The sequence below is a fragment of the Salmo salar genome, chromosome 10 (assembly GCF_965601325.2).
Source record: "Salmo salar chromosome 10, fSalSal1, whole genome shotgun sequence".
NCBI lineage: Eukaryota > Metazoa > Chordata > Actinopteri > Salmoniformes > Salmonidae > Salmo > Salmo salar.
The window spans coordinates 44,486,396-44,774,753 of record NC_138300.1 but is presented as its reverse complement, the minus strand read 5'-3'; the positions used below and the strand labels follow the sequence as shown (position 1 = coordinate 44,774,753).

At 43.6% G+C, this 288,358-nt stretch overlaps 6 protein-coding genes across 7 annotated transcripts in view; 5 read left to right on the top strand and 1 right to left on the bottom strand.

Annotated features, from left to right (window-relative positions):
• Nucleotides 1-42,447, top strand: part of col24a1 (collagen type XXIV alpha 1) — a 199,944-nt gene extending 157,497 nt beyond the window's left edge. The window contains exons 44-60 of the mRNA XM_014123375.3: nt 4,290-4,343; nt 5,688-5,741; nt 12,799-12,852; nt 14,436-14,543; nt 22,109-22,216; nt 22,451-22,558; nt 25,523-25,576; nt 25,946-26,008; nt 28,893-28,946; nt 29,763-29,798; nt 31,841-31,876; nt 32,058-32,084; nt 33,331-33,384; nt 33,885-34,053; nt 34,435-34,544; nt 40,331-40,570; nt 40,813-42,447. Of these exons, the coding sequence (XP_013978850.3) occupies nt 4,290-4,343; nt 5,688-5,741; nt 12,799-12,852; nt 14,436-14,543; nt 22,109-22,216; nt 22,451-22,558; nt 25,523-25,576; nt 25,946-26,008; nt 28,893-28,946; nt 29,763-29,798; nt 31,841-31,876; nt 32,058-32,084; nt 33,331-33,384; nt 33,885-34,053; nt 34,435-34,544; nt 40,331-40,570; nt 40,813-40,959 (1,476 nt within the window). The 3' untranslated portion in view covers nt 40,960-42,447. The remainder of the gene's footprint in view (nt 1-4,289; nt 4,344-5,687; nt 5,742-12,798; nt 12,853-14,435; nt 14,544-22,108; nt 22,217-22,450; nt 22,559-25,522; nt 25,577-25,945; nt 26,009-28,892; nt 28,947-29,762; nt 29,799-31,840; nt 31,877-32,057; nt 32,085-33,330; nt 33,385-33,884; nt 34,054-34,434; nt 34,545-40,330; nt 40,571-40,812) is intronic.
• A 942-nt stretch (nt 42,448-43,389) lies between these two features.
• znhit6 (zinc finger HIT-type containing 6) lies at nt 43,390-84,126 on the top strand. The gene is made up of 10 exons (XM_014123374.2): nt 43,390-43,596; nt 43,882-43,947; nt 48,196-48,302; nt 48,473-48,558; nt 51,089-51,192; nt 61,291-61,359; nt 61,756-61,836; nt 65,111-65,191; nt 79,348-79,472; nt 83,284-84,126. The coding sequence occupies exons 1-10, from the start codon at nt 43,481-43,483 to the stop codon at nt 83,730-83,732; spliced, it is 1,284 nt and encodes a 427-aa protein (XP_013978849.1). The 5' UTR covers nt 43,390-43,480; the 3' UTR covers nt 83,733-84,126.
• Nucleotides 84,127-90,660: 6,534 nt separating this feature from the next.
• Nucleotides 90,661-93,191, bottom strand: ccn1 (cellular communication network factor 1). The gene is made up of 5 exons (XM_014123373.3): nt 92,941-93,191; nt 92,436-92,655; nt 91,690-92,034; nt 91,364-91,566; nt 90,661-91,240 (listed from the first exon to the last, which is right to left on the bottom strand). The coding sequence occupies exons 1-5, from the start codon at nt 92,986-92,988 to the stop codon at nt 90,938-90,940; spliced, it is 1,119 nt and encodes a 372-aa protein (XP_013978848.1). The 5' UTR covers nt 92,989-93,191; the 3' UTR covers nt 90,661-90,937.
• Nucleotides 93,192-105,012: 11,821 nt separating this feature from the next.
• ddah1 (dimethylarginine dimethylaminohydrolase 1) lies at nt 105,013-244,919 on the top strand. Its single transcript, XM_014123372.3, has 6 exons — nt 105,013-105,614; nt 222,776-222,875; nt 223,757-223,830; nt 227,380-227,499; nt 236,352-236,495; nt 241,082-244,919. Exons 1-6 carry the CDS (start codon nt 105,321-105,323, stop codon nt 241,196-241,198), a joined length of 849 nt encoding a protein of 282 aa, XP_013978847.1. The 5' UTR covers nt 105,013-105,320; the 3' UTR covers nt 241,199-244,919.
• Nucleotides 244,920-259,616: 14,697 nt separating this feature from the next.
• c10h1orf52 (chromosome 10 C1orf52 homolog) lies at nt 259,617-264,406 on the top strand. Its single transcript, NM_001141204.1, has 3 exons — nt 259,617-260,023; nt 262,852-263,062; nt 263,506-264,406. The coding sequence occupies exons 1-3, from the start codon at nt 259,715-259,717 to the stop codon at nt 263,652-263,654; spliced, it is 669 nt and encodes a 222-aa protein (NP_001134676.1). The 5' UTR covers nt 259,617-259,714; the 3' UTR covers nt 263,655-264,406.
• Nucleotides 264,407-285,920: 21,514 nt separating this feature from the next.
• syde2 (synapse defective 1, Rho GTPase, homolog 2 (C. elegans)) overlaps nt 285,921-288,358 on the top strand; it is a 67,386-nt gene continuing 64,948 nt past the window's right edge. Inside the window, exon 1 of one of the 2 annotated variants that reach the window (XM_014123369.3) lies at nt 285,921-288,358. This exon is cut by the window's right edge and continues 120 nt beyond it. In XM_014123369.3, coding sequence (XP_013978844.3) covers nt 286,240-288,358 — 2,119 coding nt within the window. In that variant the 5' untranslated portion in view covers nt 285,921-286,239. The other variant, XM_014123370.3, reaches the window with a different exon arrangement.

Here is a 288,358-nt window from a genome sequence, read left to right as displayed (position 1 = left end):
CCCTCGCCCAACGCCTCGAGTCCAGGATGGCTCGAACAGCATACGCTGGGGCCCCCTCGATGTCCAGAGGGGGCGGAGGGGCCTCCTGCACCTCAGCTTCCTGGAGTGGACCAGCCACCATTGGCCTGAGGAGAGACACATGGAACAAGGGATTAATATGGTAATCTGGGGGAAGCTGTAACGTATAAGATACCTCGTTCAGTCTCCTCAGGACTTTGAATGGCCCCACAAACCGCGGACCCAGCTTCCGGCAGGGCAGGTGGAGGGGCAGGTTCCGAGTCAAGCGCCAGACCCGATCCTGCGGTGACGGTCAGCGCTCGCCTTCTGCCACCTCACGGCCCATTGCAGATGCACATGGGCGGCGTCCCACTCCCCCGGCCGGTCCTGGCAATATGACCGCAGAAACCTACCCACATCCTGGTTTACTCTCTCCACCTGCCCGTTACTTTCGGGGTGAAAACCTGAGGTGAGGCTGACGGAGACCCCCAGACGTTCCATGAACGCTCTCCAGACACAGGACGTGAACCCGGGACCCCGATCAGAAACTATGTCCTCAGGCACCCCGTAGTGCCGGAAGACGTGTGTAGACAGGGCCTCCGCAGTCTGTAGGGCTGTAGGGAGACCGGGCAAAGGGAGGAGACGGGAGGAGACTAGGATCGTGGTGTTGCCCTGTGATGGAGGAAGATCCGTCAGGAAGTCCACCAACAGGTGCGACCACGGCCGTTGTGGAACGGGTAGGGGTTGTCACTTTCCTCTGGGCAGATGCCCGGGAGCCTTGCACTGGGCGCACACCGAGCAGGAGGAAACATAAACCCTCACATCCTTGGCCAAGGTGGACCACCAGTACTTCCCACTAAGGCAACGCACCATCCGAACGATGCCAGGGTGACCAGAGGAGGGTGATATGTGGGCCCAATAGATCAACCGGTCAGGGACAGCAGACGGAACGTACAAGCGCCCAGCTGGACACTGGGGGGGTGGGCTCTGTGCGTAATGCCCGCTCGATGTCCGCGTCCAGCTCCCACACCACCGGTGCCACCAGGCAAGAGGCTGGAAGTATGGGAGTATGATCCATAGACCGCTCCTCTGTGTCATACATCCGGGACAGTGCGTCTGCCTTAGCATTCTGGGAACCTGGTCTGTAGGATAGAGTGAAAACATAACGTGTAAAAAACATGGCCCACCTTGCCTGGCGAGGGTTCAGTCTCCTCGCCGCCAGGATATACTCCAGATTGCGGTGGTCAATCCAGATGAGAAAAGGGGGTTTAGCTCCCTCAAGCCAATGTCTCCATGCCTTCAGAGCCTTGACAACAGCCAACAGCTCCCGGTCCCCCACATCATAGTTTCGCTCCGCCGGGCTGAGCTTCTTCGAAAAGAAAGCACAGGGGCAGAGCTTTGGTGGCGTGCCCGAGCGCTGAGAGAGCATGGCTCCTATCCCAGCCTCGGACGCGTCCACCTCCACTATGAACGCCAAAGAGGGATCCGGATGAGCCAGCACGGGAGCCGAGGTAAACAGAGCCTTCAGGTGACCAAAAGCCCTGTTCGCCTCAACTGACCACTGCAGCCGCACCGGTCCCCCCTTCAGCAGTGAGGTAATGGGAGCTGCTACCTGACCAAAACCCCAGATAAACCTCCGGTAGTAGTTGGCAAAGCCTAAAAACCGCTGCACTTCCTTTACTGGGGTGGGAGTCGGCCAATTACGCACGGCTGAAATCTGGTCACTCTCCATCTCCACCCATGAAGTGGAAATGCGGTACCCTAGGAAGGAGACGGACTGTCGGAAGAACAGACATTTCTCAGCCTTGACGTACAGGTCATGCTCCAACAGTTGACCAAGCACCCTGCGCACCAGGGACACATGCTCGGTGCGTGTAGCGGAGTACATCAGAATGTCGTCGATATACACTACTACACCCTGCCCGTGCAGGTCCCGGAAAATCTCGTCAACAAAGGCCTGGAAGACTGATGGAGCATTCATCAACCCGTACGGCATGACGAGGTACTCATAGTGCCCTGAGGTGGTACTAAATGTCGTCTTCCACTCATCCCCCTCCCGGATACGCACCAGGTTGTAAGCACTCCTGAGATCCAATTTTGTGAAGAAGCGCACCCAGTGCAATGACTCGATCGCACTGGTGATGAGAGGCAGTGGGTAGCTATACCTCACTGTGATCTGATTGATCCCTCGATAGTCAATACACAGGCGCAGACCCCCATCCTTCTTCACAAAAAAGAAACTCGAGGAGGCAGGTGAAGTGGAGGGCCGGATGTATCCCTGCCCCCGGGATTTGGGAGACATATGTTTCCATAGTCTCCTCCTGTGACAGAGGATACACGTGAGTCCTGGGAAGTGCTGCAACTACCAGGAGATTTATCGCACAATCCCCCCCGTCGATGAGGTGGTAATTTAGTCGCCCTCTCCTTACAGAAAGCGAGAGCCAAATCGGCATGTTCTGAGGGAATGCGCACGGTGGAGACCTGGTCTGGACTTTCCACCGTAGTCGCACCGATGGAAACCCCCACACACCTCCCTGAGAACTCTCGTGACCACCCCTTGAGAGCCCTCTGTTGCCACGAAATAGTGGGGTTATGACAGGCCAACCAGGGTAGGCCCAGCACCACGGGAAACGCAGGAGAATCAATAAGGAAGGGACTGATTCTCTCCTTGTGACCCTCCTGCGTAACCATGTCAAGTGAGGCGGTGGCCTCCCTAATCAGCCCTGACCCTAATGGTCAACTATCTAGGGCGTGCACAGGGAAGGGCATATCCACAGGAACAAGGGGAATCCCTAAACTATGAGCAAATGAACGGTCAATAAAATTCCCAGCTGCGCCTGAATCTACTAGCGTCTTATGCTGGGAATTCGGGGAAAACTCAGGAAATGAAATAAACACATACATGTGAGCAACGGGGGGCTCTGGGTGAGCCTGGTGCTGACTCACCTGGGGTGACACGATAGTGCCCTGCCAGCTGCCTCGACTCCCTGAGGAACCCCCCCCCCCAGCACCGACCAGCAGTGTGCCCTCTGCGGCCACAGATGGTGCAGGGAATGACCCCTCCTCCGGTCGCCCTAAGTGCAGCACCTCCCAGCTCCATGCGCATCAGAGCGGAGGTGCTGGGGGATGGAACTGACAGGTCCCGATCCGGACGTCCGAGGGCAGTCAGCAGGTTGTCCAGCCGGATGGACTTGTCCACCAGCTGGCCCAATGTGAGGGTGGTGTCTCGGCAGGCCAACTCCTGATGGACGTCCTGGCGCAGACTGCACCTGTAGTGATCGATCAGGGCCCTGTCGTTCCATCCCGCGCTGGCGGCCAGGGTCCGGCGAAATCCTGCGCACTCCTCGTCCCCTGCCTCAGGTGGAACAGACGTTCACCTGCCACTCGACCCTCAGGCGGGTGGTCGAACACTGCACAAAAGTGGCGGGTGAACTCTGCGTAATGGTCCAACGCCGCGTCTCCCTCACTCCATACGGCGTTGACCCACTCTAGGGCTTTGCCTGAGAGGCAAAGGGCGGACACACTCTCAAGCCCCGAAGGAGACATGTGGACGGTCGCCAGGTAGAGCTCCAGCTGCAGTAGAAACCCCTGGCATCCGGCAGCCGTCCCATCATACTCCCTTGGGAGCGCGAGTCGAATCCCGCTGGGACCAGGTGGAAGAGGGGGGGACAGTGGGACCTGTTGTAGTGGGGCTGGTGGAGGCGATGGAAAACCTCCTCCTCTCTCCCAACGATCCATCGTCTGCAGCACGCAATCCATGGCTGTGCCCAGACGTTGTAACATGGTCACGTGCTGCTGAACGCGCTCCTCAACTGGAACTGGGAGGGTGTCTGCTCCTGCTGACTCCATTCAGGGTGAGTGATTCTGTAAGGATCTATGTGTAGCTGGTGCAGAGGAGTCAGGCGCAGGACAGCAGAGATGAGTAAATAAAAATAACTTTACTCAAAGTCATCAACATACAAGACAATTACCAAGCCCACAAATACGGACCACAATACAACAAACAATCACTCACAACCAAACATGGGGAACAGAGGGTTAAATAATAAACAGGTAATTGGGTGAGTGAAACCGGTGTGTAAGACATAGACAAAACAAATGGAAAATGAAAAGTGGATCGGCGGTGGCTAGAAGGCCAGTCATGTCGACCGCCGAACGCTGCCCGAACAAAGACAGGGACCGACTTCGGCGGAAGTCGTGACAATCGGTATGGTCTGTGTCGGTCATTGATGGTTCATCATCCCAGCTCTAGTTTCACCTGTGTAATGTCTTTGTCTCTTTGTTATTTTCAGGGCCACACTGGCATCACTGGACTTCGCGGGGCTGTTGGAGCACCAGGCCTTCCTGTAAGTCCAATAAATACTCTGTGTAGGCCTTATCAGCATCTACAGTTGAAGTCGGAGGTTTACATACACTTAGGTTGGAGTATTAAAAGTCGTTTTTCAACCACTCCACAAATTTCTTGTGAACAAAATATAGTTTTGGCAAGTTGGTTAGGACATCTACTTTGTGCATGACAAGTAATTTTTCCAACAATTGTTTACAGACAGATTATTTCACTTATAATTCACTGTTTCACAAATTCAGTGGGTCAGAAGTTTACATACACTAAGTTGACTGTGCCTTTAAACAGCTTGGAAAATTCCAGAAAATGATGTCATGGCTTTAGAAGCTTTAGAAGCATCATTTGAGTCAATTGGAGGTGTACCTGTGGATGTATTTCAAGGTCTACCTTCAAACTCAGTGCCTTATTGCTTGACATCATGGGAAAATCAAAAGAAATCAGCCAAGACCTCAGAAAAAAAATTGTAGACCTCCACAAGTCTGGTTCATCTGTACAAACAATAGTACGCAAGTATAAACACCATGGGACCACATAGACGTCATACCGCTCAGAAAGGCGATGCGTTCTATCTCCTAGAGATGAACGTACTTTGGTGCGAAAAGTGCAAATCAATCCCAGAACAACAGCAAAGAACGTGGTGAAGATGCTGGAGGAAACAGGTACAAAATAATCTATATCCACAGTAAAACGAGTCCTATATCGACATAACCTGAAAGGCCGCTCAGCAAGGAAGAAGCCACTGCTCCAAAACCGCCATAAATATGCCAGACTACGGTTTGCAACTGCACATGGGGACAAATATTGTACTTTTTTGGAGAAATGTCCTCTGGTCTGATGAAACAAAAATGGAACTGTTTGGCCATAATGATCATCATTATGTTTGGAGGAAAAAGGGGGAGGCTTGCAAGCCGAAGAACACCATGCCAACCGTGAAGCACGGGGGTGGCAGCATCATGTTGTGGAGGTGCTTTGCTGCAGGAGGGACTGGTGCACTTCACAAAATAGATGGCATCATGAAATAAATAATTTCACATTCTTAAAATAAAGTGGTGATCCTAACTGACCTAAGACAGGGAATTTTTACTATGATTAAAAGTCAGGAATTGTGAAAAACTGAGTTTAAATGTATTTGGCTAAGGTGTATGTAACTTCCGACTTCAACTGTATTTCTAGGTCACATTTTGCACATTGAAATAAGAATAAATCGTGTGTGTGTGTGTGTGTGTGTGTGTGTGTGTGTGTGTGTGTGTGTGTGTGTGTGTGTGTGTGTGTGTGTGTGTGGGTGTGTGTGTGTGTGTGTGTGTGTGTGTGTGTGTGTGTGTGTGTGTGTGATTTTGTTGATTAGGGAACACCAGGGGAACCCGGAGAACCGGGCCCGAAGGGAGAAATGGGAACTCAGGTGAGTGTGATCATGCTATTCTTTGTAAATCAATGCATAGGACTCATTCCGCTCCTGGCTTGGGGAAAGGAAAGCACAGAGTTTGTTAAATCATGTCTCCCTGGAGCTCTAGATGAGATGTTACTGTATAACTGGATGACCAAATAAAGTGTTACTCCAGCCTACTGCAGAAGCCTTCCTACAGGCTTCCATGGCTCCAAACACCATGAGGGTTGGGTTGAGCAATTACCTGTCAACGCTATGGGAGAAGAGGCGACCCTCACTTCCAAACTGCAGTTCCTAACAAGCTAGCCAAGCCGTGGAGACAACCGTTTTTAACCTAGGACTCTATTGCTCTCGATCAACAAGCCGAAGTGCCAGAGCATAAGCATTGTCATGTGAAGAGAGGGAGAAAAAAACACTTTTATTCCCATGAAATCAGACTGGGCCAAAGCAATGCAGACGGGCTTGAGCATCTGTGCCTTTGATACCAGAGAAGACGGAAGAGGGAAGGAGAGAAAGAGGGGGAAAGAAGGAAGCAGAGAATTATGTTTGTTTGGCCACCCACTGTGCCCTTCGTGCTTCAAAGTGTTCCGTCTGAATTCCACAAGGCTTGAGAATACACACAAGAATGCAGAAAGCTGGCATCAGTTCGAATTTTGGAAAAGGAGCTATTTATTATGCACTTCAAGTCTAAATTACTTCACTTCAAGTCTGAATTATTTTACTTCAAGTATGATTTTTTTTTCACTTCAATTCTGAATTATTTTAACTGCAGCTTGATAATGTATACATTTTCAGAGTTTGTGAATATCATTCATTTGTGACATAATGTTGCTCTTTATGGAATATAGCTCTTTATGTACAGAAATAGGATTCTTTGTTCTGCATATGGTCACATATTTCCTAAAAACAAGCTGAGGTACTGTATCTTACATACATAGTTCTGAATACCTTTGACATGTTAAGACATGTGACTTGGCCTATTTGCCTATTTTATCAGATTGAGTCAATATTGTTGCGTCACATATTGAGTGCAAGTTCGGGCCTTCTTAGAAAAATCTGAACTGGAGTAACACAAGACTAGAGGTCTATGAGTGAAGTATACACTACGCAGAACTGTATATGTAAACATCCATTTAGTCTGCAGTTAGCCAAAGCTTACAGTTTTTTACAATAACTTTGGCACTAATTTCAGAACCTTGTGGTCATTTTTCAAAACTCTAGACACAAAACTCAAAACGGTCATCACTTGTAACACAGGCAGACCAATGTTCAAAACATTGCATTGTGCATTCATATCTTTAAAGAAACCTTGCACTTACAGAAACATTGGTTCAAATAACTAATTAATCATGAAATACCACTACAGACACAGTGGAATCATTGAACAAAATCTGAAATGTATTGATGAAATACAATAAAATCACAACATACGTTTCTTTGAATCAAAGCAAAAATAATTAGTTCCAAAAAAGAAAAAAACTACAGTAAAACATCAACTGCAGTGTTCCTCACCTGGCTTACTGTAAAAAGCAAAACAAAGGATTGATTACTGTTCTTCTATATTTCCATCAACCCTGTCTTGTGGATTTGGCCACAGGTTCTCATCCACATCACAATGGATGTTTTCATTAGCCAAACATCTTGGGAAGAATCTTCGGGCATGGCGAATCCAGGCCTGACACTGGTCTGCCATGATGTCATTGCATGCGTCATCCATGGCCTAGAGAAGGGTGGCTTGTTCGTGAGGTCGCCTATCATATACCTTCCACCTCCATGTGGAGAAAAATTCCTCAGTCGGGTTAAGGAAAGGAGAGTATGGAGGTATGTACAAGGTGGTAAATTGTTGATGGGTCTGAAACCATGCTTGCACCATTGTGAGCATGGTGGAACCTGACATTATCCCACAAAATGACGTAGGTCACGCCATCAGCTCTACAGACCTGATTTAGCTCATCAAGGAAGGTTACAAGGAGAGCTGCATTATATGATCCAATACGGGGTCTGCGTCCCACCACACCCTCTTCCGATATAGCCGCACACATGGGGATGTTTGCTCCACGTTGTGCAGGTACTTGGATGGTTGCCCGCTGGCCAATGAAATTCCGACCTCTCCTTCTTGTCTTGGCCAGGTTGAACCCTGCCTCATCCAAAAATAGGAATTTGTGATGGTTTTCGTCAGCATCCAGCTTCATCACCCTCTAAAAAGACATTTTGGAAAGATAATTACTGATTACAATGATGTAGAATTTTTGGGGAATTTTTCACAACAGGAATCTTGAAACTGAACATACCTGAACATACTCAGTCCTCAGTTGCTTCACTCTGTCTGCATTTCTTTCAAAAGGCACACGGTATAGCTGTTTTAGAGACACCTGGTGCCTTTTCAGCATGTGTGCAATAGTTGGCAAACTTATGGCTTCCACATTGTTGAACATGTCGTCATTGTCCAAGATATGCTGCCGGATTTTTGTAAGGCGAATATCATTTTTGACCCGAACCAAATTGACCACAGCCCGCTCTTGTTGGTCAGTCAGAATTTTGCCTCTGCCTCCCCTATTTGGCCTAATCTCAATTCTGCAAGGAAAATTACAGTAAGAACACATTTAGTCACATCACCTACTCTGTGGTACACATTGGCATGCAGTATACAGTAATTTGACAATTGAGAGTAGCCTAATGTTTAGTGCATGGTGAAGACTTACCGGTTCTCATTGCGGAAAGTTCTGATGATTGAGGCCACAATTGATCTTCTGAGGTTTGGTTGAATCATTGTAGCTGCCTCAGTCATTGTCATGCCATGATTTACGACAGGATCTACAACTATTGCTCGGATTTCATTGGACACTCTTTGCTGTTGCTGCCGCTGTCTTGGTTCGTGGCCTTGTGCTCTACCACGTTCCCCCACACCTCTCAAACGAAGCCCACGACCACCACTCAGAAGGGGTGCTTGTCTCCTGACATTCCTTTGACCACCACGTCTTCCTCGTCTTCCTCCTCCCACTGCTTGACCTCTATTGTGACCTGGATCACCAGCTGACTCCATGTTCTCTATGTTGCTGCAGGTCAAATCAAATCAAATTTATTTATATAGCCCTTCTTACATCAGCTGATATCTCAAAGTGCTGTACAGAAACCCAGCCTAAAACCCCAAACAGCAAGCAATGCAGGTGTAGAAGCACGGTGGCTAGGAAAAACTCCCTAGAAAGGCCAAAACCTAGGAAGAAACCTAGAGAGGAACCAGGCTATGAGGGGTGGCCAGTCCTCTTCTGGCTGTGCCGGGTGGAGATTATAACAGAACATGGCCAAGATGTTCAAATGTTCATAAATGACCAGCATGGTCAAATAATAATAATTACAGTTGTCGAGGGTGCAACAAGTCAGCACCTCAAGAGTAAATGTCAGTTGGCTTTTCATAGCCGATCATTGAGAGTATCTCTACCGCTCCTGCTGTCTCTAGAGAGTTGCAAACAGCAGGTCTGGGACAGGTTGCACGTCCGGTGAACAGGTCAGGGTTCCATAGCCGCAGGCAGAACAGTTGAAACTGGAGCAGCAGCATGGCCAGGTGGACTGGGGACAGCAATGAGTCATCATGTCAGGTAGACCTGAGGCATGGTCCTAGGGCTCAGGTCCTCCGAGAGAGAGAAAGAAAGAAAGAATTAGAGAGAGCATACTTAAATTCACACAGGACACCGGATAAGACAGGAGAAATACTCCAGATATAACAGACTGACCCTAGCCCCCCGACACATAAACTACTGCAGCATAAATACTAGAGGCTGAGACAGGAGGGGTCAGGAGACACTGTGGCCCCATCCGACGATACCCCCGGACAGGGCCAAATAGGAAGTATATAACCCCACCCACTTTGCCAAAGCACAGCCCCCACACCACTAGAGGGATATCTTCAACCACCAACTTACCATCCTGAGACAAGGCCGAGTATAGCCCACAAAGATCTCCGCCACGGCACAACCCAAGGGGGGCGCCAACCCAGACAGGAAGACCATGTCAGTGACTCAACCCACTCAAGTGACGCACCCCTCCTAGGGACGGCATGGAAGAACACCAATAAGCCAGTGACTCAGGCAGAGACAGCAAGGGCGGTTCGTTGCTCCAGAGCCTTTCCGTTCACCTTCACACTCCTGGGCCAGACTACACTCAATCATAGGACCCACTGAAGAGATGAGTCTTCAGTAAAGACTTAAAGGTTGAGACCGAGTCTGCATCTCTCACATGGGTAGGCAGACTATTCCATAAAAATGGAGCTCTATAGGAGAAAGCCCTGCCTCCAGCTGTTTGCTTAGAAATTCTAGGGACAATTAGGAGACCTGCGTCTTGTGACCGTAGCGTACGTATAGGTATGTACGGCAGGACCAAATCGGAAAGATAGGTAGGAGCAAGCCCATGTAATGCTTTGTAGGTTAGCAGTAAAACCTTGAAATCAGCCCTTGCCTTTACAGGAAGCCAGTGTAGGGAGGCTAACACTGGAGTAATATGATCAAATTTTTTGGTTCTAGTCAGGATTCTAGCAGCCGTATCTAGCACTAACTGAAGTTTATTTAGTGCTTTATCTGGGTAGCCGGAAAGTAGAGCATTGCAGTAGTCCAACCTAGAAGTAACAAAAGCATGGATACATTTTTCTGCATCATTTGTGGACAGAAAGTTTCTGATTTTTGCAATGTTACGTAGATGGAAAAAAGCTGTCCTTGAAACAGTCTTGATATGTTCTTCAAAAGAGAGATCAGGGTCCAGAGTAACGACGAGGTCCTTCACAGTTTTATTTGAGACGACTGTACAACCATCAAGATTAATTGTCAGATTTAACAGAAGATCTCTTTGTTTCTTGGGACCTAGAACAAGCATCTCTGTTTTGTCCGAGTTTAAAAGTAGAAAGTTTGCAGCCATCCACTTCCTTATGTCTGAAACACAGGCTTCTAGCGAGGGCAATTTTGGGGCTTCACCATGTTTCATTGAAATGTCCAGCTGTGTGTCATCCGCATAGCAGTGAAATGTAACATGTTTTCGAATGACATCCCCAAGAGGTAAAATATATAGTGAAAACAATAGTGGTCCTAAAACGGAACCTTGAGGAACACCGAAATTTACAGTTGATTTGTCAGAGGACAAACCATTCACAGAGACAAACTGATATCTTTCCGACAGATAAGATCTAAACCAGGCCAGAACTTGTCCGTGTAGACCAATTTGGGTTTTCAATCTCTCCAAAAGAATGTGGTGATCGATGGTATCAAAAGCAGCGCTAAGATCTAGGAGCACGAGGACAGATGCAGAGCCTCGGTCTGACATCATTAAAAGGTAATTTACCACCTTCACAAGTGCAGTCTCAGTGCTATGATGGGGTCTAAAACCAGACTGAAGCGTTTCGTATACATTGTTTGTCTTCAGGAAGGCAGTGAGTTGCTGCGCAACAGCTTTTTCAACATTTTTTGAGAGGAATGGAAGATTCGATATAGGCCGATAGTTTTTTATATTTTCTGGGTCAAGGTTTGGCTTTCTCAAGAGAGGCTTTATTACTGCCACTTTTAGTGAGTTTGGTACACATCCGGTGGATAGAGAGCCGTTTATTATTTTCAACATAGGAGGGCCAAGCACAGGAAGCAGCTCTTTCAGTAGTTTAGTTGGAATAGGGTCCAGTATGCAGCTTGAAGGTTTAGAGGCCATGATTATTTTCATCATTGGTCAAGAGATATAGTACTAAAACACTATAGTGTCTCCCTTGATCCTAGGTGCATACCACTCACTAGATACCCGCACCACAATGTGAAATCAATCATCAGTAACGAGTTGGCAGTTTTTGAAAAGCAATTACAAGGGCCTGCATACATACACTCACTGGCCACTTTAATAGGTACACCTGCGTGTTAACGCAAATAGCCTGCTCCTTTGAATAGCGAATCATGTGGCTGCCTGCAACTCAATATGTAGAGTATATAGAGTAGAGAGTTTTAGTTGTTGTTCGACCAAACATTAGAACGGGCAAGATACGCCTTTGACCGTGGTATGATTGCTGGTGCCACACATGGTGATTCCAGTATCTCAGAAACAGCTGCCTTCTTGGGATTTTTGCGCACTACAGTCTCTAGAGTTTACAGAGAATGGTGCGATAAACAAAACACATTCAGTAAGCGGCAGTTCTGTGGGCAAAAACACCTTGTTAATGAGAGAGGTCAGAGGAGAATGTCCCGACTCATTCAAGCTAACAGAAAGGCCACAAATGCTCAAATAACAGCCGTTTAAAACAATGGTGTGCATGCTGCAAAAGGGGGTCCTACCCAGTGCTAGATAGGTGTACTTAATAAAGTGGCCGTAGTATACAGTAATGTCAAATCTGAAAACATGGTCTGGAAAGTGGTACATGGGACCATAGAAACAGTGTCTGATAAAGAATGATGATGAAATATTACATCCATAGTTAATGTAGTCCAATTGGTTCATGTTCCACGGTAATTGGTGTCACTGGATCTCATTATCCTGAAGTTTTCATGATCTAAACATGGAATATTGTTTGTCAGTTTCCATAAAACTATGCATTAAGAGTAATGCAACAGTTATCATTTTCAGCAGGTGTATCAATTGATAGTTAGATCATTGTAATGAAATGAATAGACAGTCATCTCAGATGTAATGTGTGAACTGCATTTTGAAATGGTAATACTTTGATGTTAAGTTGTGTCATTTTGAACTGGTGATTTTAGTTGAATGAACAAATGATCTTAGCTTTATGTGTATTGTATCTAAGCAATTGGAAAAAGTGTTAGTTTTGAAAATGTGCTTTTTGATCATCGGTTGTGAGTTTTGTGTCTAGAGTTTTGAAAAATGACATCAAGGGTCTAAAATTAGTGCCAAAGTGATTGTAAAAAACTGTAAAGTAACCACACACATACAGAGGAAGGGACTGCCTCTGTCAGGGAATAAGCAGACACATGTAGATAAATAATGGATTTGTTTTTATTGGTAACAAAACAATTGGAGTGTGTGTGTGTGTGTGTGTGTGTGTGTGTGTGTGTGTGTGTGTGTGTGTGTGTGTGTGTGTGTGTGTGTGTGTGGACAGGGCTTCGAAGGGAAGAAAGGAGCGAGGGGCCTGACTGGGACCGCTGGTGTTGAAGTAAGTATCACATCACCACAATGTAGAGAAGACATGAAGAAAGAAAGACGGGCAGAGGGAGAGGGTGATGGGAGAGATGTACAGAGGGAGAGGGTGATGGGAGAGATGTAGAGAGGTACAGAGGGAGGTAAGAGATACTGCATTACATTCTGTACTACAATAAACAAGCCTAATGCATTGTGTTGCGTGGAGATTAGTCCATAACATTTACGTTATGGACTACTTTGTAGGGGGGAGAAATGGGGAGAGAAGTAGAGATAGAGGGACAGACAGAAAGAGAGAGAGGGAGAGAGAGAGCGAGAGAGAGCCTGTGTGAAGAGATAGAAAGCAGGGAAGGAGGGATGATGGAGAGAGAGAGGCCGTGGAGTGATGGAAACAAATCGAATGAGTTATTGCCGAGAACATGCTGAGTGATGTTATCAAAAGGTTCTACAGCTGCACCATCGAGAGCATCCTGACCGGTTGCATCACCGCCTAGGTGGAAACCTTCGGCATCCAGCCATAAGGCGCTACAGAGGGTAGTGCGTACGACCCAGTACATCACTGGGGCCAAGCTTCCTGCCATTCAGGACCTCTCTACTAGGCGGTGTCAGAGGAAGGCCCAAAAAATTGTCAAAGACTCCAGCCACCCAAGTCATAGACTGCTTTCTCTGCTACCGCACGGCAAGCGGTACTGGAGCGCCAAGTCTAGGTCCAAAAGGCTCCTTAACAGCTTCTACTCCCAAGCTGTAAGACTGCTGAACAGCTAATCAAATGTCTACCTGGACTATTTGCATTGACCCCCCCCCCCCCCCTCTTTTTTTTACACTGCTGCTACTCTGTTTATTATCTATGCATAGTCACTTTACCCCTACCTACGGTACATGTACATATTACATCAATTACCTCAACTAACCTGTAACCCCGCACATTGACTAACTACCGGTACCCCCTGTATATAGTTTCGTTATTGTTATTTTATTGTGTTACTTTTTTTACATTCGTTTATTTAGTAATTATTTTCTTAACTATTTTTATTTTTTTACTGCATTGTCGGCTAAGGGCTTGTCAGTATTCGGCACATGTGACAAATACAATTTTATTTGATTTCATATTTACAGAGAAGTCCATAACAATGTCCAGTACATGTACTCTCCATGACATGACATTTCATTGGGTTTGTTTCGTTAAAGTAGCAGGACAAAATGTTCAGTGCTGTATATAGTCAGTCTATACAATATTAGAGCACATGACAATATGTTGAGGTCAAAATGCACTTCCCTTTATTTTCCATAAAACAGATATAGATCCCAGGCCATCACTGCCAGTTGGGAATGTATCTCTTTATTCCAGATGTCTCTGAAGGTAGATTTATATACAGCCAACTAAGGGGGAGAAGGCCGTGGGGGACTGGGGAAGGTTGGGAGATTAGAGCGGTAGTGTATCGTAGTGTAGTTGGTTGGATAAAATGCATTACAGTGAGAAGTGACCTCAACTGGCTAAGACCTGAATATTCACGTTAGCGCCCATAACTAATGCCTTTACAAGTATTGTCATGGAGACACGACAGATTGAGTTTGATATTGTTGTTTTGTATTTCCCAGGGCGAAGTTGGTTTACTTGGACCCAGAGGCATGGAGGGATACGCTGGGCCTGACGGTCCTCCAGGACTAGTTGGGTTACCAGGATTTCCAGGGAAGACTGGGCGACAGGTAGGCATCATATCCTGTCCCTCACACACACACACACGGACACACACACACACACACACACACAGAATGGGGCCCTATAATCTGTCCATAAACAAACTCTTGCCCTGTCCGTGCTCTACAGTAGGTCACAGTAAGAGTCGGGATTATTACATTGTGTAAGCAAACTTGAAGAGAGCCATTCTCTCAGCATCGTTACATGTTTGTAGCTGACAGTCTGACCCGCTCTCTGAATCAGAATAAAGTTTACGATCCAGTGACCCCTTTCTTATTTCGTTTTACCACGTCTCCTCGCTCAAAACCTCTATCTATTTCTCTTGTGACATTACACGCAATCACAACACTAGCTAGCGTCACAGTAAATCTCCAACAATGGCCAAACTGAGGAATGGGCTGAATAAAGTTATGAGATTATCCCATTATTAAAGGAAAAATACACTCAAAACTATATTATAGTATTTCTTTCATTAGTCCATGTCAGCAATCAAGTTTTCAAGATATTGGATTTTCAAGAAGCAAAGTGTCACTTGCCACATCATAATGATGATGCATAATGCATCACATGATGCAAAATGAATACTTCTTGAAAATCCTAAATCTTGAAAATTTGACTGCTGACATTGAAAACATCTTGGGAACAGTGGACTAATGAAGAACAAAAATCCTTTAAGTAGATTAAGACAACAACACATTATTAATGTGATTGTGGTTAGACTGCAACCAGGATGGAAAGACTCCTGTAATCCAGTAAATCAACATATCACAGGAGAAATGGAGCTTTAGAAGACTGAAATATGGCTGCCCCTCCCTTTCCCTTCTCCCTCTCCTTCTGGGCCCGTATTCTTATACTGATCTAGCATCAGGTCTACCCTGTCCAGCAATTATAATCTAAAAGGAGAAACTGATCCTAGTTCAGCACTCCTGCACACTGGGAGGCTTAATGAATACGGACCCTGCTCCCACCAGCTGTGTTTAAAGTGCTGAAGCTTATTTGTCAGGAAATGACTGGTCATTAAATGGCTTATTTGATTTGATTGGGTTTCTGTGGTCAGAGATCAGTGGGATTCTTTATACTAAAGTCTGCATCCCCGGCAGCCCTGAGTATGTGGGTATTTCATGCATGGATGTCCTTTAGTTTTCCCCTGCTACTCAGACAGCCAGACCGACAGTGGAGGACCTTCAGTATTAGCCACCCTGTCTGTCAGTTACATAAGAAGCAGGTCTGGTGGCACAGATGCGGTTAGGGAGTGAGTTCTTTACGGTGAAAACACATAGACTCTCTCTGACAGGGAGGGATATCCCAGCAGGAAACAACCAGGGTGATTTTACACACATACTGTAACTACATTACCTCCCAAGGGAAAACAATACTGTCAGAACTACTGCTTCAGCTACCCTAGAGGAGCCGACCTACTGGAGTGTTTTACAGTACACTCTGTCCTCCTCCTCTTCCTCCTCTTCCTCCTCCACTACTTGTTCAACTCTTCATCATTATCATCACCATTTTCTTCCTCATCCTCCTCCTCTTCTGTCTTCCCTTTCCTCCTATTTCTCTTCCTCTCCCTCCATGTCCCTTTTCTGAATTGGTTGAATGGCGTAACCAGTGAATGGTACATGCCTGGCAGTAATTGTTTCTGTCTCTCTGTGGGTCTAACTTGTGTCAGACGGAGTTAGGGGACCATATCATAGACTAGCCTCTGTGTCCCCCTGACCTGAGCACCATCCCCCAAATCTAGTATTATCTTACTGACCAAACAGTCTGACCACTAGCTGTCTATCACTCTGTTTTTCTCTATCTCCTTCTGTCTCTCTCTCCTCTCCGCCTCTCTGTCCCTCTCTATCTCCTTCTGTCTCTCCTCTCTGCCTCTCTGTCTCTCTCGGTCTCCTTCTGTCTCTCTCTCCTCTCCGCCTCTCTGTCCCTCTCTATCTCCTTCTGTCTCTCCTCTCTGCCTCTCTGTCTCTCTCTACCTCCTTCTGTCTCTCTCTCCTCTCTGCCTCTCTGTCTCTATCTCCTTCTGTCTCTCTCTCCTCTCTGTCTCCTCTCTGTCTCTCTTGCTTCCTCTTTCTCTCCTGGTCTCTCCCTAATTAATTCCATTGGGTGCAGGTAGTACATTAGTTGCACTTTTGCCACTCAATCCACTTAGCCAGAGTAGTAATGCTAAAGGGGTTTATTTATTATATTTGGGTAGCCTTTTACACTCATGCCTCTATACTGGTTGAAAATGGCAGTTTTGGGCACTAATAAGCACCTAAATTGAAATGTAATCACTGTTCGGTAACATTATATACATGACGTCAGAGCCCTGGCTCTGCGCTTCAAAGCGCTGTATGGCTTTTGACTGATTGCTGTTCTGGTAATTGGGCAACTTTTGCGAATATTTGTTGTCTAAGTGAGGGGAAAGCTGTAAATTAAGATGACTCTATGTATTTTGAAAGATGAGACGTTGAGGATTATAATAAATACCACTTTGATGTCATACTGTAACGTCTGCCATAAGAGAGAGTGGACCAAAACGCAGCGGAGTTAGTGTTCATCATATTTAATTATTAAACGGAACACTATACAACTACAAAATAAGAAACTGACAGCCAAACAGTCCTGTCAGGTGAAACACAATGACAGAAACAATTACCCACAAAACCCCAACGGAAAAACATGCACTTATGTGTGACTCCCAATCAACAACAACGAACTTCAGCTGTGCCTGATTGGGAGCCACACACGGCCCAAAACAAAGAAATACAAAAACATAGAAAAAGAACATAGAACGCCCACCCAATGTAACACCCTGGCCTAACCAAAATAAAGAACAAAAAACCCCTCTCTATGGCCAGGGCGTTACAGTACCCCCCCAAGGTGCGGACTCCGGCCACAAAACCTGACACTGAAGGGGAGGGTCTGGGTGGGCCTTCTTACGGCGGCGGCTCAGGTTTCGGGATGTGGCCTCTGCCCCACCCTTGGCGTCGCCCTCTTAGGTGGCGCACCTGGCCGCGCCGAAGGTCTGGTGGGCGACCCTGACTTCGCCCGGCTGGCGGGCGATCCTTGTTGCGCCCGGCTGGCGGACGACCCTGGCTGCACCCGGCTGGCGGGCGGCGATGGCTGCGCCCGGCTGGCGGGTGACCCTTGCTGCGCCCGACTGGCGGATGACCCTGGCTGCGCCCGGCTGGCGGGCGACCCTTGTTGCGCCCGGCTGGCGGGCGACCCTGGTTGAGCCCGGCTGGCGGACGACCCTGGCTGCGCCCGGCTGGCGGGCGGCGATGGCTGCGTCCGGCTGGCGGGTGTCCCTTGCTGCGCCCGGACAGGCGGGCCACTCTGGCAGATCCGTACAGGCGGGCCGCTCTGGCGGATCCGGACAGGCGGGCCGCTCTGGCGGATCCGGACAGGCGGGCCGCTCTGGCGGATCCGGACAGGCGGGCCGCTCTGGCGGCTCCGGACAGGCGGGCCGCTCTGGCGGCTCCTGACTGGCGGGCGGCTCTGGCGGCTCCTGACTGGCGGGCGGCTCTGGCGGCTCCTGACTGGCGGGCGGCTCTGGCGGCTCCTGACTGGCGGGCGGCTCTGGCGGCTCCTGACTGGCGGGCGGCTCCTGACTGGCGGGCAGCTCTGGCGGCTCCGGACTGGCGGGCGGCTCTGGCGGCTCCGGACTGGCGGGCGGCTCTGGCGGCTCCGAACTGGCGAGACCCACTGGAGGCCTAGTCCTGGGAGGTGGGACAGGACGGAACAGGATGGGGAGACCCACTGGTGGCCTGGTCCTAGGAGGAGGCACAGGATTGACCAGGATGGGGAGACCCACTGGAGGCCTGGTCCGAGGAGGAGGCACAGGCTTAACCAGGATGGGGAGACCCACTGGAGGCCTGGTCCGAGGAGCAGGCACAGGACAGACCAGGATGGGGAGACCCACTGGAGGCCTGGTCCCAGGAGGAGGCACACGCTTAACCAAGATGGGGAAACCCACTGGAGGACTGGTCCGAGGAGGAGGCACGGGCTTGACCAGGATGGGAAGACATGCAAGAGGCCTGGTTCTGGGCATAGGCACAGGACGTGCAGGGCTGGGAAGACATGCAGGAGGCCTGTTTCTGGGCGCAGGCACAGGCTTAACCAAGATGGGGAAACCCACTGGAGGACTGGTCCGAGGAGCAGGCACAGGACAGACCAGGATGGGGAGACCCACTGGAGGCCTGGTCCAAGGAGGAGGCACAGGCTTAACCAAGATGGGGAAACCCACTGGAGGACTGGTCCGAGGAGGAGGCACAGGCTTAACCAGGATGGGGAGACCCACTGGAGGCCTGGTCCGAGGAGGAGGCACAGGCTTAACCAGGATGGGGAGACCCACTGGAGGCCTGGTCCGAGGAGCAGGCACAGGACAGACCAGGATGGGGAGACCCACTGGAGGCCTGGTCCCAGGAGGAGGCACACGCTTAACCAAGATGGGGAAACCCACTGGAGGACTGGTCCGAGGAGGAGGCACGGGCTTGACCAGGATGGGAAGACATGCAAGAGGCCTGGTTCTGGGCATAGGCACAGGACGTGCAGGGCTGGGAAGACATGCAGGAGGCCTGTTTCTGGGCGCAGGCACAGGCTTAACCAAGATGGGGAAACCCACTGGAGGACTGGTCCGAGGAGCAGGCACAGGACAGACCAGGATGGGGAGACCCACTGGAGGCCTGGTCCAAGGAGGAGGCACAGGCTTAACCAAGATGGGGAAACCCACTGGAGGACTGGTCCGAGGAGGAGGCACAGGCTTAACCAGGATGGGGAGACCCACTGGAGGCCTGGTCCGAGGAGCAGGCACAGGACAGACCAGGATGGGGAGACCCACTGGAGGCCTGGTCCCAGGAGGAGGCACACGCTTAACCAAGATGGGGAAACCCACTGGAGGACTGGTCCGAGGAGGAGGCACAGGCTTAACCAGGATGGGGAGACCCACTGGAGGCCTGGTCCGAGGAGCAGGCACAGGACAGACCAGGATGGGGAGACCCACTGGAGGCCTGGTCCCAGGAGGAGGCACACGCTTAACCAAGATGGGGAAACCCACTGGAGGACTGGTCCGAGGAGGAGGCACGGGCTTGACCAGGATGGGAATTCATGCAAGAGGCCTGGTTCTGGGCATAGGCACAGGACGTGCAGGGCTGGGAAGACATGCAGGAGGCCTGTTTCTGGGCACAGGCACAGTCTTCAACAGACGGCTAGCACGCACCTCAGGACGAGTATGGAGAACTGACTCAGGTGACATCAATTCACTGACACGCTCCGTAGGGCGAATGCCGTGCCTTATGCACCAAACCAGCAGCTCTCTCATGTCATACCATCGCCTCTCCGCTCTCGCCGCTTCGATCTCCCACTGCGGGACGCGATACTCCCCAGCCTGAGTCCATGGTCCCTCTCCGTCCAGTATTTGTTCCCACGTCCATGAGTCCATCATGCTGCTCTCCTGGTGCTGCTCCTTCCTCCCCTGCTTGGTCCTTGTTTGGTGGGTAATTCTGTAACGTCTGCCGTGAGAGAGAGTGGACCAAAACGCAGCGGAGTTAGTGTTCATCATATTTAATTATTAAACGGAACACTATACAACTACAAAATAAGAAACTGACAGCCAAACAGTCCTGTCAGGTGAAACACAATGACATAAAAAATTACCCACAAAACCCCAATGGAAAAACATGCACTTATGTGTGACTCCCAATCAACAACAACGAACTTCAGCTGTGCCTGATTGGGAGCCACACACGGCCCAAAACAAAGAAATACAAAAACATAGAAAAATAACATAAAACGCCCACCCAATGTAACACCCTGGCCTAACCAAAATAAAGAACAAAAAACCCCTCTCTATGGCCAGGGCGTTACACATACAATCAAGCCAAACACCCATACGGTCCAAATGTGTACTTCACATTTCCAAATCATATACAGTGTCAACGTTTATGATCGCTTTGTTTGATTTACAGTTACACGATGACATGGCGTTATACCCTGGGTTGTTCTTAACAGAATGAGCCTATGTTTGTTTATTGTGAAGAAAAGTCGCTGCGGTACACGCACCTGAATCCACTCATGACTCCTTTCTAATGCGCTCCAAAAATAACGTATGTTTCTCTAAATTGCCTTGTGAAAGCCTAACACTGTAAGATCATATTTTATAACTTAGCTAGTCATGTTGGCAAATAGAACAAGCTTTCAAATCATGCCCACCTTACCCAGATTGCGATTTATAATGGACCGTTTTCGGATTGCATAAACAAACAGCAGTAATTGTGTGATGGCGGGTATTCAGAGTTGTGTTCCAAATGAAACAACTACAAGTGTACTTGCTCTAGTTCCTAAACAGCACAACTAAGATAGCTCAAAAAGTACCTTATAGTTGAAGACTCTTCTTTGAGTCATAAAAGTGCATTGAAATTGCTTAGGAACTGTGCACATTTTGGAGAGTTGTGTGGACACTTGGAGACTCCAGTTAGTCCTCTCACTCAAATCCTTGCCATTTTTTTGTCATATGTTGCACCTACGCCACACTTTCCAGTAATAGTTTTATCATGTTAGTGAATGTATCCAGAGTATTTTCAGATTTTGCTATCAACAAATGCTGCAAAAAGCACATGTAAAATGCACATAAAATCAACAGTGTAATGTTTCGATGTTTGGATTCAGTCTTGTTTCAGGTGAACTGTTGTGTACTCACCTTTGGTCTAATAATTGTCCCTTTATCTCCAAACTGTTCCCTTTCAATTACTACCATGGTTATGCATATGCTTTTCATATTTCTTCTGTAAGAAATGTAAATGTAGCCCTATCCATATAGGCCAATTCCCACCGATGTAAAGGGTTAACATGTCTGTCAAAAATACGTGTTAAGGTTGAGAAAGAACAAAGTTGTTCTCAGACCAGAGCCCTTACCGTGATCAGGTGGATGGGACATTATTGCCCATGTGTCTCACTTGAGTGGGTTGTGTGTGAATGAGTGCAGATGGGCGTGTGTGTCGTGTATTTCCAGGCCAGAATTAAATCTCCCGCTGATCTAATGACTGAGACAGCTACAGTACCTCTTCTCATGCAAGACCTCTCTCCAGCCCTGGGGATTGAGGTTCTACCAACAAACCTAGAGCTCTGTAATTCCAAACCACTTCCTGATTATTTTTTATCCCGGCGGTGACATGAGTTATCCTTACACCTCACGGCCGGCGAGGCGAGACAGTAACAGACGTTGCTGTACTTACGGCCAGCGGGCCGGCGACGGCTCATTCCATCTGTTATTCTAATATGACTGACTCCCCTCTCCTCGACCCGGGCTGCCGCTGGCCCACTGATGGAACAGGAAATTATTGTGGTCGCCGGCAGCTCTGCGCACTGTAACAGTTCAACAACAGTCAGTCATTTGTATTGATGTTTTATAAGCAAATATCTGACTGTTAAGTATTTGACTTTTCAAAGGCCTAGGCCATGAATCAGTCCTGATTGAATGTCACTGTCACTTGACAACATACCATTTCATTAGCAGTGTTTTTCATGCTTATCTTACAGCATGTCAACAATGATTTAGTGCGCACATGTTGACTGTCTGTGCTATCTCTGTCAGGGCCAGCGTGGCACCGTGGGGCAGGAGGGGTCGGCAGGACTACCTGGTCCCAGGGGGGAACTTGGTCTGCCTGGGTTGGTCGGAGAGAGGGGGCCTGCTGGAGAGAAGGTAATCTACTTAGCCTACACCCAGTACCCTCTTCACCCCACACCCTATGACCCCTCACCATTAACTTTACAGTACCACCCTAGCCTGGTCCCAGATCTGTACTATATAGCCAACTCCTATAGTGTTGTGCATGACAATGACCAGTGGAGTTGGCAGGACAGCACAAACAGATCTGGGACCAGGCCAGTCCCACCTTCTACCCTGTGACCTCTGACCCCTATGTATTGTTTCCAGGGAGAGTCTGGCTTGGCAGGAGAGAGGGGGACCCCAGGAATCAAAGGCATGGAGGGCTCATCCGGAGACCAAGGCAGGATAGGAGACCCAGGACTCAAAGGACAACCAGTGAGTGTCCAGAGTCCATCTAGCCATTGTAGAATATCACCAATGCTCCGCTAACTGGTCACAGGTTATTCACAGCATCATATATTTTCCATAAACAGCTCAGAAAAGGTTTAAGCAACATCATAAAAAATGAATATTTAGATCAACCAAAAAAAAGTGTTTTTCTCAATTAAAAAAGAAAACGACATTTGTTGAAAGCAAATATATAATTCAATGCCACCTTTAATATTTCTTATATAATATATTTGACTTCAAATTGTATTTCAATTTGCTACCTATTTCTTTCAATACTCAAACTACTTTCCCCCTTTGGTTGAACCTATTAAATAACAAATACAAAGTAATATTTCATGTAAATACAACCCATTTTTTCATCTGGTCCCAAGTTTACTTTTGACTTTGGAATTACCTATTGAAATTTCTTCAATTGGGTTACAAGCATTTGAACTAATTCCCTAGAAATTAAACAAGTAAGTTTGTTCAGTAACTTTAAATAATGTTTTCAAACGTATTCTTTACAGAAGACCTTCACATTTAGAAACCACAATATCATAACCAAGCAATGGCTACCTTAACACATAAAACTTATCAGGCTGTTTAATATAACATGCAAGTATCATTACATTACATCATTGTGCAAGTATCATTACAGATGCTGGCCGTATACTAGTTTAAAATTGGATTACAAGTACAATAGGCCACAATAACTGTAATGAAATTCACTATCACGGGTTGGCAAAAAGAACACAGTGAAAGTCACGCTCCCAATTAGCCACACCTCCAAATATTCTGATAGGCTGCCACAGCTACATTGCCCCCACCGCTATGTGCACGAGGTGTTGAAAGCAATTTAGAAACTTTCATTCAATTCAAGAAATCACATTGATCTGATGAATTTGTGATTAGCTGTGCAAACACAGGCCGTCTTCTGCCACTGCTGAGGACAGATAGATAGACAGGCAGGCAGGCAGACAGACAGACATGGGACAGGGACGGGGGAGGTGCTCAGACAGTGCTACTATCTCCAGACTGACCGATAAGGGACCCACCATTCTTATGTCCTAGTTTCTGTGTCTGCGGGTTCCTTGGAGTTAGACAAGATAATGGATGAGAGGGCAACCAGAGAGCAAACCAGAGACCAAACCCCTGTCTGGAATACATAACAAGGAGGGAGAATATGGAACAGAAACTAGGTTAAATGGTTTCATAACATAGCCTACTAACTTCACACTCTACCTTTTTGAGGCAACAACCACAAATCAGAGCGATTTGTGGTTGCGTTATTGTCTTGTGGTTGAGTTGTGTCAGAGTGTCTTATTTTCTTGTGATTGAGTTGTGTCTTATTGTCTTGTGATTGAGTTGTGTCAGTGTCTTATTGTCTTGTGATTGAGTTGTGTCAGTGTCTTATTGTCTTGTGATTGAGTTGTGTCAGTGTCTTATTGTCTTGTGATTGAGTTGTGTCAGTGTCTTATTGTCTTGTGATTGAGTTGTGTCTTATTGTCTTGTGATTGAGTTGTGTCAGAGTGTCTTATTGTCTTGTGATTGAGTTGTATCATAGTGTCATTTTGTCTTGTGATTGAGTTGTCTTCTTGTCTTGTGATTGAGTTGTGTCTTCTTGTCTTGTGATTGAGTTGTGTCTTCTTGTATTGTGATTGAGTTGTGTCAGTGTCTTCTTGTATTGTGATTGAGTTGTGTCAGTGTCTTCTTGTATTGTGATTGAGTTGTGTCAGTGTCTTCTTGTCTTGTGATTGAGTTGTGTCAGTGTCTTCTTGTATTGTGATTGAGTTGTGTCAGTGTCTTATTGTCTTGTTATTGAGTTGTGTCAGTGTCTTCTTGTCTTGTGATTGAGTTGTGTCAGTGTCTTATTGTCTTGTGATTGAGTTGTGTCAGAGTGTCAGATTGTCTTGTGATTGAGTTGTGTCAGAGTGTCAGATTGTCTTGTGATTGAGTTGTGTCAGAGTGTCTTATTGTCTTGTGATTGAGTTGTGTCAGTGTCTTATTGTCTTGTGATTGAGGTGTGTCAGTGTCTTATTGTCTTGTGATTGAGTTGTGTCAGTGTCTTATTGTCTTGTTATTGAGTTGTGTCAGTGTCTTATTGTCTTGTTATTGAGTTGTGTCAGTGTCTTATTGTCTTGTGATTGAGTTGTGTCAGTGTCTTATTGTCTTGTGATTGAGTTGTGTCAGTGTCTTATTGTCTTGTGATTGAGTTGTGTCAGTGTCTTATTGTCTTGTGATTGAGTTGTGTCAGAGTGTCAGATTGTCTTGTGATTGAGTTGTGTCAGAGTGTCTTATTGTCTTGTGATTGAGTTGTGTCAGTGTCTTATTGTCTTGTGATTGAGGTGTGTCAGTGTCTTATTGTCTTGTGATTGAGGTGTGTCAGTGTCTTATTGTCTTGTGATTGAGTTGTGTCAGTGTCTTATTGTCTTGTTATTGAGTTGTGTCAGTGTCTTATTGTCTTGTTATTGAGTTGTGTCAGTGTCTTATTGTCTTGTGATTGAGTTGTGTCAGTGTCTTATTGTCTTGTGATTGAGTTGTGTCAGTGTCTTATTGTCTTGTGATTGAGTTGTGTCAGTGTCTTATTGTCTTGTGATTGAGTTGTGTCTTATTGTCTTGTTATTGAGTTGTGTCAGTGTCTTATTGTCTTGTGATTGAGTTGTGTCAGTGTCTTATTGTCTTGTGATTGAGGTGTGTCAGTGTCTTATTGTCTTGTGATTGAGGTGTGTCAGTGTCTTATTGTCTTGTGATTGAGTTGTGTCTTATTGTCTTGTTATTGAGTTGTGTCAGTGTCTTATTGTCTTGTGATTGAGTTGTGTCAGTGTCTTATTGTCTTGTGATTGAGTTGTGTCAGAGTGTCTTATTGTCTTGTGATTGAGTTGTATCAGCGTGTCATTTTGTCTTGTGATTGAGTTGTGTTTCATTTGTGTTCCAGTTGTACCAGAGTGTGTTTGTTTCTCTGGCCTGCAGGGGGAGCCGGGAGACCTGGGGATGATTGGCTTCTCTGGTTTTCCAGGACCTAAGGTGAGTCAGAGGCTCTGAGAGATCACCACAGACATTCACCATCCTTGTCTGCCCTCGATGAGCTATTCGGCCCTATATATTAGGCTCCCGAGTGGCGCAGCGGTCTAAGGCACTGCATTTCAGTGAAAGAAGTGTCACTACAGTCCCTGGTTCAAATCCAGGCTGTATCACATCTGGCTGTGATTGGGAGTCCCATGTGTGGCGCACAATTGGCTGGTGTAGGCTCATTGTTATTAAGAATTTGTTCTTACTGACTTGCATAGTTAAATAATACTAACCTTACGCCCTCCACTGACAAGCTAAATGTATTCTTATAGACATGATCAATTAGCAGTGATCAATCAAATGACTGCTCTGTGTTTTTCATAGGGGCCAAATGGAGATTTGGGTTTCAAAGGCATACCTGGTCCGAAAGGTCCTGTTGGCATTCTGGTAAGTACAGAATCAGCACTTACTGTTAAGATGGTGCTGAAGAGGATGGCTGACGTTTTACATGTTCCTAACCAATTGTGCTATTTTGTTAGTTTTTTTGCATTGTTTGTAACTTATATTTATACTTATTTTGTACATAACGTTGCTGCTACCGTCTCGTATGACTGAAAATAACAGCGATTACTCACCACGAACTGGAAGATACTTTTTCCTTTATGGAGTCTGACGAGAAGAATATACTGTTCTCCCGGGAACAGACCCAGATCCCCGACATTTTGATGAAGAAAAGACAGAGGAAAAGAGGACACAGATCGGGCTGCCTTCTGAGAATCCGTAGGCGAGCGAGTAAACTCCTACTGCCTTCCTTTCTACTTGCTAACATGCAATCATTGGAAAATAAAATTGATGACTTGATTATGATTATCCTACCAACGGGACATTAAGAACTGTAATATCTTATGTTTCACCGAGTTGTGGCTGAACGACGACACAGATAATATAGAGCTGGCAGGATTTTCCATTCACCGGCAGAACAGAGATGCTACGTCTGGTAAGACGAGGGGTGGGGGTGTGTGTCTTTTTGTCAATAACAGCTGGTGCGCGATGTCTAATATTAAAGAAGTCTCGAAGGTATTGCTCGCCTGAGGTAGAGTACCTTATGATAAGCTGTAGACCACACTATGTACCAAGAGAGTTCTCATCTATATTATTCGTAGCCATCTATTTACCACCACAGACTGATGCTGGCACTGAGACTGCACTCAACCAGCTGTATAAGGCCATAAGCAAGCAAGAAAATGCTCATCCAGAAGTGGCGGTTCTAGTGGCCAGGGACTTTAATGCAGGCAAACTTAAATCAGTTTTACCACATTATTACCAGCATGCCACGTGGAACCAGAGGGAAAAAAACTCTAGACCACCTTTACTCCACACACAGAGATGCATACAAGCTCTCCCCCGCCCTCCATTTGGCAAATCTGACCATAATTCTATCTTCCTGATTTCTGCTTACAAGCAAAAACTAAAGCAGGAAGTACCAGTGACTCGCTCAATACGGAAGTGGTCAGATGATGCGGATGCTATGCTACAGGACTGTTTTGCTAGCACAGACTGGAATATGTTCCGGGATTCATCCAATGGCATTGAGGAGTATATTACCTCAGTCATCGGCTTCATCAATAAGTACATCAACGACGTCGTCCCTACAGTGACTATACGTACATATCCTAATCAGAAGCCACGGATTACAGGCAACATCCGCATCAAGCTAAAGGCTAGAGCTGCCGCTTTCAAGGAGCGACACTAGTCCGGACGCTTATAAGAAATCCGCTATGCCCTCAGACGAACCATCAAACAAACAAAGTGTCAATACAGGATTAAGATTGAATCCTACTACACCGGCTCTGATGGTCATCGGATGTGGCAGGGCTTGAAAACTATTACGGACTGCAAAGGGAAACCCAGATGCGAGCTGCCCAGTGCTGCGACGCTACCAGACAAGCTAAATGCCTTTTATGCTCGCTTCGAGACAAGCAACACTGAAGCATGCACGAGAGCAAGTTCCTTGGTGTCCACATCACCAACAAACTAACATGGTTCAAGCACTCCAAGACAGTCGTGAAGAGGGCACAACAAAACCTTTTCCCCCTCAGGAGACTGAAAATATTTGGCATGGGTCCCCAGATCCTCAAATAGTTCTACAGCTGCACCATCAAGAGTGTCCTGACCAGTTGCATCACGGTATAGCAACTGCTTGGCATCTGACCGTAAGGCACTACAGAGGGTAGTGCGTACAGCCCAGTACATCACTGGGGCCAAGCTTCCTGCCATCAAGGACCTATATAATAGGCGGTGTCAGAGGAAAGCCCATAAAATTGTCAGACTCCAGTCACCCAAGTCATAGACTGTTTTCTCTGCTACCGCACGGCAAGCGGTACCGGAACACCAAGTAACGGACCAAAAGGTTCCTTAACAGCTTCTTAACAGCTTTACAAGTCACAAGTAAGTCTCAAGTCTTAGCACTCAAGTCTCAAGTCAAGACCGACAAGTATCAAGTCAAGTCTTGAGTCCTAAACAAGTCATAATGTGCTCTTCACCAAATGTAATACCATTTCATATTTTTAACAAGAGTAATAGTATATTACATTTACGCAAATCATGAATGCTTTTAAAAATATATTTATTACTTTCCAAATAAACTTTATATTTCCATGGAATCGGGCGATGTAGGCTTGTACACAATCGCCCAACCGTAACACACACACACACACAGTTACAGTAGGCTAACATATGTCAATGGCTTTAAAAACAGCAGTAACATCAGGCAGGATTTAGGCTACCAACTGCCAAGCCAGTTGTAGCTCAATCTTGGATGCAATGATCACGTTCCCGCACTGACTGACTGTCTGTGTGGAGGCTCATTGATTTAACGTTACGTTAGCCAACATGCAAACACTGGCAAAGTTATGAATGATATAGCTGTCGGCTATATTAGCCACGACTTACCGTCCTTAGTGCAGCTTCAAATGTTGAACAAAGCTCCGTCTGTCATTTTCTATGTTTGGGCTTGGGGAGGGTATCAAATCAGTTCGGGTCAAAAGGCTCAAGTCCAAGTTAAGTCACGAGTCATTGGTGTTAAAGTCAAAGTCAAGTTGCAAATCATCATATTTTTTTTATTTTTTACTTTAGTTATTTGGTAAATATTTTCTTAACTTTTCTTGAACTGCACTGTTGGTTAAGGGCTTGTAAAGTAAGCATTTCACGGTAAGGTCTACACTTGTTGTATTCGGCGCATGTGACAAATAAAGTTTGATTTGATTTGTTGCAATAAATTATGCATAACAATTGTGTGTGTGCTGATCTCTCCTCTATCTGTCTGTTTCAGGGTTTCAGTGGACCTGTTGGACCAGAAGGGATGATTGGCCCAATGGGGAAACCTGTAGGTTCAGTGTGTGAGCACATGTCCATGTGTGTGTGCTTGTCTACAAGTATCTGCCAATTTTACGAGAGAGAGAGAGAGAGAGAGAGAGAGAGAGAGAGAGAGAGAGAGAGAGAGAGAGAGAGAGAGAGAGAGAGAGAGAGAGAGAGAGAGAGAGAGAGAGAGAGAGAGAGAGAGAGAGAGAGAGAGAGAGAGAGAGAGAGAGAGAGAGAGAGAGAGAGAGAGAGAGAGAGAGAGAGAGAGAGAGAGAGAGAGAATGGTCCATTTTAAGAGCGGGCACTCTGCCCTGTCTGTCCTGTGAATGTGGCTTTTGTTGAACTAACTAACTGGAGTGTTTCCATAATGGTCATCCCCTGAATTGATAAACCCCTCTGTTGTCAAAGTCAGACATTTTCTAGACTAGAGAGAGAGAGTGTGTATTCATGACTCCTCAGGCATAAACCATAATCAATCAAGTTCAAGCCTCAAGTGGTACTTTCCATCATTGTAATTCTCCTGGTAGTTAGTTTGGAATAGAGATCTGTCCAGTCTAGTCACACTTTGCTACAGTACCTGGTGTGTCACTAGTATGTTGTGCTTATATGAAGGGCTTTATACTGTAGGAATAACAGAGTTAGAAGAACCGACCACTCATGGAAGGAACTTAACAAATTGTCCCAAAACAGAGCGGAGAACATGTATGGATGACCTATGCTGCTCATGACCAGTATACTGTTCAACACCTGCATGGAATGGAGGGATACCCAGAATAATTGGGGTACTTGTACTTTGAAAAGAAACAGGTGTATTTTAAAAGTCTTATTTTCTCCTCCACAGGGACCGAGGGGTCCAAAGGGAAGCCATGGGGAAATGGTGAGATCTGAATCCAATACTTGGTCTTTTTTTATTCTGAATACGTTCTGTAGAGTTCTATAATCCATTGGAGAGAAAGCAGTCTATGCTACACTCGGTAGGTGTTGGAAAACCACAAGGTTATGTATGAAGTACAGCGTAGGCGTTTAATCTATAAACTATGGATGACACCTCCTGCAATTACGTGGCCTTGTTTGGTTTGTGTGAACTGTAGCTATGGTCAGTGTTTCCTGAGGTAATAACCACGCTACCTGGGTAGACTCATGGTGAAAGTAGCTGTTGCAGAGTGATTTCCAGTACACTGTGGGCTGTGCATGGAGCCTTACTGCCTCTCATGTAAGCAGTGTACAGGAAATATCTTGTCATAATGTTAGTGCTGTGATCCTCTGTGGGGATTAATGGGTCATGGCTAGAAGGGATCCAGCTTTTGCATTTTAGCTAACCCTAACCCTTTTCCTAACCTTAACCTAATCGTCCTATCCTGCTACTTTAATTCTCCTAACCTGCTACGTTAATTCTCCTAACCTGCTGCGTAAGTTCTCCTAACCTGCTAAAAGTCAAATCTGACATTAATTTGACAAAAGCTGGACCCCTTCAGGCCATGACCGGGTTAATGTACAGTATACTGTTCCCTATCACTCTGCCGTGTAAACTGTTTTAAGATTCTCACAGCTCACGCTCTGCCGTGTAAACTGGTTTAAGATTCTCACGGCTCCCTAAGCCCCATCGAGACTCATAGGCAGTTACACACAAACAGTAGAGAGAGAGAGAGAGAGAGAGAGAAAAACACACAAGCACACACAGTAAACAGACACACACACACTTACACACTTCCAGGCAGCTCCCCAGGGGCCTAATAAGAACCAGCTGTCTGCAGAAGGCTGCTGTCATAGTACTGTGCTGTCAGATCCCTCATCAGCCAGTGGGGGCAGTAGAGCTCCATTACAGAAACACAAAGAGAGCCCTCAACACAGAACCCTTTGTACTGACTGCAGCACTTCAGCTCTTCAGACTGTAAAGTATGATTATGATAGGATCGGTTTAGACTAGAGCAGCTATTTTATACAAAATGTATAATGTTAATATCAACACACACTAGGTGGCCAGTTTATTAGGTACACCACCTGTTCATTGAAATTGATCCCTCCTGTAGACAGTCAGGTGGCCATGGCTTGCTATATAAAGCAGGCAGACAGACATCGAAGCATTCAGTTATTGTTTGATTGAACGTTAGAATGGGCAAAACGAGTAACCTAAGCGACTTTGAGCGTGCTATGATCGTCGATGCCAGGCGTGCCGGATCCAGTTTCTCAGAAACGGACACCCTCCTGGGCTTTTCACTCATGACAGTGTCTAGGGTTTACAGAGAATGGTGCAACAACAACAAAAAACATCCAGTCAGCGTCAATCCTGTGGGCGAAAACAGCTTGTTGATGAGAGAGGTTGAAGGAGAATGGCAAGAATGGTAACAGGCGAGCCACGAATAGACAAATAACGGCACAGTACAACAGTGGTGTGCAGAACTGCATCTCGGAACGCACAACTCGTTGATACATGTCAAGGATGGGCTATTGCAGCAGACGACCACACCGGGTTCCCCTCCTATCAGCTAAAACAAGAAGAAGCGGCTCCAGTGGGCAAGTGATCACCAACACTGGACAATTGGGGATTGGAAAAACATTGCCTGGTCTGGCGAATCCCAATTCCTGTTGCGTCATGCTGATGGAAGAGTCAGGATTTAGCATAAGCAGCATGAGTCTATCGAATGTTTTGCTTAGGTCCCTTGATACCAATTGAGCAATGATTGAACGTCATGCCCCGAATAATTCAGTCTGTTCTGGAGGCAAAATGTCCAACCCGGTGCTAGATGGGTCTACCTAATAACCTGGCCACTGAGTGTATATTTCAACAAATACATTTTTTGCAATCTTTGTGAATTTGAGAGCACTAGAGAGTAGTGGAGGTGCATCAGATATTCTATTTACTGTTATGTCATTGCTTGGACACCATTGTAACACCATGTTGTTGTGTTTGTGTGCCAGGGACCCCAGGGGCCACAGGGACATCCGGGGCCCAGAGTAAGTGTCCCCCCCATTACTATATCCTAACCTATCTTACTGGTTCCCTACTACTTACAGTTACTTGACAGTTCTATGGCAGTTCATAGAGAATGAGGTTCGTTGTCTTTTGAAGACATATGTCTTTATATCTGTTTATTTAGTGTTTGTGTCAAAATCTTCTCTGTGTTCTCTCTCCCAGGGCCCCCCTGGTGCTCCTGGCCCGACCGTAAGTATCCTGTTTGATTCACAGATAGTCATTAAATTACATAATCTGTAATAAAGCATTTATATTTTTCTTTTGCTTGGAACCTCTAACCCTGGCAATTGACCCTTCACTAAGCCCTTCGCTAATAAACCAATTTGTCACTTTGTAATTTGGGTGAACTATCTCTTTAACCAAAAAACAGTTATTTGGAAGCCCAATGAGTCAAACATTTGGCTGTAATAGAAGAACACTTAATGATCCAACTGTTTATTTCCTTTCTTCTAAGTGTCAGTAATGGGTTTCCAGAGAGACAAGGTTTGGAAACTCTTGTTGTACATGACTTTGACTTCTATTCAGGAAAACAACATCCTGAAGACATTGGTGAATAGCTTCTGACTTTTGTTGCACATCAAGCACCCACTGGGCACAGATGTCAATTCAACGTAATTTCAATGAAATGACGTGGAAACAATGTTGATTCAACCAGTGTGTACCAAGTGGACATTGTGTGAGCTCTGGTTACCAAAATGGGTCAAAACATTTACTGGCTCCTGTGAGTTCATGGCCATGATAAGTTATTGCCAGTTTCAATGCTTAATTGACCCTTCGCTAAGCCCCGCCCCAGAATGTTGGCCAACCAATCGCATCGCTCCAATGGAGAACAACTGTCATCGAGTACGACATCTCAGACAAGCTCACGTTTGAAATACATGAAAGCCAGTGAGAAAAACTGAGTTTTCTTCAAAAATAAATGGTTTAAATGGCTAAATAGTTGAACAGTGCACCATGGGTACTTGACAGTGTGATTTCTGAAATACAGAGCCTGTTGATGATGGAGTATTTTGAGAATTCAAAAGTATTCTCTATCTCTCTCTCTCTCTCTCTCTCTCTCTCTCTGTCCTAGGCTTGGTGCCAGGCTAAGCTTAGATAAGGCTTTTGATGGAATGGGAAAAAGCAACAGTCTTATAGCTGCAGGGCCAGAGGTAGCATAGAAGCGGAGCATACAGTGTAATCTGTGTGGCCTTCCTTTCCCTGTGCTCTGTGAGCTGTTTCAACAGTTGTATAGAACCAATAAATCTAAACTACAATACTACAATGGCATTTCTGTTATGTAATAATCAGGGAGGAGGCTTTCAGTGACATTGATTAGTATGCCCCTACTAAGTTGAAGAATGTGTAGATTTGTTGATACAGGCCTCTGGTTTACTGCTTTCTGCTTATTACTGCCTCTGTGATTAAACTGTACTTATTGGTGTTGTATCCTCAGAGACGAATCGAGTACAACTCTCTGTTTGAGTCCAATGGTGCCTTGAGGACAGAGGTAAAGCACTCACTGTTGGTCTATACACGAGACAGAAGTTTCAACTTTAGACAACATATTTACCATATGTAACATTCACTGTTGATATATCTTCACTCTAATGATATTTACTGTTAAGTGACAATTTTCAGTAAAAAAATTTACAAAAACCTTCCTGTTCGTTTTTTGCTCTTTTATACTATGTATTTTCACTAATGTGTGGGTGCCTGTCACGACCTTGCCTCCAAATTAACCTTATTTAATTGCGTGTAACACATGCAAAACACATTGCTTGCAACTTTTCTAAATACCTTGACATGGTGTTTCTATGGTTGGATATGGGTTGTGCCTCTATGCATGCACACTTGCATGTGTCTGCGTGAATTCATGCTTATGAAATGTTTGATTCATCCATGTGTCCATGCTTTGGATTGGCTGTCTCTGTGGCTTTCTCCTAACCTCTTCCCATGCATGCTGCAACACTCTGGACTGTGTGGACTATGCTAACCCTGCTTGCCTAGATCTACCAGAACACGGAGACGTCCCTCTCGGACCAGAATGCAGGGATCTTTAAGACCCTGCACTACCTGAGCAGTGTGATCGAGAGCATGAAGAAACCGCTCGGAACCCGGGACAACCCGGCACGGTTTTGCAAGGACCTGCTGGACTGCCAACACAAGCTCTCTGACGGTGAGAACCCCATAGGACCAATTTACAGAATTTATCCATTTAATGGACACTTTTCCCCGATCTGCATCAATATTAGTAATCTTCACAGATTTACTCAGTAGAATAGACTGTAGTTGCTATCTTAATTTGACCAGGGAAATAATCCTGCAGCAGCAGGAAATGTGAATTATTGTGTGGATTATAATTCATGGATATTTTTGTAGGGGTTGATACATTTTTTGTTAGGGCAAATCAAGCCTTGACAATTTAAATTGGAAATTACAAACTGTAGAAGCCTTTTTGAACCTTGAATATGCCACAAGTCTGCATTTACTACTTTGCTGGAAATGTCCTACAACAACAGAGTGATAAAGTTAAGATCCAACACCTGTACCTCTGTAGGACTGTACTGGATCGACCCTAACCTGGGATGTCCGTCAGACGCCATTGAGGTCTTCTGTAACTTCACGGCAGGCGGGCAGTCATGTCTCCACCCAGTAGCCTCTAACAAGGTAACATAGCACTGCACTCCATCATCACAGGGGCTCCAGTTGGTCCATAGCAGCACTAATTCAATAAACAGATTTTATCTAGTTTTAAAAGAAAAACACATTCACATTCACAAATCCTGACTTCCACTTAAGTCGAATTCTCACTAACACATCCGTTCTTCCTTCCCTCTGCAACTTCAACAGTATTGTACGGTTTTTGGGAAATAGGAGGATGCGTCAAGGGTGAGGGATTCTGAGAGGATCCCTGTGAATAGTAGATCTGTGCCAGCACAGAGGGATAGGCCAATGAGTGATATATGCTTTAATAAGGTTGGCTTCTTAGTGTTCATTGCAATGGTTATCAACTTTACTGTAGAAATGAAACGTAAATCACAGAAAATAGATATTGTGGTGGCAGCTGCAGAGAAGAACTTGGGGTACGGGATTTGACTTCAGAAGAGTTACATTGTGTGTTGAGTGGTAGTGTCCCGTCCTCTCAGGCCGTTGGCCTGCGGTAGGATCAGATAGAGTTAGTAGTGGAATAAGGTGATGCGTTTTAATGAGTATAGGGTTAGTTGGTAGGGTAATTAAAATATATGTATATTATTCGGTTCCCCTTTCCCATCGCAAAGTGTAATGGATCTATACTATAGTTCAGTGGAAATGCAACATATTGGATGCCAACCACCGTTAAACCTCACCGAAGAAGTCATGGATTGTGTATGTTTGCTATTCAGAGGGTGGATGGACAAGACTAAATATTTAAGGGCCTTTGAACAGGGTGTGGTAGTAGGTGCCAGGAGAACCGGTTTGAGTGTGTCAAGAACTGCAATGCTGGTGGGTTATTTTACACTCAACAGTTTCCCATGTGAATGAAGAATGATCCACCACCCAAAGGACATCCAGCCAAGGACATGTACCTACAGAGGTACAGGACATACAGCCAACAACTGTGGGATGCATTGGAGTCAACATGGGCCAGCAGTGGAATGCTTTCGAAACCTTGTAGAGTCCATGCCCTGACAAATTGAGGCTGTTCTGAGGGCAAAAGGGGGTGCAACTCAATATTAGGAAGGTGTTCCTAATGTTTGTACACTCAGTGTCAAATTGATTGTCAAGCTCAACACAGTCACTTATAGATGATTTGAACATGATGTGCGAAAAATGCTAACATTAAAGGGATAGTTCACCCAAATTACAAAGTGACAAATTGGTTTCCTTACCCTGTAAGCAGTCTATGGACAAGATATGATCGCATTAATCCATGCTGTGGTTTAGTTTCCCTGGCACTGTTTCCACATACTAACATGTTAGCATTTGTGGCACAAATCCCATTCAAGTCAGTGTATTTGTGAATGGGGGCGTGTTCGGTCCTCCTTTTCCTGTAGTCCACAATCATCTTCTTTGTCTTGATCACGTTGAGAGAGAGGTTGTTATCCTGGCACCACACGGCCAGGTCTCTGACATCCCTATAGGCTGTCTCATCATTGTCGTGATCAGGCCTACCACTGTTGTGTCATCTGCAAACTTAATGATGGTGTTAAAGTCATGGCTAGCCATGCAGTCATGAGTGAACAGGGAGTACAGGAGGGGACTGAGCACGCACCCCTGATGGGTCCCCGTGTTAAGGATCAGCGTGGCGGATGTGTTGTTACCTTCCCTCACCACCTGAGGGCGGCCCCTCAGGAAGTCCAGGATCCAGTTGCAGAGGGAGGTGTTTAGTCGGCGGCAGGTAGCCTAGTGGTTAGAGCATTGGACTAGTTACCGAAAGATTGAAAGATCTAATCTCCGAGCTGACAAGGTCAAAATCTGTCGTTCTGCCCCTGAACAAGGCAGTTAACCCACTGTTCCTAAGCCATCATTGAAAATAAGAATTTGTTCTTAACTGACTTGCCTAGTTAAATAAAATAAAATAGTCCCAGGGTCCTTAGCTAAGTGATGAGCTTTGAGGGTACTATGGTGTTGAATGCTAAGCTGTAGTCAATGATTTGCATTCTCACATAGGTGTTCCTTTAGTCCAGGTGGGAAAGGGCAATGTAGAGCGCAATACAGATTGCATCAACTGTGGATCTGTTGGGGCGGTATGCAAGTTGGAGTGGGTCTAGGGTTTCTGGGATAATGGTGTTGATGTGAGCCATGGCCAGCCTTTCAAAGCACTTCATGGCTACAGACGTTCTTGGGCACAAGGACTATAGTGGTCTGCTTGAAACATGCTGGTATTACAGACTCAGTCAGGGATAGGTTGAAAATGTCAGTGAAGACACTTGCCAGTTGGTCAGCGCATGCTTGGAGTACACATCCTGGTAATCCATCTGGCCCTGCGGCCTTGTGAATGTTGACCTGTTTAAAGGTCTTGCTCACAACGGCTATGGAGAGCGTGATCACACAGTCATCCGGAACAGCTGATGCTCTCATGCATGTTGCTTGCCTCGAGCGAGCATAGAAGTAATTTATCTCGTCTGGTATGTTCGTGCCACTGTGCTGTTTGCAGCTGTGCTTCCCTTTGTAGTCTGTAATAGTTTGCAAGCCCTGCCACATCTGATGAGCGTCGGAGCCGGCGTAGTACAATTCAATCTTAGTCCTGTATTGACGCTTTGCCTGTTTGATGGTTCACAGCAGGGCATAGCGGGATTTCTTAAAGCGCCTGGGTTAGAGTCCCGCTCCTTGAATGCGACAGCTCTACCCTTTAGCTCAGTGCGGATGTTGCCTGTAATCCATGGCTTCTGGTTGGGGTATGTACGTATAGTCACTGTGGGGATGACGTCATCGATACACTTATTGATGAAGCCAGTGACTGATGTGGTGTACTCCTCAATACCATCAGAAGAATCCCGGAACATATTCAAGTCTGTGCTAGCAAAACAGTACTGTAGCTTAGCATCTGCATCATCTGACCACTTCTTTATTGATCTAGTCACTGGTGCTTCCTGCTTTAGTTTTTGCTTGCACCTGAAACAGCGCAGTGGACTTGCCACAAACGCTCTAACAGGGTAACTGATATATCCTAACATGACCTTGTCTGGTAAAGACTGACTCAAGACAACAAACACCAGAAATAGCAAGAAACAGATGCTCACTCTGATCTGAAGAAACACAAAGAAACATTACAAGTCCACTTCGGGTTACCTTCATCGACTCAACAGCATCCACCATCTTTTCCACCCAACCTGAAACCACCCATGGATAGCCAAAAGGCCTGGTTTCACCCTCTTCAAAAATCTCACTCCCACTGGACCAAACTTATCTTTATCATAACCATGTCCATCAATGCAAGGCTCGGGCTCCGAGTTCCTCACAACACCTTCTACCACTTCCATTTCACCTCCAGAACTCAAACTGGCGTCCGGCTCACTCTGTTTGAACTTGACACCAATCTTCCTCGATATACCCTCTCCCTTGTTATTGCTAGCTTCAACAGATTCAAACCCATTCTCTGCCTCCCTCAGTCTTTTCAATATTCAACTTTTCCAAGCCGACAGACATATCTTTATAGCGAGAGACCTGCTAAGCCCTGTACTCTCTCTACCTCTTCTTCGATGGGGTTTACCGGCAGTTGGCATCCAATGTTAATGCTGCATTGCCGACACCAGCTGGACAGGGTATTGAATAAGAAACAAAAAAAAACTTTGCGGGAAAGGGGGAAAACGACATCATACAAAATGAAGCACGTCAACTAAGAAAACCCATCCCACTTCTTCAATCACTGTCCACTCCAAAATACATCCCAACACAGGCTCAGGGGCCTGTGATGGCAGAACATTCACTGACAGGATTTCATGCATGGCCTCGGCTGTGAAATCACGAAGACCCCAAAAAACGTTAGGCGGCATTCAAAATTATTCAAATTTTCTTAGACTTATTCTCCGCTTGTGCTGTACAGTTTATGACCATTGCAATCAATAATACAAATTCCACCTTTTTAACAAGTATCATTTCACTATCCCTCAGTTGATGAGAAACCTTCACTAGTCGTGGTGGCTAAGAATGATAATCAGTCTCAGTCAGTGGTGTAATGTCATTTTTATTACATCATCATTTCTCATTCAAAATTTGTTCCTACAGATGTAGGCCTAGCCTATAGAATATTATTACAGAATATGCTGAAAATAAAGGGAAAGGGGGATACCTAGTCAGTTGTCCAACTGAATGTATTAAACTGAAATGTGTCCTCCGCATTTAACCCAACCCCTCTGAATCAGAGAGGTGCAGGGGGCTGTCTGAATCGACATCGATGTCTTCGGCGCCCGGGGAACAGTGGGTTGACTGCCTTGCTCAGGGCCAGAACGACAGATTTTTACCTTTTCAGCTTGTCATTCGATCCAGCAACCTTCCGGTTACTGGCCCAACGCTCTAAATACATCCTCCAATTGGAACGTCGGCCTAAGCCCACACATATTGTCTCAAGAAAATGTTATATTTTTAATACCCTCAAACACCAACTTAGGCATACCTCATTTCAAAATAGGCCATCATCACTGTCAAACGTGAATGATAATTCTTCACGTTTTATCTGTGAAAAGTTCAGACTGTGTATGCATTCTAATCATTTGATCTCAATCAGTTTCATGGGAATATGCATTTAGATCTGCTTGAATTACTGTTTGGTGAGCAAATTAGAGCAGATGGTGTTAAACTGTTAGTCTTTGTTGTATTTTGTTTTAATCAAAGAATATATCCTTCCTTGTGGCACGGCTGTTGAGTGTTGGCCGCATTAGGAAATAAATGTGACTATTCAGCTTCAGCTAACCATCATAAAATCTCACTAGAAATGAAGAGGTGTTTTTGGCGTAAAATACCGTAATTTCCGGATTATTAAGCGCACCTGAATATAAGCCGCACCCACTGAATTTAAAAATCTATATTATTTTGAACATAAATAAGCCGCACGTGTCTATAAGCCGCAGGTGCCTACCGGTACATTGAAACAAATTAACTTTACACAGGCTTTAACGAAACACGGCTTGTAACAAAAATAAATAGGCTTTAACGAAACACGGCTTGTAACAAAAATAAATAGGCTTTAACGAAACACGGCTTGTAACAAAAAATAAAAAATTACCAGTAAGCTTTAGTTGTCTTTTTGCACTGAGTCAATTCCTCACGCTGCTGTTTCCAACGTCTTATCATCGACTCATTAAGACCAAGCTCCCGTGCAGCAGCTCTATTTCCTTTTCCAACAGCCAGATCAATCGCCTTCAACTTGAAAGCTGCATCATATGCATTTCTCCGTGTCTTTGCCATGATGAGGGTGACAAAATGACTACCGTAATCAGAATGATGGGAAGTTTGAGAGCTCTCGATTTAATCTAAACAGTAAACAAAAAAGTTGTTTGACCTTAACCCGTTCGGCAATTTCATTGGTCTAATGAAAACTTCCAAAAAACTGAGCACGTCACAGAATGTGTTTTTTGGAAAAAAAATAAATGAAAGCGGGAAAAATCCATATATTAGCCGCGTCATTGTTTAAGCTGCGAGGTTCAAAGCCTGGGAAAAAAGTTACGGCTTATAGTCCGGAATTTACGATAGTAACTATGCTATACTTTTGTATTAGGTTATTTTATGTAAAATACTAATTCAGCATTTTGGGATCTTGTGGGACATTGATTCAGCTTCAGTAATCATTTTCCAGAGATTTTTCCCAGCTCCGTATATTCTCAAATTTGAAAGAGTAAGGGAGTGCCGCTCCCTCGTGTTCCAGCAGTATTACTCCCCTGGTCTCTGTATGCATCTGAAGTATTGAGCAGTGAGAGGTATCATAAGAGATGCCTCCGTTATCTCCACTAACTCTTACCATGCTCCCTCCACAGCTGTTGTTCGGTGTGCATAAGGTTCAGATGAAGTTCCTCCACCTCTTGAGCACAGAGGCCAGTCAGGACATTACCTTCCACTGTCTGAGTGACCCTCCCTTCAGCCCCACAAACACCTACAGTGCTGACGACCCAGGACAGGAGTATCAGGCCAGACCACCAAGATTCAGGGGATGGAACGGACAGATGTTTGAGGCAGACAGTCTACTTGAACCTCACATGCTACTAGACGAATGCAGGGTAAGGAGCCGGAGAGAGGGAGAGATATATGATGCTTTCACTTAAAACCTGGGCCGGCATTCATAAAGCATTTCAAAGTAGCATTGCTAATCTAGGATCAGGTCCTTCCTGTCCATGTAATCTTATTCATTATAATCTAAAAGGCAAAACTGATCCTAGATCAGCACTCCTACTTTGAGACTTTGTGAATACGGGCATCCATTGTCTATCAATGACTTCATATTGTATATTTTCCCTTCTAGATCCAAGATGGCAGCTGGCACCAGTCACGCTTCTTCTTCCATACTCAGACCAGCTATGAGCTCCCCATCATTGATATACAGGAGCAACCTTTGTCACAGTCCAACGACCTGCGCCACCTCGAGGTGGGACCTGTCTGCTTCCTGTGAGGTCATTATCCATCGCTAGCCTGCCTGTCCAAAATATAAACTATAAAACAAACGAGCATGGCATAAGCAGGCCAAAATGGCTGCTCCCCAAACCAAAGAGAGATCTCTGTAAGCCCAAGCAGAGTTGGTCAGGTCTGCTCCCCCACTTGGGAGACCCTTTATGGAGTGTTAGCAAGTGACAAACGCCCTGTCCAATCGATGGCAGACTTCTGTGGAAGAACTCAGTCCATAGGAAACTAGGCCAGCTTACAGTAAGATAGCCTCAGGAGAGCAGTGTATACCAATATTTATCAAATAAATGTGTAAAGTGTGTCTGTTTGGTTTTTGTTTTTCAAAAGGTTCTTGAGTTCGTTGGACAGTTGGTCCCTGAACTCAGGACAGGGCTCACAACACCATCCTAAAACTCAAATCCTGTACCTCCCTCCCTACTGCCCACCCCCATCCTCCTTCTCCCCCATATACACCCTTCCAGCCATCCTCAGAAGGGGCCTAGCTATCCGAAGGAAAGCTCTAGGGGCTTTGTAACAGGAATACTGTTCAACAAAAGCTTCCTAAGAGTGCAATAGCTTGTGAATTAAGAGTGAGAGATTTCATATTGCAATTTCAATCAAAGGTCAACCGCCAGCTCGGACCGCCATTTTGTTTATTTTTAATGTTTGAATCTGTTGTCCAACACAGCTGGACGTTTACACCTTGGGTAAGTTCAAAATGGCACCATATTCCAAATGTAATGCACTAGGTTTAACCAGGCAATATAGAGCTCAAAATAGTGCACTATTTCGGGAATATGGTTCTATTTTGGACACTGCCCTTGAAAGATGGTGCTCTACCTCCTGCTTGTATGCCTTCTAAGTATAGGTGCTAGTGTCAAGTAATTTTTTGTCCTTATGTACCGGTTACATCAAGATCTGTATCTGTTGTAAGAGTACTTATTTGAAATTTATATGAAACATTTGTTGATGAATTACATATTTTTTTGCTTTTACTCTTCATTTTATTTGGTAGGTGGTAACGTAACCTATCATTGGTGCTGCAACACAAGAGCGTGAGACATCAGTGAGTTGTGAGACATTTTTCCTGTGTATATTTTGACATTATATGGTTGATTATTTATATCCTTTGTTTTTTTTCACATTACTGTATCCCAATAAATTATACTCTCAGAGATCTATTTGGTCAACTCCAACTCAGTCCAAATAACTATTTATGTAAAAAATTGTATTTGTATACTATGTACACACATTATGTGACTGTTCATTGTATATGTTCACATTCACTACAATGGGGGTTGATAGCTCATACTGGCAGCTAGCATAGGCCAGAGTCAGAACACATCAGAAATAGCAATGATCTTGTTCTTAAATTATGTTACGTTGAAAAAAGTGTAATTAAATAAGTAAATGCTCTCGAGGAATAAAGTTAAAATTGTGTAAATATGAAATATATTGACATTAAATAAATGAAATGTTTTAATCCCAAAATAGTAAATACAGTCTTGTTATTTTGTTGATGTTCATAACAATATTTCTGAAGTCCAACAGTGACCTGGTTAAAAACTGCAATTAGAGATATCTACTTATCATTAACAGTGCAACTTCAGATTTCCCATACTCATAAGTCTATATTATTTTTCCAAATTTTGAGAAGTCCAAGTCCAACATGCCCCTCTGGCATCAAACTTGAAAATCTGTTTTTCATTGAAATGGTTTGAATTCTTGACACCCACTCTCCCAGTTCCAGCAACATTTAAACTTCGCTGGAAGCTGTATAGATATTGGTAACATGGAGAGTTACTGGTAATAAGGAGATTTTTTTTTTCAGATTAAAAACAATGCATGCAATGTAGGCTACATATAAACATCACTTGGGCCTTTCCTTCTTAACACAATACTAGCATGGACCTTTAGACTTGACATAGATGCTATGGCATGACAAGCACTGTGTTACCATGGATTGGGACAAAGCAAATAAACTATGAGAAAGAAAATGGCTGACTTCTCTTGAGATAGATAGTAAGAACATTTTGGATTCAGATGTTTGCTCTTGTTTGACCTGCCTTGGATACTGTTGCATTTGTCTCCTCCCAACAAAGATACAAGAAAAACAATGCATATTATGTTATTTTCTTTTCATTAGACATTAGCTCATCTCTCCTGGGCCTGGTCAGTGTGGGTTAGAAAGGCTTTAGTTTTATAATGGTCAGCTTCAGTCCTCAGAACAACACAGCTCCTACTGATGCACATGGGCCTACACACACACACTCACACAGAGTGAGAGAGAGAGGCTGGCTGACAGACTGACATGCAGCACATGATAGAGAGATACTTGAATAGAGAGAGGGGTATCTTCCACGCATCACATGTCCTATATGGCATGAATACCAACACCAGGGGGCGCTTTTGTGCATTGTCAAGACAAACCGGAATACATCCGTCACATATTTTCTCCACGTGTAGCGGAAGACGGTAAACTTTCAGACTGCTTTGATTGAAACAGAGCTTCGAGAGAGTAATTTCTAGGAATGTGTACAAGTATGCTGCCTTCGGTGGATACAGTCGCAGCTGCTGAAAGCAACGTCGAGAATGACAGTCTGGGAGACGAACTCAAAGGAAATAAAATAAAACTATTCCTGGCAAAGTAAGTAAGAAGGCAGCTAGCTAGCTAAGCTAACGCTTGGTGGGCTAGATGGTGTCTAGCTCAATAACACAGCAAGCTAGTTTACCTAGCCATAGTGATTGCTACTATTTTACCTTGCTATGTCTCTGAATGTATGTAAAATAATTGTGGCAGGTTATATTTGTAGCTAAAATAACAAGCTATCAGGAAAGCACATGGGTTACTACGTGCTGTGATGTCCATGCCCCTTTGAGTCTGGCGATGTCGAGTGTTTGTTGAACATGATTTATAATTTAATCCCTACAGTTGTGGTGTGTGTGGCTCTGAAGTGGCGAATTATAGATGTCCCGGCTGTCTCAAACACTCGTGCAGGTAAGAGAGACATCTGGTGCATCTCAATAGTATAAAGTGACTTGCTCTCCCTTTATTCATGTGTACTGATAGGAAAGACAATGGGAAGCTCTCAATTCTATATTCCTCGTGTCCTTTCTTCTCGTCTCCTTCTTAAAACTCAAGCTGTTTATAAGAATATGTCTGTGTGTCTCCCAAATGGCACATTTTCCCCTATATGTCTATTGCACTACTCAGGTTCTGGTCAAAAGTACTGCCAATCAGCCCTGGGCAAAGGTAGTCTACTATATAGGGGAAATGGTGCCGTTTGGGGCTCAACCCATCTCCCCAGGTGTTTAACAACCTCTACTTATTTTAATATCAAGATGGAAGCAATTTATCTTCAGGTTTTTATAACGTCAGTGTTTTTTTAATTTAAGATTTGGTGGTGGGCTAGACTGCACCTCCAAGGTCAGAAATTGATTGGGTAACACTTCTACAGCCAAGAAGACAGTAAAGCTGAACATCCTTTGATTAGGCCTAGGCTATGTAACAAAAATGTGAAGGTAGGCTATTCTTGAGCGCTGTCTGTGTAGGTATGTGCAAGTAAGACAATTGTATCAGTGTTTTTGAAAGATGGACATGTCCAGGTGATTCATCTCAGCTGTGGCATGAAGCTATCAAGTCCCAGAAAGCAGGTGAAGCCTACTTAGAAATACCTTTCAGCTTTCAATCTCAGCCTGAATGGCGCTATCAAAATTGCTCCTTCACATCTCAATAAGATTTAGAGGTAATTTGCACATTTCTCAAATGGCTCCCTATTATTTTGGGCAGCCATTGACATTCCCCAAATAGTTTGTGGACATGGTCTGAAAGACCCCTGCCAATTACCTCTCTGTCAGCAAATGTCTGAAATGGATTGTGATTTGTGAATGTCTGTGTTTTGGATCACATCCCAACTGTTCATTAAAAGAAACAAGGCCCAAGAGAGAACCACACCAAGATCCCTTGACATTATTATGGCCGTTTTCTTTTAGAGACCGCAGTCCTACCACGGATGAAAATGGGACTACAGATTCAAATTAGCTACACTACATATGTGGACACCTGCTTGTTGAACATCTCATTCCAAGATCATGGGCACTAATATGGAGTTGGTTCCCCATTTGCTGCTTATAACAGCCTCCACTCTTCTGGGAAGGCTTTCCACTAGATTTCTGTATGGACCTTGCTTTGTGCAAAGGGGCATTATCCAGCTGAAACAGGAAAGGGCCTTCCTCAAACTGTTGGCACAAAGTTGGAAGGGCAGAATCATCTATAATGTATTTGCAGAATTGTCTAGAATGTCATTGGATGCTATAGCATTAAGATTTCCCTTCAGCAGAACTAAGGGGCCTAGCCCGAACCGTGGAAAAACAGCCCCAGAACATTATACCTCCTCCACCATTTTTTTACATTTTAGTCATTTAGCAGACGCTCTTATCCAGAGCGACTTACAGTAGTGAATGCATACATTTCATACTTTTTTTTTTCTTCTCCGTACTGGTCCTCCGTGGGAATCGAACCCACAACCCTGGTGTTGCAAACACCATGCTCTACCAACTGAGCCACATGGGACTTTAGTTGGCACTATATATTTGGGCAGGTAGCATTTTCCTGGCATCTGCCAAACCCAGATTCGTCTGTCGGACTGCCAGATAGTGAAGCGTGATTCATCACTCCAGAGAACGTGTTTCCACTGCTCCAGAGTCCAATGGCCGCAATGCCAAGCGTTGAGCTTAGGCTTGTGTGCGGCTGCTCGGCCATGGAAACCAATTTCATGAAGCTCCTGACTAACAGTTCTTGTGCTGATGTTGCTTCCAGAGGCAGTTTGTACTGCAGTGCATCTCCTCCTGATGGACTGCACCAGATTTGCCAGTACTTGCTGTGAGATGTTACCCCACTCTTCCACCAAGGCACCTGCAAGTTCCCGGACATTTCTGGGGGGAATGGCCCTAGCCCTCACCCTCCGATCCAACAGGTCCCAGACCTGCTCAATGGGATTGAGATCCGGTCTCTTCGCTGGCCATGGCAGAACACTGACATTCCTGTCTTGCAGGAAATCACGCACAGAACGAGCAGTATGGTTGGTGGCATTGTCATGCTGGAGGGTCACGTCAGGATGAGCCTGCAAGAAGGGTACCACATGAGGGAGGATGTCTTCCCTGTAATGCACAGTGTTGAAATTGCCTGCAATGACAACCAACTCAGTCTGATGATGCTGTGACACACCACCCCAGACCATAACGGACCCTCCACCTCCAAATCGATCCCTCTCCAGAGTACAGGCCTCAGTGTAAACGCTCATTCCTTTGACGATAAACGTGAATCCGACCATCACCCCTGGTGAGACAAAACTGTGACTCGTCAGTGAAGAGCACTTTTTGCCAGTCCTGTCTGGTCCAGAGACAGTGGGTTTGTGCCCATAGGTGACGTTGTTGCCGGTGATGTCTGGTGAGGACCTGCCTTACAACAGGCCTACAAGCCCTCAGTCCTACAAGCCAAGCCTCGCTCAGACTGCCCGCAATAGGCTGAGAACTGATGGCGGGATTGTGCGTTCCTGGTGTAACTCGGGCAGTTGTTGCCATCCTGTACCTGTCCTGCAGGTGTGATGTTCGGATGTACTGATCCTGTGCAGGTGTTACACGTGGTCTGCCACTGTGAGGACGATCAGCTGTCTGTCCTGTCTCCCTGTAGCGCTGTCTTAGGTGTCTCACAGTACGGCCATTGCAATTTATTGCCCTGGCCATATCTGCAGTCCTCATTCTTCCTTGCAGCATGCCTAAGGCACGTTCACGCAGATGAGCTGGGACCCTGGGCATCTTTCTTTTGGTGTTTTTCAGTCAGTATAAAGGCCTCTTTAGTGTCCTAAGTTTTCATAACTGTGACCTTAATTGCCTACCTTCTAAGCTGTTAGTGTCTTAACGACCGTTCCACAGATGCATGTTCATTAATTGTTTATGGTTAATTGAGCAAGCATGGGTAACAGTGTTTAAACCCTTTACAATGAAGATCTGTGAAGTTATTTGGATTTTTACGAATTATCTTTGAAAGACAGGGTCTTGAAAAAGGGACGTTTGTTTTTTTGCTAAGTTTAGTAGGACTTACAGTTGACAGGGGCAGCTCTAAGTGGGCAGAAATTTGACAAACTGACTTGTTGGAAAGGTGGCATCCTATGACGGTGCAACGTTGAAAGTCACTGAGCTCTTCAGTAAGGCCATTCTACTGCCAATGTTTGTCTATAGAGGTTGCATGGCCAGGTGCTCGATTTTATACACCTGTCAGCAATGTATGTGGCTGAAATAGCCAAACCCACTAATTTGAACGGGTGTCCACATACTTGTGTGTATGTTGTATGTGGTCTCTAACAAATAAATACCATGGATGGATGAAAGGGCCCATTTGGGCTGGTTGAAATTAATGAGTGTTTTAAGCCTTGAAGTAGATGACTGGCTGCAAAACACCTTTCACACGTGTTGATTAGTATCTATTCTATGTAGGGAATGGAAGTCATCAATCCAGAAGAGGGTTTTCAAACACATTACTGCCCTGATCAGCGGAGGTATAGCTTGGATTAGCTTAGGTCAAATAATGAGTGTACATTTGTGGACCTTGGGGTTAGTTATAATATAAACTAGCTAGTGTCAACCAGTTATAGGCCTAACTCCTTTATAGTTCCCATACCCAATCACTCCACACACAGTGAGTCTCAGGTGACACCGACGCAGAGGATTTCAATCTGTCAGAGGAGAGGAAGAGAAGCGTCTTCCTTCAGTGGCACACAGACATTACCCAGCATGCCGTGAGACATCTCCAGACTGATTTACGCCTCCTCTCCATCACTCTGCCCTCTATCCCCAGTCTTCTGTTCTCCATCCTTCCATCCCCAGTCTTCTGCTACCATGATGCAACTCTACCCATAGTGAAAGACGGGGTTCTGCTCTGCATTGTTCCAGACCTGCTGTTATGCAACACTGGTTTGCATGAGTTGAATTCAAAATGAGGTGCTTAGTTCTAAGTAGTCACTTTAAGAAAATTGCAGAGTTTGTATTCTACAATGTGCCTAAATGGATGCTTTGTCCTTGGACAGACAGCTGATACTGTCAGTCTGTTGTGTTCATGGATGAACCAAAACCTCTACACAGCTTATTTTCTCGCTATAGTTCTATGTGCTGACAGTACCAGAAGAGCAGACTTTGATAAAATGTTATTTATAAATGTCCTCTTTTATTTATTTGATTTTTAACCTAGCTTGCCATGTGTGAAGAAGCACAAAGAGGAGTCGGGATGCAGTGGAGTTCGAGATAAGACTGCCTTCGTGGCCCTGTCCAAGATGGATGAGATGAACCTACTCAGCGGTGAGACACTCCCTCTGCTGTGTGTGCATGCATGCGTGTGTAACGGTCAAAGGTTTGTGGATGGCATGACTCCCTGGAAAGCAATGATTGTTGCTGAGGGAATGGACTATCCTGGCTAAACAAAGATTCATTGAATTGTGTGTAACTGGTCTCCTTTGTGGCCCTGCTAGACTACAGGTTCCTGGAGGACACTGGGAGGCTGGCAGACAGCGCCAACAGAGATTCCCTGGTCCGCGGCCCTCCTGTTAACTTTAGAGTAAGTCATTCATCCACCACCTCATTTAATTGATTGAATTTGTGATATATTTATATATCAGACAACTCTACATGGTGAGGGAGAAACTCAAATCAACCACAGGTTTGACAGGCGGGGTGACGGGCGGGCGGGGTGACGGGCGGGCGGGGTGACGGGCGGGCGGGGTGACGGGCGGGCGGGGTGGCGGGCGGGCGGGGTGGCGGGCGGGCGGGGTGACGGAGTAGGGTGGTGATTCCTTCTATCGGGCTCACACCAGAAACACTTGGAGAGTGTTATGCTTGTCTAAACTGCAATATTGATTTCTATTTTTCATAATTTCTTTGTTTCTTGGAGCACACTAGAGCATTTCTAACAACTTGCCTCACTAAATCTTTTTTGGAAATGACTTGTTTATATGATTTAAATTGTGTGGTTTTGGGTTTTCTCTCCGTGCCTCCATGGCTCTTCAGGTAACTGTGGTTTGAGCAGAGCTGGAGCCCATAACCACAGACATTCATTGAAAATGGCACTTTCAGGGAGCGACTGTCTGCCAGCCCAGTCCTTACCTTACCTGGATTCATTTAACACTATTACATGCAGAATTTTATGATGGCTTGAGGTAATGTGTTTTTGCTACGGTCTGGTTCAGTGGTCACATCTATCAATAAAATATGAATGGTTCTTCTTCGCAAAAGAGGGGGGGGTCTATCTGGCAAGTAATGTCAATGTCTGTCTGGGCTGTGGCCTTCTTCCAGAACCTTCTACGTGTAATGGTCTAATATCATACAAAGAGACTGTAGGAAGGAGCCCCGTGGTGACTGATGGTGTACCTGAACAGCTACCTGTCAGTGTATCTGTTTAACCTCTATGGGCTAGGTGGGACGCTAGCGTGCCACCCGTGGTGCACTCCATCAACAGCAGGTGCATTTCAAGAGCGGCAAATTTGAATCCAAATAAATGTCAAAATTCAAATTTTTCAAACGTACAACTATTTTACACCCTTTGAAAGATAAACATCTCCTTAATCTAACCACGTTTTACGATTTCAAAAAGGTTTTACGGCGAAAGCATAAATTTAGAGTATGTTAGGACAGTACATTTACAAGAGTTGTGTGTAATGTTTTGTCAATTCAAAGACAGGGTCACCAAAACCATAAAACCAGCTAAAATGATGCACTAACCTTTTACAATCTCCATCAGATGACACTCCTAGGACATTATGTTAGACAATGCATGCATTTTTAGTTCTATCAAGTTCATATTTATATCCAAAAACAGCGTTTTACTATGGCATTGATGTTGAGGAAATCGTTTCCCTCCAATAACCGGCAGTCAAGTCAGCGTCACAAATTAAATAATTAAAATTAGAAAACATTGGTAAAATATTATATTGTCATTTAAAGAATTATAGATTTACATCTCTTGAACGCAATCAACTTGCCAGATTTAAAAATAACCTTACTGGGAAATCACACTTTGCAATAATCTGAGCACTGCGCCCAGAAAAATACGCGTTGCGATACAGACTAGACGTCATGTTGGGGAGATCTAAAATCGAAAATACTATGTAAATAATCCATTACCTTTGATTCTCTTCATCAGATGTCACTTCCAGGTATCACAGGTCCATAACGAATGTAGTTTTGTTCAAAAAAGCTCATCATTTATGTCCAAAAATCTCCGTCTTGTTAGCACATGATCTAAGCCAGCCGGACTTCTCGTCATGAACGAGGGGAAAAAATATATTTACGTTCGTTCAAACATGTCAAACGTTGTATAGCATAAATCATTAGGGCCTTTTTTAACCAGAACATGAATAATATTCAAGGTGGACGAATGCATACTCTTTTATAACGTATTGGAACGAGGGTACCCAACATGAACTCGCGCGCCAGGTGTCTAATGGGCCATCATCGTTCCATGGCTCTTGTTCGGTCAGATCTCCCTCCAGAAGACTCAAAACACTTTGTAAAGGCTGGTGACATCTAGTGGAAGCAATAGGAAGTGCCAAAATATTCCTCAGCCCCTGTGTTTTTCAATGGGATAGGTTTAAAGGTAATACAACACATCAGGTATCCACTTCCTGTCAGAAAATGTCTCAGGGTTTTGCCTGCCAAATGAGTTCTGTTATACTCACAGACACCATTCAAACAGTTTTAGAAAATTTAGGGTGTTTTCTATCCATATGTAATAAGTATATGCATATTCTAGTTACTGGGTAGGAGTGGTAACCAGATTAAATCGGGTATGTTTTTTTTATCCAGCCGTGTCAATACTGCCCCCTAGCCCTAACAGGTTAACCATCTTTCTCCAGCTAGTTGTAGTCATTATGGTGCTAACCAAGTATTACTAAGGAAAGGGGTATCCTTTAAAATCAAGGTGAGGAGAATGAGTTCTTGGGTCATTAGGTTCTGAGCCAAGAACAGCCATTTCTAGTGTCCTTCCTATTTTTATAGATTATTTTTGTTGTCAATTAACCAGTTGCTTAATCAGGTGGTTAAGAGCAGATGTTTGTTTATGTAATGTCCTTGCTTTCTCGCTTGCTCTCCAGGCTAAGAGACTGACAGCCCAGGCGAGGAGGCTGAACATCACCTTGAGGTTCCTTCCCAACACGTTCACCAGGAGCAGAGAGAACTCCACCATCTGTCTCAAGAAGTAGGTTCCTCTGACACATCAGGGCCATGTTCTGTAGGACACAACATACTGAAGTGTTTTATAACAGTTGTTTTTGGCTCAGCGAAGCAAGGCAATGTTTGCGTCCCTTCTTTAAGAGGACCTTTAAACGTTCAGGTGTCTCTGACTTAAATCCAAAACCCATACTAGCACTCAAGTCTATTAATAGGAAAGTTTCAAAACAACTTCTATGTTCAGTAAGGTGGTTGAGGATCCTCATGTGTTGAGATCAGAAGTGTTTGTCTCTGCCACAGGATGGCGCTCTTAAGTTTTCACAATTCCTCACAAACAACAACACTGTTGTTTTTAAAGGTTATCTATCTGTGGGGCATCAGTCCTCTGCATGTTTTATGAAGGTACTACTCAACTCTGTATACCTGGCATGTGCTGTTCAGTCTTTAAAAGGCCTTATGGCTCAGGCAAATTTTGGACATGTGGGACGAAGACTTGAAGCAACATTTGATTAGTCACTGGTGTGGAGTAATGTATTGCTGCCTGTAGCCTTCTGACCAGCTATGTAGGCTAAACCAACCCTGTCCATATGTCCTGGCCTCTCTGGGGGCATCATTTCCAACTTGTGATGTTTCACCGGACTTGGTGTGTTTCTATAGCAACCTGCTACCCCACCACTCAGTGTAAGAGACCTGCCATAGCCCTAATCCCAGACACGTTTTCCTTTGTTCTCCATTTCTCGTTCCTTTCCCATTTTCCTGGATTTCCTGCTGTGCTGCAGGTGGTCCCGTCTTTCCATGTTTGACAACTTTTCCTGACGGGATATCATTCTATTTCCTCTCTCTCTCTCGCTCTACCCCGCATGGAAGGAAACAAACATTTAACCCACAAGTTAACTAAAAAAAAAAACAGAAGCTCTGTAATGTCAATCAAAGCTGTCCCTGAAAGAAGTTAATGTTAGCCAGTCCACTCTTTTCCATTCTGAATATAATTGCCCTCAGGCCAGTTGGTCTCTCTGGCGTTTTGTAGTTCTAATTTGTGCATTATTGCCAGAAGGTAAGACCGCATTATGTAAGGAGGGGAGCAGAGTAGCCAGGCTCCTTTCTCTTCCAGGAAGAGACAGCCTAGTATCTGGTTTTACATATGGCTGGAACACTGGGGGGCTTCATTTATAATTTTTAGGGTTAAATACATAACCATTTATTTATCAGTAAATTAATTTCTATGGTTAGTGGTTACATCCTAAATATCATGCAGTAAATGTGCATACAGTTCTACTAAATATCATAGTCAGTGTGCATACAGTTCTCCTATCTTGGGAGTTTTCAAGGAAGAGGCAGATGATGATTCTCTAGGGATAGGAAATAAACTAAGGGTATCGACTAAACAGAGACTGGGACTAAGGGTATCGACTAGAGGTCGACTGATTTAATCGTAATGGCCGATTTTTAACTAGGGCCGATTTCAAGTTTTCATAACAATCGGAAATCGTTATTTTTGGATGCCGATTTGGCTTTTTTTTAAATATATATGTGTTTTTATTTTTTTTTTTTTATTATTTTTTTTTGGGGTCAGCTCGGGGATTCAATCTTGCAACCTTACGGTTAACTAGTCCAACGCTCTAACCACCTGCTTTACATTGCACTCCACGAGGAGCCTGCCTGTTACGCGAATGCAGTAAGAAGCCACGGTAAGTTGCTAGCTAGCATTAAACTTATAAAAATCAATCAATCATAATCACTAGTTAACTACACATGGTTGATGATATTGCTAGTTTATCTAGCCTGTTCTGCGTTGCATATAATCGCTTAGGTACATGTTGCTCCAACGTATACCTAAACATCAATGCCTTTCTTAAAATCAATACACAAGTATATATTTTTAAACCTGCATATTTAGTTAATATTGCCTGCTAACATGAATTTCTTTTAACTAGGGAAAATGTGTCACTTCTCTTGCAACAGAGTCGGGGTATATGCAGCCATCACTTTGAGGCCATCATTACACACGCTGCCAGAGAGAGGCCATCATTACACACACGCTGCCAGAGAGAGGCCATCATAATTAGCGGCCAGCTATAGAGGCATTTATCCTGGGCTTAGGTGTGTGCACAGCCACATGCACTGGCGTGCATGCGCCTGCCTGCCTCTCCCTGGTGACTGATGTCAAAACAGGTTAAGGGTACACTAAAAGTGTTGAACTAGAAATGACAGGCCTGCACTACTTTTTAAACCATATCAACCAGTGGTACGCATGGGGAATAGTGCCATTTTGGATGCACCCTCTGTCAACTCACCCTGTGCTCTTGTTCAAAAGTCAGGTGATTTATTTGTGGCTTCACTGGCTTGCAAACAGATCAATTCAAATTATCACATAAAAAATTAACTGAAGTGTGGTTTGGAAATGTTTGGTGGCCTCCTGTTAGCAATGTTTTGTTCTCTTCTCTCAAGAAGAAGCTTGTCAAAGTTTTGTTCTCTTCTCTTCTGAAGTCATGTTTTCTCTTCTCTGCTGAAGAGTCAGCTTTGCTAATGTTTATCATCTTTCTTCCCCTTTGTTCTACTTTTCTGGATGGAAGACAGAACTGTTACTTACTTGCAATTGATCTCTCACACACACACACACACACACACACACAACCGTTCAAAAATAAATCTTCATTAAAGTAACATCCAATTGATCAGAAAGTGTAGACATTGTTAATGTTGTAAATGACTATTGTAGCTGGATCCAAGTTGATCGTTAGAAAACCCTTTTGCAATTGTTAGCACAGCTGAAAACCTGTGCTGATTTTAAAGAAGCAATAAAACTCTCTGCCTTCAGACTAGTTGAGTATCTGGAGCATCAGCACTTGTGGGTTAGATTACAGGCTCAAAATGGCCAGAAACAAAGACCTTTCTCCTGAAACTCGTCAATCTATTCTTATTCTGGGAAATGAAGGCTATTCCATGCGAGAAATTGCCAGAAAACTGAAGACCTCATACAAAGCTGTGTACTACTTCCTTCACAGAACAGCGCAAACTGGCTCGAACCAGAATAGAAAGGTGCACCGGGGCCTCCCACTCAACTGAGCAAGAGGACAAGCACATTAGTATGTCTAGTTTGAGAAACAGATGCCTCACAAGTCCTCAACTGGCAGCTTCATTAAATAGTACCCGCAGTCTCAACGTCAACAGTGAAGAGGTGATTCTGGGATGCTGGCCTTCTAGGCAGAGCACGAGCTCTGGTTGGGGACTCTGTGTGTGTTACATACACACATTCAAAAGTTTGGTCACTTCGAAACATCCTTGTTTTGAAAGAAAAGCACTTTTTCTTACTACTTTTTTTTCATTAAAATAACATCAAATTGATCAGAATTGGTGCTGTGTCTAGTTTCCCTTTTATTTGTGGGAGCTAAAGTCACCTTCTGAAATGGCAATGCAATGATATTCTGTCCGCGATGGCTATGTTTCTGCATTTAGAACCCCATAATGCCATTGCCTCCCCATTCCCCCAGAGTCTTAAACAATTTCATGCAAGGGGGTATAGCAGCCATACACATCATGTGTAGCAGCTCATAGGTGCCTGATAACCAGCTATCGAGCCAGCCATTAGGTCATTCGTTTAACTGCAACCCACGTGTTTGATAAACATATTGTGTTGGAGGAATCCTTGTTGGCAGTTTGTTTGGGCACACATACTGATGCTGGCTTCTATCAGTTGTATAATATTCTTCTATCTGCATTTACCCTCCATCTCAGCGCTTTAGAAATGATTAGTGTGAGGTCACTGCGTTGGTAGAAATGTTATTTGTTATGCATCAGTGCCTCAAGGCTTCCATATGTTTTCATATTATGGATGCCAGTTGTTAGGCTGTTTGTTATACAGTACTAAATATAGAACCTTTTAATAATAAAGTTTGTCATGGCAACAGAACGTAGACACTGAGACCTTGGAACTGTGGTTGCCATAAGTTTGTGCTTGATAAGTGTTGTTGTAGTGCTGCCCAGTGATATGACTGGAGAGAATAAGACCGGCCACTTGAGACTGATGAGAGATGACCTGCTTACGAATGATAGGAGCCCACTTCTGCACTAGGCTCTGTGTGTGTTCGCGCACACACCATTTTAGTAATTTACACACACACAATTTGAAACGCCATGTTATTTCCAGGGCTCTGAGGTTTTCAGGTTGTTTGAGTTCAACATTTTGTCCTCCAGACAAGCAAAAGAATTATAATGAATGTAGAGCACACAATATTACTTCCAGAGGCTTCAAAACCACACTGATCACAAGCTGTTCTGCTGCAGAATTCAGAAATCAGCTTTTTGATTCCCCTTCTTCCAAGCTCATTCCCCACTGGGTTGTTGAAAGCAACAAGAGATTTGTTGGAACCAGGATTTGGCCTTAGCAACAACGAGTCCAACTAGAAGTTATCGGCCAGTTTATTTTTTATATTTTTTTTGTGTGAGTTAGTGTTGGGCAGGTGGATTGTATTGGTCACAAGCACATGGTTAGCAGATGTTAACCTCTCTTGTGTAGGGGGCAGTATTTTCACGGCCGGATGAAAAACGTACCCAAATTAAACGGCCTACTACTCTGGCCCAGGAACTAGAATATGCATATTATTAGTAGATTTGGATAGAAAACACCCTGAAGTTTCTAAAACTGTTTGAATGATGTCTGTGAGTATAACAGAACTCATATGGCAGGCAAAAACCTGAGAAAAATCCAACCAGGAAGTGGGAAATCTGATGCTTGTAGTCTTTAAGTCATTGCCTATCTAATACGCAGTGACTTAGGGTTCATTTTGCACTTCCTAAGGCTTCCACTAGATGTCAACAGTCTTTAGAACCTAGTTTCAGGCTTTTGCAGTGAACAGAGAGCAAACAAGAAGGCCGGGAAGTTGGTGACTCAGAAAATGACATGAGTTTTGTAGCGCGCGTTCACGTGATGAGGTAGCTGTGTTCCATAAAGTTTTTCAAGACATTGGAATAGTCCGGTTGGAATATTATTGAAGTTTTATGTTAAAAATGGCCCTAAAGATTGATGCTATACAACGTTTGATATGTTTCAACAAACGTAAATATAACTTTCTTTGACTTTTCGTCGTGACATTTTGGGCGCGCTTCCTACATTTGGAGTAGCTTACTGAACGCGCTAACAACAAGGAGGTATTTGGACATAACTTATGGACTTTATCGAACAAAACATTTATTGTGGACCTGGGATTCCTGGAAGTGCCTTCTGATGAAGGGTAATTGAATATTTATAATGCTATTTATGATTTTAGATGACTCAAATGGCGGGTATCTGTATTGCCTGGTGTATTTTTTTGGAGCGCCGTACTCAGATTATTGCAAAGTGTGCTTTCCCCGTGAAGCTTTTTTTAGATCTGTCACAGCGGTTGCATAAAGGAGATGATTATCTATAATTCTTTGAATAACAGTTTAATATTTTATCAGTGTTTATGATGAGTATTTTTGTAAATTGTTGTGCTGATTCACCAGCAGTATTGGAGGCAAAATATTTTCTGAACATCACGCGCCAATGTAAAATGCTGTTTTTGGATATAAATATGAACTTTATCGAACAAAACATACATGTATTGTCTAACATTGAGTCCTAGGAGTGTCATCTGATGAAGATTGTCAAAGGTTAGTGCTTAATTTTAGCTGAATTTCTGTTTTTTGTGACCCCTCTCCTGCTTGGAAATGGCTGTGGTTTTTCTTGTTGTCCCTGTCCTAACATAATCTAACTTTATGCTTTCGCCGTAAAGCCTTTTTGAAATCGGACAATGTGGTTCCATTAAGGAGAAGTGTATCTTTAAAATGGTGTAAAATAGTCGTATGTTTGAGATCTTTTGAATTATGACATTTTGTTTTGAATTTGGCGCTCTGATTTTTCACTGGCTGTTGAATAGTGTGAACCGTGGGTGGGACAGTAGCGTCCCACCTGCCCAAGAGGGGTTAATGCGAGTGTAGCGAAATGCTTGTGTTTCTAGTTCGATAGTACAGTAATATCTAACAAGTAATCTAACGATTCCACATCTACCTAATACACACATCTAAAGGGATGGAATAAGACCGTGTACATATATATGGAAGAACGGCATAGTCAAGATGGTATAAAATACAGTATATACATATGAGATGAGTAATGCAAGATATGTAAACATTATTAAAGTGACTAGTGATCCGTTTATTAAAGTGGCCAATGATGTTATGTATGCAGCAGCCTCTCTGTTAGTGATGGCTGTTTAACAGTCTGATGGCCTTGAGATAGAAGCTGTTTTTCAGTCTCAGTCCCAGCTTTGATGCACCTGTACTGACCTCACCTTCTGGATGGTAGCAGGGTGAACAGGCAGTGGCTTAGTTGGTTGTTGTCCTTGACAATCTCTTTGGCCTTCCTGTGACATCGGGTGCTGTAGTTGTCCTGGAGGGCAGGTAGTTTGCCCTCTGTGATGCGTTGTGCAGACTGCACCACCCTCTGTAGAGCCTTGTTGTTTTGGGCGGTGCAGTTGCTGTACCAGGCAGTGATACAGCCCAACAGGATGCTATCAATTGTGTATCTGTAAAAGTTTGTCAGGGTTTTAGGTGACAAGCCAAGTTGAGGCGCTGTTGCGCCTTCACCACATTGTCTGTGTGGGTGGACCATTTCAGTTTGTCCGTGATGTGTATGCTGAGGAACTTAACTTTCCACCTTTTCCACTGCTGTCCCGTCGATGTGGATAGGGGGTGCTCCCTTTGCTGTTTCCTGAAGTCCACGATCATCTCCTTTGTCTTGTTGAGTGAGAGGTTGTTTTCCTGACACCACACTACGAGTGCCCTCACCACCTCCCTGTAGGCTGTCTCGTTGTTTGTAATCAAGCCCTCTACTGTTGTCGTCTGCAAACTTGATGATTGCGTTGGTGTGCATGGCCACGCAGTCATTGGTGAACAGGGAGTACAGGAGAGGGCTGAGAACACACCCTTGTGTGGCCCCAGTGTTGAGGATCAGCGAAGTGGAGATGTTTTCTTCCTTCATCACCTGGGGGTGGTCCGTCAAAGTCCAGCACCCAATTGCACAGGGAGGGTTTGATACCCAGGGCCTCAAGCTTAATGATGAGCTTGGAGAGTATTATGGTGTTGAGTGGTAGTCAATGAACAGCATTCTTACATAGGTATTCATCTTGCGTAGACACCATGGCTGGAAGGTAAGCAGGAATGCAAGTTGAATGGGGTTTCAACTCAACATTTCTTGATGAACTTGACTTATTACTGCAGACGGAGACAGGCCGACAGACAGAAAAGCAGTGAGACAGAAGACCTATGCCATGCTCTCACTGGGCAGTTAGGCAGTATGTAAACACAAGCTAGTCTTACTCAACTTGACATGTCATCATTCCACCATCTGCCCATTTTTGTCTGTATGGAAAATGCTTGTTGAGTTTCTCTGTGCCATCTTCACTTTTATGACTGACCGTGAGTGAATGATACCACATATTCCTGGTATGCAATCCTGACACAGCCTGAGGTGCATGCTCGCGCCTACACAGCCCGGCCCATCCCTTTTTCCATCAGATAAAATAGTTTCCTTTCACCGTCAATGCAGAACAATGCCCAAACACCTGGTGTTCCTCCTCTGACTTACCACCCCCCCCCCCCCCTTCCACCAAGCCCAGTCTCTGCCAAGCCCAAGCAAACACTCATAAATTCCTCAGCAGCCTAGAGGGGGATGGAATAGCTCTGCACCTGCATAGGGAATCCCCTCAAACCCTCCCCAACCAACCCCCACTGCTGCCTGCTTGCCCCCCAACCTCCCCTTCTGACCACATCAAGTGGAAACGCATAAGCACATTTTCATTGGATGTTCTGCCAGTTCTGCACACTTCTCTTTTTTTTTTTCAACCCTCCAACTATCCCCGTCTCTGTCTCTCTCTGTGTGTGTGTGTGTGTGTGTGTGTGTCTGTCGCTAAATGTTTTGCACCCCAGAGATTCAGGACCATAGACGTAGAGAAACCACATTCAATATTGTCTTCTCCACAACTTTCACACCTTGGATTCTTTCTTCGACAGACAGCGATCACAGACAGCGATCAGACTGCATCAATCTTGGGACAAATGCTCTGACATGGTAATTCATATAACCCAACTTGACCTGGGTAGGGAGGGATTCTCCATTATTTTACTACTTTTGAGTTGGCAAACAAACTGAAAGGGTGCGTACTGCCACCTGTAGTGTGTTTGTCTGAATGGGTATAAAGGAAAGGTTTGCGATTCATGGCCACCTGCAGTTATGGAATGTTTCAAATCAAATTTTATTTTGAGTTTAATTCATTGGCTGATCCCTCCTGATGACCCAGATTAAATCATGTGATTCTTCCTTAACCCATATAGTCCCACCCAGTTGACTACTTCAAAATGGTGAAAGTCGTCAAACATGGTGAAAGTGCCCATGCTATAATTAAGCAATAAGGCACAAGGGGGTGTAGAATATGGCCAATATACCACGGTTAAGTGCCTGGATACAGCCCTTACCCGTGGTATACTGGCCATATACCACAAACATCCGAGGTGCCTTATTGCTATTATAAACTGGTTAACAAAGTAATTAGGGCAGTAAAAATAAATGTTTTGTCATACACATGGTATACCATACCCATGGTATACCGCGGCTGTCAGCCAATCAGCATTCAGGGCTCGAACTACCCAGTGTATCATGAGCTTTTGGGCCCTAGAGTCCTCTCAATCTTTATGGTCAGAGTTGTGTTGAGCATGTGTATATATATGCGCACACACACAAGTTTGTGTACACCGCTTCAAATTAGTGGATTCTGCCATTTCAGCCACACCCGTTGCTGACCGGTGTATAAAATCTAGCACACAGCCATGCAATCTCCCTAGACAAACAATTTGAAGGGGGTATACACGTACTTACTGAAGAGCTCAGTGGCTTTCAATGTGGCACCATCATAGGACCTTTCCAACAAGTCAGTTTGTCAAATGTCTGCCCTGCTACAGCTGCCCCGGTTAACTGTAAGTGCTGTTTATTATGAAGTGGAAACGTCTAGGAGCAAGTTCACAGAACGGGACCGCTGAAATGTGTAACACATAAAAATCATCTGTCCTCGGTTGCAACACTCATTACGAGTTCCAAACTGGAAGCAACGTCCGCACAAGAACTGTTTGTCGGGAGCTTTATGAAATTGGTTTGCATGGCTGAGCAGCCACGCACACGCCTAAGATCCTCATGCTCAATGCCAAGCGTCTGCTGGAGTGGTGTAAAGCTTGCTGCCATTGGACGCTGGAGCAGTGGAAACGCGTTCTCAGGAGTAATGAATCACACCGAATCTGGGTTTGACGGATGCTAGGACAACGCTATCTGCCCGAATGCATAGTGCCAACTGTAAAGTTTGGTGGAGGAATAATGGTCTGGGGCTGTTTTTTTCATGGTTCGGGCTAGGTCTCTTAGTTCCAGGGAAGAGAAATCTTAACGCTACAGCATACAATGACATTCTAGAAGATTCTGTGCTTCACACTTTGTGGCAACAGTTTGGGGAAAGCCTTTTCCTGTTTCAGCATGACAATGCCTCCGTGCATAAAGCGAGGTCTATACAGGAAGGGTTTGTCGATCGGCCTGCAGAGCCCTGACCTCAACCCCATTGAACACCTTTGCAATGAATTGGAACGCGGATTGCGATCCAGGTCTAATCGCCCAACACCAGTGTCCGACCTCAATAATGCTCTTGTGGCTGAATGGAAGTAAGTCCCCGCATAAATGTTCCAACATCTAGTGTAAAGCCTTCCCAGAAGAGTGGAGGCTGTTATAGCAGCAAAGGGCGAACAGTAACAGGGGGACCAACTCCATATTAATGCCCATGATTTTGGAATGAGATTTTTGACAATAAAAGGGTCTACATACTTTTGGTCATGCAGTGTATGCCATGGTCATCCCCATGACAACTCACACTCAACCCACACATCGAGCTACACACATACACAGCATTAGTCGTACATTGGGGTTAAATACTTTTTCTATGTCTCTTGAATGCAAAAGAGATTGTTTTAGCTCAGAGACAAAGCGCTGGTATCTGCAAGCAGACCACTACCAACTTCTGATTTTGAAAATGTTATTTATCGTATGTCTCCCTCTTTCTGTTTTGTCCTTTAGGGAGAATCGTTTCCTATGGCACCTGCAGCTCCTGTTCCCTCAGAGCAGCTCAGAGTTCACTGAGAGAAGGTGAGTGGTGTGTGTGTGCGTGCGTGCGCCTGCCTGCCTGCCTGCCTGCCTGCCTACTTGTCCGGTAGCATCTCTGCCAGAACAGTCTTTAGGAACCCTGTTAATACCAGTTGATGTCAGAGTCCAGGGGTTGGAACCTGCAATAGAAAACATCCAGATCCTTGGATAGTGACTTTAGTGTTGCCAGAGGATTGACTCAGCACCCATGTCTTCTAATGGTGAGGATGATTGGTGATGTAGATCGTTAGCCCTCTGTATTAAAACCACACAAAGAACGTCATCGATCTTCATCACGGTTTGACTCATGGTTGGTTCCTTGGAACTTGATTGGTTGGTTGTTCACTCTCTTTTTGTCTGTCAATCCTTTCTTACCCTCTCCTCTCCATCTCTCTCCAGGGTGTCCGATGACCAAACACTTAAACAGATCCTCACCCCCTACATCCACCCGACAGAGTCTGAGCCAGTGAGACGACAAAAGTAAGAACACACCACTCTTGTATAATCTACTAATTGAATTAAACCAAAATGTCCAAAACAATCCTAACAAATGGTTGGCTATTGGTTGAGCTACTGCTGTTGGAGAGTATTTGGATAGCTAGTAGTTTCCACGCCTTCCTGATCTGATTGCCTGGTTTGGTTGTTTGGCTCTTTGGCTCTCTTTCCTCCCTAACAGAGCCTGCCTAACGACCGCCTCACCTGTCCTCCAGGTTCAATAGTTGACTATGGCTGAAGATCCATCAAGTGGTCTTGCAAGCTAGAAACAGAGCAAACCAAGATGGACTGGTCCAGAGAGAGGAATGTCTCTGAGCTGTAGCCAGGGCCCAAATCTAGCTGGAATCTACATGCAAACAACATAATGGTCTAACGGTGTTTCATTAGATATTTTAAGATATAGAAATTAAATTAGGTTGTGGTTTTTGGTCGGTCACTGTAGTCTACTCAACATCAGGAATAGAAAGTTAACAATGTGTTAATGGAGTCTGAAATCAACACCAGTTAGATGGGCAGTTTGGATGCCCTACTTTTTCCCTTGTCTTGCCTGCTGTTTTCTCCTGAAACGGCTAAACAAATGTCATTACAACACACGCACGCACGCACGCACACACACACACACACACACACACAACCTGACTGCTTGACGCCACATGCAGTGTGTTAAGTACACTGCATTCTGACGTTCCACAGTCAGCAGGAGTGGGGCACACACAGCTAATTAGATTTCAGTGAATTACAGTTAACGGCTGTTGAAATGCTGATCACTAACAGGGACTGAAAGTGAAACATCGCCAGTGTGACATACAAAAGCTGCAATTTCATTTACAGTATCTACATCTTGTCCTTGAAGACAAGAAGTCATCACATTTTCTTAAAGTTGTCTTCATTATCAATGGGGACAACCTTGCTCTCTGTATCACGGTAAATATTTATACAGTTGCTATAACATGCAAATGTTTTGGGATTGTCTCCTACTGCAGTCAGACCAGCTGTAAATCAAGTCTGTCTGCCATAAAGGAGCCCTGTACGACAGGGCTCATACTGTATTAACGGACAGATATAGAAATGATTAAACACCCATGGTGAATTCATTAAGCCTCTGTTACTGTTCCCCAGTCCAATCCAAACTATCGTTTGACTATTTGTCTTGCAGGCAGCATAACGTTGAGCGTGTATAATTGCATTTATGTTAGGGGGTTTTTCCCCGTGAGAAGTATGCTGAAGGAAATGTGTATTTTATTTCATGATGTTGCTGTACATTTCTTGTGGTTTTATGCCCTGAAACCCTATGAAATTGGATTTGGTAGATCAAACCCCAAGGACTTATTTTAGCTGTGAGTAGCTCAGTAGTACCTCAGTACAGCGAGCGTGCAGTTTAAAGCTTTTCCTGTTGTCTGCCAAATGAAATACACTACATGACCAAAAGTATGTGGACACATGCTCGTCAAACTTCTCGTTCCAAAATCATGTGCATTATTATGGAGTTGGTTCCCCCTTTGCTGTTATAACAGCCTCCACTCTTCTGGGAAGGCTTTCCACTAGATGTTGGAACATTGGACTTGTTTCCATTCAGCTACAAGAGCATTAGTGAGGTCGGGCACTGATGTTGGGGGATTAGGCCTGGCTCACAGTCTGAGTTCCAATTCATCCCAAAGGTGTTCAATGGGGTTGAGGTCAGGGCTCTGCAAGCCAATCAAGTTCGTAGGCTTGTGTGCGGCTGCTCGGCCATGGAAACGAAACCCATTTCATGAAGCTCCAGACTAACAGTTCTTGTGCTGATGTTGCTCCCGGTGGTAGTTTGCAACTCGGTGTTGAGTGTTGCAACCGAGCACAGATGATTTTTACGCGCTGAATGCTTTAGCACCTGGCGGTACCGTTCTGTGAGCTTCTGTGGCCTACCACTTCGCGGCTGAGACGTTGTTGCTCTTAGACGTTTCCACTTCACAATAACAGCACTTACAGTTGACCGGGGCAGCTCTAGAAGGGCAGAAATTTGGGGACTGACTTGTTGGAAAGGTGGCATCCTATGACGGTGCCACGTTGAAAGTCACTGAGCTCTTCAGTAAGGCCATTCTACTGCCGATGTTTAACTATGGAGATTGCATGGCAGTGAGCTTGATTTTTATACACCCGTCAGCAACAAGTGTGGCTGAAATAGCCGAATCCACTAATTTGAGTGGTGTCCACACACTTGTAATTATGGTATATCTAGGTATATTCAATTAGAATGTGCAGGGGGAGAAAGCTAATGTTATTATGATGGAGAGTGAAATGGTAAATTATGCAATGAGCTATATGCCATATAAAATGGAGTGAGACACTCACTGTGGACAATGACGTCCCTTTCCATACAATACTTGATAGCAAATCATCCTCACGTTGGTTGGAAACGACTACGAAGTCTGGCATCGCAAGCAATTCCTCCATGCCAATTATGTTGCAACGCTCCTTGTGGTTAACTGGCATCATGCACATCGATTCCATAACTGTCTGGATTCTCTAGAAATGTTTTTGTTTGCTCAAAGAAGCAGAATGCCATCAATCTTGTCTGGTGGTTGGCTCGTTGTTAGTAAATAGAATACACACCGTGTAGGCCACTACGTCACTGTTGGCCCACGACACCTCCCAGCTTTGTGTTGCCTTCCTTCCCTGGCCTGACTGGTACGATGGATGACACACTGCTTGGTCTAGGCTCACAGTGACTTTACAAGGAATGAAGTGAGAGCTTTAACACTTGTCCCCACAGTGGGAATGTTTTGCAAAAGGGACGACTGAACGACATAATAAACTAAACACAATGTTTCCTTTTAATTTAATTTTAGATTACCGGCTTGCCAGAAAAAGGCAATCAAAAGAAAGTGACCTTTGCTTAGTTTGGCCTCATTGGTTCCCAGTGTAGACTGTGTATAGGAGGCTCAGGCAGCACATGTTAGTCACCTGTAGCTGAGAGGGTCCCAGTCTGTAGCTGAGAGGGTCCCAGTCTGTAGCTGAGAGGGTCCCAGTCTGTAGCTGAGAGAGTCCCAGTCTGTAGCTGAGAGAGTCCCAGTCTGTAGCTGGACTGGAGCGAGACGTCAGTACAACCTCTGTCATAGTAGTCTTTGTTTTGTGTCCTCTCGTTGACCCCTCTTAAGAAAATAAGTGCAAATGTGTGCACGTCTAAACCCTATCCACAGCCCTGTATTACTGTATGTGTATCTATATAAAAGTTGATTTTGATATCTTCTCAAACCCTAACCCATTTTCATTTGTCTTTCAGGTTGAAGATGTACGTCCACAGCCCGTTTGATCACGTCAGGGTCTTCATGAAGGCTGAGGGCAGGAAGGCCAACTCTGTGAGGTACGAATGACTCTAACGCTAAGAGAATCTCCATTGAAAGTGCTTTTTTTTGGTCCAGAATTTAGCTTAATATGGGTCTGGGAAACTGATGTTAAATGTGCCCAAATTGGACCTCAGTTCTCCTATTAACAGCACTGTCCATTCCGTTGATATTAATTAATTGTCTCATCAGATTGTTCCAGCAACCAAAGTTCTAATAAATTTCAACACAAAGATTTGTAATCTCATCAAAAGTGTTGTCAGAATCCTGTCAGCACTTAGGCATTCTGTCCATGTGACCGTTCTGTTTCCACCTGTTTCGCCGGCCTCGCCACTCTCGTGACGGATTTATCCCGCATGTATGAAATTGACTTAATGGGTTTATGAACATGACATCACTCGCCTTGTAAATTCCTGCTGAGCTACGCAGTGCGAAAGCAGAGATTTTCATTTCCCCCGGCCTAATTCTTTGTGCTGTAATTCCAGTTGATTCCACATTTTGGGAATGCCGTTGATCATCTGGACACAGACATGCTTTGTGTGGGAAGGGGATGGTGCTGGTTTTGATAGCACCCATTTGCCTCGCCCAGTCCTTGGCTGTCACCCATTTCCACTTAGTCATAGAGAAAGTTGATCCTCTACACTCATAGCCTGCTGTGGCCTCTGACCCCACAACTTCAGTCTACAAATCCACCAGCCCCCTTACTTACCCTTCTAATGTGGAGGTACTTGTTCTTCGCAAATAGCATCATGACAGTGAGTCTCCCCATATCACTCCTGAGATGGTCCTTTAGGTTACTTACCACAAGCGTCACTACGTTGATCTACGCGTGTGCACATGGGAGGAGTGGGATTTTTTGGGGAAGTAGCGGACACCTTTTGGTAACCTGATATCCTCGCCGGTCCCACTCCCATTCACAAGGGGGCGATGCCAACGTTATCTCTATTTTTGTATTTTGTGAAAGCAAGGAAAAGTCACCTTCCCTTGCTAGTAGCAGCCTGGCTAGTCGTCTTTAGCTTATGTTTTTTAACGAGGCTATCTAGTAGCCTTTTTAGCTTACCACATCTCCATGTGAAAAGAAAATCTGATCATGGGTGAAAAAATATGCCCTGGCAAATATTCTTATACCTGCTGGTGTAACCTAAAACATTTATCCCGGTTTGATATGGTGTTTGTGTATTCATTCTGATAGCAGCTAAAAATAGAACATGTTTTGGTCATGGATAAAAAGCACATGGCTGGCTACGATAGCCTGGAATCACTAGTTATTACCAAATACCTTTTTGGGTGGATTCTTGTTGTTTTGGTTTACTGTTTGAACAGTCGCTGAGATTATATTTGGTTATCAATGCTTTGATGAATAGCCTATAGACCAGATCAAGGAACCAAGCAACAACACTGCCTCCATGGCTGCAGAAGGAACGATACAGCGTGTCTCAATTGTCAGGAAGTAAAAATATGTTGAATGCCAGAGCGTATTACAAGGATCCGCCCCTTTTGTAACGAAATTGACATTGCAGCACTCTTGAGTCTTGCGTCTGCCCGGAGCGTGTAGTAAGCTTTAGTTCTTAGTTAGTGATGGGTGTCCCAGGAGGCTCCTCTTTGTCAGTCATCTCAGACTCTTTTCTCTGTTCATTTGGATACAAAGTAAGTCTCACACACACTCCCTACCCTATACACAGACCAGGGGCATCAGATCCCCATCAGGTTATGTACGCATAGTGAAAACGGCATGTTAAACCCCAGGATTTTCTACGAATTTTCACCCTTGAATTGTTTCCCTGGTGTGTGTGGATTCCTCCAGCCTTGAGGCCTTGTTGCCCACTAGTCCAGTCAGGACACACACTATTAACTGTGGGGCTGTGGGTTGTCCTGTAACCTCAATCCTTAAATATGTGTGTGCACTAAATGGCATCCTTTTCCCTACATAGTGCACTGCTTTTGGCCAGAACCCTAATGGCATTGGTTTAAAAGTAGTGCCCCATTTAGCTAATAGGGTATCATTTGGGATGCAGCCAGGGTGTAGATGAGAGGGGGGAGGAACAGCTGGCTGGCAGCAGAAAAGGAAAAGCAGCGACCTGCCCCCTGCTATGACTAATGAAGATATCCATCAACACCACGTCCTCTCACCAACCTTACTGCTTGTTAACGATACATACACAGGAAGATGTAGGAGAGGGGTTGCAAACTTCAAATGTGTCCCTGTCAGCATTATGGTTGACATCAGCGACACGCTGAGTGTGCTAATGAGTTATGTTGCGTTACCCTAGCAGCTAGCCCACCCCGCGACACAGCGCTAGCTAGTACAGTAGGGAGGAGAACAATACCAGAGGTGTGACTCTTACTTCCCTATTAGCTCATCTCCCCGCCCCCCCCCCCCCCCCCCCCCCCCCCCACACACACACACACTATTAATGGTCGTTGGTATAGGGCTCTATAATGGCCTACCATTACGTGCAGAATTTTATTTTACTTAGTGTTTATGATCAACATTATGGTGTTTTAGTAGGACAGACAAGTTCTCCCGTGGCCAAGGTGGAATTGGCTCATAATATCAGCAAGGTACAGTTGCATAACAGGGCAGAGGCTAGAGCGGGGTATAATGGGGAGGGAACAAGCCATAACTGTAATATGAAGAGGGGCCCTGGGCTCCTGACAGGGGTCACATCCTATTGAAGGGCTCCCAAAAGGCGGTCAGTGCATCCCAAGCATGTCTGGGCCTCCCAGTGTATCCCTCCTATGCAACCCTGTGATTACATGTTATGATGTAATTCTGTTCGCTGGGACTGGATGCACAATATGGCTAGTTTTACCTATATTACACTTTAAATTGCTGTCGGATTCAGACCACCTAGAGGTGAAAGAAATGCACACCTGTTTAGGGGAGGCGCTGGCTAGCGGAGTAGAACACCTGTTTAGGGGAGGTGCTGGCTAGCGGAGTGGAACACCTGTTTAGGGGAGGTGCTGGCTAGCGGAGTGGAACACCTGTTTAGGGGAGGCGCTGGTTAGCGGAGTAGAACACCTGTTTAGGGGAGGCGCTGGTTAGCGGAGTGGAACACCTGTTTAGGGGAGGTGCTGGCTAGCGGAGTGGAACACCTGTTTAGGGGAGGCGCTGGTTAGCGGAGTGGAACACCTGTTTAGGGGAGGTGCTGGCTAGCGGAGTAGAACACCTGTTTAGGGGAGGCGCTGGTTAGCGGAGTGGAACACCTGTTTAGGGGAGGTGCTGGCTAGCGGAGTGGAACACCTGTTTAGGGGAGGCGCTGGTTAGCGGAGTGGAACACCTGTTTAGGGGAGGCGCTGGCTAGCGGAGTGGAACACCTGTTTAGGGGAGGCGCTGGCTAGCGGAGTGGAACACCTGTTTAGGGGAGGCGCTGGCTAGCGGAGTGGAACACCTGTTTAGGGGAGGCGCTGGCTAGCGGAGTGGAACACCTGTTTAGGGGAGGCGCTGGCTAGCGGAGTGGAACACCTGTTTAGGGGAGGTGCGTGCTAGCGGAGTGGAACACTTAAAAAAAATAAAGGAGAGCCGCACACTCTAGGAGCTCAGATGCAAAAATATTTATGTCCAACGTTTCAACAGACAAGCTGTTTTCATCAGGGTATAATGAGAAACACTGCGGGGTGACTCATTTATATAGTGTCAAAAGACACAGGTGTCTGTAATCATGGCCGGGTGTGGCCTGATATCATTGGTTAATTCTCATATATTAAAATAGCATACAAAAAACATAAATGCATACGATCATAGATACAATTTGGCTACATAAGCCTACAAACATTTACAATAGCATAATCACAATAACAAGAATGGCTTCAGATCAAAGTCTACGTTGAGACCGAAGGGAGCAATGGTCTTTAAATGAGAGATTCAGACCACCTCCCTTGTTTTGAGGGAAGGGCAAAAGGTTTTTGGATTAAAGCTGAAGGATGGGGCTGGAGAAATGTAAGCACTCTTCACATTTGGATCTATGCATGCAATGGTCGACGAGATCAACATGTACTGTAAATGTTGTAGAATGTATCTTTTTTAAGTTGGGGTTCATAGAGCACTGGCTACCTTTAGGTGGGCTGGGTTTGGTTTAGGTTTAAGCCGTTGGATTTGGACAGAACAGTACAGTCCATAGTTGGCCCCGGGTCATCCTGCTCCTGTGTTGAATTTCTTACAAAATGTCTGCCGGAATATCAAGTATGAATCAAATAAATGGCTGCTCCTGTACTTAATATAGCTGTGTAACCAGTAAACATCTTACTTGAAGAGAAGCAGCCCGAGCGTCAATAGCCCTAACCCTGGCCTCCCGAGTGGCGCAGTGGTCTAAGACACTGCATAGCAGTGCTAGCTGTGCCACTGGAGATCCTGGTTCGAGTCCAGGCTCTGTCGCAGCCGGCCGCGACCGGGAGACCAATGGGGCGGTACACAATTGGCCCAGCGTCGTCCGGGTTAGGGGAGGGTTTGGCCGGCAGGGATGTCCTTTGTCCCATCGCTCACTAGCGATTCCTGTGGCAGTCCCGGCGCAGTGCACACTGACAGTCACCAGGTGCACAGTGTTTCCTCTGACACATTGGTGTGGCTGGCTTCCGGGTTAAGTGGGCATTGTGTCAAGAAGCAGTGCGGTTGTGTTTCGGAGGACGTATGGCTCTCGACCTTTACTTCTCCCGAGTCCGTACGGGAGATGTAGGGATGAGAAAAGGGGGGGTAAAAAAAAAGCCCTACCCCTCGGGCTGGATATTTATTTAATACCTTTTTGAAATGTTGACTTTTATTTCTGATTCATTCCACTCGTTTGGATCCAGAGGATGTCCTTCCCTCAGTCAGCTTGCTGCAGAGTAGAGCAGAGACCCAATGAGCAGCTGGGCTGGCCAGCCTGACAAGGAGAAATGCTGCCTAGTTTAAAATATCAAACACACACTCTGCAGAAGACAGTGAGGGGGAAAGGGTAGTGGTGGTGGTTTATCGTCTGTTTTCTCCCCTGGAGATGGTCTGAGCCCCTTAAATCGCAGGCAGCTGTAACGTTCCTTTAGTTATCCCAACGACTACGCTCTCTCCTCACACATCTGTGGTATGATGTTCCAACCCTCTCCTTAAGGCGTCCGCATGCTTCCTAGCCGCAACAGTTCGTTATAGTTTGTGCATACAGTGCCTTCGGAAAGTATTCGGACCCCTGACTTTATCCACATTTTGTTAGGTTACAGCCTTATTCTAAAATTGATTAAATAGTTTTTTTCCCCTCATCAATCTACACACAGTACCCCATAATGACAAAGCAGAAGCAGGTTTTTAGAAATTTTTGCAAATGTATGAAAAAATAACTAAAATCACATTTACGTAAGTATTCAGACCCTTTACTCAGTACTTTGTTGAAGCACCTTTGGCAGTTTTTACAGCCATTGTGAAGCACCTTTGGCAGCGATTACAGTTTGATCGGGTTCAAGTCAGGGCTCTGGCCCGGCCACTCAAGGACATTCAGAGAAGCCACTGTGTGCTTAAAGTCATTGTCCTTTTGAAAGGTGAACCTTTGCCCCAGTTTGAGGTCCTGAGCACTCTGGAGCCGGTTTTCATCAGATGATCTCTCTGTACTTTGCTCCATTCATCTTTGCCTCGATCCTGACTAGTCTCCCAGTCCCTGCCACTGAAAAACACACCCACAGCATGATGCTGACATCACCATGCTTCACCATAGGGATGGTGCCAGGTTTCATCCAGATGTGACCCTTGGCATTCCGGCCAGAGTTCAATCTTGGTTTCATCCTACCAGAGAATCTTGTTTCTCATGGTCTGAGAGTCTTTAGGTGCCTTTTGGCCAACTCCAAGCGGGCTGTCATGTGCCTTTTACTGAAGAGTGGCTTCCGTCTGGCCACTCTACCATAAAGGCCTGATTGGTGGAGTGCTGCTCAGATTGTTGCCCTTCTGAAAAGTTCTCCCATCTCCACAGAGGAATTCTAGAGCTCTGTCAGAGTGACCATCGGGTTCTTGGTCAATTTCAATTTCGAGTCTCATAACAAAGGGTCTGAATACTTATGTAAATATTTTTTTTTTAATTAGCAAAAAATTCTCAAGCTGTTTTCTCTGTCGTTACGGAGTATTGTGTGTAGATTGCGAAGGATTTTTTTATTTAATATGTTTTAGAATTACACTAACGTAGCGAAATGTGGAAAAAGTCAAGGGATCTGAATACCTTCCTGAAGGCACTGTATATTATGACGACATTTTGTGACATCTTGGTGAGGGTTTTTTCAGCTGTTCGGTTACCTTTTTTCTTCTGAGGCAAGCAGAAGATCTGATCCGAAGTCTACTTCCCTTTGTCTGTGATTGGTCAACAATAGGGATTCTTCAATAGTCTTTCATTCAATGAGACAACTCCCTTTATGCAGTTCTTTTTTAGGGAGGTTAGCCGAGTTCGGATAGGCTCCAGCCGAACTGAAGAGTGCTGACGCCTTCCTAAAACCGTGTCTCTCTCCCTCAGCTCTCTTAAATATCCCCTTCTGTTTCTCTTTGCTTAGCACATGCTTGTATTCAGTCTCTTGGTAGTGCTATGGCAAATGTTTTGTGTTATTAATACAGCTGGGTAATGATAAAAAGAATCTTAACTAAAGGACGTAACCACAGACGCAACCAGTCTGGTAAAGCAGCCACCTGCACATAGCTGTGGTTTGCTGCTTCCTCTCTTATAACCTGAACTGAAGCGCTCTGATTTTGTATCGATATTCCTCTAGATTACGTAAGTAAGGTGGCTGTGGTTTGGATCCCTTTGTGGTTTGGATCCTCTTAGCTTAGATAAGAGAACCTGTTGTGAATGTTAGAGCCTGTTAGGCCTCTCTCATCTTTTTAAGTGGGAGAACTTGCACAATTGGTGGCTGACTAAATACTTTTTTGCCCCACTGTATTTTACAGCTATATCGGTATTGTGAATGTCTACCTCCTTTCTCTGGTTTAAAACCCCCACCCTCTAAATTACAACAAAGAAATTCCCTCTGAAGTAACTCCTGATCAAACAACTGGACTCACTCAGCTCAGGACTCATTCTATTTTGTATTTGCGCAGAAAGTTCTAGAATTTAACATCATTCAAGAAGATTCTGAGCACAGTTCATCTTCTCTCGGACAAAAGTCCCTTGGGCTAGTAACGCCCACTCCAGCGTCAGTTATTTGGCTGTGGTCCTGACCATATCTCACTTCTCTCATCCTTCCTGGCCAAATGCTGTAGCTACCTACTCATCCTTCAGTAATAATAGTTAGGTAGCTGTTGTTGGAAAATAATGGGAACCCCCTGGAACTTCTACAGAACCCAACAGTAAACTGTGAGTGTATTCTCGCTCTTCTGGTGGTGATGGCTCTTAGAGACACATGCATGTACATGCAGAACACACAACCGCCACATTTCCCAGAGGAAGTCTGTCTGGATTCTGAGGTTTATTTGCCTCTTACAAGAGATGTTTTGTAGATTTGCCAACTGACAGGAGTATGAGTTGCAGCTCCCTCCTCGTCTCTCGATCACTTTCTCTCCCTCCCTCCCTCCGAGTCTCTCTTCCTGATCCAGCCGCAGCAGGAAATGCCAACAGATGTTGTTGACTAGAGATCCTCTCCCACCTCAGAGATTTTAGTAGGCTTTCTTGGAACCAACCTGAAGCACCATAGTAAAAACCTGTAACTGTCATGTTGCATCCCAGCTCTTGGATTGGTTTGGCGTGTGGGGATGTGTGTGCAAAGCAAGCGTTACGTATGTTACCCTGTCTGTTTTGCTTGCAGGAGTATTGAAGGGATTTGAGAGATATATACAAAAGTATGTGGACACCCCTTCAAATTAGTGGATTCGGCTTAAAAAAATATAATAATTGAGCACACAGCCATGCAATCTCCATAAACAAACTTTGGCAGTAGAATGGCCTTACTGGAGACCTCAGTGACTTTCAACATGGCGCTGTCATTGGATGCCACCTTTCCAACAAGGCCGTAAGTCAAATTTGTGCTCTGCTAGAGCTGCCCAGGTCAACTGTAAGTGCTGTTATTGTTAAGTGGAGACATCTAGGAGCAACAACGGCTCAGCTGCGACGTGGTAGGCCACACAAGCTCATAAAATGGGACCGCTGAAGCGTGTAGCGCGTAAAAAGTTTGTCCTCGGTTGCCTCTGGAAGGAACGTCAGCACAAGAACTGTTTGACGGGAGCTTCATGAAATGAGTTTCCATGGCCAAGTGCTATGCCAAGCGTCGGCTGGAGTAGTGTGAAGCTCACCACCATTGGACCCTGGAGCAGTGGAACCGTGTTCTCAGGAGTGATAAATCACGCTTCACCATCTGGCAGTCCGACGGACAAATCTGGCTTTAGCGGATGCCCAATACTTAGTGCCAACTGTAAAGTTTGGTGGAGAAGCAATAATGGTCTGGGGCTGTTTTTCATGGTTCGGGCTAGGCCCCTTAGTTCCAGTGAAGGGAGATCTTAACGTTACAGCATACAAGGACATTCTAGATGATTCTGTGCTTCCAACTTTGTGGCAACAGTTTCAGCATGACAATGCTCAGTGCACAAATCGAAGTCCATATAGAAATGGTTTGTCGAGATCGTTGTGGAAGAACGTGACTGGCCTGCACAGAGCCCTGACCCCAACCCCATCTAACACCTTTGGGATGAATTGGAACGTGGACTGCAAACCAGGCCTAATTGCCCAACCTCACTAATGCCCTTGTGGTTGAATAGAAGCAAGTCCCCGCAGCAATGTTGCAACATCTAGTGGAAAGCCTTCCCAGAAGGGTGTGGGCTGTTATAGCAGAAAATAAATAAGGGGGAACCAATTTCATATTAATGCCCATGATTTTGGAAAGAGTGTTCACATACTTTTGGTCATGTAGTGTATATTAGAGTTAGGCCTATATCATGTCTAGGTTATTGGTGATGACAGGGTATGCTGGATGGGGTGAAATGGTTGAGCCTAGAGGCAAACCATGTCACTCCATAGGACTGCTAACCGTTTAGCATGATCTATTACCGTCAAATCAAATTTTATTGGTCACACACATTGTTAGCAGATGTTACTGTGAGTGTAGCGAAATGCTTGTGCTTATAGTTCCGACAGTGCAGTAATATTTTACAAGTAATCTAACAATTCCCCAACAACCTAATACACACACACACACACACACACACACACACACACCCCCTAAGGTAAAGGGATGGAATAGGAATATGTACATATAAATATATGGATGAGAGATGACCGAGCGCCATAGGCAAGATGCAATAGATGGTGTAGAATACAGTATATACATATGAGATGAGTAATGCAAGATATGTTAACATTATTAAAGTGACTAGTGATCCATTTATTAAAGTTGCCAATGGTTTTGAGTCTGTATGTAGGCAGCAGCCTCTGTTAGTGATGGCTGTTTAACAGTTTGATGGCCTTGAGATTGAAAAACAGCTTCTGTCTCTCAGTCCCAGCTTTGATGCACCTGTACTGACCTCACCTTCTGGATGGTAGCGGGGTGAACAGGCAGTGGCTCGGGTGGTTGTCCTTGATTATGTTTTTGGCCTTCCTCTGACATCAGGTGCTGTTGATATCATGGAGGGCAGGTAGTTTGCCCCCAGTGATGCGTTGTGCAGACCTCACCACCCTCTGGAGAGCCTTGCGGTTGAGGGCGGTGCAGCCCGACAGGATGCTCTCAATTGTGCATCTGCAAAAGTTTGATGGTTTTGGGTGCAAAACCAAATTTCTTCAGCCTCCTGAGGTTGAAGAGGCGCTATTGTGCCTTCATCACCACAATGTCTGTGTGGGTGGACCATTTCAGTTTGTCCGTGATGTGTACACCAAGGAACTTTCCACTGCAGTCCCGTCGATGTGGATGGGGGGTGCTCCCTCCCTCTTCTGTTTCTTGAAGTCCACCATCATCTCCTTTATTTTGTTGATGTTGAGTGAGAGGTTGTTTTCCTGGCACCACACTCCCAGGCCCCTCACCACCTCCCTGTATGCTGTCTCGACGTTGTTGGTAATCAAGCTCACTACTGTTGTCATCTGCAAACTTGATGATTGAGTTGGAGGTGTGCATGGCCACGCAGTCATGGGTGAACAGGGAGTACAGGAGGGGGCTGAGCACACACCCTTGTGTGGCCCCAGTGTTGAGGATCAGCGAAGTGGAGATTTTGTTTCTTACCTTCACCACCTGGGGGGCGTACCGTCAAGTCCAGGACCCAATTGCACAGGGTGGGGTTGAGACCCAGGGCCTCAACCTTAATGATGACATTGGAGGGTTCTAAGGTGTTGATTGCTGAGTTGTAGTCAATGAACAGCATTCTTACATAGTTATTCCTCTTGTCCAGATGAGATAGGGCAGTGTGATGGCGATTGCATCGTATGTGGACCTATTGGGCCGGTATGCAAATTAAAGTGGGTCTAGGGTGGCAGGTAAGGTGGTGATATGATCCTTGAGTAGTCCTCTCAAAGCACTTCATGATGACAGATGTGAGTGCCACGGGGCAGTGGTCATTTAGTTCAGTTATCTTTGCCTTTCTGTACCCAAGAACAATGGTGGCCATCGTAAAGCATGTGGGAACAGCAGCCAGCTGGTCTGTGCAAGCTCTGATGACGTGGCTAGGGATGCCGTCTGGGCCGCCAGCCTTGCAAGGGTTAACACGCGAGTAAGACATTTTAAATGTCGGCCATGGAGGAGAGGGGGGGGGGGGGGGCCCTCAGTCCTTGATATTAGGCCCCATCGGTGGCGCTGTATTATCCTCAAAGCGAGCAAAGGTGTTTAGTTTGTCTGAAAGCAAGACGTCGGTGTCCGTGACGTGGCTGGTTTTCTTTTTGTAATCCGTAATTGCCTGTAGACCCTGCCACATACCTCTTGTGTCTGAGCCTTTGAATTGTGACTCCACTTTGTCCCTATACAGACATTTCGCTTGTTTGATTGCCTTGCGGAGGGAATAACTACACTGTTTATATTCGGCCATGGTTAAATGCAGTGGTTCGTGCCTTCAGTTTTGCGCTAATGCAGCCATCTGCATTAGCGCAGATGGGTTAGGTTCTAGTTAGGGTAGGTTTTAATAGTCGTAGTGGGTGCAGCATCTCCAATGCACTTCCTTATAAACTCACTCACCGAGTCAGCATATAAATTGATGTTATTCTTGAAGGTTGCCCAGAACATATCCCAGTCCGTGTGATCAAAACAATCTTGAAGCGTGGAATCTGATTGGTCAAACCTCCGTTGTATAGTACTTTTCACGGGTACATCCTGTTTGGTTTCTGCCTATAGGACGGTAGGAGCAAAATGGAGTCGTGGTCAGATTTGCCGAAGGGAGGGCCTTGTATGCATCACAGAAGTTAGAGTAGCTGTCATCCAGTGTATTGCCCGCACGAGTGCTACAATCAATATGCTGATAGAATTTAGGTAGCCTTGTTCTCAGATTTGCTTTGTTAACCTGTTTAGGATAGGGGGCAGTATTGACACGGCTGGATAAAAAACATACCCGATTTAATCTGGTTACCACTCCTACCCAGTAACTAGAATATGCATATACTTATTACATATGGATAGAAAACACCCTAAATTTTCTAAAACTGTTTGAATGGTGTCTGTGAGTATAACAGAACTCAAATGGCAGGTCAAAACCTGAGAGATTCCTTTACAGGAAGTGGCCTGTCTGACCATTTTTTGAACTTGTTTTCCATCTCTATCATTTACTAAGGATCTCTGCTCTAACGTGACACTTCCCACGTCGTCCATAGGCGCTCAGAGCCCGGGAAAAAACAGAATGTCGTCATTCCAGCCCCAGGCTGAAACACATTATCGCCTTTCTCAAGTGGCCGATCAAGGGACACTGGCTTATGCGCGTGACCCCGACCGCCCCCGCCTTTGGGATTTTTTCCTCTGTTTGCCGAAAAGGAGATTCCCTGTCGGAATATTATCGCTTTTCTACGAGAAAAATGTCGTAAAAATTGATTTTAAACAGCGGTTGACATGCTTCGAAGTACGGTAATGGAATACTTAGAATTTTATTGTCACGAATTGCGCCATGCGCGCGACACTTCTTTACTATTTCGGATAGTGTCTGGAACGCACGAACAAAACGCCGCTATTCGGATATAACGATGGATTATTTTGGACCAAACCAACATTTGTTATTGAAGTAGCAGTCCTGGGTGTGTATTCTGACGAAGACAACAAAAGGTAATCAAACTTTTATAATAGTAAATATGATTATGGTGAGTGCTAAACTTGCCAGGTGTCTAAATAGCGAGCCCGTGATGCCTGGGCTATGTACTTAGAATATTGCAAAATGTGCTTTCACCAAAAAGCTATTTTAAAATCGGACATATCGAGTGCATAGAGGAGGTCTGTATCTATAATTCTTAAAATAATTGTTATGCTTTTTGTGAACGTTTATCGTGAGTAATTTAGTAAAATGTTAGCGAATTCCCCGGAAGTTTGCGGGGGGTATGCTAGTTCTGAACGTCACATGCTAATGTAAAAAGCTGGTTTTTGATATAAATATGAAATTGATTGAACAAAACATGCATGTATTGTATAACATAATGTCCTAGGGTTGTCATCTGATGAAGATCATCAAAGGTGAGTGCTGCATTTAGCTGTCTTCTGGGTTTTGGTGACATTATATGCTGGCTTGAAAAATGGGTGTCTGATTATTTCTGGCTTGGTACTCTGCTGACATAATCTAATGTTTTGCTTTCGTTGTAAAGCCTTTTTGAAATCGGACAGTGTGGTTAGATTAACGAGAGTCTTGTCTTTAAATGGCTGTAAAATAGTCATATGTTTGAGAAATTGAAGTAATAGGATTTTTAAGGTTTTGAAAATCGCGCCACAGGATAGCAGTGGCTGTTACGTAGGTGGGACGAATTCGTCCCGCCTAGCCTAGAGAGGTTAAAATCCCCAGTTACAATAAATGCCGCCTCATGATATAGTTTCCAGTTTACATAGAGTCCAGTGAAGTTCCTTGAGTGCCGTCGTGGTATCGGCTTGAGGGATATACACGGCTGTGATAATAACCGACGAGAATTCTCTTGGGAGGTAATATGGTCGGCATTTGTAAGGAATTCTAGGTCAGGTGAACAAAAACTTGAGTTCCTGTATGTTACGATTACACCGTGAGTCGTTAATCAGGAAGCATACACCCCTGCCCTTCCTCTTTCCAAAGAGATGTTTATTTCTGTTGGTGCGACGCATAAAGAATCCCGGTGGCTGTACCGACTCCGACAACATATCCCGAGAGAGCCATGTTTCCGTGAAACAGAGAATGTTACAATCCCGGATGTCTCTCTGGAAGGCAACCCTTGCCCTTATTTCGTCTAACTTGTTATCTAGAGACTGGACATTGGCGAGTAATATCCTCAGAAGCGGTAGGTGGTGTGCACACAAGTCTGACCAGGAGGAGGCTCCGTCTACCTCTTCTGCGGCTAAGTTGTTTTGGGTCGGCCTCTGGAATCAGATCCAATGCTGGGTGGTGGCGCAAACAAGGATCCGCTTCGGGAAAGTCGTATTCCTAGTCGTAATGTTGGTAAGTTGACATCGCTCTGATATCCAATAGTTCTTCCTGGCTGTATGTAATGACGCTTAAGATTTTCTTGGCTAACAATGTAAGAAATAATATAGAAAAAAAAGAAATACTGCATAGTTTCCTAAGGACTAGAAGCGAGGCGACCATCTCTGTCGGTGCCATCTTGTGCATCTTGTCGGCGCCATCTTCCCTAACACGACAGGATTGCTCAGGCACTACTGATGTAATCGCAAAAAGAGTGAAACACGAGGAGCTTCAAGGGCCGCAGTACTTTTGGTGAGATGTATTTGAATCGGGTTAAGTCAGTAGTTTCCATTCTCCATGAGGAGGGATGAGAGTCAGCACTGTGGAGTTTTACTGTGCCAAACCATGACTCCTATCCCCATCAATCCTCCTCCTCGAAAGATAGACCAAGCCTCAGCAATGAAGTCATAGAAGGATTCTACAGCTAGAGCAGATGTGTTTATTTTATTTTGGCTAACCCTAGCCCTTTTCCTAACCTTAACCTAATTATCCTAACCTGCTATGAAAAGTCAATTTTGACATGCGCTGTGTCAAAACCTGTGTGGAGAGAGAATGTCAACAATGAGCAGCGGCCATGTTTTGTTCACCTGGAAGGGCCTGCTGGCTGCTATAGCTTCTGGTGGTTGCAATGTAGTAACATTTTGTTTTTTTGTTTAGGTATCAAGAGCTGGATGTGGCAAAGACCCTGAAGGAAAACTTGAAGTTCAAACTTGTGATTGAGTACCCAATGCTACACATTGTTCTCAAGGACCACTGCCACGGCTACCCACTGAAAGGACCAGGTAATAACAAGCACACCAACCACACCTAGAGTAAGCTGCAAGTAGGCAATCCATCATCCCTTCTAGAAAGTTTTAATGTAACATTTCGCTAAGAACAACCTCACCAAGGCTGGTGTTAGTGAGAGAGCAGAACTCTGACATGATGAATTGGTCTATCCTTACATTAACATGACATCTCCAGTTAGTTTCATTAGTCAGCAGTTTGTTTGATTTAGTCCAAATATATTTTGCATGTCAGCAATCAAGTGTTCAAGATGTGTAATTTTCAAAATACACAAATACAGCCGGTATGATGCATTCAATAATGGGTTAATGAAACAAATACCAAAAGATGGCTTTCCTTTAATGTCCCGCAGTCTCCTAGTGACTCCCTTCATTATGACAACATGCTGCCCTAGAAGAAATGTGTGTTCTGTGTAATGTCACACTAACACCTGTCAGGAAGTGGCTCAAATATGATTCACGTAGGAACTGTTAATATTATGGATGGGGGTTAGGGTTAAGTCAGTAAGGGAGAATGGCCAGAATGTTGGTCGTCCTACTTAATCTCATAATCAAGACAAGTCTTACAGGAGGCTACGTCATACACAGACGCCAAGTTGAGGTAGTACGTGCCTGGAGATGCCAATGTCAGGGACAGCAACAAAAACAAACAGTAGGTAGGCCTAATCAAATCACCACACTTGGCCTCGGTAAACCTATCAGACTCTTATCAGGGACCCAGAACAGATGGAGCCTTGAGGTCATTTTAGCTCGAGTGTGTTGCTAAGCTGTTACACTGTAACACTAATACTTGTTCTGCTACTGAGAGAGTCTCCACAACATTGAGAGAAAAGCCTATAGGAAGTGATGAAGGGTAATCGGACCCTGTGGTATGCTGTCTGTTTCCGATAAGGCGTTGTTGCCAAGCTGTTACTCTGTAGTGTCAACTATAGTAACATTACTACTGAGTCACCACAACAGAGAGAGGCCTGCATGAGGTGATAACACATCGGACCCTGTGGCGGAACAGCTGTGTATTTACAGAGAAGATCTGTTGTGGTCCTAACTGGCTCTGGCAGCTTGTTCTGTGGCAAGGATGGGCAACTAGCAGCCCCCCTTTTGAAGGCCCTCGGGTAAATCCCCCTCCCCCAACAGTTTTTTATCGGTGACTGATAATCACTCAATTAGCCCATGTCGGCTAACATTTTTTAGATTGGTAAGTTAGCTGGCCGATAGACTATCTACATTTTGTAGTAATCAACCATTGATTTTGTTAGTCTCCCTCATATCATATTAAAAACAGCAAACATTTCTTACCACCCTATGGCAAAATGTGTAGAATGGCAGGAAATTAGCTGTAAAACCACACATTTTCCTTTCTGCCCCATGGCAAAATTAGTATAATTGCATGGAATTAACTGTAAAGACATAACTAATTTTATACAAATGTTTAATCTTATACAAATTGTTTAATATTCTCTCCGCCCCATGGCAAAATGTGTAGAATTGCAGAAAACTAGCTTTAAAACAAACTGTGGCCCCTCGTGATGTGTTCATATTTTTTGCATCCCCCACCCCCATCAAAGTTGCCCATCCCTGGTCTGTGGTCAGTGAGTGACGATCAGTCACGGTTCCTTTGGGTTGAATCATGCCCTATGATAAGCCCCACTTCAAACAATGATATATTCCTACTAGCACTGACTGTTGATAACTACTTTATTGGGGGAAAATGTACTTAATGTGATGTGGTTCTAACCCAGATATTTTAAGATGAATACACACATTTTAAGACGCTCCATATATAGAGTTGAAGTCGGAAGTTTACATACACTTAGGTTGGAGTCATTTAAAACTTGTTTTTCAACCACTCCACAAATTTCTTGCTAACAAACTATAGTTTCGGAAAGTCGGTTAGGACATCTGCTTTGTGCATGACACAAGTCATTTTTCCAACAATTGTTTACAGACAGATTATTTCACTTATAATTCACTGTATCACAATTCCATTGGGTCAGAAGTTTACATACACTAAGTTGACTATGCCTTTAAACAGCTTGGGAAATTCCAGAACATGTCATGGCTTTAGAAGCTTCTGATACTCTAATTGACATCATTTGAGTCAATTGGAGATGTACCTGTGGATGTATTTCAAGGCCTACCTTCAAACCCAATGCCTCTTTGCTTGACATCATGGGAAAATCAAAAGAAATCAGCCAAGACCTCAGAAAAAGAATTGTAGACCTCCACATGTCTGGTTCATCATTGGGAGCAATTTCCAAACGCCTGAAGGTACCACGTCCATCTGTACAAACAATAGTACCCAAATATAAACACCATGGGACCACGCAGGCATGATGCTGCTCAGGAAGGAGACTCGTTCTGTCTCCTAGAGATGAATGTGCTTTTGTGCGAAAAGTGCAAATCAATCCCAGAACAACAGCAAAGGACCTTGTGAAGATGCTGGAGGAAACAGGTACGAAAGTATCTATTTCCACAGTAAAACGAGTCTTCTATTGAGATAACCTGAAAGGCCGCTCAGCAAGGAAGAAGCCACTGCTTCAAACCGCCATAAAAAAGCCAGACTACGGTTTGCAACTGCACATGGGGACACAGATCGTACTTTTTGGAGAAATGTCCTCTGGTCTGATGAAACAAAAATAGAACTATTTGGCCATAATGACCATTATGTTTCGAGGAAAAAGGGGGAGGCTTGCAAGCCAAAGAACACCATCCCAACTGTGAAGCACGGGGGTGGCAGCATCATGTTGTGGAGGTGATTTGCTGCAGGAGGGAATGGTGCGCTTCACAAAATGGATGGCATCATGAGGATGGAAAATTGTGGATATATTGAAGCAACATCTCAAGACATCAGTCAGGAAGTTAAAGCTTGGTTGCAAATGGGTCTTCCAAATGGACAATGACCCCAAGCATACTTTCAAAGTTGTGGCAAAATGGCTTAAGGACAACAAAGTCAAGGTATTGGAGTGGTCATCACAAAGCCTTGACCTCAATCCTATAGAAAATTTGTGGGCAGATCCGAAAAAGCATGTGTAAGCAAGGAGGCCTACAAACCTGACTGTTACAGCAGCTCTGTCAGGCCAAAATTCACCCAACTTATTGTGAAAGGCTACCCAAAACGTTTGACCCGAGTTACAATTGAACGGCAATGCTACCAAATACTAATTGATTGTTGTAAACTTCCGACACACTGGGGGAATGTGATGAATGAAATAAAAGCCAAATCATTCTCTCCTATTATTCTGACACTTCACATTAAAATAAAGTTGTGATCCTAACTGACCTAAAACAGGGACTTTTTACTAGGATTAAATGTCAGGAAATTGTGAAACTGAGTTTAAATGTATTTGGCTAAGGTGTGTGTAAACTTCTGACTTCAACTGTATGACTAAAATGTATAACACAAGTCATCTCACTTTGTCAGCCTCATTCTTTCATTCTCTTCACATGGGTATTAATCTTGTGAAATGTTCTATTCAATTTTCCCGAAAATGTTTACAGTGAAAAAGTAGCTTTTGGTCATGGAGTATTTCTTCACATTGATATAACACTTGCGCCCCCTGATTCCTCACCCCCTCCTACAACATATGTCCGCCGTACATTATTGCGTAGCTAATGGTCTGGCACGCCGCCTCATTCCACTAAGGCCCACTGAGCCAAATGATGCCGTCAGCGTAGCCAGACCCTGCCTGTGCTAATGTATAAGTGTGTGTCTGTTAAGCATGGTGAGACTGCAGTGTGTGTGTGTGTACACAGCATGGCAACCCCCACATCCTTTTAACGATTGCCCACCACCGCCCTTTCATTTCAGTGGAGCCTGTGTTGGCCCATGGCAGTCCCATGATGGAGGGGGCATGGCGGGGTAACGGTCGGCGGGAGGAGGGGGGGACGGAGGTCTCACAGCCCCAACTGGGGCCACCCTTCCTGGGAAGCTCTCCTGAGACTGACCCACCCAAGAAGAAAAGAGCCAAGAGAGAACCAGAGGAACTTGAGGATGGGGAGATTGGAGATGGCGATGATATTGAAGCATATAAGATGGTCAAAGAGATTGTTGTTACCCATGGTGGTGATGATAAGGGGGATGATGAGATGCCAGTTGATGGTTTCCATGGTGACTGCCAAGGTGATGACAACCCAAATGATGGTAATAACCATGTTGATACCCATTCTGGTGGTTGTTGTATTGGCGATGCAGTGATTGCTGCTACTGAAACAGTTGATGACAAAATCAGAGGGGACCCAGAGAGAGTAAGGCAATGAGCCAGAACCTGCAGTCTGTTAATCTCTTGAGCCATTTCCCAGTCAATAATAATGATAATATTAATGTTGATCATGGTGCTAATGGTAATGACACTGGGTTTGATGTCAGTAAAAATGATTTTAAAGATGCTAGTGAAATTACTGAACAGTTGGAAGCAGAGGGAGATTGAGTCTTGGCATGTTTTCTTTATGTAATCAGATGTTATTCAGTTGGACCTACTTATAAAAATGTCTTTGTTGCATTATTTACTCTTACAGTAGTGGTTATTTCAACAGCCAATTGGATTTTATCTACTAACAATGTTAATTTGTTTTGTCGTCCTTTTTATTTGATTTTGTACATTATTGATTGAGATGCTTTCTTAAATCCAAAATAAATACATGTAACATTGAAGTCACTGTTTTTATTGACTGGGATATCAGACACATTTTGGATTGTGTGGTACAGTAGCTACGAAGTCTGCATTTATTACAAGTTTTGAAATGGTCACTTTCATAGGATTCTGTCAAAGACAAACTTGGTTAATTATTCATTATAGTTCCTCAGTTGGAGTGCTAGACAGACAGTATCTGTCATCATGCCCTGTTCAGATTCATCTGTCTCAAAGGAGCTTCTTTCTAGGTGGTAAACAAGGTTTAACCTGACTAATTCTGCCCATTTCATAGTTGGCTACATTAATCTTATCTCTACAGAATCATCTTGCTTGTTATGTAAGCTACCAAAGCAACAAACTCATGTCTGTATTTTCTGTTAGAGTATAATGGCGATCTGAAATGTCTGACAAGTTTCAGAAGAAAGTAATTTGTTTCTGGCCATTTTGAGCCTGTAATCAAACCCACAAATGCTGATGCTCCAGATACTCAACTAGTCTAAAGAAGGCCAGTTTTATTACTTCTTTAATCAGCACAAGTTTTCAGCTGTGTTAACATAATTGCAAAAGGGTTTTCTAATGATCAATTAGCCTTTTTAAAATGATAAACTTGGATTAGCTAACACAATGTGCCAACACAGGAGTATGGTTGCTGATAATGGGCCTATGAAAATATTCCATAAGGAAGCAGCACTTTCCAGCTCCAATAGTAATTTACATCAACAATGTCTACACTGTGTTTCTGATCAATTTGATGTTATTTTAATGGACAAAAATGTGCTTTTCAAAAACAGTGACCCCAAACTTTTGAACGGTAGTGGACGTGTGTGTTATGTTGTGTTATTGGGACAGCATCAGCCAGTAGTGATACAGGAAAGTGTAGCTCTCCGATGGGTATTTGTGTGCATGTGTTGTCATAACCTCTCCCAACCCCTATGGCAACGGTCAGATGTTGGGGGTGTGATGACTCATTTTTCCACACCTCACGCAGGGTGAGGTCTCGATCTCATAGACCGTGTCTCTCGCTCTCATTTACCAGCCAGTCATTACTATAGTACTGCACCAGCCTGTCAGACCTAGTGGTGGTAGCTATTAAGCCCAAGGGTTGTCTGCTGGCTTTAGAGGTGAAGTACTGGGCCTATTTCTGAATGCAAACAAAGACATAAAATAAAGCTGAGAGAAGTTGCCCACCAACCAGAATGTGCCCTCCACAGTTCAGCAGGGGGCATTGTGGGTTAGATGGAGAACGTAGAGACTGGTTGGTAATGTTTGTACAACACTGCATGCTGCTGAGTTTTGGTTTGGAAGTTCCAATGAACTGTTATATCCTTTTAGAGGTCTACCACATAGAACAGAGAGGATATCAGTGTTTAGGTTTTCACAAATATTTTTGTGCCCTGCTTACCCACGTATACATAACACATTTTTGATGTTCAACTGCTTTTTTCTTGTGACCTTCTAGTCTAGATAAAGAGATTAAGTTTATATCATAGTACATTCTCCACCCGCATCGCAGTAGTGGGTCCCTACCGAACTCTGGGATAACAATTAAGAAACCTTTTTTTAAACGTCTGTTATTCCTGGCGTTTTTGTGTTCGCCTGTGATAAACTGCCTCCCACTGTGTTATAGCAGCTGGGTCTTACTTTTCTATCTCAATAAATCCCCTCAAAGAAACCCACACAAAAGCATTGCTTTTGTTCCTGTTTGCTGTTAAAAGTAAATGTGCCATTTTTAGTCTGTTGGAAACATGAGGCATTTTGAAATAATTCCTCTTATCCAATTTCACAAAATTGCCCCTGATATTTCTGAAGTTGGGTTTTGCAATTAATTAGGCTTGATTTCGTGGTTTGCTTTAAACGGCAATGCGTGCATAATTGTTTGTTTATGAGAGCAGCTTGGGGACCCAGCTACTCTGCTGTGGCTTGGTTCTGTTTGGGGGAGTGTGTGCAGAAGCACAGTGTATCTGCTGTGGCATGTATGGAGGCACGCGAAGGCTCTGTGGAAAAGTCTGCTTTAGCTCCAGAAGAGTGTTTTGCGTGGAGAGATGTATTGCTGCCCTGGTGTTTGTAGGAGACAGCTTGTCCTAAACAATGCCAGTAGTGTAATACCGTTTTCACACTGCTGTGCTGACCCAAAACATACTGTTCTATTTTCTTTTCATATTGTTCTTTTCAGTATTAAAAATGTTGTAGATGTACAACCAGGCCAGCGCAGTACAGATCTGCTCAGTAGTCTGAAAGTGCATGAATGACTGACAGCTCTCTTTGTTTCTCCTCTCTGGTCCGTCTTCCCTTTGTATCCTTGGTTGGTCTGTGTGAAGCAGATGTGTTTGGTGTTTGGGAAGGCCCTAAAAATTGTCAGACTCCAGCCACCCAAGTCATAGACTGTTTTCTCTGCTACTTCACGGCAAGCGGTACCGGAGCGCCAAGTCTAGGACCAAAAGGCTTCTTAACTGCTTCTACCCCCAAGCCATAAGACTCCTGAACAGCTAATCAAATGGCTACCCAGATTATTTGCATTGTCCCCCCACCCCCCATTTTTACGCTACTTTCACTCTGTTTATTATACATTTATAGTCACTTTACCTCTACCTACGTGTACATATTACCTCGATTAACCTGTGCCCCCGCACATTGACTCTGTACCGGTACCCATGTATATAGCCTCCCTACTGTTATTTTATTGTTGCTCCTTAATTCTGAGGTTTTTTTTACTACACTTTATTTTAAATACTTTCTTAACAATTAACCAACAACTGCAGTTAAGAAATGAAGGGCTTGTAAGCATTTCACTGTAAGGTCTACACCTGTTGTATTCGGCGCATGTGACAAATATAATTAGATTTGATATGGCTTATGTTTTTTAGGTAATGATGACCTGGGGAATATTTCATTAAATATCCTTCACAAAAGTCCACATTGGTCCAGTGATGTATGTTTTTTTTCATGGGGAATCATCAAGCCTTGTGTTAATTATTTATTAACTTAATATCACTGTAGACCAGTGTAATGTACCTTGTATGTATGCACCGTGGACATCTCACTAGTGCGTTCCTACAACATTACTTAACACTTTGGATTAAAGTTATTCTATAGAGGACAGATCTTATCTAATTCATTTTACGGTGTGGTCTGTCTCCTGATCCAGCGTCTACACACCAGACACATTACAGCAACTCAACAGTGTTAAACTTACTAAACATATTGGCTGAAGCCTCTCTTTTCCTCTCTTCTCTCTCACTCCCTCCTCCACCCAATTCCCCCATTACTCTCGCTCTCTCTGTTTTATTTCATAGCCCTCATTAAACAGCCCTGCTCCTCTCCATCTGGTGTGAGAACGAACGCTGCAGCATTATCACACTCCTGTGGCCGGGACTAAGGCATTTATATCGCTAATAAACTTGGCAACTTGTTAGGGTGTTGTGCAACACAGTCCCTGCCAGGATGCAGTCAGGACTTACTGATACACCATCTCTCTCAATGACCATCATGTCCCTAATTGATGTAAGTCAAATCTCAGACTGACCGGTGCATACAGCATCCTGGTAATGTTCCTGCTATACTGCTACAAGCCAACAGATGGCCCTATTCTAGAGTAAGTGGGTCTGTTTCTCCGTTTGGTCTGTTTAAAACCCTCCGTGCCTCTCACCCTTGGGTTCCCTATAACAGTGTATATTAACCTGAGGTTATAGACATGGGGACAATAAAAGATGACATCAGTGCCTCAGCAGCTTCCAGAATGCTGTAATGCTCTAATGGCCGAGCCTCCCTCTCTCTCCATTCCCCATTAGCTTCTGGGGCCACGCTGCATTACGTAGTGCCTAACGAAGCCTCCATGCTAATGTCTTTGTCATATAAACACACTTTATGTTCAAGGAGTGAGGTAGTTGGTGAGTGATTTAATTTCAGGGGCGCCTGATGTGGTGTGTGTTTGTGTGTCTGGGTGTAGGAGGATTTTAATGTTTTTCTGCTCTTTTGGTGCCCTTTTCTTCCCTTCGCTCACAACAATGGGGTCTCTGGGTCCAGTTCTTTGACTCTGTGTTCAGATAAAGTTGACTGGTGAATGGATGGAGCTTCTCTGTCTCTGTGTTCAGATAAAGTTGACTGGTGAATGGATGGAGCTTCTCTGTCTCTGTGTTCAGATAAAGTTGACTGGTGAATGGATGGAGCTTCTCTGTCTCTGTGTTCAGATAAAGTTGACTGGTGAATGGATGGAGCTTCTCTGTCTCTGTGTTCAGATAAAGTTGACTGGTGAATGGATGGAGCGTCTCTGTCTCTGTGTTCAGATAAAGTTGACTGGTGAATGGATGGAGCGTCTCTGTCTCTGTGTTCAGATAAAGTTGACTGGTGAATGGATGGAGCTTCTCTGTCTCTGTGTTCAGATAAAGTTGACTGGTGAATGGATGGAGCTTCTCTGTCTCTGTGTTCAGATAAAGTTGACTGGTGAATGGATGGAGCGTCTCTGTCTCTGTGTTCAGATAAAGTTGACTGGTGAATGGATGGAGCGTCTCTGTGTTCAGATAAAGTTGACTGGTGAATGGATGGAGCTTCTCTACGGTGGCCAGTTGTGCATTGTTGTCATAAGTGTGATTGCACTTTCCGAACAAAACAGGGTTTGAAATTATGTTATCTTAAGTTCAGAAGGAGAGAAAAAGAAATTGGGCGAAGGAACCAACCAAAACAGACTACTTGAAAATCTGACTGGTAGAAATAGCAAAATACATCCTTAAGATAAGGTAAACCTTGAGGCCTTATGAATTAAAAAAATAATAATAAACATTTAAAAAAATGTAGGACGAATATTTGTTAAACTTTCAGCAGCGGTCAGTGGGTTCAGTATGCGGCCTGACCATAACCGAGGGGGATGTGCCCTGCACCCGTTCTGCACTGCCTCCTATTAAATGCACACTATTAACAGTAATTTCCGCCAGTCTTACAGGAAAGTTAAGTTCTGCATAGGTGCTCTGCGCTGGTGGTCTCGGTTAGATGGCTTTTCTATGCCGTGTTTTGATACGATACACCTTCTGTGGGTGGCAGCGACACTTAGTGTTTGTGTATTTTTAAGACTGGCTGCTTCTCTGACTTAAAGCGAACATGTTGCGCCACCATTTCCAACATCTGCCGCCCATCAGGATGTCTGTCTGATTCCTGAGCCACCGCTGCATTCCTGAGCCGTTCCCTTCCCTCTACCTGGATAAAAGAAACTCTCTGCGCATGCGTGTTTGTGTGTCCTATCCTCAAGGCTTAACGCTCCTATGGCTTTAGAAGTTTCCCCTAAGCACTGGTCTGCTCACCCCTATTCAAGCCATAGGTGTTTGGCAACATCTGCATACTGTATAGCCACCCTCTCAGCAGATGAAGAAGAGGGCCTACTTTGAGGATTCTATAACTCAAAGGACAGCTATATCTCCACTACTGCTACCTGTCCTACCCCTGCTAATATTAGCCTCCACACGTTTCAACCCGATGTCTTTTCCTAAGGCTGGGAAGATGTATCCCACCTGGCTTTTCCAGACTATTTACAGCACAAAACCCCTGCAGCCTGCCTAGTGCCAGAGGGCCAAAGTTTCTATCCAACCACTGCAAATTAGGTCCATTTTTTTGTGTTGTGTAAAATACAGTCACATAGTCCCCTTTGAATTGCTACTTCTAATCCAAGACCATAGAGACTAGTAGCACTTCAGGTTATTGGAATAGCTCTGTGCTCATTGCTATGCTGGGATTTAATCGTTTTTTTGTTCGAATTGGTCAAGTGCATGGCTTAGCCTGATATAGTGAATGCAAACTACCTTGGCTTGCAGAGCTTTACAACGGCATTCCAATGCACCAAACAGTCTCAAGATCTGGAAACTGTCTGCAGAACTCTGTTATATAAGAACAGATCAGCCCAGAACGATCGCTCTGTTGGAGTATATAGTATGGGACTGTCCATGGTATAACTACTGGAGTTCCTCCCAGTAAATATGGGGACTTTGTATGGCCTCCCCTCCAGATGTGATTCTACATGTATGTAGTGTACTGGTGGTAATTGTTTACTAATCCCAATGAATATGTTCAGTTTAGTCAAAACAGTGTTGTTGGAAGCCAACTTCAGTTTGATCAAAGAAGGAAACAAAGAGAGTTTACATTTCATAAATAAATCTGTTTTATTTTGTAACATATAAAATTAAATCATTTTTAAAATTTATTCCAGTATGACACAAATCTAAATAAAGTAGCTACAATTTTTGATAAATAATATTAATAACAGTAATGAAAACATTCATTTGATATGTTTCGCTTTGTCTTTCTTGATAAAGTTGGGAAGGTCCTTAGCTGCCACAAAACACGAACATGTATGGAACCACGGTAACCATGGTGACGTGGTGTCTTGGTTCATTAGGATGCAAGATCATGTTATACTTAATTAAATTACGTATCTGCATATCCAAACAACATCCATACACACACACACGTCTAAAGTTTGTTTGTGTCGTGTCTGGTTGGTACTTATCGGTCGAAAATATACACAACGAATTGATATCAACATATTAACATACATTGTCAGTTACACATGTTAATTTACATTTTGCTCCATAACGAAGCTACTCTGATGCTCCAGTAGTATGAAGCGAATCTTAATTTAGAATGCTGATTCGGTCACAGCAGACAGTGCACTTCATAAAGTCCTCATGATGCAAGCCTATAATTCCTTGGGAATCTAGTTACAACAGGAAGTTGATAGTTCATTGGCTGTTGAGTTGGACCCCTGCGTTTAGATGGACTACCATTGGCTGTCAATGTTGTTGTTTTTGGATCTCTCAGGGGTCGGTTCTCTGCACAATCAGATTTGATTTAGTCTCTGAACTTGTGGATGTCGTTGAGGAGTCTGTAGAAGGGGTAGGAGGCTTCGTTGGCATGGGGACAGTTGAAGGTGCATTTGCAGGACTCGATCATCATGACGTTCTTGTTGAAGGTCTCTCCGTCCTCACAGCGGAACTTGACCCGGATGGTGCGGGTCTGCTGGGGGGAACAGCAGCGGCCGTCCACACAGGATCCACAGTACTTGGACCTGTACTTCTTCAGGCTGGAGCAGCCGGCATAGGTGAACTTCTGAGCCTGGGTAGACTTCTTGGTTCTGCTGCACTTCTTTCCTTTCTGTTGGAGGAACAAGGGGAGAGAAACAGTCAGTCAAGCTTCCATAAACAAGCTGAGCAGTGTTGGTTGGTTTTGTTGGATTGTATGCCATGTTTCAGTTTAGTCTTGGTGGCTTGAGCTTACCTTAAGGCTGGAGTAGGGAGACTGGGTGCATGGCCGCACTTCACAGATGCGTGTCTCTTTGACCAGCTTGCACTCGCTGTTGTTGTTGGTGACTCGGGTGGAGATGCCTGTGCCACAGGTCTTGGAGCACTGGGACCAAGGAGTGGTCTGGACAATGCACTTCTGACTCTCAAACATGTGGCTCTCAGGCTGCACTCTGAAAGCTGTAAGGAGAAAAGGCAAGAAAACATTAGAAACTGGTCTGGTATGGGCTTCAACATTTGATGAAAATGTCATTTTTGAAAGCTGAAATTCAAAATGGCTGCTGCTAGATAGAGGCTGCTTACCAGCTAGAGACTTGAGTCCTCCCTTGACAATGGCGATGAGCTCGTTCCTGTTGGTGAGGTCACTCTCTGACTCTTCAGTCATGCTGTCTTTGCCAAACAGCTTGTCAATGATGTCAGTGTCCTTTCCGTCATCACATACCCACTCCTCGCAGCACTGGCCTGCCACCTTGACCAGCCTTGGGTTGGCACAGCCCAGGTTGGGCAGGGAGAGCTCCTGAGGGCACAGGGGGACGCAGCCCACAGCCCCATCCATGCATGTGCACTGGTGCTTGCAGTTAGGCTGGAAGCTCTCTCCGTTTTGGTAAATCCTGCTGTTGTATTCACAGGGTCTTCCCTCTGACTTAGCTGTGGAGGAGAAAAGAGGGGTTAATGGCTGTTATTCACTTTTCAGTAGACTAGTGTCTGTTATAGACATCACAGATCACATACTGGCTGAGGCTGTCTGAGGGAGGCTTGGTTTAAACTGTCAAAATTATTCAGAAGGCTAGGGCTGCCAGAGGACAGGAACCACTGAGGGGGATCACTTTCATCCAGAGCAGGATGTTTGTACTTTAGAGTTTAGACTGAGGTGCTGAGTTACATTCCTTTGAGTTGAAATCACATGGTCCTCTTATTCCCTCAAGTAGAAATACCACTAGCTTCTCTTTCTACCATATTAATTTACTCAAGGTTGCAAACTACCAAACTAGCATTATTCAGACCTAAAATCTGTTTACAGCATAGCAGGATTGGAAAGAGACACCTACCACGGCAGATGCCACGCATAGCACCGAAGCTGGCCCCAAAGTTGCACTCGAGTCCTTTGGTGTGGTCGCAAGGCTCTGTCAGACTGCAGTCCTCGTTGAGTTGTCTCGCGCAGACTTTGCAGCACCCGCAGCTATCCACTACGAGGCTCACACCAGGCGCGCACCTGGGCAGCTCCATCGGGCACTCGCATACCGAGAGGCAAGAAGAGGTGGAAAGAACCTGCGCAGATAACAGAGCTCGATGATGATATATACTTTGTAAGCAACATCTTAAAACAACCACATGTTCAGGTTGTATTTCCATAGCTTATTTAGTATTTTCAAACAGTGCGGTTCATATACAACGATGTGATTGCAACAGGTTTCCAAACCAGTGTGATAACGTTACATTGTATCCCCCAGACAATAAAGCATACATTTAGTATTCGTTCCGATCTATTCAAAGTCATAACAAAAAGTCATAGACAACTTTAAACTGAAATATTGTTTAGAGAAAATGACTTACCATATTGAAGGTTCCAATTAATATCACGACGATGGAGAAAATGAACATATTTGCGTTTTCTTTGTTGCGTAGCCTATTAAATAAAATATATATTTTGTTTTGCTGTTCCCTTTACGATATCTTGCTATAAGTATTTGCAAATGTATTTTTATCCTAAGTGTAGCGGTCAGTCGTCTCGTCTGTAGCGATTTGGTTTGTTTTCTAGTCTCTTCGGAGAGTAGAGGCTTAAGAGTTGCTCTGGTTGCAAGTTGCAGTCTGCTGAAGCAGAGTACCTCCCGTCTTTTATACTGTAGTGGAAGCTGACGTCGTCGTTGGCTGACTGCTGAACTGTTCCAAAACTATGCGAGGAATGTTTCTTGGCGCGTTTTCCATCGAAGCTAAGCACCACCCTGTCTAACTTTTTTCAAAAATAAATTTCCCCCTAGAACTGAAAAAAAAAAATTCTCTTCGCCGTTTCCCGGCTCTACTCTCTACCCTTCTCCTTTGCTTTGCTTCGCTTTATTGGTTTTCTCACAGGTTCACAGCTGTTATGTTATGAGTCGAGGGTTAGTGTACACATTTTCTTTAATTTAGAAGTGGGATAAAAAAAATCTAAGCAGTTTGATCTGTTTGTTTCCACTGATTTTGACTTCGCATTGAGAGATAATATTCAAAAGAAAAATAAACAATACTATAATATTGGCTTTTCCATTTCTTCTTCCTTTTGACTTAGGTGCTTACTGTGTTATAACATGTGTATAGATGGTTTATATTATACATTATTTTACAACATCTTATTGCGGTCAGTTATGCAACAGTTGCCAAAGCTATTAAAAGGTATGATATTGTCATGCTGTCACTGCTTCACCTCGTAAATTATCTTGAATTTGTTGCGAGATTCGATTCTCATGATGAGGATCATTCTGTCAGAGAATTGTCTTATTATAGCCCCTATATCAATACATTACTTCCGTTATTCTAAATGTACTGTAACTGTTCACAGTTTAGGGGAGAGACGTCCCGGAATTCGGAAATTCTGTGCGCGTTTGAGAGGAATGGGAGAAATAAAGTTTACGGCTTCTATTTTTGGCCTGCTCTCCCCTTCATTCTAAGCATTTCCAGATGCGAACCACACTCCAGACGTAACAATGTTGCCATATTTGGTATGGCAGAAGCCTACATTATTAACATATTTCTCCCTCTAGCCAACCACAAAGCATTCCTGACAGCTTAAAGGGTTGTTAAATGTGTTCTTCATGTAGGAAATTCCTTAGTATTCCTCCTTGGGTTAATTTACTTTTTACGCAATCTGTCCATCACGTTTTGAAAAAATAATCAACAACAGTGATCCAATATTCCACATACGATGTTGGTTTGGGGAGAACATACCCAACAAGTTCATAGTCCTATTATTTGCGTTTGAAATAAGTGACATTTTATCGGAATTTGAAATTCAGAGATCAGAAATCATTGCAAACAGGATTTGACCAAGAAAACAAACGTGATGCTTGAAAAACAAATGGTTGAAAAACGGGGTTATTTGCAACCAAAATAATGACAGTTAAACGGAGAACGTTATGACAATAATACCCTATTGATACTATCCCTGAAGTTTTTTTTAACCCGTGAGTCGGAAATGTTTTTTTTTAGTAACTTTATACTTAGACTTACATGACGTGATACTGAGAGCGCTGAACAAATAACTAACGGATAATAGTTGTCAAGACCACGGATAATCTCACTCCGGTAAGTTTGTCTTTTTTACTTTAACTTTACTAATCAGTTTGTTTGAAAATTTTGTGGATACGCAATGGCTTTATCACTTTGTTCTTATGGTGTATAAATATATTGAAGTATCTTAATTGAGTCGTTATCACCTTTCCATCTGACGTTGGAAGTTCGCCTGCTAGACAATCATTATTTGGGTACCCACTAAATGGATATTGAATATGCTGAATCTTGATGCGTGCTTTATTTTTGTCAATTGTCTACATTTTCATACTTCCAGTTTAAGACACTAGATGGTGTTATGCTATGGTTAAGTTTGTTGACATATTGTCAACATTTTCCTCATTTTCACTGCTTTCCTCATTGTTTGAGTCCTTTTGAGGTGTCTGTGGGTATATCTTTAGCCATTCATCAAAACGCTTGTGAATCTTCATCGATTAAACCAGACAGACATTTAAAGCTCATGAAATGTGACACTGGCATTATGTCACCACTTTACAGTTGGCATCAACAAGTGTCTATTTTGAGTGTCAGACTCCCAAAGTGGCACATGTGCCTATGTGAGTTTTGCTTATTAGGTTTGTGTTGTGTGCACACTGCACATCTAGCCCTAAGTAATACTTATGTCATCTGATTCAAATGATAGTGATGACGCTTGTTTCCCAAACATCAATTGGCCCTTAATGTGAAATGTATCCTGTGCCATCCTGCCATTTCAATATCCATTATGACCTCTGACCTCATTACTTAGTCCCTCTGTGTTGAGTTTAACCCCATGAGCTCAGTGAGATGCTTCTGATTATCATTGTTCTGCTCTGCCAGGCATGTTGTTCTGATTCTTTCCTTTTCCCTTATGAGGGAATACTATGTTATAGGAAACAGTACTGTCATTGTGCGCCATGGAATAACATCCCATAACGATATTCCGTAATTACCCATTCTGTAAACATCACCAGGCAACCAGGGCTGGACATGCGTATCCATGTAGTAATGTTTAATGGCAATCATCATATTTTCCACACCCCCCCCCCCCCCCCCCCTTATGAGAAAGTGGCAGTGCAATGGCTCTGCTTTTATTTTCTTTACTCACTGCATCCCAGTCTATTGTCCTATATACTAGTATAAAACAGAACAGGACCAATATGATAGGCTGTTTGCCTGTTCAAACAAAGGATAACAATAACATATTCTGTCAATGTATGTGTCATAACTGCGTTATGCAGTGGGCTTTGTAGAAGCTTCCTTTCCATGTCAGCTCATGGAACTCTGGGACGGAAGCTCAGTGAATTATGGGGTGTTCTTATGTACACTCTCTCAGCTTAGTCACGAGTTAGCTCTTGTTCCATGGTGATGTTTCTATTCCTGAGCCTGTTTTACCTACAGTCATAACGGATGTTTGTTGTGTGCTCCTGTCTGGCAAAAGAAAGATGGCTATGGCATCTGAAAGAGGTGTAACCACTTTCTCTACTGTAGCCCACTCCATAATATGATGAAGAATGGGAAGGATCTTTGTATGATTGTAGTATACTCATGCAGTCTTTTTGAGCTACTGGAGGGCAACAGCCAGCAGACCAGGGTTTAAACCAGCAACCCTTGCTTTTATGCAAGCACCACCTGTGCCATTAAGGCCCAGACCTTTTGGCAGAGGACAAATTAAAGGTTACAATAGCACTGCCATTGGATGCTTGGTTGCTAAAAAAAAAAATCTGTCTTTGCATGTGGAAGTGTTGTATAACGCACCTTTAACAGAAAATTTGGAATGGTGACATTTTCACAATCGGTTTTCTATCGCTCATTTGCACGTCACGTCAATGATATCATGTCACCGTGTGGGACTGTGGGTCAATTAACCTTGTCGGAGTGGGCGCCCTGATTCTAGTTTGTGTGCTAGGCAAGCTACTGCCTGGGAAGGTCTCCCACTCAGAAGTAGTGGATGGGGAGGGGGGCGGGGATAGGTTGACCTTAGGTCTCCCCACTGGAAGCCCGAGGGAGCGGGGGAATCTATCAAATAGCCACCTCTAACTTTGTGCAGTAGTAATATGTATATGTACACTGTACACTGAGTATACAAAACATGTACACTGTTGTGCGTGAAAAGCCCAGGAAGCCGGAGGTTTCTGAGATACTGGAAACGGCTCGCCTGGCACCGCCGATCATACCACGCTCAAAGTCGCTTTGGTCACTCGTTTTGCCCATTCTAACGTTCAATCGAACAGTAACCAAATGCCTCGATGCCTGTCGTCTGCCTGCTTTATATAGAAAGCCACGGCCACGTGACTCACTGTCTGTAGGAGCTAAACTTTTTTTTACCTAATAAACTGGCCACTGAGTGTATATATTATACAATACCAGTCAAAAGTTTGGACACACCTACTCATTCAAGGGTTTTTCTTTATTTTTACTATTTTATACATTGTAGAATAATAATGAAGACATAAACTATGAAATAACACATATGTAATCATGTAGTAACCAAAAAAGTGTTAAACAAATCAAAATATATTTTAGATTCTTCAAAGTAGCAACCCTTTGCCTTGACAGCTTTGCACACTCTTGGCATTCTCTCAACCAGCTTCATGAGGAATGCTTTTCCAACAGTCTTGAAGGAGTTCCACATGCTGAGCACTTGTTGGCTGCTTTTCCTTCACTCTGCGGTCCAACTAGGGCTGTTGGGTGACCGTATTACCGCCACACCGGCAGTCACAAGTCATGAAGGCAATAAAATTCCACATGATTGTTTAGTCACGTTAATTAGGCTTCTCCAAGCTCTGATGCTGCTGATGGCCATTAGTAACCTACCAAACTTGCTAACGCCTTGTACTCAGCACTCTATTGCCCCTCTAATCACTCTGACATCAATGCAAATGTATTTGAAAATCTAATCAAACACTTCATGAGAACCCATGAACTCATGTTGCACAACATTTCTATAGGCAATGCAATTGCGGGAGAAAACAGAGTGATGGCCGCTAATAAAAAGAGGAGACCATCAGCTTAGGCCTACTATATTTATTTCTCACCTTTCCTAAAATTAAGCACATTGCTAATATTTACAAGAATAGTCTGATGGTGACAATATTAGTCTATCACTTGTGAATTATATACGATCACTTGGGAATTATTCCCTGCATAAGAAACAATGCAGTTTTTTTGCAACTTGTTCGAAACATAGTCACACTCCTCATGTAGCCTAGCCCATAGGCCTATATGTTTTAATAAGGTTTGTATCACAACTAAAGTGGCCAAATAACTTCTTAAAATGAAGCGCATTAATCCGCTTTACAAGGGGTGCAGAGCCTAATTGGCATATATAAACAGCGCATGAGTTTCAAGTTTGGAAGATAATTTTCACTATATAAATGCACCTTTCTAATAAAAGCATTACATGCATAATTACATTTGCGTCACTTGGTGTTTTCCACTAATTAAACATTCCTGCTTATAGCCTACTACCATGTGCGCATTGCTACGCTTATGTGAAGAAATAGCCTTATAGTTTATCAAAATGTTAAGCTAAATGTTCTGATCTAGTGGTTGTATTAATTTGGGATCTATCGCTTCCCACAACTGTCCCAGACTATGTTTGGAATATTTATTTCTCACACAGAATAGAATGGGTCAACTTTTGTACTATGTGGGATAGTAGATTGACATAGGCTAGTGCTTTTGCTGTCATCTTGTTGGCTAACAAAAAGTAAATGTGGATTATTCTTCAAATATCTTCAATATGCACCTCGCAATTGGATAAGGACACGCGCAGTTGCATCGCCGATGGGTCTGTCTTCACTTGAAGCCTGTAAAAAGACCCGATCACTTGATGGAGCTCACATCACTCGGGGAGAAGGGCACAGCGGCCACTGGCCGCAAACGGCATGGATTCTTTTAGAGTGCATTATGGCCACACAAAGGGGACCCCACCGTGAAATTCTAGGCATTATCAAGTGCTTGTCAAATTGTGAATGAGAGACTGTTGAAGTGTGTACAGCCTGCGCAAAAAAAACTAAGCAGAGCTCATGACTTACAATGTATTAAAAATCTAAACATATAGCCCAACGTTTGTAGAACAACTAAAGTTACATTAATAATTCTAAATTAACTTCTCTATGGTAGGGGGCAGTATTTTGACGTCCGGATGAAAGGCGTGCCCAAATTAAACTGCCTGCTACTCAGGCTCAGAAGGTAGGATATGCATATTATTATTAGATTTGGATATAAAACACTCTGAAGTTTCTAAAACTGTTTGAATGATGTCTGTGAGTATAACAGAACTCATATGGCAGGCAAAAACCTGAGACAAATCCAACCAGGAAGTGTGGAAATCTGAGGCTTGTAGTTTTTCAAGTGAATCCCTATCCAGTACACAGTGACTTAGGGTTCATTTTGCACTTCCTAAGGCTTCCACTAGATGTCAACAGTCTTTAGAATGTTGTTTCATGCTTCTACTGTGAATATGGAGCGAACAAGAGGGCCTCGAAGTTGATGAGTGAGGAAAGCTGTGTGAGCTGTGTTTTCTTTTCTGAAGACATTGGAATTGTCCGGTTGGAATATTACTGAAGATTTATGTTAAAAACATCCTAAAGATTGATGCTATACATCATTTGACATATTTCTACGAACGTAAATAGAACTTCTTTTGACTTTTCGTCGTGACATTTTCGCACGCTTCCTGTATTTGGAGTAGTGGACTGAACGCGCGAACAAAAAGGAGGTATTTGGACATAAATTATGGACTTTATCGAACAAAACAAACATTTATTGTGGACCTGGGATTCCTGGGAGTGCATTCAGATGAAGATCGTCAAAGATAAGTGAATATTTATAATATTATTTCTGAGTTTTGACTCCACAAAATGGCGGGTTTGGTTTCGTGTCTGAACGCTGTACTCAGATTATTGCAAAGTGTGCTTTCGCTGTAAAGTTTTTTTGAAATCTGACACAGCGGTTGCATTAAGGAGAAGTGTATCTATAATTCTTTGAATTACAGTTTAATATTTTATTAACGTTTATGATGAGTATTTCTGTAAATTGATGTGCTAATTCACCGGAGGTTTTGGGGGCAAAACATTTCTGAACATTACACGCCAATGTAAAATGGTTTTTTTGGATATAAATATGAACTTTATCGAGCAAAACATACATGTATTGTATAACATGAAGTCCTGTGAGTGCCATCTGATGAAGATCATCAAAGGTTAGTGATTAATTTTAGCTGTATTTCTGGTTTTTGTGACGCCTTTCCTTGCTTGGAAAATGGCTGTGTAGTTTTTCTGGTCAAGGTGATGTCCTAACATAATCTAATGCTATGCTTTCGCCGTAAAGCCTTTTTGAAATCGGACACTGTGGTTGGATTAATGAGAAGTGGGATATAATAGTTGTATGTTTGAGAAATTGAATTATGAGATTTTTGTTGTTTTGAATTTGGCGCCCTGCTATTTCACTGGCTGTTGAATAGTGTGTCCCGCAGGTGGGACGGTAACGTCCCACATACCCCAGAGAGGTTTTAAGCATATATGAGTACCTATTTCTTTGTTAACCGCTCAACACAGAATAGCCGCATGTGCGCACACGCTCAAATAGTTTGCCGAAAATATTTATATTTTATTCAGCTTTGTTCAATTGTATTCTTCATACTATAAAATAATATAAAATAATACCTCAGAATTATAAGCAAATCTTGTCTGCTAAATGAACTAGTGTAGCCCACAGCCATTTGGCATAGCCAAATCAGGACCTAACATAAGGACAATATGGAGTATGCTATTATTTTCTTCATATCATGCTTCTTTAGACGTGGGTCTAAAATAAATAATGGATTTATTGTGAAGGTGAAGGCTATATTACATAGATTTATTATATATTTTTTAAATGGCTTGTAGGCTATGTGTGGAAGCCAGGAGACGCTAAATATGTTTATGTTAATTAATGGTCAATTACCGTGAGACAATCACCGGCTGCCAATTTTGTGACCGCCACAACCCTAGGTCCAACTCATCCCAAACCATCTCAATTGGGTTGAGGTTGAGTGATTGTGGAGGCCAGTTCATCTGATGCAGCACTTCATTACTCTCCTTCTTGGTCAAATAGTCCTTACACAGCCTGGAGGTGTGTTTTGGTTCATTGTCCTGTTGAAAAACAAATGATAGACCCTCTAAGCGCAAACCAGATGGGATGGCGTATCGCTGCAGAATGTTGTCGTAGCCATGCTGGTTAAGTGTGCCTTGAATTTTAAATAAATCAGTGTCACCAGCAAAGCATCCCCACACCATCACACCACCTCCTCCATGCTTCACGGTGGGAACCACATACGCGGAGATCATCCGTTCACCTACTCTGTGTCTCACAAAGACACTGTGGTTGGAACCAAAAATTGCGAATTTGGACTCATCAGACCAAAGGACAGATTTCCACCTGTCTGATGTCCATTGCTTGTGTTTCTTGGCCCAAGCAAGTCTCTTCTTTTTATTGGTGTCCTTGTTTGTGGTTTCCTTGCAGCAATTTGACCATAAAGGCCTGATTCACGTAGTCTCCTCTGAACAGTTGATGTTGAGATGTGTCTGTTACTTGAACTCTGTGAAGCATTCATTTGGGCTGACATTTCTGAGGCTGGTAACTCTAATGAACTTATCCTCTGCAGCAGAGGTAACTCCGGGTCTTCCTTTCCTGTGGCGGTCATGAGAGCCAGTTTCATCATAGCGCTTGATGGTTTTTGCGAATGCACTTGAAGAAACTTTCAAAGTTCTTGAAAATTTCCTGACTGACTGACCTTCATGTCTTAAAGTAATGATGGACTATCGTTTTTCTTTGCTTATTTGAGCTGTTCTTGACATAATATGGACTTGGTCTTTTACCAAATAGGGCTATCTTCTGTAGACCACCCCTACCTTGTCACAACACAACTAACGCATTAAGAAGGAAAGAAATTCTACAAATTAACTTTTAACAAGGGACACCTGTTAATTAAAATGCATTTCAGGCGACTATCTCATGAAGCTGGTTGAGAGAATACCAAGTGTGTGCAAACCTTTCATCAAGGCAAATTGTGGCTACTTTGAAGAATCTCAAATATAAAATATATTTTGATTTAACACTTTTTTTGGTTACTACATGATTCCATATGTGTTATTTCTTAGTATTGATGTCTTCACTATTATTCTACAATGAAGAAAATAGTAAAAATAAAGAAAAACCCTTGAATAAGTAGGTGTCCAAAATGTTGACTGGTACTGTGTGTGTATGTCAGAAACCAGTACGGAGCAGTACGGAGAAAAAGTATGAAATGTATGCATTCACTACTGTAAGTTGCTCTGGATAAGAGCGTCTGCTAAATGACTAAAATGTAAATGTAAAGTGGCAGTGCAATGGCTCTGCTTTTATTTTCTTTACTCACTGCATCCCAGTCTATTGTCCTATATACTAGTATAAAACAGAACAGGACCAATATGATAGGCTGTTTGCCTGTTCAAACAAAGGATAACAACATATTATGTCAATGTATGTGTCATAACTGCATTATGCAGTGGGCTTTGTAGAAGCTTCCTTTCCATGTCAGCTCATGGAACTCTGGGACGGAAGCTCAGTGAATTATGGGGTGTTCTTATGTCTTAGTCACGAGTTAGCTCTTGTTCCATGGTGATGTTTCTATTCCTGAGCCTGTTTTACCTACAGTCATAACGGATGTTTGTTGTGTGCTCCTGTCTCCTGTCTTTAAAAAATCTGTGAAAAATCAACCACTCCACAAATTTCTTGTTAACAAACTATAGTTTTGGCAAGTCGGTTAGGACATCTACTGTGTGCATGACACAAGTAATTTTTCCAACAATTGTTTACAGACATTATTTCACTTATAATTCACTGTATCACAATTCCAGTGGGTCAGAAGTTTACATACACTAAGTTGACTGTGCCTTTAAACAGCTTGGAAAATTCCAGAAAATTATGTCACGGCTTTAGAAGCTTCTGATAGGCTAATTGACATATTTTGAGTCAATTAATTGGGGGTGTACCTGTGGATGTATTTCAAGGCCTACCTTCAAACTCAGTGCCTCTTTGCTTGACATCATGGGAAAATCAAAAGAAATCAGCCAAGACCTTAGAAAAACAATTGTAGACCTCCACAAGTCTGGTTCATCCTTGGGAGCAATTTCCAAACGCCTGAAGGTACCACGTTCATCTGTACAAACAATAGTACGCAAGTATTAACACCATGGGACCACGCAGCCGTCATACCGCTCAGGAAGGAGACGCGTTCTGTCTCCTAGAGATGAACGTACTTTGGTGCGAGAAGTGCATATCAATCCCAGAACAACAGCAAAGGACATTGTGAAGATGCTGGAGGAAACGGGTACAAAAGTATCTATATCCACAGTAAAACGAGTCCTATATCGACATAACCTCAAAAACCGCCATAAAAAAGGTTGGTTTGCAACTGCACATGGGGACAAAGATCGTACTTTTTGGAGAATTTGTCCTCTGGTCTGATGAAACAAAAATAGAACTGTTTGGCCATAATGACCATTGTTATGTTTGGAGGAAAAAGGGGGAGGCTTGCAAGCCAAAGAACACCATCCCAACCGTGAAGCACGGGGGTGGCAGCATCATGTTGTGGGGGTGCTTTGCTGCAGGAGGGACTGGTGCACTTCACAAAATTGATGGCATCATGAGGATGGAAAATTATGTGGATATATTGAAGCAACATCTCAAGACATCAGTCAGGAAGTTAAAGCGTGGTCGCAAATGGGTCTTCCAAATGGATAATGACCCAGAGCATACTTCCAAAGTTGTGGCAAAATGGCTTAAGGACAACAAAGTCAAGGTATTGGAGTGGCCATCACAAAGCCCTGACCTCAATCCTATAGAACATTTGTTGGCAGAACTGAAAAAGCGTGTGCGAGCAGAGAGGCCTACAAACCTGACTCAGTTACACCAGCTCTGTCAGGAGGAATGGGCCAAAATTCACCCTACTTATTGTGGAAAGCTTGTGGAAGGCTACCCAAAACGTTTGACCCAAGTTAAACAATTGAAAGGCAATGCTACCAAATAATAATTGAGGGTATGTAAACTTCTGACCCACTGGGAATGTGATTAAAGAAATCAAAGCTGAAATAAATATTTCTCTCCACTATTATTCTGACATTTCACATTCTTAAAATAAAGTGGTGACCCTAACTGACCTAAGACAGGGAATTTTTACTTGGATTAAATTTTAGGAATTGTGAAAAACTGAGTTTAAATGTATTTGGCTAAGGTGTATGTAAACTTCCAACTTCAACTGTTATATTAAGACGACCAATATAACAGAAATTAGATATGTGCTTTGTCCATATTTCAGTGTGGATGTGAAATCTGTTGTTCCCATTCATTGTGAAAATAATATGCTGGTGGATGCTGACATTAGAAATTATTCAGAAAAATGTGTTTTGTTCACTGTGAATATATGTAGTTCCATTATTGCCGTACACTGTGATATGCTGGGGGATGCTGTAGTCTCAACCCCATTAGGCAGCAGTATAGGAAAGTGATGTGTTTTTTCCAGTGCAGTACCAGTGTGTCACCAGTTATATGGTAATGTAGGCTCTAGTTTTATTTTTTGGTAACTTTGTTTCTGTATAGCCAGGGCTGACACTGAGGACTTGTGAAGAGCAGAATCAACAACCTCTGCATCAAGACAGTTCTTTGTGAGAAGGTGTTAATGTTGGAAAGTGTTAAACCATGTTTTAACAGCTGAAAAGCACCAGAGCTCATGGCCTTGGCTGCAAGTCAGAGCAGTCCACTGAGGCCATGGCCCATTGAGTCTGAGCCTTTTGGTTAAAACACTGGCGTAAGTCAGTAGTGGAAATGCACCATGGCCTGGAATAGCTTGTCAAAGAAGCACACGTTGTTCTTAGCAGGTGTGGGGGAGGAGGAGTTATTGTCAGTAAATTACTGTCAATAGTTGAGAGCTCAACGGTTTCATAACACCCATATAAATGTATCTTACATGAAAAAAAATCACAGAAAATTTTATTTTGTTTTGCTTTGGCATTGACACTTGCTAAACTGGCAGGTAGGCCTATTGCAATAATACGCCAGAGATGACAGTGACCTCTTTATATCAACTTTTGCAAAATATGGTTATGAAATGTACACATTAATAAAGATTTGCTATTTGAATGAAAAGACTGTGAAACACCCACGTGGCTATAGCCTACATTTTAATAACGGTTTGATTAATGATTATGCACTAGCCTTAACTGACATTATTTTATGTAAAGAGTGTGGTGATTTTGTAACCCATTTGTTCGTCGACGATAGAACGATGTTACAAAGTAATAGAAAGTTGTTACAAAGTAACTGAGCGCCAGCCAGAGCGTCTCAATCTGCTTGTTCTGTTTACGAGCCACATTGTCTGTCACATGTCGGGCTGAGCTGTGGCTTCACGGGGAATCAATACTAGCGGTTACATTCGTTCACGTGATTGTACGTTAATGCGCGTCATCAAACCGTTGTCTCTTGCTTGTTGCCTATTTGAGTTGAGCTGTCAGTTTAGTAAATAAAAAAAGAACCAAAAGAAAAACAAACGAACAAAGCTAAATCAACAGAGAGACACCCACAACATTCGCTCTCATATATTTAGAATAGCCTACTGTTCGAGCTATTTGTTTGAGCAATTTGTGGATAACAACAATCAACGGAACATGGCTGGTGTGATGGCAGATTTTGGTAACTTCACTCACGCCGTTGTTCGAGCTATACCCGTATCCCTTGCCAAAGAGGCACTGAGGATGAACGTTTCGGACGTGGACCTGGAGAAAGCTCAGAGAGAACATGAGGTATACGTCGGGGTTCTGAAGCAGAAACTCGGGCTGGAGGTGATCGAACTCCCCGCCGACGAGTCGCTCCCGGACTGTGTGTTCGTGGAGGATGCTGCTGTGGTTTGCGGTGACACGGCTCTGATCACCAGACCCGGGGCAGAGAGCAGAAGGAAAGAGGTAAATAAAGTATCTATTTATTTTAGAGAAACATGACTCTGTTGACCATGTGCTTATTTCAAGTATGGATCTATAAATCTATGGTCTACTGTTGTCATCTTTGGTTCATAATGCATGGAATATGTATCACTGTCAGCGCCATATCGAGGTCGTATGGCTACAATGTAACGGTAGCCTATACAAAGGAAGGGATATGTGATTAGCCATCATCAGAACGGAAACGCCCTTGGAAAGACGGCCAGATATGGTCACACGAGGACCACTGTCCAACTTAAGTTTTAATTGATGTCCTGATTCCTGGCAGAACACATTTGACTGTTATAACAATAGAGTACATGATGAGCATAGTTCTCTAGCTACATGATATGTGATGGAAAATGCGATTCTTTATAAACACTGTTTTCTACCATAACCTTTGATATGGGTAATACTGACAGCTGTTTAGTCAGATGTGAGTTGTCTACAGATATTAGGTTGTAGTCTGTGATTTCCTGTTTGCGAACAGTACTAGAGCACATTCAGTAATGAGGAGGCATGTGGATGTCATCATCTGACCTGTGAAAATAGATGCATTCATTGAAACAGTCATAATTCCTAGGCAGAGAACTCTTGGCGCAGATTAGTGCAATGCATGCCAGTCCAATCTTTTCCCCATAATAGTAGTATGCCGTATGAGTATGTTCATATTATAAACTACATACCCTCACACCAATAAGTTATGCATGTACAAACAGCAGGCTATGGACAGGGAGGTTTTTACTGCCTGTTTACGTAATCGTGTACCCTAATAAAGAAGACTGAATATTAACAGACTTAACATATTCACAGTATTTATGGCCACCGTGGGCTGCGGACTGACTGTGCGGTTCCATGTTGTCTGTGTGGTGACAGCGTGTTTGACGGTCGGACGGGCTCAGTGAAAGCCTATGTCGTATCGCATCAGTCACCTCTGCTGGGCTCAGATCTGTAAACCTCCTGGTGATCATGATGGCTCTCCACATACAGGACATGTATTGGTCAAAGGTTTGGTCAGCAGGACTATTGTGGATCTGACTAGTGTCTCCATGTAATGTAGGGCTCCCGAGTGGCGCAGCGGTCTAAGGCACTGCATCTCAGTGCAAGAGGTGTCACTACAGACACCCTGGTTTGAATCCAGGCTGTGATTGGGAGTCCCATAGGGCGGCGCACAATTGGCCCAGCGTCGTCTGGGTTTGGCCGGTGTAGGCCGTCATTGTAAATAAGAATTTGTTCTTAACTGACTTGCCTAGTTAAATAAAGGTTACATTTTTAAAAAGGTGTATTGCTGCATGAAATGGAAAAGCTATTGTTTACTTAGAGAGATTTGTGATAATGTAACATTTAGCATTCATGAAGTCTTTATGACCATGCCATAAAGAGTCGTAATGCCCTACCAAGTCTAAGTATTATCGATACATGGTTAGTCACATTGGTGCCGTGACTTGAATCACACAGCTGCTGGGGGTTACAGAGGTTGTGAAGTCTAGCAGAGGTGGATGAGTGAACTATCCTTGAGTTAATAGACCTGAAGACTGGTGTTAGCTTCCAGAGCCCAGCGTTTAGTTCTGTGAGCTACAGTAATCTGCTTTTTAGTGTCCACGGACAACCCGGGTTGGATACACGTGTTTAAAAGCTGTCCGATGCCTCTCACAATAAAAGGTTGTACTAATAAGACTGGATGGATTACAGTTACATTCATAAGAAGGGAATAGTTCAACTTTAAATGCCATCCCCTCTAACCTGGGTTAGAAGAATCAATCGTTATCACGCAACACATTTACTGTTAAGACCTCAGGGTTATTTAACATGCCTCTACAGTCTTTCATGTGGATTCTCTTCCTGTCTTTCCAATGCCAAACAAACAGCTTGTTTTCTCTCTAATTGGCCCAGCCTCTGTCTTCTGATCCCAGAGGTAAATGAGTCCAGCAGCATCAGTAAGGAGCTCATATTATAGCCTATAGGTGTGTGTGTGTCACCGTGGGCGCAGCATTCACTGGTTTAACCAAGCTTTATTGGCTGGGTGATGGGGAAGAAAAGACAGTCTTCTGATCCTTCTCTGTATCCCAGAACCTAGCCCTCTCAGCTAGTCATTTGTGACTGCCACATATACTGGTTAGATGTACTTAACTTCCTATAGACTTCCGGTTTCTACCAGTTTCATCAGTAATAGGAATTTGGCCTAAAATGTGTTTGATAGATTAGTGCTCTGATGAGAGGCACTGTCGAGAGAGAGAGAATCTGACTGCTTGTTGTGTAAGTTATCCTTAAAAGACCAAAGAAGAGAACTTACCATTTGTTTTACTAAGACTGATGAGGACAAAGCCCAAAGGGTTCCTTCGGTTCAGTCCAGAAAGATAATACGATAATAAATCCTGGTCTCATGTAACCCAATGGTGGAAGCTATTTCTACTGTATGCTCTTCACTTCAGAGGTTTTGGTTAGCTTTACCAATATTTTTAGATTAGCTTTACCAAGATTAAACCAGTGGACAATTGGCAGAATGTGTGATCTGGCTTATCCTTGTGAAGTCCAGAGGCTTCTTCAATAAATATCATTTCATTGTAAAATTGGTATATAAAACCCATTACGGTAGTCAATGTGAGATTAATAATCCAAATGGAATCTACTCAAGATAAGGATTAATGGTACCTTTATTCAGGTGTGAAGGTAGATTTAATTTCTTACTGGTACGGACTCCCTGTGTGTGCAAGGTGATACATGCAAACATTTATTTTATAGCCTAGGTGTAATCATAGAATTACTTATAGAATCTCTATTCATTTCACAGGATCTCTGTGGACCTAGTAGTCCTAGTACATTTGTCATATAACTTTTAACATGTATTACCTTTTAATGTAACATAAACACAACCAGTCATGTTTTTATCTGTTTGTAAAACAATCACTTCAAAAAAGCGCTCCTGCAGGCTACCCGCGCGCTTTTGTCCACTCAAAATAATTTCAGTATCCAAACATTGCTCATCTGTTACAAAACACCTACACGTGTATTGTAATGACATTCTGCTATTTTCATTAGGCCTACACTTGTAGCCTGAATTGGTGCATCCATTGCTCTCCACAGTGTCTCGGTATCAGCCACTCATCTCCACTTTAAGAAAATGTAAGAGCGTGTACCACACATTTTTCATGCGGCTGACATGCAGTAATGTTAGATGATGGTGTAATCGTCTATGCTGTAGTTTCTTTGGCATTTTGTGTTAATTATTGTGATTTACGGGTACGGCATACCCCCACTATTTATTTTGTTGGACCGTATTGGCTTACTTTCACACCTGCCTTCAATATATAAAGAAGTCCAAAAGGAATATAAGGTGTTTGTTTGGCAGAGTTCAGGATTTCTGATAACAGACATTGACCTTTGGTTCCTAGCTGTTAATTCTGGTTAGTTATGAACTGGGTGGGTTCACTCAACATTTATCATTTGGAATAAACCATGGGACATTCAGGTGGTACAATAAGTCACCAATACCAGGCCTGGGTCAAATGCATAGTAATCAAATCTGATTATTGAGATATGCTTGATTCAGCTTGGAGTTTGCACTTTTTGGGCTATTACAATAGTTTAATTGTACTGGCATCTGGGCGAACTACATCAAGTGCAGCTCAAATATTCTGAAAGTGTTTGACAAATATATTTGTCCCAGCATGTAAAGGTCTGCTGCAGGCAAAGTTTCCTCTCCCTATGCATCAATTATCACACTATCTTATCTGTTGCGCTTGCATAACTGTGGAGTTTACCCTTCAGTTGGTTTTGGCTATTGGTTACGCAATGGGAGTTGCGTTTGATATGGATTCCCACTGACTCTTCTCTCACAGGGTTGTGTGTCCTTGTGTGCCTGTCTGTGGGTAAACAGCTGATGCGTGTGTGTGACAGGCCAAGGGTTGTGTTAGTTTAATGTAGTCCCCTCTAACAAAGGGTTTCCCTTGTTCTGTGTTCCATGTGTTCTCAGCAACAGAAACAAAACATCACAAGCGTAACAGCGATTCCCTTTTAAAGCCTGTTTCATAAGTAAAGTTTGTTATGATTACTATGATGATGTCTGAAGAGCATAGCCTTCTAATAACAACTAAGTAAAGTTAGACTGCGTTTTTACTGTTTTTCAACTCATTCATTAAAACTTTAACGTTTGCACGCCAGAAGTTGTCACTGTGAACGTACTGTAATCTCCTCACAAGTGCTCATCCTGAATCGGATGGAGTAGAAAAAGTGCACATCTCAAGGCCTCTGTGCAGTAGATTTCATATCAACTGTGAAGCACTATTCAGATGATATTAAGTGTCTGCATGGCTGGGCCCTGTCCAACCCAGCCTAATTAAGAAGTCCTGTCTAAACCAGCCTAATTAAGAAGTCCTGTCCAACCCAGCCTAATTAAGAAGTCCTGTCTAAACCAGCCTAATTAAGAAGTCCTGTCTAACCCAGCCTAATTAAGAAGTCCTGTCTAAACCAGCCTAATTAAGAAGTCCTGTCTAACCCAGCCTAATTAAGAAGTCCTGTCCAACCCAGCCTAATTAAGAAGTCCTGTCCAACCCAGCCTAATTAAGAAGTCCTGTCCAACCCAGCCTAATTAAGAAGTCCTGTCCAACCCAGCCTAATTAAGAAGTCCTGTCCAACCCAGCCTAATTAAGAAGTCCTGTCCAACCCAGCCTAATTAAGAAGTCCTGTCCAACCCAGCCTAATTAAGAAGTCCTGTATGAACCATTAGCTCTGGCAGCAGTAGCAAACATTGAGATAGATTTCTTGGTCAGGGGCCTTATCAATCGATATTGATGGATACTCTCAGTTAAGAGTGCATTAGGATTGTATTACTCATGTGGCTTTCAAACCTCAAGGAATAGTGTGAGTGTGCATGCGTACGTGTGTGTGTGTGTGCAACCGAGCAAGTATGCGTGTGTCGTGTGTGATTGTATATGTTTGTGTGTGTAGTTGAAACCTTCCATGTTGACATCAATGGCCTCGTCAAAGGAGATGTCTTCCTTGGCTCTTATTGACTCTAGCATATTAATTCTACATATTAGTACAAAAAACTGAAGTGACAGTTGAAGGTCAGGGAGGCAACAATTGCCAGAGAGAGCAGACATTAGCTATCAGTAAAACTGATCTACTCTTAATCAAATTCCAATCCCTTATCACTATAATAGGCCATGCCAAAAATATGAATAAATGAATAGTGTGTGATGCGGCTGTTGGCAGAATATCATTCAGAGAAGCTCTTATCTAGAGTAACACTCAGAACTTCTCAATTTCCTGTTTTACTGAGCTTATTAACTCAGCTTATGAGAAGAAAGAAGAACAAAGATCATGGTGGCTCAATTATCCAAACCTGGGATAGTTTAGGCAGAGCAGAGTTGTTTGGGTTGAGTGTTATTATACCCGTAGCTGACTATATCATTTACCATTTGCTCTTTCTTTCATTCTTTCGTTCTCTCTCTTTCTCCTTTTCTTTCTCTCTTTCTTTCTCTCTGTCTCGCTCTCTTTCTCTCTCTCTCTCCATTCAGCAATAAACTGTATGTCAGGTAAATAGTCCCCCCTCCCTCCAGTCTTCTTAAAGTGTTTATCTGTTCCCCTGATGCGGTCTGATGAGCCTGAGTCATCAATCACCTACTCTGCCCCAGCCAGAATACTGCACTCTGATGGTTATTGTTGCTGTCGCTCTAACAGTGAGGCTACGGCTCTTCACATTTAAGGAGACAGAGGAGTCCACACTCCCCTCCGCTAGCCTGATCCCCACCTCTTCAATCTTTATCTGCCATTATTCTCACTGGCGCAATCAGAGTTCATTTAAAAGCCTGTAAACACACTGCAGAGATCAATCAATCAAATGTATTTATAAAGCCCTTCTTACATCAGCTGATGTCACAAAGTGCTGTACAGAAACCCAGCCTAAAACCCCAAACAGCAAACAATGTAGGTGTAGAAGCACGGTGTCTAGGAAAAACTCCCTAGAAAGGGAGATGCTGCTTTCTGCTCTGCGATGGCTCCATATGTGATGGCTGCCTGGCCTGGCCTGCTTGACTGGTGAAGTTCCTCCATCCATGATTCTGTGTTTACCTTTCCTTAAAGGGATACTTCTGGATTTTGGTAATGACTTCCCCAGAGTCAGATGAACTAATGGATACCATTTTTATGTCTCTGCATCCAGTATTAAGGAAGTTCGAGGTAGTTTCTACTCCTCTAGCCAGCACCGTGCCTAAACAGGTGTTCTACTCCGCTAGCTAGCACCTGACCTAAACAGGTGTTCTACTCCGCTAGCCAGCACCTCGCCTAAACAGGTGTTCTACTCCGCTAGCCAGCACCTCCTCTAAACAGGTGTTCTACTCCGCTAGCCAGCACCTCACCTAAACAGGTGTTCTACTCCGCTAGCCAGCACCTCACCTAAACAGGTGTTCTACTCCGCTAGCCAGCACCTCACCTAAACAGGTGTTCTACTCCGCTAGCCAGCACCTCCTCTAAACAGGTGTTCTACTCCGCTAGCCAGCACCGTGCCTAAACAGGTGTTCTACTCCGCTAGCCAGCACCTCGCCTAAACAGGTGTTCTACTCCGCTAGCCAGCACCTCACCTAAACAGGTGTTCTACTCCGCTAGCCAGCACCTCACCTAAACAGGTGTGAGTTTCTTTCGCCTATGGTATACCATAGACTTCCAGTCATTGCACGCTAGCAGTTACCATAGACTTCCAGTCATTGCGCTAACACTAGTTAGCAATTGTGCTAGCGTTAATTAGCTACTTCCTTCAAACTGCATGCAGAGACATACAAATGGTATCCATGAGTTCATCTGACTCTGGGGAAGTAGATAAAGGGCCTTGTTGCCAAAATCTTGAAGTATCCTTTGAATATAGCTCATAACATATAACTTAATAAGGCTAACCATGTGATTACTCACTCTGATAAGATTCATGGGATAGTTGTTATGATGGGTTTATATCCTGTAATTTGTAACATATTGGGGGATGTTACATGCTGTTGTTTATATAGGTGTTTATATTTTTTTATTTAACCTTTATTTAACTAGGCAAGTCAGTTAAGAACAAATTCTTATTTACAATGACGGCCTAGGAACAGTGGGTTAACTGCCTTGTTCAGGGGCAGAAAGACAGATTTTGACCTTGCCAGTTCGGGGATTTGATCCACCAACCTTTTGTTACTGGCCCAACACTCTAACCACTAGGCTACCTACCTCCCCTTATATATGCTTATATAGCTGTTTATATAGCTTTGTGATAGTTCTGTGCCAGTTCTTTTCATATTCACCTAGTTCATGAACAGACACACCTGTAGCCAGAGCCAGACAGTGACCTTTTAATAGCAGGTTAGTACCCGTTTAATATTCAACTGAAAAGACCACAACAACCTCAGTCATAACACAGCCATAATACCACTGAGGTTGTACTTCAGGAAGAGGATGGACAGAGGAAGTCTGCCTCTTCTCCACAGACACAATATCTAAGCCCACTTCTCCAGACCTAATATTTAGGCTCAGGAGCTCTTTATAGTTTATTTATCCCCACCCTGTCCTGCTTTCTTCCTCGGTCATCCGTCACAGCACCATTTACCCCGAGCCAGCCCCAGCGTTCAGCCCCAGCTCCAGACAGCACAGAGGCCTTGTTTTGACTAGACAGGCTGCAGATACAGATTTCCCGCCGCTCTCTAGTTTTATAAGACATCCTGTACTGAATCGACCTGGTTTTCTTCTCGGGGCCGTGACAACCGTGTCTGAAGGAGGTGGGACAGGAGGGGATGGGGTAGGGCTGGCACAATTACCATATAACCATGTAACTGACAGTTATTGATGAAGACCATCAGGAAAATAAAATAACCGTCATAAACATTTTGTTTTTTGGGGGAGGTGACAAACAGCTGACTGAAAATGAGACGTCCGGGCATTCGTGCAGTTGAGTCCGTTTTTGCGGTAACATAAACTCTTAAAAATGTGATGAAACTTTGTAGCTCCTTGCTGAAACAATCAAGGTGTTGTATTATGCCATCATTGACTTTAATGGGGAACTCCGTTCTATTCATTCTATTTCTATGGCAGCACATGCAGTCAGGAGCAGAGGAGAGGTGAAAATTGTGCATTTTAAAAACTGTTATTACGGTGACTAAGTAAAAAAAAAATTACAAAAATTTTTTGCTAGTTAGCTAGCCACCGGAGGACAACGACACAACGAGATGCAACAATTCAACTTTTCTTTCAGAGACGTTTAACTTGTGATGTGGATTGGTGAGAACACAAATCCAAACTGGCTTTCATTGACACTTTTTTTCTGGTGCGCAAGGAGCATTCACAGCTGAGCTCACTCAGTTTAGCTCAACGCTGATTGGCTATTATTTTATACTTTTTTTTAATCAAGGGAGGCCAAATGCTAAAATTTATTGGATAGTTTTTTTCCCCTCATCAATCTATGCACAATACCCCATAATGACAAAGCAAAAACAGGTTTTTAGACATTTTTGCAAAAAAATAAATAAATAAAATGAAACTGAAACTGAAAGATCCTCTCAAGCTCTGTCAGGTTGGATGGGGAGTGTTGCTGAACAGCTATTTTCAGGTCTCTCCAGAGATGTTCGATCACGTTCAAGTCCGGGCTCTGGCTGGGCCACTCAAGGACATTCAGAGACTTGTCCCGAGGCCACTCCTGCATTGTCTTGGCTGTGTGCTTAGGGTCGTTGTCCTGTTGGAAGGTGAACCTTTGCCCCAGTCTGAGGTCCTGAGCGCTCTGGAGCAGGTTTTCATCAAGGATCTCTCCGTACATTTCTCTGTTCCTCTTTGCCTCGATCTTGACTAGTCTCCCAGTCCCTGCCGCTGAAAAAACCCCACAGCATGATGCGGCCACCACCATGTTTCACCGTAGGGATGGTGCCAGGTTTCCTCCAGACGTGACGCTTGGCATTCAGGCCAAAGAGTTCAATCTTGGTTTCATCAGACCAGAGAACCTTGTTTCTCATGGTCTGAGAGTCTTTAGGTGCCTTTTGGCAAACTCCAAGCGGGCTGTCATGTGCCTTTTACTGAGGAGTGGCTTCCATCTGGCCACTCTACCATAAAGACCTGATTGGTGGAGTGCTGCAGAGATGGTTGTCCTTCTGGAAGGTTCTCCCATCTCTACAGATTCAATAGACCAACATAGCTACTGTAGTAGGTCAAAGCTGTGCTGGAAAACCATGGTAGAGTATGGAGTAGGCATTATAGTGCTCATGTGAATTTCCTTTCTTTTTCAGTTTCAGACCAATGCCTATTTCTCACTTAAAACACTGTTTTTTGTTTTTCATTTCCATGGTTTTTACACCGGAAGGTGATTTGAAGAGGAACTGCACCTGCTGATTTGGTCTTGTTTTTTGGCTTGCTCCTTAAGAAATGCTGGTGGCCATGACAGAAGCCAAACGTGAGTTGACTTGGAGGTGTGGTTTGATGTTGGTGTGTCCTTGCCAACACCAGGACACACCCATCTGTCAGAACCTTGCCCACAGCTGTTTCCCCCCACTCAATCACAACAAACAAACCTCCTGCAGGTTGAGTTCAATAACTACAGGCAGATGCCGGAAGAAGCTTTTATTTATTTAGTCTTTATTTAATCAGGGAAAACCCATTCATTCATAAGTATGCCCTGATCACAGCAACAACTATCAAATCAACATTTACATTACATTTTAGTCATTTAGCAGACGCTCTTATCCAGAGCGACTTACAGTAGTGAATGCATACATTTCATACATTTTTTTTTTCTTTTTTTTCTCCGTACTGGTCCCCCGTGGGAATCGAACCCACAACCCTGGCGTTGCAAACACCATGCTTTACCAACTGAGCCACACAATATGGAACAAAACAGCAATCAAATGACAGCAAATTACCTTTGAATAGGTCAGTAGCCCACAGAGTAATATGAGAAGAATGCAATTGCAGAATTAATGTACATATTCTAATCTAAGTGTTTTGATAACTTTCAAATGTAGTAACAGATCCATGTAGAATAAACAACCCTTTACATAATACCACAGAAGCAGTGTTCATTTTTCATTGTCATTTCCAGTCGATACAGATACTGTGCATATCGGCATTTTGTTTGGTGGTAATGGGATACCTTGGCAAACATGTCAAAGTGGTCATACCGTCTGTGGCTGTGGCGGTCATGACATTTTGTCATTAACTGACCATTCATGAACATAAACAAGTTTAGCATCTCCAGGCCTCCACGCATAGAAGCTGCAAACAAGCCGCTGATGTGCGCCTTTGGAACATGTACATTTAAAAAAGTATAATAAATCAATTTAATATACACATCACAATAAATACATTATTTATTTTACTCAGGTCTAAAGAAACGTTATGATGAAAAGGAATTTCAGAAGAACAGAATATGAGTTGGCCTACTGTATGTTATCTGGCTATGCTCCATGCCATAGGCTGTAGGCTTGTTCATTTAGCTGACAAGATATGCTTATAAGTCCTTTGCCATTATTTTATATGATATGATTTATAGCAAGAAGAATATAATTGAACTTAGCTGAATAAAAATGAGTGTGCATATGAAGTGGCTATGTTGAGCATAAAAGTGATCATTTCAAACAGGTCCTATACACTAGATTTAGAGTTATTTGCCAACTTTAGTTGTGAATGATACAAACCTTAGAATGTCTTAGAAATCAAAACATAGATGGGCTGCATGATGCACTCTATATAGGCTGTTGATGATTTGAGAAAGTCGCAAAAAAAGCTTGCGCTCTGTTCCTTACCTCAGGCTACACAGCTGTTCTGTCATTAAGTGATCATATTTTCACCCATCAGACTGTTCTCAATTTAATATTGACTTTATTAATATGTCAAATTTGTTCAGATTTAGAGTGGCCCATTATCAAATGGGCAGGAACAGTGGCAGGGGAAAAAAGACAAGTCATCTGTATGCACTCGAATAGCGAATGGAGGCCCTGTGCTTTCCCACCGTTTTTCAATGATACCGGGTAGGCTACTTCGGTTTTACAGCAGAGCTGTGCTTAATATGAGCAGCTGAGAAATAAAAATCACTCCATGCATCAAGCACTGTTTGAGGAGCATGCGCTCGCTGCGCTACAGGTGATATTCCACCCAAACTCTGTATACCATGGACTCTCCAGCCCTGTTCCTGCAGCTAACGAGTGCTTCATTTGGGAAACCAAGTGAAATCTGTAATATGACATCTGAAGAAACAGCATCGCCTAGGGCTATACGTTCTAGAGGTCGATTGATTATGATTTTTCAACGCCGATACCGATTATTGGAGGACCAAAAAAAGCCGATACCGATTAATCGACCGATACTGAATGGACACTTTTTTATTTTAACTTAATATAATACATAAATAAAATGCATTTAGTCTCAAATAAATAAGAAACGTTCAATTTGGTTTAAATAATGCAAAAACACAATGTTGGAGAAGAAAGTAAAAGTGCAATATGTGCCATGTAAAAAAAGCTAACGTTTAAGTTCCTTGCTCAGAACATGAGAACATATGAAAGCTGGTGGTTCCTTTTAACATGAGTCTTCAATATTCCCTGTTAAGAAGTTTTAGGTTGTAGTTATTATAGGACTATTTCTCTTTATACCATTTGTATTTCATATACCTTTGACTATTGGATGTTCTTATAGACACTATAGTATTGCCAGCCTAATCTCTGGAGTTGATAGGCTTGAAGTCATAAACAGCGCTGTGCTTCAAGCATTGCGAAGAGCTGCTGGCAAATGCAGGAAAGTGCTGTTTGAATGAATGCTTACGAGCTTGCTGCTGCCTACCACCGCTCAGTCAGACTGCTCTATCAAATCATAGACTTAATTATAATTTAATAAACACACAGAAATACGACCCTTAGGTCATTAATATGGTCAAATCCGGAAACTATAATTTCAAAAACAAAAGTTAATTTTTTTAGTGAAATTCCGTATTTTATAGAATGGGTGGCAACCCTAAGTCTAAATATTGCTGTTACATTGCACAACCTTCAATGTTATGTCAGAATTATGTAAAATTCTGGCAAATTAATTACGGTCTTTGTTAGGAAGAAATGGTCTTCACACAGTTCGCAATCAGCCAGGCGGCCCAAACTGCTGCATATACCCTGACGAGAATGCGCTTTTGTTAAATCATCACCCGTTTAGCGAAGTAGGCTGTGATTTGATGATGAATTAACAGGCACCGCATTGATTATATGCAACGCAGGACAAGCTAGTTAAACTAGTAATATCATCAACCATGTGTAGTTAACTAGTGATTATGTTAAGATTGATTGTTTTTTTTATAAGATAAGCTTAATGTTAGCTAGCAATTTACCTTGGCTCCTTGCTGCACTCGCGTAACAGGTGGTCAGCCTGCCACGCAGTCTCCTCGTGGATAGCAATGTAATCGGCCATAATCGGCGTCCGATTGTTATGAAAACTTGAAATCGGCCTTAATTAATCGGCCATGCTGATTAATCGGGTCGACCTCTAATACGTTCTCTATCAGACTCGTGGATATACATTTTGGACTGTAGCATAAGGTAACCAGTCCATCCAGTATGCATAATAATACAGTCCATACTCAAAGGCCATAACTCAAATTTGTTTAATTTTTGAGAATCGGCTAGACCAATTATGTACTGAAGACAACTTAAATCAGTTTTGTTTTATGTTTTTCTGCCATGTGTAATATGCGGAAGGCTATGCATTCTATAACAGCACAATCCTAATTTTAATAACATTTTGGGGGGGGGGGGCTTGGCTCATAAGCCTGTGAGCCCAAGGAACTTGAAACTTTCCACATTCTCCACTGCGGTCCCGTCGATGTGGATAGGGGGGTGCTCCCTCTGCTGTTTCCTGAAGTACACAATCAGCTCCTTTGTTTTGTTGACGTTGGATGGGACGTTATTTTCCTGGCACCACACTCGCAGGGCCCTCACCTCCTCCCTGTAGGCTGTCTCATCATTTTCAGTAATCAGGCCTACTGCTGTTGTATCGTCTGCAAACTTGATGACTGAGTTGGAGGTGTGCGTGGCCACGCAGTCATGGGTGAACAGAACAGGAACAATGGTGGACATCTTGAAGCATGTGGGGACAGCAGACTGGGATAGGGAGATATTGACTATGGCCGTCTGGGCCGGCACCCTTGAGAGGGTTCACACGCTTAAATGTCTCACTCACGTCGGCCACAGAGGAGGGCCCACAGTCCTTGGTAGCGGGTCGTGTCGGTGGCACTGTGTTATCCTCAAAGTGGGCGAAGAAGGTGTTTAGCTTGTCCCGGAAGCAAGTCGTGGCTGGTTTTCCCTGTGTAGTCCGTGATTATCTGTAGACCCTGCCACATACGTCTCGTGTCTGAGCCGTTGAATTGCGACTCCACTTTGTCTCTATGCTGACGTTTTGCCAGTTTTTTATTTTTATTTTTACTTCACCTTTATTTAGCCAGGTATGCCAGTTGAGAACAAGTTCTCATTTACAACTGCGACCTGGCCAAGATAAAGCAAAGCAGTGCGACACAAACAACACAGAGTTACACATGGGATAAACAAACGTACAGTCAATAACACAGTAGAAAAATCTATATACAGTGTGTGCAAATGTAGTAAGATTAGGGAGGTAAGGCAATAAATAGGCCATAGTGGCGAAATAATTACAATTTAGTATTAACACTGGAGTGATAGATGTGCAGAAGATGAATGTGCAAGTAGAGATACTGGGGTGCAAAGGAGCAAAAAAATAATAATAATATGGTCCTGAGGTCGTTGGGTGGGCTATTTACAGATGGGCTATGTACAGGTGCAATGATCAGTAAGTTGCTCTGACAGCTGATGCTTAAAGTTAGTGAGGAAGATATAAGACTCCAGCTTCAGTGATTTTTGCAATTCGTTCCAGTCATTGGCAGCAGAGAACTGTAAGGAAAGGCGGCCAAATGAGGAGTTGGCTTTGGGGATGACCAGTGAAATATACCTGCTGGAGCGAGTGCTACGGGTGGGTGCTGCTATGGTGACCCGTGAGCTGAGATAAGGCGGGGCTTTACATAGCAAAGACTTATAGATGACCTGGAGCCTGTGAGTTTGGCGACGAATATGAAGCGAGGACCAGCCAACGAGAGCAAACAGGTCGCAGTGGTGGGTAGTATATGGGGCTTTGGTGACAAAACGGATGGCACTGTGATAGACTACATCCAATTTGCTGAGTAGAGTGTTGGAGGCTATTTTGTAAATGACATCGCCGAAGTCGAGGATCGGTAGGATAGTCAGTTTTACGAGGATATGCTTGGCAGCAAAGGCAAAGTCAGAACCGTCCAGAGTAGTGATGCTAGGCGGGCGGGCGGGAGCAGGCAGCGATCGGTTGAAGAGCATGCATTCAGTTTTACTTGCATTTAAGAGCAGTTGGAGGCCACGGAAGGAGTGTTTAGCATTGAAGCGCGTCTGGAGGTTTGTTAATAGTGTCCAAAGAAGGGCCAGAAGTATACAGAATGGTGTCGTCTGTGTAGCGGTGGATCAGAGAATCACCAGCAGCAAGAGCGACATCATTGATGTATATTGACAAAAGAGTCGGCCCGAGAACTGAACCCTGTGGCACCTCCATAGACTGCCAGAGGTCTGGACAACAGGACCTCCGATTTGACACACTGAACTCTATCTGAGAAGTAGTTGGTGAACCAGGCGAGGCAGTCATTTGAGAAACCAAGGCTATTGAGTCTGCAGATAAGAATACTGTGATTGACAGAGTCGAATGCCTTGGCCAGGTCGATGAAGACGGCTGCACAGTATTGTCTTTTATCGATGGCGGTTATGCTATCATTTAGGACCTTGAGCGTGGCTGAGGTGCACCCATGACCAGCTCGGAAACCAGATTGCATAGCGGAGAAGGTACAGTGGAATTCGAAATGGTCGGTGATCTGTTTGTTAACTTGGCTTTCAAAGACTTTAGAAAGGCAGGGTAGGATAGATATAGGTCTGTAACAGTTTGGGTCTAGAGTGTCTCCCCCTTTGAAGAGGGGGATGACCGCGGCAGCTTTACAATCTTTAGGGATCTCAGATGATACGAAAGAGAGGTTGAACAGGCTAGTAATAGGGGTTGCAACAATTGCGGCGGATCATTTTAGAAAGAGAGGATCCAGATTGTCTAGCCCAGCTGATTTGTAGGGGTCCAAATTTTTCAGCTCTTTCAGAACATCAGATATCTGGATTTGGGTGAAGGAGAAGTGGGGGAGGCTTGGGCAAGTTGCTGCGGGGAGTGCAGAGCTGTTGACCGGGGTAGGGGTAGCCAGGTGGAAAGCATGGCCAGCCATAGAAAAATGCTTCTTGAAATTCTCGATTATCGTAGATTTATCGGTGGTGACAGTGTTTCCTAGCCTCAGTGTAGTGGGCAGCTGGGAGGAGGTGCTCTTATTCTCCAAGGACTTTACAGTGTCCCAGAACTTTTTGGAGTTTGTGCTACAGGATGCAAATTTATGTTTGAAAAATCAAGCCTTTTTACTTTCCTAACTGCCTGTGTATTTTGGTTCCTAACTTCCCTGAAAAGTTGCATATTGCAGGGGCTCTTCGATGCTAATGCAGTATGCCACAGGATGTTTTTGTGTTGGTCAAGACCAGTCACGTTTGGAGTGAGGGGCTATATCTGTTCTTAGTTCTACACTTTTTGAATGGGGCATGCTTATTTATGATGGTGACGAAAGCACTATTAAAGAACGACCAGGCATCCTCTACTGACAGAATGAGGTCAATATCCTTCCAGGATACCCAGGCCAGGTCGATTAGAAAGGCCTGCTCGGTGAAGTGTTTTAGGGAGCGTTTGACAGTGATGAGGGGTGATCGTTTGACCGCAGACCCATTACGGACGCAGGCAATGAGGCAGTGATCGCTGAGATCCTGGTTGAAGACAGCAGAGGTGTATTTAGAGCGTGACCGTGTTTATGGATTTAGGATTGTACCTGGTAGGTTCCTTGATAATTTGTGTGAGATTGAGGGCATCTGGCTTAGAATGTAGGACAGCCGGGGTGTTAAGCATATCCCAGTTTAGGTCACCTAACAGTACGAACTTTGAAGGTAAATGGGGGGCAATTCATTCACATAAGGGGTCTATAACAAGTGGCAATAGTGAGAGACTTATTTCTGGGAAGGGGGATTTTTAGAAATTGAAGCTCAAACTGTTTGGGCGCAGACAAGGATAGCATTACAGAACTCTGCAGACTATCTCTGCAGTAGATTGGCAGTCCTATCTTGGCGGAAAATGTTGTAGTTGGGGATGGAAATTCCAGGATTTTTGGTGGCCTTCCTAAGCCAGGATTCAGACACGGCTAGGACATCAGGGTTGGTGGAGTGTGCTAAAGCATTGAATTAAACAAAGTTAGGGAGGAGGCTTCTGATGTTAACATGCATGAAACCAAGTCTTTTACAGTTACAGAAGTCAACAAATGATAGCGCCTGCGGAATAGGAGTGGAACTGGGGGCTACAGGGCCTGGATTAACCTCTACATCATCAGAGGAACAGAGGAGGAGTAGGATAAGGGTACGGCTAAAGGCTATAAGAACTGGTCGTCTAGTGTGTTGGGAAACAGAGAATTAACCTCTCTAGGGAAGGTGGGACGAAATCGTCCCACCTACGTAACAGCCAGTGGAATCCTGTGGCGCGTTATTCAAATACCTTAGAAATGCTATTACTTGAATTTCTCAAACATATGACTATTTTACACCATTTTAAAGACAAGACTCTCGTTAATCTAACCACACTGTCCGATTTCAAAAAGGCTTTACAACGAAAGCAAAACATTAGATTATGTCAGCAGAGTACCCAGCCAGAAATAATCAGACACCCATTTTTCAAGCTAGCATATAATGTCACATAAACCCAAACCACAGCTAAATGCAGTACTAACCTTTGATCTTCATCAGATGACACGCCTAGGACATTATGTTATACAATACATGCATGTTTTGTTCAATCAAGTTCATATTTATATCAAAAACCAGCTTTTTACATTAGCATGTGACGTTCAGAACTAGCATACCCCCCGCAAACTTCCCGTGAATTTACTAAATTACTCACGATAAACGTTCACAAAAAACATAACAATTATTTTAAGAATTATAGATACAGAACTCCTCTATGTACTCGCTATGTCCGATTTTAAAATAGCTTTTCGGTGAAAGCACATTTTGCAATATTCTAAGTAGATAGCCCGGCATCACAGGGCTAGCTATTTAGACACCCACCAAGTTTAGCCCTCACCAAAGTCAGATTTACTATAAGAAAAATGTTATTACCTTTGCTGTTCTTCGTCAGAATGCACTCCCAGGACTTCTACTTCAATATCAAATGTTGGTTTGGTTCAAAATAATCCATAGTTATGTTCAAATATCCTCTGTTTTGTTCGTGCGTTCAAGACACTATCTGAAGTGTAAAGAAGGGTGACGCGCCCGACGCGTTTCGTGACAAAAAATGTCTAAATATTCCATTACCGTACTTCGAAGCATGTCAACCGCTGTTTAAAATAAATTTTTATGCATTTTTCTCGTAAAAAAGCGATAATATTCCGACCGGGAATCTGTGTTTTAGTACAAAGAGAGAGAAAATAAAAACATGGGGTCGCCTCGTACACGCACCTCAGTCTCATTGTCCTCTGATAGACCACTTACCAAAGGCGCTAATGTTTTTCAGCCAGGGGCTGCCTCGACATCATTCAGCTTTTTCCCGGGTTCTGAGAGCCTATGGGAGCCGTAGGAAGTGTCACGTTACAGCAAAGATCCTAAGTTTTCAATAAAAAGAGTCAAGAAGCCCAAGGAATGGTCAGAGAGGGCACTTCCTGTACAGAATCTTCTCAGGTTTTTGCCTGCCATATGAGTTCTGTTATACTCACAGACACCATTCAAACAGTTTTAGAAACTTTAGGGTGTTTTCTATCCAAAGCCAATAATTATATGTATATTCTAGTTTCTGGGCAGTAGTAATAACCAGATTAAATCGGGTACGTTTTTTATCCGGCCGTGTAAATACTGCCCCCTAGCCCTAACAGGTTAAAGGAGCAGATTTCTGTGCGTGGTAGAATAGATTCAGGGCATAATGTACAGACGGGTATGGTAGGATGTGAGTATAGTGGAGGTAATCCTAGGCGATAAGAGAGGTTTCATCTCTGGAAGCACCAGTTAAGCTAGTTGAGGTCTCTGCATGTGTGTGGGGTGAGACAAAAGAGCTATCTAGGGCATGTGGAGTGGGACTGAGGGCTCTATAGTGAAATAAAACAATAAGAACTAGCCAAGACAGCAGTAGACAAGGCATATTGACATTAGAGAGAGGCATAAAGCAATCACAGGTGTTGATCAGGAGAGCTAAGCCAACAATGGGTAAATGGCGATGAATGGGCAGAGCAGGTCAGTTAGGTACATACAGTGAGGGGGGAAAAAAGTATTTGATCCCCTGCTGATTTTGTACGTTTGCCCACTGACAAAGAAATGATCAGTCTATAATTGTAATGGTAGGTTTATTTGAAAACAGTGAGAGACAGAATAACAACAAAAAATACAGAAAACCGCATGTCAAAAATGTTATAAAATGATTTGCATTTTAATGAGGGAAATAAGTATTTGACCCCTCTGCAAAACATGACTTAGTACTTGGTGGCAAAACCCTTGTTGGCAATCACAGAGGTCAGACGTTTCTTGTAGTTGGCCACCAGGTTTGCACACATCTCAGGAGGGATTTTGTCCCACTCCTCTTTGCAGATCTTCTCCAAGTCATTAAGGTTTCGAGGCTGACGTTTGACAACTCGAACCTTCAGCTCCCTCCACAGATTTTCTATGGGATTAAGGTCTGGAGACTGGCTAGGCCACTCCAGGACCTTAATGTGTTTCTTCTTGAGCCACTTCTTTGTTGCCTTGGCCGTGTGTTTTGGGTCATTGTCATGCTGGAATACCCATCCACAACCCATTTTCAATGCCCTGGCTGAGGGAAGGAGGTTCTCACCCAAGATTTGACGGTTCATGGCCCCGTCCATCGTCCCTTTGATGCGGTGAAGTTGTCCTGTCCCCTTAGCAGAAAAACACCCCCAAGGATAATGTTTCCACCTCCATGTTTGACGGTGGGGATGGTGTTCTTGGGGTCATAGGCAGCATTCCTCCTCCTCCAAACACGGTGAGTTGAGTTGATGCCAAAGAGCTCCATTTTGGTCTCATCTGACCACAACACTTTCACCCAGTTGTCCTCTGAATCATTCAGATGTTCATTGGTAAACTTCAGACGGGCATGTATATGTGCTTTCTTGAGCAGGGGGACCTTGCGGGTGCTGCAGCATTTCAGTCCTTCACGGCGTAGTGTGTTACCAATTGTTTTCTTGGTGACTATGGTCCCAGCTGCCTTGAGATCATTGACAAGATCCTCCCGTGTAGTTCTGGGCTGATTCCTCACCGTTCTCACGATCATTGCAACTCCACGAGGTGAGATCTTGCATGGAGCCCCAGGCCCGGGAGATTGACAGTTCTTTTGTGTTTCTTCCATTTGCGAATAATCGCACCAAATGTTGTCACCTTCTCACCAAGCTGCTTGGCGATCGTCTTGTAGCCCATTCCAGCCTTGTGTAGGTCTACAATCTTGTCCCTGACATCCTTGGAGAGCTCTTTGGTCTTGGCCATGGTGGAGAGTTTGGAATCTGATTGATTGATTGCTTCTGTGGACACGTGTCTTTTATACAGGTAACAAACTGAGATTAGGAGCACTCCCTTTAAGAGTGTGCTCCTAATCTCAGCTCGTTACCTGTACAAAAGACACCTGGGAGCCAGAAATCTTTCTGATTGAGAGGGGGTCAAATACTTATTTCCCTCATTAAAATGCAAATCAATTTATAACATTTGATATGCGTTTTTCTGTATTGTTTTGTTGTTATTCTGTCTCTCACTGTTCAAATAAACCTACCATTAAAATTATAGACTGATCATTTCTTTTCAGTGGGCAAATGTACAAAATCAACAGGGGATTAAATACTTTTTTCCTTCACTGTACAGGACCTGAGTTTGAGGCTAGAGTTGACAGGTAAACAAAATGAGGTACCTTGTTATTGAAACAGTCCATTGGGCATCAGCTGTGTATCCGAGTGATCATAGGGACAAAAGAGCAGCAATAGGTGAGTCAGGGTGCCATTCGGTAGTCACTACTACGCTAGGCAAGCAGGGGACACAGCATTCAGAAAAGCTAGTGGTCCGGGGCTAGTTGATGCTTCTTCGGCGACATCGTAAAATAATAGCCTGTTGAGACCACATCGGGCGATCACGTTGGCAGTGCAGTCGTGATGGATTAGCGGGGCTCCTTGACGACAATAAAGGGTCCAGTCCAATTGGCATAGAAGGTATTGTAGCCCTAGAATTAGCTGGTATTTGGGCCTAGCTCGAGGCTAGCTCAAGGCTAGCTGGTGCTTGCTTCGGGACAGAGGCATTAGCTAACATTTGCCACTCGTTTGCAGCTAGCTAGCTGCGATGATCCAGAGCGGCAGGAATCCGGTGATGTGGTAGAGAGAAGCAGTCCGATATGCTCTGGGTTGATATCGCGCTGTGCAGTCTGGCAGGTATTTTCTGAGCTATGGCTAGCTGGGGATTGAGAAAAAGGTTAAGACCACTAGCCGTGGCTAACGAAGAATAGTAGCTAGTTAGCTGGCTAGCTCCTGATGGAAGTTCCAGTTATAAGGAATTAAAAGTAGCAGATCCGTACAACATTGGGTGAGGCGGGTTACAGGAAAGTATATTTAGTTCGTAGATAGAACTATATATATGAAGAAGACCGGCTATTTACACGGGATAAGACAAACACACACATCCGACTACTACACCATCTTGGAATTCATGTGTTTGATTGCCTTACGGAGGGAACAATTACACTGTTTGTATTCGGCCATATTCTCAGGCACCTTGCCATGGTTAAATGCGATGGTTTGTGCTTTCAGTTTTGCGCGAATGCTGCCATCTATCCATGGTTTCTGGTTAAGGTATGTTTTAATAATCACAGTGGGTACAACATCTCCTATACACTTCCAGATAAACTCAGTCACCGTATCAGTGTATTCGTCAATGTTATTCTTGGAGGCTACCCGGAACATATCCCAGTATCCCATATCCCAATTGGTCAGACCAGCGTTGAATAGTCCTTAGCTCGGTTACTTCCTGTTTGAGTTTCTGCCTATAGGAAGGGAGGAGCAAAATGGAGTTGTGATCAGATTTGCCGAAGGGAGGGCAGAGGGGGGCCTTGTAGGCATCCCGGAAGTTGGAGTAGCAGTGGTCGAGTGTTTTAGCAGCGCGAGTTCTACAGTCAATGTGTTGATAGAACTTTTGTAGCGTTTTTTCAAATTTGCTTTGTTAAAATCCCCAGCTACAAGAAATGCGGCCTCAGGAAATATGTTTTCCAGCTTCCATAAAGTCCAGTGAAGTTCTTTGAGGGCCGTTGTGGTATTGGCTTGAAGGGGAATATACACGGCTGTGACTGTAACCGAAGAGAATTCTCTTGGCAGGTAATACGGTAGGCATTTGATTGTGAGGTATTCTAGGTCGGGTGAACAAAAGGACATGAGTTCCTGTATGTTATCACAAGCACACCATGAGTAGTTAATTATGAAACATACACCCCCGCCCTCCTTCTTCCTGGAGCGATATTTATTCCTGTCTGCGGATGAACTGAGAACCCAACTGGCTGTACGGACTCAGACAGTATATTCTGAGAGAGCCGTGTTTCCGTGAAACAGAGTATGTTACAATCCCTGATGTCTCTCTGGAAGGAAATCCTCGCCTTGAGTTCGTCAACTTTATTATCCAGAGACTGAACATTAGCGAGTAATATACTCGGAAGCGGTGGGTGGTGTGCACGCCTCCTGAGTTGGACTAGAAGTCCACTCCGAGTACCTCTCCTCCGGCCGGCAGTGTTTTGGGACAGCCTCTGGAATCAGTTCAATTGCCCTGGGGGGTACGAACAAAGGATCCGATTCGGGAAAGTCGTATTACTGGTCGTTATGCTGGTGAGTTATCGCCGCTCTGAGATCCCAAAGTTCTTACTGGCTGTAGGGAATAACACAAAACATTTTCTGGGCTAATAATTTAAGAAATAACACATAGAAAACTTTGCAGTATTTTGTTTTTTTTTAAGAGCTAGAAGCACGGCAGCCCTATCTGTCGGCACCATTTTCTAATATGCGATGGGTGTTTTGAATTAATCATCACCTTAGAAAGCGCTGTCCATTTCTTTGTGTTAGGCTTTGAAACAACATCCAGAACGACCATGTTTTACACTGTTTCAACCTGCTGTTGAACTTTCTTTCTATCTTCAAATTGATCATCACAGTGAGGTGAGTTTTAAAAGAATGAAACTGTTTTGATGATGATTTGATGACATTTGCATTGATGTCAGATTGGTTAGAGGGACAATAGAGCACTGAGTACCAGGCCATTAGGACCTGATGGTTGTTAGCAAGTTGGGTACTACCAAAGCATGTCCAGAGTGCATTAGAGGAGATTACCGTGAATCAACGGTCAAGTGGAATTTTACTGCATTCATGACTCATGACTGTCGGTGTGGCGGTAATATGTTCACCGCAACAGCCCTAGTCATACCTTTCTGTGCGGTGTCCCATATACAACAGGAGTTCCCTGATCCTGGTGCAGAATACACAGTGTTTCTCCCTCCCCATATTGACTGATACCATTCAATTGAATAATAAAAAAGACAATACAAGTAAAATGTTAAGGCCGAGTGCCAGATCTCTCTCCATTCAGAGACATCATTATCAAGTCCGTTTATCAATCTGGACATCACATCATCTTGCAAGTCTCCATGTGCTGGCTCCATACATGTTTCTCTGAACACATACACACATAGTCACTGTTTTGTTACCAATGGCAGTTAGGATGGGTAATATCTGACACACAAACAGGTACTATGTTGAAGTTTGAACAGCTCAGATAAAACCTACTCAGTGATGGTCTCCCCATCAAACGACTGAGGCTGCTTTTTGGTCAAAAGCTTTATCCAGTCCATCTGTAGAAATAGGCAGAGTTGAGACAAAGTTCGTCAGTGACACATGGAATGAAAAGGGTGTTGCTATTACTGGACATTTGTGCTGTACTGTATTATTAGTAATCACCTCATTGTGGATGTGTTGAGTGGATGTGTTGAGTGCCAGTTCTCTCTGTGTCTCATGCATCTGTGAACATATACACACACATTTACTGTTCTATTAACAATGGCAGTTAGGGATAAGTGATATCTGACACACAAACATATACTATGTTGAAGTTTGAACAGGTCAGACTAAACCTACCTAATTATATTCTCCCCATCGACGAAACACAATGACAATGTTAAAGTAGGAAAATAATTAGTAGGAAACAACGTTGCTATATTATGATATCGTAAAATTTACTTAACCTCTATGGGCTAGGTGGGACACCTACGTAACAGCCACTGCCAGCCTGTGGCGCGATTTTCAAAACCTTAAAAATCCTATTACTTCAATTTCTCAAACATATGACTATTTTACAGCCATTTAAAGACAAGACTCTCGTTAATCTAACCACACTGTCCGATTTCAAAAAGGCTTTACAACGAAAGCAAAACATTAGATTATGTCAGCAGAGTACCAAGCCAGAAATAATCAGACACCCATTTTTCAAGCCAGCATATAATGTCACCAAAACCCAGAAGACAGCTAAATGCAGCACTCACCTTTGATGATCTTCATCAGATGACAACCCTAGGACATTATGTTATACAATACATGCATGTTTTGTTCAATCAAGTTCATATTTATATCTATCCATATGTAATAAGTATATGCATATTCTAGTTACTGGGTAGGAGTGGTAACCAGATTAAATCGGGTATGTTTTTTATCCAGCCGTGTCAATACTGCCCCCTAGCCCTAACAGGTTAATAGAGATGGCAATGTTGCCATTACTGTTACTAGAAAAGTTTGTCTAAAATAGCTAGCAATGCTAATGTTAGCTAGCTAAAATACGGTGGTCCCCTCAATCTTAGTTAGCTTGCTAAAGTTATACTGCATCTAAAGTCAATCTGGCAACATCACAATAATGACAAAAAAGATTTTCCTACTAATTATTTGCGTTCTTTTGAAATGTTATCAAAATAAGTACCAAATCCGAGTTGTATTTGATAATGATTATCAAAATATACATAACCAGATACATAATCAGCAGTCTATGGTCTAGCTACCAGTATACTCACCACCACTGGGGACAAACAAATTCCAACCACCTATTCCGCAAGAAATTCGGCAGGGCATGCAAACTATAGTTGGTCAATCCGTATAGCTAGGGCTTTTCAGTCTCAAACGGCCGTGACCTTTGAATGCGTTGGGAGTGATGAAACAACGGAGCTCCATTCAATGAAGGGTACCGAAGTGGGCAGATTTGCACGTGGAGCTTGGCAAAATGGGGCATGATTTGTTGACATAATTGTAATGTTTACACTTTGTAGTCAACTTTGACAATAGAATAAATGTTTCTGATTCATATTGTTGCCACGTAGGCTGTTTTAAAGGGGATTTGTTGTTTTTTAGGGACAGTCACTTAATGCAGTGCTTTTGTTTTTCTCTTGGGAGGACAGTTTACTAGGCATGAAAAGGAAATTCATATTTATGGGGTGCTTTTTTGAGTATATTAGACATGAGAAAGAAACAGTGGCATATGTCTAGACTAGAGTAAAGCTGTCAGGTATTCAATTGGTTGTTGTGGGTTTGTATGCCTGCAGCGTGTTCCTCCAATGAATAGCTGATGGGGGAGAATTTACAGTGTTTGTGTGCAGGCAGAGTAGTCATCAAACAACTGGATGGACTACTGAGGCAGAGCTGCCTATACAATATGCAGTGCTCATAAACTAAATCAATTTAATGACCCAGTGTTTATTGTGACATGATTGTTGTTGTCACCATCACTGCTTTATTAGAGTGACAAGCCATTGCAAATTAAGACAAATCTCTACCAGCTAAAAATGAATATTTCTCTGTATCTACAAAATCATGAGCCTTTCAATACAAGACCGTTTCATTCTCACAGAACATTAAAGATATTAAAAGATATTGAAGTGCTGAACATTCTTTCAAATTCCTTGTAAGAAGCACTGTAATTTGACATGTCAGTTCCGGTTGGTGTGGTCCATAGTACTAAGCAGCACATTCTCTCTGAGACATGGAACCTTTAATAAACTCTTCACCCCCATTACTCACAGGGCTGAGTTTGGTGTTTACATGCCAACATTAAGCCAACGTGAACAAGACCCCTGAGGTTAACCCGCCTGTGGATCCCAGCACAGCACCTCTAGCCCAACATCCGCTTCAACACAGATCAAGGCTATGAATAGACCTGTAGGCCTGACTGGGCCACTAACTAAGCCCCCTGCACTGTGCTCAACCATGCCAGTCGGTATTACAGCAGAAAGATGTCTGATTTAACCCTGTGCTAGGAATTTGAACACTTATTTTTGAGGATTAGCATGTACATACACACATTAGGGCTGGGTGAGATGGCCAAAATAGCATACCAGGTCAATTTTTTTTTATTTACACTTTGATGGTATTTTAAGTTTTTGAATAATAAAAGTTCTAAATTTGCTTTATGAGTAGTGCGTGACCCTAGGGTGCCAACACACATTCTAAGTGATTTCAATGGGTCTTTCTCCATTCTGTTTGTTTTATACTGTTCAATTCAACCCAAAATATGTTTCATGATATGGGCAAGCAATTTAGGCCTTATTTTTAACAACATGTTGCAATTGTACTCACTTGGGTGAACTGTTGGAATCATCGAAATAGAATGATTATTCTAATTCTATAGTTAGAATATAATAGTGGGCACTTTGAATACAGTGTTTGACATGAAAATGCCAGGAGGAGTTTTGACATTGTAGGAACCAAAGTGTTGTGTTTCCTAGGGGACCCAATAATATTTGTATATTGGAGACGCAGGGAGTCAGGAAGAAGGTGCAGTTGGTGAGTTTAATATAAACGAACATGGAGCGATACAAAACAAGAGAAGTGTCTGACATGAAAACAGAACCAATACGGCATGATGAGTGACAACAATGGAGCGCTAGAATAAGGGGGAGTAATCAGGGAGATGATGAAGTCCAGGTGTGCCTAATTGTAAGGCGCAGGTGTGCGTAATGAAGGTTGCCAGGTGTGCTAATGATGGGTTGCCAGGACCGGTGGTTAGTAGACCGGCGATGTCGAGTGTTGGAGGGAGGGAGCGAGAATAGACCTGACACTTTGGCTACATTGAATGTTTTTTCTTAGCTACTTCATGTAGCTAACATATTCCTCTAGCAATTAGCGGCTAACATGATTTAGGCCCAACTTCCTAAGAAAAGACACTAGACATTTGCAGATGTAAGAATCACAAACTAATAGTGTAATTATAGAACGCTAGTGGATTTATATTAAGAAGCAAAGTGAAAACAGCATTGTTGTCATCAACATTGTTGCATGTGCTGCATTGACCATGCAGACTGAACGCAAGTGTCTCATGTTCGAGGAACAACAAATTGCACTCCTTGAGTGCCGGGGCGTGGCTTGGTCTATGTGGAAAGCAGCATGGAGAGAGAGAGCGAGCGGAGAGAGATGATTCAAGTAGCGGAGTAAACTATAAAAATAGACGTTACACACAGCATATTACATTTAGCAAATCAAACATTCAAATCCCATTATAAAAGGTAACATAAAAAAACAAACTGGACAATGCATCAATACCGGTATATCGTAAAATATGATATTTATTTGTATTTTTTTATTTAACCTTTATTTAACTAGGCAAGTCAGTTAAGAACAAATTCTTATTTGCTATGGCGGCCTACCCCGGCCTAACCGTAACCCAGACGACTCGGGCACAATTGTGCGCCGCCCTATGGGACTCCCAATCACGGCTGGTTGTGATACAGCCTGGAATCGAACCAGAGTCTGTAGTGACGCCTCTAGCACTGAGATGCAGTGCCTTAGACCGCTGCAGTGCCTTAGACCGCTTAGACCGCTGCAGTGCCTTAGATCGCTGCAGTACCTTAGACCGCTGCAGTGCCTTAGACCGCTGCAGTGCCTTAGACCGCTGCAGTGCCTAAGACCGCTGCAGTGCCTTAGACCGCTGCAGTGCCTTAGACCGCTGCAGTGCCTTAGACCGCTGCAGTGCCTTAGACCGCTGCAGTGCCTTAGACCGCTGCAGTGCCTAAGACCGCTGCAGTGCCTTAGACCGCTGCGCCACTCTCGGGAGTCCTACCACACATGTTCCCCAACTGGCAGACCGCAGGTGGTTTTATTTGGCCTCCCAAGTTTTGAGCAAAAAATACATTAAATTAACAAAAAATAAATAAATTGGGGGGAGGAACATAATAGACTAAAAACACCTGGAAATCAGCTCCAAGTGATTATTTAAGACATTTGTTCCCAAGTATTCCCATGCATAATAGAGAAAAACGTGATCGTATACAAATGTAAGCAAGGTTTGAAATTATGTTTTCGTCAAACATTATATCCCCGACCATCCGCTCAATAAAAAAATCGACCCGCGGCTGAATGTAGTTGATGATCCCTGTACTACATTATATGTTCTCATATACACTTAACACGAACACACTTAACACACACGCGCACACACACACACACCTGCACTATTACGTACCCACTTAAATACACACTAAATTCCTCAGTTGCTCAACACACACACATTGGGTAATGTCAGGATCAGTCATTTTGGGATATGGGCCTGAGAGGAGTATTAAAACATATTTCAGATACTATCTGAACCCAGGTCTGAGTTCAAGGCACCTGGCTAAGCTAAGTCAACATTGTATCAAAAGTCTTCTGACAGGAACAGAACACAGAGTGAATGGGCTCAATGGGCTGAGCTGCCGCCTCCCTCAAGTACTTCATCATCAAGTACTTCATCATTGTAAGATTTCAAATACTATTTGAACCCAGGTCTGAGTTCAAGGCACCTAGCTAAACTAACATTGTATCAAAAGTCTTCTGCAATGCTCCAAGAAACACACCTGCTTCACACGGACGCACATAGAATGTAGAACTGGCTGCTTTTTCATCAGCTCCAAACATAACTAAAGGTGTAATTATAATGATACATAAGAAACTCAAAATCACCGTCTTTGTTAATGGCGAAGACCAAGAAGGCAGAATCACTTTCCTTGAATTTTTCAAAATGGAAAGAAAATTGTGTACACTCCAAATTCATATGATCTTATGTTTTTTTGATTCTCTGAACAGGATATTGTTAGAATGAACTGAATTCCATCTGGCTATTGGGACAAACATGAATGCCATTTTGGACATGCGAGACAAATCTATTTAGACCAACTACAATCCACACGCAATCAAGACTCATCTGAGCTTGTCTGACATCACGCTTACGCCAACTTCCAATCTTAGAATCTACTAAAAGAGACACAAGATGGCGTTTCAACATTTCATTACTACAAAATCATACATTCTGTGATCAATATAAAATGTTACTAAATTAATTCATAATGATCAATACAAATCCAGTCGATGATCCCTGAATTCTGTGGAATGCCACCAAAGGTTTTATAAAAAAATAATGCAACTGCATTTGCATCTGGGTTGAAAGAATCACAATGAAAGATGTTGTTTACTGCATTTGAGCATTCTCAACAAACACTCTTTTAAGACCAGGTACTTATTACTCTTTCCAAAGTTAAGACGGAACTTAATTTATTGATAAGACAGAGTGCAGAATTTGTCAGCCATAGAGTAAGACTCAACCATTATAAGATGGCGCCGGAGAAGATGGCAGACGTTTTACGTGCCCCCAGCCGATTGTGTTTTTTTGTTTGCTTATTTGCATTGTTTGCAACTTACTTTTTTACTCATTTTGTACATAATGTTGCTGCTACCATATCTTATGACCGAAAATAACTTCTAGACATCAGGACTGCAATAACTCACCAAGGACTAGCAGAATCCTCTTTTTCCTTTCATGACTGATGAGCCCGACGCGAAGCATACGTTGCTTCCTCGGGAACAGGCCACGATCCCCGTGATCTGCGTGAAGAGGAGGCGGAGAAAGAGGGGCCGAAGGTCCGGCTGCTTTCTGAGAATTCGCTGGCGATCGAATAAACCCCCACTTCCCACCATTCTGCTAGCAAACGTGCAGTCTTTGGACAATAAAATCATAGAGTTACGCGGAAGGTTAAACTACCAATGGGACATAAAAAACTGTAACATCTTATGCTTCACGTAGTCATGGCTGAACGACGACAACATCAACATACAGCTGGCTGGTTATACGATGTACCGGCAGGATAGAACAGCGGCGTCTGGTAAGACAAGGGGCAGCGATCTATGTATTTTTGTAAACAACAGCTGGTTCACGATATCTAAGGAAGTCTCAAGCTATTGCTCACCTGAGGTAGAGTATCTCATGATAAGCTGTAGACCACACTACCTACCGAGAGAGTTTTAATCTGTATTCTTTTCAGCTGTTTACATACCACCACAGTCAGAGGCTGGCACAAAGACAGCATTGAATGAGCTGTATTCCGCCATAAACTAAGAGCGCCGCCTCACCCAGAGTAGCCGGGGACTTTAATGCAGGGAAACTTAAATCTGTTTTTCCAAATTTCTATCAGCATGTTAAATGTGCAACCAGAGGAAAAAGAACTCTGGACCACCAATACTCCACACACAGAGACGCATACAAAGCTCACCCTCGCCCTCCATTTGGCAAATCTGACCATAATTCTATCCTCCTGATTCCTGCTTACAAGCAACAATTAAAGCACCAGTGACTAGATCAATAAAAAAGTGGTCAGATGAAGCAGATGCTAAGCTACAGGACTGTTTTGCTTGCACAGGCTGGAATATGTTCCGAGATTCCTCCGATGGCATTGAGGAGTACACCACATCAATAAGTGCATCGATGACATCGTCCCCACAGTGACCACGTACATACCCCAACCAGAAGCCATGGATTAAAGGCAGCATCCTCACTGAGCTAAAGGCTAGAGCTGCCGCTTTCAAGGAGCGGGACTCTAACCCGGAAGCTTATAAGAAATCACGCTATGCCCTCCGATGAACCATCAAACAGGCAAAGCATCAATACAGAACTAAGATTGAATCATACTACACCGGATCTGATGCTCGTCGGATGTGGCAGGGCTTGCAAACCATTACAGACAACAAGGGGAAGCACAGCTGAGAGCTGCCCAGTGACACGAGCCTACCAGATGAGCTAAACTACTTCAATGCTTGCTTCGAGGCAAATAACACTTAACCTCTATGGGCTAGGTGCGTCCCACCTACTCAACAGCCAGTGTAATCCCGTGGCGCGTTATTCAAATTCCTCAAAAATACAAAAACTTAAATTTTTCAAACATATGACTATTTTACACCATTTTAAAGACAAAACTCTCGTTAATCTAACCACACTGTCCGATTTCAAAAAGGCTTTACAATGAAAGCAAAACATTAGATTATGTCAGCAGAGTACCCAGCCAGAAATAATCAGACACCCATTTTTCAAGCTAGCATATACTGTCACATAAACCCAAACCACAGCTAAATGTAGCACTAACCTTTGATGATCTTCATCAGATGACAACCCTAGGACATTATGTTATACAATACATGCATGTTTTGTTCAATCAAGTTCATATTTATATCAAAAACCATCTTTTTACATTAGCATGTGACTAGCATGTGACTAGCATTCCCACCGAACACTGCCGGTGAATTTACTAAATTACTCACGATAAACGTTCACAAAAAGCATAACAATTATTTTAAGAATTATAGATACAGAACTCCTCTATGCACTCGATATGTCCGATTTTAAAATAGCTTTTCGGTGAAAGCACATTTTGCAATATTCTAAGTAGATAGCCCGGCATCACAGGGCTAGCTATTTAGACACCCAGCAAGTTTAGCACTCACCAAAGTCAGATTTACTATAAGAAAAATGTTATTACCTTTGCTGTCTTCGTCAGAATGCACTCCCAGGACTTCTACTTCAATAACAAATGTTGGTTTGGTCCAAAATAATCCATCGTTATATCCAAATAGCGGCGTTTTGTTCGTGCGTTCAAGACACTATCCGAAAGGGTAAATAAGGGTGACGAGCATGGCGCAATTCGTGACAAAACATTTCTAAATATTCCATTACCGTACTTCGAAGCATGTCAACCGCTGTTTAAAATCAATTTTTATGCAATTTTTCTCATAAAAAAGCGATAATATTCCGACCGGGAATCTGCGTTTAGGTAAACAGACAAAAGGAAATAAAGCATGGGGTCGACTCGGGCACGCGCCTAAGCCCATAGTACTCTGATCGGCCACTTGCCAAACGCGATAAAGTGTTTCAGCCAGAGGCTGCCTCGATATCGTTCAGCTTTTTCCTGGGCTCTGAGAGCCTATGGGAGCCGTAGGAAGTGTCACGTTATAGCAAAGATCCTCAGTCTTCAATAAAAAGAGCCAAGATGAAACACAACTTGTCAGACAGGCCACTTCCTGCATGGAATCTTCTCAGGTTTTGGCCTGCCATATGAGTTATGTTATACTCACAGACACCATTCAAACAGTTTTAGAAACTTTAGGGTGTTTTCTATCCAAAGCCAATAATTATATGCATATTCTACTTACTGGGCAGGAGTAGTAACCAGATTAAATCGGGTACGTTTTTTATCCGGCCGTGTCAATACTGCCCCCTAGCCCTAACAGGTTAAACATGCATGAGAGCACCAGCATTTCCGGACGACTGTGTGTTCATGCTCTCCGCAGCCGATGTGAGTAAGACCTTTAAACGGGTCAACATTCACAAGACCGCAGGGCCAGATGGATTACCAGGACGTGTACTCCGAGCATGCGCTGACCAACTGGCAAGTGACTTCACTGACATTTTCAACCTCTCCCTGTCCGAGTCTGTAATACCAACATGTTTTTAGCAGACCACCATAGTCCCTGTGCCCAAGAACACTAAGGTAACCTGCCTAAACGACGTCTGTAGCCATGAAGTGCTTTGAAAGGCTGGTAATGGCTCACATCAACACCATCATCCCAGAAACCCTAGACCCATTCCAATTTGCATACCGCCCCAACAGATCCACAGATGATGTAATCTCCATTGCACTCCACACTGCCCTTTCCCACCTGGACCAAAGGAACTTCTATGTGAGAATGCTATTCATTGACTACAGCTCAGCGTTCAACACCATAGTGCCCTCAAAGCTCATCAATAGCCAAAGGATCCTTGAACCAAACGCCTCCCTCTGCAACTGGATCCTGGACTTCCTGACGGGCCACCCCCAGGTGGTAAGGGTAGGTAACAACACATCCGCCACACTGATCCTCAAAACAGGAGCCTCTCAGGGGTGCGTTTTCAGTCCAATACTGTACTCCCTGTTCACTCATGACTGCACGGCCAGGCACGATTCCAACATCATCATTAAGTTTGCTGATGACACAACAGTGGTAGGCCTGATCAACAACAACGACGAGACAGCCTATAGGGAGGAGGTCAGAGACCTGGCCGTGTGGTGCCAGGACAACAACCTCTCCCTCATTGTGTTCAAGACAAAGAAGATGATTGTAGACTACAGGAAAAGGAGGACCGAGCATGCCCCCATTCTCATCGACGGGGCTGCTGTGGAGCAGGTTGAGAGCCTCAAGTTCCTTGGGGTCCACATCACCAACAAGCTAACATGGTCCAAGCACACCAAGACAGTCGTAAAGAGGGCACAACGAAACCTATTCCTACTCAGGAGACTGAAAGATTAAGGCATGGGTCCTCAGATCCTCAAAAGGTTCTACAGCTGCACAATTGAGGCATCCTGACTGGTTGCATCACTGCCTGGTATGGCAACTGCTCTGCCTCCGACCACAAGGCACTACAGAGGGTAGTGCGAACGGCCCAGTACATCACTGGGGCCAAGCTTCCTGCCATCCAGGACCTCTATACCAAGCGGTGTCAGAGGAAGGCCCTAAAAATTGTCAGATTCCAGCCACCCTAGTCATAGACTGTACTCTCTGCTACCGCACGGAAAGCGGTACCGGAGCGTCAAGTCTAGGTCCAAGAGGCTTCTAAACATCTTCTACCCCCAAGCCATAAGACTCCTGAACATCTAGTCAAATGGCTACCCAGACTATTTGTAGTGCCCCCCCCCCCCTTTTTTTCACCACGCTACTCTCTGTTGTCATCTATGCGTTGTCACTTTAATTACTCTAGATACATGTACATACTACCTCAAATAACCAGTGCCCCCGCACATTGGTTCCCCCCTGTATATAGTCTAGCTATTGTTATTTCACTGCTGCTCTTTAATTACTTGTTACTTTTATCTCATTCGTATCTGTATTTTTTTAAACTGCATTGTTGGTTAGGGGCTCGTAAGTAAGCATTTCACTGTAAGGTCTACACCTGTTGTATTCGGCGCATGTGACAAATATAATTTGATTTGATACTTCTATGGTAATCGTCCCAGACGTTTACTGGCCAACAAGCTACGCAGTAATGATCAATTAGCTGATATAGCAATTATTGACTCTGAAACAGAAACTACTATCAGAACCCAAATAAATCATTAAAAGATTCTCCAGCTTCTATAAAGAACTCTACACCTCTGATTGTAAGCCACACCAAGCCAGACTAAGACCTTTCTAAAAGAATGAAAACTCCTCTTTGTTAACAAAACTTTTATCCTGGGTTAACCTCCGACTATTACGTATCTTAAATGCTTCATCAGAAACAGTAGCTCTTTGGGCTGTATTATCTCTCAATGCAGACGATATTTTACTGTATCTGGACAATGTATCTCTATCGCTCCCAAACGCATTGACGATCATAGATACATTCAGCTGCATCTGAAGTTATAAAATTAATCTAACCAAATCAGCCCTACTGCCTCTCAAGACCCGATGGAGAACTCCATCTCTACTCCCAATTGTTTTCCTATTTTCAATACTTGGGAGTAGATACACTGCATTCAGAAACTATTCACACCCCTTGAATTTTTCCACATTTTGTTGTTTTACAGCCGAAGTTTAAAATGGATTCATTTGAGATTTTGTGTCATTGGCCTACACACAATACCTTAAACGAGTAATTATGTTTTGATTCATTTTTACAAATAAATAAACAAATTAAAAGCTGAAATTTCTTCAGTCAATAAATATTCAACCCCTTTGTTATGTCAAGCCTAAAGAAGTAAACATTTGCAGAACAAGTCAAATAAGTTGCATGGACTCACTCTGTGTGCAATAATAGTGTTTAACATGATTTTTGAATGACTACCTCATCTCTGTACTCCACACATACAATTATCTGTAAGGTCCCTCAGTCGAGCAGTGAATTTCAAACACAGATTCAACCACAAAGACCAGGGAGGTTTTCCAATGTCTTGCAAAGAAGGCCACATATTGGTAAATGGGTAAAAAAAAACATTGACATTGAATGTACATTTGAGCACGGTGAAGTTATTCAACACCCAGTTACTACAAGGATACAGGTGTCCTTCCTTCCTTCCTTCCTAGCTCAGTTGCCAGAGAGGATGGAAACTGCTCAGGGATTTCACTATGAGGTCAATGGGGACTTTAAAACAGTTACAGTGTTTAATGGCTGTGATAGGAGAAAACTGAGAATGGATCAACAACATTGTAGTTACCCCACAATACTAACCTAATTGGCAGATTGAAAAGAAGGAAGCCTGTACAGAATAAAAACATTCCAAAACTTACATCCTGTTAGTAACAAGGCACTAAAGTAATTCTGCAACAAACAAAAAAATATTCTGAATACAAAGTGTTATGTTTGGGATAAATCCAATACAACACATTACTGGTGGCTGCATCATGTTAGGGGTATGCATGTAATCCTTAAGGACTGGGGAGTTTTTCAGGATAAAAAAGAAACGAATGGAGGTAAGCACAGGCAAAATCCTAGAGGAAAATCTGGTTCAGTCTGCTTTCCACCAGATACTGGGAGATGAATTCACCTTTCAGCAGGACAATAACCTAAAATCTACACTGAGTTGCTTACCAAGAAGACAATGAAGTTGAGTTGCAGCGTTACAGTTTTAACTTAAATCTACTTCAACATCTATGGCAAGACCTAAAAATGGTTGTCTAGCAATGATCAACAACCAATTTGACAGAGCTTTGAAAGTTTAGAAAATAATGTTGCACAATCTAGGTGTGGAAAGCTTTTAAAGACTTACCCAGAAAGACTCACAGCTGTAATCGCTGCCAAGGTGCTTCTACAAAGTATTAACTCAGGGGTGTGAATACTTATGTAAATTAAATATTTTTGTATTTCATTTTCAATCAATTTGAAAAAATGGTTTAAAACATGTTTTCACTTCGTCATTATGGGGTATTGTGTGTAGATGGGTGATTAAAAACAAAACAATTTAATCCATTTAGATTTCAGGCTGTAACACAACAAAATGTGGAATAACGCAAAGGGTATTGTCACGCCTGCTCCCGCTCCTCCTCTCTGGCGCCAGGCTGCCCATCATTACGCACACCTAAATCCATCATTACTCGCATCAGTGTTCGCTGGACTCACCTGGACTCCATTACCTTGTTGTTTGCCCCTCCTATATCTGTCTGTACCTCGGTTAGCCTGTGTCAGCATTATTGTCGTTTTTGTTTCCCCCGTCCAGACGCTGTCTGTATTCTGTTCCTGTCCGTGTTTCATTAAATGGTTACTCCCCGTACTTGCTTCTCGTCTTCAGCGTCTGTCCTTACAGAATGCTGACACCAATATTTGAAGCATCAGGTAGGTTTTTGTTTTGTTGGTGACGTCCGGTCCAGGTGCCGCTGCCGTAGGAACCGGGGGTGCCTCAGCTGGCCTGTTGGGCTTCCACGCCTTAGCTGGCTCGAGAGGTTTTGGCAGGCGCCCATCCCACGTCATACCTCAGCTGGCTCGTTGGGCTCTCACGCCTCACCCGGCTCATCAGGCTCACATCCCACTTCATGCCTCAGCTGGCTTGTCAGGCTCCCATGCCTCAGCCGGCTCGTCAGGCTCCCACACCTCAGCGGGATCGTCAGGCATTCACGCCTCAGCCGGATCGTCGGGCTCCCACGCCTCAGCCGGCTCGTCAGGCACCCACGTCTCAGCCGGCTTGTCGGGCTCCCACGCCTCAGCCGGCTTGTCGGGCTCCCACGCCTCAGCCGGCTTCTCAGTCTCCCACGCCTCAGCCAGCTCGTCGGGCTTCTACTCCTCAGCCGGGTTGTCCAGCGCCATGCCTCGGCCGACCCATCAGGCTCGCCAAGGTGGGACGTCGGGTGTCGCCCCTAGAGGGGGGGTACTGTCACGCCTGCTCCCGCTCCTCCTCTCTGGCACTTGAAGGCACCAGGCTGCCCATAATTACGCACACCTGTCACTATCATTACGCGCATCAGCGCTCGCTGGACTCACCTGGATTCCATTACCTTGTTGATTGCCCCTCCTATATCTGTCTGTTCCTCGGTTAGATCCAAGTGTCAGCATTATTGTCATTTTTTTGTTTTCCCCTGTCCAGACGCTGTCCGTATTCTGTTCCTGTCCGTGTTTCATTAAATGGTTACTCCCTGTACTTGCTTCTCGTCTCCAGCGTCTGTCCTTACAGGGTATGAATACAAGGCAGTGTATATTTCCTTCCTTAAATAAAACCATTGGCAGAAACTTTAACAGAAAGCTCAAATCAATTCAATACGACCTCATTAGATGGAATAATATCCCAGTTACTTTAACCTTTCTGGCGCAGGCGTTCCGCTAGCGACCCACCTCGTCAACATCCGGTGAAATAGCAGAGCGAGCGTGAAATTCAAATTAAAGATATATAAATATTTAACATTCATGAAAATACAAGTGTCATACATCAAAATAAAGCTTAACTTCTTGTTAATCCAGCCGCTGTGTCAGATTTCAAAAAGGCTTTACAGCGAAAGCACACCATGCGATTATCTGAGGACAGCGCCCCGCATACAAAAGCATGAAAAACATTTTTCAACCAGGCAGGTGCGCCACGAAAGTCAGAAATAGCAATATATAATAAAAACCTTACCTTCTTCTGTTGGCACTCCAAAAGGTCCCAGCTACATCACAAATGGTCCTTTTGTTCGATAAAGTCCTTTATAACCCCAAAAACTCAGTTTAGCTGGCGCGCTTAATTTAATAATCCACTGGCATCCTTCAAAATGCATACAAAATCAATCCCAAACGTTACCAATAAACTTCTCCAAACAAGTCAAACAACGTTTATAATCAAACCTCAGCTACCCTAATACGTAAATAAACGATCAAATTTAGAGAATCGTTATTGTCTTTACCGGAGATAAACAACAAAGAACGCACTCTCATCCACGCGCATGAAAACACTACAGCCAAAATGGGAGCCACTTAGAAAAACTACAAATTGTAGCTCATTTTTCCAAAAACAAGTCTGAAACTTTCTAAAGACTGTTGACATCTAGTGGAAGCCCTAGGAACTGCAATCTGGGAGGATTTCGCCTCATAATAAACATGACAGCCATTGAAAACAGTGGTAGGCTGATTTGTTTTTTATTTTTATGGTTTGTCCTCGGGGTTTCGCCTGCCATATCAGTTCTGTTATACTCACAGACATTATTTTAACAGTTTTAGAAACTTTAGAGTGTTTTCTATCCTAGCTTCTGGGCCTGAGTAACAGGCAGTTTACTTTTGGCACGCTTTTCATCCGGATGTCAAAATACTTCCCCCTAGCCCAAAGAGGTTTTAATTGGCAAAATATCTATTGTCAAATTGTATATATTTCCTACGGCTGAATTTCTGTAGTTCACTGCTTCCCATGGCCCCCCCTTCTGGCTATTGGGATATAATTCAAGGTGCGGTTGAAAAAGTAAGTTCAAAAAGTTTGGGGTCACTTACAAATGTCCTTGTTTTTGATAGAAATGCATATTTTTTTGTCCATTAAAATAACATCAAGTTGATCAAAAATACAGTGTAGACATTGTTAATGTTGTAAATGACTATTGTAGCTGGAAATGGCAGATTATTTATGGAATATCTACATAGGCGCAGAGAGGCCCATTATCAGCAACCATCACTCCTGTGTTCAAATGGCACATTGTGTTAGCTAATCCAAGTTTATAATTTTAAAAGGCTAAACCCTTTTGCAATTATGTTAGCACAGCTGAAAACTGTTGTGCTGATTAAAGAAGCTTAACTTGCTAGTTATCTAAGTGGCTAAATTAATAAGGTGACGGGCATCATATTGTGTTGGCTTTCTGCTGTGTTTGAGAAGTACATGACCTTTGGATGAGTTATCTGTACAGCTGTCGCTGCTATCTTTTGATTTCCTTGCGTTTTTCTCCTCTCTGTTATCAGCCTGTCTGCTCCTCCCCCATCTTCTCCAAGCAGCTTTTTAGCATATCTTGGTGCCCCCTTGTGTATTAAGCCGGTAATACCGTAAATCCCGGGATGAGAGAAGGACGGCATGATGATATGAAATTCTGGATACCGGCCAACCCTACTAGAGATTGGCTGCGTTGATATAAATGTGAGATTTGGTACAGCACGGCATGGCTGCCAACTCTTATGTAACGTAGGAGCTTGAGATTTCCGTTGTGTAACTGTTTCTTTAGTTTTCCAGGGAATAGTTTAGTAAAGAGGGGAATCACAGCGAGAGAGAGAGATCAAAGAGTGGGATACTCTGGCCTCTAAGGTGCTTCAGATGAAGTGTTTTGTTGTCAGTTGGCATGGCGTTTGGAAAAGGTTGAGAGGTTTTTGGAAGTGTGTGTGGGGGCGATGGATTTTTAGGGAGGTTGTGTTATCTACCAGACAGGGCACTCTATTTACTCGATCATGACGGTTTTGTTTGGTTCTCCTTAGTAGAAAAGCTTAATGCATTTCACTCCTGTTTCATGCCATGGCTGATGATCTGTATCTCTGTTGTAGGATCCCTTCCTGCCAGAACTAGAAAATAAAGCATCTCTGGTCCATCCATTGTTCCCTTGGCTATGACCAATACCTTAGGTATCTGACATCTTTCATTTTAGATCAGAGTGAGTAAGTATCAGGAGTCAACAGCAGGCAGCCACTTTGTTGTTGATGCTGGCCGACAGACAGCGTTACTAGTGTCTCTTCCATCCGTCCTCAGTCAGAGTAGTCATCATCCAGGTTGCGTTCCAAATCCACTGCTTTTAATGGGCCCTATATAGTAGTGCACTATATAGGGAATAGGGTGCCATTTGGGACACAACCTCTGGAGGTGATTGGGGGCCCTCCAACCGCTTGTGGTGTCTGAGGTGGCCGGTGATGTGCCTGCCCTGAAATCATGAAGCAACGTGAGTTTCCTGTCTCCCTCTCTCTTCATCTGGCTCTGGTAAGAACTGACAGTACCTTGCAGACCTTTGTCCAAATACAATTTAAAATAATTTCAAATAATTTATTTGTGCTTGATTGAGCTTGCCTGGCACAATGGAACCAATAGAACATCTCCATCCTTCTGGCACTATAGGCATCTGGCACTGCAAACCCCATCCATCTGGCACTATAGGCAGCCTAGAGAAAATGCTAAAAGCATGTGAAAGATCTCGAATATTATTTAAATCTAGGTCCGGTTAACGACGCTGCCAGTAATGTGGTCCCTGTCTGTCAGGCGGGCCGGGCCCCAGGGAGGCAGCCATGAGGAGTCAGGCTGTGGAGCCATGGGGAAATGGGCCCTGACAGGATGACAAGCTCCTCCGAAGCGCTCTGTATAAACAAATCTAATTGCCCACAATAAGAGCGCATCCGTACCAGGACTGTTGCCCGGGGCGCTGAGCAGCAGGAGACACATGCAGACTTCCGGAAGGGTTTGGATAAGAGTCATCGCCACAGTGGCAGTGTACAGATACACTGTCACACACACATACACACACACACACACACACACACACACACACACACTTACTGTAAATTACATAACCCACCACACACATTTTCTCCTAGCAGGTGGTTGATAGTGTAGCCCTGAAGAGTGATGACTCTCTGTCTTTACAGCAGGAACAGGGCAACTCACCCTGTCTGGGCCAGTCTCTCACCCTGGGCCCTGAAGAGTGATGATTCTCTGTCATTAGAGCAGGAACAGGGAAACTCACCCTGTCTGGGCCAGTCTCTCACCCTGAGCCCTGAAGAGTGATGATTCTCTGTCATTAGAGCAGGAACAGGGAAACTCACCCTGTCTGGGCCAGTCTCTCACCCTGGGCCCTGAAGAGTGATGATTCTCTGTCATTAGAGCAGGAACAGGGCAACTCACCCTGTCTGGGCCAGTCTCTCACCCTGGGCCCTGAAGAGTGATGATTCTCTGTCATTAGAGCAGGAACAGGGCAACTCACCCTGTCTGGGCCAGTCTCTTACACTGGGCCCTGAAGAGTGATGATTCTCTGTCATTAGAGCAGGAACAGGGCAACCAGACTGTGTAGAGGGGGAAATCACCCTGTCTGGGCCAGTCTCTCACCCTGGGCCCTGTTACAGCAGACTTGGCAGGGCATCAGAGGAGTTGGGGTGTGTGTGCCTGTGTGTGTGTGCGAGTGTAGGGTGTGTGTGTGCTTGTGTGCGTGCATGTGCCAGAGTGTGTGGTTGTATGTCTCTCTATGTGTTTCTATCTGTGTGTTTATGCACATGCAGAGTGTGTTGCTCGAGGAGTGTGTGGTTGTATGTCTCTCTATGTGTTTCTATCTGTGTGTTTATGCGCGTGCAGTGTGTTGCTCGAGGAGTGTGTGTGATTGCTCAGGCGTAATTCCTCCTCTTGCCCTTGTGCATGACCCTGCCAGTCAGTCACTGGCTCATCACATTAGCACTCTAGCGTGTTAACCAGGGCCATAGTTACATATGAGGACACCGAGGTCCGGATCCTCTGTAATTAAAAATATATATATATTTAAAATATAATATGTATCATTATTTATTATGGGGGAATTCTGTCGGGGTCTCAACTTACTGAATAGTAGAATACACAAGGTGACATTTTGAAACTTGGTTGTGCATCAGTCGTTTCTCTTTTGTTATACACTGAGTGTACAAAACATTAGGAACGCCTGGCTTCAATGATCATATCACGATCAAGTTGCTTCGGTCACTCGTTTTGCGCATTCTAATGTTCAATCGAACAGTAACCGGATGCCTCGATGCCTCAATGCCTCAATGCCTCAATGCCTCAAAGCCTGCTTTATATAGCGAGTTACAGCCACGGGACTCTGTAGGAGCACACCATTTTTTTGACCATGGTGGTGTACCTAATAAACTGTGTATATAAACACTAAATGTACAAAATATTAGGAACACCTGCTCTTTCCATGACGTAGACTGACCAGGTGAAAGCTATGATCCTAATGTTTTGTACACTCAGTTTATGTCACTCACTAACAGTCACTCAATAAGCCCATGTCAGTTAAAACATTTTTAGATTGGTAAATTAGTCTAGTTAGTCTAGCCAGCTATCTAAACTTGTAGTAATAAGGCAGAATTACCGACCGGGGGCACGTGCCCAAGGGCCCTGACTTCCAGGGGGGGCCCCCATTGATTTTGTTAGTCACTCTCACTCATATTATGATAACATGGTATAAATCATGGAAATTTTTTTAGAATTACAGGAAATTTGCTTTTAAAACTACAAAAATGTCTCCACACCCCACGACGAAATATGTAGAATTGCAGGAAATTTGATGTAAAATTGCAACAGAAAAAGGTTCTGCTAACAGATCCCTCTGTATGTATTAAATGATAGTTTTTAAACCCCGGTGCTGAGTTGATGTGTAGTGGCTAATTGTATAGCTAATAGGCTATGTGTTTGGAGATCGACTGAGGAGAATGAATCTACTGCAACCAATGTAACAATGGCTGGGGTCATTTTTGCTTGTTTTTGCTGTTCTCTAAATATCATTTTAGTGTATAGAAATGAACTAAAACTCAGACCCTGGCTAAGGCCCTGGTGTTTATCCGTTACTCCTCAGAGACTCAGTCGTATATCACTGAACTGTACTCTATATCCTCTGAGCCACTGAGCCAGGACAGATCTACATTACTAAACTGTGACTGAGCACTTCTGGAGACACCAGGGAGTCAGCTCACTGTGATGTGAAAACCTGAGCTTGATGATCACTAGCTCTGATAGAGAGATGCATTTAATGAGAACCTGTTCAAGGCTACATTAGACAGCCATTAGCTGTCATTTCACTGTCATAAGACATTATAGTTAATGAGAACCTGTTCCCCTACACAGCACTACTTATGACTGTCACAAACCCTACATTCAACTGCCGTAAAGCCTACATTTGACTACCATGAAGTCTACATTTGACTGCCATAAAGTCTACATTTGACTGCCATAAAGTCTACATTTGACTACCATAAAGCTTTACATTTGACTGCCATAAAGCCTACATTTGACTACCATAAAGCTTTACATTTGACTGCCATAAAGCCTACATTTGACTATCATAAAGCTTTACATTTGACCACCAGTAAGCTGACTACCATAAAGCCTACATTTGACTACCATAAAGCTTTACATTTGACTGCCATAAAGCCTACATTTGACTATCATAAAGCTTTACATTTGACCACCAGTAAGCTGACTACCATAAAGCCTACATTTGACTGCCATAAAGTCTACATTAGACTGCCTTAAGGCCTACATTACATTTACATTACATTTAAGTCATTTAGCAGACGCTCTTAACCAGAGCGACTTACAAATTGGTGCATTCACCTTATGATATCCAGTGGAACAACCACTTTACAATAGTGCATCTAAATCTTTTAAGGGGGGGGGGGTTAGAAGGATTACTTTATCCTATCCTAGGTATTCCTTAAAGAGGTGGGGTTTCAGGTGTCTCCGGAAGGTGGTGATTGACTCCGCTGTCCTGGCGTCGTGAGGGAGCATGTTCCACCATTGGGGTGCCAGAGCAGCGAACAGTTTTGACTGGGCTGAGCGGGAACTGTGCTTCCTCAGAGGTAGGGGGGCCAGCAGGCCAGAGGTGGATGAACGCAGTGCCCTTGTTTGGGTGTAGGGCCTGATCAGAGCCTGAAGGTATGGAGGTGCCGTTCCCTTCACAGCTCCGTAGGCAATCACCATGGTCTTGTAGCGGATGCGAGCTTCAACTGGAAGCCAGTGGAGAGAGCGGAGGAGCGGGGTGACGTGAGAGAACTTGGGAAGGTTGAACACCAGACGGGCTGCGGCGTTCTGGATCCTAGTTCCTACATGTGACTACTATAAAGCCTACATTTGACTGTCATAAAGCTGACTACCATAAAGTCTACATTTGACTACCATAAAGCTGACTACCATAAAGACTACATTTGACTACAATATAGCCTACATTTGACTACCATAAAGCTCTACATTTGACTACCATAAAGCCTACATTTGACTACCATAAAGCTCTACATTTGACTACCGTTAAGCTGACTAGCATTAAGCTGTCTACCATAAAGCCTATATTTGACTACCATAAATTCTACATTTGACTACCATAAATTCTACATTTGACTACCATAAAGCTCTACATTTGACTACCGTTAAGCTGACTACCATTAAGCTGACTACCATAAAGCCTATATTTGACTACCATAAAGCCTATATTTGACTACCATAAAGCCTATATTTGACTACCATGAAGTCTACATTTGATTGCCATAAAGTCTACATTTGATTGCCATAAAGTCTACATTTGACTACCATAAAGGCTACATTTGACTGCCATGAAGCCTACATTTGACTGCCTTAAAGCCTATATTTGACTGCCTTAAAGCCTACATTTGACTGTCATGTAGACTACATTTGACTACCATATAGCCTACATTTGACTGCCATACGGTCTACTTTTGACTGCCATAAAGCCTACTTTTGACTGCCATAAAGCCTACTTTTGACTGTCATAATGCCTACATTCGACTGCCATAATGCCTACATTCGACTATTATAAAGCCTACATTTGACTACCATAAAGCCTACATTTGACTACCATAAAGCCTACATTTGACTGCCATAAAGTCTACATTTGACTACTGTAAAGCTCTACATTTGACTACCATTAAGCTGACTACCATAAAGCCTACATTTGACTACCATAAAGCCTACATTTGACTACCATAAAGCCTACAGTAGAGGATAACTGTTTATTTTTTTCAAATGCCTTCCTCACCATCTTAAATAAGCATGCCCCATTCAAGAAATGTAGAGCCAGGAACAGATATAGCCCTTGGTTCTCTTCAGACCTGACTGCCCTTAACCAACACAAAAACATCCTGTGGCGTTCTGCATTAGCATCTAACAGCCCCCGTGATATGCAACTTTTCAGGGAAGTTAGAAACCAATATACACAGGCAGTTAGAAAAGCCAAGGCTAGCTTTTTCAAGCAGAAATTGACTTCCTGCAACATAAACTCAAAAGAGTTCTGGGACACTGTAAAGTCCTTGGAGAATAAGAGCACCTCCTCCCAGCTTCCCACTGCACTGAGGATAGGAAACTCTGTCACCACCGATAAATCCACTATAATTGAGAATTTTAATAAGCATTTTTCTACGGCTGGCCATGCTTTCCACCTGGCTACCCCTACCCCGGTCAACAGCACTGCACCCCCCACAGCTACTCGCCCAAGCCTTCCCCATTTCTCCTTTTCTCAAATCCAGTCAGCTGATGTTCTGAAAGAGCTGCAAAATCTGGACCCCTACAAATCAGCCGGGCTAGACAATCTGGACCCTTCCTTTCTAAAATTATCTGCCGAAATTGTTGCAACCCCTATTACTAGCCTGTTCAACCTCTCTTTCGTGTCGTCTGAGATTCCCAAAGATTGGAAAGCAGCTGCGGTCATCCCCCTCTTCAAAGGGGGGACACTCTTGACCCAAACTGCTACAGACCTATATCTATCCTACCCTACCTTTCTAAAGTCTTTGAAAGCCAAGTCAACATACAGATTACATACCATTTCGAATCCCACCGCACCTTCTCCGCTATGCAATCTGGTTTCAGAGCTGGTCATGGGTGCACCTTAGCCACGCTCAAGGTCCTAAACGATATCTTAACCGCCATCGATAAGAAACAATACTGTGCAGCCGTATTCATTGACCTGGCCAAGGCTTTCGACTCTGTCAATCACCACATCCTCATCGGCAGACACAATAGCCTTCCTTGGTTTCTCAAATGATTGCCTCGCCTGGTTCACCAACTACTTCTCTGATAGAGTTCAATGTGTCAAATCGGATGGCCTGTTGTCCGGGCCTCTGGCAGTCTCTATGGGGGTGCCACAGGGTCAAATTCTTGGGCCAACTCTTTTCTCTGTATACATCAATGATGTCTCTCTTGCTGCTGGTGAGTCTCTGATCCACCTCTACGCAGACGATACCATTCTGTATACTTCTGGCCTTTCTTTGGACACTGTGTTAACCTGTTATGGATAGGGGGCAGTATTTTCATGGCCGAATAAAAAACGTACCCGATTTAATCTGATTATTACTCCAGCCCAGAAACTAGAATATGCATATAATTATTAGCTTTGGATAGAAAACACTCCAAAGTTTCTAAAACTGTTTGAATGGTGTCTGTGAGTATAACAGAACTAATTTGGCAGGCCAAAACCTGAGAAGATTCTGTACAGGAAGTGCCCTCTCTGACCATTCTTTGGGCTTCTTGACTCTCTTTATTGAAAACTGAGGATCTCTGCTGTAACGTGACACTTCCTACGGCTCCCATAGGCTCTCAGAAGGCAGGAAAAAGCTGAATGATGTCTTTGCAGCCCCTGGCTGAAAAACATTAGCGCATTTTGATAGTGGTCGATCAGAGGACAATGAGACTGAGGCGCGTGCACGAGCCCACCCCATGTTTTTATTCTTTCGTCTTTGAACGAAAACAACGACTCCCGGTCGGAATATTATCGCTTTTTTACGAGAAAAATAGCATAAAAATTGATTTTAAACAGCGGTTGACATGCTTCGAAGTACGGTAATGGAATATTTAGAAATGTTTTGTCACGAAACGCGTCGGGCGCGTAACCCTTCGTCACCCTTGGATAGTGTCTTGAACGCACGAACAAAACGTCGCTATTTGGATATAACTATGGATTATTTTGAACCAAACCAACATTTGTTATTGAAGTAGAAGTCCTGGGAGTGCATTCTGACGAAGAACAACAAAGGTAATCCAATTTTTCTTATAGTAAATCTGGGTTTGGTGAGGGTCAAACTTGGTGGGTGTCAAAATAGCTAGCCTGTGATGGCGAGCTATCTACTCAGAATATTGCAAAATGTGCTTTCACCGAAAAGCTATTTTAAAATCGGACACCTCGATTGCATAAAGGAGTTCTGTATCTATAATTCTTAAAATAATTGTTATGTTTTTTGTGGACGTTTATCGTGAGTAATTTAGTAAATTCACCGGAAGTGTTCGGTGGGAATGCTAGTTCTGAATGTCACATGCTAATGTAAAAAGCTGGTTTTTGATATAAATATGAACTTGATTGAACAATACATGCATGTATTGTATAACATAATGTCCTAGGGTTGTCATCTGATGAAGATCATCAAAGGTTAGTGCTGCATTTAGCTGTGGTTTTGTTTTTGTGACATTAAATGCTAGCTTGAAAAATGGGTGTCTGATTATTTCTGGCTGGGTACTCTGCTGACATAATCTAATGTTTTGCTTTCGCTGTAAAGCCTTTTTGAAATCGGACAGTATGTTTAGATAAAGGAGAGTCTTGTCTTTAAAATGGTGTAAAATAGTCATATGTTTGAAAAATGGAAGTTTTGGGATTTTTGAGGAATTTGTAATTCGCGCCACGCCTATCATTGGATATTGGAGCAGGTGTTCCGCTAGCGGAACGTCTAGATGTAAGAGGTTAACTACCCTCCAGACGAGCTTCAATGCCATACAACTTTCCTTCCGTGGCCTCCAACTGCTCTTAAATACAAGTAAAACTAAATGCATGCTCTTCAACTGATCGCTGCCTGCACCTGCCCGCCCGTCCAGCATCACTACTCTGGACGGTTCTGACTTAGAATATGCGGACAACTACAAATACCTAGGTGTCTGGTTAGACTGTAAACTCTCCTTCCAGACTCACATCAAACATCTCCAATCCAAAGTTAAATCTAGAATTGGCTTCCTATTTCGCAACAAAGCATCCTTCACTCATGCTGCCAAACATACCCTGGTAAAACTGACTATCCTACCGATCCTCGACTTCGGCGATGTCATTTACAAAATAGCCTCCAATACCCTACTCAATAAATTGGATGCAGTCTATCACAGTGTCATCCGTTTTGTCACCAAAACCCCATATACTACCCACCACTGCGACCTGTACGTTCTCGTTGGCTGGCCCTCGCTTCATACTCGTCGCCAAAGCCACTGGTGTCAGGTCATCTACAAGAACCTGCTAGGTAAAGTTCCCCCTTATCTCAGCTCGCTGGTCACCATAGCAGCACCCACCTGTAGCACGCGCTCCAGCAGGTATATCTCTCTGGTCACCCCAAAAGCCAATTCCTCCTTCGGCCGCCTCTCCTTCCAGTTCTCTGCTGCCAATGACTGGAACGAACTACAAAAATCTCTGAAACTGGAAACACATCTCCCTCACTAGCTTTAAGCACCAGCTGTCCGAGCAGCTCACAGATTTCTGCACCTGTACATAGCCCATCTATAATTTAGCCCAAACAACTACCTCTTCCCCTACTGTATTTATATATTTATTTTGCTCCTTTGCACCCCATTATTTCTATTTCTACTTTGCACTTTCTTCCACTGCAAATCTACTATTCCAGTGTTTTACTTGCTATTTTGTATTTACTTCGCCACCATGGCCTTTTTTGCCTTTACCTCCCTTATCTCACCTCATTTGCTCACTTTGTATATAGACTTATTTTCTACTATATTATTGACTGTATGTTTGTTTTACTTCATGTGTAACTCTGTGTTGTTGTACGTGTCAAACTGCTTTTCTTTATCTTGGCCAGGTCGCAATTGTAAATGTGAACTTGTTCTCAACTTGCCTACCTGGTTAAATAAAGGTGAAATAAAAAAATAAAAAAAACATTTGACTGCCTTAAAGCCTACATTTGACTACCATATGGTCTACATTTGACTACCATATGGCCTACATTTGACTGACATATGGCCTACATTTGACTGACATAAAGCCTACTTTTGACTGCCATAAAGCCTACATTTGACTACCATAACGTCTACATTTGACTGCCATAAAGTCTACATCTGACTACCATAACGTCTACATTTGACTGCCATAAAGACTACATTTGACTAACATTAAGCTGACTACCATTAAGCTGACTACCATAAAGCCTACATTTGACTACCATAAAGCCTACATTTGACTACCATAAAGCCTACATTTGACTGCCATAAAGCCTACATTTGACTACTATAAATCCTACATTTGACTGTCATAAAGCTGACTACCATGAAGCCAACATTTGACTACCATAAAGCCTACATTTGACTACCATAAAGTCTACATTGGACTGCCATAAAGTCTACTTTTGACTACCATTAAGCTGACTACCATAAAGCCTACATCTGACTACCATAAAGTCTACATTGGACTGCCATAAAGTCTACATTTGACTACCATTAAGCTGACTACCATAAAGCCGACATATACAGTTGAAGTCAGACGTTTACATACACTTAGGTTGGAGTCATTAAAACTCGTTTTTCAACCACTCCCCAAATATCTTGTTAACAAACTATAATTTTGGCAAGTCGGTTAGGACATCTACTTTGTGCATGACACAAGTAATTTTTCCAACAATTGTTTACAGAGAGATTATTTCACTTATAATTCCACGGTATCATAATTCCAGTGGGTCAGAAGTTTACATACACTAAGTTGACTGTGCCTTTAAACAGCTTGGAAAATTCCAGAAAATGATGTCATGGGTTTAGCTTGACATCATGGGAAAATCAAAAGAAATCAGCCAAGAATTCAGAAAAACAATTGTAGACCTCCACAAATCTGGTTCATCCTTGGGAGCAATTACCAAACGCCTGAAGATACCACGTTCATCTGTACAAACAATAGTACGCAAGTATAAACACCATGCGACCACGCAGCCGTCATAGCGCTCAGGAAGGAGAAGTGCAAATCAATCCCAGAACAACAGCAAAGGACCTTGTGAAGATGCTGGAGGCAACAGATACAAAATGATCTATATCCACAGTAAAACGAGTCCTATATTAACAACCTGAATGGCCGCTCAGCAAGGAAAAAGCCACTGCTCCAAAACCGCCATAAAAAAAGCCAGACTACGGTTTGCAACTGCACATGGAGACAAAGATCATTCTTTTTGGAGAAATGTCCTCTGGTCTGATTAAACAAAAATAGAACTGTTTGGCCATAATGACCATCGTTATATTTGGAGGAAAAAGGGGGAGGCTTGCAAACCGAAGAACACCATCCCAACCGTGAAGCACGGGGGTGGCAGCATCATGTTGTGGGAGTGCTTTGCTGCAGGAGGGACTGGTGCACTTCACAAAATTGATGGCATCATGAGGGAGGAAAATGATGTGGATATATTGAAGCAACATCTCAAGACATCAGTCAGGACGTTAAAGCTTGGTCGCAAACGGGTCTTCCAAATGGACAATGACTCCAAGCATACTTCCAAATTTGTGGCAAAATGGCTTTAGGACAACAAAGTCAAGGTATTGGAGTGGCCATCACAAAGCCCTTACCTCATTCCTATAGAACATTTGTATGCAGAACTGAAAAAGCGTGTGTGAGCAAGGAGGCCCACAAATCTGACTTAGTTACACCAGCTCTGTCAGGAGGAATGGGCCAAAATTCACCCAACTTATTGTAGGAAGCTTGTGGAAGGCTACTCGAAACATTTGAACCAAGTTAAACAATTTAAAGGCATAAAGCCTACATATGACTAGCATAAAGCCGATTACCATTAAGCCTACATTTGACTGCCATAAAGCTGACTACCACAAATTCTACATTTGACTACCATAAAGCCTTCATTTGTCTACCATAAAGTTTGTTCATGATGGCGCCGGAGGGAATGGCAGCCGTCTTATCGGCTCTTAACCAACCATGTTATTTTGTTTGTTTTTTCTACCCTACGGAAGTCTCAAGGTTTTGCTCGCCTGAGGTACCTATAGAGTTTTCATCTGTATTTTTCGTAGCTGTCTATTTACCACCACAGACCGATGCTGGCACTAAAACCGCACTCAATGAGCTGTATTCCGCCATAAGTAAACAGGAAAACGCTCGTCCAGAGGCGTTGCTCCTAGTGGCCGGGGACTTTAATGCAGGGAAACTTAAATCAGTTTTACCTAATTTCTATCAGCATGTTAAATGTGCAATCAGAGGGAAAACAATTCTAGACCACCTTTACTCTACACACAGAGACGCGTACAAAGCTCTCCCTCGCACTCCATTTGGCAAATCTGACCATAATTCTATCCTCCCGATTCCTGCTTACAAGCTCAAATTAAAGCAGGAACCACCAGTGACTCGGGCTATAAAAAAGTGGTCAGATGAAGCAGATGCTAAACTACAGGACTGTTTTGCTAGCACAGACTGGAATATGTTCCTGGATTCTTACAATGGCATTGAGGAGTACATCACATCAGTCACTGGCTTTATCAATAAGTGCATCGAGGACGTCGTCCCCACAGTGACTGTACGTACATACCTCAACCAGAAGCCATGGATTACAGGCAACATTCGCACTGAGCTAAAGGGTAAAGCTGCCGCTTTCAAGGAGCGGGACTCTAACCCGGGCGCTTATAAGAAATCCCGCTATGCCCTCCTACGAACCATCAAACAGACAAAGCTTCAATACAGGACTAAGATCGAATCGTACTACACCTGCTCCGACTCTCGCCGGATGTGGCAGGGCTTGCAAACTATTACAGACTACAAAGGGAAGCACAGCCGAGAGCTGCCCAGTGACACGAGCCTAGCAGACAGGCTAAATAACGTCTATGCTCGCTTCGAGGCAAGTAACACTGAAAAATGCATGAGAGCATCAGCTGTTCCGGACGACTGTGTGGTCACGCTCTCCAAAGCCGATGTGAGTAAGACCTTTAAACAGGTCAACATTCACAAGGCCGCAGGGCCAGACAGATTACCAGGGCGTGTACTCTGAGCATGCGCTGACCAACTGGCAAGTGTCTTCACTGACATTTTCAACCTCTCCCTGTCCGAGTCTGTAATACCAATATGTTTCAAGCAGACCACCATAGTCCCTGTGCCCAAGAACACTAAGGTAACCTGCCTAAATGACTACCGACCTGTAGCACTCGTCTGTAGCCATGAAATGCTTTGAAAGGCTGGTCATGGCTCACATCAACACCATTATCCCAGAAACCCTATATCCACTCCAATTTGCATCCCGCACCAACAGATCCACAGATGATGTAATCTCTATTGCACTCCACACTGCCCTTTCACACCTGACCAAAAGGAACACCTATGTGAGAATGCTATTCATTGACTACAGCTCAGCGTTCAACACCATAGTGCCCTCAAAGCTCATCACTAAGCTAAGGACCCTGGGACTGAACACCTCCCTCTGCAACTGGATCCTGTACTTCCTGACGGGACACCCCCAGGTGATAAGGGTCGGTAACAACACATCTGGCACGTTGATCCTCAACACGGGGGCCCCTCAGGGGTGCGTGCTCAGTCCCTCCTGTACTCCCTGTTCACTCATGACTGCACAGCCAGGCGCGACTCCAACACCATCATTAAGTTTGCTGATGACACAACAGTGGTAGGCCTGATCACCGACAACGATGACACAGCCTATAGGGAGGAGGTCAAAGACCTGACCGTGTGGTGCCAGGACAACAACCTCCCCCTCAATGTGATCAGTACAAAGGAGCTGATTGTGGACTACAGGAAAAGGAGGACCGAGCATGCCCCCATTCTCATCAACGGGGCTGTAGTGGAGCAGGTTCCTTGGCATCCACATCACCAACAAACTAACATGGTCCAAGCACACCTAGACAGTTGTGAAGAGGGCACAACAAAACTTATTCCCCCTCAGGAGACTGAAAATATTTGGCATGAGTCCTCAGATCCTCAAAATGTTTTACAGCTGCACCATCGAGAGCATCCTGATGGGTATGGCAACTGCTCGGCCTCTGACCACAAGGCACTACAGAGGGTAATGCGTACAGCCCAGTACATCGCTGGGGCCAAGCTTCCCGCCATCCAGGACCTCTATACCAGGCGGTGTCAGAGGAAGGCACTAAAAACTGTCAAAGACTCCAGCCACCCTATTCATAGACTGTTCTTTCTGCTACCACACGGCAAGTGGTAGCGGAGCACCAAGTCTAGGTCCAAGAGGCTTCTAAACAGCTTCTACCCCCAAGCCATAAGACTCTTGAACAGCTAATCAAATGGCTACCCAGACTATTTGCATTGCCCCCCACCCCCCCGGACTACGCTGCTGCTACTCTGTTATTATCTATGCGTGGTCACTTTAATAACTCTACCTACATGTTCATATTACCTCAATTACCATCACATTGACTCTGTACATGTACCCACTGTGTATAGCCCCGCTATTGTTATTTACTGCTGCTCTTTAATTGTTATTCTTCTCTTACTTTTTTTTAGGTAAGCATTTCACTGGTCTACACCTGTTGTATTCGGCGAATGTGACAAATATAATTTGATTTGATTTGACTACCATAAAGCTGACTACCATAAAGCCTACATTTGACTGCCGTAAAGCTGACTACCACGAAGCCTACATTTGACTGCGATAAAGCCTACATTTGACTACCACAAAGCCTACATTTGACTGCCATAAGTCTGTGTGGGTCAGTGGATAAGAGCGTGGCTCTACCCATGCCAAGGTTGTGGGTTCCATTTCCACAGGGATCACATACACATACTGAAATAGTGCACACTCACTGCACTTTAAATCTCTTAGGATAAAATTGTCTCCTAAGTGGCATAGCTATGTTATTATGTTATGTAAATGCTAAGCCTAACTGATGACGTGATAAGTCGTAATGACAGATGTTATGTCATGGGCTGTCTTGTAAAGTGGAAGGCTGACTATTCACCTCAGAAGTCAGAATATTGAAATACAGCATTTAACTGCACCTGGAGACACACATGCTCATCATCCCCATCATTAAATGTGCTTAATTATACATGAAAATAACATCTGAGGCCTCCCGAGTGGCGCAGCGGTCTGTGTTGCTATGTCACTACAGGCTGTGTCACAACCGACCATGACCGGGTGTCCCATAGGGCGGCGCTTAATTGGCTCAGCGTCGTCACAAGTCGCTCTCTAGGGACTCCTTGTGGCGGACCTGGCACCTGCAGGCTGAGTTTGGTTGCCAGTTGAATGGTGTTTCCTCGACACATTGGTTCAGCTAGCTTCCGGGTTATGCGAGCAGGTGTTAAGAAGTGCGGCTTGGCGGGTCATGTTTCGGAGGGCGCATAACTCGACCTTCACCTCTCCCAAGCCCGTTGGAGAGTTGCAGCGATGAGACAAGATCGTTATTGGATATCATGAAATTGGGGAGAAAAAGGGGGTAACATTCTTTATAAATAATAATAAATACAGAAACAAATATTTGAATTGCATGTGAATGAATGGAGCCAACCAAGAGCAGGTCACGTTTCTGCTCCGTTCTTCTGGTAGACCACAGAGAATGTGGACTCACTCAGCAGTCTCTCCACTAGCAGTACTATAACTCAGAATACACTCATCCAAACCACCCGTGATGCTCCTACTGTTTGTATCCATGCCCTGGCTGAGGTTGAGGACCGGGGACTGGGGAGGAGTGTGTGAACAGCATGTGTGGAGCACGCTGGGCTTCTTCCTCACATGTTGGACGACTGGACTGGCCCTGCCTTGGCACTGCTTATGTTTTGCTTTCGCTCTAACCCCTTTTATTACACAGATACAGTCAGGGAGGAACACACACACACACACACACACACACAGTCTTGCGTAAACAAATCCAATCATTTACATACTCTTTGCCTCAGTCATGGACACACACATAGACACAAACACACACAAACAAATACATGCACAATCTTTCACACATGCGCACACACACACAGACATACATGCACACAGACTTTCTCTCATAGACACACACACAGTCCTGTCCAGGCACATGCAGTAATGAGCAGAGCTTAATGCGTGCTTCCTGTTGGCCCAGACCAGGGCAGGCAGAGGACGGGACACCTTAACTCGGGACGGGGAGACGAGGCAGCCATGGGCCAATCATAGCAGTTCCCAAAGTGCCTGCCATGCTGTCACACACACACCTAGACACAGACACTTATAGTCACACACACATACACACACTGCTCCTGAATGTTATGTCCCTGGAGCTGTCTGAGACGTTTAGAGCTGCTTCCCAGTGCTTCGTTAATCTGCCTAATTACCTCTGGGGCCTGAATCTGAGACCTCACCACACAGAGTGAGACCCGGTCACACACACACAGCCAATTCCACACAGACAGACACCATGAGGACAGCAGAAAGACAGACATTAGATCATTGTGTGTTTGTGTCTGTCTATACTCCTGAGTCCATATTCATGTCATGTTAAGGAATTCTCATCGACCACGCCCACAAATTGGGTAAAACATTCTTTCCTATTGACCCCCATTGTAAAAGAGCCAACTTCTCTGTACATTTTTTGTTATACAGAAATAACAAAATATGCCGAAAAGTTGCTGTATTGTTCAATGTACATGTAACCAGGTCAAAAATCCCGACCTATGGATCACAATGATCTCACGTAGGGAAATAGAGCCTGTGAGAAGAGCCTTGTGACTTCAGGCTATTTGACGTGGGAAATGTGAGGACCCGGTCTCCTATGTGTGTGTGGAAAACATTTCATCACAGGTAAGACATTTATTTTGTCTAGTATAGTCCATTTGTAACTCCACTCACTACTTGTAGTTGTATAGTTCATTTTTTTGTGTTGTTGGTCTTGGCTAGCTTAATGTTCCGTTTGGTAGCTAGCTAGCACTCACTCACGTGGCTGCTAGCACTGTCATGAAAAGGGGAATGAGGGAAGCCCTACAATATAATATTTTTCTAAGTAGTGAGAACGCTCGGGAGCAGGCAATGTTTAGAAGTAATCTTTAGACATGATGTACTTTTCTTAAATGTACACTGAACTAAAATATAAACGCAACATGTAAAGTGTTGGTTCCATGTTTCATGAGCTGAAATAAAAGATGCAAGAAATTTTCCATATGCACAAAAAGCTTATTTCTCTTACATTTTGTGCACAAATCTGTTAATGAGCATTTCTCCTTTGCCAAGATAATCCATCCACCTGACAGGTGTGGCATCTCAAGAAGCTGATTAAACAGCATCATCATTATACAGGTGCACCTTGTGCTGGGGACAACATGCCACTATATATGCAGTTTTGTCACACAACACAATGCGATAGATGTCTTTAAGGGAGCGTGCAATTGGCATGCTGACTGCGGGAATGTCAACCAGAGCTGTTGCCAGATAATTTAATGATAATTTCTCTACCATAAGCCACCTCCAATGTCGTTTTAAAGAATTTGGCAGTACATCCAACTGGCCTCACAACCGCAGACCACGTGTAACGACGCCAGCCCAGGACCTCCACATCCGGCTTCTTCACCTGCAGGATCGTCTGAGACCAGCCACCCGGAGAGTTGATGAAACTGAGGAGTATTTCTGTCTGTAACAAAGCCCTTTTGTGGGGAAAATTTGTTTGGGCCTGGCTTCCCAGTCGGTGGGCCTGGCTTCCCAGTCGGTGGGCCTGGCTCCCATGTGGGTGGGCCTCCCAAGCCTACCCATGACTGCGCCACTGCCCATTCATGTGAAATCCATAGATTAGGGCCTAATGAATTTATTTCAATTGACTTATTTCCTTATATGAATTGAAACTTAATAAAATCGTTGAAATTGTTGCATGTTGCGTTTTATATTTTTGATCGGTATGGTTTTGTAATTCACTAAAGCAAGCACACAACAAGACAATTGCATTTGAAAAGGGTAAAGTTTTGGCTGTGAGCCAATGGGGTAACCTAGGGAACCACAGGTTGTTTTTCCACACAGGCGGACGGACATTCTATCTAATATCAACTGGCACTATCCGACAGTATCTGTCTAGTGTCTGTGTCTATCCGACAGTATCTATCTAGTGTCTGTGTCTATCCGGCAGTATCTGTCTAGTGTCTGTGTCTATCCGACAGTATCTGTCTAGTGTCTGTGTCTATCCGACAGTATCTGTCTAGTGTCTGTGTCTATCCGACAGTATCTGTCTAGTGTCTGTGTCTATCCGACAGTATCTGTATAGTGTCTGTGTCTATCCGAGAGTATCTGTCTAGTGTCTTGTCTGTATATGTTTTTGTGTCTTGGTTTCTCTGTCTGAATCTTTCATTGTCCGGGACAGAACCACAGATAGTCACCAGGAGGACAGACTTCAGTGTGTGTGTGTCTGTGTCTAACCAACAGTATCTGTTTGAGTCTGTGCATGTTTATCTATGTCTGAATCTTGTGTTTCAGGTGTGGTGTGTGTCTTTTTATTCTTTAAATTTTTTTATTAACCCTTCCCCTGCTCTTCGGAGAACAAATATCTTAGTTTTGTTTACAGCTATTTTGCTACATATTGTAACGCCCTGGCCATAGAGAGGGGTTTTTTGTTCTTTATTTTGGTTAGGCCAGGGTGTTACATTGGGTGGGCGTTCTATGTTCCTTTTTCTATGTTTTGGTATTTCTTTGTTTTGGGCCGTGTGTGTGGCTCCCAATCAGGCACAGCTGACGCTCGTTGCTGCTGATTGGGAGTCACACATAAGGAGCATGTTTTTCCTTTGGGTTTTGGTGGGTAATTGTTTCTGTTTAGAGTATTTTCCTAACAGGACTGTTTGCTGTCGTTTTTGTTCATTTTTGTAGTGTTCTCTTGCTTTTTTGAATTAAAATTCTAATGATGAACACATCCTCTGCTGCACCTTGGTTCCCTCTTACAGACAGCCGTTACACATATACATACATTTTACATATACATTTTCATATACATTTTCATATACATTTTACATATATGGTACTTTTATATAAAGCAATCACATAACAATAGTACATTATCAAACATAAGCTCTTTAATCCCAACCCTCAGCCACTCTCAGGCCATCCCACCTATCACCATAGACCACCCTCGTTTGGTTTCCATGTGCCATATTTTTTAATTGTGCTGTGATGTTTTACAACATTGTTTAACCTTTCTAATCGTATATTATCCACAGGTTGTGTGCTAAAGATGAAAACCTTTCCCATGAGTATTATTATATTATTTATTGACTGACTATGGCTTTCCAAATCGCCCAACACTGCTAATTGTAAGGTTAATTTTAATTGCATGTTGTGTGTCTTTTTGTCTGTACCTGTTTGGCAGAGCTGTATCCTATCTAGTAAAAGCTCTGTTTGGCAGGGTGTGTGGGGTGTTCCACTTCAAACACAATACATGTCTGGATTACCTTCATCACGGTTTGCTCCCTCAATTATTTATTTATATTTTTAGGAAGGATTAATAATGCTGTTATAAAAATACTTCCTCTCTTCTTTACGCTCTGAGGAACAGAGACTATCACTGCCAAAAATGCTCTAATAGAGCTTGTCACACCTGCCTCACCTTCTGAGGGCAAACTGAGGTTTAAAAATAACCTTTACTAGAATAGACGTGTCACTTCAAATACTCCAAGCCGGCTTGTTATCCCAAAGTCACAACTCATTATAATCTCACCATCAAACCCACTCTGCTCAGTAATCTTCTGGGATGTAGCTTGTAACTAATGTGTTTATTCATATTCAAGAGTTGTCAAGTGTCCTATAATGCCTGAATTAATAATCTATTATATCATATCCATCCGTATTATTAGTAATAATGTTTGTTATTAGCTCTACTATGCTATTAATATACCATACTACAGGATGAGATGGACTTGACTCAGACTGAGGATGTCCATTGCCACCACATGTACTATGATTCCCTGTGTACTACTATGAATACTGGCCAAAAGTCTATTTGAGCCTGGAGGAGAATAGATGAGTTTGAGCTTTGTGTTATTTCCTAGAACTGTTTTCTGCTTTGTTTCCAGTAGATGCTGATGTATTGCCGCAGAGCGAGATTTATGGACGCAGTGCATTGTGGCTCCTGACACTTTGACATGTTGTATTAAACGAGGCCAGGTACCTGTACCAGACGTCCATGAGAGATTCTCAACAACCCGCTCAGCTCCAGGGCTCTGAGAAATGTTCTGTCACTGTGTCAGGTTCCATTTAATCTACACAAAGACTTTCATTATTAAAACCATTATGTGTCTTTTTTCAAAAGGCATTTGCTATTCCACTTATTCCCCATTACTTTGTTCATTTAAGCTGGATGGCGTGTGTGTGTGGGTGTATGTGTGAGCGCCGACGTACGGCCTTGTATTCATGAATACATAATGGTCCTCGCCATGCTTTGTGGTTCGCTCTGACATGTGTATATTAGACGGTTGTAGCACTCTGAGATTGTAAATTATCTTCTTATTTACCCAGGCCTTAATGGTTTAGCGAGAAAGAGGGAGGGAGGGAGGGAGATAACTGGAAGGCAGCATAATAGCAACAGTGCAGGAAATGGCGGACATTGGCAGGGTAATAACTTTGATGGGCTGCCCTTTCAGAGGTGTTACAGAGAAAGGCTTTACTTTGTTGTCATAAGGCTGGGTCGTGGTGGTTAAGATGATGTTAATGTGTTTCGGGAATGTGACAATATGGACATAAGGCGGTAGTAAACATTGTAGAAACAAAGAGGTTGTGAAGCCTTTGAGATATGACATGGGAGTTGACCTGTCCACTGCTGTACTGTAGTAGGGAGTCAGCATTTTAGCAGTGAGGGAGTCATTTTTGAGGTACTCTAACTTCACAAGGCTGTTAAGAACTCTGAAAAACACTTTAGTATCTGCCTAGCTGTGCATTCTGGGCCCTGATTGGTGGGATAGCTGGGTGCTCCCGTTACAGAAACACTCCTACAATGCTGACCTTCTGTGTGAACTTAGATTGGACCTGTTGCACACACAAACACATATACACAGTACACACATTTACACTCACAAACACATACACACACTCTCACACACATACACATGGCCTGTGTATGGCGTCATACACTGTAAATGGTGCAACTCATGTTCCTCCTGGCATGTGTGTGTATGGGAGGGAGAAGCCCAGCCTGTCCATCCTGTCCACACACCATCAGGTAACATGAGTCTTTCCCCTCTGATCTGACCGTATCGCCGCTCCCCTCCTCCCCCAAACACTCCCCATTGACCTCCCACCCTGTCTGTGAGAAGGTATGAAGATGATATCATTGCGTGAAAGCCTGAAGCCTATTGGCTACTCTGCTTCCCCTATCTACCTGCCTCCTCCATAACTCCCTCCGTCGGACAAAAACACAGCCAAGACAGGAAGACGTGGCTGAATGGAAGACAGAGAGACCGTAAGAGAGAAAGACAGCTAGAGAGGCAGACAGACCATGGTATTTAGACTGAGAGATCGAGTGGGTGAAGAGACCTAGCTAGACTGACAGACATAGCTGAACACTGGTCAGGAGAGAGATTAAGGTCAGAAACTCCAGAGAGCCCTCTGGCAGCAATGTAGCCCCAGTCAGAGCACCTGATTTCCCCATCAGCCCTCCTCCGTGGTCCCTTCGGTGTGGAGCGCGCTCTGCTCGCTGTTCCACGGCCCACTGATTTCAAACATGAGCTACTTCAGGAATGATAATGACAGAAACATGCCTGGAAAAATATAGTTATCTTCCAAAATACTCCGTCCTTTCTCTCTCTCTTTTACATTTTCTTGCAACTGTTTTTCAGAGAGCATTGTGATTTACGACTGTTCTCTCCTACCTGTTTACCACCGTACCACTCTGATTGGCTGCGTTTGGTGGGCACGGGGAGGAGGTGTTAAAAGGCAGGGAATGTTCCATCCCGTCTCGTCCTGAGCAGAGCAACACACCTGTCCGATGCCAAAGAGGAGCAGAGAGCAGTACACAGGGAGCCCAGCCCGGCCCGCCAGCCTTTCCCACAGTGTTCCACTCAATTCTTACATTCCTGTCCTGTGACAGCATGTCTGCTTTTATATGCTCCTCAGAATTTTTACTGAAAATACTCAGTGTCAGAAAGTCTAACTCATATTCATCTGATGTAGTATTTCATGTCAAAAATATTCCCCTCTAATTCATATTTTCAGAATGGTTTATGTGCTCAGTAGCTAGTAGCTACACATCCCTTTAAGACATCAACAGTACATCATCACTAACTGCACATCCCCTTTAAGAAACTTCTGGTATTGATATTTACAGTTGTGTTATAGCACAATGTATACTGAGCAAAAATATAAATGCAACATGCAACAATTTCAAATATTTTACTGAGTTACAGGTCATATGAGGAAATCAGTCAATTGAAATAAATTCATTAGGCCCTTATCTATGGATTTCACATAACTGGGAATACAGATATACATCTGTTGGTCACAGACACCTTAATGGGCCTCAGGATCTCGCCATGGTATGTTTGTGCATTTAAATTTCTAGCGATAAAATACAAATCAAATCAAATTTATTTATATAGCCCTTCTTACATCAGCTGATATCACAAAGTGCTGTACAGAAACCCAGCCTAAAACCCCAAACAGCAAGCAATGCAGGTGTAGAAGCACGGTGGCTAGGAAAAACTCCCTAGAAAGGCCAAAACCTAGGAAGAAACCTAGAGAGGAACCAGACTATGAGGGGTGGCCAGTCCTCTTCTGGCTGTGCCGGGTGGAGATTATAACAGCACATGGCCTAGATGTTCAAATGTTCATAAATGACCAGCATTGTCAAATAATAATAATCATAGTAGTTGTCGAGGGTGCAACAAGTCAGTAACACAAGAGTAAGTGTCAGTTGGCTTTTTCATAGCCGATCTTTGAGAGTATCTCTACCGCTCCTGCTGTCTCTAGAGAGTTGAAAACAGCAGGTCTGGAACAGGTAGCACGTCCGGTGAATAGGTCAGGGTTCCAGCAGGTCTGGGACAACAGGTCTGGGACAGGTAGCACGTCCGGTGAACAGGTCAGGGTTCCATAGCTGCAGGCAGAACAGTTGGAACTGGAGCAGCAGCACGGCCAGGTGAACTGGGGACAGCAAGGAGTCATCAAGCCAGGTAGTCCTGAGGCATGGTCCTAGTGCTCAGGTCCTCTGAGAGAAAGAAAGAAAGAGAAAGAGAGAATTAGAGAGAGCATATTTAAATTCACGCAGGACACTGGAAAAGACAAGGGAAATACTCCAGATGTGACAGACTGACCCTAGCCCCCCGACACATAAACTACTGCAGCATAAATACTGGAGGCTGAGACAGGAGGGGTCAGGAGACACTGTGGCCCCATCCGATGAAACCCCCGTACAGGGCCAAACAGGTAGGATATAACCCCACCCACTTTGCCAAAGCACAGCCTCCACACCACTGTGGACCACAATTGTGTTTGTTGTCCATAGCTTATGCCCATACCATAAGCCCACCGCCACCATGGAGAACTCTGTTCACAACGTTAACATCAGCAAACCGCTCACCCACACGACGCCATAAACATGGTCTGCGGTTGTGAAGCCGGTTGGATGTACTGCCAAATTCTCAAAAATGACATTGCTTATGGTAGAGAGGCTTATGGTAGAGAGATACACATTAAATTCTCTGGCAACAGCTCTGGTGGACATTTCTGCAGTCAGCATGACAATTTCACACTCCCTCAAACTTGAGACATCTGTGGTATTGTGTTGTGTGACAAAACTGCACATTTTGTAAAAGTGGCCTTTTATTGTCCCCAGCTCAAGGTGTACCTTTGTAATGATCACGCTGTTTAATCAGCTTCTTGATATGCCACACCTGTCAGGTGGATGGATTATCTTGACAAAGGGCAAATGTTCTCTAACGGGGATGTAAACAAATTTGAGAGAAATAAGGTTTTTGGTCATATGAAACATTTGTGGGATCTTTTATTTCAGCTCATGAAACATGGGGCCAACACTTTACATGTTCCGTTTATATTTTTGTTCGATGTAGTTTGATCATGATTGTTTAGCCACACAGTCAGGACGCTCTAGTTTATTGGTGCCTCAGAGCCTCTATCAGCTGACCAGCAGGATGACATCAGTCCATTCCAGGTCTTGCGTCGTCTTCATAGATGTGCTGCGGTACACTCCAGAAAGAGACCCACAAAAAGTCGGAATGCCATGCACTTCAAAGCTGGAATATTGCTGGCATCTAGGCCTCTGCAGGAATGTCCCCTAGACCCCTTAGACACCATCATTGCCTGCTTGGTCCCAGCTTGGGACATGACTCAACCATCTTCATAATCATTGTGGGGCATCCCCTTCTAACTAACGTCCCCTAGATTGATTGACCATGTGGAATGGCTGACCAGGGTACCACTGCTTGACCATGTAAGGAGTGCAGTAACCACCAGAACGTCTCCATCACTGAAGGATAAGGTGTAGATGACTCCTCAGATGGTTATTTACTAGTGACCATATAACTAAACTAGATGGATTTACCATGGTGAATAGGTGACCAGGATACCACGGTCAATGGGTGACAGGTCCATTTAAGGGAGGAGTGCCACCGAGTCTCCATCCCTGGGAGATGATGTGTGGATGACTGCTCAGATGGTTATTTACTAGTGACCACAAAACCACAACTGGGGTCGACCACAGAAAAGCAAAACAAGTGTCTTTGTAAGGGTGCCCTTAGTCACGATACCTGATATGATGTCCTCTGCCATGTTGCCATGTCTGACCATCGGTGGCATATTAATCACCATTTGTTAGAATAGTTTGTTCACAATGTGGCTTCGTAAAAGCTTAATTCCCAACTACATAGTCAGGTTTGAATGTTTCCTCACTTTGGATAGAGTTTGTGTGTGTGTGTGTGTGTTTGCTTGAGTTGTCCTTGGTAATGAAAGTGCTATTTTCTTCCTTTGCAATTTCAATTCCCACTCAAGGATTGTTTTTTATTTTTTTAACCTTAATTTAACTAGGCAAGTCAGTTAAAAACAAATTCTTATTTACGATGACGGCCTACCCTGGCCAAACCAGGACGACGCTGGGCCAATTGTGCGCCGCCCTATGGGACTCCCAATCACGGCCAGATATGATGCAGCCTGGACTCAAACCAGGGACTGCAGCGACGCCTCTTGCACTGAGATGCAGTGCCTTACACCGCTATGCCACTCGGGAGGATAATGGAAATTGGAACATAAAATATTCAACGTCTTGAGATTGTTTCTGAATAGAGACAGGCATTCTGCATGCCACTCACTCCTCTATCCTCCCTCTCAGTCCAGTCATTAAAATGTATTTCTAAAGCCCTTTTGACCTCAGCAGTTATCACAAGTGCTTATACAGAATACTTAAGCATACTTAAGATCACACAGGACACCAGATAAGACTGGAGAATTACACCAGATAGGCACATAGACTATTCTAGGGGGGTTGGGAGACACTGGCCCCATCCAAAGCCAACCAGGCAGGATATAACCCCACCCTCTTTGCCAAATCACCGCCCCCATACCACCAAAGGGATATCAACAGACCACTAACTTACTACCCTGAGGCAAGGCAGAGTATAGTCCACGAAGATCTCCCCCACCGCAAGAGCCCGAGGCAGTGCAAATCTGGACAGGAAAATCACGTCAGTGACTCAACCCAATCAAATCGAGTATAGCGAAGAAAAAAAAGCCTGGCCCTGCTAGGGATGATGTGGGAGAGCGTGAGCAAGCTAGTAACTCAGCCCTCATAATAGAGTCAGCGGTAGAGAATCGCAGTGGAGAGAGGGGAGCCGGCCAGGCAGAGACAGCAAGGGCGGTACATCACTCCAGTGCCTTGCAGTTCTCCTTCGCACCCCTGGGCCAGACTACACTCAATCATAGGACCCGCTGAAGAGATGAGTCTTCAGTAAAGACTTAAACGTTGAGACCTGGTCTGCGTCTCTCACATGGATCGGCAGACCTTTCCATAAAAATGGAGCTCTATAGGAGAAAGCCCTGCCTCCAGCTGTTTGCTTAGAAATCCTAGGAACAATAAGGAGGCCTGCGTCTTGTGACTGTAGCGTGTAGGTACGTGTAGGTATGTATGGCAGGACCAAATCAGAGAGATAGGTAGGAGCAAGTCCATGTAATGTAGGTTAACAGTAAACCCTTGAAATCAGCCCTGGCCTTAAGCATTCAAACCAGTCATGTCTACAGTCATTTCCTATGTCCCCTACAAAGGAAATGTTTTTGATTATAGATATTAATTATCTTGGAGTTCAGGAAAGACTTTTGTAATGGGATTTTTTTTTATGATTTGGAGAAGATTTGAATAGGAGGAAGAGTTAAATCATTACAGACTCATTTCTGGTCATTCATCCCTCATATCTGGCAGAGAAATCCACATTTTCCTTCAACAAACGTTCCGCTCAGCTCAGTGTTCCTTCCATGAGGGGAGACCTCCAATCATGTTCCTACGACATCATTTGGTGATACGAGGGAAAATTCCTCAATCAAATCAGCCAAAACCCATAACAAAGTTTAAAGGGGATTATAAATAGTTTTGCTTGGATGTCTAAACTAAGGAAGGAGAACGATGCTGTCAGAGCTTCTCTCCACTCTGTGGCCAGTGAGTGTACCTACTTAGAGCTGGTCATGCTCTCTTGGCACAGTAACTCACATCAGATCGGTTTCCCAAATAGCACCTTATTCCCATAAGGCTCTAGTCAAAAATAGTGCACTATATGTGGAATAGGGTGCCATTTGGGACACAGCCCAGAAGTTCATCTAGGGTACTTTGTGAATGAAGAACAATTTGTCTCCAGCCCTCCACCCCCTCCTCTCAACCCAGCTGGATGGTACTGTAACTAAAACCAGGACAAGCATGGTTAAATCCCTTCCTCCTTCACTTGTAATCACCACTGAATACTGAAAGACTCTTGTTGCTTTATAAGTTACATTTGTTTTGAATTCCACTGCGTTAGAATGCTTAAATAACCATGTTTACGTCATGTGATTCTGTTCCTGCAGTTCTTTTTTGCATTTCAGAAGTTTATTATAAAGCCATTCTGTGTTGATGGACTCGTTCTTTATTGGTTGTTTTTTGGCATCATGATATCACTGATCAAGATGCTGATTAGATGATGTCATAGTAGCAAGCTGCTGCGGTGCGGTCACAGCCTGCGGTCTCAGCCTCCAAGGATGGAGTGGTTGAGAGGGGTCCATGTCAGCTGGTCCATGTCTACATCATGATGGTTTATGAGCGCATGCCCTTAGCATGTGAGCTAAAAATAGGTTTAGCGAGACCAGACCCTGACCATTATCATCTGATCTGATCTGTGTGCCTGTGCTGTGACCTTTGTTTGACATACGAGACATTGGCTAGTGGTGACATCACACAAGACTTTGGCAAGGGGTGTGTGTGTCTAGGGGTGACAGAGTGCCACAGCAGTGCAACTCAAGTGGGAGGACTTACTCTTATCAAATACGTTAACCACAGACTTCTTCTACTGTATGTGTAGATTAAATGGCTATGAGCCTCTAGGATGTGCTGTATGGAGAGAGCATCTCTTATCTCTGCCTTTTGTATGTGTGTGTGTATGCCCTTGTGTGTGTGCCCTTGTATGTGTGTGTGTGCCTATGTGTGTGATTTGCGTGTGTGTTGCGTGTTATTGCGTGTGTCCATATGACCCATCAGTAGCAGAAGTTGACTGCTCCACAGTAGCTGGCTGCCTCACCCCTACATGGTAATACATTTTGACAATTCAAAGCAAAACAAATGCCTGCCATTCCTACTGGAATAGTAAGCAGCTGATTCATGTGTCAGTGTGTGTATATTAGTACAGTATCTCCAGTTCAACCATGCCGCTGCACTACCCTGACCTGACCTGCGTTCCAGCACAGGTGCTTGCTATCATGGAGGTGCACAGAGATGACATCACTGACCTTTTCTATAGACTTATAATGATTTTGTGTGTGGGTGAGGGTGACTGAAAAACATGTCGCAAAACACACCATTACAAGAATATTACTTTCACAGATGATACATTTCATGGATTAAATTGTTAGGTCATAGAGCTCAGATCGTGGCTGTTGCTACTGGGCATTTTCATGGAAATGGACCCATGAACACCAGCATGTAAAGTTCATAGGACCATGTAAAATTAGGTGTCCAATGAAAGCTAAGAGTTTTTATATTTTGGGGGAAATGACAGCATAGATATATTTTTCAACCATTTTCCATCTTAAAAATTAGGCATAAGTAAAGGCTTTGATTTCTGGATAAACAGACGGAAAAGGGTCTTAGAAAACATCTACCAGAAAAAGTCTTGAAAGGTATCAGAAATACATCAAAACTCAATAATTGTGATGTAAAGACCCTTGCCAACTAATATCAACGCTTATATTTCATTTTGGAGAAATTGTTTACCTTGGGTAAATGTACGAAATATTGCCTTGTTCTTTGTAATTCCATTACTTTAAGATATTTCCTCATTTCTCTCCCTCTTGAGGATGGAGGATAATGAAAGTTCACAGAAGTTACAAGTAATGGTAGACCTACCAATTAGTTATAGTGATTTTACTGATATCAATTTTGTTAATGAATTATTAAGTGATTAAAACTCGGAATTACCAAAAATTCTGTAATGGAATTACTGCAACTGAATTGGCTACAATGGGAAATCATAGTAGTCACAAACCACAGTTGGGTCATCTGCTACAGCACTGTATTCTACTGTGCTGCGCTGTGCTGTCCAAACTTGTGAAACATGAGGAGAATGACATTCATATCCATAATTATGCATTTCTGTGTAGTACAGATCAGGGACGCATGATGTAATTCCGTTACCGTAATTCCATTTCCGAGTGTAAATCCACTTCACTTACTGTTGATCAATAACCAAAGTAGATTTTTTTCTAACTCAAGGTGCCATGTCATAGCTGACACCTCATTATTTCTGCAGACATCTTGAACCTTAATTCAGAGCAGATACTTAACAGAGTTTTTGGAAAACGTGGTCACATAAAAACCTGACGGAGATTTTACCACAATTCCATTACCAAAGTTTGCATCTGCACAGTTATTCCACTAAATTCGTTTTTTCAGTGGATGGATACTTTTAAAAGTAGTCGTTGTGCATAGAGTTGTATAGTTTGTTAAACTTTGAAATCATTGTACTTTTTTGGCCATATACAGTATTTGAAAGTGAAAAAAACTGAGTCAAAGTGTAATTCCGTTATCGTGGAATTGCCATACTGTAACTGCAGCATGCAGATCATCTGTCTTCCTGACCTTTATTTCCTTTTCTCCGAAATTGAGATTCACTAGGCCGGCACTTTGAGAAGGACTCAAAGCACAGCGCCCAAAGACTTTCTTGCTCCCACAAAAGAACTGGAGCTGTTCCCACCTTCCTCTTCTATTTCTCTTTTTCAGCTGTAGAAAAGAAAATGATTCACCTTCTCTCCTCCTTTCCTCCTCTTTCCTCAGTATCACTTAACATGCTGAGCCAGCCAGAGAACATGGCTTCTGAGATGTTGTAACTTGGAATGGTTGAGGAGATTCTAGAACACAAAACACAAGATCTCCACCAGATCTCCCAGAGAAAGAGAGAGAGGTGGTCTAATGTGTTAAAGACCTTCAGCAACCAGCTGCTCTCTAACCCACATAGAGAGGAGAGGGTTTAGACCACTACTTTAGAATTCCAGCAATGTTCCAGAACCCACCAGGAGATACATGATTCCTTCTTTGTGTGTGGCTGATGGAATGGGAGGAGGGATAGTGCCTGGAATTAGATGTTAGGATGTCTACTGGTGGCTATGGCATGTTGCATCTGTCTGGGGCTAAGCCTTTCTAAACCAGTGGCGATTAGAGAGGTAACATTCCTGGAAGATAAAACAGCTTCACCAGGTGGTCGAGGTATGCTGCCCTAAATCCACACAGGTTCACCCCCCTGGTCATCCTCTCAGCCCTTACAAGGTCAAATCACAGGTCAGCCGAGAGCGAGAGTGAATCTGTTTTGCAGCATTGAGACGAACTGAGGTATTCGTGGCTGGGGAAAGCATCAAGTATGTAGAAGACATCCTTCAGTGTTTGTTTTCTCTTAATTCCCTGTATGCATCCTGGAATTCTGGACTGCTCGCTGGTGGTGCGTAAAAATACAGACTTGGGGCTTTTTCCAGCTCAGTCTTTGGTAAACACATCAGCAAAGCCTGACAAAATTGGTGTTTTCAGTTTTCGAGTATAAGCATAAACAACCCTTCATTTCTTTTGGCCCTCCTGCAGAAATATGTGCCGATCCTTCCAAGGTTTTGCTGTATCTGTGGGTGTTCTATGCTTCTTCTTTTTGTAATATCTCTTTTTGTCCAGCAGGGTTGGGGTATCACTTCCATCTCAACTCCTAATCAGTTCAGAATTCCTAATTCGAAGTAAGATACATTTTTCAATTCTTAATTGACTGAATTGAGATGGAATGAATCTCAAGTCTGTTGTTCAATGTTTTGTGTTTTGTTCTCTTATGCACCATCTGTGTGTTGTGTTCTATGTGTTCCAGAACTTCTGGCCCTGGTGTGTGTGTGTGTGTGTGTGTGTGTGTGTGTGTGTGTGTGTGTGTGTGTGTGTGTGTGTGTGTGTGTGTGTGTGTGTGTGTGTGTGTGTGTGTGTGTGTGTGTGTGGGTGTGTGTGGGTGTGTGTGGCAGTGTGTATGTGGCAAGGTTTCCGTTAGCCGGTCAATTGTCCAGGAGAAGAAGAAAAAAAAAACATTGTGAAATAATGCTTTTTAGCCTATTCATTGATGAAAATACCAGTCGATGTAAAAATATTTGACTGGTAATGCTTATCGGTCTTAAGGGTAATTTGCATAATTTATTGGAATTTAATGTGTACAGTATATTGGTTATGTATCTTATTTATCACATCCGTACAGCATACAGATACAGAGCCTTTGAGTTGAAAATCTGTCAGACAACGCGAGAGCTGCTCAAACAGCAAATGCATAGGCAACGGAAGGCAGGCCTCATCAGCACGTCACACACCAATTTGCAATGAGCTGGAAGCAGTATGCATTTTGAAAACATATACTTAATTGTTTGAAACCTAAACATTTTATGACATATTACCTTGCTTCATAGTAGCCTAGCCAAATCACACCATATCCGTGGAGGCAATTATTTGATATAAACTTTCTTTCGTTGTCCAGTAGCCAAAGGCACATTCATTTTCCTATTAGCAACCCATGTAGTTGTTACATATTAGATCTCCCCTCTTTCTACATTTCAAATTTATATTTTCATCTCTGTCACATGAAACCACTCACTTTTGACAATGGTGTTTTCCCACTCATTTCATTATATACCGAACATTTGCACGTAGCCTACTGCCTTGTGCGCGTTGCTGCGATTATAATTTGAAGACATAATCGTTTATAAATATTTTAAGCTAAACTTTCTGATCAGATGCATCAGACTCATTGCTTTTTCAAGTTTTTTTTATGTAGCCTAGGCCAACTGGTTGTATGAATTTGTGATCTATCGTCCCACAACTCTCCCAGAGTCTGTATGGAATCGGTTATTTCTTTATAGACAAGCTGACCAATAGACTAGGTAAATATTTCTAGTAGATAGTAGATTGACATAGGCTAGTGATTTTGCTGTTCGTTACTCATCTTTTTGGCAGAGGAAAAGTACATGTGGACTGTTATTCTAACATGTTCAAATAATCTTTTAAAATGTAATTTAAAATTCATTTTTTTACCCCTTATTCTCCCCAATTTCATGGTATCCAATTGGTAGTTACAGTCTTGTCTCATCACTGCAACTCCCGTACGGACTCAGGAGAGGCGAAGGTCGAGAGCCATGCGTCCTCCGAAACACAACCCAACCAAGCCGCACTGCTTCTTGACATAATGCCCGCTTAACCCGGAAGCCAGCCGCACCAATGTGTCAGAGGAAACACCGCACACCTGGTGACTGTGTCAGCATGCACTGTGCCCAGCCCGCCACAGGAGTCGCTAGAGCATGATGGGACAAGGACATCCTGCCAGCCAAACCCTCCCCTAACCCGGACGACACTGGGCCAATTTCACACTGCCCCATGGGTCTCCTGTTCGCGGCCGGCTGCGACAGAGCCTGGACTCGAACCAGGATCTCTAGTGGCACAGCTAGTACTGCGATGCAGTGTCTTAGACCACTGCACCACTCGGGAGGCCTGCTCATCAGAATTCTGTAAGAAGGACTGCACATCCTTGCATCCTTGACTTGCTGTTCTGTTAATATTAATTACCATAATCAAAATGTGATTTCTGTCATTCTGAGCACTGTGTGTAGACGCCCTAATCAGGTTATGCACCCAATGCATATGGGTCCGGTAAATTGAAATGCTGCCTGTCAAATGCCTGATGCCACATTTTCCTAATGGAAACCCTGGTGTGTGTGTGTGTGTGTGTGTGTGTGTGTGTGTGTGTGTGTGTGTGTGTGTGTGTGTGTGTGTGTGTATTTAATCATGTCCAGGGAGGATCATTCAATCAGCCCCTGGAGGAGGTATTGCCGCCCGCTGCCCACACCCCCACTGTTCTTTCACTCACTCTCTCTCTCACTCCTTTTTTATCACCAGACAGTAATTATGTGCTCCAATAAGAGGAATGTCCTCAGTCTCTGAGACACACAGAGTGGTTGATTACCGAGCCTAATGAATTACCTTTCCTGTATTCCAGGAACATTCCATACTGCAGATGCCATATAATTGCTTTCTACAGTACTGCAGTCATTGTGAAAATAAATGTTCCCCACGCTCTCATCCATACCTCCTTTCTCTTTCTCTCCTTCCATAATTCAAATCATTCTCAGATGTCAATTAAGCCTCTGTGTTCTAGCTTTAACTCAATTAAGCCTCTGTGTTTTAGCTTTAACTCTATTAAGCCTCTGTGTTTTAGCTTTAACTCAATTAAGACTCTGTGTTCTAGCTTTAACTCAATTAAGCCTCTGTGTTCTAGCTTTAACTCAATTAAGCCTCTGTGTTCTAGCTTTAACTCAATTAAGACTCTGTGTTCTAGCTTTAACTCAATTAAGCCTCTGTGTTCTAGCTTTAACTCAATTAAGCCTCTGTGTTCTAGCTTTAACTCAATTAAGCCTCTGTGTTTTAGCTTTAACTCAATTAAGCCTCTGTGTTTTAGCTTTAACTCAATTAAGCCTCTGTGTTCTAGCTTTAACTCAATTAAGCCTCTGTGTTCTAGCTTTAACTCAATTAAGCCTCTGTGTTCTAGCTTTAACTCAATTAAGCCTCTGTGTTTTAGCTTTAACTCAATTAAGCCTCTGTGTTTTAGCTTTAACTCAATTAAGCCTCTGTGTTCTAGCTTTAACTCAATTAAGCCTCTGTGTTTTAGCTTTAACTCAATTAAGCCTCCGTGTTTTAGCTTTAACTCAATTAAGCCTCTGTGTTCTAGCTTTAACTCAATTAAGCCTCTGTGTTCTAGCTTTAACTCAATTAAGCCTCTGTGTTCTAGCTTTAACTCAATTAAGCCTCTGTGTTTTAGCTTTAACTCAATTAAGCCTCTGTGTTCTAGCTTTAACTCAATTAAGCCTCTGTGTTCTAGCTTTAACTCAATTAAGCCTCTGTGTTTTAGCTTTAACTCAATTAAGCCTCTGTGTTTTAGCTTTAACTCAATTAAGCCTCTGTGTTCTAGCTTTAACTCAATTAAGCCTCTGTGTTTTAGCTTTAACTCAATTAAGCCTCTGTGTTCTAGCTTTAACTCAATTAAGCCTCTGTGTTCTAGCTTTAACTCAATTAAGCCTCTGTGTTCTAGCTTTAACTCAATTAAGCCTCTGTGTTCTAGCTTTAACTCAATTAAGCCTCTGTGTTCTAGCTTTAACTCAATTAAGCCTCTGTGTTCTAGCTTTAACTCTATTAAGTTGTATATCTCACTCAGACTGACTCAGCAGACTGACTCAGCAGACTGACTCAGCATTAGCAAACTTCAGTCACTATCAGTCCCAGGCTAAATCCTGGCCGTTCCTGTCACTATCAGCCCCAGGCTAAATCCTGGCCTTTCCTGTCACTATCAGTCCCAGGCTAAATCCTGGCCTTTCCTGTCACTATTAGTCCCAGGCTAAATCCTGGCCTTTCCTGTCACTATCAGTCCCAGGCTAAGTCCTGGCCTTTCTCGTCACTATCAGCCCCAGGCTAAATCCTGGCCTTTCCTGTCACTATCAGCCCCAGGCTAAATCCTGGCCTTTCCTGTCACTATCAGCCCCAGGCTAAATCCACAGCAGCGCCCTGAAAGTTGCAGAAAAGCAACTGTGTGTGTTTGAGCCCATGCATCCACACACACACTGGGATGCTAACAGCCTATAAAGTTTCTTATATGTTATAACTGGAACTTGCATATGGCAGCAAATACACTTACAAGATTCATAGAAGATTCTTGTAATATCTGACTTACATATTTATTTTTTTATTTCACCTTTATTTACATTGGTGGTTAACATTTAGACATAACAGAAATGTTGCATGTATTATATAAAAAAAAACATATGCTAAACCTTGTAAGGTCTCACACAGTGCATTCGGAAAGTATTCAGACCCCTTGACTTTTTCCACATTTTGTTACGTTACAGCCTTATTCTACAATGGATTAAAACAATTATTCTCTCATCAATCTGCACACAATACCCCATAATGACAAAGCAAAAACAGGTACAAAAAATAACAAAAATGTATTAAATATCACATTAACATAAGTATTCAGGCCCTTTACTGAGTACTTTGTTGAAGCATCATTGGCAGTGATTACAGCCTCGAGTCTTCTTGGGTATGACGCTACAAACTTGGCACACCTGTATTTGGGGATTTTCTCCCATTCTTCTCTGCAGATTCTCTCAAGCTCTGTCAGATTGAATGGGGAGCGTCGCTGCACAGCTATTTTCAGGTCTGCCCAGAGATGTTCGATCGGGTTCAAGTCCAAGTCCGGACTCTGGCTGAGCCACTCAAGTACATTCAGAGACCTGTCCCGAAGCCACTCCTGCGTTTTCTTGGCTGTGTGCTTAGGGTCATTGTCCTGTTGGAAGGTGAACCTTCGCCCCCCAGTCTGAGGTCCTCAGCACTCTGGAGCAGGTTTTCATCAAGGATCTCTCTGCACTTTTCTCCGTTCATCTTTCCCTCCATCCTGACTAGTCTCCCTGCCACTGAAAACCATCCCCACAGCATGATGCTGCCACCACCATGCTTCACTGTAGGGATGGTGCCATGTTTCCTCCAGACGTGACGCTTGGCATTCCTGCCAAAGAGTTAAATCTTGGTTTCATCAGCCCAGAGAATCATGTTTCTCATGGTCTGAGAGTCCTTTAGGTACATTTTGGCAAATCCAAGCAGCTGTCATACCTTTTACTGAGGAGTGCCTTCCGTCTGGCCACTCTACCATAAAGTCCTGATTGGTGGAGTGCTGCAGAGATGGTTGTCCTTCTGGAACGTTTTCCCATCTCCACAGAGGAACTCTGGAGCTCTGTCAAAGTGACCATCGGGTTCTTGTTTTTTTTGGCCAGGCAGCCAGCTCTATGAAGAGTCTTGGTGGTTCCAAACTACTTCCATTTAAGAATTAAGGAGGCCACTATGTTCTTAGGGACAATCCTGTCTCAGAGCTCTGTGGACAATTCCCTCGACCTCATGGCTTGGTTTTTGTTCTGGCATGCACTGTCTGTAAACTGTGGGACCTTATATAGACAGGTGTGTGCATTTCCAAATCATGTCCAATCATCAATTGAATTTACCACAGGTGGACTCCAATCAAGTTATAGAAACATCTCAAGGATGATCAATGGAAACAGGATGCACCTGAGCTCAATTTCGAGTCTCATAGGAAAGGGTCTGAATACTTATGTAAATAAGGTATTTCTGTTTTTGCTTTCTCATTATGGGGTATGTGGAGGAGGAGAGGAGGAGGACAGGAGGAGGAGGAGAGGGGGAGGAAGAAGAGGAGAAATGAGAAGGGGGGGCAAGGGGTAGAAGTAATGACTTTGATAGCAGCAGTGAATCTATTTAGTTACTAAGAGGTGATCTTTCAAAAATAATTTTCAAGATAGCACATTGGTAGTAGTCAGTGACAAATATCAAAGCTACGTAGGACTGGGCTTGGTTAAAACCCTGGATGGGAGACCAAATGCATAGCTGTAGATAAATCAACTGTCCAGTAGGAGGTGCTGCCCAGCCTTAACCATGGAAACTTATACATGAAAATGTATATAGAAATATAGTATTTTTTTCTTAAAGTAATTGTCGTGGTTTTTCATATGTTGACTTTAAAAAAACAACAGTGTGGATCCTATAAGGAAAGCATTTATTTTGTAGAGGTTACGTTCTCAGAATATACACTTTTCTTATAAAAATGTATTGTTGACTCATATAATTTGTTTCAAATATGTCATACCATATCTTTGTATGAAATGCACCACAATCATGTATTAAATGATGAATGTCATATAAGGCATACAAGTTAACACATCCAAATACAGCACTGACATATAAGAAAAAATATACACAATCTTATTAGATTAATTATTCAATTTTTTTGGTACAAATAATCTGCTTCTGCCATACAAGATTCTTATTTGATGTTCATAATTCTTGACCATATGGGAGATGTGCTCAAACACAACACATATGTACAATCGCCCATACACACAAACAATCATGTATGCAGACATTCAGTATGTGCAAACAACTGCACATAGACACATGGAATGCACACAGTCACATAGCAAAACATATGCTTACACACAAGTAGATACACATGCTTGCATAGCATGAGAACTTTTCCATGTTGAAGCATAAGCCCTAGGCTATTTTCCTATTCCTTATCCAATGAAGTCAAACCTTTCAGAATCCCAGGAATGGGTTATTTTAATAGCTTCTGAACAACCCTGTGTGTTATCAGATTAAGGAGTGGTTGATGGAGGGAGTTGAAAATCTGATCCAGTTTCATAACCGTTAAATGAAGCGAGAGAGCGACACTCTCCGTCATCATAAACACTAAGTGTACAAAACATTAAGAACATCTTCCTAATATTGGGTTTAGGTTTGTTCACAGACTGTATTTGAAACCAAGGAAACGTTTTACGATGAAATTGTCCCCATCTCCCAACTGTTCACTGTGTCCCCTAAACCAGGTATGCACATTCCTTCATATGTTGGAGTGCCCTGCAGTTAACCTCTATGGGCTAGGTGGGACGTTAGCGTCCCACTCTATTCAACAGCCAGTGGAATTGCGTGGCGCGAAATACAAATACCTCAAAAATGCAATAAAATCAATATTTCAAACATACGACTATTTTACACCATTTGAAAGATAAGACTCTCGTTAATCTAACCACATTGTCCGATTTCAAAAAGGCTTTACAGCGAAAGCAAAACATTAGATTATGTTAGGAGAGTACATAGACACAAATAACCACAAAGCCATTTTTCAAGCAAGCATATATGTCACAAAAACCCAAAACACAGCTAAATGCAGCACTAACCTTTGATGATCTTCGTCAAAGATGACACTCCTAGGACATTATGTTATACAATACATGCATGTTTTGTTCAATCAACTTCATATTTATATCAAAAAACAGCTTTTTACATTAGCATGTGATGTTCAGAACTAGCATTCTCACCGAAAACTTCCGGTGAATTTACTAAATGACTCATGATAAACGTTGACAAAATACATTAACAATTATTTTAAGATTTATAGATGCAGAACTCCTTTATGCAATCGCTATGTCAGATTTTAAAATAGCTTTTCGGCGAAAGCACATTTTGCAATATTCTGAGTACATAGCTCAGCCATCACGGCTAGCTAATTTGACACCCGCCAAGTTCGGGGCAACCTAAACTCAGAATTACTATTAGTAAAATTGGATTACCTTTGCTGTTCTTCGTCAGAATGCACTCCCAGGACTGCTACTTCCACAACAAATGTTGTTTTTGTTCCAAATAATCCATAGTTATGTGCAAATACCCCCGTTTTGTTTGTGCGTTCAGGTCACTATCCAAAGGGTAACGCGCGAGCGCATTTCAAGACAAAATATTTCAAAATGTTCCTTTACCGTACTTAGAAGCATGTCAAACGCTGTTTAAAATACATTTTTATGGTATTTTTCTCGTAAAATAGCGATAATATTCCAACCGGACAATGCTGTATTCATTCAAAAAGGAAGAGAAAAAATGGCGAGGTCTCGTGAACGCACATTTACAATCTCTTAGCCACCAGGCAGTCCACTGACAAACTGTGCTCCTGTACTCTGCCCGGAGACAGGAGACGCGTCAATCCGCTTTCTGAACGCTTTAGAGAGCCAATGGAAGCCTTAGAAAGTGCTACATAACCCCACGGGCACTGTAGTTTCAATAGAGAAGCAAAGGGAGAACTACAAAATCGCAGACAGGCCACTTCCTGCTTAGAATTTTCTCAGGTTTTTGCCTGCCATATGAGTTCTGTTATACTCACCGACACCATTCAAACAGTTTTAGAAACTTCAGAGTGTTTTCTATCCAAATCTACTAATAATATGCATATTCTCGTTTCTGGGAAAGAGTAGTAACCAGTTTAAATCGGGTACGTTTTTTATCCGGCCGTGAAAATACTGCCCCCTAGCCCATTCAGGTTAAATGCTTCTGGGCCAAAGGTACAAAATTATTTTTGAAGTGCATGAATATTCAATGATTTGCATATATTATATTACTTAATTATTATTTAACGATGATAGCCCCATGAATCTCTCAATCAATCAGAGAAGATTGCTGCTGGCAGGTAGCACTGGTGCGAAAAAAATGTTGGCTCTAAGATGGCAACCACCACACTCTCAGCATGGTTTCCGCTTGGCGAGGGAGTATACAGGTGGGTGGATGGGGACTGAGGGGGGAATGGGTTGGGGTTATCTTTGTGTGTATTTCTTTGATTTTCTTTGTACCTGTCACATCTGCTCCTGTATCGCCCTCTACTGCTCATCCTGTGTCTCCTTGACCTGCCGCCACTCCCCCAGTTCTTTCTCTCTCTCTCTCTCTCTCTCTCTCTCTCTCTCCTCTCTCTCTCTCTCTCTGTGTGTGAGATTGTGTGGGCGGAGACAGGTGTGCTGGAGTCAGAGCAGATCCCCACCAGCTGCAACCTTTTCCATAATCAAGACCTCTACAAATACTCAGCCCTGCCACTTCCACGCTGCCAGATCGTAATCGCTGCTCAGTCAGTCTACGTTTCTAGCCGTTTGTTACTATTCAGATCCTGTTGTGCCTGTTTTCCTTGCCTGACATTGTTTACCTTTCCGCTACAGTTCTGCCTACTCTGACTCTGGTTTCCAGCAACCCGCCCGAGCTTCCTCTGACCTGCACTCCATCTCCCCCCTGTGTTTCAATAAATACCCTGGTTACTTCATCCCAGTCTCCTCATCTGAGTCTGCTCTTGGGTTCCCCTGTTCCACTCCGCGTAACAGTACCATCTGGCCAAAGAGATGAACCCAGCAGATTCTGCTACTCTCCACCAAAGCCTTGTCGGCCAAGGCACCCTGCTCGAGCAACATGACCAAGCCCTGAAGACCCTTCTGGAGCACATCAAGGAGTTTTCACAGAGCCTGTCTGACCTACAGGGCCGACCCTTCGCCCAGAGCTCACAACCAGTTCCAAGTCCTTTTCCTCCGCTCCGGGAGCCGTTTGTTCCGACTCCTGAGCGTTATGATGGCAACCTCGGAGCTTGCAGAGCCTTTTTGGTACAATTTTCACTAGTATTTGAGCAACAGCCCTGCTCTTATGCTAGCGAACAGGCCAAGATTTCCTTTCTGATTGACTGCCTCTGTGGAGCAGTGCTTTCCTGGGCCACAGCGGTGGGGGAGAGACAGTCCCCCATCTGCTTCTCCTACTCCAGATTCATGAAGGAGATGAAGAAAGTCTTCAACCACCCGGTCTGCGGTAAGGATGCTGCTAAACGACTCCTGTCCCTCCGTTAAGGCCCCCCATAGTGTTGCTGAGATGGCATGTGAGTTCCGCACCCTCGCCGCTGAAAGCGGCTGGAATGAGGAGGCCCTTCAGGGAGCATTCCGGAACGTGATCACGGAGACCCTCAAGGATGAGTTGTTGTCCAGGGATGAGCCTGATGGACTTGATGAACTCATCTCTCTCGCTATCCGCATCGATAACCGTCTCCGTGAGCATCGAAGGGAGAGGGTAGGTAGGGTTGCATGTCCCGTAACATCTGCTCCAGTGCCTTGTCCTCCTTCTCCGACTGCATCCCATCCCCAGGCTCGTCCAGATCCTGAACCCATGCAGCTCGGCCTGGGCACATCTCTCTCCAGGGGAGAGGCAACGAGGAATCAACGCTAGGAGCTGCCTATACTGTGGCCAGGTTGGTCACTTTGTCTCCACTTGTTCCCTGCGTCCAGCAAAAGAGGGGGCTCGGCAGTAGTGGGGGATATACTGTTGAGCCAAATCGCCTGCCCAGAGCCAGGCTTTTCCTCTGTCTGCTCTCATCAATTCGGGCGCCGACGAGAGCTCCCTGGACCGAGGTGTCGTTACCCAGTTGGGCCTGGACACTGTCCCACTTGACTCACCCCTCGATGCCAATGCTCTCAATGGACAGCTCCTCGCTCGTGTCTGTGAGAGAACCGTCCCTGTCATCCTGCGTCTCTCTGGAAATCACCAGGAAAAGATCAGTTTCCACATAATCGACTGTCCTTACTCTCCCCTGGTTCTTGGCCATCCATGGTTAAAGCTACACAACCCACAGATTGACTGGACTGCCAGAAAGGTAAACACTTGGAGTTCATTTTGTCACTCTAATTGTTTACATTCTGCCCTTCCCCCCACCTTGTCTGTGCCCCAGTTCATTCCAGAACCGTCATCAGTTCCTCCCGAGTATCACGATCTAGCTCCTGTGTTCAGCAAGCACCACACCCTGTTGCTGACGCCTCATCGGCCGTATGACTGCGCCATTGACCTCCAGCCTGGAGCTCCTCTCCCCAGTAGCCGGTTGTTTAACCTCTCTCGTCCTGAGCAAGAGGCTTTGGAGAGGTACATCCAGGATTCTCTGGCTGCAGGACTTATCAAGTCATCTTCCTCCCTGGTGGGTGCTGGGTTTTTCTTTGTGAAGAAGAAGGATGGGTCACTGAGGCCGTGCATAGACTTCCGTGGGCTGAATAATATCACTGTTAAGAACAAGTACCCCTTGCCACTCATCAGCTCTGCTTTTGCCCCCCTCCATGCTGCCACGGTGTTTATCAAACTCAACCTCTGGAATGCTTACCACCTTGTCCGCATCAGAGAGGGGGACGAGTGGAAGACTGCGTTCAACACACCACTTGGTCACTGAGTATTTAGTCATGCCTTTTGGTCTTACTAACGCCCCTGCTGTTTTCCAAAACCTAGTCAATGATGTGCTGAGGGATGTGATTGGAAGCTTCGTTTTTGTCTATTTAGATGACATCCTGATTTTTTCCCGAAGGACCCTGAGGCTCACCAGCAACACGTTGGCCAAGTTCTTCAACGGCTGTTGGAGAATAAGCTTTTTGTTAAAGCTGAAAAATGTGAGTTCCGTGTTGCCACGGTGTCTTTCCTGGGTTATATTATTGCACAGGGACAGTTACGTATGGACCCCACCAAGGTCATGACAGTCACAGAATGGCCTGTGCCCTCTAACCTGAAGCAGCTACAGTGTTTCCTGGAGTTTGCACAGTTTTACAGACGTTTCATCCGCAACAACAGCCGTCTGGCAGCACCTCTCACCACACTCACCTCCACTCCGTTCCACTGGACTCCTGAGGCAGAGGCAGCATTCCTGGAACTCAAGCGTCGCTTCACCTCCACTCCAGTCCTTACTCAGCCCGACCCAGAACTCCAGTTCATCATGGAGGTGGATGCCTCTGACACTGGGTTAGGTGCTGTTCTGTCTCAACAGTCCCCCTCTGATCAGAAGGTCCACCCATGTGCATTCTTTTCCTGTAAGCTTTCACCTGCAGAGAGGAATTTTGACTTCAGAAACCGGGAACTCCTGGCAGTTAATGGCTCTGGAGGAATGGCGTCACTGGCTGGAGGGCTCTGTAACCCCCTTCATCGTGTGGACTGACCATAAAAAAATGTCCTACATCCAGACCGCCAAAAGTCTGAACTCGGGGCAAGCCAGGTAGGTCTTGTTCTTTGGAAGATTCAATTTCACACTCACTTATCGCCCCGGTTCAAAGAATACCAAGCCTGATGCCCTCTCTCGCCAGTTCACCACCGACAACACGGGTACCGAGCCAGAAGTAATTTGTGTCACCCACCTGCATCGTTGCCGCCGTCACCTGGGAGATCAAGTCCCGTATCCGCCAGGCTCAGCAGAACCAGCCTGACCCGGGTAACGGTCCTAGTAATGCTCTGTTTGTTCCAGATTGTGTTCGCTCTGATGTTCTTCAGTGGGGCCATTCTAACCACCTCACCTGTCACCCTGGTATGAACCGGACCCTCGCCTTCCTGACCCTCCGCTGGACGGGTTGGCTGTTCTGCTGCCTGGCAGGCTGCTATCACAAAGACAGGAGAAATCAGAAGCAGGCTGTGGTGGATTGGTTTGAGGCTAGATGGCTGGCTGTTTGGCTGGCTGGCTGACTGACTGACTGGAGAGATGGCTGACTGAAGAGGTGCCTGGTGTGTGTACTTTTTGAGTCAGTCTGGCATGGTTTGTTTTTAGTAGACTGTAGAGAAGTAAGTTACTTTTTCAAGTGTTTACAGTAAGGTTTTCCTGATTCTCTCTTCACAGCAATAACATATTTAACATACATTTTCTCAGGATTCACTGTAAAGGCATTTTAGCATAGTTGCTTCAGCCTAGATAATAATGTACAATTGTGATGAACATCAAAAGACCTTTAGCCCTGGGGGAAACTAAAAACATTGTCCCATTTCTCTTCAGCTTTAGCTATTTTTCTGTAAACACTCATCTGCCTGACATTAGGCCTGAGCCAGAAGATTCTGATTATTATAACCCTGGCTGTTTCAATCAGTTTTAATGGGCTGACACTGGAGAGTCATGCATGGAGCAAAACACCCACCCAATCAAGAAAAAGAACCTGGGAGGCGGCTTTTGAGAAGCCAGCCACACACACACACACACACACACATATTGGCTTATCGAGTTGGAAATGACCTCCTCCAGTCCATTCTACAGCAGTCTTCACTCTATATCTGTAAATAGAAGGCTCACCTTGTGCTCTGGCTTTTCAATACATATAATTAATCTAACGGCTATAGCCACATAAATGGGACAAAATAATGTGACTGGTTTTACCCAATTTTTGACCCAAAGAAAAAAATGTAGTAAGTCCAGAATCCTCATTGGTAATATGAGAGAGTTTTATGTGGACAAAGAGTGTCCATGAACTGAGGGACTATTTGAAAGGAACTGATTTACGAGGAAGAATGGAGTGATTATAGTGTCTATACACTGTAAAGGGATTTAGTTTGAGAAACCGGGGACCTCGCGCTCAACTTTTACAGCTTTAAAGTTGTTCCCTGCTTCTTGCAGAGGACTTAAGCTTATCCTGTTGATGAGAAGACACTGTGTGCTTCCGAAGTGGCACCATATTGGCAAGCGCAATATTTTTGACCAGAATCCTATATGGGGGGGCCTTAAAGTAGTGCACTATATAAGGAATAATGTGTCATTTCGGAACCACTTGATTTCTATGAGGTTCCAGTGTGAACTAGCAGTCCCTAGTAAAGCCTTAAGCCCTTTATAGCCCAGTTCCTTCCCGTGTGTTTCCACTCCTCTCTGCCTCCTCTTTTAGCTGGACCCCTGGTCCCTACTGGTTACATCAGTGTCTGTCTGACCCCTTGTTTCGTACTGCAGGAAAAAAGAAACTCCTTCTGGAAAAGCCCTTCATTAACATTTATGGGGAACCTCATGGCCCACTCTCGCTTTTTTCTTTTTCCCCTCCCATTAAAAGTATTTAAAAAATAACATACTTTCCTTTTTTCTTTCTTTTTCCATCTATACTCCACTACCATAGTCTGTGTGTACATGGCTGCTTTGTTGGGAAATCCCTCCTCAATAGGCAGTTAGTTTGTACTATGGTTGGTTGGCAGAAAACTCCCCTTTTTCCCTTGGGGAACATATCCATCACATTCTTTGGAAAGTCTGTGTGTTGCCGTATGGTATGGTATTCTCTTACTGGAAAAGCACAGAGGTGTGTGTGTGTGTGTGTGTGTGTGTGTGTGTGTGTGTGTGTGTGTGTGTGTGTGTGTGTGTGTGTGTGTGTGTGTGTGTGTGTGTGTGTGTGTGTGTGTGTTTTCAAAACCATTGAATTGTTCTGGAGCAGAACAGAGAGCAAATCGCTGGGAACACCTAAAAAATGAAATTAACTGGAAAAAGAAGGCTTATACTGTCAGAGGGTAACTACAGTGAGTGTATGGATTATCAACCCATGTTATTTGATGTTGAATTGATGATTTTCAGTGCTTCTGAACAGGACCGTGTGTGTCACTTACCACTGGTGTAAGGTGACTGCCAATATGACTACAATGTCTTGTTGGTCACCTTCTTCAAACTTCAATCTCATTTAGCTACAACACAACAGCAGACATCCCACTGTGCAAAAACTGCTTGAATAAATGTTGTTTCCATGTCATTTTAACCCAAAAAATGTGTGATGACGTTGAATCAAATTGGAAACTGATTGGATTTGCAAAAATCATCAACGTGAGGGCATTGTCTTTTTTTCACCCAACTTTTAACCTAAATCCAATGACGTGATTTGTATTATAATTTTTTTGTTGAATTCATGTTAGTTGACAACCCAACCAAATGTAAATAAAAACTAGACGTTGAACTGTGGGATGAGTCTTTAACCTGACGCCAGAGCTTTTATATAGAGTCACACCTACAGTAGGGTTGACATTTCCTCTGAATGACTCAGTCAGTACCCTCTGAAGCCTGGTGATTCCTCTGATGTCCATGGAGGGGGTTCCTCTCTCCCTCAGAAGCCCAGAGCAGGCTAACCCTGCGTGGGCTGAGCTCCCCCACCTCCAGTTTCACTCTTCCAGGTGTGGGAGAATGAGAGAGGAGAGGGGGATTGCTTTAGCGATTTGTATCACATCTTCTCCTCACAGATGACTCATCTCTCCCTCTCTCTCTCCAGCTCTCCTTCTCTCTCGCTCTCTTTTTAAATACCAGCCTCCTTTTCTTCTCCCATCTCAACTCTGATCCTCTCAAAGCATCAAAACAGATTTTTTTTACATTTCCCTCTCTGGAAAGGTCATCTGGGGTCACGCTCTAGGAGACATAAGTTCAGGAGACATATGTTTGTTTGGACATTCCTTACATTCACCGCACGCTTTCTTGCACAAGCTCTATAATTCAGTGTGTGTGCATGGGTGGTCGCGGGAATCAAACCCATTATCCTGGCGTTGCAAGTGTCATGCTCTACCAACTGAGCTACAGAGTACCATAGTGTTGAGTATTTGGTATGGTGGAGTCAGTTAGGACAGTGTTAAGTAATTCACTGCTCCACTACAGATGTGGGTGGTCCTGTGTAAGTGCTCAGGTAGGCCAAAGGTGGGCTGGGTGTAGAGTTTCCCTCCACTTTAGCCAGAGAAAGGAAAAGTAACCATACAGCTATAAGGGGGAGACTGAGTGGGTCCGCCTCTCGTTAAGTGCCTAGTAGGGCTGTGACGGTCATGTAATTTTGGATGATGGTTATTGGCCAGCAAAATTACCGCGGTCTCCATAATAACTGTTCGATTAGCCAAATATATACACTGAACAAAAATATAAATGCAAGCTGACAAGGTAAAAATCTGTCGTTCTGCCCCTGAACAAGGCAGTTGTTCCTAGGCCGTCATTGTAAATAAGAATTTGTTCTTAACTGACTTGTATAGTTAAATAAAAGTTAAACAAATAAAAAATACCAAAAAATGTGTTGGTCCCTTGTTTCATGAGGTGAAATAAAAAATCCCAGAAGTGTTCCATACACACAAAAAGCTTATTTCTCTCAAATTTTGTGAACAAATTTGTTTACATCCCAGATAATCAAGGAGCTGATTAAACAGCATGATCATTACATAGGTGCACCTTGTGCTAGGGACAATAAAAGGCACATTGTAATGTACAGGTTTGTCACACAACACAATGCCACAGATGTCTCAAATTTTTTGAGGGAGCGTGCAATTGGCATGATGACTGCAGGAATGTCCACTAGAGCTATTGCCAGAAAATGTCATGTTCATTTCTCTACCATAAGCTCCAATGTTGTTTTAAAGAATTTGGCAGTATGTCCAACCGGCCTCACAACCGCAGGCCACGTGAACCCACGCCAGCCCAGGACCTCCACATCCGGCTTCTTCACCTGCGGGATCATATTTGAGGGGGGGGGGGGGGGGGGGGCTGAGGAGTATTTCTGTTCGTAATAAAGCCCTTTTGTGGGGAAAACTCATTCTGATTGGCTGGGCCTGTCTCCCCAGTGGGTGGGTCTAGCTGTCAAGTGGGTGGGCCTATGCCCTCCCAGGCCCACCCATGGCTACACCCCTGCCCAGGCGTGAATCCATAGATTAGGGCCAAATTAATTTATTCAAATTGACTGATTTCCTTATTGCAACTGTAACTCGGTAAACTCTTTGAAATAGTTGCATGTTGCGTTTCTATTTTTTGGTCAGTATATACAGTGCAGTCGGAAAGTATTCAGACCCCTTGACTTTTTCCACATTTTGTTACATTACAGCCTTATTCTAAAATTGATTAAATTGTTTTTTTCCCTCATCAATCTACACACAGTAGCCCATAATGACAAAGCAAAAACAGGTTTATATTTATTTTTGAAAATTTATAAAAAATAAACTTTAATGTCACATTTACATAAGTATTCAGACCTTTATTCAGTACTTTGTTGAATTCTTCTTCTTGTGTATTGAGTCTTCTTGGGTATGACGCTACAAGCTTGACAAACCTGTATTTGGAGAGTTTATCTCATTCTTCTCTGCAGATCCTGCAGATCTGTCAGGTTGGATGGGGAGCGTCGCTGCACAGCTATTTTCAGGTCTCTCCAGAGATGTTAGATCAGATTCAAGTCCGGGCTTTGGCTGGGCCACTCAAGGACATTCAGAGACTTGTCCCGAAGCCACTCCTGCATCGTCTTGGCTGTGTGCTTAGGGTCATTGTCCTGTTGGAAGGTGAACCTTCGCCCCAGTCAGAGATCCTGAGTGTTCTGGGGCAGGTTTTCATCAAGGGTCTCTGTACTTTGCTCCGTTCATCTTTCCCCTGATCCTGACTAGTCTCCCAGTCCCTTCCGCTGAAAAACATCCCCACAGCTTGATGCTGCTACCACCATGCTTCACCGTAGGGATGGTGCCAGGTTTCCTCCAGAAGTGATGCTTGGCATTCAGGCTAAAGAGTTCAATCTTGGCTTCATCAGACCAAATAATCTTGTTTTTCCATGGACTGAGTCCTTTAGGTGCCTTTTTGCAAACTCCAAGAGAGCTGTAATGTGCCTTTTACTGAGGAGTGGCTTCCGTCTGGCCACTCTACCATAAAGGCCTGATTGGTGGAGTGCTACAGAGATGGTTGTCCTTCTGGAAGGTTCTCCCATCTCAACAGTTAGGTCCTTGGTCACCTCCGTGACCAAGGCCCCTTTTCCACGATTGCTCAGTTTGGTTGGGCGGCCAGCTCTAGGGAGGCTCTTGGTAGATCCAAACTGCTTCCATTTAAAAAATGCTACAGAAATGTTGGGTTTCCTTCCCCAGACCTGTGCCTCGACACAATCCTGTCTCGGTGCTCAACGGACAATTCCTTCGACCCCATGTGCAGTTGTAAACCGTAGTCTGGCTTTTTTATGACGGTTTTGGAGCAGTGGTTTCTTCCTTGCCGAGCGGCCTTTCAGGTTATGTCGATATAGGACTCGTTTTGACTGTGGATAAAGATACTTTTGTACGGGTTTCCTCCAGCATCTTCACAAGGTCCTTTGCTGTTGTTCTGGGATTGATCTGAACTTTTCGCACCAAAGTAGGTTCATCTCTAGGAGACAGAACGCGTCTCCTTCCTGAGCGGAATGACGGCTTGGTCCCATGGTGTTTATACTTGTGTACTATTGTTTGTACAAATGAACATGGTACCTTCAGGCATTTTGTAAATTGCTCCCAAGGATGAACCAGACTTGTAGAGGTCTACAATTTTTATTCTGAGGTCTTAGCTGATTTCTTTTGATTTTCCCATGATGTCACGCAAAGAGGCACTGAGTTTGAAGGTAGGCCTTGAAATACATCCACAGGTACACCTCCATTTGACTCAAATGATGTCAATTAGCCTATCAGAAGCTTCTAAAGCCCTGACATCATGTTCTGGAATTTTCCAAGCTGTTTAAAGTCACAGTCAACTTAGTGTATGTAAACTTCTGACCCACTGGAATTGTGATACAGTGAATTATAAGTGAAATAATCTGTCTGTAAACAATTGTTGGAAAAATTACTTGTGTCATGCACAAAGCAGATGTCCTAACCGACTTGCCAAAACTATAGTTTGTGAACAAGAAATTTGTAGAGTGGTTGAAAAACGAGTTTTATTGACTCCAACCTAAGTGTAAGTAAACTTCCGTCTTCAACTGTATGTATATACACTGCTCAAAAAAATAAAGGGAACACTTAAACAACACAATGTAACTCCAAGTCAATCACATTTCTGTGAAATCAAACTGTCCACTTAGGAAGCAACACTGATTGACAATACATTTCACATGCTGTTGTGCAAATGGAATAGACAACAGGTAGAAATTATAGGCAATTAGCAAGACACCCCCAATAAAGGAGTGGTTCTACAGGTGGTGACCACAGACCACTTCTCAGTTCCTATGCTTCCTGGCTGATGTTTTGGTCACTTTTGAATGCTGGCGGTGCTTTCACTCTAGTGGTAGCATGAGACGGAGTCTACAACCCACACAAGTGGCTCAGGTAGTGCAGCTCATCCAGGATGGCACATCAATGCGAGCTGTGGCAAGAAGGTTTGCTGTGTCTGTCAGCGTAGTGTCCAGAGCATGGAGGCGCTACCAGGAGACAGGCCAGTACATCAGGAGACGTGGAGGAGGCCGTAGGAGGGCAACAACCCAGCAGCAGGACCGCTACCTCCGCCTTTGTGCAAGGAGGAGCAGGAGGAGCACTGCCAGAGCCCTGCAAAATGACCTCCAGCAGGCCACAAATGTGCACGTGTCTGCTCAAACGGTCAGAAACAGACTCCATGAGGGTGGTATGAGGGCCCGACGTCCACAGGTGGGGGTTGTGCTTACAGCCCAATACCGTGCAGGACGTTTGGCATTTGCCAGAGAACACCAAGATTGGCAAATTTGCCACTGGCGCCCTGTGCTCTTCACAGATGAAAGCAGGTTCACACTGAGCACGTGTGACAGACGTGACAGAGTCTGGAGACGCCGTGGAGAACGTTCTGCTGCCTGCAACATCCTCCAGCATGACCGGTTTGGCGGTGGGTCAGTCATGGTGTGGGGTGGCATTTCTTTGGGGGGCCGCACAGCCCTCCATGTGCTTGCCAGAGGTAGCCTGACTGCCATTAGGTACCGAGATGAGATCCTCAGACCCCTTGTGAGACCATATGCTGGTGCGGTTGGCCCTGGGTTCCTCCTAATGCAAGACAATGCTAGACCTCATGTGGCTGGAGTGTGTCAGCAGTTCCTGCAAGAGGAAGGCATTGATGCTATGGACTGGCCCGCCCGTTCCCCAGACCTGAATCCAATTGAGCACATCTGGGACATCATGTCTCGCTCCATCCACCAACGCCACGTTGCACCACAGACTGTCCAGGAGTTGGCGGATGCTTTAGTCCAGGTCTGGGAGGAGATCCCTCAGGAGACCATCCGCCACCTCATCAGGAGCATGCCCAGGCGTTGTAGGGAGGTCATACAGGCACGTGGAGGCCACACACACTACTGAGCCTCATTTTGACTTGTTTTAAGGACATTACGTCAAAGTTGGATCAGCCTGTAGTGTGGTTTTCCACTTTAATTTTGAGTCCAGACCTCCATGGGTTGATAAATTGGATTTCCATTGATTATTTTTGTGTGATTTTGTTGTCAGCACATTCAACTATGTAAAGAAAAAAGTATTTAATAAGATTATTTCATTCATTCAGATCTAGGATGTGTTATTTTAGTGTTCCCTTTATCTTTTGAGCAGTGTATATATATGTATACACAGCACACACACACACACACACACACACACACAGTATACACTCACCGGACAGTTTATTAGGTATTAGGCCGTGTCTCCAGCTCGCCTAGCGTAGCAGCGACTTCGGAATTGGCTCCCTGACTCATCTAGTGCTACTCATTGGACGCTATGATCACTTGGCTGCACATGCCTCTCCCTAATGTCAATATGCCTTGTCTATTGCTGTTTTGGTTAGTGATTATTGTCTTATTTCACTGTAGAGCCCCTAACCCTACCCAATATGTCTTAGATAGCTCTTTTGTTCCACCCCCCACACATGCGGTGACCTCACCTGGCTTAACTGGTGCCTCTCGAGACAAAACCTCTCTCATCGTCACTCAATGCCTATGTTTACCTCCACTATACTCACATCCTACCATACCCTTGTCTTTAACATTATGCCTTGAATCTATTCTTCCTTGCCCCGAAATCTGCTACTTTTACTATCTGTTCCGAAAGCACTAGAAGACCAGTTCTTATAGCCTTTAGATAAGTACCCTTATCATACTTCTCCTCTGTTCCTCTGGTGATGTAGAGGTTAATCCAGGCCCTGCAGCCCCCAGCACCACTCCCATTCCCCAGGCGCTCTCATTTGTTGACTTCTGTAACCGTAAAAGCCTTGGTTTCATGCATGTTAACATTAAAAGCCTCCTCCCCAAGTTTGTTTTTTTCAGTACTTTAGCACACTCTGCCAACCCTGATGTCCTAGACGTGTCTGAATCATGGCTTTGGGTGGCCACCAAAAATCCTGAAATTTCCATCCCTAACTATAACATCTTCCGATAAGATATAACTGCCAACGGGGCGGAGTTGCAATCTACTGCAGCGATAGTCTGCAGAGTTGTGTCATACTATCCAGGTCTGTGCCCAAGCAATTCGAGCTTCTACTTTTAAAAATCCACCTTTCCAGAAACAAGTCTCTCACCGTTGCTGCTTGTTATAGACCCCCTTCAGCACCCAGCTGTGCCCAGGACACCATATGTCAATTGATTGCCCCCCATCTATCTTTTGTACTGTTAGGTGACCTAAACTGGGATATGCTTAACACCCCGGCCGTCCTACAATCTAAGCCAGATGCCCTCAATCTCACACAAATTATTAAGGAACCTATCAGGTACAACCATAAATCTGTAACCATGGGCACCCTCTTAGATATCATCCTGACCAACTTGCCCTCTAAATACACCTCTGCTGTCTTCAACCAGGATCTCAGCGATCACTGCCTCATTGCCTGCATGCGTGATGGGTCCGTGGTCAAACGACCACCCCTCATCACTGTCAAACCCTCCCTAAAACACTTCAGCGAGCAGGCCTTTATAATCAACCTGGCCCGGGTATCCTGGAAGGATATTGACCTCATCCTGTCAGTAGAGGATGCCTGGTTGCTTTTTAAAAGTGCTTTCCTCACCATCTTAAATAAGCATGCCCCATTCAAAAAATGTAGAACTAAGAACAGATGTAGCTCTTGGTTCACCCCAGTCTTGACTGCCCTTGACCAGCACAAAAACAGCCTGTGGCGTTCTGCATTAGAATCGAATAGACCCTGTGATATGCAACTTTTCAGGGAAGTCAGGAACCAATATACTCAGTCAGTTAGGAAAGCTAAGGCTTGCTTTTTCAAACAGAAATTTGCATTCTGTAGCAGTAATAGGTTTTGGGACACTGTGAAGTCCATGGAGAATAAGAGCACCTCCTCCCAGCTGCCCACTGCACTGAGGCTAGGAAACACTGTCACCACCGATAAATCTACGATAGTCAAGAATTTCAATAAACATTTTTCTACGGATGGCCATGCTTTCCTCCTGGCTACCCCTACCCCGGCCAACAGCTCAGCAACCCCTGCAGCAACTTGCCAAGCCTCCCCCACCTCTCCTTCACCCAAATCCAGATAGCTTATGTTCTGAAAGAGCGGCAAAATCTGGATCCCTACAAATCAGCTGGGCTAGACCCTTTCTAAAATGATGCGCCAAAATTGTTGTAACCCCTATTACTAGCCTGTTCAATCTCGATTTTGTATCATCTGAGATCCCCAAATATTGGAAGGTTGCCGCAGTCAGCCCCCTCTTCAAAGGGGGAGACACTCTAGACCCAAACTGTTATAGACCTGTATCCATCCTGCCTTCTCTTTCTAAAATCTTCGAAAGCCAAGGTAACAAACAGATCACCGACCATTTCGAATCCCACCGTACCTTCTCCACTATGCAATATGGTTTCTGAGCTGGTCATGGGTGCACCTCAGCCATGCTCAATGTCCTAAACGATATCATAACTGCCATCGATAAAAGTCAGTACTGTGCAGCCGTCTTCATCAACCTGGCCAAGGCTTTCGACTCTGTCAATCACCTCATTCTTATCAGCAGACTAAACAGCCTTTGTTTCTCAAATGACTGCCTCGCCTGGTTCACCAACCTCTCGCCTGTTGTCCTTCCGCTGGCAGTCTCTATGTGGGTGCCACAGGGTTCAATTCTCGGGCCAACTCTTTTCTCTGTATATATCAATGATGTCGCTCTTGCTGCTGGTGATTCTCTGAGTCACCTCTACGCAGACGACACCATTCTGTATACATCTGCCCTTCTTTGGACACTGTGTTAACAAACCTCCAGACGAGCTTCAATGCCATACAACACTCCTTCCATGACCAACAACTGCTTTTAAATGCAAGTAAAAACTAAATGCAGGCTCTTCAACCAATTGTTGCCCACACCTGCCCACCGACTAGCATCACTACTCTGGACGGAATCTGACTTAGAATATGTGGACAACTACAAATACCTAGGTGTCTTGTTAGACTGTAAAGTCTCCTTCCAGACTCATATTAAGCATCTCCAATCCAAAATTAAATCTAGAATCGGCTTCCTATTTTGCAATAAAGCCTCCTTTACTCACGCTGGCAAACATACCCTCATAAAACTGACTATCCTACCGATCCTTGACTTCGGCGATGTTATTTACAAAATAGCCTCGAACACTCTACTTAGCAAACTGGATGTAGTCTATCACAGTGCCATCCGTTTTGTCACCAAAGCCCCATATACTACCCACCACTGCGACCTATATGCTCTCGTTGGCTGGCCCTCACTACCATTTTCATCACCAAACCCACTGGCTCCAGGTCATCTATAAGTCTTTGCTATGTAAAGCCCCACCTTAACTTAAATATACCAGCAGATATATTTCACTGGTCATCCCCAAAGCCAACACTTCCTTTGGCCGCCTTTCCTTCCAGTTCTCTGCTGCCAATGACTGGAACGAATTGCAAAAATCACTGAAGCTGGAGACTCATATCTCTCTCACTAACTTTAAGCATGAGCTGTCAGAGCAGCTCACAGATCATTGCACCTGTACATAGCCCATCTGTAAATAGCCCATCCAACTACCTCATCCCCATACTGTTATTTTTTTTTTGCTCCTTTGCACCCCAGTATCTCTACTTGCACATTCATCTTCTACACATCTATCACTCCAGTGTTTAATTGCTAAATTGTAATTACTTCGCCACTACAGCCTATTTATTGCGTTACCTCCCTACGCTTTTACATTTGCCAAAACTGTACATAGATTTTTCTATTGGGTTATTGACTGTACGTTTGTTTATGTTTAACTCTGTGTTGTTGTTTTTGTCGCACTGCTTTGCTTTATCTTGGCCAGGTCGCAATTGTAAATGAGAACTTGTTCTCAACTGGCCTACCTGGTTAAATAAAGGTTAAATAAATACAAATAAATAAAATAAGAAGGTACACCACCCTGTTCAAAAACACTGAGCTCTCCTTCAGACTGTGAGTCATGTGGCCGTGGCATGCTGTATAAAACAGGCATTGAGACATTCTGTAACTGTTCGATTGAAAGTTAGATTGGGCAAAACGAGTGACCAAAGCAACTTTGAGCGTGGTATGATCGTCGGTGCCAGGCGAGCCGGTTCCAGTATCTCAGAAACGGCCGGCTTCCTGGGCTTTTCACGTGTCATAGTGTTTAGGATTTACAGAGAATGGTGCGACAAACAAAAAACATCCAGACAGCATGTGGGCGAAAACAGCTCCTTGATGAGAGACGTTGACGGAGAATGGCAAGAATCGTGCAAGCCACAAAACAGACAAATAACAGCACGGTACAACAGTGGTGTGCAGAACGGCATCTCGGAAAGCACAACTCGTCGATTCATGTCAAGGATGGGCTATTGCTGCAGACGACCACACCGGGTTCCACTCCTATCAGCTAAAAACAAGAAGCAGCTCCAGTGGGCACGTGATCACCAACACTGGACAATTGAGGAGTGGAAAAACATTGCCTGGAGTTTACTTGAGTGTCCTGCTCATTCCCCAAACGTCCAATCTGCAGCAACTGCATGATGTCATCGCGTCTGAATGGACCAACATCCATGTGGAACGTTTCTGACACCTTATAGAATACTGGAGGCAAAGGGGGGGTCTGACCCGGTACTAGATGGGTGTACCTAATAAACTGTCCGGTGAGTGTGTATATGTGTGTGTGTATATATATATATATATATATATATATATATATATATATATATATATATATATTTATTATTATTTATTTTTTATTATTATTGTTATGACGGTTATTTTATTTTCATGACAGTCTTCATCCATAACCATTGGTTACAAGGCTATACAGTAATTGTGCCAGCCTTAGTACCTAGTGCCTTCACATTCTAGGCCATTTTTAGAACTTCTCTTTCTTTAAAGATCAAAGGACCTTCAAAAGCAATATAGTCAGAATTGATGTCCCCCTTTTGAAGTTATCTTCTTTGGTACTATGGCCTACATCGTTGTCGTAAAAACCCTTCTGGTCACAGAATGTATCATTGTGTCAGTAGGATTTAATAGAGCCTATTGAAAGTGAATGCAAGCCATGTGTCTTCTGTAAAGAGGCCTGTTATATGTTGGAGTGACTGACCGCTGTGTGTGTGTGTGTGTGTGTGTGTGTGTGTGTGTGTGTGTGTGTGTGTGTGTGTGTGTGTGTGTGTGTGTGTGTGTGTGTGTGTGTGTGTGTGTGTGTGTGTGTGTGCGTGCGTGCGTGCGTGCGTGCGTGTGTCTTCACACTCCCAGATGGGCTGACTGTTATTTTTGATTGGGCAGAGGCGGGGGTTATGAGAGGTAGAGAGGTGTTGGAGAGGTGTAGGAGGGCTAGAGGGGTGTAAGAGAGGTGTAGAGGGGGTAGGAGGGGTAGAGGGGGTAGGAGGGGTGTAGGGGTACAGTCCCTGGTGGTCAAGGCAATACAGGAAGGAATCCAACAGACTAAAACCTCTTTGTTCTGTCTGAGTTGGAGTAGAGTTACAAAAGGCAACCCATACCCTCTCCCACGCATACGCATACGCACACGCATTCACACACACCTTCCACAAACCCTGTTGCCACTCCTCTCTACTCGCTATATTTGTGGAGCCGTCAGAGCACAGTGTGAATGTTAAATGTGTGAAATGGCTAGCTAGTTAGCGGGGTGCACGCTAACACTTTCCAGGTCTATGCCCAAACAGTTCGAGCTTCCAATCTTAAAAATGAATCTCTCCAGAAATACATCTCTCACTGTTGCCGCCTGTTATAGACCCCCCTCAGCTCCCAGCTGTGCCCTGGACACCATATGTGAATTGATTGCCCCCCATCTATCTTCAGAGTTCGTTCTGTTAGGTGACCTAAACTGGGATATGCTTAACGCCCCAGCAGTCCTACAATCTAAACTAGATGCCCTCAATCTCACACAAATTATCAAGGAACCCACCAGGTACAACCCTAAATCCGTAAACATGGGCACCCTCCTAGATATTTTCCTAAACAACTTGCCCTCCAAATACACCTCTGCTGTTTTCAATCAGGATCTCAGCGATCACTGCCTCATTGCCTGCATCCGCTATGGGTCTGCGGTCAAACGACCACCCCTCATCACTGTCAAACGCTCCCTAAAACACTTCTGCGAGCAGGCCTTTCTAATCGACCTGGCCCGGGTATCCTGGAAGGATATTGACCTCATCTCATCTGTCGAGGATGCCTGGTCGTTCTTGAAAAGCGATTTCCTCACCATCTTAAATAAGCATGCCCCTTTCAATAAAAAAAAAAACTAAGAACAGATATAGCCCTTGGTTCACTACAGACCTGACTTCCCTTGACCAGCATAAAAAACATCCTGTGGCAGACTGCAATAGCATCGAAAAGTCCCCGCGATATGCAACTGTTCAGCGAAGTCATGAACCAATACACGCAGTCAGTCAGGAAAGCAAAGGCTAGCTTTTTCAAACAGAAATTTGCATCCTGTAGCTCTAACTCCCAAACATTTTGGGACACTGTAAAGTCCATGGAGAATAAGAGCACCTCCTCCCAGCTGCCCACTGCACTGAGGCTAGGTAACACTGTCATCACCGGTTAAATCCACGATAATCGAGAATTTCAATAAGCATTTCTCTACGTCTGACATTCAAACCCAAACTCTTATAGACCTATATACATCCTGCTCTGCCCTTCTAAAGTCTTCGAAAGTCATTTCGAATCCCACCGTACCTTCTCCTCTGTGCAATCCAGTTTTCGAGCTGGTCACGGGTGCACCTCAGCCACGCTCAAGGTACTAAACGATATCATAACCGCCATTGATAAAAGACTGCACCCTGCAGCCGTCTTCATCGACCTGGCCAAGGCTTTCGACTCTGTCAATCACCACATTCTTATCGGCAGACTCAACAGCCTTGGTTTCTCAAATGACTGCCTCGCCTGGTTCACCAACCTCTTCTCAGACAGAGTTCAGTGTGTCAAATCGGAGGGCCTGTTGTCTGGACCTCTGGCGGTCTCTATGGGGGTGACACAGGGTTCAATTCTCGGGCCGACTCTTTTCTCTGTATACATCAATGATGTTACTCTTGCTGCTGGTGATTCTCTGATCCACCTCTAAGCAGACGACACCACTCTGTATACTTCTGGCCCTTCTTTGGACACTGTGTTAACTAACCTCCGAACGAGCTTCAATGCCATACAACTCTCCTTCCGTGGCCAACAACTGCTCTTAAATGCAAGTAAAACTAAATGCATGCTCTTCAACCAATCGCTGCCTGCACCTGCCCGCCCGTCCAGAATCACTACTCTGGACGGTTCTGACTTAGAATATGTGGACAACTACAAATACCTAAGTGTCTGGTTAGACTGTAAACTCTCCTTCCAGACTCACATTAAGTATCTCCAATCCAAAATTAAATCTAGAATCGGCTTCCTATTTCACAACAAAGCATCCTTCACTCATGCTGCCAAACATACCCTCGTAAAACTGACTATCCTACCGATCCTTGACTTCGGCGATGTCATTTCCAAAATAGCCTCGAACACTCTACTCGGCAAATTGGATGCAGTCTATCACAGTGCCATCCGTTTTGTCACCAAAGCCCCATATACTACCCACCACTGCGACCTGTTCGCTCTCGTTGGCTGGCCCTCGCTTCATACTCATCGCCAAACCCACTGGCTCCAGGTCATCTATAAGTCTATAAGTCTTTGCTAGGTAAAGTCCCGCCTTATCTTATCTCCCCCAAAGCCATTTCCTCCTTTGGCCACCTTTTTTCCCAGTTCTCTGCTGCCAATGACTGGAACGAACTGCAAAAATCACTGAAGCTGGAGACTCATATCTCCCTCACTAGCTTTAAGCACCAGCTGTCAGAGCAGCTCACAGATCACTGCACCTGTACATAGCCCATCTTTAAATAGCCCATCCAACTACCTCATCCCCATACTGTTATTTATTTTGCTCCATTGCACCCCAATGTCTCTACTTGCACACTAATCTTCTGCCCATCTATCACTCCAGTGTTTAATGGCGATATTGTAATTATTTTGCCACTATGGCCTATTTATTGCCTTACCTCCCTTATCCTACCTCATTTGCACACACTGTATATAGACTTTTTCTATTGTATTATTGACTGTATGTTTGTTTATTTCATGTGTAACTCTGTGTTGTTGTTTGTGTCGCAATGCTTTGCTTCATCATGGCCAGGTCACAGTTGTAAATGAGAACTTGTTCTCAACTAGCCTACCTAGTTAAATAAAGGTGAAATAAAAAATTAAACTCTTACTGACAGTTGTGGCTGCTTTGTTTCCCTTTGTGCTGTCCTTCTGGAGTGGCCCAGTCAGAGTCCTGACCTCAACCCGATTGAGATGCAAGACCTCGAGAGCATTTCACACCAGACATCCCAAGAATATTGCTGAACTGAAACAGTTTTTTAAAGAGGAATGGTCCAAAATTCTTCCTGACCGTTGTGCAGGTCTGATCCGCAACTACAGAAAATGTTTGGTTGAGATTATTGCTGCCAAAGGAGGGTCAACCAGTTATTAAATCCAAGGGTTCACATACTTTTCCCACCCTGCACTGTGAATGTTTACACGGTGTGTTCAATAAAGACATGAAAACATAGAATTGTTTGTGTGTTATTGGTTTAAGCAGAATGTGTTTGTCTATTGTTGTGACCTAGATGAAGATCAGATCAAATTTTATGACCAATTTATGCAGAAATCCAGGTATTTCCAAAGGGTTCACATACTTTTTCTTGCCACTATTTGTCTGCCTGGCTCTGCTGCTAATATATGGAGGCAGATTGGAGGATTGGTAGGAGAAGCTTTATTTTCCCTGGGACTGGAACACTGGGCCTGAACTGGGCCGGTTCGGCAAAGCTGTCACCTGTGTTTCTTGTTGTAGTAGAGTTGTGTGTGTGTGTGGCTTTGGCTTGGGCTTGGGCGGTATACCGGAGAGCACGGACCTTGGCCTCTGGCCTCTAGCTAGGCTACATAAGAGAGTAGAGTGTTGGTGTGTTTACTCCAGTGGTAGGTCTGTAAGTTCTACAGCTCTACAGCTGTACCATCGAGAGCATCCTGACCGGTTGCATCACCGCCTGGTATGGCAACGGCCCGGCATCCGACTGTAAGGCGCTACAGAGGGTAGTGTATACAGCCCAGTACATCACTGGGGCCAAGCTTCCAGCCATCCAGACCTATATACTAGGCGGTGGCAGAGGACTTTTGTCACCCAAGTCATAGACTATTCTCTCTGCTACCACACTGCAAGCGGTACCAGAGTGCCAAGTCTAGGCCCAAAAGGATCCTTAACAGCTTCTACCCCCAAGCCTGAAGACTGGTGAATAATTAATTAAATGGCCACCCGGACTATTTGTATTGACACCCCCCCTCCACCATTGTTTTTACACACGCTGCTACTCACTGTTTATTATCTATGCATAGTCACTTTACCCCTACCTACATATACAAATTACCTCGACTAACCTGTACCCCCGCTCATTGACTTGGTACCAGTACCCTTTGTATATAGCCTCATTATTGTTATTTTATTGTTGCTTTTTATTTTTTACTTTAGTTCATTTAGTAAATATTTTCTTAACCAACAATGCCGTTTTAAGAAAATAGAGTTAAGGGCTTGTAAGTAAGCATTTGACGAAAAGGTCTACAGCTGATGTATTCGGCGCATGTGAGAAATAAAATTTGATTTGATACCGCACTTACGCTCACGTCCTATGAGGCTTCCCTTGTGAGTTTACTGCATACTGAAGCACGCCTATAAGAATAAGATGCTACTGCACAGCTACTGTGCCGAAGTTCCTTAAAATTTTATCATGGATAGTGATAGGGTGCTTGTTATAGTGATAGACTGCTTATGAAATAGAAAATTATTATTATTATTACTAGTTTGTTAGAAAGACTCGTTCCCAGTGTGGAAGGGTAGTTGACTCATTCCCAAGAGGGAGGGGTTGCGAGGGAGGGTGTGAGTGAATCACTTTGACAGAAAACAAACTAAGTGAACGTCCTTATTGTGGAGCCCTTAACAAAGCCAGTCTTCAACATGGTGTATCTAATGATAGTGACAGAAAAACCGCCTTTCTCTCTCAATGCTCTGAATGCCAGGGCAGAAGCCTGAGCTGTTATAGCAGCTGCCTTGATACAGTTGAAAACAAACTTTCCGTTTGACTAACAAGAGATATAATGGTACCCTTCTTGCCTAACACCCCAGGGGGTTGGAGCGTTAATGGTAACACCAAGGGGATGGGACTGAAATGTACCCCCTGCAGGGTGAGAGGGTTGGGGGGTGGAAGGGGGGCTACCTGGGGGTTCACTCTGGCTCGCTTGGGTAACAGGGCGGAGGGTGGAACATAACAGAATAGAAGAGAACATAGGGTGGCACAGAGAACCCTACCTTGCCAAGTCTCTCAAGTGCTTCCCCTCTCTCTCTCTCTGTCTCTTTCTCTGGTCTGTCTCTCCCTCTCTCATCCTTGTTTATTTATTTTTTATTTCACCTTTATTTAACCAGGTAAGCTAGTTGAGAAAAAATTCTCATTTACAATTGCGACCTGGCCAAGACAAAGCAAAGCAGTGCGACAGAAACAACAACACAGAGTTACATGGAATAAACAAGCGTACAGTCAACACAATAGAAAAAAAAGAAAGTCTATATACAGTGTGTGCAAATGGCATGAGGAGGTAAGGCAATAAATAGGCCATAGTAGCAAAGTAATTACAATTTAGCAGATTAACATTGGAGTGATAGATGAGCAGATGATGATGATGGTGTGTAAGTAGTGATACTGGTGTGCAAAAGAGCAGCAAAGTAAATAAAAACAATATGGGGAATAGGTAGGAAGATTGGGTGGGCTATTTACAGATGGACTATGTACAGCTGCAGCGATCGATCGGTTAGCTGCTCAGATAGCTGAATTTTAAATTTAGTGAGGGAAATGTAAGTCTCCAGCTTCAGCGATTTTTGCAATTCGTTCCAGTCACTGGCAGCAGGCTGCCAAAGAGGTGTTGGCTTTGGGGATGATCAGTGAGATATACCTGCTGGAGCGCGTGCCACGGGTGGGTGTTGTTATCGTGACCAGTGAGCTGAGATAAGGCGGAGCTTTACCTAGCATAGACTTATAGATGACCTGGAGCCAGTGGATCTGGCGACGAATATGTAGCGAGGGCCAGCCGACTAGAGCATACAGGTCACAGTGGTGGGTGGTATAAGGCGCTTTGGTAACAAAACGGATGGCACTGTGATAGACTGCATCCAATTTGCTGAGTAGAGTGTTGGAGGCTATTTTGTAGATGACATCGCCGAAGTCAAGAATCGGTAGGATAGTCAGTTTTACTAGGGTAAGTTTGGCGGCGTGAGTGAAGGAGGCTTTGTTGCGAAATAGAAAGCCGATTCTAGATTTGATTTGGGATTGGAGATGTTAGACATGAGTCTGGAAGGAGACTTTACAGTCTAGCCAGAAACTTAGGTATTTGTAGTTGCCACGTATTCTAGGTCAGAACCATCCAGAGTAGTGATGCTAGTCGGGCAGGCGGGTATGGGCAGCGAACGGTTGAAAAGCATGCATTTGGTTTTGCTAGCGTTTAAGAGCAGTTGGAGGCTGCGGAAGGAGTGTTGTATGGCATTGAAGCTTGTTTGGAGGTTAGTTAACACAGTGTCCAAAGAAGGGTCAGATGTATACAGAATGGTGTCGTCTGCGTAGAGGTGGATCAGGGAATCACCCGCAGCAAGAGCGACATCATTGATATATTCAGAGAAAAGAGTTGGCCCGAGAATTGAACCCTGTGGTACCCCATAGAGACTGCCAGAGGTCCAGACAACAGGCCCTCTGATTTTACACACTGAACTCTATCTGCGAAGTAGTTGGTGAACCAGGCGACGTAGTCATTTGAGAAACCAAGGCTATTGAGTCTGCCAATAAGAATACGGTGATTGACAGAGTCGAAAGCCTTGGCCAGGTCGATGAAGATGGCTGCACAGTACTGTCTTTTATTGATGGCGGTTATGATATCGTTTAGTACCTTGAGCGTGGCTGAGGTGCACCCATGACCAGCTCTGAAACTGGATTGCACAGTGGAGAAGGTACGGTGGGATTCGAAATGGTCAGTGATCTGTTTATTAACTTGGCTTTCAAAGACTTTAGAAAGGCAGGGCAGGATGGATATATGTCTGTAACAGTTTGGGTCTAGAGTGTCACCCCCTTTGAAGAGGGGGATGACTGCGGCAGCTTTCCAATCTTTTGGGATCTCGGACGAAATGAAAGAGAGGTTGAACAGACTGGTAATAGGGGTTGCAACAATGGCGGCAAATAATTTTAGAAATAGAGGGTCCAGATTGTCTAGCCCAGCTGATTTGTACTGGTCCAGGTTTTGCAGCTCTTTCAGAACATCTGCGATCTGGATTTGGGTGAAGGAGAAGCTGGGGAGGCTCGGGCAATTAGCAGCTCCTCTGTCTCCACCCCTTCTCTCTCTCTCTTTTTCATATCTCCCTGTAACTCTAACTCTGAGAGTGTTCTATGTGAGGTTCCTCAGACCTAAAGTCAGTGTCCAGCACAACAATCCACACTCAGACCATAATGTACCCTACCACACCCTCCATAGTACCCTGGCCTGCCATAAGTGTGTCAGCCTCACAGGTTATTTGAATATCCTGGGAGTCCAAATGAAACCGGTCTGGCAGCAGTTGGCTCTTGTCTGCCTCCTAAATGGCACCCTTTTCAAATCAAATTCCCTTTGTACTGCACTACCTTTGACCCAAGCCCTGCGCTCTGCACTATATAGGAAAATGGAATGCAATTTTGGACAAAGCCTCAGTCTGGCAGTGGTTGGATCTAGGTCTCTGGCTCTAGCTAGCTTCCTTGCCTTTTCTCTGCTGTTGAGCCAGGCAGCCAGCTCCTGTGGATGTTGCTCTGCTCTGCTGTGAAGATCTAGATGAAAATACTGTTCCTGCTTTACTTTGACCTACTTCTTAAAGATGGATGTAATCCCTAAGCAGATGGTTGTGTGTTAAGAGAGAGAAAGAGAGAGAGGAAGGAATGGATGGCTTGGTTAACATAGCCGCAGCTATCTTTCCAATGTATTCCGCTGGGATTTGTATGGATACCGACCTGCCTGGCCTGGACAAGGCTGTGGAAGGTTATTTTCATTAGACTGTTGTTCCTTTGTTAACAGGTTGTGTTCTATAACCCAGTTCACTGCAGGAATGGGACATTTGACTATAGTTACAGAAGCTGGTCATATAATATGCCATTTATGGAACACAAAGCAGGGCATAAAGTATGATATTTATGCAACACAAAGATAATTGAAACAGTACTGTGTGTGCACATTCATTTCGGTTTGTGTAAGAGAAAGTGAGATAGCTCAGCAGCTGTGTTGGTGTAATGGAGAGTTAGATGGGCATCAAGGTAACAGTAGCCCTGCCAGGGTCCTATTAGCCCTCATTAACACACTCTCCCTAGCTGCTGCTGCTGTGTGAATGCGTTCGTGTTACCCTCAAGGCCAGGTATGCAAATCCCGAGGGAACCACTCAGTGAGAATCATTGACCATAGCAAACCTCTGGACAAACTGTGATTGAGTCCTTAAAGAGTGTATGCCTTTAAAAAGCAATGGATCCCTTTGAAAATGGCCTATGTGGTATTGATATAAGTCAGAAACAGTTATTATAGTGTCAGAATCGACTACAAAATGTAAATAGGATCATTTTGGTCATAAAGTCAGTCTCGTCTAAAATGGGTTGAGTTTTGATTTGATGATGTCCATTTGCCCACTAACATGGGGTGAACAGCTGTGGTGATTGCTCTGTATCCAATAGCATAGACCGTGACACAGACCTGTCCAGTAGCTCCAACTTTGTTTACATAAGACAAAACGTCGCACATTTTTTTACATGAGAAATACTGCACCAAACACATTACTTACATGTAAAATTGTGCAACTAAAACATCCTCTGCAAAAAAAGTTAAATGACAGATTTCTTTAGTTATCTTACATTCATACTGGGAATTTTGAGGAGGTAAAATAGGCTACAGTGTCTCATGAGTGACAAACATCTTTGACCAAATGTGGAATGGTCAGGAAACACACCTCCAAGACTGAAATCTCGTTTTGTTTTATGACCAACATCAAAACATGTGCCAATCAGCATGTTCAGTGGGCTCTTTAAGGCTCTCTGGTACTCCAATCATCACTGAACAGAGTTCAGTCGTCTCTCTGGTTCTTCCATGACGTCAAATATGTACTAAAAAGATCTGATAACGTTATCCTGATGGATATTCTCTGGGGTAGATAGCTTTGAAAGGTACCTTTGTCATTAGTATTTTCCTACTCCGATCAGCATTCCCATTCCATTCTTTGAACTTCCTTCTTTGCATTAGTCCTATATGTTCATCCTCATCTGTGTTCTGGGATTGGGAAAGGTGCAATTGCTGCCAGCAATTTGGGGCATTCCTGCATGTGGGCATTCCTACATCTGCAGGATCCCTTCTTTATACTTCTATTAGTACATTTTTAAGCTAGTACAGGCGGGAGGCAGGGACGCTCCTGTACAATAGGTGGCGGTAATACACCATAACGTTGAGGGGAATGCCCACATGCAGGAACACTCAGAATTGTGGTCCGCAATCACACACTATTGCTGGGATGTCCAGCCAAAGCACTAAATCAAATCAAACTTTATTTATCACATGCGCCAAATACAACAAGTGTAGACATCACCGTGAAATGCTTACTTACAAGCCCTTAACCAATAGTGCAGTTCAGGAAGTTTTATGAAAATATTTACCAAATTAAATAAAGTAACAGAATAACATAACAATAATGAGGCTATATACAGGGGGTACCGGTGCCAAGTCAGTGTGCAGGGGTACAGGTTAGTCGAGGTAATTTGTACATGTAGGTAGGGGTAAAGTGACTATGCATAGATAATAAACAGCGAGTAGCAGTGTGTGTAAAAACAATGGTTGGGGGGGTAAAAAAAAAGTTTTCGTCATGCCCTCTTCACGACTGTTTTGGTGTGTTTGGACCATGATAGTTCGTTGGTGATGTGGACACCAAAGAACTTAAAACTCTCTACCATTGATGACACATGAACTTGACTTTTCCCAACTCATATTGCCCAATGGCCATGGAGTAAAAGTGAGGCTATTTAATTCTCTATTCATGTTCCGACTATTAGTAGCCTGGTCCCACATCTGTTAGTGATGTCATGCATGACAGTGACCATAGGAGTTGTCAAGGCAGCACAAACAGATCTGGGACCAGACTACCTAGGGCCTCAGTCCAAAATACCATGCTGTTAATACTAAGTGTCATCTCAAGCCAATCACAGATTATAATCTCAGTGAACTCATGCGTACAGTACATATATACAGTTGAAGTCGGAAATGTACATACACCTTAGCCAAGTACATTTAAACTCAGTTTTTCACAATTCCTGACATTTAATCCTAGTAAAAATTCCCTGTCTTAGGTCAGTTAGGATAACCACTTTATTTTAAGAATGTGAAATGTCAGAATAATAGTAGAGAGAATTATTTCTTTCATCTTTTATTTCTTTCATCACATTCCCTGTGGGTCATAAGTTTACATACACTCAATTAGTATTTGGTAGCATTGCCTTTCAATTTTTTAACTTGGGTCGAATGTTTCGGGTAGTCTTCCACAAGCTTCCCACAATAAGTTGGGTGAATTTTGGCCCATTTCTCCTGACAGAGCTGGTGTAACTGAGTCAGATTTGTAGGCCTCCTTTGCTCGCACACGCTTTTTCAGTTCTGCCCACACATTTACTATGGGATTGAGGTCAGGGCTTTGTGATGGCCACTCCAATACCTTGACTTTGTTGTCCTTAAGCCATTTTGCCACAACTTTGGAAGTATGCTTGGGGTCATTGTCCATTTGGAAGACCCATTTGCGACCAAGCTTTAACTTCCTGACTGATGAGATGTTGAGATGTTGCTTCAATATATCCACATCATTTTCCCTCCTTATGATGCCATCTATTTTGTGAAGTGCACCAGACCCTCCTGCAGCAAAGCACCCCCACAACATGATGCTGCCACCCCTGTGCTTCACGGTTGGGATGGTGTTCTTCAGCTTGCAAACCTCCCCTTTTTTCCTCCAAACATAACGATGGTCATTATGGCCAAACAGTTCTATTTTTGTTTCAACAGACCAGAGGACATTTCTCCAAAAAGTCCGATCTTTGTCCCCGTGTGCAGTTGCAAACCAACCTTTTTTATGGCGGTTTTGGAGCAGTGGCTTCTTCCTTGCTGAGCGGCCTTTCAGGTTATGTCGACATAGGACTCGTTTTACTGTGGATATAGATACTTTTGTACCCATTTCCTCCAGCATCTTCACAAGGGCCTTTGCTGTTGTTCTGCGATTGATTTGCACATTTCGCACCAAAGTACGTTAATCTCAAGGAGACAGAACGCATCGCCTTCCTGAGCGGTATGACGGCTGCGTGGTCCCATGGTGTTTATACTTGCGTACTATTGTTTGTATAGATGAACGTGGTACCTTCAGGCGTTTGGAAATTGCTCCCAAGGATGAACCAGACTTGTGGAGGTCTACAATTTTTTTCTGAGGTCTTGGCTGATTTCTTTTGATTTTCCCATGATGTCAAGCAAAGAGGCACTGAGTTTGAAGGTAGGCCTTGAAATACATCCACAAGTACACCTCCAATTGACTCAAATGATGTCAATTAGCCTATCAGAAGCTTCTAAATCCATGACATCATTTTCTGGAATTTTCCAAGCTGTTTAAAGGCACAGTCAACTTAGTGCATGTAAACTTCTGACCCACTGGAATTGTGATACAGTGAATTATAAGTGAAATAATCTGTCTGTAAACAATTGATGGAAAATGACTTTTGCCATGCACAAAGTAGATGTCCTAACCGACTTGCCAAAACTATAGTTTGTTAACAAGAAATTTGTAGAGTGGTTGAAAAACGAGTTTTAATGACTCCAACCTAAGTGTATGTAAACTTCCAACTTCAACTGTTTCTGAGTCCATTTAAAGACAGCCCAAGAATCTTGGTAAGTAGCCGTTGTAACCACCCCCCTTTCATCCCTCTCTGAGATCCTCCTCACGGCAGGCAGTGACCTGGGGAATTCTGTCATTGACCCACCTGCCACCACTAACACTGTTGAGTAAAGTGTAACTTATCTGCAGGAGTTAACTTCATTACATGAGACTGTGTGGTGTGTTATGTTGGCCCCATGGAGCGTGGGACACTGTTACTGGGGGTAGAATGGGGTAGGATGACTGGGGGAAGCGGGGCTCTGGAATACTGGCCAAGGCTCTGGAATGTCATTGTGTTCTTCATTCCTATTCGAAATGTTCCAAGTTCTATCTGGCTGATGGTTCTTTTTAGCAATTAGATGCGATATCACTGCTGGGTCCAGAGTGTTCCAGGCAAGCAGGACAAGAGAGGGGGTCTATACAAGCCCAGAGAAAAGGCTCTCCTGTCCTTTCTGCTCTCTCTGCTCCATCTCCCCTGTCTGCTCTGCCCAGGAACGGGAGGAATGTTGGCAGGCGGGGCTAAGAACAGAACAGCTAAAACCCCCTCATGAATTTTAAAAGGCCTTTCTCATTCAAAGCAGGGCCTGGCTCTCAGCGTGTGGCCCTGGGCAGGGCGGGCCGGGCGGTGTAGCAGAAGAGTGGGTAGCGGCCAGTTGGAGAGCGGAGCTTTACATAACATATTGGGATATTGGGTGTCCCAGGCCTGGGAGATAATGGCCACTCACTCCGTCCGTGCGGCTAGGCTATCCAGATGGATTCTTGGCCCTGCCGTGCATGTCTGGAGAGAATGGGTGGAACAAGAGAGAGGGAGACAGAGAGAGACGGAACATTATAGAAGAGGGTTCCATTAGTTAGGCCAACAGTTGACCTTGTGTAGTTTAATGGGACTTATGAATGAACAAACAAATAACCTAGTTATATACAGGTAGACAGTTTAAATGGCCTTTTCATAGCCTCTTTAATTCAGCCAGAGCGTAAATGTGAGTGCATCAGGGTGTACGAGCTAGGAAGAGAAGAGGCCTATTGGAACAGAGCAGAGGGATTGTCGGCCTCAAAGTTGATTTATTCTAAGTAGCACCATGTCTGCTGAGCCTTGCAGAGGCCTAGTGGAGGCTTAGCAGCATGCTAATTGTTTTAGGCCCTGTACCAAATAGCACCCTATTCCCTATGAAGTGCAATGCTTTCGATCAGGGCCCATAGGGAATAGGTTGCCATTTGGGACGTCACCCTATCCTCGTCTGCATGCCGAAAGGCGCACTACGTCAATCACCATTAGTTACAGCACCAACAGGTCTGTCTGCTGGAACGCCCATAGATAATTATGACACACTGCAGTGTGTGCGTGTGCGCGTGCGCACGTCGAGACAAGCCATTCTACTCCCGGCCTTCTGCTATCTGCCAGAGAAACAGCAACCATTGAGATGCATTCTGAGCTGAGGCCTAGTTAGAGAGGTGGGTGGATGCTCAAGGCTCACACAATGGAGGTGTTTCCAGCTTTCCTGGCAAGAGGAGACCAAGGAAAGACAGAAATAAACATAAAATATTACTAGAGGAGGGACACAGTAAAGACTTAATAGAATCTACTTTTATTAACACTCAATTAACAATTACCTCATAAATTATGTGTGAATATAGCTAGGTCTTTAATCCATTGGCGACTGATTTTCATGTGAATATTCTAAAATCTGCATAAAGAAAATACCACTGGTGGGAAAATGTGCATGTTTCCACCAAACGGACTTGTCACAGATAAAAATCGGTGCGTGTTGACATGGTGCTCCCAAAATGTACTTTTTCACCTAAGTTTTCATGTAGCGAATAAAAATATGTTGTGTTAAACAGGAAATGTGCCTACTCTGGTGTTAGCAGGTGTGCTCTACAGCTCGTAGAGACTGCGGGTATGTGTCGGAACTCTAGTCTACATGATGAGATTATCAGGGATAAGACCATATCGTATTTGTCAAATGGCAGTCAAGCTTCAATCATCATGTCAGCAGAATAAGACCATTGATATTTATTGGAAAGGAGCAACAAGATCACAGTGCAGTTTCACCACCCTGTGAAGTTCATCATCGTTTATTTAATCTGTAGCCTGGTTTCCCAAGTCGTAGTGGGAGGACCACACACCAGTTTACTTCCATACTGTGGTTATTATATCAATAGTTGCGCATTAAGGAGTTTCCACCGCCATTTTTTGCATAATACATTTTACTGACACAAAAAGATCTCACCATGTCGAATGAACAAATGATCTGTCAGCAGTTATAAAATTGTACCAAAACTCCCGGTTTCCATCACAGCTGTCGTGATTTTCTTTTATACGGTATGACTTTACTCACATAAAAACTGTGGATAGAATCATGGTTATATATAGTCAGTAATATTAGTCCAATACGAACTGCTGTTAAGGGGGTACTACATTCTGGCAACTCATGGATACCATTTTAATGTCTTTGTGTGCAGTATGAAGGAAGTTAGAGGTTTTCACAAACCAATGCTAACTAGCGTTAGCACAATGACTGGAATTCTACAGGTACAGTAGCATTTGATTCTGGTTATGTAGAAAAACTTAATTGCCATAATCTTGCAGTATCCCTTGAAGCATGTTAAGTACATTTTAGACAACAGCCATTCTGTGAGCCATTCAAAATGATGAGGAGAGTGATGTTACGCCAATCACCATTAGTTACAGAACAGGTATGTCTGCTGGAACGCCCATAGATAACTATGACACACTGCTGTCTGTCTGTCTGTCTGTCTGTCTGTCTGTCTTGTCTGTCTGTCTGTCTGTCTGTCTGTCTGTCTGTCTGTCTGTCTGTCTGTCTGTCTGTCTGTCTGTCTGTCTGTCTGTCTGTCTGTCTGTCTGTCTGTCTGTCTGTCTGCGTGCGTAGACCTGACCATTAGTTGGTGGGTTGATGAAGATTCGTGGAGGCTGCAGCTGTGATCGCAATAGCAGAGGCTCCAGTCCAGTCAGAGTGCCACATGGGGAGGCAGAGGGGAAGGTAAAGGAGAGGGGCAACTGCATTGGTGAAGGCTGGTCAGCTGTAGGGGAATGATGGTGGAGGCTGGTCAGCTGTAGGGGAATGGTGGAGTAGGCTGGTCAGCTGTAGGGGAATGGTGGTGGAGGCTGGTCAGCTGTAGGGGAATGGTGGAGTAGGCTGGTCAGCTGTAGGGGAATGGTGGTGGAGGCTGGTCAGCTGTAGGGGAATGGTGGAGTAGGCTGGTCAGCTGTAGGGGAATGGTGGTGGAGGCTGGTCAGCTGTAGGGGAATGGTGGAGTAGGCTGGTCAGCTGTAGGGGAATGGTGGAGTAGGCTGGTCAGCTGTAGGGGAATGGTGGTGGAGGCTGGTCAGCTGTAGGGGAATGGTGGAGTAGGCTGGTCAGCTGTAGGGGAATGGTGGAGTAGGTTGGTCAGCTGTAGGAGAATGGTGGAGTAGGTTGGTCAGCTGTAGGGGAATGGTGGAGCTGGCTGTTCAGCTGTAGGGGATTTTTTATATTTTTTTAATGTTCACCTTTTTTTTAACCAGGTAGGCCAGTTGAGTACAAGTTCTCATTTACAACTGCGACCTGGCCAGGATAAAGCAAAGCAGTGCGACAAAAAACAGAGTTACACATGGGATAAACAAACGTACAGTCAATAACACAATATAAAAATCTATATACAGTGTGTGCAAATGGAGTAAGGAGGTAAGGCAATAAATAGGCCATAGTAGCGAAGTAATTACAATTTAGCAAATTTACACTGGAGTGATAGATGTGCAGATGATGATGTGCAAGTACAAATACTGGTGTGCAAAAGAGCAAAAAAGTAAATAAAAACAATATGTGGATGAGCTAGGTAGTTGGATGGGCTATTTACAGATGGGCTGTGTACAGCTGCAGCGATTGGTAAGCTGCTCAGATAGCTAATGCTTAAAGTTAGTGAGGGAGATATAAGTCTCCAATTTTTGCAATTTGTTCCAGTCATTGGCAGCAGAGAACTGGAAGGAAAGCCGGCCAAAGGAAGTGTTGGCTTTGGGGACGACCAGTAGGATATACCTGCTGGAGCGCTATGGTGACCAGTGAGCTGAGATAGGTGGAGCTTTACCTAGCAAAGACTTATAGATGACCTGGAGCCAGTGGGTTTGGCGACGAATATGTAGCGAGGGCCAGCCGACGAGAGCGTACAGGTCGCAGTGGTAGGTAGTATATGGGGCTTTGGTGACAAAACAGATGGCACTGTGATAGACTGCATCCAGTTTGCTAAGTAGTGTTGGAGGCTATTTTGTAAATGACATCGCCGAAGTCGAGGATCGGTAGGATAGTCAGTTTTATGAGGGTATGTTTGGCAGCGCGAGTGAAGGAGGCTTTGTTGCGAAATAGGAAGCCGATTCTAGATTTGATTTTGGATTGGAGATGCTTAATATGAGTCTGGAAGGAGAGTTTACAGTCTAGCCAGAAACCTAGGTATTTGTAGTTGTCCACATATTCTAAGTCAGAACCATCCAGAGTAGTGATGCTAGTCGGGCGGGCGGGTGCGGGCAGCGATCGGTTGAAGAGCATGCATTTAGTTTTACTAGCATTTAAGAGCAGTTGGAGGCCACAGAAGGAGTGTTGTATGGCATTGAAGCTCATTTGGAGGTTTGTTAGCACAGTGTCCAAAGAAGGCCCAGATGTATACAGAATGTGTCGTCTGCGTAGAGGTGGATCAAGGAATCAACCGCAGCAAGAGCGACATCGTTGATATATACAGAGAAAAGAGTCGGCCCGAGAATTGAACCCTGTGGTACCCCATAGAGACTGCCAGAGGTCCGGACAACAGGCCTTCCGATTTGACACACTGAACTCTATCTGAGAAGTAGTTGGTGAACCAGGCGAGGCAGTCATTTGAGAAACCAAGGCTGTTGAGTCTGCCGATAAGAATGTGGTGATTGACAGAGTTGAAAGCCTTGGCCAGGTCGATGAAGACGGCCGCACAGTACTGTCTTTTATTGATGGCGGTTATGATATCGTTTAGTACCTTGAGCGTGGCTGAGGTGCTCCCGTGACCAGCTCGGAAACCGGATTGCACAGCGGAGAAGGTACGGTGGGATTCGAAATGGTCAGTGATCTGTTTGTTAACTTGGCTTTCAAAGACTTTAGAAAGGCAGTGCAGGATGGATAGAGTGTCATCCCCTTTTATGAGGGGGATGACCGCAGCAGCTTTCCAATCTTTGGGAATCTCGGATTATACGAAATAGCGGTTGAACAGACTAGTAGTAGGAGTTGCAACTATGGCGGCGGATAATTTTAGAAAGAGAGGGTCCAGATTGTCTAGCCCAGCTGATTTGTATGGGTCCATGTTTTGCAGCTCTTTCAGAACATCAGCTATCTGGATTTGGGTGAAGGAGAAGCTGGGGAGGCTTGGGCAAGTAGCTGCAGGGGGTGCAGAGCTGTTGGCCGGGGTAGGAGTATCCAGGAGGAAAGCATGGTCAGACGTAGAGAAATGCTTATTGAAATTCTCGATTATCATGGATTTATCGGTGGTGACAGTGTTTCCTAGCCTCAGTGCAGTGGGCAGCTGGGAGGAGGTGCTCTTATTCTCTATGGACTTTACAGTGTCCCAAAACTTTTTGGAGTTAGAACTACAGGATTCAAATTTATGTTTGAAAAAGCTAGCCTTTGCTTTCCTGACTGACTGTGTGTATTGGTTCCTGACTTCCCTGAACAGTTGCATATCGCGGGGACTATTCGATACTATTGCAGTCCGCCACAGGATGTTTTTGTGCTGGTCGAGGGCAGTCAGGTCTGGAGTGAACCAAGGGCTAAATTTGTTCTTAGTTCTGCGTTTTTTTGAACGGGGCATGCTTATTTAAGATGGTGAGGAAATTACTTTTAAAGAACGACCAGGCATCATCTACTAACGGGATGTGGTCAATATCCTTCCAGGATACCCGGGCCAGGTCGATTAGAAAGGCCTGCTCGCAGAAGTGTTTTAGGGAGCGTTTGACAGTGATGAGGGGCAGTCGTTTGACCGCGGACCCATAACGGATGCAGGCAATGAGGCAGTGATCGCTGAGATCTTGGTTGAAAACAGCAGAGGTGTATTTGGAGGGCAATTGGTCAGGATAATATCTATGAGGGTGCCCATGTTTATGGAATGGTGGAGTAGGTTGGTCAGCTGTAGGGGAATGGTGGAGTAGACTGGTCAGCTTTGGGGTAATGGTAGAGTAGGTTGGTCAGCTGTAGGGGAATGGTGGAGTAGACTGGTCAGCTTTGGGGTAATGGTAGAGTAGGTTGGTCAGCTGTAGGGAACAGTGGATTAGGTTGGTCAGCTGTGGAGGAATGGTGGAGTAGGCTAATCAGCTGTAGGGGAATGGTGGAGTAGACTGGTCAGCTTTGGGGTAATGGTAGAGTAGGTTGGTCAGCTGTGGGGGAACGGTGGAGTAGGTTGGTCAGCTGTGGGGGAATGGTGGAGTAGGTTGGTCAGCTGTGGGGGAATGGTGGAGTAGGCTGGTCAGCTGTGGGGGAATGTTGAAGTAGGCCAGGGTGGGTAGCTGGCTTAGCAGGGTGACTAAGGGGTGGGGACTCATTATGAAGTTGAATCTTAACCCCTTGTTGCGCTTTCTCCATCCTTAAACCGCAAGGAAGGAAAGAGTAGTGAGATATAGAGAAATGGAGATGAAACTGAATGAAGGGAAATGTTGACTTATGTGATTTCGCTCTCTACACAATATAAGGCCACAAAGAGGGAAAGTAGATCTAAAATCTATTGTGCCTCATTCAATAGAACTTTTCCCCTTAGGGCAATTACTATTCATCTCAATTACTATTCATCTCAATTACTATTCATCTCAATTGGAGTGCTGAAGGTGTTGCCACTGATAACCTTCTAAAGGAAACAATGTCTGGTCCAATTCCAATAGCTATTTTCCTTGCTGACCATTAAGAATTGACTTCATAGTATCTACCTATAGGGAGGTACAAGGGAGGTCTTGGATGTGTGTGTGTGTGTGTGTGTGTGTGTGTGTGTGTGTGTGTGTGTGTGTGTGTGTGTGTGGTGTGTGTGTGTGTGTGTGTGTGTGTGTGTGTGTGTGTGTGTGGGTGTGTGTGTGTGTGGGGGGGGGGGGGGGGGGGAGAGTAAGAAACTACGTGTTTGTGTTATCTGTGCCGTGACCCACATGGCAGGCTACCTGGGTGACCTCATTGCTTGGCCCAGGTGTCTGGTGTGAGGAGAAGCAGAAGCCTTCGATCAGCGAACAGCTAGGCTGAGGTCATGGTGAGATAGAGGCCTGTGGAGTCTCGTCGGTCCCAGTTCCTTGGGGACCCCAAAAACAGACTGGTTGGTCAGAGCCCTCACGGCCAGACGATACTGACCCAGTTCACCTCCACCAAACATCTGGTCTTCTTCTACAGACACACACACACACACACACACACACACACACACACACACACACACACACACACACACACACACACACACACACCACACAGCTGACCCAGAGAATGCCCCAGGAACACTTTGACTTAGATGGATTGTTTTTTAATCCTCCAACCCTTTTTAGGTTAGTGTTGGTCTCCTCTCCCTGTACCCCTCTTTCCAGAGTCGCGGCATCATAAAAACTTTAACATACTTCCTGTGTTATGACTTTGTGGATCGCTAAGATGATGTCATGATGATCTCTTGGACAGACTGTTTTGGTTTTACTGTCGTGCTTCATAACAAGAACCTGGCTCTGCTGTCTGATCATCTGCCTTTTAACGCTCGTATTTTACATGATATGTAATGATGATATCATCATAATACCTTTCTGTGAATGAACGCTATTTGTTGGGCTGTGGGGCTACCCTCAGTATGTATATGATCCATATGATGTCATTGAGAGCTCTACTGTTGGTGTGTGTTGTAATGTAATCTCATTACCATATAGCTCTTTGCGGTACAGATTGATAGCATGCAGTGGATGCTTTGTGTGTGGGTCCCTATGTGCGTGTACCTGTGTCTTAACCATGTGTGTGTCTCTCTGTGTCTTAACCATGTGTGTGTCTCTCTGTGTCTTAACCATGTGTCTCTCTCTGTGTCTTAACCATGTGTCTCTCTCTGTGTCTTAACCATGTGTGTGTCTCTCTGTGTCTTAACCATATGTGTCTCTCTGTGTCTTAACCATGTGTCTCTCTGTGTCTTAACCATATGTGTCTCTCTGTGTCTTAACCATATTTGTCTCTCTGTGTCTTAACCATGTGTGTGTTTCTCTGTGTCTTAACCATGTGCGTGTCTCTCTGTGTCTTAACCATGTGTGTGTCTCTCTGTGTCTTAACCATATGTGTCTCTCTGTGTCTTAACCATATGTGTCTCTCTGTGTCTTAACCATATGTGTGTCTCTGTGTCTTAACCATATGTGTCTGTCTGTGTCTTAACCATATATGTCTCTCTCTGTGTCTTAACCATATGTGTCTCTCTCTGTGTCTTAACCATATGTGTGTCTCTCTGTGTCTTAACCATATGTGTCTGTCTGTCTTAACCATATGTGTCTGCCTGTGTCTTAACCATATGTGTCTGTCTGTGTCTTAACCATATGTGTCTGTCTGTGTCTTAACCATATGTGTCTCTCTGTGTCTTAACCATGTGTCTCTCTGTGTCTTAACCATATGTGTATCTCTGTATCTTAACCATGTGTCTGTCTGTGTCTTAACCATATGTGTCTGTCTGTGTCTTAACCATATGTGTCTCTCTGTGTCTTAACCATGTGTCTCTGTGTCTTAACCATATGTGTCTGTCTGTGTCTTAACCATATGTGTCTGTCTGTATCTTAACCATATGTGTCTCTCTGTGTCTTAACCATGTGTCTGTCTGTGTCTTATCCATTTGTGTCTGTCTGTGTCTTAACCATATGTGTCTGTCTGTGTCTTAACCATATGTGTCTCTCTGTGTCTTAACCATGTGTGTCTCTGTGTGTCTTAACCATGTGTCTCTCTGTGTCTTAACCATATGTGTCTCTCTGTGTCTTAACCATATGTGTCTGTCTGTGTCTTAACCATATGTGTCTGTCTGTGTCTTAACCATGTGTCTCTCTGTGTCTTAACCATATGTGTCTCTCTGTGTCTTAACCATATGTGTCTGTCTGTGTCTTAACCATATGTGTCTGTCTGTGTCTTAACCATGTATCTCTCTGTGTCTTAACCATGTGTCTCTCTGTGTCTTAACCATATGTGTCTCTCTGTGTCTTAACCATATGTGTGTCTCTGTGTCTTAACCATATGTGTCTGTCTGTGTCTTAACCATATATGTCTCTCTCTGTGTCTTAACCATATGTGTCTCTCTCTGTGTCTTAACCATATGTGTGTCTCTCTGTGTCTTAACCATATGTGTCTGTCTGTCTTAACCATGTGTCTGCCTGTGTCTTAACCATATGTGTCTGTCTGTGTCTTAACCATATGTGTCTGTCTGTGTCTTAACCATATGTGTCTCTCTGTGTCTTAACCATGTGTCTCTCTGTGTCTTAACCATATGTGTATCTCTGTATCTTAACCATGTGTCTGTCTGTGTCTTAACCATATGTGTCTGTCTGTGTCTTAACCATATGTGTCTCTCTGTGTCTTAACCATGTGTCTCTGTGTCTTAACCATATGTGTCTGTCTGTGTCTTAACCATATGTGTCTGTCTGTATCTTAACCATATGTGTCTGTCTGTATCTTAACCATATGTGTCTCTCTGTGTCTTAACCGTGTCTGTCTGTGTCTTATCCATTTGTGTCTGTCTGTGTCTTAACCATATGTGTCTGTCTGTGTCTTAACCATATGTGTCTCTCTGTGTCTTAACCATGTGTGTCTCTGTGTGTCTTAACCATGTGTCTCTCTGTGTCTTAACCATATGTGTCTCTCTGTGTCTTAACCATATGTGTCTGTCTGTGTCTTAACCATATGTGTCTGTCTGTGTCTTAACCATGTGTCTCTCTGTGTCTTAACCATATGTGTCTCTCTGTGTCTTAACCATATGTGTCTGTCTGTGTCTTAACCATATGTGTCTGTCTGTGTCTTAACCATGTATCTCTCTGTGTCTTAACCATGTGTCTCTCTGTGTCTTAACCATATGTGTCTCTCTGTGTCTTAACCATGTGTCTCTGTGTCTTAACCATATGTGTCTGTCTGTGTCTTAACCATATGTGTCTGTCTGTATCTTAACCATATGTGTCTCCTGTGTCTTAACCATATGTGTCTCTCTGTGTCTTAACCATGTGTGTGTTTCTCTGTGTCTTAACCATGTGCGTGTCTCTCTGTGTCTTAACCATGTGTGTGTCTCTCTGTGTCTTAACCATATGTGTCTCTCTGTGTCTTAACCATATGTGTCTCTCTGTGTCTTAACCATATGTGTGTCTCTGTGTCTTAACCATATGTGTCTGTCTGTGTCTTAACCATATATGTCTCTCTCTGTGTCTTAACCATATGTGTCTCTCTCTGTGTCTTAACCATATGTGTGTCTCTCTGTGTCTTAACCATATGTGTCTGTCTGTCTTAACCATATGTGTCTGCCTGTGTCTTAACCATATGTGTCTGTCTGTGTCTTAACCATATGTGTCTGTCTGTGTCTTAACCATATGTGTCTCTCTGTGTCTTAACCATGTGTCTCTCTGTGTCTTAACCATATGTGTCTGTCTGTGTCTTAACCATATGTGTCTCTCTGTATCTTAACCATGTGTCTGTCTGTGTCTTAACCATATGTGTCTGTCTGTGTCTTAACCATATGTGTCTGTCTGTGTCTTAACCATATGTGTCTCTCTGTGTCTTAACCATGTGTCTCTGTGTCTTAACCATATGTGTCTGTCTGTGTCTTAACCATATGTGTCTGTCTGTATCTTAACCATATGTGTCTCTCTGTGTCTTAACCATGTGTCTGTCTGTGTCTTATCCATTTGTGTCTGTCTGTGTCTTAACCATATGTGTCTGTCTGTGTCTTAACCATATGTGTCTCTCTGTGTCTTAACCATGTGTGTCTCTGTGTGTCTTAACCATGTGTCTCTCTGTGTCTTAACCATATGTGTCTCTCTGTGTCTTAACCATATGTGTCTGTCTGTGTCTTAACCATATGTGTCTGTCTGTGTCTTAACCATGTGTCTCTCTGTGTCTTAACCATATGTGTCTCTCTGTGTCTTAACCATATGTGTCTGTCTGTGTCTTAACCATATGTGTCTCTCTGTGTCTTAACCATGTGTCTGTCTGTGTCTTATCCATTTGTGTCTGTCTGTGTCTTAACCATATGTGTCTGTCTGTGTCTTAACCATATGTGTCTCTCTGTGTCTTAACCATGTGTGTCTCTGTGTGTCTTAACCATGTGTCTCTCTGTGTCTTAACCATATGTGTCTCTCTGTGTCTTAACCATATGTGTCTGTCTGTGTCTTAACCATATGTGTCTGTCTGTGTCTTAACCATGTGTCTCTCTGTGTCTTAACCATGTGTGTCTCTCTGTGTCTTAATATGTGTCTGTCTGTGTCTTAACCATGTGTCTCTCTGTGTCTTAACCATGTGTCTCTCTGTGTCTTAACCATGTGTCTGTCTGTGTCTTAACCATGTGTCTGTCTGTGTCTTATCCATTTGTGTCTGTCTGTGTCTTAACCATATGTGTCTGTCTGTGTCTTAACCATGTATCTCTCTGTGTCTTAACCATGTGTCTCTCTGTGTCTTAACCATATGTGTCTCTCTGTGTCTTAACTATGTGTCTCTCTGTGTCTTAACCATGTGTCTCTGTGTCTTAACCATATGTGTGTCTCTCTGTGTCTTAACCATATGTGTCTGTCTGTGTCTTAACCATGTGTCTCTCTGTGTCTTAACCATGTGTCTCTCTGTGTCTTAACCATATGTGTCTCTCTGTGTCTTAACTATGTGTCTCTGTGTCTTAACCATGTGTCTCTGTGTCTTAACCATATGTGACTGTCTGTGTCTTAACCATGTGTCTCTGTGTCTTAACCATATGTGTCTGTCTGTGTCTTAACCATGTGTCTCTCTGTGTCTTAACCATGTGTCTCTGTGTCTTAACCATGTGTGTCTCTGTGTCTTAACCATGTGTCTCTCTGTGTCTTAACCATGTCTCTCTGTGTCTTAACCATGTGTCTCTCTGTGTCTTAACCATGTGTCTCTCTGTGTCTTTGTGTTTTCTAGACAGCGGCCATACGGCGGACCCTGAAGGAGCTGGGCCTGAACATCGTTGACATGTCTGATGAGAACGCCACTCTGGATGGAGGGGACGTCCTCTTTACAGGTACACCGCCTCATCCCATCAATAAAACACCATTATCACCATTACCTGCCAAGGCCACTGCCACTACCATAATTGATCACTATGGAAACTGCTATATTCAGTGAACTATTAATTTATGACCACTTTATCATGCAAATGATATGACCTATCACCACAGGGGTGTGAGTAAAAATTGTTCAGAATAGTTGTAACTCTGAATAGTCAAGTAGTTGATGTGACCTAAACTAAAATGGCAAATTACAAACTGACTGGCTGTCTGGTACCATTTTTATGCATAATTGAAAATGGTTCTCTCAATTGGACAAGAAGCCTCCCCCCCACACACACACGCACAAACACACACCACCTCATTTCATCAGCTGCCTTGTTCCACATCAGGCATCTCACAATAAACCTGATGAGAGCAGAGGTAGAGAAATTGAGGTCTTTATAATGTTCCCTCTCTGTACGTTCTGTATCAGTTGTGCTGCCTTGCCTGTGAATCTAGTGTGGTTAATTCTGTACGCTGTTCAGGGCTTGGAAAAAGCCCTAGAACACTTAATTGAGTTTCTAGACGTTGGCTCTCTCTCAGTTGTGTGTTCCTCCCATCTCATCCAGCTGAAATGGGTTTCACATGGCAGGCAGGGCTAGAAACATTTCCTCTTGGCAACGGCGTTGCTAATGGCTAATTTGTAAAAGCTCAGCAGCTACGCCCATTCGCTCTTCTCTGGAGTGGTGAGCAAAACGTTCAGGCTACTCTGTTTCTATCTTTCTATTTATCTCTCTCTGTCTGTCTATCTGTCTGTGTCTCTCTTCTCTTCCTCCTCTCTCTATATCTGTTTATGCCTCTATTTTCTCTCACTCTCCATACTGACCACAGGTTGTTGTCTGTTTTTCCTCAGGTAGAGAATTCTTCGTGGGCCTTTCCAAACGGACCAATCAGAGAGGAGCTGAGATCCTGGCGGATGCGTTCAAGGTGAGTGAGAGCAGACTAGAGCAGTGCACCCTGGGATTATTCAGATTGACTTCCTGTGTCATCAAGCCACCATTAGTGAGGTAATCCTGGTCTCATTCAGGGGTCTCAAGGGCCACAGGGCATTCTAATCAGCTATTGATTAGGACATTGATTAGTTGGCAAACCTGGTGTATCAGGAACCTATGGTTAGTTAATGAGATGAATTGATTGAATTAGTACCAAAGAGAAACCAGAGAAAGCCTGCACATACTGTACTGAGATATTAGAGGACTGGAACATCAGTGCATATACTCTAGGTAGATAGAGCTCTGGAGAAGAGGGTCATTCAACCCCAGTCACCTTAACACACACACAGTCAGAAGGCCTTTTCTGACTTGTAAGGTCATGGGGTCCTGGAGAGTTCAACCCCCAACAATAATCTGAATGTTTCTTACTGCCCTGTTTTTCTGCTCCTGTCTGTGACTAATTTAAATTCCACCATCGTATCTCTCTCAGCCTCTCACTTTTACTCGTTATTCTTGATAAGTCGGGTCTTTTTCGCTACTATTGTTTTTCCTCCTTCCTTTATCACATTTAGAACCATTGAACAGCCTGTTCTGGTCAGGCCAGGATTAACCACAGATGTGAGTGAGGGGTTAGATCTCTTCTTCTCCTTTATGATCCTTGTTGAGTGGGGGAAACGGAGGGAGTGGAGGAGGTCAAAGTGCAGAGGAGACTAATGTACCAGGCTATTGTCTCCCATTCAGGGTCACAACACTGTACAGCATCAGTCAGACACCATAAAGAAAACTTTCTCTAGAAATGAATGAACATACATTACAATCAGCACAGCAGAACTTCTCACTCAAAATGTATCTGAAAGCTGAACACATCGCTGAGATTCCCCACAATATGATAAGTTGTTATCATGTCTCTCACAATAAGCTCAGTGGAGGGCATTTGACTTCTGCTATCTCTTTGAATCACTGTTTGGGCTAAACTGTCTTTCCACTGATAAGGAATGACGACAGTTTGATTAAGTGGTCCACTTTGCTTTGATTCATTCAAATGAACTCTGAGGGTTGAGTTAAGAGAGCAGGAAAGACTTTGGTGATGAGGGGAAGAGGATAATTTCACACATGATAAACTGTCAGGAAATGCAGTTCCTTGTTCCACTCAGAGAGGAGATTTGCTTTCATCTAGGCTGACTCTTAAGCAAAAGTAGGTTAAAGTAAGTAACATTTAGTAAGTAAGTCAAATTAACTTTTCCCTTAATATGGACCAGGCCAGAGAAACAGGGGAAGGTATGATGTTTCAGATATGACATAGCAGTGAATTGACACTCCATATAACATGTCCATTCCTGCCACAGTGGACCTGGGAATCAAACCCATGTCACAAGAAGACAAGGTACTCCAGAAGCTCCAGAAGCTCACCACCCCTGGAACAGGGGACAATGTACTGCAACCAAGGGGTAGTTATGGTATGTCAGAACAGAGCAAGATGCCACTCCACATCATCAGTCTCTGTCTGAGCAGCAGCAGTAGTCTGGTCCTCAGAAGTTAACTATGGAACAGGGAGCTCCCGACTAGAACTACAGCTATGACAGAGCAGAGCAGGATCACACCACATCATCAGTCTCTGTCTTAGCAGCAGCCAGGAAGCCGTATAGGAGTGTCTGGCACGCGAGGCCAGAGGAACAGCCAGCTACGATTAAGACTATCCTACCAACGGGACATTAAAAGCTGTAATGTCTTATGTTTCACCGAGACGTGGCTAAACAAGACATGGATAATATAGAGCTGGCTGGCTTCTCCGTGCATTGGCAGGACAGAGCAGCTATGTCTGGTAAGACGAGGGGCAGGGGTGTGCGTCATTGCTGGTGCGCAATGTCTAATATTAAAGAAGTCTCAAGGTATTACTTGCCTGAGGTTGAATACCTCATGATAAGCTGTAGACCACACTATCAACCAAGAGACTTCACATCTATATTATTTGCAGCCGTCTATTTACCACCACAAACCGATGCTGGCACTAAGACCACACTCAACCAGCTGTATAAGGCCATAAGCGGCGCCACCAGAAGCGGCGCTCCTAGTGGCCGGGGACATTAATGCAGTCGAACTTAAATCAGTTTGACCTAATTTCTACCAGCATGTCACGTGTGCAACCAGAGAAAAATAAAAAAAACACCTATACCACCTTTACTCCACACACAGAGACGCATACAAAGCTCTCTCTCGCCCTCCATTTGGCAAATCTGACCATAATTCTATCCTCCTGGGTCCTGCTTACAAGTAAAAACTAAAGCAAGAAGTACCAGTGACTCGCTCAATATGGAAGTGGTCAGATGACACGGATGCTACGCTACAGGGCTGTTTTGCTAGCACAGACTGGAATATGTTCTGAGATTCATCCAATGGCATTGATAAGTATACCACCTCAGTCACCAGCTTAATCAATAAGTGCATCGACGACGTCGTCCCCACAGTGATTGTATGTACATATCGTAACCAGAAGCCATGGATTATAGGCAACATGTGCAGTGAGCTAAAGAACTATCATGGTCCAAACACAGCAAGACAGTTGTGAAGAGGGCACGACAACACCTTTTCCCCCTCAGGAGACTGAAAAGATTTGGCATGGGTCCCCAGATCCTCTGCACCATCGAGAGCATCCTGACTGGTCGCATCACCGCCTGGTATGGCAACTGCTCGGCATCTGACTGTAAGGCGCTACAGACGGTAGTGCGGATGGCCCAGTACATCACTGGGGCCAAGCTTCCTGACATCCAGGACCTATATACTAGGCGGTGTCAGTGGAAGGCCCAAAAAATTGTCAAAGACTCCAGTCACCCAAGTCATGGACTGTTCTCTCTGCTACCACAGGGGAAGCGGTACCGGAGCGCCAAGTCTAGGACCAAAAGGCCCCTTAACAGCGTCTACCCCCAAGCCATAAGACTGCTGAACAATTAATCAAATGGCCACATGGACGATTTACATTGACTCCCCCCCACCCCCCTTTGTTTTTACAGTGCTGCTACTTGCTGTTTATCATCTATGCATAGTCACTTTACAAATTACTTCAACTAACCTGTATCCCCGCACATTCACTCGGTACCGGTACCCCCTGTATATAGCCTCGTTATTGTTATGTAATTTCCATGTGTTACTTTCAGATTTTATGACATTTTTTTACTTTAGTTTATTTAGTAAACATTTTCTTAACTCTATTTCTTGAACTGCATTGTTGGTTAAGGGCTTGTAAGTAAGCATTTCACGGTAAGGTCTACATCTGTTGTATTCGGCGTATGTGACAAATACAATTTTATTTGATTAGTAAGAACGGTCCTAAAACCACTGCTGTAATTACAGACTGAGGGGAGGGGCCTGTGTCCTGGGGCTCTGGTGACCTCACCTCTCAGACCCTCAACTAATCAGTGGCCTAGGGCTTTGGTGAACTCATCTATCAAACTCTCAACCAATGCCGGTTAGGTTACCTTTCCCACTGGGGCCTGTTTAGTCCAATTATTAGTGTGTGTAATGCAGTAGGGTTGTTGTGTGTTTGCAGGACTACGCTGTGTCCACCGTCCCTGTCACTGATGGTCTACACCTGAAGAGCTTCTGCAGCATGGGAGGACCAGGCCTCATCGTGATTGGCTCCAGCGAACCAGCCCAGAAAGCCCTGAAGGTATGGGTCACCAATGAGCGTATGGGTCATGCAAGATAGGACTATGTTCTTACTTTCCTTTGCACCATCTCTTGTTAATTACATTTAGTTTAATAGTGTTTGCAGAAAACATCATTGAAATATACTCTCCCATCCCATGCTCATGTATTTTTAAGCACGTCCAATAGAAAATGTCCATCACAATATTCTTTCCATTCTTATACAAGCACAAAATGGTGAATACATTACAGTGCTTACTATCTTTCTCCTTTCAGGAGCTTTGCAATTTATCCACCATCATGGCTCGACATTTACCCAATCATTTTGTGCTTGTGTTACAATTTGCATTTCAATAAAATATAAATGGAACACATACAAATCTCTTAATGCACAGTTAAGTTTGCAATACCTAAACTTTTGATAGAAATTCTTCAAGTTCTTGGTGGTAAAATTAGGTCTCTGTATTGAGGAGGGTTTTTTCAGGTGAGATCTCACACTTGATGTGCTGAATAACGGCTATCATCTTGCCCTTGGCCATCATATTGAGATCATTTCGGAGTTCATATTACCCGACCTCATCTCACCTCTAAGTCATATAAAATCAACCAAATTTTATTTGTCACATGCGCCGAATACGAACAAGTGAGGTAAGCACACTGCATTGAGAAGATGGCTTCTTCAGTGTAAAGCAACAGTTTAGTTGACAGGGAAGTCAGGACATCGCACATGTTGACTCGGCACCATCACCACCACCTCACACACACCTCCAGATCACCCTCCCCCTCCCTCTCTCTGTGGTTTGATGGCTGCCTCTGATTGAAACTTCTACAAGCCCGCAGAAACCACATGATGTCAATGTGATCTCCCTCTGATAAATGTATGTTCGTAGGTAATCTACTGTGTAATCCCTGTTATCCAAAATTTTACCTCAATCTACATTTTTCTTGTGGGGAAATATCCCCCATTTATCCAGTTTTCCTTGTTCTACTATCCTTGTGAGGCTATCTGTTAGTTAAAACAAAAACAAAACACAAGCACACACTCCCTATCGGGAATACAGATCTTCTTCGTAAAAGACGGGCAACAAACACAAACACACTGACAGTGACATGTTGGTACTTCCTGCCATTCACGGAGGCTGTTGAAATAAATCTCTACCTGTTCTTTTCTGATGGACAGACACACGGAATTCCCCATCACCATGGCAGAAGACTGGCATGCACACACCACATCTAACTACAGACAGTAGTGGCGGCTGGCATGCAACTCAGTGTCAACACACAGTACAGACACGCAACAGAATGTGGCACGTTTTGAAACCTCACAGACAAGACAACAAACGCACCCGAGACACACGCACCCGAGAGTTGACAGCCAGGTGTTCTCAGTCATAGGGTTCCTCCTCATCTGCCTACTCAGGGAGACGTCGCCCCCTACTGGCCCAGGGGCTGCAGAGGATTGTAACACTGTCAGCAAACCATCTACACACGTCAACCACAGACAGACAGACTGACAGACAGTCAGACAGATACACACAGACAGACAGACTCCGACAGACAGACTGAAAGAGAAAAGACACACACACAGACAGACAGACGCATCTCTTTATGTGGATCCCCATTAGCTGCTACAATTGCATCAGCTCCTCTTCCTGTAGTCCACAAGTATTCTTATCAGTGAGATGTGTAAAGACTGCATAGGTTTAGTCCCCTATTTGTCCCCCTATGTTATCCTTATTTAGCACACTAAGGCAAACATATCCACATACTAGTTAAATACGCTGCTGATGAATTATTAGGTCATGGTGACAGCTAACTAATACAACACACTTTTATTTAGCCCCATTAAGATTCCATACTATTATCAAGCCCTGTTAATTAACTACTGAAGAGAAAGAGAGAGAGAAGGGTCATTAGCATGAGTTAATGGCAGTGTCTCACAGTGTTGTAATTACACATTACATCACCCCCTCTCCAACATGCAATTAGCTGTGGTTATAAAATACTTTAATGAATGTCTGAGATCAGATTTCCAATTAGGTAATGTTCTGCTCAGGGTGAAAGTGACTGGTGAATGTAGGTGTAATGAACGTAAAGGAGTGGTTGTGAATGCTATTGTAACAAATGCAAATGGGTTGCTATTGTTGTGAACGTAGCTCTAATGAACTTAACGGGGTTGTTGTTGTGAATGTAGCTCTAATCTAATTATATTACATGCCTGCTGGCTGGATTCCCTTGGGGTGAGCTTTTGTGAACGCACCCCTAATCTTGATATTGAAGTAGTGGTGATGAGATGAGCAGGGATAAGGTTAGTATGTTGTGTTGTCAACAGACCAAACTGGGAATTTGTTATTAGAGCAGGCTGTGACTCTACTGTCATGTCACCATGTCAAGCCTGATACTGAGTCATGGTTTGGATACAGTATGGATGATGGCACCCGAATGTGGCAGCCAGTGTGTGTGTTTGCGTACAAGTGTCTGTGTGTGCGTGCGTCCTTGCGTGCGTGCATGTGCGTGTGTGCCTTGCATAGTCTGCAGTCATACAATGTTTAGCCCTCCCAAGCTGAGGACTGAGGACGTGGACCGGATGAATTCCATCAACTGAACGCACTCATAACAATCGTGGCTCTCCACTGCTATCACTGCCAAGCCTCAGCCGTGAGGTCATCTCCCACAAATACTCCCTTCTCTTACTGAAAAGATCTTTCTACCTCACCACATTTTGCCTTTCCAGCAGGCCAGGGCTCCTGGTATTTCACGCTTCCAGGACTCCCTGACTGACTGGCCTACCACTGACCCCCCTAGGCCCGGACCCAGCCCTATACCCCAGACCTAGACCTCAGGCCCAATGCCCCAGCCCCATACCCCAGCCCTCAGGCCCAATATTCCAGCCCCAGACCTCAGGCCCAATACTCCAGCCCCAGGCCCAATATACCCAGCCTCTGGTCCAGCCTCTGGTCCAGCCTCTGGCCTAATCAGATCATGAGGAGCAGCAGACCCCCTGAACACACCACCACCACCACGTGTGCCCCCGCATTCAGCTTCCTGATTAGACGCCGGCCTAAGCGGACAGGAATAAACACGGAACATTAGCCAATAACAGTCTGTTCTCTGGGAAGAAATGTGTGTCAAGGACCAATCAAAAATAATGACATCGAAATTATTAGAGTGTAATAACCAGTCCCCTGATCCCTAGACTGTTAGGATTTGGAAGACTTTTGGATAGGAACTGTTTTGTTTGTATGTTTTTGAAAACAACCATTGTCTACACGAGTCGGGGAACATTATTGTGTGTGAACTGTGAACATTCCACATATTCTAAATGTGTTGCTGAAAATATACTGTGTACTAATGACTAGAAGAAAGACATGCACTAATTCAATAAATAGTGTCAGTAGTTTTTGTTATGCCCCATTGTCTTACATCAGATAGCACAACTTTCATCTGCAGGGGGTTTGTAAGCTTGACAGTAGCGACAATATCTCTGTGGGCCGAGTTAAGCAAAGGGTGAATTGTGCCCAGGAGGACTGGGATAAGCAGTACTGGTTTAACATCATTCAGCTGGTCTAACATCATTCAGGCATTGTTCATCATCACTTCCGTCCTCGTTGTCCTGTTAGTCTTGCATTTCCTACAGACTGCTTTTCTTGTATGTCTCCTAGGCTGGTCAGCCATTGTCATATCTGCTGGCTGGATTGTTCCAAGATGGCGTAGCAGTCAGACGTCTTTTGTACTCTTCTTGTAATGTTCTGTGTATATATCTTTTATATATTTTTCTTCGCATATCTTTTTTATATTTTTTCTAAAACTCAACTTCAAAACACTCTCCTGCAACCCGCTTCACCCAATGTTGTGTGGATCTGTTTTTTTCTAAAGTATTATTCATCTCGAATCCGAAATCCCCCAACAGAAGCTAGCCAGCTCACTAGCTACTAGCTAGTAGTCAGCTAACCTTTAGCTCGGAAAGCTCTCGCCAGTTTGTACAACGCGACTCAAACCAGAGCATACCGGACTTATTTTCTCTCCATATCCTCGGATTCCTACCGCAAGCTCTGGACATTTTCACCTGGATCATCGCAGCTAGCTAGCTGCTATTCGAGTACTGGCTAACGTCGGTCCCAGAGCAAGCACCAGTTAGCCTGGAGCTAGCCCATGCTAGGCTCTTTCTTCCGGCTAGCTAAAGAGGTCCATCAGCCACTCCTGGGCTACAATACCCGGACCCCTTCTACTGCCGGTACGGGGCACGGAACCCCGCCGATCCTTCACGACTGGACTACGACGTAATCTGCTCGAGGGGGTACTTAACTGGCCTCTACATCGCGCCGTCCCCTGAATGCCCATCCACTAGCCGTGGCCCGCTAGCTGCTAGCTGGCTAGAGCATATTGGACTGTTAGTGTATAGATCCATCGGCCAATTTCTTGGGCCACTACACCTATTTTGCTAATTGGACTTGGACCCCTCTGCTACTCGGAACCCTACTAATCCATCACGGCTGGTCTATCAACGTCACCGCACACGGAGGCCAAAACAAGCTTTCCTCCGTCGAGATGTCCCTATAAGACCCTTCTGCTAGCTTGCTAGCCCCGGTCTGCTAGCTTGCTAGCCCTGGTCTGCTAGCTTGCTAGCTCCGGTCTGCTAGCTGTCTGAATCGCTGTGTCTCCAGCCAGCCCAACCAGCCCAACCAGCCAGCCCAACTGGACCCCTATTGATCACCCGGCTATGCATGCCTCTCCCTAATATCAATATGCCTTGTCTATTACTGTCCTGGTTAGTGATTATTGTCTTATTTCACTGTAGAGCCTCTAGCCCTACTCAATATGCCTTAACCTACCATTTACTTCCACCTCCCACATATGCGGTGACATCACCTGGTTTAAATGTCTCTGGAGACAATATCTCTCTCATCATTACTCAATGCCTAGGTTTACCTCCAATGTGCTCACTTCCTACCATACCTTTGTCTGTACATTATGCCTTGAATCTATTTTCTCACGCCCAGAAACCTGCTCATTTTACTCTCTGCTCTGAACGCACTAAACGACCAGTCCTGATAGCCTTTAGCCGTACCCTCATCCTACTCCTCCTCTGTTCCTCTGGTGATGTAGAGGTTAATCCAGGCCCTGCAGTGCCTAGCTCCACTCCTACTCCCCAGGTGCTCTCATTTGTTGACTTCTGTAACCGTAAAAGCCTTGGTTTCATGCATGTTAACATCAGAAGCCTCCTCCCTAAGTTTGTTTTATTCACTGCTTTAGCACACTCTGCCAACCCGGATATCCTAGCCATGTCTGAATCCTGGCTTAGGAAGTCCACCAAGATGTTCGTGCATTCAGGTCACTATCCGAAGGGTAACGCGCGAGCGCATTGCGTGACAAAAAATTTCAAAATATTCCATTACCGTACTTAGAAGCATGTCAAACGATGTTTAAAATCAATTTTTATGCTATTTTTCTCGTAAAATAGCGATAATATTCCAACAGGACAACGTTGTATTCATTCAAAGACTGAAAGAAAAAAATGGAGAAGTCTCGTGAAGGCGCATCTCAGTCTCACTGTCCCCAGGCAGGCCACTTACAAACTCTGCTGCTGTACTTTGCCCAGAGACAGGAGACACGTCATTCCACTTTCTGAACGCTTTAGAGAGCCAATGGAAGCCTTAGAAAGTGTCACGTAACAGCACAGATGCTGTAACGTCGATAGAGATGCAACAGAAGGACAACAAATTGTCAGACAGGGCACTTCCTGCATGGAATCTTCTCAGGTTTTGGCCTGCCATATGAGTTCTGTTATACTCACAGACACCATTCAAACAGTTTTAGAAACTTTAGAGTGTTTTCTATCCAAATCTACTAATTATATGCATATTCTCGTTTCTGGGCAAGAGTAGTAACCAGTTTAAATCGGGTACGTTTTTTATCCGGCCATGAAAATACTGCCCCCTAGCCCCAACAGGTTAACTAACCTCCAGATGAGCTTCAATGCCATACAACTCTCCTTCAGTGGCCTCCAACTGCTCTTAAATGCAAGTAAAACTAAATGCATGCTCTTCAACTGATCGCTGCCCGCACCTGCCTGCCCGTCCAGCATCACTACTCTTGACGGTTCTGACTTAGAATATGTGGACAACTACAAATACCTAGGTGTCTGGTTTGACTGTAAACTCTCCTTCCAGACTCACATCAAACATCTCCAATCCAAAATTAAATCTAGAATCGGCTTCCTATTTCGCAACAAAGCATCATTCACTCATGCTGCCAAACATACCCTGGTAAAACTGACCATCCTACCGATCCTCAACTTCGGCGATGTCATTTACAAAATAGCCTCCAACACTCTACTCAACAAATTGGAAGCAGTCTATCACAGTGCCATCCGTTTTGTCACCAAAACCCCATATACTACCCACCACTGCAACCTGTACGCTCTCGTTGGCTGGCCCTCGCTTCATACTCGTCGCCAAACCCACTGGCTCCAGGTCATCTACAAGTCTCTGCTAGTTAAAGCCCCACCTTATCTCAGCTCACTGGTCACCATAGCAGCACCCACCTGTAGCATGCGCTCCAGCAGGGATATCTCACTGGTCACCGCCAAAGCCAATTCTTCCTTTGGCCACCTCTCCTTCCAGTTCTCTGCTGCCAATGACTGGAACGAACTGCAAAAATCACTAAAGCTGGAGACTCTTACCTCCATCACTAGCTTTAATCACTAGCTGTCAGCGCAGCTCACAGATCACTGCACCTGTACATAGCTCATCTGTAAATAGCCCATCCAATCTACCTCATCCACATACCGTATTTATTTATCTTGCTCCTTTGCACCCCAGTATCTCTACTTGCACATTCGTCTTCTGCACATTCTACCATTCCAGTGTTTAATTGCTATATTGTAATTACTTCGCCACCATGGCCTATTTATTGCCTTACCTCTCTTATCCTACCTAATTTGCACATGCTGTATATACATTTTTTTTACTGTATTATTGATTGTATGTTTGTTTATTCCATGTGTAACTCTGTGTTGTTGTATGTGTCGAACTGCTTTGCTTTATCTTGGCCAGGTCGCAGTTGTAAATGAGAACTTGTTCTCAACTGGCTTACCTGGTTAAATAAAGGTGAAATAAATATAAATAACAAATATCGGCACCGAATGTTCCCTCTCTCTTTTATTGGTGTCCAATATGGATTTGAGAGAAGAGAAAATGACTATTTTAAAACTGACTTAGTGAAGGCTGATCAGTATGGTGTGATAGTCTCTCACTCCAGGCAGACAGCTAATCCTCCTGTGTGTAAAGGAGAGCGTTCGCAGTCACGCACATAGACATGTTTTCATTTAGGACCACTGCGATGACGCAACACACCAGACATGACCGAGGTGTTAATGGTTACTCTGTCCCCCAGTCGGGCCCAGCCGGGCAGAGCCGGCCACGCTCTAGACTGGCCGATCTGGGAGATACACACACTCACTCTCTGTCTCTAACACACACACATATACTCACACACACACACATGCAGCAGTCAAACCAAGGGTAGAGTGGAATGTGTGAACAGGTCGAGCCACAAAGCCCATTGTTCACATTATATACCACAGAGACACATGGAGCACTGTGAGGGGTTGATAGATGTATCATGGATTAACACCGCAAACACTCATCTAACTCTCCTCACTCACATACACAGAGACACACACACAGAGACACACACACACAGACACACAATTCTAACCCTAACTCTCCTCACTCACACACACAGAGACACACACACACACAGACACACAATTCTAACCCTAACTCTCCTCACTCACACACACAGAGACACACACACAGAGACACACACACACAGACACACAATTCTAACCCTAACTCTCCTCACTCACACACACAGAGACACACACACACAGAGACACACACACACAGACACACAATTCTAACCCTAACTCTCCTCACTCACACACACAGAGACACACACACAGAGACACACAATTCTAACCCTAACTCTCCTCACTCACACACACAGAGACACACACACACAGAGACACACACACACAGACACACAATTCTAACCCTAACTCTCCTCACTCACACACACAGAGACACACACACACAGACACACAATTCTAATCCTAACTCTCCTCAAACACACACACACGCCAGCTCAACCTTTCTCTCTCTGCATGATATAAAAAAGGAGAGCAGACCAGAAGGGATGAGAGGAGGGAGCAGAGGAGGGAGAAGATATGGCAGGATGGACAAAAGAGTTGAGTGGAAAGGAGAGTATGACAGGAGGAGGATCTGACCCTGGTTAAATCAACTTTTCTTATCCTGGGGGAGATCTCATGCTCCACTTGTGAAAATACCTTTTTAATGTTGTTTGGTTTACTTTCATTCTCCTTCCTCCTACTTCTCTAAGGCATCCACAAATGTTCAGGTCGTAAACATTTTGGAGACACACACACACACACCTGCTCTGCATGCAGGTCATAACATCCTCATTGCTCCTTCTCCCCCCAGCCCCGACTCGGCAGAATACATCAATTACATGACATCTGCTGTGAAAGAATGTCAGTGTTCTCCATTAAGGCTCAGTCGCCCAGATAGATGTTTGGAGGTTAGAACTTGAGTGGGCAGGAACAGCAGGGTCTGCTTCTATTTTGCCCGGCACCAATATGCTCCCTACCCCTCCTCCTTGGACCTAACCCTTTGTTTGCCTGGAAAGGTATAGCAGTGTAATGGTGGAGCTCCCACCATATTCCTTACACCTTACAGATCTACAAACACCAGAGGGTTTTGGCCAACGGCCAAGGAGTATAGGAGGGAATTTGGACCGTGGTACTGTGTCCCTCATAGCTTACCATCCATCTGTCTTCCTTTGTGTCTATAGATCATGCAGCAGATGAGTGACCATCGTTATGACAAGCTGACTGTGCCTGATGACATTGCAGCCAACACCATCTACATGAACCTCCCTGGCAAAGGCCATGTGCTGTTACACTGCACCCCAGAGGAGTTCCCAGAGAGTGCCAAGGTGAGCAAACACACACACACAAACACACACACACATACGTACAGTATACACACATATTCACATGCACACACATACACTAACACACACACACTGTGACTCTTGGATATCAGCTCGTATGGGAGCAGTGAATGTTATTGTCTCTGTAGCGGTAAGGCATGGTTGAGGATGAGCCATGTCATTTACATTCCTCAGTGTCACTACACAGTAACTCACTCTGGGCTCCTGGTTACCACATCACCAACACCCTGCAATCTGCACAGACAGCCCCAACACCTCAAATGTACTCTGTGGTTAAAACCCAAACTTGAACATTTATTTTTAGTACAAACCGTTTATTGAAATATGTCTCTTTGGATTTGGAACCGTTGTTCAATTTCCAAAGGCTTACTATTATATTTTCCTTGAGGATTGGCTGAAGGGAAATTCAAGCCAAACATTATAAAATCAGAGTGACTGCCTCTCTTTCCTGTATCAGACCACTGTGGGGACGTGTGTATTTATATGTGTCCTGGATGGAAACTTGGGACACTTTCTGCCTCTGAGCACCAGCTGTGTGATGAAGAATCATTCATGTAGAGGTGTTGGAATCCCAATCATCAGTGGTGTGAGACCATAGGGATACATCTCTGTGTGTCAGACACAGTTCCATGTAAACACACACACACACACATACACACACACACACACACACAAATACACACACTCACTCTCTCTCTTTTTCTCTCTATATTTCAAAAGCAGCATGATTGAACATCACACCTACAGGTGAAGTGGGAAGTTTACATACACTTAGGTTGGAGTCATTAAAACTCTTTTCAACCACTCCACAAATGTCTTGCTGACAAACTATAGTTTTGGCAAGTCGGTTAGGACATCTACTTTGTGCATGACACAAGCAATTTTTCCAACAATTCTTTACAGACAGATTATTTCACTTATAATTCATTGCATCACAATTCCGGTGGGTCAGAAGTTTACATACACTAAGTTGACTGTGCCTTTAAACAGCTTGGAAAGTTACAGAAAATGATGTCATGGCTTTAGAAGCTTCTGATAGGCTAATTGACATCATTTGAGTCAATTGGAGGTGTACCTGTGGATGTATTTTAAGGTCTACCTTCAAACTCAGTGCCTCTTTGCTTGACGTCATGGGAAAAATTAAAAGAAATCATCCAAGACCTCAGGAAAAAAAGAATTGTAGACCTCCACAAGTCTGGTTCATCAATGGGAGCAATTTACATACGCCTGGAGGTACCACGTTCATCTGTACAAACAATAGTACGCAAGTATAAACACCATAGGACCACGCAGCCGTCATACCGCTCAGGAAGGAGACGCGTTCTGTCTCCTAGAGATGAACGTACTTTGGTGCAAAAAGTGCAAATCAATCCCAGAACAGCAAAGGACCTTGTGAAGATGCTGGTACAGGTACAAAATAATCTATATCCACAGTAAAACAAATCCTATATCGACATAACCTGAAAGGCCGCTCAGCAAGGAAGAAACCACTGCTCCAAAATCGCCATTAACAAAGCAAAACTACGGTTTGCAACTGACAAAAATCTGACTTTTTGGAGAAATGTCCTCTGGTCTGATGAAACAAAAATAGAACTGTTTGGCCATAATACCCATTGTAATGTTTGGAGGAAAAATGGGGAGGCTTGCTAGCCGAAGAACATCATCCCAACCGTGAAGCACGGGGGTGGAAGCATATTTTTGTGGGGGTGCTATGCTGCAGGAGGGACTGGTGCACTTCACAAAATAGATGGCATCATGAGGTTGGAAAATTATGTGGAAGGAAAATTATGTGGATATATTGAAGCAACATCTCAAGCCATCAGTCAGGAAGCTTGGTTGCAAGTGGGTCTTCCAAATGGACAATGACCCCAAGCATACTTCCAAAGTTGTGGCAAAATGGCTTAAGGACAACAAAGTCAAGGTATTGGAGTGGCCATCACAAAGCCCTGACCTCAATCCCATAGAAAATCTGTGGGCAGAACTGAAAAAGTGTGTGCGAGCAAGGCCTACAAACCTGACTCAGTTACACCAGCTCTGTCAGGAGGAATGGGCCAAAATTCACCCAATTTATTGTGGAAGGCTACCCGAAACGTTTGACCCAAGTTTAACAATTTAAAGGCAATGCTACCAAATACTAATTGAGTGTATGTAAACTTCTGACCCACTGGGAATGTGATGAAAGAAATAAAAGCTGAAATAAATCGTTATCTCTACTACTATTCTGACATTTCACATTCTTAAAATAAAGTGGTGATCCTAACTGACCTTAGACAGGGATTCTTTACTAGGATAACGTTTCAGGAATTGTGAAAAACTGAGTTTAAATGTATTTGGCTAAGGTGTATGTAAACTTCCGACTTCAACTGTATATAACAATATAGAATTAGAAAACAAATCCAATTTTGATAAACTCCCATATCTATTGGGTGAAATACCAGTGTGCATCACAGCAGAAAGATTTGTGACCTGTTGCCACAAGAAAAGGGAAACCAGTGAAGAACAAACACCATTGTAAATACAACCCATATTTATGTTTATTTATTTTCCCTTTCGTACTTTAACTATTTGCACATCCTTACAACACTGTATATATACATAATATGACATTTTAAATGTCTTTATTATTTTGGAACTTTTGTAAGTGTAATGTTTACTGTACATTTTTTGTTTATTTCACTTTTGTTTATTATCCATTTCACTTGCTTTGGCAATGTAAACATACATTTCCCATGCCAATAAAGCCCTTAAATTGAATTGAAATTGAATTGAGAGAGACAGAGACAGACAGACAGACAGACAGACAGACAGACAGACAGACAGACAGACAGACAGACAGACAGACAGACAGACAGACAGACAGACAGACAGACAGACAGAGAGACAGACAGACTGGTTCTTGGTTGTGTGAAGTGTTTCCTCTGAGAGCTGCAACATGGCAGTCCCCTGATCCCCTTTTCAGATAGAGAGAGGAAGAGGAGAGAGATTTATCAACATACTCACTCTGCCTGCAAAGCCGCTCTGCTTTTCAACTCTATAAACACTAAACATTCTTGTCTCAAAAATTCTGGCTCCAGCTATTTTTAGCATTGTTACATAACAAAGGCAGAAGGTCATGGGAGAGGGTGGGGGGGGTCGACTGGGGGCAGAGAAGGGCGACTTTAGGGTCTGACGTGGTGACTGTCACATAAGCTGAGCAGAGATAAAGAAGTCAACTAGAAAAGTTTCAGTGAAATACAGCCAGCCCTCACAGTGAAGTTCTCCTGGCCTGACATAATACATTTCAACCACAGTTATAAGAACGCAGCTGGAAAGCACAGACTCACTGCCATAAAAACAGAAACACTTGAGAGACAGACAGACAGACAGACAGACAGACAGACAGACAGACAGACAGACAGACAGACAGACAGACAGACAGACAGACAGACAGACAGACAGACGCGCAGACAGACAGAGCAGACAGACAGACAGACGCGCGCGTAGAAAAGGGAACAGATTTAGTGATGTTGTGGAGGAGTTTGGCTATAGTGCTTTTCCCCTCTGACCTCATGACTCCCCTCCCATGGTTGATGGGCTTTATTTCTATCCTACGTATTGATTATAGTAGGGCCAGAGTAAGACCTGTTGCATCATGGCTGGATAATCTGATAGCCAGATTTGGGTGGGTTGCTTGTCGCCCCGATGGTAGTGCAAGCCCAGGCTTTTAGTATGGCAGAGAGGGGGGAGATATTTTGAAACTTTCATTTGTAATGTTAACTGTTAATGTCTGATTGTTCTTGTGTTTTGCTTTCATTTGCTTTGGCAATGTTAACATGTGTTTTTCATGCCAATAAATCCCCTTAGAATTGAACTGAGAGAGAGAGAGAAGTATTCTGGCTTGGAAGGCTCTTAGGAAAACAGTGGTTTTCTTCTGGAGGGGCTCCACAGGGTGACACATTGCTTTATGAGGGTTTTTGGAGATTACGTAATATTTCTCACTCCGTTTTTGAGAACTCTTCTCTACCTAAATGTTCATTCTTAATGCCTTAGATTTGTATCCCTTGTAAGTGCTCCCAAATCATTGTAAAATTAGCAAAGCCTGTAACCTAAAGTTACTTAAGGTGAAGACTCCTACCTTCTCTAGTGGGTAGTGTTGTTCAAACTATTGTCTGTAGTGTTGTTCAAACTATTGTCTGTAGTGTTGCTCAAACTATTGTCTGTAGTGTTGTTCAAACTATTGCCTGTAGTGTTGTTCAAACTATTGTCTGAGGGGGGACCATCATTTGTACTTGTGCTGGAGAGGCTGAGCTAAGGTGTATATCAATATTATTTCATAATCATTTCCTTTCTTCCTCTCAATCTCAATCCCTCTCCCCATCCCTCTCTCCCCATCCCTCTCTCTCTCTCCCCATCCCGCTCTCTCTCTCCCCATCCCTCTCTCTCTCCCATCCCTCTCTCTCTCACCCCATCCCTCTCTCTCTCCCCCTTCCCTCTTACCCCATTCCTCTCTCTCACCCCATCCCTCTCTCACCCCATCCCTCTCTCTCACCCCATCCTTCTCTCTCTCTACCCAACTCTCTCTCCCCCAGGTGTTTGAGAAGCTGAAGGACCACATGTTGATCCCAGTGTCCAACATGGAGAAGGTGAAGGTGGACGGAGCCCTCACCTGCTGCTCTGTTCTCATCAACATTAAAGCCAAAATCTGATCTGAGCATGCTCCGTTAGGGGTCTCTCAGGCAGACCTGAGTTCAAATACTACTTGAAATCTTTCACATACTTTGATGTGCCAGGTCTGCCATTTTTGGACTATACTATTGGGCCATTATTACGCCAGGCAAACTCAATCAAGCACAGACAAAGTATTTGACATGATTTTGAATAGTATTTTAATCCAGGTCTGCTCTCAGGGCAGGGTCGGCCCACTGCTGCCACCTTGCCCGGTTGAGAACCCCAACTACCTAGCCTGGGTGCAAGTCTGTTTCTGGCCAGTCTGTTTCTGCTGTCTTGCCCCCGAAAACAAATTGGCATCAAGATTACCAACCCCCCTCCACCTTCTGAAAGTGCTCATGTGTCAATCAATCCCTCTGCTTACTGGTCAATGTTTACAACCCTTTAAAAACAACCACTTCTAATATAACACAGGAGAGGTAAAAAGGACAGTCTATTTCATAGAATGGTTTGAAGGTGGAGCTATATAATGTTACGGTATAGTTAGTACAGTATATGCATAGTGCAGTAGCCGGTTTATAAAGAATATAAAACGCAAATATATTTACAATCAACTGCTGATTACTCTATACATATTTGTAATTATTTATTTTTAGATTCAATTCATCATGATTCATGCCACATAACGGTATACGTTTTTATTGAGGGGGAGAAAGGAATTAAATCAAATCTACCTAGTTATGGGCAATTCCATGGTAACGGAATTACGCTGAGACTCTGATTTTTCACTTTTAAAATGTATATCAAACTAAAAACTGACTGAAAAGTGTAATAAACCACATAACTCTATACACAAGGACTACATTTAACAATTTCCACACAAAACCTTACAAAAACACATTTACAGGTAAAACTGTAGATACAGATCGGTATCAAACCAGGATGTGTAACAGCCGCCCGCAACCGGGAGAGCCATGAGGCGGTGCACAATTGGCCCAGCGTCATCCGGGTTAGCTGAAGGGTTTGGCCGACTGGGTTGTCCTTGTTCCATCGTGCTCTAGCGACTCCTGTGGCAGGCCGGGCGCATGCATGCTGACATGGTCGCCAGGTGTACGGTGTTTCCTCCGATACATTGGTGCGGTTGGCTTCCGGGTTAAGTGAGCATTGGGTTAAGGAGCAGTGCGGCTTGGCGGGGTCGTGTTTCGGAAGGACGCACGCTATCGACCTTCGCCTTACCCTTTTTCTCCCCAATTTCGTGATATTCTAAAATGTATCAAATAAAATCTGTGCAGGTACAAAGTTTAGTAACTGTAATTCTGTCCCCAAACTTTGCATACGGATAGTTTTTCAAGGTAAATGTTTACTTTTTTACTGTGTAAATTGTTCAAAGTAGTCATTGTGCATAGAGTTGCATGGTTTGTTAAACTTTGAAATCAATGGTTTTTGTTTGGCATACATTTTATAAGTGACAAATCGGAGTCTCAGTGTAATCCCGTAACTGTGAAATTGCCCTTATCTTAATCATATATAAATGGTGAGCTTGTTCTCTCTGTCTGCCATGGAGACCTGAGTTCTCTTACTTTACATCATTGTTGATTAAAAATGTATTATTATTGATTATTGGACATGAATGTTGATTGATCCCTAGCAGTGGGGGTGGTGCTAGTTATACCACCTGTCTGATCACAGGGTTATTTCCTCTTATTATTAAACTGTGATTCTGAAGTCTAAACCCAGGGTAGGAAATTAACTACAAAATTCCCCTGAAAATAAAATGTCAAAGGATACAAAATAAAAGTGAATTTCCTACCCTGTCTTAAACTAAGCTGTGCCCACTTTGTAAAAGACTGAGCACACTGTGTGACGTATGTTTAATTATGACCAATTGGCTTGTCATTACTCATGATATACTCTCATAACTTTTAACATGCCTCAATCTGCTGTGTGCCTCCATCGAAAACCAAGTGGCTTAAATAACTAATGCTGTATACTCTAGTCAAGAAACCATTATAGCAGATTTCAATGGTTTTTGTTGGTTTTTTAAAGCCCATTGTCACTGTGTTGACTACTGATACTGACCCTGGTACTTCCTTCCTGTTATGCTCTTTCTGTATGAGAGCATGCTTGGAAATCAACATGAGACTGTTCCTCTAGCTGCTGAGATGATACACACTTAGTAGGGTCTCGCCACTAACCACCTCTAATCTATCTTGCTGTGTTTACATTGCATAGATAGCCTTTAGTAAGATCTTTGAAGTCTGTTGACATAGAAATACATGTATAAATACTAAAACGGGATCTCCCATTCAAGTCAATGGACCGTGATCGTTGGACTGGTGGACATATGGAGTCTACCTATGAGGGTGCAGTCTGAGGGACTTTTTCACCATTCTAGTAATTATATTTCTATGGTTAAGGAGCTCTTCCCAACAGCCTTATCTCTGTCATCAGATATGAGCGCATACATCTCCAGCAGAGGTTTATGTACATACAGATGGCTACCAGCATCCACAACTAAAGCCTATTGCAGAGTGGGGCAGATGATGTTGAGCAAGAACCTGAAAATGTTTGCTTTCGTTTGGCCCCATTTCTTTCATACTTTTTCTTTCTTAATAATCTGATGCAGATGAAAACTATTTCATCGAGGAAGTGACGTCTTGCAGTAAGGAGCACAGCTAGAGACTCGCAGCTTGACGTCCAGTGCTCTGGCCTGGAGTGACGTATAGCCTACTCTGTGGCCGTTCAGGAATGGGCGAGCAGAATCATTGTGATGAAACATGGAAAGAATTCCTTTTGGAAGAGAGGCTTGTAAGCCAGTAAATACTCACTCTCTCTTAAAATGTTCTCTCTATAATTCTCTCCCCCTCTCTATGTGTATGTGTATATATGTATGTATACATGATCCCTTTCCCTGCTATTGCCTCATACACATTTCTGGGGTAATTTATGACAATGATATCATACAGTCTGGCAAAAGGGCGCTATGACCTGCAGTTAAAAAACATAATTTGTGACACTAGCAGTATATTTTACAGGAGGCCCTTGGCAAGTCCACTGATGATACCATAGTTGCTATGTATCCAGCACAGACCAGAGCTGACGCAGTCAGTGGCTGTTTACATCCCAAATTGCACCCTATTCCCTACATAGTGCAATGCTTTTGACCAGAGCCCTATGGACCCTTGTCAAAAGTAGTGCATTATATAGGGAATAGGGTACAATTTAGTATGTAAAATGTTTATGGAGGCCAAACCGCCTGCTGCATTTGTAGCCTACTGCTGAAAGTTAGAATAATCACATTATCCCACCAATCACACTGGCTTTTGCTTGTGATAATCTGAATTTTAAATCAAGTCCTCAAAATACAAATCTATTCAATCTTCCTTCAATTTGTATAATTTTATTCTTGATCTATCATTTTTTCTATTGGTGGTGACAGCTTTCATTGCTGATAAATTTACTGCTCCCACTGCCAGCAACATCATGTGCTGTTCCACATGAGAAAGTGTTCCACCAGTAGCCTAGATTGAATTCCTCATAAACTACAATAACATTTTAAGATTTACCATTTGAGTTACCCTGTGTATCCCATAGAAGTGCTGTGAATTGTTAATTTTGTCTCAGGTTTCTTGGTTTTAGTGTATTGTAGATGTTTAGTTGTGTGGTAGCCTAGGTCAGCCATTTAACAGTCTTTTTACACAGCATCATGATTTTAGCTTTTCATCCACTTTGTACAATAAACTTCATTCTAACATCAAATTGAACGGTTGACTTATTGTGCATTGTATGGGTTTATACTGCAGACTAACCAGGTTTCCATCCAACCATTTCATGCGGATGAATTACCTGACGCAGGAAAAAAGTCACAACCGTGCTAATGGAAACAAACAGGATATGCCGGTACAATTATATATAAAGACACTTTGCTCGTTCGACATGGTGGGATGTTTTTGTTAATTATGCGAGAAATAGCGGTGGAAGCACCTTTATACGCAAATATTGATATAATAACCATCATATCGAAGTAAACTTGGAGTCACGCGAAGACATTTTGTGTGGTCCTCCCACTACGACTCGGGAAAGCATGCTCTTTATTAGGCTACATAAATTATGAAGCACTTCACAGGGTGGTGAAAGTGCAAGTTGATGAGCTTGATGCACCTTTCCAATAAATATCGCGAGGGTCTTATTATGGTAACATGATGATCGGTGCTTGGCTGCCGCTTGACAAATACAAATAATATCATAATGTACATAGCCTACCCGCACTGTATCTGCTAGCTGTTGGCTAGAGCGCATGTTTGCTATATATCCTAACCACAGTTTTTGTGACAAAACCATCAGGAGAGTTGAGAATGTACGGAATGTATTTTCATAAGGTACATGGGAATTTATCGGCAAAAGTATTTATGTGCACTATGCCATTACACACATACCTTTATCCGCAAAAAGTAAGTTTGATGGAAACACATCTCTTTTTTTTTTTTTTAAATGCGCAGATTGTTTTAAGCAGATTTTAGAATATTCGATTCAAAATCTCGCAAATTGGATGGAAACCAAGCTAGTGATTGGGCTGCCCAATCAGTCAATTGCGTCACACATTCAAAATGAAGTGTTATATCGCCACATTGTGGTCGTGTATGGGATAATAATTAAAAGCCTTTTACGACATGGGTTGCAAAGAGGAACATGAGCACACATTTTATGGAAAAGCTGTTAGGTTTTATTTATATTTAAAAAACACGTTGAGTATGATAAATAAATCATCAAGGACCTGAGCCACGGCCTGTTCACCCCACTACCATCTGGAAGGACGGGGTTCTACTAAGCTAATATATGAAATTGTTTTAAGATGGTCATACCAAGGATCATTAAGCTATCTGATTATGAATTATAGGACCCTTTTTTGTAGGTATAAAAATGTATACTGAACAAAAATATAAACGCAACATGCAACAATTTCATTGCTTTTACTGAGTTACAGTTCATACAAGGAAATCAGTCAATTTAAATATTCATTAGGCCCTAATCTATTAATTTCACATGACTGGGAATACAGATATGCATCTGTTGGTCACAGACACCTTAAAAAAATGTGTCTCGCAATGTATTTTTGTGCATTCAAATTGCCACCAATAAAATGCAATTGTGTTCGTTGTCTGTAGCTTATGCCTGCCCATACCATAACCCCATCGCCACCATGGGGCACTCTGTTCACAACGTTGACATCAGCAAACCGCCCACCCACACAATGCCATACACGTGGTCTGCGGTTGTGTGGCTGGTTGTATGTACTGCCAATTTCTCTCAAATAATGTTGGAGGTGGCTTATGGTAGAGAAATTAACATTAAATTATCTGGCAACAGCGCTGGTGGACATTCCCGCAGTCAACATGCCAATTGCATGCTCCCTCAAAACTTGACACATCTATGGCACTGTGTTTTGTTATGAAACTGCACATTTTAGAGTGGCATTTTATTGTCTCCAGCACAAGGTGCACCTGTGAAGTGATCATGCTGTTTAATCAGCTTCTTGATATACCACACCTGTCAGGTGGATGGATAATGTTGGCAAAGGAGAAATGCTCAATAACAAGGAGGTAAACAAATTTGCGCACAAAATTTGAGAGAAATAAGCTTTTTGTGCATATGGAACATTTCTGGGATATTTTATTTCAGCTCTGGAAAAATGGGACCAACACTTTAATTGTTGTGTTTAGATTTTTGTTCAGTGTATATATAAAAAATATTTGATGAAACACTGAATTTGGCTTTACTGCTATTAGCCCATAGAAATGCATTGAATAACAGATAGTAAAAGAAAAATCTGATGGAATTTGGTTTTGAAGTGTCTGTATCTGAGAGATATAAGAAAGATCAGGAAATTATTTAAAAAATAGTTGGACACATATTTTACCCCTGTTTTAGGCACTAAACTACTTCCATTAATTTTTGAAACTGGTAACGGGATACAGATGAGTGTTGTGGGTGTCCTCAGTTGCAACCTTGGCATCCTAGATCAAAACAACTGACGTACAGTCGTGGCCAAAGGTTTTGAGAATGACAAATATGAATTTCCAAAGTTTGCTGCCTCAGTGTCTTTAGATATTTTTGTCAGATGTTACTATGGAATACTGAAGTATAATTACAAGTATTTCATAAGTGTCAAAGGCTTTTATTGACAATTACATGAAGTTGATGCAAAGAGTGAATATTTGCAGTGTTGACCCTTCTTTTTCAAGACCTCTGCAATCCTCCCTGGCATGCTGTCAATTAACTTCTGGGCCACATTCTGACTGATGGCAGCCCATTCTTGCATAATCAATGCTTGGAGTTTGTCAGAATTTGTGGGGTTTTGTTTGTCCACCCGCCTCTTGAGGATTGACCACAAGTTCTCAATGGGATTAAGGTCTGGGGAGTTTCCTGGCCATGGACCCAAAATATCGATGTTTAGTTCCCCGAGCCACTTAGTGATCACTTTTGCCTTATGGCAAGGTGCTCCATCATGCTGGAAAAGGCATTGTTCGTCACCAAACTGTTCCTGGACGGTTGGGAGAAGTTGCTCTCAGAGGATGTGTTGGTACCATTCTTTATTCATGGCTGTGTTCTTAGGCAAAATTGTGAGTGAGCCCACTCCCTTGGCTGAGAAGCAACTCCACACATGAATGTCCTCATGATGCTTTACTGTTGGCATGACACAGGTCTGATGGTAGCGCTCACCTTGTCTTCTCCGGACAAGCTTTTTTCCGGATGCCCCAAACAATCGGAAAGGGGATTCATCAGAGAAAATGACTTTACCCCAGTCCTCAGCAGTCCAATCCCTGTACCTTTTGCAGAATATCAGTCTGTCCCTGATGTTTTTCCTGGAGAGAATTGGCTTCTTTGCTGCCCTTCTTGACACCAGGCCATCCTCCAAAAGTCTTTTGCCTCACTGTGCATGCAGATGCACTCGCACCTGCCTGCTGCCATTCCTGAGCAAGCTCTGTACTGGTGGTGCTCCGATCCCACAGCTGAATCAACTTTAGGAGACGGTCCTGGCGCTTGCTGGACTTTCTTGGGTGCCCTGAAGCCTTCTTCACAACAATTGAACCGCTCTCCTTGAAGTTCTTGATGATCCGATAAATGGTTGATTTAGGTGCAATCTTACTGGCAGCAATATCCTTGCCTGTGAAGCCCTTTTTGTGCAAAGCAATGATGACGGCACGTGTTTCCTTGCAGGTAACCATGTTTGACAGAGGAAGAACAATGATTCCAAGCACCACCTTTCTTTTGAAGCTTCCAGTCTGTTATTCGAACTCAATCAGCATGACAGAGTGATCTCCAGCCTTGTCCTCGTCAACACTCACACCTGTGTTAACTTCTCTAGGGTAGGGGGCAGTATTTTGATGTCCGGATGAAAGGCGTGCCCGTAGTAAACTGCCTGCTACTCAGGCTCAGAAGGTAGGATATGCATATTATTAGTAGATTTGGATGGAAAACACTCTGAAGTTTCTAAAACTGTTTGAAGAATGTCTGTGAGTATAACAGAACTCATATGGCAGGCAAACATCTGAGACAAATCCAACCAGGAAGTGTGGAAATCTGAGGTTTGTAGTTTTTCAAGTGATTGCCTATACAGTGACTTAGGGTTAATTTTGCACTTCCTAAGGCTTCCACTAGATGTCAACAGTCTTTAGAACGTTGTTTCATGCTTCTACTGTTACTGGGGAGAGAATAAGAGCTGACTCAACAAGTGGACTGCCTGAGGCCAATGAGTTGTTTACTGTGCAGTCACGCAGGCGTGCCGTTCCTTCTTTTTCCTCTGTAATGAATACGCTATTGTCCGGTTGGAAGATTATCGAAGATTTATGATAAAAAAGACCCTAAGGATTGATTGTAAACATCGTTTGACATGTTTCTACGAATGGTAATGGAACTTTTTGACTTTTCATCTAGGGTTTTGCGCTCGTGCATTGTGTCTTTGGAATAGTGATCTGAACGCGCGAACAAAACGGAGGTATTTGGACATAAATATGGAGTTTATCGAACAAAACAAACATTTCTTGTGGAAGTGGGAGTCATGGGAGTGCATTCCGACAAAGCAAAGGTAAGTGAAGATTTATAATACTATTTCTGAGTTTTGTTGACTCCAGAACTTGGCGGGTAACTGTATAGCTTGCTTTGATGGCTGAGCTCTGTACTCAGAATATTAAATAATGTGCTTTCGCCGTAAAGCTATTTTGAAATCTGACACAGCGGTTGCATTAAGGAGAAGTGTATCTATAATTCTTTCAATAACTGTTGTAAATTTTATCAACGTTTATGATGAGTATTTTTGTAAATTGATATGCTCATTCACCGGGAGTTTTAGAGGCAAAACATTTTCTGAACATCACGCGCCAATGTAAAATGTGGTTTTTGGATATAAATATGAACTTAATCGAACAAAACATACATGTATTGTGTAACATTGAGTCCTGGGAGTGTCATCTGATGAAGATCGTCAAAGGTTAGTGATTAATTTTAGCTGTATTTCTGGTTTTTGTGACGCCTCTCCTTGCTTGGAAAATGGCTGTGTGGTTTTTCTAGTCTCAGCACTGTCCTAACATAATCTAATGTTATGCTTTTGCCGTAAAGCCTTTTTGAAATCGGACAATGTGGTTGGATTAACGAGAAGTGTATCTTTAAAATGGGATATAATAGTTGTATGTTTGAGAAATTTGAATTATGACATTTTTGTTGTTTTGAACTTGCCGCCCAGGCTATTTCACTGGCTGTTGAATAGTGTGTCCTGCAGGTGGCGTCCCACATACCCCAGAGAGGTTAACGAGAGAATCACTGACATGATGTCAGCTGGTCCTTTTGTGGCAGGGCTGAAATGCAGTGGAAATGTTTTGGGGGGATTCAGTTCATTTGCATGGCAAAGAGGGACGTTGCAATTAATTGCAATTCATCTGATCACTCTTCATAACATTCTGGAGTATATGCAAATTGCCATCATACAAACTGAGGCAGCAGACTTTGTGAAAATTTATATTTGTGTCATTCTCAAAACTTTTGGCCACGACTGTACATGACTGGTCAAAAGTTTTAGTACATCTACTCATTCAAGGGTTTTTATTTTTACTATTTTCTACGTTGTAGAATAATAGTGAAGACATCAAAACGTTGAAATAACGCATATGGAATCATGTAGTAACCAAAAACAGTGTTAAATAAATCAAAATATGTTTTATATTTGAGATTCTTCAAATAGCCACCCTTTGCCTTGATGACAGCTTTGCACAGTCTTGGCATTCTCTCAACCAGCTTCAGCTGGAATGCTTTTCCAACAATCTTGTAAAAGTTCCCATATTCGGAGCACTTGTTGACTGCTTTTTCCTTCACTCTGCAGTCCGACTCATCCCAAACCATCTCAATTTGGTTGAGGTCGGGGGATTGTGGAGGCCAGGTCATCTGATACAGCACTACATCACTCTCCTTCTTGGTTAAATATCCATTACACAGCCTGGAGGTGTGTTGGGTCATTGTCCTGTTGAAAAACAAATGATACTGTAGTCCCACTTAGCCCAAATCAGATGGGATGGCGTATCGCTGCAGAATGCTGTGGTAGCCATGCTGGTTAAGTCTGCCTTAAATTCAAAATAAATCACAGTGTCACCAGCAAAGCACTATAACACCTCCACCTCCATCCTTTACGGTGGGAAATACACATGCGGAGATCATCGTCAGTATACCCACACCGCGTCTCACAAAGACATGGCGGTTGGAACCAAAAATCTCAAATTTGGACTCCAGACCAAAGAACAAATTTCCACCGTTCTAATGTCCATTGCTCATGTTTCTTGGCCCAAGCAAGTCTCTTATTTTTATTGGTGTCATTTAGTAGTGGTTTCTTTGCAGCAATTCGATCATGAAGGCACTAGCGGTTCTGGGGGGGGGGGGGGGGGGGGCTAGTGCCCCGTGACAGCAATTTTGGACCCCCTTGTGGCCCCCCTAAATGTGGAGTATGAAATAATTTTTACATAACTAATTTTTGCTATCTGGAATGATATGACAACAATAACGTCTAATGTAACTGGCCCCTCTAACAGTACAACTAGCCCCAGCTTGCCCCCCCCCCCCCTCCCCCCCAGTTGAAATGGTCTAGAACCGCCACTGCATGAAGGCCTGATTCACAGTCTCCTCTGAACAGTTGATGTTGAGATGTGTCTGTTACTTGAAATCTGTGAAACATTTATTTGGGCTGCAATTTCTGAGGCTGGTAACTCTAATGAACTTATCCTCTGCTGCAGAGGTAACTCTAGGTCTTCTATTCCTGTGGCGGTCCTCATGAGAGCCAGTTTCATCATAGCGCTTGATGGTTTTTGCAACTGCACTTGAAGAAACTTTAAAAGTTATTGAAATGTTCCGTATTGACTGAGCTTCATGTCTTAAAGTAATGATGGACTGTTGTTTCTCTTTGCTTATTTGAGCTGTTCTTGCTATAATATGGACTTGGTCTTTTACCAAATAGGGCTATCTTCTGTATACCACCCCTACCTTGTCACAACACAGCTGATTGGCTCAAACGTGTTAAGAAGGAATGAAATTTCACAAATGAACTTTTAAGAAGGCACACCTGTTAATTGAAATGCATTCCAGGTGACTATCTCATGAAGCTGGTTGAGAGAATGCAATGCTGTCATCAAGGCAAAGGATGGCTATTTGAAGAATCTCAAATATATTTCGATTTAAAACTTTTTTGGTTACTACGTGATTACATATGTGTTATTTCATAGTTTTGATGTCTTCACTATTATTCTACAATATAGAAAATAATACAAGTAAAGTAAAACCCTTGAACGAATAGGTGTTCTAAAACTTTTGACCGGTAGTGTATGTGTTTGTGAGAGTTACCTTTCCATAGGTGTGTATCCCAAACTGTTCAGATGCTACAGGCAGAAGTTGGCAGACAGGCAGTACCGATTTCAGACGAGTCCCGTGATGCTTGTGGGGGTCGTAAAGCAAAATGGAAAAACCCATTGTGTTTGTAAGTATCATCTTTCCATAGACGGGTCATAGTTTGTAGGCCAAACCGTTTGGACGCTACAGACATTTTCTCATGGTCTGACAAACACGCTGTATCTCTGTCACCTTTCATCACAGATGTGGAAGACAGACATGGATTGAGACTCAGCCCATGCAAAAAAAATTAAAAAAATAAAGATTACTCTAGCTCAAACAGAGCTATTATGCTGACTAGATTTCCGTGGTCACAGACATCGACTCTAGGGGGTTTAAACAGTTACCACTAGCCGGCCTCTGCCCAATACCCTACCCTGAACCTTAGTCACTGTTACTAGCCGGCTACCACCCAGTACTCTACCCTGTACTTTAGAGACTCCTTTGCCCTATGTACATAGAGTAATTGAACATTGGTCACGTTATTAATGTTTACATACTGTTTTATCCACTTTATATGTACACTGAGAATACAAAACATTAGGAACACTTGCTCTTTACATGACATAGCTTTCACCTGATCAATCTATGATCTCGTTTTGATGTCACTTGTTAAATCCACTTCAATCAGTGTAGATGAAGAGGAGGCGGTTAAAGAAGGATTTTTAAGCCTAGAGACAATTGAGACATGGATTGTGTAGTTTCACACTCAAAAGTTTCCCCATGTGTATCAAGAATGGTCCACTAGCCAACTTCACACAACTGTGGGAAGCATTGGAATCAACATGGGCCAGCATCCCTGTGGAACGCTTTCCACACCTTGTAGTGTAGTCCATGCACTGACGAATTGAGACTGTTGAGGGCAAATGGGGAAGCAACTAAATATTAGGAAGTGGTTCCTAATGTTTTGTACACTCAGTATATATACTGTATTCTGGTCATGGCTCATCCTATATAACTGCAAGTGCAGGTCTGAACATTTTCATAACAAATTCATTATGTTATTCATAAATTCATTTAGAAATGCTTATTTTTAAATTATTGTAATTTGAAACCTAAGGGATCAATCTTACATCACCTCTGTTTGTTACAAATGTCTTCACTATAGTGTCATAATGGTTATGATCCAGGCCTACAGTTATAACATGACAGACAACTAGAGCTCAGTCAATGAACTTTTCACAGAGGTGACAGGTAGGCCTTCTCCTTTTGGGTACTTTTACTTTATAGAGTCAATCTGCACCTTGCCACTTGAGAGTGGAGGAGAGGAGTACTGGGAGAGAAAAGCAAGCAAGCGGAGTGATTGATTGCTCACAGTTTCAGGTAAGAGCTGTAAATAGATACAAATAGTCCTAAAGCCTAGAATAGATTAAGTTCGATCCGCGGACGATCTGCTTTATAGCCGCTTGACATTTAAAGGTAGCCTAATTGTTGATTGAGCCGACATATGCTGCATTTCGCGTACTGTGTATGCGGGAACATTGCCTTTAAAATGTGCATCCTGGCCTAAATATTGAGGTAGTTGATAGGTCTATAACAAAATAGTCTACTCTAATATCCTTTGGGCGGGGCAACTGCCAATAATGTTGCCAAGCACGCGCACCAGAGTGTGCCTTGCAGCCTACAGTCGTCCTCTTGACCCCGTCAGTTAAATGGCCTGTAGGTGTAACATTTGTATTTATGAGACTAGTGTAGAGTAGACCTAAGAGGCTACAGTGATATCATAAATATTCCCTATATAATTACAGTGATATCACAAATAGGGCCCTATATAATCGAGTCTCTTGAAAAATGCCTACCTATTCTGCACAGGTTGCAACAAAGCAATTTGCAAGGTTGATTAGCCCCGGACAACACTAAGTGCAATCAATCACCAAAATATGTCTGTCCCAAATGGCACCCTATTCCCTATAGGCCCTGGTCAAAGTAGAGCACTATATGGAATTGGGTGCCATTTGGGGAGCAGACATCATCATAAAATAAATGCCTGAAAGTGAAAGGTCACCTAATTTCTGTTGTTGATTCAGGTATGCAGGGCAAGCTCATTCAAGCGGGCCTAAAAACACTTTAGATGTGTCCTCACATCTTCAGTGTGTTCTCCCCTTTGTTTCTCCCGCGTTTCTCCAGTGTTTCCATTCCTATAGGTCGGTGGTAGTGTCAGTCGCACTAGTGTCACAGGGGCTCCTGTGACCTTGACAAAAGAGAGCCTGAACCAGGATGCTTCCGAGGCCACTGACCTCCACGGAAGTCAAGCATGTGCCTGCTGAGGGAGTGGGTGGAGAAGGACGGAAAGGAGGCCGAGGAAGAGTGGCAAAGAAAGGTCGAGCTCCGGGCCTCTGCAATGGAAAAGGACTTGGAAAATGAGAAGACCAGGACCTCCTTGCTTGAGAGGGAGCAAGAGGACACAAAGGCCAGTCTTAAAAGAAGTGAGGTAAGCAGGGCCTTGCATTTGAGAGCCATTGAAGAGGGACAGAGGAAGGTGGACGAGGTGGAGTTCAGGGTCTCTTGGATGGAAAGAGATCTGTAAGAAACATCTCTCCAACTGAAGAAAGAGCAGAGCTGGAGACAATGAAAGTTTAGAGTTAAGAGCAGTGAGGACTCTGAGATCAGGCCCTAGAGATGGAGAATCAGAGGTCAAGGGAAGGACCTCTGTAAGCCTGTGTTTCAGACATAAGGAAGTGGATGGCTGTAAACTTTCTACTTTTAAACTCGGACAAAACAGAGATGCTTGTTCTAGGTCCCAAGAAACAAAGAGATCTTCTGATGGTTGTACAGTCGTCTCAAATAAAACTGTGAAGGACCTCGGCGTTAGTCTGGACCCTGATCTCTCTTTTGACGAACATATCAAGATTGTTTCAAGGACAGCTTTTTTCCATCTTCGTAACATTTCAAAGATCAGAAATTTTCTGTCCAAAATTGATGCAGAAAAATTCATCCATGCTTTTGTTACTTCTAGGTTAGACTACTGCAATGCTCTACTTTCCGGCTACCCGGATAAAGCACTAAATAAACTTCAGTTAGTGCTAAATACGGCTGCTAGAGTCCTGACTAGAACCAAAACATTTCATCATATTACTCCTGTGCTAGCCTCCCTACACTGGCTTCCTTTTAAGGCAAGGACTGATTTCAAGGTTTTACTGCTAACCTACAAAGCATTACATGGGCTTGCTCCTACCTATCTTTCCGATTTGGTCCTGCCGTACATACCTACACGTACGCTACGGTCACAAGATGCAGGCCTCCTAATTGTCCCTAGAATTTCTAAGCAAACAGCTGGAGGCAGGGCTTTCTCTTATAGAGCTCAATTTTTATGGAATGGTCCTGCTTACCCATGTGAGAGACGCAGACTCGGTCTCAACCTTTAAGTCTTTATTGAAGACTTATCTCTTCAGTAGGTCCTATGATTGAGTGTAGTCTGGCCCAGGAGTGTGAAGGTGAACGGAAAGGCACTGGAGCAACGAACCGCCCTTGCTGTCTCTGCCTGGCCGGTTCCCCTCTCTCCACTGGGATTCTCTGCCTCAAACCCTATTACAGGGGCCGAGTCACTGACTTACTGGTGCTCTTCCATGCCGTCCCTAGGAGGGGTGCGTCACTTGAGTGGGTTGAGTCACTGACGTGGTCTTCCTGTCTGGGTTGGCGCCCTCCCTTGGGTTGTGCCGTGGCGGAGATCTTTGTGGGCTATACTCGGCCTTGTCTCAGGATGGTAAGTTGGTGGTTGAAGATATCCCTCTAGTGGTGTGGGGCTGTGCTTTGGCAAAGTGGGTGTGGTTATATCCTGCCTGTTTGGCCCTGTCCGGGGGTATCATCGGATGGGGCCACAGTGTCTCCTGACCCCTCCTGTCTCAGCCTCCAGTATTTATGCTGCAGTAGTTTGTGTCGAGGGGCTAGGGTCAGTCTGTTATATCTGAAGTATTTCTCCAGTGTCCTGTGTGAATTTAAGTATGCTCTCTCTACTTCTCTCTTTCTCTCTCTCGGGGGACCTGAGCCCTAGGACCATGCCTCAGGACTACCTGGCATGATGACTCCTTGCTGTCCCCAGTCCACCTGGCCGTGCTGCTGCTCCAGTTTCAACTGTTCTGCCTGCGGCTATGGAACCCTGACCTGTTCACCGGACGTGCTACCTGTCCCAGACCTGCTGTTTTCAACTCTCTAGAGACAGCAGGAGTGGTAGAGATACTCTCAATGATCCGCTATGAAAAGCCAACTGACATTTACTGCTGAGGTGCTGACCTGTTGCACCCTCGACAACTACTGTGATTATTATTATTTGACCATGCTGGTCATTTATGAACATTTGAACCTCTTGGCCATGTTCTGTTATAATCTCCACCCGGCACAGCCAGAAGAGGACTGGCCACTCCTCATAGCCTGGTTCCTCTTTAGGTTTCTTCCTAGGTTTTGGCCTTTCTAGGGAGTTTTTCCTAGCCACGGTGCTTCTACACCTGCATTGCTTGCTGTTTGGGGTTTTAGGCTGGGTTTCTGTACAGCACTTTGAGATATCAGCTGATGTAAGAAGGGCTATATAAATAAATAAATTAGATTTGATTTGAAGATGGAGCTTGACATCAATTGAAAGATTGAGGCCATCGGGAACCTTGAGGAGAACATTAAGAAGGCTAGCAAGGAGAGCGAGGAGGTGGTGAAGAAGAAGAAAATGACAATTCAGAACCTGTGGGAGGTCCTAAGGAAGAATACTGCCAAGCTTGAGGAGGATACCCGAACACTTGTGGCCAAGAAAGGGGGAATGACAATAAAATGTCAACAATGAATAAACAGCTAGAAAAGACTGAGGAAGAAAACAACGCCCTCAAGGACAACATCAAGGTCCTTCAGTCTAAGATTGAGAAGGATGAGGAAGACAGAGGGGCGGAAAGCACTGCTTACTGTAAGTTTAGGAGTGAGCTGGGAAATGTGGAGGAGGAGAGAGGGGCAGAGAACATCACCTACGACCAGCTGAGGAGTGAGCTGGAGAAAATGGAGTAGGAGAGGTAGGAAGAGAAACTTTCCTTCAACCAGCTCAGGACTGAGCAGGAAAACAATCTGGCAAGAGAAAACATTGCTTTGGAGAGGGCAACCCAGCTAGCACATTTGGTACCTCGGAAGTTCTGTGAACATACGTTTTTGGTTTCCCAATGGTTCTGGGAACGAACCCATACGTTTCCTGACTGGTAAAACTGAACGTTTTTTAAACATTCTGAGAACAGAAGTGACAATTCTAACTGTTCTGGGAATGTACATTTTTAGGTTGCAGGGAGGTTCTGATAATGTTTTACTATGGTTACCTGAAAGCTTTCCTGGGAGGTTTAATTAATGCTCAGAGAATGGAAATTATTGGTTATTTAGAGTTTTTTTTATTTTTATAACTTGCTTAACTTTCAGTGAATGTTTCAATAATACTTTTAATCATGCAAACACATACATTTTTTATTGTGACACACCACCACCAGGATGGAGCTAGCATGCCATGTTCTTTTACACATACAAAGCTGTTAATTTTTGTCTATTTAAACAGACCCCATTCAAAGGAAACAATCCGTTTTTTATCCTATCAGTATCGAAACATGGTCCAATGATGCACAACGACTGTGGGGTGTTTTGGGAAACACATGATACATCTTCGACTGTTGTAGGAAAGATGCATTGCTAAAACACGTGTAAGCCTAAATTCCATCGCTATTGGGAAACTGGGCCCAGGTTAGGTGTACATGTATCACCTTTTCAGTTCAAGAAACGGGTTTCTCTGTCTGAGTAGAAGAACGGAGAACTTCCAGCTCCGGGGGAAAGATGGCGGAAGCGGATGATGAAGTGGATTCTGAATACAATGGCAGTAGAATCAAGGAGAATTGGAGTATTGTCCAAAATAATGGAAAACGGAGCAAAGTAGGGTACAGTGATGAGAATGACCCTTTGTATCTAGTAGGAGTATGGTTTGTTCATGAGGAGTAGCTGAGCAATCTTTAGAAACCATTTGAGTTATGCAAACTGGTAGAGAGATTGCTGGGTAAAGTGAAGGCTATGAAGATCACGAGAAGCGGGCTTGTTTAGATTTTTTGTGCTTATGCGGATCAGAAGGAACGTCGTTGTGTCTTAACCAGTTTGAAGTGTTGTGTATGCCTCTTCGGAACAGGGCACCCCTCAAGGGGGTTATATCAGGCGTCTCATGGGAAGTTGATTTTGAAGAGATTAAAAATATTCCTGTTGTAATTGAAGCATGTCGGATGAATTGTGCGGTGAATGCTGAAAAAGTGAAGAGTTTATGTGTTCTTCTGTTTTTTTTATATGGAGTCTCTCCCTACTCAAGTGCAGTTAGGGTATATTAACTACAGAGCATTTATCCCAAGACCAATGCAATGTGATCATTGTAAAGCTTTTTGTCATGTAGCAAGTGTTTGCAAAAGGGAGAATCCGAGATGTCCAAGTTGTGGATGGATCCTATTATGTGTTCTAAAAGTGATTAATATGTGACATGTTGCAATTGCGGTGGGAACCATGAAGCCACATCTTCCGAATGCCCCACAAGGGTGAAAGAGAATGAGGTGGCCAAAGTCAGGGTTATAAAGGGCATTTCATATGCAGTAGCTGTGAAAAGGGTTGAGGGTTTGAAAGGTGCACCAGAAGAGTCCATTGTAGTGGATAGGCCTACATTGTAGGATGCAGGGGTTGCCTTTCACCAGCAGGATCCTGAAATGTTAAAGGTTAAGAAGGTGGACTTTGTGGCATTTATAGCTATGGTAATTAATGGGACTGCCAAGGTGGAGAGAAGGTCCAAGAAGATAGAAATCATAGTGATTGTGGTGGAGTGGTTCCTGGGGCTGAAAGATTTCACATCAGAGGAGTTACATGGAATATTGGCACAATTCATACCACCCTCTCAGGTCCTTGAGAACTAAAAGAAGGAAGAAGTGAGAGTTATTTATTTTGGCTATGTATTATTTTTATTGGGATGGATTAAGTTTGTATCAGTATTACGTATGGATTTATTTATTTTTTGGTTTCAAACCGTCCAGCTGGTGGCGGCAATACAACGTTTTGAGGGTAGTCCACCATAAAACCCACAGAAGAAGAAGCAGAAGACAAACACTTATTAAGATCAGGTGTGGCCAATTAGTGGGCGCAGCGAACACATCTGAACACACTTAACAAGATAGCTCATGTTGATGACGCACAGAACAGAATGGATGTTTTAAATAACATTCTTAGAACGTTCTCTGAACGTTACTAAAGTTTTGTTGTGGTCTTTATGGAAAGTTTTCACGTTCTTGGAAAACATGACTTTAAATAAAACCATGAGGAAACCATGGGTCCGGGATAGGGTTTGGCTGGGGTCGGCCGTCATTGTATATAAGAATTTATTCTTAACTGACTTGCCTAGTTAAATCAAGTTGAAATAAAAAATTAAGCATGACGAAAATAACTGCTCATAAAAGTTATGTTGCGTGTCTTGAAAAAATTGACTACTGCTCCTTTAAGAAAATATTTTTGCGACATTACGTACTCTTGTACGGCAACAGTGACTCAAAATGGAGTAACCAGCAAAAACATCAAGCTAGCTTGCTAATTCATTAGGGGCATCATCTTATCTCTAAAGTTAAATTCATCGTATTACTAGATGAGGTAAAAATTGTATCAGTATGGCTGATAAGAAGAAACCGGACTCTTTCCATTACTTCATGAGTTACGATGATTTGAGTGACAGTAGCGATAGTAACAGCAGCGATTCTGATGATGCGGGCCAGAAGAAATCAAGGGGGAAGGGGGGGACCGATGCTACTGGAAGCGGTAGCAAATCTCCCCAACACGGCACCAAGCGGGCTGCCAGTGGAGCTCCTCTACCAAAACCCGACGAGCTCTTCAAATCGGTCTCTAAGCCGTCCTTTCTGTACAACCCGCTGAATAAACAGATCGATTGGGAGAGCCGCGCCGTGAAAGCTCCAGAAGAGGTACTGTGTTTAACCAGCCAGCCAGCTAGCGTTCGTTCATTAGCTAGCTGTTGTCGTAACTAGTTGTTGACCAAGCTAACTAACGTTACCTACCTACTTGCTATGTATACTGAACAAAAATATAAACGCAACATGTAAAGTGTTGGTCCCATGTTTCATGCGCTGAAATAAAAGATCCCAGAAATGTTCCGTAAGCCCCAAAAAATTGCTTTTCTTTCAAATGTTGTGCACAAATTTGTTTACGTCCCTGTTATTGAGCATTTCTCCTTTGCCAAGATAATCCATCCACCTGACAATGTGGCATATCAAGAAGCTGATAACACAGGTGCACCTTGTGCTGGGGACAATAAAAGGCTACGCTAAAATGTGCAGTTCTGTCACACGACACAGTGCCACAGATGCCAAGTTTTGAGGGAGTGTGCAATATGTATGCTGACTGCAGGAATGTCCACCAGAGCTGTTATGAGAGAATTGAAGTTATTGAATCGTCAACACATGATACATCTTCGACTGTTGTAGGAAAGATGCATTGTTAAAACACATGTAAGCTTAAATTCCATCGCTATTGGGAAACTGGGCCCAGGTTAGGTGTACATGTATCACCTTTTTAGTTCAAGAAATGAGTTTCTCTGTCCGAGTAGAAGAACGGAGAACTTCCAGCTCAGGGGGAAAGATGGCAGAGGCGGATGATGAAGTGGATTCTGAATACAATGGCAATAGAATCAAGGAGAATTGGAGTATTGTCCAAAATAATGGAAACATAAGCTGTCATTTTAGAGAATTTGATGAAAAGTTGTCAGAAACAGTCTCAGGAAGCTCATCTGCGTGCTTGTCTTGACCTGACTACAGTTCGGCATCGTAACTGACTTCAGTGAACAAATGCGCATCTTCGATGGCCTCTGGCATGCTGGAGTAGTGTGCTCTTCACGGATGAATCTCGGTTTCAACTAACGGGCAGATGGTGTCGTGAGGGCGAGTGGTTTGCTGCTGTCAATGGTGTGAACAGTGCACACCATGGTGGTGTTGGGGTTATGTTATGGGTAGGCATAAGCTACAGACAACAAACACAATTGCATTTTATCAATGGCAATTTGAATACACAGAGATACTGTGACGAGATCCAGAGGCCCATTGTTGTGCAATTCATCCTCCACAATCACCTCATGTTTCAGCATGATAATGCACGGCCCCATGTCGCAAGGATCTGTACACTATTCCTGTAAGCTGAAAATGGCGCAGTTCTTTCATGGCCTGCATACTCACCAGACATATCACCAATTGAGCATGTTTGGGATGTTCTGGATTGACATGTACGATGGCGTGTTCCAGTTCCCGTCAATATACAGCAACTTCACACAGCCATTGAAGAGGAGTGGGACAACTTTTCACAGGACATAATCAACAGCCTGATCAATCAACAGCCTGATCAACTCTGAAGATGTTGCGCTGCATGAGGCAAATGGTGGTCACACCAGATACTGACTGGTTTTCTGATCCAAGGTATCTGTGACCAACGGATGCATATGTCTATTCCCAGTCATGTGAAATCCATAGATTAGGGCCTAATTAATTATTTTCAATTGACTCATTTCCTTATAGGAACTGTAACTCAGTAAAATCTTTTAAATTGCATGTTTAGTTTTATATTTTTCAGTGTAGCTAGCTAATTCCCACAGTGAGTCAGTGTGTGTTGTTAGCTAGCTACATAGCTAACAGCAGCTACTGCTAGTAACTCATGTAGTGTTACAGTCAGTGAAACACCACTGTATTCTACTAGCTAATCTGATTAATTGGGCTGTAAATCACAACTTGTTCCTTACAAGCTTGCCAGAAGATCCGGACTGTACCGTTACTCTTGTTTGCACTGAGGTCAGAACGCAATCACAGTTACATTAAAGGAGAAGTTCACCCAAAATCCAGAAACTCCCAAGTGATTCCATACATTGACACTAGTTAAGTGGAGTTTTTCATCTTTTGTGTTGCACTGAAATGTCTGCAAAAAAAAAAACGGGTCAAGTGACATTGCTGTTCTTTTGCCAGGTAATTAATGATTCAGAAATCTGCGAAGTGTGGACAAATACTTTGTTTTATTAAAAGCGTACGTCCGAATTAACTTTTTGTCAAAAGTACTATCTGTTTTAATTCAGTAAATGTGTACTTTTCCACCTAAAACATTTGCGATTTAATTTATATCATTACTTATGTAGCCGACTGCCACAGTAGTGGAGATGGGGAACTGTACATGTGGACTCTCGCAGTAGCCACCGCAGCCATTTTGGAATGGCAGTCAGCCAACCAGCTCCTTTGTTATTCAAGACGACATGCCAAGCGTAAGGGTATTGTCAGTCATTTACAATCCAGGATGTTGAATAAAATGACATTTTAAACTTACTCTGTCCGGTTTGTCCTGCAGCTGCTCAAAATTGAGACAAAATATCTACGTTAGAGCCAGGTACAATATACTAATACACATTCATATAATTTCATATTCAGTTAGCATTTAACTGTGGGCTGCCACTCAATTTTTTATTATAAAAAAAAAAGGTATAACTACAAAGTATGTATCGTCCTCCTGTGACCCTAATTGTGATCCAACAACCCTAATTGTGTGTGATTTATGTATTCTCATAACTCGCAACCCAACTCTCACATGCCCAGGGCCTACTTTGGGTCCGGACCCGAAGTTTACGAAACCCTAGTATAGTTAGTTGACTGCCAGCTCAACTGGTATAATCCATGCATTGTACCCCTGCGGCACAGATAAATAAGGGAAACCTATAACTTTTCAATTGAAAAGATTAGTTAATTATAAGTAACTTTGTCTGCAGCCTGCAAAGGAGTTCAAGGTGTGGAAGACGAACGCGTTGCCCCTTCAGACCTACGCCGCAGAAGCGGAGAAGCCCAAGAAGGGAGCTCCCCCAGGGATGGACATGGCCATAAAGTGGTCCAACATCTATGAAGATAACGGAGAAGACGCTCCACAGCCTCACACCGGCAATGCTGTCTTCCTGCCCACAGAGGAACAGCCATCAGATTCAGGTAGGGGGAAAAGTGTTACCTGTGTGACTGACCACATTCTGCCTGCTTAGTATTACATCTTCCTCCCTACAAAGGGTAGTGGTACACTGTCCATACATCTGCTCGAACCAGAGCCCTCTGCCTCGCAAACACACGTAACTGCCCGCTTGACAAGGTACTAGCCACTTGCGCCACCGAAAAGCTAGCAGTTATGTGACGGGTGTGCAGACATTTCAAGCTGTTGTGTGGGCTTTCGGTACCAGCTTTACCTCTATCTGCTTATGCATGCACATCTCAATTATTTTTAGGAAGAAAATGATTTCTCTCTCTCCTCTGACACACAGTAACTTGATATTTACAGCAGGGGGGGATATCGGTGCTGGTTAGGCAGGATACAGTGCGCAGCTGTGCATTTCCAGTTTATTTCTGAATGATTATGACGTGTTGTTTTCTCCCTGGTGTAGACGAGGACGGAGACAAGGCCTCGGCGAAGAAGCGTAGGGTGGAGAGCTTCCAGCAGAAGGAGAAAAGGAAGAGGGATCTGGGCCAGGCCACATCTGACAAGAGCTTCGTAGAGGAAGAGAAGAGGATCCTCAGGCAGAATGCGGATTGAGGCCCAGCTCTGGTGTGAAGCTCGGGTCTGGCTGCCCTAAGCCTCTGTGACTGTCCTGCAGCTTTGCCCCAGACACCCAACACTTTCCCTTCTTCTCCTCTGTGTCCAGCCCCTGGTTATGTGAATGGTCCAGTACTCGTCTACCTAGGACAAATAATATAGATGTTAATGTTCTGAAAACATTTGGACTGTTATTTTTAATCTCTTGTTATATCTTTGAGCATATTATCCAAACACTAGTGGAAAACGCACGTATTACTGAGTGTGTTCTAGGTATTGATCAATGTTTCGTTGTAAATAGACGACCACCTGATCTACATAATATAGTCTGGATTTGGATGAATGTCTCTGGACTGCGTTGGGGGAATCAATGTGTTCATATGTTTGGATCATGAGCAGATGTATTTTTCTATATGGCAACTTATTTTTGAATAGCAAGAAATGTATGGTAAATACATTTAGATTATTACTGTCTCTACATGTCTCTGTTGGTGAGACATTAGGTCAAGAAAGACTGCATTTACTAGAGTAATAAACTGTTCCTCAACATGTAATATTCGCTAGATGGCAGCCTTGGGCCACATTTGGTACACAACCTTTAACACTGGTGGGGAGTAGTATCTTAAATGTTGCCATGTCTTTTAATGCGTCTATACAATATGTATACAGTTAACCACACACTGACAGTTTTGTCTTTTGTAGTAAATTCCGTTGTCTTACACAACTGATGCAATAAATGGAATGTGAATATTAGGCTTGCTGATTGGCTCCGTCTTATCTTGGACTTAGAAATCAACATTGATGTGAGAGTATTAGCAACACAAGCATAACTCTACTGAACAAAACAAAATGGTGTGTTTTGGATCTTAGACATGCTCAAAGTGCTATATTTAAGCAATAAGGCACGTGGGGGCCTTTATGGCATATGTCCTTTATACCACGGCTAAGGGCTGTTCTATTATAAAATGGTTACCAGTGTAATTCGAGCAGTAAAAATGTTGTCATACCTGTGGTATATGGGCTGATATAGTATGGCTGTCAGCCAATCACCATTCAGGACTGGAACCACCCAGTTTATAATGTGAAATAAGTGTGTGGCCTTTGTTGTCGAGAGTAACTTAAAACTACTTTTGGTCATTCTGCACAGGCAGTGTACTTCAGATAAGTCAAGGATGTTTCTCATGACAGAATAATTTCCCAGGTGTTTCCCTGTCTGTCAAACATTAACCCATGTTCTGGATTTTTTTTTTAATTCCTAAAAGTCCTTTTTATAGCTACTCATTTAAAATGAAACTACACTTTGGTGATATGGGCATACTGCACTGTTAATGAATACAGTGTTCCTTTGGTCTTACATTGACTTTATTCATATTCAATTAATTGACTTGTTTTTATAACCTGGATTTCTGAGAATGTGCTCTGATTGACATGCATGAAATGTGAATTCCCTATTGACATTGCTTTTGTAGTAAATGGAGCAAATATAATGGTGTTTTAGCCCAAGAAAAAAAAGCTGAGTTTCCGCAACGGTTCTGTGATCAGAGGAATTCCTACCATATCAGTCATCGACCGCTGACATGAAATACTGGCAAATATGCTTTTGATAAAATCCCACCTCCAGGTATGTGCCTGGCCTTGCCTGAAGTGCGTACCTAATCCAGCTTTGGAAGAGACTGATTTTTGGAAGAGGAAACATTGTAGTTACTCCACAGTACTAACCTAATTAACAGAGTGAAAAGAAATAAGCCTCTACAGAATACTGCCTGCTTTCCACCAGTGGAGGACTGCTCATTGTAATGGCTGGATTTTTCAAATGTTTAACCTTTATTTAACTAGGCAAGTCAGTTAAGAACAAATTCTTATTTTCAATGATGGCCTAGGAACAGTGGGATAACTGCCTTGTTCAGGGGCAGAACGACAGATTTTTACCTTGGGGATTCGATCTGGCAACCTTTTAGTTACTAGTCCAACGCTCTAACCACTATGCTACCTGCCGCCCCAGGATGGAGTCAATGGAATGGTATCAAGCACAAACACGTGGTTTCCATGTGGTTGATACCATTCCATTGACTCCATTCCAGCCTTTATTATGAGCCGTCCTCCCCTCAGCAGCCTCCACTGCTTTCCACCAGACACTGGGAGATTAATTCACCTTTCAGCAGGACAAGAACCTAAAACACAAGGCCAAATCTACACTGGAGTTGCTTACCTAGAAGACAGTGAATGTTCCTGAGGGGCCGAGTTAGTTTTGACTTAAATCTGCTTAAAAATCTATGGCAAGACCAGAAGATGTGTTTTGTCTAGCAATGATCAACAACCAATTTGACAGAGCTTGAAAAAAATTGAAATGAATAACGGGCACATGTTGCACAATCCAGGTGTGGAAAGCTCTTAGAGACTTACCCAGAAAGACACACTGTAATTGCTGCCAAAGGTGATTCTAACATGTATTGACTCAGGGGTGTGAATACTTATGTCAATGAGAGGTGTCTGTATTTAATTTGCAATACATTTGCAAAAATGTCTAAAGAAAAGGGTTTTGCGCTTGGCTGTTATCAAGGCAAAGGGTGGCTACTTTGAAGAATCTCAAATCTAAAATATATTTTGATTTAACACTTTGGGTTACTACATGATTCCATATGTGTTATTTCATAGTTTGTGTCTTCACAATGTAGAACATATTAAAATAAATACCCTTGAATGATTAGGTGTCCAAACTTTTGACTGGTACTGTAATCTCTATTAAACCAAAACAAATCAGATAACTCTGGAGTACTATTTTGACAGTAAAATATAGCAACTGTTGTCTAATTAGCAACCCAAAATTCATGGCAATCACTGGAATAGGTTGCGCAAAATATCTTGAGTCATGCATTCATTCCTGCTTGGACGTGTTAGATGAAACAAGTTATTTCTTGAATACATCAGTAGTCTATTTATTACACTTCCTATAGAGCACTAATAGAGCAATCTTACTTTATAAGATGATTACTCATTATCTGACCAAATCATGGGCTGGTGCCACCAACTGTAAAAGTTAGTTGCAGCAGTGATACCAGAGGGAAATGTTAGTCTGGAGCCCTGTAATAATAGTAATTAACACTTAGGGTAGGTGTTGATTCAGGGGTACAGATATGCCAATTTGCAATATATCTTCATTCTTTAGCTTGGCTTTTATAACTTATAAGGCTTAAGCAGACAGGCAGGCAGTGCAGCAGAGATGATGCTGATACAGATGGACAGACAGACAGACAGACAGACAGACAGACAGACAGACCGTGACAGCAGAGAAGATGCTGAGACAGATAGACAGCACAACAGGGAGGCTAACAAAATGGCTAGAGCAGAGACACAGTTAGAGTGGTACCTCCAGTAGAGTGGTACCGCCAGCAGAGTGGTACCGCCAGTAGAGTGGTACCTCCAGTAGAGTGGTACCTCCAGTAGAGTGGTACCTCCAGTAGAGTGGTACCTCCAGTAGAGTGGTACCGCCAGTAGAGTGGTACCTCCAGTAGAGTGGTACCGCCAGTAGAGTGGTACCTCCAGTAGAGTGGTACCTCCAATAGAGTGGTACCTCCAGCAGAGTGGTACCTCCAGTAGAGTGGTACCTCCAGTAGAGTGGTACCGCCAGTAGAGTGGTACCTCCAGTAGAGTGGTACCTCCAGTAGAGTGGTACCTCCAGCAGAGTGGTACCTCCAGTAGAGTGGTACCTCCAGCAGAGTGGTACCTCCAGTAGAGTGGTACCTCCAGTAGAGTGGTACCTCCAGTAGAGTGGTACCTCCAGTAGAGTGGTACCTCCAGTAGAGTGGTACCTCCAGCAGAGTGGTACCTCCAGTAGAGTGGTACCTCCAGTAGAGTGGTACCTCCAGTAGAGTGGTACCGCCAGTAGAGTGGTACCTCCAGTAGAGTGGTACCTCCAGTAGAGTGGTACCTCCAGTAGAGTGGTACCTCCAGCAGAGTGGTACCTCCAGCAGAGTGGTACCTCCAGTAGAGTGGTACCTCCAGTAGAGTGGTACCTCCAGCAGAGTGGTACCTCCAGTAGAGTGGTACCTCCAGTAGAGTGGTACCTCCAGCAGAGTGGTACCTCCAATAGAGTGGTACCTCCAATAGAGTGGTACCTCCAGCAGAGTGGTACCTCCAGTAGAGTGGTACCTCCAATAGAGTGGTACCTCCAATAGAGTGGTACCTCCAGTAGAGTGGTACCTCCAGCACAGTGGTACCTCCAATAGAGTGGTACCTCCAGTAGAGTGGTACCTCCAGCAGAGTGGTACCTCCAATAGAGTGGTACCTCCAGTAGAGTGGTACCTCCAGTAGAGTGGTACCTCCAGCAGAGTGGTACCTCCAATAGAGTGGTACCTCCAGTAGAGTGGTACCTCCAATAGAGTGGTACCTCCAGTAGAGTGGTACCTCCAGCAGAGTGGTACCTCCAATAGAGTGGTACCTCCAGTAGAGTGGTACCTCCAATAGAGTGGTACCTCCAGTAGAGTGGTACCTCCAGCAGAGTGGTACCTCCAGTAGAGTGGTACCTCCAGTAGAGTGGTACCTCCAGTAGAGTGGTACCTCCAGCAGAGTGGTACCTCCAATAGAGTGGTACCTCCAGTAGAGTGGTACCTCCAGTAGAGTGGTACCTCCAGTAGAGTGGTACCTCCAGCAGAGTGGTACCTCCAGTAGAGTGGTACCTCCAGTAGAGTGGTACCTCCAGCAGAGTGGTACCTCCAATAGAGTGGTACCTCCAGCAGAGTGGTACCTCCAGTAGAGTGGTACCTCCAATAGAGTGGTACCTCCAATAGAGTGGTACCTCCAATAGAGTGGTACCTCCAGCAGAGTGGTACCTCCAATAGAGTGGTACCTCCAATAGAGTGGTACCTCCAATAGAGTGGTACATCCTCTGAATGTAGTTTGTATTTGTACATCATTACGAGTGAACTACTTCAAGTGTAGGAAACCTGTTACATACATGTATGATAACAGGCATGAGTTGGAACATTTACTGTAAGGTCAAGTGTATGTCCTTTATAAATGTCATGTATAAGCAGGGTTGGGTAGGTTACTTTATAAATGTAATCCATTACAGTTACTAGTGACTTGTCCAAAATTGTAATCAGTAACATAACTTTTGGATTACCCAAACTCAGTAACGTAATCTGATTACATGTCGTTACTTTTAGATTACTTTCCCCTTAAGAGGCATTAGAAGAAGACAAAAATGTATGTTCCCAATTGAACAACATCTATTGCAGTATAAATCAATGTTAAAGTTTACATAGCTGGCCATATATGGATGTGCAATTTTACTTTATGGGTTGGTTATGTAGGCTTATCTAACCAATTGCTTTCTACTACATATAATAATATGATTCAATTATATCTTTACATTAAAAACCAAAGTCTATCAGAAATCCAGTCATTCCAATAAATGTTACACCCCTTGACCTTCAAGAATAGGACTTGGAAATATGGAAGTATAGATTAGCCAAATTGTTTGACCTGAGCATGAACCCAAAACTAAGGACTTATTAGCCAGCCCTACTCTGTTGTTTTAGATTTTGTTGTCATGGAGAACTGATTGAGCTCATTGAGTCGAGTTGATAAATAAATGCTGCGCTCATGGAATTGCATGCTTTGAGAACTACTGAAAAGTGTTATTTACATGTAAAAAATGAATGCCATATGCTGCATTTGCTATAGGCCTATTGTTTACCTTTTTGTTGGTGACACTTTGATATGTTAATAATATGCAGCTGTTTAAAGGGAACATCCACTGATGAAACAATAACAAAACAGTTTTGGTAAAAAGCTGAGGGATGGGCCTGGAGAAATGTAACCACTCTCAGATTAATACACAGAGCTACGGATGCAAGGACTGACCCTCCATGATATCCAAATGATTGTGTTAACCATGTTATGAGGCTATACAGTGTTTGTTTACAAACATTGGAGAAAAACAAGCTTATATTTTGGGTTCTCATGGAGTGTGACAGTTGAACTAAGCTCATGAGGCATTTATAAGTTATATTCTTCAAGAATCAATGGATATACATAATTTATAAGTCCAGAAATGGATGTAGTAACTACAGATTGTCCCTTTAAGTCTATCAAAAGTGTGCAAGTTTGAGCATGTGTCCTTTAGGCCTATGGACAATTTTTTTATCAGCATGAATTAGATTGAGCAATAAAAGCCCCACTTTTATTCCATAGGCTGGGATCTGCACTATTCAGCTGTTGCAAGAGCGCATTTTTCACTGGTTTCAAAAACAATGATTAGGCAGCCTCTCTGGGGTATGTGGGACGCACAGCCAGTGAAATAGCAGGGCGCCAAATTCAAAACAACAAAAATCTCATAATTCAAATATCTCACACATACAAGTATTATACACCATTTTAAAGATACACTTCTCTATAATCCAACCACAGTGTCCGATTTCAAAAGGCTTTACGGCGAAAGCATACCATTAGATTATGTTAGGACAGCACCTAGACAAGAAAAACCACACAGCCATTTTCCATGCAAGGAGAGGCGTCACAAAAACCAGAAACACAGCTAAAATGAATCACTAACCTTTGACGATCTTCTTCAGATGACACTCCCAGGACTCAATGTTACACAATACATGTATGTTTTGCTCGATAAAGTTCATATTTATATCCAAAAACCCCATTTAACATTGGCGTGTAATGTTCAGAAATGTTTTGCCTCCAAAACTGCCGGTAAATGAGCACATCAATTTACAGAAATACTCATCATAAACGTTGATAAAATATACAACTGTTATGCATAGAATTAAAGATAAACTTCTCCTTAATGCAACCGCTGTGTCAGATTTCAAAAAAGCTTTACGGCGAAAGCACACCTTGCAATAATCTGAGTACAGCGCTCAGCCACCAAAACAAGCCATACAGATACGCGCCATGTTGTGGAGTCAACAAAAGTCAGAAATAGCATAATAAATATTCACTTACCTTTGATGATCTTCATCGGAATGCACTCCCAGGAATCCCAGTTCCACAATAAATGTTAGTTTTGTTTCGATAAAGTCCATATTTATGTCCAAATACCTCCTTTTTGTTTGCGCGTTCAGTTCACTATTCCAAATGCAAAATGCGCGAGCACTAAGTTCAGATGAAAAGTCAAAAAAGTTCTATTACAGTTCGTAGAAACATGTCAAACGATCAATCTTTAGGATGTTTTTAACATAAATCTTAAATAATATTCCAACCGGACAATTCCTCTCACGGGCCCTGCGCGTGACTGAGCTCAAGCCATTTTTCCAGACACCTGGTTCAAATAGCTCTTATTCTCTCCCCATTCACAGTAGAAGCATGAAACACTTGAATCACTTGAAAAAGCAATCACTTGAAAAACTACAAACCTCAGATTTCCCACTTCCTGGTTGGATTTTTCTCAGGTGTTTGCCTGCCATATGAGTTCTGTTATACTCACAGACATCATTCAAACAGTTGTAGAAACTTCAGAGTGTTTTCTATCCAAATCTACTAATAATATGCATATCCTAGCTTCTGGGCCTGAGTAACAGGCAGTTTACTCTAGGCACGCTTTTCATCCGGACGTGAAAATACTGCCCCCTACCCTAGTGAGGTTTTAAACTTCTTGAATTCAGCAATTACTAGGTTCAAATACACATTTAGATTTGTGAACAGCCATCCACAACAACCACAATCCGTAAGGCACAAATAGCTAAATGAGAGAACAGCAGTGTGATTCACATCAATGCGCTATGTAGATATCAATAATAAGTGATATCCGTATCGCCGTAGACTACACTGCTGCTTTCATCCTTACCTCCAAGCGTTTATTCAAGTTGGATAATCTTTGGATGCCAACAGCAGTCGCACCATTGGAAGACATAGCTTGGACTATAGCCTACAAAAGCCTATTCCTGCGATCCATCGAACACATTTGGTGTGTCATCATAGTGGTCTCTGACTTGTGGTCAGACTAGCTCAGGTGGGACAAACTTAAAAACTTTCCCCTTTCTTCAATGCTGATTTGAATGTCATTGAGAAAACAGAGAAGTGTCAAAGATTTTTTTCTGCAAACATCCTTTCTGAATTTAAAAGTAATCCTCAAAGTAATCATCTTGTTTTTCAAAAGTATTTGTAATCTGATTACAATATTTTTGCTGGTAACGGATTACTGTTACCGTTTTTTTTTTGTAATCCGTGAGTTCCCAACCCTGTGCATAAGTCAATCTTTCCTTATACAGTGGCTTGCGAAAGTATTCACCCCCTTGGCATTTTTCCTATTTTGTTACCTTACAACCTGGAATGAAAATTGATTTTTGGGGGATTTGTATCATTTGATTTTCCAGCTCTTCAAGTTGGAAGGGTTCCGCTGGTGTACAGCAATCTTTAAGTCATACCACAGATTCTCAATTGGATTGAGGTCTGGGCTTTGACTAGGCCATTCCAAGACATTTAAATGTTTCCCCTTAAACCACTCGTGTTTCTTTAGCAGTATGCTTAGGGTCATTGTCCTGCCTGAAGGTGAACCTTCATCCCAGTCTCAAATCACTGGAAGACTGAAACAGGTTTACGTCAAGAATTTCCCTGTATTTAGCACCATCCATCATTCCTTCAATTCTGACCAGTTTCCCAAATACTTATTTCCCTCATTAAAATGCAAATCAATTTATAACATTTTTTACATGTGTTTTTCTGGATTTTTTTGTTGTTATTCTGTCTCTCACTGTTCAAATAAACCTACCACTAAAATTATAGACTGATCATTTCTTTGTCAGTGGGCAAACGTACAAAATCAGCAGGGGATCAAATACTTTTTTCCCTCACTGTACATGCTTCTCCAATGTGATCACATGCCAGCATGGAACAGTGTTCAGCGATAGCTAATGCCATTTTGGCCTCAGCCTTTTTTGCAGAGTAAATTCTTTTAACCATAAATGGCAGCTTGTTTTGGGTGGAACTGTTATAAGGCTTTGCCTTTTGAGTATGTTTTTGAGTTGTCATGTGTTTTTTTACATCACTAAGTTTGGCATAGAAATCAGCCTTACAATACAGGCAGTATGCCCGTGTATCATCTCCAATAAACGGCTTCAACCAGCCTTTGAATTCAGGGCTTGATTCCCACTCCTTTCTGTATTTTTGAGTGTACAGTTTAGACTGAGACATGATGAGCTAGCCAGCTAGATGTTTAGCTTATGTCACAGAGAGGCACACACACAGTGGACAAGGTGAGTAAGTGACTGAGGCTGTGTGAGTCAAATGCAGTGATTTATTTTTGTGCAGTGATTTATTTAAGACAAAGAACATTTTACATTTACATCCCGCCCTGAATGTAAGCCAGGGCGGGATCAGCCAGCGGCGGCTTCTCGTATGCGTGATTCATTTGCAGTCTGGACGCGGAGGGGTGAACATCTCCTGCTCTGACTGCAGCTGGGAGGGACTGCTGCGTGAGGACTGGGCCGCCTGTGAGTGCTTTGGGACGGGGTGGGGCCCACGGCACGACCCGCTGCTCGTTGAGAAGAGTAAGAACGATACGTGCTTTCACGTCAGAGTCTCCAAAAGTCTCCAATAACACCAGAAAAAGTCGCTAAATTTGTCGCTAGTCGATTTTTTGAAAATGTGTTGCTAGAGGGGTCTGAATACTCGCTAAATATAGCGACAAAGTCGCTAAGTTGGCAACACTGCTCTTCTCTCTCGCACCTTTACTTCTCACAGGGAACAACAGAACTCTGACCAATCAGCGTGGCTTTAAATGTTGCTAGGTTTCTCATGGGCGTGGTTTTGCAACAAGTTTGGTGTGGATATAAAGGACACCTCCCAGACAGTCCTAGCAAAATTCTTGCTTGAGAAATAGTTGTGTGCTAAAAAGCTATTTTTGGCCATTTTAATGGAAATCTATTACAATACTTAATCTATTAAGGTACTTAATTCTTACTCAGAAATGATTTGATATTGATATAAAAATGGCTGCATTGGGCCTTTAACAATGCAAAAAAAAATTGGGTGAAGCTTGCATTCAATTGATTTAAGTTGAAATCATCAAGGAAGAAGCCACTGCTCCAAAACTGCCATAAAAAAGCCAGACTATGGTTTGCAACTGCACATGGGGACAAAGATCGAACTTTTTGGAGAAATGTCCTCTGGTCTGATGAAACAAAAATTGAACTGTTTGGCCATAAAGACCATCGTTATGTTTGGAGGAAAAAGGGGGAGGCTTGCAAGCCGAAGAACACCATCCCAACCGTGAAGCATAGGGGTGGCAGCATCATGTTGTGGGGGTGCTTTGCTGCAGGAGGGACTGGTAAACTTCAAAATAGATGGCATCATGAGGGAGGAAAATTATGTGGATATATTGAAACTAGAGGTCGACCGATTAATCGGAATGGCCGATTAATTTGGGCCGATTTCAAGTTTTCATAACAATCGGTAATCGGTATTTTTGGCCACCGATTTGCCGAATGTTTTTTTTATATAAATATTTTTTAACTAGGCAAGTCAGTTAAGAACACATTCTTATTTTCAATGACGGCCTAGGAACGAACGGTGGGTTGTTCAGGGGCAGAACGACAGATTTTTACCTTGTCAGCTTGGGGATGCAACCTTACGGTTAACTAGTCCAATGCTCTAACCACCTGCTTTACATTGCACTCCACGAGGAGCCTGCCTGTTACGCGAATGCAGTAAGAAGCCAAGGTAAGTTGCTAGCTAGCATTAAACTTATCTTATAAAAACAAACAATCAATCAATCAATCATAATCACTAGTTAACTACACATGGTTGATGATATTACTAGTTTATCTAGCCTGTCCTGCGTTGCATATAATCGATGCGGTGCGCATTCGCGAAAAAGGTCTGTCGTTGCTACAACTTGTACCTAACCATAAACATCAATGTCTTTCTTAAAATCAATACACAAGTATATATTTTTAAACCTGCATCTTTAGTTAATATTGCCTGCTAACATGAATTTATTTTAACTAGGGAAAATGTGTCACCTCTGCAACAGAGTCAGGGTATATGCAGCAGTTTGGGCCGCCTGGCTCGTTGCGAACTGTGAAGACTATTTCTTCCTAACAAAGACAGCCGACTTCGCCAAACGGGGGATGATTTAACAAAAGCACATTTGCGAAAAAAGCTCAATCGTTGCACAGAAGTATATATTTTTAAACCTGCATATTTAGCTAAAAGAAATCCAGGTTAGCAGGCAATATTAACCAGGTGAAATTGTCACTTCTCTTCCGTTCATTGCACGCAGAGTCAGGGTATATGCAACAGTTTGGGTCAACTGGCTCGTTGCGAACTAATTTGCCAGAATTTTACGTAATTATGACATTACATTGAAGGTTGTGCAATGTAACAGGAACATTTAGACTTATGGATGCCACCCGTTAGGTAAAATACGGAACGGTTCCGTATTTCACTGAAAGAATAAACGTGATAGTTTACAGATTCGACCATATTAATGACCTAAGGCTCTTGTTTCTGTGTGTTATTATGTTATAATTAAGTCTATGATTTGATAGAGCAGTCTGACTGAGCGATGTTAGGCAGCAGCAGGCTCGTAAGCATTCATTCAAAATAGCACTTTCGTGCATTTTGCCAGAAGCCCTTCGCAATATATTGCGCTGTTTATGACTTCAAGCCTATCACCTCCCAAGATTAGGCTGGTGTAACCCATGTGAAATGGCTAGCTAGTTAGCCGGGTGCGCGCTAATAGCGTTTCAAATGTTACTCGCTCTGAGACTTGGAGTAGTTGTTTCCCTTGCTCTGCATGGGTAACGCTGCTTCGAGGGTGGCTGTTATCGATGTGTTCCTGGTTCGAGCCCTGGTAGGAGCGAGGAGAGGGACAGAAGCTATACTGTTACACTGGCAATACTAAAGTGCCTATAAGAACATCCAATAGTCAAAGGTATATGAAATACAAATCGTATAGAGAGAAATAGTCCTATAATTCCTATAATAACTACAACCTAAAACTTCTTACCTGGGAATATTGAAGACTCATGTTAAAAGGAACCACCAGTTTTCATATGTTCTCATGTTCTGAGCAAGGAACTTAAACGTTAGCTTTCTTACATGGCACATAATGCACTTTTACTTTCTTCTCCAACACTTTGTTTTTGCATTATTTAAACCAAATTGAACATGTTTCATTATTTATTTGAGGCTAAATTGATTTTATTGATGTATTATATTAAGTTAAAATAAGTGTTTATTCAGTATTGTTGTAATTGTCATTATTACAAATAAAAAAAACAAAAAAAATAAATAAAAAAAAAAAAAAAATCGGCCGATAAATCGGTACCGGCCCCTTTTTGGTCCCTCAATAATCGGCATCGGTATCGGCGTTGAAAAATCATAATCGGTCAACCTCTAATTGAAACAACATCTCAAGACATCAGTCAGGAAGTTAAAGCTTGGTCGCAAATGGGTCTTCCAAATGGAAAACGACCCCAAGCATACTTCCAAAGTTGTGGTAAAATGGCTTAAGGACAACAAAGTCAAGGTATAGGAGTGGCCATCACAAAGCCCTGATCTCAATCCCATCAAACATTTGTGGGCAGAACTGAAAAAGGGTGTGCGAGCAAGGAGGCCTACAAACCTGACTCAGTTACACCAGCTCTGTCAGGAGGAATGGGCCAAAATTCACCCAAATTATTGTGGGAAGCTTGTGGAAGGCTACCCGAAACGTTTGACCCAAGTTAATAAACAACTTAAAGGCAATGCTACCAAATACTAATTGAGTGTATGTAAACTTCTGACCCACTGGGAATATGATGAAAGAAATAAAAGCTGACATTAAATCATTCTCTCTTCTATTATTCTGACATTTCACATTCTTAAAATAAAGTGGTGATCCTAACTGACCTAAGACAGGGAATTTTTATTAGGATTAAATGTCAGGAATTGTGAAAAACGGAGTTTAAATATATTTGGCTAAGGTGTATGTAAACTTCCGACTTCAACTGTAGTTAATGAAGACATTTTTTTCATAATGTGCTAGTTGCAGTATCAAACCCAAATGTTGATGGTACAGTATAACATCCACTTATAATATCATCCCATGACTCTGGCCACGGCTATTATCTAACTGCTGGTGAGCTGTGTGGTGGTCTGTATTTACACCCTGAGGACTGCTAAGTGCCGAAAGAGGGCTGTCAGGCTGTCACCAAGGCTCGCTGGGAATGCTAGGTGGTGGGTGCTGTGTAGAGGTGCAGACCTGGATTCAAATACTATTTGAAATTTCAATGACATTATCTGTGCTTGATTGAGCTTGCCTGGCCAATAGAATAGTCCAAAACCTGCAAACACCGCCCATCTGACAACTCCAGACAGGCAAGAGCAAGCGCTCAAAGTATTTGAAAGACGACGAATAGTATTTAAACCCAGTCTGCTGGGTGCTGAGAGACGTGCCCTGTGTTGTCTCTCTCTTCCCACCGCCAGCAGGGGCCACAGGCAGATGTTTCTTAGAAGTTACTTTTCACACCACCGACCGGCCCATACTGACAAACAGATGTTGCACAGTGGAAAACACGGATTAACAGCTAGTAGGGACAAATCCTTTCTTAAATCTGTCATTAAATGCTTAATGTAAGGCAACATAAGCAGTGGTAGAAAAAGGCCCCAAACCCTGGCAACCTGACATAGGTCTTATTCCAGACTAAAAGGGAATATTAACTTGTGTAAATACATTGTATCTTCTGTGTAAGTACAGGTAGTAACATACAAATATATGTAATATAGAAAGAAAATACAGAAATGTTAAGGCATAAATTATAAGAACTCATTCAAAATCAATTATTTTACTGTTGATTGATGCAGGCACGCAATAGGCTACTTTGTAGACATTATTGTTTATTCATTCATCCTTCTCTGTGCTTTTACTCAGTGGTGGTAAAAGTACTTTACTGTCATACTTGAGTAAAAGGAAAGATACCTTAATAGAAAGTGACGGAGGCGCCTTAGGGTGGAGAAATTAACATTCAATTCTCTGGCAACAGGTCTGGTGGACATTCCTGCAGTCAGCATGCCAATTGCACGCTCCCTCAAAACTTGAGACATCTGTGGCATTGTGTTGTGTGACAAAACTTAACATTTTAGAGTGGCCTTTTATTGTCACCAGCACAAGGTGCACCTTTGTAATGATCATGCTGTTTAATCAGATTCTTGATATGCCACACCTGTCAGGTGGATGTATTATCTTGACAAAGGATTAAAGGCTCACTAACAGGGATGTAAACAAAGTTTTGCAAAAAAATTAAGATAAATAAGCTTTCTGTACATATGGAACATTTCTGGGGTCTTTAATTTCAGCTCATGTAACATGGGATCTGCACTTTACATACTGTGTTTATATTTCTTTTCAGTGTACTAAAGTATCAAAAATAAATGTAATTGCTATAAATCATTTCAAATTCCTTATATTAAGCAAACCAGACGGCACGATTTTCTTGTTTTTTAAAGTTACGGATAAAGGGCACACTCCAACACTCATAATTTACAAATAAAGCATTTGTGTTTAGTGAGTCCGCCAGATCAGCGGCAGTAGGGATGACCACATTTTTCTTGATAAGTACGTGAATTGGACCGTTTTCCTGTTCTGCTAAGCATTCAAAATGTAACGAGTACTTTTGGGTGTCAGGGCAAATGTATGGGACTAAAAAGTAAATATTTTCTTTAGGAATGTAGTGGAGTAAAAGTTAAAGTTGTAAAAAATATAATTAGTAAAGTATAGATAACCCAAAAAATGACTTAAGTAGTACTTCAAACTATTTTTACTTAGTTACTTTACACCACTGAACGTAAGACAACCGGTTGCTGTTGCAGATGTTCATCAGACGTGTGTTATTGAGATGTGTGTGTGTGTTTTAGGCAACACAACATAATCATTACATTTCTTTACAGGTAGTGTTATAAACATACACTGAGGGTACAAAACAATAAGAAAATCTTCCTAATATTGAGTCAACAGCCTCAATTCGTCAGGCATGGACTTTACAAGGTCTCGAAAACATTCCACAAGGATGCTGGCCCATGTTGACTCCAATGCTTCCCACAGTTGTGTCAAGTTGGCTGGATGTCCTTTGGGTGGTGGACCATTCTTGATACACACGGGAAACTATTGTGTGTGAAAAACCCAGTAGCGTTGCAGTTCTTGACACAAACCAGTGCGCCTGGCACCTATTACCAGACCCGTTCAAAGGCACTTAAATATTTTGTTTTGCCCATTCACCCTCTGAATGGCACACACATACACAATCCATGTCTCAGTTGTCTCAAGGCTTAAAAACCCTCCTTGAACCGGTTTCCTCCCCTTAATCTACACTGATTGAAGTGGATTTAACAGGTGACATCAATAAGAGATCAGAGCTTTGACCTGGATTCACCTGGTCAGTCTATGTCATGGAAAGAACAAGTGTTCCTAATGCTTTGTACACTGAGTGTATAGTAGACCAGGGCATTTCGGTGAGTGGTATTGTGAGTGATATTATAGAGGAAAGACAGACACACACACACACACAGGCCATGGCCCCAGTCACTTAACAGAACCTGGACAGGCCTGAGATCAATGATGTATGGTAGTAAAGTGGAGCCAGACCCAGAGAGGGGGGGCGGGGAGTTGAGAGAGAAGAGATTGGTGATGAATGGTGAACAGTAGCAAAGAGGTAGACAGGAGACAAAGAGTCTGACTGTGATGATAAACATGTCAGTGGCTGTCTGTTGATAAAGCCAAGCAGAGGGAAAGGCAGGGCATGAGGGCTAGCCCCAACCCACTAAGCCCAGCCAGGCCCTAAGCGGCTAACGGTAGCCTGAGCGATAGCCTGATAGCCAGCCTGGACAGCAGTAGGCTAATAGGAGAGATGTGTATCTCTACATCTCTGTCCAGGTCTTGTCCTGCATCAAGAGGCTTAAGTGGCCAGAGCAGGTTGAGTAGCAAACACATGCACTCGATTGGAGGCTTAGAGATAACACTGCCCTGGTCTGGGTGTGTCAATTTGTTGGTGAGTGTGTTGTCTAGATGCTTAACAGTGTGTACTACTAATAAAGCTGTGTCAAGATTTTAGGGAAGGAGTTGTGATGTCAACATATTGTTTAGCAGTGGTTGGAATACAGATTAATGTCTGCATATCAATGTATAAACAAATAAAAAATGTTCACTTTAGGGACAATATCACAATAAACTGTCAGTTTGACTGCTACTGTATTTTCCCAGACATTTTGAAAAGAGAATAGAACATTTAACAACTGTGTTCTCAACTGAAGACATACAATTTTGGTTTTGTGTTGTTTTCATGGTCTTCTCATCATTCCAGATAGCGGGAGGATACAGCGGAAAGCATGCGAAAAGAATAGTGACTCTCGATCATAAAGGAGGCCCTTGGCAACGCTGCAGTTCTGACAGTTAGGGATCCAGTCTAATTTATACCCAGAGAAAGACTCAGTGTCATGGACATACATTTAGTTGCGGTGCACACTAAGAAAAGGAAAGGCCCATAAAATAAGCTAGGGGGAGAGACTGGGAACAATGGTCAGCCATCAGGACAAGCGCTCCAACAGCTGCAAAGCCCTCTATCCAACACACACAAACACACACTCCCTGACCAGGCTGGCCTGAAAGGGGGCCAGCCAAGCAGATGTTCTGCTTTGCCATCTCAAAGAGGAAAGCGAGTGATTGAAAAAAGAAAAAGAAACATCCCGTTCTTTGTTCTTTCCCTGCTGTATCAGGGAGTTGTAGAAAAAGCTTGCTGAGTATATTGCAATGTGCTCTTACATGTACAAGGCACTTGGAACAGGCTAAGATGCTCTCACTACTTGGCAACGCTGGTTGTTGCACAACTTTAATGTTACTAAGATACTAGCATTCTACTAGAGAATGTAAGGAATGTTGCTTTGCCATGTGACTTCACTGACAATGTTATGCTTTAGGAAGTAAAACTAAACTGACATGTAGTTATCCTGTAATGTTGATGGTATAAAACAGATCTATTACACAGTAGTAACACTGTATTTCTCTCTTCACTATTTCAGATCATTTGAGTCATCCACTGCTCACTTCTGTGATTATTGTTCATAGTTGTTTAAGTAGCTATCCTCTTTTACTAGTATAAACATGTAGCCTATATCAATCAATCAAATGTATTTATAAAGCCCTTTTTACATCAGCAGATGTCACAAAGTGCTTATACAGAAACCCAGCCTAAAACCCTTAAGAGCAAGCAGTGCAGATGTAAAAGCACGTTGGCTAGGAAAAACTCCTTAGAAAGGCAGAAACCTAGGAAGAAACATCCTCTTCTGGCTGTGCCGGTGAAGATTATAAGAGTACAGTGCCTTCGGAAAGTATTCAGACCCCTTGACTTTTTCCACATTTTGTTACATTACTGCCTCATTCTAAAATTCATTCAATTGTATTTTTTTCCTCATCAATCTACACACAATACCCCATAATGACAAAGCAAAAACATATTTAAAATAACCCCGAGAAATATCACAGTATTCAGACCCTTTACTCAGTACTTTGTTGAAGCACTTTTGGCAGCAATTACAGCATCGAGATTTCTTGGGTATGACGCTACAAGCTTGGCACACCTGTATTTGGGGAGTTTCTCCCATTCTTCTCTGCAGATCATCTCAAGCTCTGTCAGGTTGGATGGGGAGCATTGCTGCACAGCTATTTTCAAGTCTCTCCAGAGATGTTCGATCTGGTTCAAGTCCGGACTCTAGCTGGGCCACTCAAAGACATTCAGAGACTTGTCCTGAAGCCACTCCTGCATTGTCTTGGCTGTATGCTTAGCTGTCCTGTTGGACGGTGAAACTTTGCCCCAAGGATCTCTCTGTACTTGGCCCTGTTCATCTTTGCCTCGATCCTGACTAGTCTCCCAGTCCCTGCCGCTGAAAAACATCCCCACAGCATGATGCTGCCACCGCCATGCTTCACCGTAGGGATGGTGCCAGGTTTCCTCCAGACGTGACGCTTGGCATTCAGGCCAAAAAGTTCAATCTTAGTTTCATCAGACCAGAGAATCATGTATTTCATGGTCTGAGAGTCTTTAGGTGCCTTTTGGCAAACTGCAAGCAGGCTGCCATGTGCCTTTTACTGAAGAGTGGCTTCCGTCTAGCAACTCTACCAAAAGGGCCTGATTGGTGGAGTGCTGCAGAGATGGTTGTCCTTCCAGAAGGTTATCCCATCTCCACAGAGGAACTCTAGAGCTCTATCAGAGTGACCATCGGGTTCTTGGTCACCTCCCTGACCAAGGCCTTTCTCCCCCGATTTCTCAGTTTGGCCCTGATGGCCAGCTCTAGGAAGAGTCTTGGTGGTTCCAAACTTCTTCCATTTAAAAATGATGGGGGTCACTGTGTTCTTGGGGACCTTCCATGCTGCAGAAATGTTTTGGTACCCTTCCCCAGATCTGTGCCTCGACACAATCCTGTCTCGGAGCTCTCCGGACAATTCCTTTGACCTCATGGCTTGGTTTTTGCTCTGACATGCACTGTCAACTGTGGGACCTTATATAGACAGATGTGTGCCTTTCCAAATCATGCCAATCAATTGAATTTACCGCAGGTGGACACGAATCAAGTTGTAGAAACATCTCAAGGATGATCAATGGAAGCAGGATGCACCTGAACAAAATGCAGAGTCTCATAGCAAAAGATCAGAATACTTATTTAAATAAGGTATTTCTGTTTTTATTTGTAATAAATTATGAAAAATGTTACAAAAAAAGCTGTTTTCACTTCGTCATTATGGGGTATTGTGTGTAGATTGCTGAGGGGAAAAAAACATTTAATCCGTTTTAGAATAAGGCTGTAACGTAACAAAATGTGGAAATAGTCATTGGGTCTGAAATACTTTCTGAAGGCACTGTACAGTACATAGCCATAGATGACCTTCATGCATGACCAGCAGGGTCAAATAATAATCACAGTGGTTATAGAGGGTGCAACAGGTCAGCGGTAGAGTTGCGGTAGATATATATGTGTGTATATATATATATATATATATATATATATATATATATATATATATATATATATATATATATATATATATATATATATATATATAGCCAGGTTCAGGTTTTTACTATTGCTGTGTAAAGGGGTAGGAATTTTAAGAAATATATAAATATATATAGAAGTACTTCTATATATATTTATATATATTTCTTAAAATTCCTACCCCTTTACACAGCAATAGTAATAACCTGAACCTGGCTATGGTAATAACCCATGGTACCATTTCCAGGCTCCTGCTTTCCATGTTCCAAGTAGTTGTGCAATGAGACATCTTTCACCTACAAAAATGTTCACTTATGCCGTGTGCCATAAGTTATGCATAGTTGTTGTTGTGGTGGTCTGCATATAGAATAAAATGATCTCTCTTTCTCTCTCTCTCTCTCTCTTTCCCTCTCTCTGTCTCTCTCTCCCCCCTTCTTTCCCTACCTCCCTCTCTCTCTACCACTTTCTCCTCCCCATTCTCTCTCTGTCCATCTGTCACTCCCTCCCCATCTCTCCCTCGTCTCTGTGCCTGCCTGTAGGCTTTGACCTGTAAATATCAAATCAAATCAAAGTTTACTTGTCACATGCTCCAAATACAACAGGTATAACCTTACAGTGAAATGCTTACTTACAACCCGTAACTAACAGTGCAGCTTTTAAACAAAGAATAAGAGTAAATAGCTGCCCATACAAGGTCTAATCTATCAGTAAGGCACGCAAAGGTGACAGGTCTACATGGCTCCGCAGCAATAACAGATGCTTATCATAGTGTTTTACTTGGGGGTGCACGCAATCATTACAGGCATTGTACTCTGGTTTATTCTCCTAAAGCAGGATTCCCCAACTGGAAGCCCGCAGACCAAATATGTCCCGCGAGTGATTTTTAAAAATGTTTTTATTGTTGAACAGAAAAGACTGTAAAACACCAGAAAATCAGCTGCAAGTAAATTTAATTTTTGAAATCTGTTCCAAAGTATTCCCACGCATAATAGAGAGATATACACTGAGTGTACAAAACATTAAGAACACCTGCTCTTTCCATGACATAGACTGACCAGGTGATTCCAGGTGAAAGCTATGATCCCTTATTGATGTCACTTGTTAAATCCACTTCAATCAGTGTAGATGAAGACAGGTTCAAGAAGGATTTTTAAGCCTTGAGACAAATGAGACATGGATTGTGAATGTGTGACATTCAGAGGGTGAATGGGAAAAACAAAAGATTTAAGTGACTTTGAACGGGGTATGGTGGTAGGTGCCAGGCGAACCGGTTTGTGTCAAGAACTGCAGCTGGATTTTTCACGCTCAACAGTTTCCCGTGTGTATCAAGAATGGTCCACCACCCAAAGGACATCCAGCCAACTTGATACAACTGTGGGAAGCACATTGGAGTCAACATGGGCCAGCATCCCTGTGGAACGCTTTCGACACCTTGTAGTCCATGCCCCGACGAATTGAGGCTGTTCCCGAGGGCAAAAGGGGGTGCAACTCAATATTAGGAAGGTGTTCCTAATGTTTTGTATACGCAGTGTATATGATCATATACAAATGTAAGCAGTGCCTGACTTGGACTGAAATTGGTGCCGGTACTCATTTTGGGTGCCGGTACTGTTTATATTTAGGTGCAGGAGCTCCACAATACTTTTGAGCTAATATTCTACAAGAGCAATAGGAGCTCCTAAAAATCTGCCCCTTTTGCCTGTGGTCAAGTGGGTTTTGGATGACGTTTTTAGCTGATGTTAGCATAATGATAAATCCTCTTTAACATAGATATGCTAGAGAAACTGTGTTGTTATTCCTCTAAATATGGAGTCATACTGAGGAGAAGATGTCTCTCCAGACTTTGTTCAGGACTACTTGCATAGAAGTAGGGGTGCTGAGGATTCTGCAGCACCGCCTGAAAAATCAAAATAGTTACGTACAGTTGATGTTGTGGTGGTCTGCATACAGAGTAAAATGCCCTCTCTTTCTCTCACTCCCTCTCTCTCCTGAAAATTAATCATATTGCTTCTAAATGAATATATATATATATATTAGCAGACCAATATAGCTGTCTGTAGCGCAGGCAAAAAATAAGTGAATCATATTTATCTGTATGGACACTCTGTCCAACATGTTTCCCTCTGCGGCAGGCAGAAGACAGATGTGTCTCTCTGCTGAAATGCTTCACAGCTATCTATCAGTGAAGGTGTTGATTTAAAGCCTGATCAGAGGCTCTTTACTGCTCATGGTCCTGTACTTTCATAAAACATGTCAGGACTGGGATTTGAATGTGAAAAAGGATTTTCACTTAGAAAGAAGGAATTCCATAGGGTAGCGCACAATTGGACCAGCGTCGTCCAGGTTAGGGTTTGGCCGGGGTAGGCCGTCATTGTAAATAAGAATTTGTTCTTAACTGACTTGCCTAGTTAAATAAAGGTTAAATAAAAAATCGAATCAAATCCTGGCCACCTCACATAGGTCTTATTCCAGACTAAAGGGGAATATTAACTTGTGTAAATACATTGTATCTGCTGTGTAAGTACAGGTAGTAACATACAAATATATGTAATATAGAAAGAAAATACAGAAACTGTAAGGCATAAATGATGAGAACTCCATAAGAAATCAAGTGTTTTACAGTTGATTGATGCAGGCACGCAATAGGCTACTTTGTAGACAGAGTTAATTCCATCATCCTTCTCTGTGCTTTTGTGGAAAAACTACTTTATTGTCATACTTGAGTAAACGTAAAGATACCTTAATAGAAAATGTCAAGAAAAGATCTTGAGATTGACAAACATGTTGCTAATAAACACTTATCACAGTTTAAAACATTATAGCTATGAGTTGTTATAGATTCTGGACTGGCTTATTACTTAATATTATTATGTATTATTATTATTATTAGGCCTATTTTGACTAGACCTATATGGACTCAGTGGGGATTTATTCATAGCTTCACTGGAATGTAACCAGTGATTTACTAATCTGTCACATGTTGCCTCTAGGATACAATGGCACATGTTGTGTCAGTGGCATACTAGGCTGCGTTTACAAAGGCAGCCCAATTCTGATATTTTTCCCACTAATTGGTCTTTTGACCAATCACATCAGATCTTTTCACAGCACAAGCTCTTATTCAGAGCTGATCCGATTGGTCAAAAGACCAAATAGTGAGAAAAAAATATCAGAATTGGGCTGCCTGTGTAAACGCAGCCATATGTTGACAAATTCTTAACATATTGTCGTGAAGTTCTACAATGTAGCAGGCAGCGAAATATTATACTGCTTGCGTACGAGTTTGCGCAATGCGCCTATCACCCCCGCCAGAAAATATTCCAAATATTTGAACAGCAAGCGCAGAGAGGAAGGGGGGTCGGAGAGCGCAGAGAGGAAGGGGGCCGGGCAGCGGAGAGAGAAGAGAGAGAGGCGCAGTGGAGCAAGTGAGCTAACTAGCTAAAGCCAGTCAGTGAGGCCGAGGTGGACAGTTTTGAGGTGACAGTGGAGAATGGGGAGGACTCTGCACGCCCGGCGAGTTTTGTCCGCAGAAAGGGTGCTCAAACTCGATCTCTACCCATCTGAGAGCGTGTGCTGAAACTGGAGAAACACCGGTGGAAAGGAAGGAATGGCTGATCCTCCGCGGAGGAATTTATTAGCAAAACTTCGGGGGAAGAAATCTAAGAAAGGGACGCCGGCTGGTGGATACGGCGCTGCGACTAATGGGGGCAGAGCAGGTAAAGGAAAAGTTTCTCAAAACCCAGACGGCCAAACTCGTCCAGTAGTAATGTTCGCAGAGTTACATTGTCTGACAGACAACATCATGAGAGGTAACGATAGTTACGTTAACGGCATTGTAGTAAACAAGGTTGGATTAGATCAAGAGCAGAGCACGGTAGGAGTTGTTGAGACGAGTGAGTTTCCCCAGCAGTACGAGGCTTCAGTTAACATGCACATAAACACTAGCCGGGGCCAGGGGGACAATCAGTGTAGCGGGTGCTCCGGGATTAGGGGTCGAGTAAATGAGGAACTCTTGGGGGTCTCACTTCAAAGAGCAACTCAGTACGAGGGGAACGATAGAGACGAGATGATCAGAATCCATAAACAAGGGCCCGGCTACTTCTCTGGACAATTACAACAAGGACACATAGGGAGACCGCACGAACAGAGAAAACACTTTGTCCCCATTCCGCGACAGTATAGCGCAGGGGATTCAATAGGGTTTGGGAGCAATAGTCCTAATAATCACATTATATACCACAGAAGGCCTGATGAGGTAGTTAAAATGACAAATGGCCACTATCCTGCGTCAAAGAGTAATGGAACAAATGTCTGCTTTGACAAAGATCTAAAGACTCGAGTAAGCCACCGGCAGGCAGACGACTCCTGCCATCAAACTGTGTACAACTACAAGGCAGACAACGGGCAGAGGTCTATAAATGATTTAAAAGTTACGGCAAACGTGCATCCTGGCCACAACCAAATATTGAAAACAAATGTTACAACTAACGGGACGCAAATGTGTCCGCCGGGTATCCCGTGTGCGCATCATCCGGACAGTAATTACACCGAGGAAAACATTGTGATTAGAAACATAGAGAGTTACGGGAGCTCGCCTGAATTTACAGGGGACAACATTAGGGTGACCCATTTGCAGAGCCCGACATTTTTCCCCACTGAATTGGAGATATGCGAAGTTAACGTGGCCTCCCATTTCATATGCGCAAGAGAAGGAACACTCCGACACTACTCTCTAGATAGCGAGGATGATGATTATTATGATAATGTAATTCTTCCCTTTTATGTATCTGAGTCATTAGGTTCAAATGATAGAAAAAGCTCTGATAAAATAGAAGCCATAGAGTTGGGAAAGGATGTTCCAAAAGGGCAAGTCATCAGTGACAGTGCGCAGGAGACAGACAGACTACGGAGCCAGTTGAAAGAGGCGTATTACCTTCTTATAAACACCATGCATGATATTAGTTTTGATGGTCAGGTCAGTGTCAACGGTTTTATAGATCAGGCAAGTTCCTCCAGTCACTCTCGGGACAGCATGTGCTCACGGTTGTCCATCAAGCACATGGACAGTGATGCTTGGTCATCGGAAGAGCACAGTGTCCAACAGGTGTCTGACACAGACTCCATCCTGTTGTGCCTGCTGAGTGAAAACCGTGGGGATCCAAGTCTCAAAAATAATTTCATTAGCAAGAGCCTCGTGAATCTATCTGCTAGCAGGATTGGGCCTCCCTTACTGCGTTCCACTAGTGACAGAGCTATCAAATACCGCGGTGCGCACAATGCGCCCTGCGTCCAGGCCCTCGGTTCCCAAAGCCCTGCTCTTGTTGGGGCCTGTGAGAATGGGGATGGAGCAAGTAGGCCCCAGGCTGTTGGAGACTCTGACCCGTTTGAGAAACAGGCCAGCTACGATGGTGGCACGAGCAGCGACGACCTGCTTCAAGACACCGGTGAAGACTTCAAGTTGAACGAGAGTAGTGGCTCGGTCAACAGCCTCACTGGGTCGTCCGACAACGCAGACACCCAGCAGGGTGGTAACAGCAAGCGAGATGGAGAGATGAGCGCATGGGACCAGGGAGGCTCTGCCAAGCCCCATGGTGTCACCGTCAACAAGATGCAGGAGTGGATGCACAAAGGCCGTCTGTTGTCTTCGGAGATGAAGCAGCGCATCGCGGGTTCCATGCCCCAACCCCATGGCACCCACGGTGGCCTGGATAGTGCACCATGGCCCA

What these genes read in the sequence shown, in the direction of transcription:
- znhit6 (XM_014123374.2), top strand. Translation starts at nt 43,481, where the DNA reads ATGTGTACAAGTATGCTGCCTTCGGTGGATACAGTCGCAGCTGCTGAA. An exon ending in GCCCTCCTGTTAACTTTAGA is followed by an intron (nt 48,559 to 51,088) that starts GTAAGTCATTCA and finishes CTTGCTCTCCAG; the next exon opens with GCTAAGAGACTGACAGCCCA. An exon ending in GAGCCAGTGAGACGACAAAA is followed by an intron (nt 61,837 to 65,110) that starts GTAAGAACACAC and finishes TTTGTCTTTCAG; the next exon opens with GTTGAAGATGTACGTCCACA.
- ccn1 (XM_014123373.3), bottom strand. Translation starts at nt 92,988, where the DNA reads ATGTTCATTTTCTCCATCGTCGTGATATTAATTGGAACCTTCAATATG. An exon ending in TAATTGGAACCTTCAATATG is followed by an intron (nt 92,656 to 92,940) that starts GTAAGTCATTTT and finishes TTATCTGCGCAG; the next exon opens with GTTCTTTCCACCTCTTCTTG. An exon ending in CTCCCTACTCCAGCCTTAAG is followed by an intron (nt 91,241 to 91,363) that starts GTAAGCTCAAGC and finishes TTCCTCCAACAG; the next exon opens with AAAGGAAAGAAGTGCAGCAG.
- ddah1 (XM_014123372.3), top strand. Translation starts at nt 105,321, where the DNA reads ATGGCTGGTGTGATGGCAGATTTTGGTAACTTCACTCACGCCGTTGTT. An exon ending in CAGAGAGCAGAAGGAAAGAG is followed by an intron (nt 105,615 to 222,775) that starts GTAAATAAAGTA and finishes TGTGTTTTCTAG; the next exon opens with ACAGCGGCCATACGGCGGAC. An exon ending in AGGGGACGTCCTCTTTACAG is followed by an intron (nt 222,876 to 223,756) that starts GTACACCGCCTC and finishes GTTTTTCCTCAG; the next exon opens with GTAGAGAATTCTTCGTGGGC.
- c10h1orf52 (NM_001141204.1), top strand. Translation starts at nt 259,715, where the DNA reads ATGGCTGATAAGAAGAAACCGGACTCTTTCCATTACTTCATGAGTTAC. An exon ending in CCGTGAAAGCTCCAGAAGAG is followed by an intron (nt 260,024 to 262,851) that starts GTACTGTGTTTA and finishes CTTTGTCTGCAG; the next exon opens with CCTGCAAAGGAGTTCAAGGT. An exon ending in GGAACAGCCATCAGATTCAG is followed by an intron (nt 263,063 to 263,505) that starts GTAGGGGGAAAA and finishes TCCCTGGTGTAG; the next exon opens with ACGAGGACGGAGACAAGGCC.